The following is a 255,839-nucleotide window of genomic DNA, read 5'->3' on the forward strand; positions in this document are numbered from 1 at the left end:
TGAGGGTTGCTGGAGTGGTGGGGGGTGGGAGGGATGGGGTGGCTGGGTGATAGACATTGGGGAGGGTATATGCTATGGTGAGCGCTGTGAATTGTGCAATAATGTTGAATCACAGATCTGTACTTCTGAAACAAATAATGCTATATATGTTAAGAAAAAAAGAAGAAGATGATAGAAGGAGAGGAAGAATGAAGGGGGGAAATCGGAGGGAGAGACGAACCATAAGAGACGATGGACTCTGAAAAACAAACTGAGGGTTCTAGAGGGGAGGGGGGTGGGAGGATGGGTTAGCCTGGTGATGAGTATTAAAGAGGGCACATTCTGCGTGGAGTACTGGGTGTTATACACAAACAATGAATCATGGAACACTACATCAAAAACTAATGATGTAATGTATGGTGATTAACATAACAATAAAAAATTTAAAGAGGAATAAAAAAAAGAAAACAGTGGTGGCCCTAAGGAAGTGGAAAGATATATTCAAAGTCCTGGGGGTGGAGGGATGACAACCAAAAATTCTAAATACATCAAACTCTATCCCTCAAAAATTAATCTGTAGTATATTCCAAAATAAAGACTGAGAGAATTTGTTGCTGGCATACTTACCTTACATGGAACACTTAAAAAAAAAATCATTTAGATGAAAGAAATAAAAATAGACTCAGTAACTTGAATCCATGGGAAAAAGTGAAAAGCAGCAGCAATAGTAAACATTTTTAAATGTATATACATTCCCTTATATATCCTCTTTTCTTCTCTTAAATTCTTCAGAAGACATTGTATATAGTAATAACAGTATTGTGTGTATGTATATATGTGTGTAGATATATATAAAATAAAACACAAATGTAATATATATGACAATTAATAGCACAAAGGAAGGGGAAGGAAATAAAGGTATGCTGGAACAAAGTTGCTATTATTGTACCAGAAGTTAGTTAATATTAATCTGAAGTAGTCTGCATTAAGTTAAGATGCCTAATGTAATACCTAGAACCACTTAGAAAATGACTTAAAAATAGTAAAAACTTAAGAGTAATTAAAACAGTACCCTGATAAACATGTTTAATACAAAATAATGAATGAAGGAATAACCCAAAGACATATGACATAGAGAAAGCAGGGGCGCCTGGGTAGCTCAGTCAGTTAAGCATCTGCCTTCAGCTCAGGTTATGGTCCCAGGGTGCTGGGACTGAGCCCCCCATTGCTAACTCTCTCTCAAATAAATAAATAAAATCTTAAAAAAAAAAGATATAGAGAAAGAAAATAGCAAAATGGCAGATGCAAATCCAACCATAATTTTATTAAATTTTATGGAATTAAAAACTCCAATCCAAGGGCAAAGTTGTAATGTATAGGAAAACAAACAAACAAACAAAAAAAACAAAAATCAAGATCCAACAACATGCTGACTACCAGAGACCCACTTCAAATTAAAATACACAGATAAGTTAAAAGAAAAAGGACAGATATATGCCACATTAACAGTTATAATGAGAGAGCTGAAATGACTGTATTAATATCAAACTGGACTTTAAGACAAGAAATATCACTAGAGATATAGCGAGACATTTCATAATAATAAAAGGTCAATACATAAGAAAGACATAAAAGTATAAAGGTATATATACCTAAAAACAGAGCCCAAAATATATGAAGTGAAAACTGACAGAATTGAAAGGAAAAATAGACAATTTAACCATTATAGTTAGAAATTACAATGTTCTACCCCTTAATAGCTAACAGAACAAATAGGCAAAAAATCAGCAAGAATATAGCAGACTTAAAAAAAAAAAAAGAATATAGCAGACTTGAGTAACAACTGTCACCAACTTGACCTGACATTTTTTAATGCTCTATCAAATGAGAGAAGAATATGCATTCTTTTCAGATGCATGTGAAACATTCTCCAGCATAGTCCATATGCTAGACATAAAACAATCTCAGGAAATTTGAAAGGACTCGAATCAAAGTATATTCTCCAACAAACAAATTAAAAATAAAGAAATTCAGAAAATACCCAATACTTGGAAATGAAGTGAAATATTCCTAAATAACATATGGTTTCAAAAAAGAAATGAGAAATTAGACAATATTTTGATTAAATGAAAACAAAAATACAACATATCAAAATTTATGAGGTATAGCTTATTCAGTGCTGAGGGAAATACAGAAGTTTAAATACCTATACTAGAAAAGAAAGGTTTCACATCAGTAATCTAAGCATCCACTTTAAGAGTAGACAAAGAAGAGCAAATTAAACCTAAAGCAAGCAGAAGGAAGGAGCTAAAGATCAGAAAAGAAAGAAATCAATGAAATAGGAAACAGAAAAACAATAAAGAAAAACAAAGAAACCAAAAGTTCTTTGGGAAAAATAACCAACAACATTGGTAAGCCTTTAGCTAGGCTAAGAAAAAAGAAGAGATAACATGGAATACCAAAATCAGGGATAAAAGAAGGGATATAAATAACCAGCCAAATAAAAGGGCTGTAAAAGAACCAATCTTACACAAATTCTTTCAGAAAACAGAGGCAAGGGAACTTTCCAACTCATTCTGAGACCAGTATTATTACCCTTTTACCAAAGCAAGATAAAGATATCACAAGAAAAGCAGAGACCAATAACCCTTCCAAGCACTCACATGAAAATCCTTAACACAGTATTAGCAAATAAAACCCAGCAACATATAAAAAAGAAAAAGCACCATGATGCAGTAGGATTTATGTGACCATGACATCTATAAGGCTCCAACCTCCTCTCTGTTCTGACGTCACCCTTCAGACAGATGTAAATCGCCAGTGGTATTTTGGCTGTGCAGTCCCTTCAATATAAACCTTACTTGGTGGTTGTGTGTAGAGTGGACAAAATAAAGTAACCCAATCCTACTGAAATTATGGACATCAAAAAAGATTAAGGACACCATAAAAGAAGCAGAAACCAAGATGATTTCCAATTTCAACCTTGATGTTGAGGGTCGAGATACCTGACAAGGATTTAAAACAAGGATGAAAAAGTAGGTGATCAATGAACTAGATTTTCAATTCTATCCAGAGCTTAAAACAATCAATCACCAAGCAGATCCATGTGAAACATGGATGGTTAAGGGGTTTTTCCTAGACTAAGAAATGAAACCCTAACTATTGGAAAAGGAACAGTATGTCTCCAGGAATACAAGTGAGACTTTGAAGAGATGGGGTGTTCCTTTTTTCAGCTCATGTCAACTCAAACTCTGAAATCCAGGACTAAATTTTAGGCTTAGCTACATCAGGTCATCAGTTAAGGTGACAGTGCTTTCCAAGTCCTGAAAGGCTCACTTCTAGGTTCTTGCTTTTAGAGATGGGTATCAGCAGGAGGCTGATGCACCTTGCCACCCATCCAACCACCACCCCACTTAGCCTGGTAAAAAATACACTCAAGTAACCCACAAACACGGGCCATAACACAGTTGAGGGTAAGAGATATGAAGGAAAGCTATAATAAAGGTTTTCTAAAAGCACTTGCCCTCACCTAAAACTTTCATATCCATCTCCATATCCATCTGAAAAAAAAATTCATCTAGAAACATTATTTAGGTGGATATTCACTTCTACATGGTCTAGAATTATAAGTTTCTACCCATAGCATTATTAAGTTAGCCAATTCTGCACTATTCATGAATGGTTTAAAATTTTTTGCCATATGATGTTTCATTATTTCAATTTTTAAAAAGTAGTATTTTAGAGGAAAAAAGCCTGTGTGAAATCATAAAAGACAAAGTCTCTAGCTATCACATGAGATTTGAAATAATGCAAACGTCAACTAAAAAAATTTCAGATTAATATTTTAAATAATGAAACGAGGACACAACTAAGTATTTTGTGGCAATTCTTGAAATACTTCTTTTCCACTAATTGAGAGCAAGGATAAAAATTTTGAGTAGACATTTCCAGGAAAAGTACATGAAGTAAATCTACATCCTCATTAAACGTGAATACTGAATTTGGCTGATCATACATACAAATCATCAAGATTTATATCTTATTCTGGATGAATTTCAAACATATCAGTATAACATTTCTATATTATGAATTACAAAAGAATTCATAACAATTCAATAGGCAATATGCAAGTTTATTTAAATAATTTAACACTGCACAGAATGCTAATTTAGAAGTATAAAAATAGATGGTTTAGCAACCAAATATAAAGCACCACACAGAAGCAGATTACACATACACCATCAGGCCTTTGGAAGATTAAGGCAACATTAATATCTCAAATAATTTTATGAGAACACTTTACTCATATGATAGATGTTATTAAAACATCTCAAAATAGAGAGTCCACAATTTTTTCAATATGAAGTCTCCTCTTCCAGCTTTCTTGTCCATATATTAATGATTTTTCTTAAATACTGTACAACAGTTAGTTAGATTGACAAATGGGCTATCAAAGCCACTATCTTGTTGGCTAGATAGAGGAGCAATTAATTTTCTCAAAGGCTGCCGACACACAGATGATGGTACTGTACTCAGGTTTTTGAAATCTGACTTTAATATATCAGCCTTATGATGAGGTGGGTGTCTAAGAGTCATACCGATCTCTGGCTGAAAGGCTTTCTTCCAACAGGTCTGAAGTGTGACCACTCTGACATTTCATTGGTTGACAAATCATTTTATTTTTCTCTGTATCTGAAAGACAACTGGCTGCTGAAAACTGTTTGAAATTAACAGCTTCAGCTGGTATATCCAGAGTTTCTTGTGGTCTACCGTATAAAAATGACACTTCGTGACTGTTGCAGGGTAAAGTGACACTGTTGGAATGCCAGCCTATGGAGTCATCCAGGTCCCCTCCATCCTTTACTGGAGTTTCCCGAACACCCAAACTTTGACTTTTCTCAGACGCAGCATTTTCACTTTCCATTAATGGATTACACTTATACACTTTTAAACCAAGTCTTTCATTAGGACCTCGAAAGGTTAAATGTGTGGATCCAGATTCAGAAAGACTAGGGGTATATCTAGGTGAGGGTTTATTTCCAAAGGATCCAAGAAAGGGGTATGTGGCTGAATGCTGAAGTGATTCAGAGCCAATATCACTGAGGTCTTTCTTCTTGCGCAAACCAAAGCCTTTTTCACCTTCACAAGGCACAAACTCAGGTGAAACATTTTTTGGCGACAGGTCTGGGTGTTTATAATTGTTATCCCCAAGCTGGAAGCCTGAGTGTGACCCTTTGGAACCCATGTGCTTTGTGTCCCCATGCTCTGCGTCCTCTAACCGTCTTCGTAAGTTACAAGCAGCCCTTCTCTTAGGAACTTGGTCACACATACTTCTGGGGATAGTTTGTATACTGTTTGATTTGCTTTCAGTGTGACGTGGTGTATTCTGGTTCACATCATTTCTTTTTGATTTTTCAACTCCAGTCAGCATCTCTGAAGTCAGAGGTAGTACTACTATATACAAGAGAACACAAAATTAGGGGAAAACAAAATTAGGAGAAAATTAACATTGAAAAAGGAGGGAAAAAAATTATGTTTTCATGTATTTCCAAAGAATGCATATATTTTAATCATTCTCAAAGAAAATACATCAAGGCTGGACATTTAAAAATATTATTTTACATATATCCATTCAATAAGGTTAAGCAATGTTATTGAAATCTGACATTATTGTTATACATCTGATCTACAATTTTCTGCAACAGATATTGCATTTCAAGAGCCAACTGCAACGTTTCCAATTCCGTCTGATGAAGAAAATTTGTTAAAGAACCCCAGTGCCCAATGCCTACATAAGTGCGCGCGCGTGCACACACACACACACACACACACACACACACACACAAACACACACCCTGTAAAAGCTAAAGCGGAGTTTCTGATTTAATGTACCTAAGACACGGAATCTGATCAGAAGTAAAGCAGCCACACAGCATTAAATCAGAGAAATCATACCTCAGAGTAGTGTACCTTGGTCCCTGTATCATGAAAAGGGTTTGCTTTTATTAGGGACATTTGCACAGTTGCCCCAAGTCTTTTACCCCCAAGGTTCACATCACCATTCCCAAATTTACACAAATAACTTTGAGTTTTTAAAAGAATGTCTACCAATATCAGCTTGTGGATTCCTGAACAATCTCTGCTTCAAGCTTTCTAGACGTTCAAAAGCCCCATTTCCCCACAGATATGTTCAAAATCCCCCCGTGTGACTGGAAATTTATTGATTTTTTCACATATTTCCATCAGCTTTTGCTTTATATATGCTAAAGCTATTTTATTATGAAGAGAAAGAACCCATTTATAGGTTCTTAGGAGTCTTCTTTACCATTAGCAACTTCACTTTAATCTCTTTCAAATATAATTTGCTTAATATTGTATTTAACTTTATAATTTATCTAATATCAATTCTGCATTGCTTAGTATATTATTCTCAATTCCTTCACTTTGAATTTTTGAATGTTCTCATAGAAATAATATATGTCTGGATTTTAAAAAAATGGAAATTATGGTCTTTTAATAAGGGAGTTTAACCTATTCATGTTTAGTGTGATTGCTGATGTTTGACCCTACAATAATTTTCTATTGACCCATGCTTTCTAATTGTATTTTTCCTCTTTCGTGATTCTGTTAGATTGAAAACCTTTTCTTACAAAAATTTTCCCCTACTAGTTTGAGAGTTATATATTCCATTTCTCTATTAGCTAGCCATAAATCTTAATACACATACATAAACTTGTATTTTTCTAGCAATGGCTAGAGTTACCAGTAACTATATCCTTTCCTTGAAAATAGTAAACCTCTTAGGCAAATTTGTTAGTTTCCTCTACAATATATTCTTACATCCTTTTGAGAATACTATACTTTGCTAACATTCTCAGGTCCTTTCATTTGTTCTATTACTTGTATCCATAGGTATAAGTTGTATTTTTTTTTTGCCTTGTCTTATTTTGATTTTGGTGTCTTTTATCGTGGTGCTGGCTTTCTATAGGTATTTGGTGATTCTTGGTTGAATGCTTATCTCATAGATATTCTGAGTATGGTATCAGCTTGTTTAAAAAAGTTAAGAGTGTTGTGAAAGGAACAAGCTGAAGGGTAGAAAAACCCAATAGCTGGTACTTTGGGCATGTGGGCTCTAAGTTCCTCCTTGGCGTGATTAGCCATCTAGAGCCTTGCCCTGTTCTGAGACTCTTTTATCCTGTTGCTCTTACTCCAGCCCAATGGTGGGGGTAGGGGAAGGGAAAGCAGAAGAATTAATAAAGAGGGTGGCCCCACCTGGTTACTGTTGCTCGAGAACATCAACTAATTATAATTACCTCACTGGTATCCCCTAGGCTTACTACTTCTCCTGCAACATACTGCCTTCAGATGTGGAACAATTTTAATACTGCTCCCACTTATAGCTGTCATCTTCTGGCAGTTTTGAACTGTTTCCCTCCGCAATCTTTCAGGGATTTCTCACAGCTTCTGGTCTATCAATTGTAACTTTTTATTTTTTAATTATTTATACATTGTTAAAAATTGAGGTGCACTTTCCATACAATGTTATATTAGTTTCAGGTATACAACATATTGATTCAACAGTTCTAGTTCTATACACTGCTCACCGCAATAGTGTAATTACCATCTATCACCAAATAAGTTATTAAAATACTATTGACTATATTCCTCATGCTGTACTTTTCATCCCTGTGACTTGCCTATTTTATAACTGGAAGTTTGTACCTTTTAATCTTCTTCACCAGTTTCACTCAGCCCCACCCCCGCCCCTCTGGCAACCACCAATTTGTTCTCTGTATTTATGAGACTATTTCTGTTTTGTGTGTTGTTTTTTAGATTCCACATATAAGTGAAATCATATGGTATTTGTCTGACCTTTTTCACTTAGCACAATACTCTCTAGATCCATCCATGTTGTCACAAATGGGAAGATTTCATTCTTTTTTTATGGCTGAGTAATATTTCTGTGTATGTGTGTGTGTGTCTGTGTACGAAATCTTCTTAGTCCATTCATCTAGACAGTCAAGTTGCTTCCATGTCTTGGCTATTGTAAATAATGTTGCAATAAACATAGGGGTGCATATATCTCTTCAAATTAGTGTTTTTGTATTTTGGGGGTAAATACCCAGTAGTGCAATTACTAGATTGTAAGGTAGCTATATTTTTAACTTTTTGAGGAACCTTTATAGTGCCTCCCACAGTGGCTGCACCAGTTTGTACTCCCACCAACAGTGAGGGTCCCTTTTTCTCCACATCTTCACCAACATTTGTTTCTTGTGTTTTTTTTTTTTAAAGATTTTATTTATTTATTAATGAGAGACAGAGAGAGAGAGAGGCAGAGGGAGAAGCAGGCTCCCAAGGAGCAGGGAGCCCGACGTGGGACTCGATCCCAGGACCCTGGGATCATGGCCTGAGCTGAAGGCAGACGCTTAACCATCTGAGCCACCCAGGCGCCCTGTTTCTTGTGTTTTTTATTTTAGCCATTCTGACAGGTGTGAGGTGATATCTCAGTGGACTTTTGATTGGCATTTCCCTGATGATGACTGATGTTGAGCATCTTTTCACATGTCTCTTGGTCATCTATGACTTACTTGTAGAAATGTCTGTTCACGTTTTCTGCCCATTTTTTAATTTTTGGATTATTTGTTCTGTGGGTGCTGAGCTGAAGTTCTTTATGTGTGTGTGTGTGTGTGTGTGTGTGTGTGTGTGTGTGTGTGTATGATATTAACCCCTTATCAAATGTATCATTTGCAAATACGCTCTACCACTCAGGAGGTTGCCTTTTGGTTTGCTGATTGCTTCCTTCGCTGTGCAGAAATTTTTATTTTGCTGTAGTCCCAATAGTTTATTTTTGCTTTTGTTTTCCTTGGCTGAGAAGACATACTTAGAAAAAAGCTGCTCAGGCCAATGTACAAGACATTAGTACCTATGTTTTTTTTCTTTTTTTTAAATGGTTTGAAGTCTTACAAATATTTAGGTCTTTAATACATTTTATTTTTGTGTATGGTTTAAGAAAGTGATTCAGTTTCATTCTTTTGCATGTAGCTGTGCGATTTTCCCATCATTAAAGAGACTGTCTTTTCCCCATTGTATATTCTTGCCTCCTTTGTTGTAGATTAATTGATCATACAACCATGAGTTTATTTCTGGACTCTCTATCCTGTTCCATTGATCTATGTATCTATTTATGTGCCAGTACCACAGTTTGATTACTAGAACTTTGTCGTATAGCTTGAAATCTGGAATTGTGATACCTCCAGTTTTGTTCTTTCTCAAGATTGCTTCTGCTATTCAGGGTCTTAGTGGTTCCATAGAAATATTAGGGTTATTTATTCTATTTTTGTGAAAAGTACTATCAATACTTTGATTGGGATTGCACTGAATCTGTAGACTGCTTTGGGTAATAGGGGCATTTTAACAATATTAATTCTTCCAATCCATGAGCATGCTATATCTTCCCATTTGTTTACATCATTTTCAATTTCTTTCATCAATGTCTTAAAGTTTTCAGAGGATAGGTCTTTCACCTCCATCATTAAATTTATTCCTAGATACTTCATTCTATTTGATGCAATTATAAATGGAATTATTTTATTTCTTTCTGTTATTTTGTTATTAGTGTATATAAACACAACAGATTTCTGTATATTAATTTTATATCCTGCAACATTACTGAATTCATTTATTAATTCTAGTCATTTTTAGGTGTTGTCTGTAGGGTCTTTTATGTATAGTATCATGTCATCTGCAAAAAATGAGTTTTGCTTCTTCCCTACCAATCTGGATTCTTTTTGTCTGCCTGCTGTGTCTAAGACTTCTAGTACTATGTTGAATAAAAGTGGTGAGAGTAGACATCTTTTTCTTGTTCCTGATCTTAGAGGAAAAGCTTTCAGTTTTTCCCCATTGAGTATGATGTCAGCTGTGGGTTTCTCATATATGGACTCTATGTTGAGGTATAATCCCTCTAAACATCATGAACTGATGTTGAATTTTATCAAAAGCTTTTTCTCCATCTATTGTGATGATCATATGGTTTGTTGTCTTAATTTTGTTAATGTGGTGTATCATGTAGATTGATTTGTGGATAATGAACCATCCTTGCATGCCTGGAATAAATCCCACTTGATCATCGTGAATGATCCTCTTCATGTACTGTTGAATTCAGTTTGCTAATATTTTGTCAAGGATTTTTGCATCTATATCTGTCGGAGATTTGGCCTGTAGTTTTCTTTTTTTTTATAGTATCTTCTTCTAGGTTGGTATCAGGGTAGTACTGGCCTCATAGAAATGAATTTAGAAGTTTTCCTTCCTCTTGTATTTTTTGGAATAGCTTGAGGAGGACAGGTGTTAAGTCTCCGTCAAGTGTTTGGTAGCATTCACCTGTGAATACATCTGGCTCTGGACTTGTGTTTGTTGGAAGCTTGGTAATTACTAATTCAATTTCATTTCTAGTAATTGGTCTGTTCAGATTTTCTATTTTTTTCCTGATTCAGTCTCAGAAGATTGTGTATTTTGAGAAATGTATCCCTTTCTTCTAGGTTGTCCAATTTGTTAGCATATAGTTTTTCATAGCAGTCTCTTACAATCCTCTGTATTTTTGTGGTGTCAATTGTTACTTTTCTTTCATTTCTAATTTTATTTGAGTCCTATCTCTTTTTTTCTTGAGGAGTCTGGGTAAAAGCTTATCAGTTTTGTTTATCTTTTTAAAAAGCCAACGCTTGCTTTTGTTGACCTTTTCTACTATTTTTTTTTAATCTCTATTTCATTTATTTCTGCTCTGATCTTTATTATTCCCTCCCTTTTACTAATTTGTTTAAAATCTATCCTGTCATTTCTAGGAATGAAAGCAACTATAGGAAGCTGATGGGTATGCTTAGCCTGCCTATTCAAACTGAAAACTCTACACTCTTTTTTTGTAAGTTTCCAGTTTAAGTAAAACACAGACAACTTTATAAATTAACTTATATTCCTTGTTCTTCTTCATACTAAAAATATTAAATATTTAAGACGGAAGGGAGAAGAAAACCCTTTAAGTGACTCATTTTGACATACCTGACTGTGTAGTTTTGCTCTGGGACTTATTAGAAATCGGCGTTTCCAGCAATTTTGCCATTGTAGCAAGTTTGCTAGCAGCATTCATAATCTTTTTCTCAGCCCTGTGGGGAATTCCAGAATATTAAATTAATAATAGTTTAAAGGAAAAAATGAGTTTCCTTAGCCCCAGGATTTCTGTTTTCCTATTAGTTCTGCCAATATTTAGGGTAGCACAGACCTAAGCCTCTCTTAACCCCTAATGGCCGATCATGTAGAAATAGTTAATTTTGTGGTTAAGGAAAATGTTTAGAAAATGACAACATGCTGTCCTGGTAGTCTCAAGACACACTGTTTGTTTAGATTGAACTTACCCTTCCTGTTTTCCATTATCCTGCAAAATCTGTTGGAGGCAAGTCAAGTAATATTTGCGCATCTTTCGGGCGGTTTCTTGACGTTCTCGCAATACCTCTGCTTTTACCATTTCCGCAGCTCTTTCCTTACTCTCCTGAATATAACGAAGCATATCACCTAGTGGGGAGGTGAGGGAGGGAGTTGCTAGGGAGAAAGGAATTCCCACAAAATGCATGCTTACTACCAGTTTTTCAAAAACAGGGAGGCAGACTTCAGATCAATTTTCCGGGAGATGAAGTGACTAGAGGTATAGTTTAAACATTGTACTTTTCCACAATCATTAAAATGGAATGTTTCAGATCACTATTTTAGGAGACTCAAAGGAGAAATAATCTAAAAGTCCTTTTAGAATGATGATAGCCACATATGTTAAGGAAACAGCATATTCCCTAGGAAAACATTGTCATATTCTAAAACACTGAGGCAAGAAAATAAATATGAGATACAGAAACTTACACATTTTGATTATGTATTGTCTGAGTAAGAGAGGAGAAAAAAATATACCTAAAGGGTGAGGATGAAAGGAAGAAAGAACCAGACACAGAAAGGTAGAAGGAGGCAATATGAACTAGAGAGACTCATATTCCCATTTACTCATGCTCTGAAAATCCATGTTTCATTATTTATTCCATTCTTTCAGCAGCACGTATGTGTACCCAAGTAAATATAATACTATAATCCATGAGAGATATGTACAAAATGCCAGGGAGAAGGATGAGACCTATGTTGCCTTCTGAAATATACATTTAAAACTAGTTCACAGGGACGCCTGGGTGGCTCAGTCAGTTAGGTGGCTGCCTTCAGCTCAGGTCATGATCCCAGGGTCCTGGGATTGAGTCCAGCATCAGGCTCCCGGCTTGGAAGGGAGCCCGCTTCTCCCTCTGCCTGCTGCTCCCCCTGCTTGTGCACTCTCTCTCTCTCTCTCTCTGACAAAAAAATAAATAAAATCTTTAAATCAATGAATCAGTCAATAAAAAATAGTTCACTGCTTTCAAGTTTTCTTTTTATCTTTGATTCAACATGATTGGATTGAGACTACCGTTACTTAAGGTCAACATTTTTTTTTACTAAATCTAGGGCTACATCCTACCTCTAGAATATCACTACTCTGTTATATTAAAGATTCAATTCATACAGGAATCTCCCTTAATATCAGTAAGCTCTTCCTGAAAATTAGATGCTCTATGCAAAAAATACTAACTGAAAGACTATTTCTCATTATTTGAAGTGGGATAAATTAAATTGGAATACGTGTCAACACAAAACCTCCAACCAATGTCTAAAATGTTAAAACACATACATAGAAGTTAGCATATGAGTATGAAAAAATGCTTAAAATTTCACTTCCAACTGATGTGATTGTTAACAAAAAGTTGCTTTGTTTGTTTTGTAGTAATATGGGCCCTGTTGGCACCAGCAACAACTGAAAAGTAAATTGTCTTTATTGATACCGACTGGGCTTTTCAAAACACTACACAGGATTATGATGATCTAACAAATACATCTGGAACTTAAGACCTTTTCCCACTCATTTTGTTAAAAATAAAAGCAATTTTAAGAGGTAAACATATATTTCTTCTGTATCAACACTGGTTATTGTTCTGGGACATACATACAATCTAAGCAATATTGTAATTAAAAAAACAGGAGATAGTTTGAGAAAACATAAACCAGAGAAATGCTCTGCAAAGTTATGCCTCTTACTGCAAAGGACCTGATAAACAAATTTACATGTATGACTTAATCCATTATCGAAATAATGAGAAAGAACAGAATAATGCCTAGCTAGATCTATTTTCTATGGTTTTTAAAAGCTTATGGTAGAGGGATGCCTGGGTGGCTCAGTCGGTTAAGTAGCTGCCTTCTGCTCAGGGCATGATCCCAGGGTCCTGGGATCGAGTGCCACATCGGGCTCCTTTCTCAGTGGGGAGCCTGCTTCTCCCTCTGCCTGCCACTCCCCCTGCTTGTGCTCACTCTCTCTCTAAAATCTTTAAAATCTTTAAAAATAAATTAAATAAAAGCTTATGGTAGAAAGTAATACTTGCTAATTTAAAACTCACATGACATTTTTTTTAGTTATTTAAGTTATTTAGTTAAGTTTTAAGATTATGAAATTTTTAGTTTAACATTAGTGTCCAAAAAAGTAACAGGATAATTAACAATATAAAATAACTCTACCCCCATGTCACTTCCAAAAGATACTGGGCAAAAAAATCCATTGCTGCATAATTTAGAAAAGGGGCCACTATTTTTTCTAAAAATCAGATAAGATCTCAGAACAGGTAGTTTGAAAAAGTCCCCCAAATTACTAGTGCTAGTAATAAAAAAGGCTCAAGCCACCTTAAAATCCTGGGACTCTCCTCAGGGACTTACGCTTAATTTTTTTTACAGCTTTAATGTACTGTCCACGAAGTTCTTCCAAGGCCCTCCCATTGCATAGGAGGCAAGCATTTTCAATGGCCCCTTCTGACAATGACCTAAAAATGAACCAAATATTGGAAACAGAGATTGTTAAGTAAAAATATCTAGCTATCTATATATTCCAATAACATCCAACTGAGATGTGCTAAAAAAAAATCATATATCAGGATCTTTACTATATAGTTTTTTAAAAAAGAAGAAAAATAGAAACAAATGTTATGGTTACTTAAATAAATCATGATAAATCCACACGATGAAACTATATGCAGCTACTGAAAGGCACATTATAGGAGAATAGCTAATGACATATGGAAATGTTTATTTTATAACATTATATTAATAAAAGCTTACAAAATAGCTTACACGATAATCTCAGTTTTTAAAACATGCACATGTGAGTATAAAGGGGCTTAAATGATATAAAATAAGAGGTTAACAGAGGGTATCTACTAGGAATAGGGTTTTGTAAGATTTTCTTTTTTTATACTTCTTGCTATGTAACAAGTTTTATACTCTTGGTATGAATATTATTGCTATAACTGATATTACAAAATAAAAAAAATACTTAAACAATTTCTTTAAAATAGTAAAAATTGGGGCACCTGGGTCGCTCCATTGGTTAAGCAACCAAACTCTTGCTTTTCGGCTCAGGTCATGATCTTGGGGTTGTGACATCAAGCCCTGAGTGGGGCTCTATGCTGGGTGTGGAGCCTGCTTGAGATTCTCTCTTTCCCTCCCCCTCTGCCCCCCCATGCCCTGCCCCACTCACACTTGTTCTCTCTTTCTCTCTCAAAAAAAGAAATAAAGATAAATTTAAAAATAAAAATAAAATAGTAAAAGTCTACCTCGGTGGTGTTTTACAAAGTGTTCTCAGTTCTTCCAATTTACTCTTCATGTCATTGTTTTCTTCTATTAATTCTTCAACAACTTTAGTATTCTCTTCTAAAAAAAAAATTAATGGTATATTGGTCAATTAATATTTTGTTTCCCCCTCAGTCTTCCTCTCCCCGAAATTCCCAGTGCAAATGTTTGTAGAGGAGATTGTGCAAATGGCAATTGCTCCCTGTGTCATTCATTTCCTGATGAGTCTTAATCTGACCACTCCCTGTTCTGGTTTCTCAGCACTTAAAAACTGTATTACACCCACATCTTGCTTTGGGTTACAAACTGCCCTGGAATAGGCTTCCAACTGTTTCACATGCATCTATTTTTTCCCAGCTAGACTGAAGCTCTGTTGAAACATCCTGGGTCTTCTATTTTCATGTCCCTCCTGGATCCTGGTACAGTCTATGCTCATATATACGATCATTGAACAAGCACTGCTATACAAAATAAAAAGAAAATTAAGATTAAGTAGGTACCACTTTCACAATTAATGTAAGATTTTCAATTCTTTGAACTTCTAAAAAGAGGATGAGGAGACCAGTGGCGTCCATATGGAATGGAGGACAAAGCACGAATTTCAGAGAGAGAGACATGGGTTTAAATCCTAGCTCTGCTTCTTTACCAGTTAAATGAGCTTAGGCAAATTACTTATGCTTTCTGAACCTGAGTTTTTTCATATGTTAAATGGAGATAGTATTACTTACCTTTAAGATAATAGAAATAAAATCATAAATGCATAGCACCAGATACAAAGTCTGGCAATACCAGTGTTTAATAATTATGAACAGGACACACCATGTTTCCTACCATACCACCCTCTCAACACACCCTGTAAGTTGAGTAATGAGCCACTCTATTCCTCCTAGATATAACCTGTATATTTTTAAATCACTCACTCTTACTCCACCACTTTTTAACAAATGCTACCAGCACAGTAGAAAACGGAATTTAACAAAAAAGCAACCATAATAGCAAAAACATTATCAACTAAGAGATGTATGTTAAGACAAACACTGAAATCAAACTATCAAATGACTTAATTCTGACCCTGACCCCTTTTATCAGCCCGTTGTTTTGAGCTAAGTACCAACTTCCTGGATTATTTCTAAGTCTATGAATTACAGAAGATAGCCTCAAAAAGCGCTATGCAGAATAACTATGATCACAATGTATGGTGTTAAATATTATTTATAAATAATAATCTTATCTAGCTGCCATTGTCATTTTATTATGTAAAACAAATATTCTTGATTTCCATCAAATTTTTCAAGAGCTACAAATAGCTTAAGCCATCACCATGGGAATTACAGTTGTTCAAATTTTTGTCTCAAAATTCTTAAAATCCTGTCTTGCCTTAGAATAATGATTATCTATCTCTAACAGACTTGGTAAGCAGTATAGGTGGGAGTGAAGCAGGTGGCTCCTCTTAGTCAACATTATTTACCGAGTGTGCTATGTTGCCAGGTACTGTGCACTAAGTGCTCGGTCAGGACTTGATCCTTGTCATCATCAAGGCTACACTCCAATGGACAATGCACACAAAAATTAATTACAAGGATGATATGATAAATGTTAGAAAAATCACTGGAGCTGCAGGTAATGTCTAACAGAGGAAGCTAACCAAGTCTGGGGTGGTTAGGAAAGCCTCCCTACGGAAGCAATGCACCGGGCGAGGGAGGAGTAGGAGTTAGCCAGGCAATGTGATCAGGATGGGAAGACAGACATTTTGGTAAACGGAGATGAAAACAGACAAGAGAAAAGAGACAATGAAATCCATGCTCTGGCCCTATGAGAGAATAAAAGGGCTGGGGCAAGACAAGGCTAAGGGGCTGGCAGATGCTGCATCATGAAAGGCTTCTTAGATGAATGTTAGAGAAAGTGTCTGCATTTCCTACTGAGGGCTAAGCCACAGGACTTTAAACAAGAGAGTGTCATGATCCAATTTGCTTTTTTAAAAGGTCACTGGAGCTGCCTGATGGGGAATGGCTCGGAGGGACAATACTGGAAGCAGAAAGAGCCAGGAGGTGACTGCTGTCCAGGCAAGCAATCCAGTTAAAATGTAGAAAAAAAGTGAACCTATCTGTCTGTTTTTTCTGGATCACACAATTATTTGGGACGCTTGCAGTCAACCCTTCATTCGGTCAAAAAAGGGCATCATGACTACAATGATGAACAAGATACAACATATTCCTCATTCTCAGGGAATGTATAGGTTGGAAAGTGTATCAGGCAAGTAACCAAAAACTTAAATACAGAATGGTAAAAGAGTAGGAACCAAGAGTGCTATGGGGCCACACAGAACTGGCCTGAATAACCCAGATGGGAAAATCAAGGAGGGATCTGCAGATAAGGCATCTTTCTCAATTGAACCCTAAAGGTGAGGAAGAGTTAGGACAAATGAGAATGAAAGGATAAGGTGTAGGGCAGAGTGACAAAACTGTATGCAAGGTCCAGTACAATTCCTGACCACCTCAGCAATCTGAGTATTTCAAATGCACACAGTAGAGAGCACAGGAAATAGGTGACTAGTAAAAGGTAAGGGGGAACAGCCTCAGAAACCCAGTATCCTCCCTGGTGCAGAAGGGCAAGAGAAGATAGCAGAAGCTATCCCTTCCAGATAATCTCCCTGACAGTACAGTGAAGAATGGATTGGAAGGATGCCAGACCAGGCCCATATGTCTTCGTGCACAGCTTTCCCCTCTGCCTAGAATGCTGTCCTCTTTGGCAAATACCTTCATCTTTCAAGGCTTAGTCAAGCCCTCCTTAACTCAAATAGGAGGAAGAGTTCACTCACATCCTTTCTGCCAAGTGAACACGAGCATACTGCCAGGAGCACTCAGTGCTGCAACTATTTATTAATCTGTTTTTAGGTCTCTTCACTTGATGATAAGCTTCTTGGGAGAAAGGAAACAGAGTCTTGTACATCTAGAGCAGAACTGGAATTCTGTCTGATGTCTTCACTGCTGTGTCCCTAGTGCCTAGAATGCTGCCTGACACATATTGGGCACTCACTATCTATTCAATCTAAAAAGGAAGAAAGGAATGTGACCTTTTAATCAGAGCTCCAATTTTCCTCTTTGTAGTTCAGGAATAATAATTTGGTCAGTAAAAATAAGGTCCAAATTAGTTTACATTAATCCTCAAAGAGAATCGGTGCCTACATTAACTAAAATGTCACATTTGAACATTTCAAGGATCAAAGAGATTTATACCGGTAGTAGTGCTACTTTAAATGCTAACCTCCAATTTTTTCCACTACAGCTTTGTGCTTTCTTTCTAAATGCTGAAGATGCCTACAGCATTTCTCCAGTTTTCTTTTCAGATCTTGACATTCCTGCTTTGCCTTTTCAAGTTCTTGGAAGCAGTGTCCACAGCATGAATCTTTAATTTCAAGGATCTTTTTCTTATCTGCAAAAATTAAATGATAGCAAACCTTTATATCAATTTAGACTCAAACTAAAAAAGAAAGGAAGGAATGCAGGAATGAAGGAACGAAGGAAACCACGTGACATGATTGAAGAAAGTCAACAGTGCAACTGAAAAGAACGTGATGCTTAAGAGAGAGAGAGATCGGAGTTTAAATATTCTTTATACTATTTATTGGCAGTGTGGCTCAGAGTATATTATATAACCTGAGACTTAGTTTTTTACTATGTAAAATTAAATAATACCATCTATTTTAAAAATTGCTATGAAACATGATGTTCAGCTCTTAGTATTAAATACCATTCCCCACTAAAAGGAACAAAGGATCTTCAAGAAATGGCTAACTCCAGTACTGGGACAGGGTGTTTACGAGATGAATGCTGGAAAGAAATTCCTGAAAAATACAGGAACATCACAAGGACAAAGGAGCCAGTTTGAAAGGGCTCCAGTAGCTGAATATGAGGCAATTTGAACACTAAGTTTACTAATGAATTATAAAATGTTAAAAAAAAAGAGGAGTTCATGAGCCATACCAATAATCCTACCCATAATGGAATGGATGGATAGATGGGTAAGTAGGTTAAGTTGATAGGTAAATAGGTAGATGGATTGATGGACAGATTGATAAATAAAAAAAAAGATAGACAAACAAATGAGTACACAAACTAACAGGAGGATTCATGATTATAACAACATGCCAAGTGTCAACTGGTAAAAGTAGAGGGAAGCCTAGAGCTAGAAAAATTATAATTTTGCAACCACCATGGTAAAGACTGAATCAGACAAACATCATCAATGATTGCTAAATATAAGGGAAATGTTTAATGAGAAGGACATATTCATGGTCTTAGAAGTGTCTCCCCACAGACTGCTTATTAGTTGTGAGGTGGGAGGAAACCATTGAAGAAAATGGACAACACTGTGACCAGGTGCTCAAATGAACTTCACCAATAAAAGACAAATGGATACTGCGCTTCCACATGTGATAAGACATCACCTATGCAGCGTTCCAGCCAAGGAAACGCAACCTGAATCTAATTATGAAGAAACACCAGACAAACTGAAAATGAGGAAAGTTCTACCGAAAGCTGGAGGTGGGGTGGCGTGGTGGGGAGAGGGGAGAGTAAGTCTTTCAAAAATGTCAATGTCATAAAAGTCAAAAAGAGGCTATGGAAATATTCTACACTAAAGGAGACTAAAGACACATGACATCTAAAGGTAATACCTGAGCCTGGACAGATTCCTGTACCGTGGGGGGAAAAATGATGAAAGACATTATTGGGTCAGTTGACAAAATTAGAATACAAACAGGTTGACAGAGTATTTTCATCAAATGTTTAATTTACTACACTAAGGTTATAAAAGAAAAAATTCCTATGTTTTGAAAATACACACTGAAGTATATAGGGGTAAAAGGGCACAATGTATATAACATCCTCAAATGGTTCAGGAAAGAAAATGAAATGTTCACATACACATACACACAGAAGAGGGTAAAACTGTATACAGCATTATCAACAAATGTATCTAGTTAAAGGACAGATGGGTGTTACTAGCAACTATTTTTACTTTTGTAACTTTTCTGTAAGTTTGAAATTGTCTCCAAATGAAAAAAATATTTAAAACTATCAGGAGGTACAAAGGTATAAAATATATGTGGCACAGTATGGCAGAGAACAGCATACAATAAATAACAGCTATTGCTGTTAGTAATACATGGAATTTGTAAAATTTAAATAATATCAAAAATGATACAAAAAAAGGTGATCACTATTAATTAATAAAATAAAGTGGGGACACAAATTGGCACAGGCTCAAAAGCCAGTACCCAAAAATTTGATGTAAAATCATTGGTTCAGAATTATTCTCAGCTCTTTCCTGACTTCAGTTTCCTCTGAATGGCACCATTTTATGTCCATGAGCATCAAAGAATTAATGAAACACCACACTAGTATCATACATGGTATTTATATTTTTCATTTAAGACACTGTTGTAAAACTAGAAACCAGGCAAATGTCCATTGACAAGAGAATAAATTATAGCATATTCATAGAATGGAATACTACACAGCAATCAGAGTTACATGCATTAACACAGACAAGGATCAGTGGAAAAAAACAAGTTACAAAGACTACAATAAATATTACACTACATTTTTATAATGTTAGGAGACAAAACAACAGCTTTTTCAGGATACCCATATTTGGTCAAAACATAAAGAAAAGCAAGAGAATAATTTTTAAAAATCAGAATATTTGTTACCTTGGATTGTAAGGAAGTTATAGGGATGGGACTGTGGTCAAACACACAGAGGTCTTCAACAGTACTGGTGACGTTCTAGTTCTTAAGTCAAAGAGTGGGCTCCTGGGTGGTAGGCTTCATAACTTACATGTACATCACATATTGTCTTTGCATGTATCAAGTATCTCATAATCATTTAACTTACTTTAAACAATGGTAAGATATTAGGAGACTATAATCAAATAGTTAACAATGGTACTCTCTGGTGGTAATAGTATAAAGGACTACAGCACTTAATATATATTTTGGATTATTTAATCCTTCCTAATGAATTGGTTAATGTGTTTATTTTTAGGGAAAAAAGACTGAAGAAAGAAAAATCCTTTTGTAGCCTGATTTGTCTTAAGTAAAAACAAATTCCTTTCATATTGATAGGACTTCCCAAAGCCAAATAATATCTAAAACTTGTTGCTACCCATTTCATAAATTAAAAAAAAAAAATCTCTGGTTATTCCAAATAAAAACAACTAATATACAATGACAGTGAAAAATAATTAACAAAATACAAATTAAGGTAGTATTCCTATACACCTAATGAACAGTAAGAGCTTCTCAACCACCTAGAATCTAGAAGTGAGGAAAAAAGGGCCTTATGGATGATCAGGAAAATAGTCAACTGACTTCTTAGGAAAGGCAGAGATTCTCTAAAATTCTGGTAATATTATTTACTAAATTAGAAATTGTGGAAACTAAGGTTATTAACCTAGTACATCTGAGTTCTGGCAATTCAAAGTTCTCTTCCAGGTTGCAACAGATACAGCAGAGAAGAAACAGAAAGACTGGGTATGTGTTTGTATGTGGAGGGAAGGAGCAGACTGTGAGAGATCAGTATCTTAAAAAGGTTTGGAGCTAATAAAGGATATGTCAGTTCTTTGTTCAGAATTCTCAATGACTAGGCAGTAGAAGCCCAGTCAATATTCTTCAGTGAGCTCTGAATACGTCAAGGGGCTTCAGTATAATACAATAATTCTTTTTCATAATAACAACTGTAAGTCATTATGGGAACATTAAGCTATTAATTTACCAAATATTCAAAGAACACAAACTATGTGCCATTCACACTCTGCCATGTATTGGAGAGGAAGAGATAAAACACTGCTCCTGTCCTCAAGAAACTCACAAATCTGAAAACACCTCATCAGAAAGATTTCCATTAAAAAATGGCTGAAATAAGCTTCAATAACATGAACAAAAAGGTCCCAGTTATTTGGCAATTCTTTTATGTGAAACCCGTGATTTCTCAATAAAGTCAGGGAATAAAAACATGACTGTTCTATTAAAATTCTCATTATTCTCCTTATAATAAGAACTACTTATGAATGGAGGGAAGACCCTGAAAGGATAGAATTAAGAGGGTCTAAAGTATCCACGTCTCCTAAATGCAAAATGAAATCTAGGGAGAAGACACAGATTAGGTAGGAGTAATATTACCCACTTGTTCACTCATAAAAGCGTCACACATCTTTGACTTCCTTTTATCCTCAAAGCAACCCTCTGCAACTGTGAGTACGGATGTAACAAAGACCAGTAGGAATAAAATCCCATTACCAGCTTCTGCTTCTGTTTTTTGCAAGGCCAAGGCCTGAGCACAGCATCCAAAAGTGGGTGCAGGATGGACTGCCAGGACTCCAGGGTCTCCTCTGCCAGTGACCTCTGTGGCTGGATCCCTAGAGATCTTGGCCATATTTCTCTGAAAGAGAGTATCTGCATAGTTAATGCCATGTAAAAATCTTTACACAATTCTCCATTTAAAATGCTCATATTAAAAACATAAAAAGAAAACACTGCCTGAAAAAAATCTTGCTTAAACCATCACCAGTATTTTTCTTAGGGTGTTACATGAATACTGTCATTACTATGAACTAGTCTACAATGACCGTAATTTTCGAATTAGAACATTATCTGACAGAGGTCTGGTGGGCCAACTATGAGACAGATAAGAGATACAGTTTGCACACATATATATGAATTTAAGATATTTTAATGGCTTATGTGGTCAAATCACAGGACATACTATGTGAAATCACAATTGTTCTTGAAAATCCAGAACATTTTTACTGCAGCAGAGGTCAAACTCAGAAACTATAACTATCAAACTTTTGTCTTCCACAAATTTAAAATTACATTTATACAGTATGTTACATTTCTAAATACTTTCATGTATACTGTCATTTTATAAGGAAGTTCAGTTGAATTCCAAAGTTAGAGAGAGAAACTGAAGCTAACCTAAACATCTTGCACAAGACTATTTCTTCACTGATATTTATTGAACACTTTCGGTGTTCTAGTCCCTGTTCCAGCAATACAGCTACTAAATTCATTAATGGTGAGGCATCCTTTTTAGGTAGTGTTTTCAGATTCTTTTTTTTAAAATTTTTTTAAATTACTCATTTCAGAGAGAGACAGACAGAGATAGTGAGAGAGAGAGCACGAGCAGGGAGGAGAGAGAGAAGCAGGCTCCCCATGGAGCAGGGAGACTGATGCGGGACTTGATCCCAGAACCCTGGGATCTCAACCAGAGCTGAAGGCAGATGCTCAGCTGACTGAGCCACCCAGGCGCCTGTGTTTTCAGATTCTAGACAACTACCAAATCCCAAAGGAACTGAACAGGTGATCTTGAAAAAGTTGCCTTGTTTAATTACTTAAAACCCACATATCAGCTTGATTCTAGAAGCCTTGATTTTGATTATAAGAAACTCTTAACTGGCTATTGGAAAACCTACTTACAATGTGCATCAGAAGCAGAAGTCAGCAGTTACAGAGAAAATGGAAACTCCAGGCAATCAAGGGGATATGAGGCTGAGGCCAAAGGGAGTAATAAAAGTTGAACTCTAAGGTAGCCAATGTTTCCAGTTTCTACTCAAAACTGGAGAAAAGCCAAGATGACAAGAAAAGAAGGAGCAACAACCTTCTTGTCTTCATTTTAACTTGACTTTGGTGGTAAGAAAAGACAGAACATGCATCCTTAAATTTGTTTGAAAATTCTGCTCCCATTGATATTTTTGTTTTCTTTTTTCCATCATGACCTGTTGTATTAATGTATTCCAATAAGGCATTCATTTTTATGGAAACTACATTTTTAATTGATTGCATCCTGTCCATTTTTAAAAATTTTTGATCTAAGTTATTTTAATGAGGACTTGTTTTATGTATACTGATCATTTTTTTCCTGTTTTAATTTTCCTAAACAGCTCTAAAAAGGACAAATTTAATCAATTATAATTCCTAGTTCTTCATATTTAGGGCACCTATATTGCAAACTTATAATCACTGGTTACAATCATTGCTTTACCTCAAGGTCCTGAGCTGGGATTGCTCAAAGAGCAGAAGATCAAGTATTCTTTCGTAGGCATTTCAAAGCCACCCTTTTCTCAGGAATAGAATCTGATCCCACCCAACAAAAGCCACAAAAGTCTAAGTTCTTAGCCAAATTATGTGATTCTGTCTCCACAGACATGTGAGCTACATTAAGTCATCCAGATGATCTCAACACTGCTAGCACAATCAGAAACCCTACACAGAGACCCCAGGATTGAGTATATATTAATAGAAGAAAGGTGTTACATTTTCCTGATTTTTGTAGTAGAGATTGCCTTTTCAGGAAAGTAAACGTGAAAGCATGTAACATGATTTTCCCATCACTGCTCACGCTTAAAACTCACTATAAATAATTCTTAATTATTTTTTCCAAAAATTTTCAATTAAGTATTACAAGCATTATTCATGGGAAGTGATCTTGCCCAGTTATTTTTACATTAAAAACAACTCTTAACTGGTTGCTTTCACATCTTTGTGAAATCGTAATAATAGTATCAACTGGGGTGAACTGGGATGGGGTGGACTGATCTTTCAGGTAACTTTTGGATCTAAAATTCTGTACTATCTCAAACGCAGGAGGCAGAAAGGCCAAGCTGTGTCATTCATATCCTACAAAACCCAAGGAATTAGGTGAGAGATTTGTACTTTCTTTTTCAGATAAGCAATTATAATACATGACTACACAGGTAACAGACTAGTCATCCTCAAGTGTGGGACTGGAACTCAGACTTTTTTACCAGCTCGTAAATTTCCAATAAGTATTAATACCAAATGTTCAACCCTGGCCTTGAAAATCATTAATCATGATATCTTAATGAAACTTAACTCTTACGTCTCTTCTCAAACCTTATAATATTGGCATTTTCTTTTCTACCTCTAATTCCAAATGTTGAAATTGGCTGATCACAATGCCTACATATCATTCTGGATTTTTCACGCATATCTCATTTCTTCAATCTTCCACCAAAACTAAAAGCTGATGTCAGAGACTACGCAGACAACTAAAAGAATACTGTTAACTCATTCTACGTGCACAGATATAGTAGACCAACAAAACTGGGCTTCAGAGTTTTGTTTGAGTGAGCCATACTTCTATTTGCTTGTTCTACAACAATATTTTTTGTACTTGGTTGGTATTTTTTGCCTTTGTGACATAAATTCCTTGAGGGCAAGAAACAGGCTTCCAAACTCTTTAGAAGCTCTTAAGAAACCCTAGTTTAATACGATGCATATTTCTTGAAGTGGTCATGCCCAAAAAACAAAAATAGGAATGAGAGTTATTCAGTTTCTCAAAGCTCAGGCCCTTACAAAGAACAGCGTATATTTTTTAGGAAAAAGAGGTCTAGAGCCTAAAAGCTCTGCCTCATATTTGTGGCACCATGAAGAAGCAAAGTTTTTTTGGCAAAAAGAAATGAAATCCTTTGGATTCACTACAAAAAGTTGTTAAGCCACTGGTAAAAACTCAAGTTTTACGTCTCTTAAACTGTAAAATGAAGAAAGGAAAAAAGACCATATGCGACTTCTACAATCATCTTTGATGTTTATTAATAGTGCGTTTCACTTATCAGGAACATACCTTTTCCCACTCGGAGTTGGCATTTTCTATAGCTAGGGAGAGGGTCTCTTGAAAAGCTTTCTGTATGCAGGCCTTTAGTTTTTCAAAATATTGGGCAGACACCCATTTTGAAGAACAAGATGACACGAGTTCCAAGAGCTGCTTGTTCTCTGAACCATTGACATGTTCCTTTTGGGTGTCCTTCAAGAGAAATTCAAGTACAGTGAGGATATCTTCCTCATACTGATAGATTTCCAGTTGGATCCGCCTGGCTTCCTGCGTAGCCCATTCTCTACGACTCTGGTCTAGACATGTTTGCAATTCTGTCTCCTTCTGAAGAAGTAGTTCAGTTTTTTGTTTCACAAAGTCTTCTTTAGCTGCCGCAAGCACCTCATTAATTTTATTTCGATGATCATCTAAAAATTGCCGGTAATCTTGCTCATTTTGTTCTTGAATTCTGTGGATTTCTTCTTGCTTTTCTTTGTTCCATTCACTCCGGGCCTTCGCCAGCTCAGCCCTGACAACCACAGGGACTTCCTCGTTCTTTAACTCAAGCTCTCTCTGAAGAGAATAAATCTTCTCTTCCAATTCTTTTTCAGGTATTCCATTTTTCTTCATATTTTCAAGCTCGCTTTTCCATTTCTCTTTAGCTTCAGATATAGCAAATGATATCTAAAAGACATAACAATGTATATTTAAAATTCTTTATGATCTCCTCATTAATTAAAAAATTAAACTAAAGTAACTATTTGGGATAAGACACTGGTCCTACAATATATTCATACTATACTCAAAGATCCTTTCCTTAATTTTTTTTAAAGACTTCATTTATTTATTTGAGAGAGAAAAAATGAGCAGGGGGAGGGACAGATGGAGAGGGAGAAGCAGACTCCCTGCTGAGCAGAGAGCCCAACATGGGGCTTTATCCCAGGACCCTGAGATCATGACCCGAGCCCAAGGCAGATGCTTAACGGACTGAGCCACCCAAATGCCCCCCTTTCTTTCATTTTAAATGACCTAATATTTTATGTCTTATGTTACTTAAAAAACACCAGTTTCTTGAAGGAGAATTAGAAATTTAAACTGACCCCAAAAATATGTAACTATACAGTTACCCAAAATTACCTTCGAAAAAAATCCATATTAGTTTTACACAGATGTAGCCTCAAATTTTACCTAAGCCCACGACAAATGGAGTATCTTTTACATGAAGCAAAAGCAGCCTCATAAAGAAATCTTTTTTCTAAGTAATCTTAGAAATATAACACACACCTGCACAACTTGCTGACAAACATAATTGCATTTTAATGGAAGCACAGTGGTTAGCACAATTCATTAAATGATAATACCAAACAGAAAAAGTCACTTTCTCATTAATCTAATTTTCTTTTATGACAGAATAACAAGGCTAGCAGATCACAGACAGTAATAGTACATAACCAAAAGGTCCTAGGGAACCAAAAAACCGAGGCTTAGCTCTAACCCCACCTTTGACTGCTGAGGCAGCCTTGCACAGTGCTTAACAGAGCAGGCTCTGGGGACACACTGCTGCAGTAAACTGACCAGCTCTGGGACCACACGCCCATTCCTCAATTTCTTTGAGCCTCAGGGTCCTCAACTATAAAATGGGGACAATTATAATGCTTACCCGATAGAATTTTGTTAGGAATAAATGACAAAAGAAAAAAAAATCCATTTAAAGCACTTAGTCTGGAGCCTGGCAGATAAGGACTCAATACATGTTATGTGGTTATTACTTTTGGCTGTATGGCCTTAGAAAAGTCACTTAATCTCTTTTGTACTTAGTGTCTTCATCTACATAAGGCGCAGATTAGATAATGACCTTGAGTCTCTTTTATAAATTGAAAAAAGCCACAAGGATATAAGTGTTAAAACAAGCGGGCATCTCCAAAAGCTTGGCCTAGACAGTGTAATCAATACTATCTATATATATGCTCTGGATGTTGAAATAAAAAGGTATCTGTTTCCCAAATTTTCAGGTATTATATAATCTTAGCAAACATTTTCAACTAAAAAATTCTTAAACATGTCATACACCTTTATTCAGTGATATATTCCTGAATAGTTGTACATAAATCAAAATTTTTGAATTCTATTTTAAATCTAAGGGAACCGACCATCTAAGATGAGCTTTACAAAAGAATTCACAGCAAAATTCTTTTGCTACCAGCAGAATAATTCAGTAGTGATGTGAAACATGTTTAAAGAGTGCTGTTAGGGAAAGCAGTCTTGTCACAGTGGATGCCTGAAAATCATTACCAGGTAACTTGGGGGAGGTGGCAGATCCCATGGAATTTGGATGACCTGCTGACCTCACCAAAAGTGTGCATCCTCTCACATGAAGTTGTGCAAAGCGAATTTGACAGCATTAAGCAACTCAGGGGTTTCCTGATAGTTGCCTCACATTAGATTATCTGAGAAGCCTTTAAAAATCCTAATACCCAGGCCACACCCTGTACCATTAAAACATAAAGCCTGGGGGATGGGAGCCAGGCAACAGTATTTTTTAAAAGATCCTCAAGTTTTTCTAATGTGCAGCTAAGTTTAGGAACCACTGAACCAACTTGACAACTTCTGGACTCTGGACAAACTGGCTTTAAATTTTTACAGATTTTTTTTTAAAGATTTTATTTATTTATTTGAGACAGAGAAAATGAGAGAGAGAGAGAGAGAGCACATGAGAGGGGGGAGGGTCAGAGGGAGAAGCAGACTCCCCGTCAAGCAGGGAGCCCGATGCGTGACTCGATCCCGGGACTCCAGGATCATGACCTGAGCCGAAGGCAGTCGCCCAACCAACTGAGCCACCCAAGGCGCCCCTAAATTTTTACAGATCTTGGTGGCTCACTCTAATCTTACAAGAACCCTCCAACCAATACTATGAAAGTAGCCCTTGCTCACCTTCTTTGGTTTGGAGGAAGGATCCACAAGAGGTTAACTTATGTTTGTGGCTGAATAATTATTTAGAATAGTGCTACTCACACCCAAGTGTGCCCTAAAAACCGGCAGTGTCACATCACCTAGGAGTCTGTTAGAAATGCAAATTCTCAGGATTCACTGTAGGCCCACCGAATCAGAATCTCTAGGAAAAGAGCCAGGAATCGTTTAACAAACCCTCCAGGGGAATCTCACGCCTGCTAACGTTTGAGAAGCAACACAGCCTCCTCTCGTTTCTGTATTTCTGCATTCACATACATTCAGGTCTTCTGTGATCTTAGAGAAAGATCTCTTGACTATTTTATTTTCTATATTCTACCCAACTTTATTATTCTTGACTTCTGAGCTCTGAGACACATGCACATCATCACATTATTTCCTTTCTTTCTCCCTCTTAAATTTCTTTTCGAAATATGTCAGCATACTAAAAAGTATAGAGAATAATGCAATGAACACCCATGTACTCTCACACAACTTAAGAAAAATATTAAAATAGTTTATTCTTGAATTATTTCCTTAAGTAATCTGTGGAATAAGATTAGGAATATGACATATGAATGATTTACAATGTCTGTTACACACGTTATTTTCCAAAATGGTTGTAATATTGGGAGAACTGTATATACTTGACACTGTGATCTATTATATCTTTTGTATTACAATTAAGAGAGAATGTAGACATATGGCATAAAATAGCACCCAAAGTTTGTTATTTCGACTTTTTGTGAAGACTGTATGTCCGTATTCTGGCGTACTTATCCACAGATTCTTGTTTTTCTTATAAATCTGTATTGTTTTTCTTATCATATATTAGTATTAACGTTTCTCATGTTTAATTCATCTATTTTCCTTATTCTTATTATCCTGTCACTTTTTTTAATTACAAAAGCAAAAATGTTTTGAATGTTTGTACCTATTTTATCCTCTTTATCTATCTTTGCTACTACGTCTGAGTTGTCCCAAAATTGAATTATGGTACAGATCTGACATAGTCAATTTCTGTTTCTATATGTTCATTGAAAAATGTTTAGCTTCGTTTTCTTTCTTTTTTTTAATGGGCAGCAAAGCAAAATTTATTGAGTGATAGTAAAGCAAAGTTTATTGAGCGATAGTACAAAGCTCCCGAAGAGAGAGGGGACCTCAGAGGATTGCCCTAAAAATGTTTAACTTCTTAATCATCTTAGACTTTATTGTGATGCATGCGTGGGTAACCTTAATTTTCCCAAAGTGCTATCTGGCTATCATAAGACTATTATGGAATAATTCCTTATCCCCTTGTTTTGAAACAATTAAGCTTTTATTCATAGTTGGTTCTATCTCTAAGTCTGTATAATACAGAATGAAAAAGAATTCTCTTTTGTGACTCAACACTGAATTGTCGCTTTCCAACATATTCTATTATGTGTTAGGGCTGGACTACTATTTCTTTTCCAGAACATTTAAAAAATTTCTAGTCCTTTCCAAGTAAATTTTAGTATTATTGTGTCAAATTTCTAAACCATGTTCGGTTTATTGGCATTTTGATTAGAATCGGTTTACTCTAATAAACTGGGAGAATGCAAATGATTTTGTTTCTGGTCAAACAACATGACATATCTGGAAAGGAGAGTTGGCTATTTTCCAAGACTGTAAGACCACTGACAGAGCACAGAAAACAAAGCAAGTAAAAGGATACTGTACAGCTATTAATAAACAGATAAACACCTGTTCTGAATTTCTCCTAAAGACACAGCAAGATCAAATGGGATTTAGCTTCACAGTTAAGGTTACCTTCCTGATTATGAGAGTTGCAAGACCCTAAAATACATTCTTTCTCCCTCAACATCTTGATGATGAGAACAGACATCATCAGCCAGACTCTGAGCTAACGCTTAACATGCATGATTGTATTTAATTCTTCCATAACACTGTGAGTAGATACAAATTCCCGGGATGAAGATGAGAGGTCAGGAGAGAGGCCGCCCTGAAGCTTCTTTCCAGAAGAGCGCTTACCCGTCTGGCCACAGTGATGTCTTGTTGTTCTTCCCACTTCTTCTGTTCTGCTCTTACCCGTGCTTTATACTCTGCAAGGTCAGGCATTTCTTCCAGCCATCGATGACGAGCATTTTGTACAGCTGTTTCTACCTGCAATTGGATATTGCAAGAGAAAGAGGTAAAGTGAGGTATAAAATTTCAAAGATCCCATTTGCAAATAGCAACCAATATTTCATGTGTATTTCACACTGTACTGCACTACATTAGTTACAATGACTTCTAGTACTCCACCTTACCCCAAACAGTAGATTCTAATCCTTCTGTTCTAAACTTCCCATGCTGTCCCATGCAAATGTCACCACAGGAAGCAGTAATCTATAAATGTTTGATGGCCAATACTATTATTGGAAAGCTTCATACAAAGTACCAACTGCCATTTCCAACAAACTTCTTTTTCTCTTAGGAAAAAGGAGAAGACAAGCAGGAATGCTGCTTGGGGTCAGCTGCTGTCCAGTCAGTTCACCCACCATATCCACAGTCCTCATGCCTTACATATAAACACATTAACACATGCGGGCATGCACCAATATAGTTTATAGCCTAGTACCGAGCAAGTTTTCTTGCTGTCTATCCTGAGTTTGCAACTAAAGAATGAGGGGGGATACATCAATTCAGGCAAAAATGTTAAGACCTGATGAATTATGAGGGCTATCTGGTTATAAATCTGTCACAGGTTACCATAAGGTAATTTATTAAATAATCTTTCCTTATTTTGAAATACACAGTCACACACATACCTATATCCATACAAACATACAAAACCAAAGCTGACATAAGGGCCTGAATTGTTTTGTAAAATGCTAAATATATTTGCAGGTAAATTCCAGGGAGTTAAAAATATGGGGAAAAGATAAAGCTCCTATAGAAATTTATATTCCTTAAAAAGTTATTATGAATATTTCCTTTCTACTACATCATGCTATTTATTTTTCTTTACAAGATCTGTGATTGCATATACATCAAAGCAGCACACCCTTCAACATGTCTCTTTGTCCACAGAACATTTTCTGAACTCTGTTCAAACCTTAAACATTTCAGGAAATTATTTAACTGACTGAAGATGCCCTTGACACCATTACATATATTTGCCTATGTTTCCATTCTGTAAGGATTCCCTGTAAAATCATGCAGAACAATTTAATAAATAGGCAGAATGCCAAGTTTTTATCAAAAGCTGAACATATTTTTTTAAAAACTTTACTTCAGGTATTAAGAGTTTATAATAATAGGTCTAAAATAGTAAATACAAAATAAAGAATATTATATTAGGGTCCAGGGACCTCTAAGGGACTAAATACCCTGTCAGGTGCTCTGTAAGGTCAAGACTATTTTCAAAATAATATTCAGACCTTATCTTTTTTCACTCCCCCTCCTTCATGTGTGAATAATACAATGCTCCAGAGGCTACATGCTATGTGATATCTCACTGCTCTGACAGCCAATGGCAAGCATGCTTCAGTATTCTTGTTTTTTAAAAATTTCTCAGATTTATTTTCCAATACAGTAAATAGAATATAACACACACAGAGAAAAGCTCTTTAGGGTCTTAAGTTTTTAAAAGTGGAAAGGCATCCTGAAACCAAAAAATTCAAGAATCACTAGAATAATACAGATTTTAAAAAATACTAAATTTAAAAAACTAATGATGTAATATATGGTGATTAACATAATAAAAAATTAAAAAAATATATTAAATTTATTCCATTTATACAGAGCTATACTTTTCTCAGTATGACATTTCTTGGAAACCAAATAACATGCCCCAGTTAAAAGTGAGCTAGCTTTCTGAGTGCTTCCACGGGGAGGCAATGGCACCGCTTTCTGGCAGGATATGGGATTTACAGACAACGTCCCATTTAAGGGGCATGCCTGCAGATTCAACTCTGCAAGTCTCCATGTAAATACTGTTAAATATCTTACTGGCTTTAAGTTTGCTTTTTTATAAGTACTTCAGTATTTTCTATAAAATTAGATATGAAAGATTCATAGTGAAATTGTGCTTCATTCAGCTGTAAAACTACCACTTTTAACCTCAAGCATCGTAAAGCTTAGACTGAAAAAGGAGCAAACATTCTGAAAACTTAAAGAATACACAGAAAAACCAAGGGGTAACAGCTTTGTGACAGAAATATAATGAAGAAATTTTTAGTAACAACATAAGAGGCTCTCTACCCTAGAATGTACAAAATTTTTAAAATATAAAGTTATGAACAAGTTCAATGGTACCATTTTACAGATTTTCATTAATAGGCAGTTCCAATAATTTTATGACAATAAAACGTTAATATTACCTGTCTGGCAATATTTTCACAGTATTTGAGTTCTAACTCAACCTCAAGTTTCTTCAAGCCCCCACTGATAGCTGTCTCCTTTTCTTGCTCTAAATCTTGCCGGATCTTCCGCTTCTGTTCTTCTATCACAATTGCCATCTCTTTCTTGGAAATAACATCCGTGGTGGCTACTTGGTCAGTTTGGCTGCAACAATCTGAGGTCTTCTTTTTCATGGCCTTTATAGTTTGATCCAGCTTAGACTGCCACTCCTTTTCAAGCTGTTGAATAAGTTCTTGTTTGATCTGTTTTCAGAAGAAAAATCACATGAAAGAATATTCAAATAAGCAAAAACTAGAATAGCTAGCCAAAAGAGCAACCACAGCTGTGTTAGAAAATGATCTAGACAATGTTGTAGTAATTACATGACATTTAGAAACTTAGTCAATGAAAATATATTCTCAAGTAAATCCTGAAAGTTACTGTGTATATACGTGACATAAATCACACGGAGGATTTAAGTATACTGCATAAGGTCAGGCTATCTTCCTCTCAAGGTGCAACTTTCTGGAAGCTTTGACACTGCCACTACAAAGATGGCATGAATCTTTTTTTCTTTCTTGCTTTTTTTTTTTTTTAAAGAAGAAAACTTCTATTAATATGTGTTTTTTCCCCTCAACACCAGGCTTTCCACAAAGCAGGCACTGGGTTAAATCTAATTCATGAACCTAAAACTGAACAATCAAAAAAATAGTTTTACTTACTTGAACACATTAGAATCTTGTTTGTTATGATATTAAATTCTACTGAGTCAACTGTGCATTCAAAAAGGGGACGCATTATTAGAAGAATGTTTTAATGATAACATTCTACTTTCAACAGAGTACTGGGATGGATCCAAACAGTCAGTCTTAGGCAAAACTGTGAAACAGTGGACTTTTCCTGAAAAGCAAGCTTTTCCCTTTTCCTGTTTTCCACCTTCTGGGTACCCAGAGTTCTCAAACTGCTTCCCTGGCTACCACAGTCCCAGGTTGTATTGCTTCATCTGAAATGGCAACCTTGGGTAATGGTTTATGCTTTCCTGACAGTCTCACAAAAACATTAGCTCTCCAACTCATCCTCCTGGTAAAAACTGGTTAGCAAATTCAACTAAAAAACAATTTGCAACAATGTAAAAATAGAGAATTTGCTTTGTGCTATCCAGATTTTATATATACACTTATATATATTCCAGAATATATATTTTTATATTAAAACATGACGAGTAAAAGAATTTCAGGTGCCAGCACTAGACTAATGAATTGCTCTCAGGGGTGGGGGGTGGGGGATGGAAAGCAGGGAAGTCTGAAAAACAGGACAATGGTCTACTAGTCCACCTTTAGGTGGTCCCAACTCCAGTTAATGGCAATCTTGTGGATAAAAGAATCTACTTTCAATAAGAGTGAAAATTTATTTCACTTCCAACTAAGTTTTCAAGATCATAATTTGGTTCTAAATTTTCTAGAAAACTAATAGCAATCTCATTTGCTACTTAGGGAACAGAGGTAATGTTTTGTGCTTCTGAGCCTGCCCAGTCATTACTTCTTTCTTCTAATGCACAGTACAGGTTATTTATTTCTTATTATAGATTGGTCTGGAGTTACCTGAATCATTCCACAATATGAAATTAGATGTGGGTTTCATTTTGAGGATTCAAAAAAATGCTCCTCCAAAAACCATTATATCCTGAATTGGGTTGAAGAGTCAAGGGGCGGCCGGGGGAGGGGAGGGTGCGGCAGGGGTGGAGAGTTTAAAAAAATAAAAAAAAACTAGTGTAAGCTGAGCTGCCAATAGCCCAATTCTGAGATGTGAAATAAATGATTATGTACATACTTGGCAATTAAAAACTATGTCTCTTCAGGAAGAACTGTCTCTCAACAGTTAATACCACATTTTTTTAAACATGGTGACTAGAAATTTTAACCCACACCTCTTTCTGTTCCTCATCCCAGTGTGATTTGGCTAACATCACTTCATTTTCAACCTGCTGCTTAATATCAGTTTCTTGTTCTTTCAGCCACTTGTTCTTTTCCATCATAAGGGTATCTTGGTACTTTTCTTCAAGTTCCACCTGCAGTTTACTTACATATTCTTCTCTTTCCTCCAATAGCTGTCTCTTCAAACAAAATTCAAGTAAATATCTCTGTATACCACTAATATTCTCCAAGTCAAATATATGAAATAATGGTTACATGCATGTAATAGCAGCAACAAAGACAAATGATCTTCCTACATGCTAACTCAATCAGCTTAATAAACTGTCTTGTAAAGACCTTAGATCTCAAATACTGGATAGAAAATTTAGAGATGGCTATATTAAAAGAAAAAGCATCTAACTATTCAATAAATATATTCCCAGAAGACCAACTTTTTAAAAAGTGAAACTGAAATTAGTACCATGTTTTCAAGGTCCTCCCATGTTGTAGCATGACTCAGTACTTCATTCTTTTTTGTGGCTGAATAATATTCCATTCGATGGATATAGCACATTTTGTTTGTCTACTCATCAGTCAATGGACATTTGGGTTGTTCCTATGTTTTGGCTATTATGAATAGTGCTGCTATGAGCATTTGCATATAGGTTTTGTAGTAGACACTTGGGTTGTTTCCATTCATTCATTTTATTTAAGAACAGTGGGAAGCTATCGAAGGATGCTGAGCATGACAATGACCTGATAAAAATTCCTCCCGGCTTTTGAATGAATAACGGATTACAAGGGTGACAGTGAACTCTCAAAACAATGCTGGTAAGACTGTAAGATGGTACTACCATTTTGGACAAAGTTCAGCAGTTTTCTTCAAAAGTTAAACCTATACCAATAAGCAATCCAGACATTTCACTCCTACGTATTTACCCAAAAGAAATGAAAGCATATGCCCGTGCAAACATTTGTACAGGAATGTGCATGGCGGCATTAGTTGTAATAGCCAAAAACTGGAAATAATCCAAATGTCCATCAACAGGTGAATGGATAAACTGGTTGTAACATATTTATACAACAAAATACTATTCAAAAATAAGAAGGAATGAACTATAGATACACACAACAACCTGGATGGGTCTATATAAAATTCTAGGAAAAGCAAACTAATCTATAGTGACAGAAAGCAGATCATGGTTGACTGGGGATGGGAGAGAGAGACAGGGAGGGAGAGGAGGGAGTATTTCAAAGGAGCATGAGAAAACTTTTGAGAGTGATGGGTATGTTCATGGTCTCGAATGTGGTGATGGTTTCCACGTGTATAAATATGTGAAAACTTTTCCAAATTGTACACTTTAAATACATTCAGTTTATTGTATGTCAATTATACTTCAATAAAGCTCTACAAAATTAAAAAAATAAATAAATAAAAAGTGAAACTGACATTTATGTTTACACCCCACCCATCATGGGACCCATTAGATATCATAGCCCAGAAAAAAACCGTATACTTCTGAAAGACTTGTATTCAGATGCAAGCCAAAAATTATTACTCTATCTTAAAAGTTACGCCTGCTGTAATAAATTCAAAAATTGGTATATTTTTTTCATTACCAAAGACAAAAATTTTTATCAAAACTAGCTGAAATATTATCAGATAGTAACTGTCAAGTGTCAGATAAAATTTAATAATTTAAAGTATTAATATAACATTCTCTATTTACTCTAAGAATCCAGTTGATCGAAAAACTCCAATAAAGCTCTACTTGGGGATCAAAATGGCCTGTAACAGTTTCCATTTGAAATTTTTTTAGATGGTTCTCTGGACATTCCACGGAGATGCCACTGAAGCCCACAAAACACCATGCCAGAGAAGTATACACTTCACATACCTTTTGCCAGGCGGCAACAGAGCTTGTGCTCGGTGTCTCTTTTCCATTAGCTCTGATTCATGACTACCTGGTTGTCTGGGTTTTTTCTGGTTCACACCTGACCTGGCTTATTTTGGTCTGAATTGCCATCTGATTCCTCTCCACCAATGGCATGTGCCAAAAAGATGCCACCTAGTTTTTTTCAGTGTTGTGCGATTTCAGAAACTCTCTGGTGACTAAAAGACCCATTTCCTCACAATCAGGTCATGGAAACTAGTTGTACTAACGCTATAGGACAGTCTCAATCACATGGCTGAGAAAGTTGTCCAGGCTCACATCATATATCACTGTTATTTTTTGTTGACTTTAGAAGGAATCCTCAAATTGTCTTGTGTATATCTATCCTTCAGGAGTTGTTTCCATATGTATCCACACTTCCTTTTGACTCACAGCAGAAAACTGCTACCAATTTTCTGTGTATTTGTATGTTTGTGCATAGATCAGCTTTTCTACATACTAAGCCAGCCAAAATTTAACAAAACTAAACTAAAATAGCAAACATCTATTATTTCTCATGATTCTCTGGGTCAGCTGGGTGGTGGTTCTGACCTAAGTCAAAACAGCTGATCTCTGGAGGCGGTTGAGGTTATATGGTCTAAGCCGGCCTCACTCACATGTCTGGGTTAGCTTGATGTCTGGCTAGGCAGATGACTTGGTCACATATTTCATCACCCAGCAGGTTAACCCAGATCATTCACATGGTGGTGGTCACAGCGTTCCTCAGAGCATCAAGCTTGTAAGCCCCAATGTATAAATGCTTTTTAAGGCTCTTTTTGCATATACTAATGTCCCATTGGCCAAAGTTTGTCATGAAACAGACCACCTCTTACTGAGAATAGCTACAAAGTCACACTACAATAATATTGCGTGCATTCCCTGACAGGAAGAACGTGTGGCCATTTTTGCAATCTACCACAGCGAGGAAAACCTTGCTTCCCTCTCTTTACAGCAGTAATAGATTTATTGAGCACAGGGATCTGCCATTTGACCATACTACAGGAATATCTAATTTTTAAAGTTTTATCATTAAGGGGAAGTAAATTTTTGGATGGTTTTAAAACATTTAAACTTGATTTGTATGTCCCAGATAGCAAACGAAGTCTAACTTCTAAGGCCTGACTTAGCATGTATTACAGTTGTATAAATGAGCCTTAAGGTATATAGAAATGACATTATGAATGGGAATACTGCCCACCTTTGCCTTGTCTGCAAATTCATGACCTCCAATGATTACTACACAGTCTGAAGGGTTCTGTGTGTATGATGTTTTTCCCATTCTCTGAACAAGCCAGGCTAACACGTGAGGGAAGTTCTGTTAATAAAAGTTTTAAAACTTGGAATTGAGCTCCTACTTAACCCACAGCCTGACTCAATTAGTGTTTCAGAAAAGAACACATACGGAACAGGAAAATACACCCTAGGGCTCTTGGGGTTACCTATCTTATAAATTCTGTATCCAGACTAAGTTACTGACCTGAAAGCCAACTGCAGGGAAAATGGCTTACGTTCTGCACAGAAGGACTACCCTTTCCTGGATTGCTTGAGTGTAGTAAGATTCTTCCATGGTGTGAGTATGAAACACTTCCTAGGAAGATAGACTGGTATATCTCTGCCTACCTCTGGAGGATATCAAGAGATTAATAAATTCTCTTAAAGTTCTGTTCTGACTGGCTTATGAAGATAACTAAGTTTTATAATGGGTTTATGTAAGTCTAAATAAAAAACCAAAGTGTTCCCAGAGAAGGAAAGAATTATATTTCTAGTGTGGTAAGTACTCGGGCCCTCTCAGTAGGGGTGATTATAAATACAAAGAGCTAGCACAAGGCAGTCTTGCAGGGCCACAAGTCTTCTGTACCCTCATCACTCTATTCATGTGCTAAATCCTGTGTTAAAAATGTATAGAACTCTACACCAAATGAAGAGAGTCAATTTCACTGTATTACAATTTGAAATTTTTAAAGAAAAAAATTTAACCTGTAAGTTTTTTTGGAAGGGCCAAATAGCAGTTTTAACTTTCCTTCCTTGTGCCCCTGCACAAGCATTCATGAGCCAATATCACATCTGCTGTTAACTGCAAGTGACTGATTATATGAGATCCAATTTTATAGCTAAATTGATTCTTTTAAAAGTACCAGAAAATATATTCCTGAAAAGAATGACCTCTTTGAGAGAGTTGTTTTTTTTTTTTTAAGATTTATTTATTTTTTGACAGAGAGAGACACAGCGAGAGAGGGAACACAAGCAGGGGGAGTGGGAGAGGGAGAAGCAGGCTTCCCACGGAGCAGGGAGCCCGACGCGGGGCTTGATCCCAGGACCCTGGGACCATGACCTGAGCCAAAGGCAGACGCTTAACGACTGAGCCACTCAGGCGCCCGAGAATCGTTCTGTTCTTTGTCAATTTATATATTTAAAAAGAAAGAATCACAGTAGAGATCTTCTCCCTATTTTTTTAAACATTACTGAAAGCTAAGTCCTTAATTTCTAAGTAATTTAATAACCCTTTTTTTATATTGCCAGAACTAACTAAAATAGCTCCCTTTAGAAGTTCTTCTTCCATTAGATGATAATGTATACATAGCATGTTTTTTACCATACTAATCTATTCAAAAATAATCAAAATATTAAATGAGCTGAATTCCTAACCTGCTCTTTACTAATTCTTTTAAAGTCTGTAGTAGCAATAGCCTGCTTTAATGTAACTTTGTTCAGAAAACCTCTGTATAGAACATTTATTAAAGCCTTTAAAAATATTTCCTAATCTTGACGCAGGTGGCTTTCAAATTGTGGTCTGTAGGCTGGTCCAAAGTGGAAGGGAGAGTCAGACGTGCGTCTGGATGAGACTCTGGCCAGAACAGGGAAGAAAAGAGGGGCGACTGTTTACATGTGATTTTACTCCTGGACAGTCACCAATGGCAACTTGGAAGATTCAAGCAGGAGTAGGGAGTAGAGCAGCCCCTCCGGCTTCCCTAAAAGTGAGAACTTCCCTGAAAGATCGGGTCACACTAACAGTGTGACTCTGCTCTCCATAGCTCCATATCACCACCTTCCCTGTCATAGTCCCAAGTTCAAATTCTTGCTCTTCTCCCCAGAAGAAGAAAATGATACTTAGGTACTGAGAGAGAAGTGGGACAGAGGAAAATGTGTCTGAGGGAATCTTCTGTGCAGTGCTCACAAGACTAGGTAGGTTTACCTGCAGCCAACAAATGATTGCAAAACGAGGATCCCTAGGTTTCAGACTCTCGGTGACTTGGGTCTACTCTTGTTTATTTTATTTTACTTTTTTATGTTTAGAACCCTGTTTTGCCTCTTAGGATAAATATATAAGGAAGAATCCATTTCTCCTATATGTATGCCATTTTCTACTAAGGTTTTCATAATCATCTCAATATTTACCGTATTTTGTGAGCTGTATTGGTGTGATACAGCCAAAAGTAAAGAGACATCTCTGTATGCCGTCTCTGGGTCACAAGAGAACAAGTGGACTGGTTTCCATGACAGCAGTGAGGCCAGAGGGATGAGATGGAGCAAAGACAACATGAGCTTGTCCCGTACCTTCTCCTGAGCCTGTTGCTCCTTTTCAGTGGTCTTCCTGAGAGCTGACTCCAGACCATCCTTCTCTCTGCACACTTGCAGGTAACATTCTTGCACGGCGGCCATCTCCTTATTCGTCTTATCTAAGTCAGACCTTGGATACACAACACCGGCAACTAAATGACCGCAGAACAATACAAGGGTTGCAGAATAATTTCCCTCTCAACTATGGAACAGGAGAATATTGTCTCTACAGCTTAAAGGGCAGCTACACTCTCGTTCTTACCTAAGTTGCAAGCGAGCCCCCTCATAAACTTCAAAGAGCTGCTGCTTCTCCAAAGCCTGCTTTGCTAACAGGCTTTCCCGTATCTGCGCTTTCATGGCTTCATGGTGCTGTTGGTAAGTCCTCTCACACCTAGAAACAGAGAGTGGACAGTAGAATCTAAGGTAGTACCCAGCATTAGTAGAAACACCAAGATGAAGTAATTGGTTTCTTTTTCTTCCTTTCCTACCCACTTCCAACCTCTGATGCAAATTGTAATTAAGGTCAGGTTGGTTTTCCCCAACCAAAAGTGGTAATAATTCCCAATGGATGAGCTTAAAGAATCTTCAAAATTTTCTTCAAATGTTTCTAGAGAAAAATTAGAAACTGGGATATGAGAATGCCCCAGTCCTTCAGATAATAGTCTTTGGTTGAGGACTGTTTATAAAAAATTAATTGAAATAATAGGGTATAGTTCCAAAATTCCAAAGTATCTATATTAAACATAAATACTAGCAGTACCCAACTCACAAGTAAGTTATGTTCCAAAAATCTGTTTCCAAGTTTATGATTTGGTATTTGGAAGACATACTCCCTCCCACAGATTTCTTCCTTATAAAGAATAGTTTCCCAGTCTATAAAAACCATAAAGCTATACTATTTCAATGAACTACAGTTTTGATGGTGCTATAGAACCCAACCCATTACATAACATCATTCCCATGGAAAATGGGTTCCGAATTCTAATTTGAGAAGCCAGGGACTCCTCTTCTTCAGTCTAAGATCTCAGCAGGGAGGTTTCACTCCATAACTTCTCTTGAATTTTTTTTTTTTTTTTAACATGGGGAGATGGGGGATGGAAGGTGGAGGCAGGCATTTGACCTCTATATAGACTTTACCTATCCACAGCCTCCTGTTTATCACGGTCAAAATCTTGTACCATTTGTCTCATCTGACTACATAAGTCTTGATTTGTATTTCTCAGTTTTTCTTCAGTTTTTTTAAGTTCCTAGATACAGAAGAATAAAGTAGTTAGAGGAAATAAACATTTTCACTGATTAGTCCAAATCTTTTAATATCCTCTGTGCTTTAGCTCTACCCTGTAACACTGATGTATCATTTTCATAATTCTACAAAGTCTCTTTAAGCCTTGGAAGAGTATAGATTCATTTATTTGACAAGTAGCTTTCTGATAGCATTAAGACTTAAAATTTTGGGGGCATCTGGGTGGCTCAGCCGTTAGGCGTCTGCCTTCGGCTCAGGTCATGATCCCAGGGTCCTGGGATGGAGGCCCGCATCGGGCTCCCTGCTCAGTGGGAAGCCTGCTTCTCCCTCTCTCACTCCCCATGCTTGTATTCCCTCTCTCGCTGTCTCTCTCTCTGTCATATAAATAAAATCTTTAAAAAATAAATAAATAAAAAAGACTTCAAATTTTGAATTCATTTTGAAGCATATGGAATGAAAACATTTAACCAGAGAAGTATTAGCTAACTGATGTCTAAAAATAAGTCTTAGAATTCAATAATCATCACAGCTATATAAATAAACAAGGTTTAACTTTTTGGTCAAGAGAAGAACACCTCTAGTAGCCATGTTTCTCTATAGACAGGGAACTGGAATTACACTAATTTACCTTCTGATAAAACTACTATTTCATGACCAATAAAGGGAAATGACTGGAATCCTTATTCACCTACTAATAAAGCTGTCTACTAAATCACATTGCCTCTGGATTTTTGAAAAGTCTGTTATATCCTTTGAATTTAGTGAAGTCATAAAAATTCTCACAAAATATAGGAAACTTTTTTAATCACCTGATTTTGTTGTTGTAAAATGTGAATTTCATTTTTAAGTCGCAGAATGTCATCTTTGACAATGGTATCAGAAGTAGAAGAGCCAGGCCACAATTGATTAGTTGGGTTTTCTGAGGTCTCTATTTTAGTCTAAATGTTAAAAAGAAATCAAAAGTTTTTCAGGTTTTTAAAAAATTCCAAGTTCTGCTTTTGAACTAATTTCATACTTACAAAGAAATTGCAAAAACAGTGCAAATAATTTCCATATAACTTTTATCACCGCCCCCAAATATAACCATAGTACAATGATCAGAACCAAGAAATTAACAAGGATACAGTACTACTAACTAATCCACGGACTCTATACAAAATTCTCCAATCTTCTTCTCATGTCCTTTTTCTAGTTCAGGATCCAATCAACAATTCCACATTGCATTTAGTTGTCATGTCTCATTAGTCTCCTTCAATCTAGCGACAGTTCAGTCTTTGTCTTTCAAACCTATGACTTTTTTTTAAGAGTGTCAACTAGTTATTTTGTAAGATGTCTTTCAATTTGGGTTTCTCTGATATTACTTCATTATTAAATTCCGGTCATCCATTTTTTTTATTTTATTATGTTATGTTAATCACCATACATTACATCATTAGTCTTTGATGTAGTGTTCCATGATTCATTGTTTGCGTATAACACCCAGGGCTCCATTCAGTACGTGCCCTTTAATACCCATCACCAGGCTAACCCATCCCCCCACCCCCTCCCCTCTAGAACCCTCAGTTTGTTTCTCAGAATCCATAGTCTCCCATGGTTCGTCTCCCCCTCCGATTTCCCCCCCTTCATTTTTCCCTTCCTACTTTTTTTTTTTTTTAACATATAACGTATTATTTGTTTCAGAGGTACAGGTCTGTGATTCAACAGTCTTACACAATTCACAGCGCTCACCATAGCACATACCCTCCCCAATGTCTATCACCCAGACATCCATTTTTTGGCATGAATGCCACAGAAGTGATGTGTGTACTCTTCAGGAAACACATGATGTCAATGTGTGTCATCACTGATTATGATCAATAAATGAAGGTGGTGTCTGCAGGCACCTTCACTGTAAAGTCACAATTTTTCTACTTATTAGGAATAAGAAGCTTATGAGGAGAGACTTTGAGACTATGCAAATAGTCTATTTTTTATCTTACACCAAGTTTAGCATCTATTTCTGTACTTATTTGTTTGTATAATCAGTATTAGCTCATAGATCTGTGTTTTATTCAACAGGTACAATTTTTAAGGCTCATGACAGACTTCGGCAAATTGTTTCCCACAAGGTCATGCAATGTACACTGTTAGATAGTCTGAGAGAATCTGTCCGACTCTCTTTGCCTCCATGGCAGTGCTATCTTGAAATAATTACTGTAGTTGATGGGGTAAGGGTAGCCAACAAGTGCTTTCATTTGCATTGCTTGCATTGTCATCACAGTAGAACCTCTTACATACCTTTACTTGTTTCTCATCTTCCCAGATCTGCCTGTTTATATGACTTTTCCTTTTCCTCTCACCTCTGAGTGTCTTCCTTATGTACCTTTATGAGCTCTTTATTCATTGTGGGAGCCACAGAGATTTTTTTTTTTTTTTTTAAATATCTACTCCATTTGACTGGTTGGTTTAGGTATTTACCTGAAGTCTGAGCTCTCTTTCACAATGTCTAAAAAATATCCTGTGTCAAGATTCATTCTCCTCATTGGGCAGGTAATGTGCATCTCACTCACGTGCGGGGTGACAGAACACCAAGGCTCTGGTTCAGTCTTCCAATTCAGAGCCTTCGCTTTTCTCTACAGGGAGACTGCTCCAGTTGTTGACTTTCCCCTTTCACTTGCCCCCACTGCCCAGAAGCCACTGCTTCTACTCTAGTCAGAAAAGAGAAGAGCTACAAATACCTACTGTTACCGTCTCTCCAGATGTAGGGGTACTAATCAGACTTTCAAGGATTTTACTGACTCATTAGAATGGCTTTCATTTTTTTAACTTGTTCTCAACTTTTTAAAGTTTATGATACTCATTTGTGCTTCCTTCCCCACCGGCAAGTTTTTATTACTATGGAATGAAATGACTGAAAATAACATCATACTGATACTTGGGAAAACAATTTTCACAGCTAGCTATTACACTGTTTTGACATATTATCACACTGCAGGCCCACAAGGACTAGGTACTTGTACCAATCAGCACAAAAGCCCTTAGGCAGATCTTTAAAAAGGAAAGGACCACTTGAGCGTTACAATGAAACTTCTTTCCGAAGTTGGAATACTAAAGACATTACCTACAAGAAAACAAGACACGTAATACACCAGTTCTCACATTATCTTCCTAATTCCTATGTCTAAAAATATTCTGGCTAGGAATCTTCTGAGCTGGCTACTGAGCACTGCCTATCAAGTACCTTGGAATCAGAGTATGGTTTTAACCACAGCTCGTGGTTAGGTAATGATCTCTACTGAGTATCAGATACAGAAAGGCCTCTGTGTTCTATTATTATGCTAACAAAAAAATCAGTGTGGATATGGGTCCTGACTGCTAGACTGATCTTCCTAAGAACTTTACTACATTCTACCTTAATGGCCCAGTTGTTCAGTTGGAATGAACGGCACAGGATTTGGTCCACCCACAATCAGTGCACAGTGCTGCATATGGACAGGCTCCTAATCTTCATCACTTATGATCCTGGAATGTCAGAGAGCAGCGCTGTTTGAACAGTCAGATGGTATGAAAGCAAAAACAACAGACTCCGTGATAATCTTTAATTGTTCTGTACAAGATGGATATGAGCAAACACAAAATATACTACAAGGTTATAAAGCAATAAATACTTTTAAATGTTCATAAAAGAAACATGCCAAGGAAGATTACATAGTAAATATTTTTGCTTGCCTTTTCAATACTTAGGCTTTAAGAAAGGATTTTGATGACCTAGTTCTCTTTAAAAAAATATCCAGGGAAGTTTAAATTGACATGTTCTTTCTCTTAACATCTCTATAGCAAGCAGAGAAGCTCAATATTATTTCATTAACCTCAGGATTTAATGCCAGTTATGATATTATTCCAAAAATTGATATAATATCTATATATTTGTGGCTTCAAAGATTCCAGAAAGATTGAGCTTACACAATATAGACTTTTATTCACATGCCCTACTCCTTAGTTACACCAGTTTATTTCTATATCCTTTCATATACTTTGGCTCAAGGCTGAAATGTTTCTTCCTACCTCTCTTCTGCATTTATCCCTCGGGACAGAGATCAAACATTCCCTCCTTAAAGACCTCACGAAGGCTTGCCTTACCATCTCCCCTACAAACATGCCTGGTTAGTTATTCCTTCTCAGAGCACCTTGTGACTAGTATCATCCTTATTACACAAAGTTATACATGTCCATCTCCTTACAGATCTGTACTGTTGAATATGGTCACCATTAACCGCATATGGTTATTGAGCACTTGAAAAATATCCATCGACAGATGAATGGATAAAGAAGATGTGGTACACACACACAATGGAATATTAGCCATCAAAAAGAATGAAATCTTGCCATTTGCAATGATGTGGATGGAACTATTCTAAGGGTATTACGCTAAGTGAAATAAGTCAGAGAAAGACAAATACCATAGGATTTCACCCATATGTGGAATTTAAGAAACAAAAGAGATGGGGAAGGGAAGGAAAGATAAAATAAGATGAAAACAGAGGGAGGCAAGTCATGAGAGACTCTTAACTATAGGAAACAAACAGGGTTGCTGGAGGGGTGGTGGGTGGGGCGATGGGCATTAAGGAGGGCACTTGAAGTAATGAGCACTGGGTTTTGTATGAAACTGATGACTCACTAAATTCTACCTCTGAAACTAATAATACAGTGTATGTTAATTAAATCAAATTTAAATAAAAAATTAAAAAGAAATGTGTCTTGTCCAAATTGAAATGTGCTGTAAGTGGACAATACATGTTAGATTTCAAGGACTTGTCACAAACATAAAAAATGCAAACCATCTCATTAATAATTTTATATTGATTACATACTAAGAAGATAATATTTTGAATATACTGGGTTACATAAAATATATTATTAAAATTAATTTCACCATTACTTTTACTTTAATGGGATTACTACAACATTTTAAATTACATATTACATATTTCAATTGGATAGTGCTGTTCTAGATTCTAAATTCCTTCAAGGAATGGCCATTGTTTCTTTCCACTGAATCCCACAAGACCTTGCACAGAGTAGCTTTACAAAAAAAAAAAAAAAAAAGCTTAAGCAGAACGATTTGCTCTTACTCCATATACCTCCCAACCCTGCTTTCTAATGTTACAGACTAAGTAGAAAGCTCATTAGAAATGTGGGAAATAAGCAAAGGCATAGTTTGAAGGTGTCCATGGGCTACTTAGATGACTGTCAACTTGAGTGTTTATCTAAAAAAAATACCTGTTGGTTAAATTACTACTTCCTCCAGCTTCATATTCCTCATCTGTAAAGTGAGGACACTAACTGAAGGATATAAAAGTGGAGTCAGTGATTATGACTTAAGTGGTTTCTGTGCCTTTCCCACTCATAACACCACCACTACATAATTAATTTCCTTATATAGAATGATGTTTATTACAGGAACATGGGCCAGAGAAACCTCATAGACAAAATGCTGAAAGATCTAGCTGTGGAGAACTTTAGACTAGAACACTGTTGGTACAAGCCAATCTTGAGGAAATACAGATACTTTGTTATGTAGACTGCTTCCTTGGATTTATGGTAAAGGAATTTTACCTAATTAGCATCTCATTTACGAGATGCCAAGAGGAACTAGAAAATATACTTTATGTGGCATTCCCTTCTTTATACTTTACTCCTAAATAATGTCAAATGAAACCCTGGAAGACAAAGGTTTGATTTAAATGGGAAGACTGTAAGCATTTTCTTTATTAAACCTTTTAAAAATGTGTTTTTGACTCTACAGATTCTACAAACCTCAACCGTAATGCTTTTTTCATCTTTCTCCGCTTGTTGGAGAGCTTCCATTTTCTTACGACAGTCTCTGAGATCATTTTGTAACTGAGAGACCAGATGACGCTTCACCGAGTTGCTCCCCAGCAAACGCTGCACTTCTCCCTTCAGCTTCAGAATGACCTCATCTTTGGAAAGCTCGTCCTTTGGCTCTTCTTGCTGTACAATGCTAATGGAGAAATTATCATATTTAATGTTAAAGCAAGTAACAAATCAAGCATGGTTAGTCCTTGAAACTAACCGCAGTTGTGACCATATTTTGTGACCTATACAACTATACACTAGTATTTCAAAGACAACTTTAAGTTCTGTCATACACAAGGGTATCACCCTTGCTATGTCCCCATATACAGAAGTCTATTCATTAGAAGACTATTATTATGCTTAGACCACCTGCCTCACTGAAAGGAGTTCAACCATGTGAACTTCAATATGGCATGCTTTTTTTGCTTTTGGTTAAGTTGCATGCTGCTGTATATGTATGCCCTTTATGACCCTAAGAGAAACAACACGAAAATAAAGGAGGCAGTGAAAAGTAAAATAGTCATCCTAACAATTTCTGTATCTTTTTTTTTTTTTAAAGATTTTTGTTTATTTATTTGACACAGAGAGAGAGCACACAAGCAGGGGGAACAGCAGAGGGGGAGGGAAAAAGCAGGCTTCCCACTGAGCAGGGAGCCCGATGCAGGGCTCGATCCCAGGACCCTGGGATCATGACCTGAGCGGAAGGCAGACGCTCAACCAACTGAGCCACCCAGGCGCCCCTGTATCTCTTTTATTTATACACAAGTCTGGGTGGTTATCTGAGCAACTGGGGCAAAAATAACAAAAATAAAACCATGCTAATTTAATTCCAACTTTAGTTTCAATAAATTTCAAAACGGGAATGAGATGAGAATTCTGCTCCTTGCCATAATAGATTAAAAGTACCAGATTTCTCTTCCTGCCTTAAAAAACAAGAAAACCAAATAAAATATATGAAGTGATCGTTTTCAATCATTAGACAACAGGCAGGACACCATAATGATCCTTCAGAAAAGGAAAACAAACAAGGTGAGTCCTATGATCCTTCCTGCTTTCTCCCTGGGAAATTTCCAGCCTGCAGCACAGGGCGAGAAAAGCCAAAGACTGCCTAGCAATCTCACCAAGTTGCAGAGTTCAGTTTGGGAAGGACAAAACGGATAGAATTTGATGAGAGAAATACTATGGGAAAGGTAAATACACAGAAAAAGAGCTCTAAAGATCTGTATATCCGTGGGAGACTATTACTGCAAGGCCAGGGAAACCACAGGAAAGGAATAGGGCTGGGAATACTGGGGGTTCCAATGAACCATAGTGGAAAGACCTCCTAATTCACAAAATATCAAATACTGCCTTAGCAATGGGGCCAAATTAGCCCCAGGTTAAATAAAGGCTGCTCTAAATCTGACCTAACAAAACCTATAAAGCAGCCTTAAAAGGACCAAATGGATTCCAGGAAACTTAAGTGTGCCACAGCAAAAGAATAACAATATTTTTATAAATACCACAAAATCTAACATCTCAAACATATAATTCAAAATACCCAGCATCCAGTCAAAATTTATGAGGCATGCAAATAAGGAAAGAAAATATAAACCATAACCAGGAGAAAAATCAATCAATAGAAACTGACCCAGCAATGATGCTGGCAGTAGAATTATATTCTATATGTTCAAGGTAAGAAAAAAAACATGAACACAATAAGAAATAAATGATATAAAAATGACTCAAACTGAACTCTGACTAAATGTTATAACATCTGAAATGAAAAATATCCTTGATGAGATTAACAGCTTATTTAATATTGCAGAAAAGATCAGCAGACATAAAGACATAACAATAGAACCCTACAAATTAAACACAGAAAGAAGACTAAAACAGAAATATACTGAGCATGTTAAGTTTTCTAACCCCATTATAACTGAAATCCCAGAAGAGGAGAGAGGAACGGGACAGAGAAAAAAAATTTATTTTTTTAAAGATTTTATTTCAGACAGAGAAAGCAAGCACAAGCGGGAGAGGGGCAGAGGGAAAGGGGGAAGCAGACTCCCTGATGAGCAGTGAGCCCAACAGAGGGCTCAATCCCAGGACCCTGGGATCATGACCTGAGCTGAAGGCAGACGCTTAATGAACTGAGCCACCCAGACACTCCCCCAATTTTTTTTAATGACCAAAATTCTATTTGATGAAAATTAAAATCCTATTAAAACCTATAAGCTCAATGAATCTCAGGAAGAAAATGAAGAAAACCACCATAAGTTATATTAACATCAAATTGCTGAAAACCAAGATAAAAAGAGAGCACAGGAAGACTCCTGGAGAGGAGAGAACCAGAGAAAGGAGTCATGAATTCTGTACATAAATGTGTACAAGCCTTAGTCTAAGCCCTGAACTATGCATGCACAGAACAGACCCACAAACCAGCAGAGCAAATATTTGGAGAATTTAACTGAAATTTGAACCACACACACAAATCTCACAATTACTAACTTTTGAGTTATGCATACAAGGACAGATCCAAACCAATGTGGCAAAGGCTTGGACAAATAAACTGAGATTTGAAACACCTATACAAGTTTCGACACACATAAAAACGTCTAACTAATACAGGCATACCATGGTGATATCGCTGATTTGGTTGCAAACCACCACAGTAGAGCAAATATTGCAGTAAAGTGACTCAAATGAAGTCAACTAAGTGAGCAACAGCATTATGTCTAAAAAACAATATACAAACTTTAATTAAAACATGCTTTATTGCTAAAACATGCTGACCATTGTCTGAGCTTTTAGTGAGTTGTAATCATAGAAAATAGCTCAAGAGAAATTATCCAATATGAAAACAGAAAAAAAAATTGGAAAAAAATGAAGTGTCTCAGGAACTGTGGGACAATATAAAAAAATTTAAATTGTATAATTGGAGACCTAGCATAGGAGAGAAGAAAGAAGCAGGGACAGAAAAGATATTTGAATAATGGTCAACATTTCACAAATCTGGTAAAAGACATAATAAATTCACATTTTCAATAAGCTCAGTGAACCCCAAATGAAATGAACTAAAAAAACCAAAAAACATTTAAGACACATCTTAATCAAAGTGCTGAATAGGGGGAAAATATCTTGAAAACAACAAAAGAAAAACAACACATTACACACAAGATAATGGTCCAAATAACAAAGATTTCTCTTCAGAAACCACCAACGGCATAGACAGTGGAAGAACATATCTTTAAAATGCTGAAATAAGGGGGCGGAGCAAGATGGCGGAGGAGTAGGAGACCTGGATTTCCTCTGGTCTCAGGAATTCAGCTGACTAGGGATCAAACCATTCTGAACACCTACGAACTCAACAGGAGATCGAAGAGGAGAGTAGCAACAACTCTCTGAACAGAAAAGCAACCACTTACTGGAAGGTAGGACGTGCGGAGAAGTGAATCTGAGGCTATATTCGGGAGGATAGATGGCGGGTGAGGGGGCGTCCGTCCGCCGCTTCTGGCAAGTGATAGAGCCGCGGAGCACAAAATCGGACCTTTTAGAAGTTGGCTCCGCTGAGGGACGTCACTCCAGTGGCTAAGCTGGGGGTGGAACCCTCGCGGGACAGTGTGGTCTCAGGACCCTCAGGGTCACAGAAAGACCAGGGGTGCCTGAGTGCAGCGAACTCCCAGGTATTGGAGCGGGGAAGCCGGCTGCAGAGATGGAGCCGAGGCATGGGCTCTCAGCTCGGGGTTGCCATAAACTGTGATCCGCCGCCCAGTCGGGCCACTGCTCCTCCAGCAGGGACCCAACAAACGGCAGAGCCGGGGAGACTCCCCTTCCTCCCCCAGGAGGAGCGGCGCGGGAACGCACCACAGGGATCTGCTGGGTTTGGCGACTCCACACGGGGTCGGGTGCCAGAGATAGGAACGCTCAGTCACAGGCCGGGTGAGCACGGAGTGCGGCCAGAGACCAGGGAGACGGGAGTGACTGCTTTTCTCTGGGGGCGCACTGAGGAGCGGAGCCCCGAGTTCTCAGCTCCTCCGGGTGGAGAATGGGAGGCCACCATTTTCACCCTGGTCCTCCAACGCTGTACCGAGAGCTTGCAGGGAACAAAAGCTCCTGAGAGCAAACCGGAGCAGCTTAACGCAGACCGACAAGGGCGGGGCAATTCAGCCTCCGGCAAAGACACTTGGACACCACGGCAACAGGCCCCTCCCCCAGAAGATCAGCGCGAACAGCCAGCAAGCCAAGACCAAGTTTACCGATCAAGGAGAACGGGTAAACTCCAGCAAAGGAGAATACTGCACATAGAATTCATGGCTTTTTTTTACCATGATTAATTAGCTCATCAAAGTTAATTTTTTTAACTGTTTTTTTTTTTAATTTTCCTTTTTCCCTTTTTCAACCAACATCTTATCAATCCCTTTTTTTAAAAAAATTTTTTTATTTTTCATTTTTAGAGTCATATTTTGTCCCTTCATAGTAGTTACCCTTATTTTTGGCATATATATATATATATATAAGTTGTTGTCTCTTGAAAATTTTGAGATACAGTTTCTTCTAACAGATCAAAATATACCCTAAATCACTAGTGTATGGCTTTGTTCTAGTCTCCTGCCTGATCACATTCTCTCCCTTTTTTCTTTTTTTTTTTAAATCTTCTTTTTTCAAACAACTTATCAATTCCTTTTATAAAATCTTTTATAATTTTCATCTTTACAGTCATCTTCCATCCCTTCATTGTATCAACCCTTATTTTGTACATATATGTCTTTCTTCAAAATTTTAGGAGGCACTTTTTTCTAACAGACAAAAATACGCCCAAAATCTAGTGTGTGGCACTGATCTATGCACTAGCCTAATCATATTTGATCATATTCTGCTTTTTTTGTATTGTTCTGTTTTTGTTCTTATCTTTTTTTTTCTTTGTTTTTTCTATTTCTTTTTTCTTTCTTTCCCTTTCTTTTCCCCTGGTTTCAGGTCTTTTCTGAATTGTATACAGTATATTTGCTGGGGACGTTGTTAACCTGTTAGCATTTTGTTCTCTCATTCATCTATTCTCCTCTGGACAAAATGACAAGACGAAAAAAATCACCTCAGCAAAAAGAACAAGAGGTAGTGCCATCTGCCAGGGACCTACTCAATACGGACATTAGTACGATGTTGGACCTAGAGTTCAGAATCATGACTTTAAAGATACTAGCTGGGCTTGAAAAAAGCATGGAAGTTATTAGAGAAACACTTTCGGGAGAAATAAAAGAACTAAAATCTAACCAAGTCGAAATCAAAAAGGCTTTTGATGAGGTGCAATCAAAAATGGGGGCACTAACTGCTAGGATAAAAGAGGCAGAGAGAGAATCAGTGATATAGAAGACTAAATGATGGAAAATAAAGAGGCTGAGAAAAAGAGAGATAAACAACTACAGGATCACGAGGGCGGAATTCGAGAGATAACCAATAGCATAAGACGAAACAACATTAGAATAATTGGGATCCCAGAAGAAGAAGAAAGAGAGAGAGGGGCAGAAGGAATACTGGAGCAAATAATAGCAGAGAACTTCCCTAATGTGAGGAAGGAAACAGGCATCAAAATCCAGGAGGCACAGAGAACACCTCTCAAAATCAATAAAAATGGGTCAACACCCCGACATCTAACAGTAAAACTTACGAGTCTCAGAGACAAAGAGAAAATCCTGAAAGCAGCTCGGGAGAAGAGATATGTAACCTACAATGGTAAAAACATTAGACTGGTAACAGACCTATCCACAGAGACCTGGCAGGCCAGAAAGGACTGGCATGAGATCTTCAGAGCACTAAACGAGAAAAATATGCAGCCAAGAATACTATATCCAGCTAGGCTGTCATGGAAAATAGAAGGAGAGATACAAAAACTAAAGGAATTTGCAAACACGAAACCAGCCCTCCAAGAAATACTGAAAGGGGTCCTCTAAGCAAACAGAGAGCCTAAAAGCAGCATAGATCAGAAAGGAACACAGACAATATACAGTCACAGTCACCTTACAGGCCATACAATGGCACTAAATTCATACCTTTCAATAGTTACCCTGAATGTAAATGGGTTAAATGCCCCAATCAAAAGACACAGGCTATCAGATTGGATTAAAAAACAAGACCCCATCAATATGCTGTCTGCAAGAGACTCATTGTAGACTCAAAGACACCCCCAGATTGAAAGTGAGAGGGTGGAAAACCATTTACCATGCTAATGGACACGAAAAGAAAGCTGGGGTGGCAATCCTTGTATCAGACAAATTAGATTTTAAAACAAAGACTGTAATAAGAGATGAGGAAGGACACTATATCCTACTTAAAGGGTCTATCCAACAAGAAGATCTAACAATTGTAAATACCTATGTCCCTAACATGGGAGCAGCATTATATAAGGCAATTAATAACAAAAGCGAAGAAACAGATTGACAACAATACAATAATAGTGGGGGACTTTAACACCCGCCTGACTGAAATGGACAGATCATCTAAGCAAAAGATCAACAAGGAAATAAAGACTTTAAATGACACAATGGACCAAATGGACTTCACAGACATATTTAGAACATTCCACCCCAAAGCAACGGAATACACATTCTTCTCTAGTGCCCATGGAACATTCTCCAGAACTGATCACATCCTAGGTCACAAATCAGGTCTCAACTGGTACCAAAAGATTGGGATTATTCCCTGCATATTTTCAGACCACAATGCTTTGAAACTAGAACTCAATCACAAGAGGAAAGTCGAAAAGAACTCAAATACACGGAGGCTAAAGAGCATCCGACTAAAGAATGAATGGGTCAACCAGGAAATTAAAGAATTTAAAAAATTCATGGAAATCAAGGAAAATGAAAACACAACTGTTCAAAATCTTTGGGATACACCAAAGGCAGTCCTGAGAGGAAAGTATATAGCAATACAAGCCTTTCTCAAAAACAAGAAAGGTCTCAAATACACAACCTAACCCTACTCTAAAGGAGCTAGAGAAAAAAACAGCAAATAAAGCCTAAACCCAGCAGGAGAAGAGAAATAATAAAGATCAGAGCAGAAATCAATGAACTAGAAACCAAAAGAACAGTAGAACAGATCAACGAAACTAGGAGCTGGTTCTTTGAAAGGATTAACAAGATTGATAAACCCTTGGCCAGACTTATCAAAAAGAAAAGAGAAATGACCCAAATCAACAAAATCATGAATGAAAGAGGAGAGATCACAACCAACACCAAAGAAATACAATTATAAGAACATATTATGAGCAACTCTATGCCAGCAAATTAGATAACCTGGAAGAAATGGGTGCATTCCTAGAGATGTATCAACTACCAAAATTGAACCAGGAAGAAATAGAAAACCTGAACAGACCTATAGCCACTAAGGAAATTGAAGCAGTCATCAAAAATCTCCCAACAAACAAAAGCCCAGGGCCAGATGGCTTCCCAGGGGAATTCTACCAGACATTTAAAGAAGAATTAATACCTATTCTCCTGAAACTGTTCCAAAAAGTAGAAATGGAAGGAAAACTTCCAAACTCATTTTATGAGGCCAGCATTACCTTGATCCCAAAACCAAAGACCCCATCAAAAAGGATAATTACAGACCAATATCCTTGATGAACATGGATGCAAAACTTCTCACCAAAATACTAGCCAATAGGATCCAACAGTACATTAAAAGGATTATTCACCATGATCAAGTGGATTTATCCCTGGGCTGCAAGGCTGGTTCAACATCCACAAATCAATCAACGTGATACAATACATTAACAAAAGAAAGAACAAGAATCATATGATCCTCTCAATGGATGCAGAAAAAGCATTTGACAAAGTACAGCAACCTTTCTTGATCAAAACTCTTCAGAGTATAGGGATAGAGGGTACATACCTCAATATCATAAAATCCATCTATGAAAAACCTACAGCGAATATCATTCTCAATGGGGAAAAGCTGAGAGCTTTTCCCCTAGGGTCAGGAACGCGGCAGGGATGTCAACTATCACCACTGCTATTCAACATAGTATTAGAAGTCCTAGCCACAGCAATCAGACAACAAAAAGAAATCAAAGGCATCCAAATCGGCAAAGAGGAAGTCAAACTCTCACTCTTTGCAGATGATATGATACTGTATGTGGAAAACCCAAAAGACTCCACCCCAAAACTGCTAGAACTCATACAGGAATTCAGTAAAGTGGCAGGCTATAAAATCAATGCACAGAAATCAGTGGCATTACTATACACCAACAACAAGACAGAAGAGAGACAAATCAAGGAGTCGATCCCATTTACAATTGCACCCAAAACCATAAGATACCTAGGAATAAATTTAACCAAAGAGGCAAAGGATCTGTACTCAGAAAACTATAAAATACTCATTAAAGAAATTGAAGAAGAAACTAAGAAATGGAAAAACGTTCCATGCTCATGGATTGAGAGAACCAACATTGTGAAGATGTCAATGCTACCTAGAGCAATCTACACATTCAATGCAATCCCCATCAAAATGCCATCCACTTTTTTCAAAGAAATGGAATAAATAATCCTAAAATTTGTATGGAACCAGAAGAGACCCCGAATAGCCAGAGGAATCTTGAAAAAGAAAAGCAAAGCTGGCGGCATCCCAATTCCGGACTTCCAGCTCTATTATAAAGCTGTCATCATCAAGACAGTATGGTACTGGCACAAAAACAGACACATAGATCAATGCAACAGAATAGAGAGCCCAGAAATGGACCCTCAACTCTATGGTCAACTCATCTTTGACAAAGCAGGAAAGAATGTCCAATGGAAAAAAGACAGTCTCTTCAACAAACGGTGTTGGGAAAATTGGACAGCTACATGCAGAAGAATGAAACTGGACCATTTCCTTACACCACACACAAAAGTAGACTCCAAATGGTTGAAAGACCTAAACATGAGACAGGAGTCCATCAAAATCCTAAAGGAGAACACAGGCAGCAACCTCTTCGACCTCAGCCGCAGCAACTTCTTCCTAGAAACATCGCCAAAGGCAAGGGAAGCAAGGGCAAAAATGAACTATTGGGATTTCATCAAGATAAAAAGCTTTTGCACAGCAAAAGAAACAGTCCACAAAACCAAAAGACAACCGACAGAATGGGAGAAAATATTTGCAAATGACATATCAGATAAAGGGCTAGTATCCAAAATCTATAAAGAACTTATCAATCTCAACACCCAAAGAACAAATAATCCAATCAAGAAATGGGCAGAAGACATGAACAGACATTTTTCCAAAGAAGACATCCAAATGGCTGACAGACACATGAAAAAGTGCTCAACATCGCTTGGCATCAGGGAAATCCAAATCCAAACCTCAATGAGATACCACCTCACACCAGTCAGAATGGCTAAAATTAACAAGTCAGGAAACAACAGATGTTGGCAGGGACGTTGAGAAAGGGGAACCCTCCTACACTGTTGGTGGGAATGCAAGCTGGTGCAACCCCTCTGGAAAACAGTATGGAGGTTCCTCAAACAGTTGAAAATAGAGCTACCCTACGATCCAGCAAGTGCACTACTGGGTATTTACTACAAAGATACAAATGTAGGGATCCGAAGGGGTACGTGCACCCCAATGTTTATAGCAGCAATGTCCACAACAGCCAAACTGTGGAAAGAGCCAAGATGTCCATCGACAGATGAATGGATAAAGAAGATGTGGTATATATACACAATGGCATATTATGCAGCCATCAAAAGGAATGAGATCTTGCCATTTGCAACGACATGGTTGGAACTGGAGGGTGTTATGCTGAGTGATATAAGTCAATCAGAGAAAGACATGTATCATATGACCTCACTGATATGAGGAATTCTTAATCTCAGGAAACAAACTGAGGGTTGCTGGAGTGGTGGGGGGTGGGAGGGATGGGGTGGCTGGGTGATAGACATTGGGGAGGGTATGTGCTATGGTGAGCGCTGTGAATTGTGCAAGACTGTTGAATCACAGATCTGTACTTCTGAAACAAATAATGCAACATATGTTAAGAAAAAAGAAAAAGAAGAAGATAGCAGGAGGGGAAGAATGAAGGGGAGTAAGTCAGAGGAGGAGAGGAACCATGAGAGATGATGGACTCTGAAAAACAAACTGAGGCTTCTAGAGTGGAGGAGGGTAGGGGGAGGGGTTAGCCTGGTGATGGGTATTAAAGAGGGCACATTGTGCATGGAGCACTGGGTGTTATGCACAAACAATGAATCATGGAACACTACATCAAAAACTAATGATGTAATATATGGTGATTAACATAACAATAAAAAATTTTTAAAAAATGCTGAAATAAAAGAACAATTGATCCAGAATTCTGTAATCAGTAAATAAAAGGACATGGTCATATAAGGAAGCTTAGAAGAAATGCTCAAGAAAATTCTTCAATCTAAAGGAAAATGTTATCTATAAAAACAACTACAAGACATTACTGGAGAGAAACTAAAGAAGACATAAATAGAGAGGTACAACATGTATGTTCTGAAATTGGAAGACTCAATTTTTTTCTTCCTCCAGCTTTATTTAGGTATAAATGACAGATAGCAATTGCTTAAGATGTCAATTCTCCCCAAATTGGTCTATAGATTCAACATAATCCCAATTAAAACTCTAGCAGACTTTGTTGTATAAATTGACTAGGTAATCATTAAATTTATTTTGGAATGCAAAGAACTTAGAATACTCAAAACAATTTTGAAAATAAAGTTGAAGGACTTGCCCAACACATTTCAAGACTTACTGTAAAGCTATAGTATCAAGAGTGTTACTAACAAAAAGAATAGGGGAACAGAATGGAGAGTACAGGGGCGCCTGGGTGTCTCAGTCGTCAAGCATCTGCCTTCAGCTCAGGTCATGATCCCAGCATCCTGGGATCGAGCCCCACATCGGGCTCCCTGCTTGGTAGGAAGCCTGCTTCTCCCTCTGCCCACTCCCCCTGCTTGTGTTCCCTCTGTCACTGTGTCTCTCTCTGTCAAATAAATAAAATCTTAAAAAAAAAAGAATGGAGAGTACAGAAACAGGCCACAAATGGTCAACTAATTATCAACAAAGAGATCAAGGCAATTTAATGAGAAAAGAGAGGTTTTTCTGACAGATGGTGTTAGATCAACCGGATACTGATATGAAAAAAACGGACATCAATCCTTACCTCATACCATACTAAAAAACTAATTCATAATGAATTAAATGTAAGAGGTAACACTATCAAATTTCTAAAGTCCTAAGAAAATTTTTGTGACAGTTATATTAGAACAAAAAGCCATGAACTCTTTTAAAAAGAGATAACTGATAAATTTGAATTCATAAAAACTTAACTTTTGCTCTTCAAAAGATACATTAAGAACAAGATAAGGTAAACCAGAGTAGAAGAAAATATTCACAACATATATATCAGAGAAAGGGCCTATATCCTGGAATAAATAAAAACCAAACGACATATACAAATGGCAATGAAGCACATCAGAAAAAAAGAAGAAAGGGAAAAAAAAGCACATCAAAAGATGCTTAGGGACGCCTATGTGGCTCAGTCAGTTAAGCGTCCAACTCTTGATTTCGACTCAGGTCATGATCTCAGAATTGTGAAATTGAGCCCAGGGTTGGGCTTCGTCCATGCTGGGCCTGAGCCTGCTTAAAATTCTCTCTCTCTCCCTCTGCCCCTCCCCTCCCTCATGCACATATTCTCTCTCTCTCTCTCTCTCAAAAAAAAAAGATGCTTAGATCGTTGGTCATTAGGTAAATAAAAATTAAACCACAATAAGATTATCACTACATACACACTACAAATACTCAAGTTAAAAAAGATTAATACCACCAAGTTTTAACAACAATGTAGAACCAACAAAAACCTCAGACATTGCTTCTGGTAATGCAAAATAGTACAGTCAGTTTGAAAAACAGCATTCACACTATCAATACCCAAATAAAAGAGAGGAATTCTAATGTAACCTTAAAGAGAAAGCAAGTTGGAGCATAAGTGAAACAAAAAAGCTACAATTATCTCCATTAGCAAATGATATAATTATATGAGAAAAACCTAAAATATAATGGAAAAACTACTATAAACAATAAGAGAATTGAGTAACAGGTTACAAAAAAAATATAGAAATCATATGTACAAACATTACTCAAGAAGAAATAGTAGAAATGAATACCCTACTTACTATTACAAAAATAAAATATCTAAGCATCACTTTTACAAGAACTGTGCAAAAACCTAAATATAAAAAAATTCCAAAAACACTCTTGAGAGACAAAAATAGATTTAAGCAAATGAAAAGACATGCTATATTATTGGATAAAAAAATTCAACATCATAATAATATCAATTCTCCCTAGGTCAATGTATATGTTTAATGTGATCCTAATAAAAATATTCTCAGGATTTTTTCCTAGAGTAGAACAAGTTAATTAAAAAGTTCATTTGCATGTGTAAACAAGCAAGAATAATCAGAAAAACCCTAACAGAGACAGCAATTCCACAGAGATAATAAAACTGAAGTATAAAGCAAAGCATTAAAGCTTTTAGAAGGCAGCACAGGATAACAGGAAAGGTTGTGTTTTTGTTTTTTTAAGTTTATTTATTTTAGAGAGAAGGTACATGAGTGCATGAGCAAGGGGAGAGACTGAGGGAGAGAGAGAAAATCCTTGAGTCAACTCCCCGCTGAGTGCAGAGCCCGACGTGGGGCTGGATCCCAGGACCCGGAGACCATGACTTGAGCCGAAACCAAGAGTCTGCCACTTAACCAACTGAGCCACCCAGGTTCCCCAACAGGAAAGATTTCTTAAAGGAAACATAAAAAGCACTAACCATGATTGATAAATTTGACTAAAACTAAAAAACTTCCATTCATCAAAAGACAAATTAAAAGGTTAAAAAGTGAGAAGATATTTACAATACATGTAACCTTCAAAGAACTCATATCTGGAACAGATATTAAAAAAAGAAAAAACTCCTACAAATCAACAGAAGACATGCATACACAAACACAAAGTCATTTAAAAACCAAAGAGGGAGACGAACAAGTCACACACACACCCCCCACACCCAAAAGCCAATAAAGTTTTTCTCAATGGAGCTCAATCTCATTAGTAATCCAGGATAATGCGAATTAAAACCACAATAAAATATCACTACACATTAAATCTCTGAAAGTAAAAAACTTAAAATACCAAGTGTCAGGAAAGAGACAGAGCAACTAAGACTTTCATACAATTCTCGTGGAGATGTAAATTGGCACAACCACTATGAAAAACAGTTTGGCATTACCTGTTAAAGTTGAAATACATGTACTACAAGCAATTTCACCTCTAAGTATATACCCAACAGAAATGTATGCACATTGTACTAGGAAGTAACATTAAGAATCTATAGTTAGTAGAATGGAAAATAAACTGGAATAATCATACAAATAAAGATACTAAATATTTATATATATAAATGAATGAGCTACAGTTACATGCTACACCATGAGTCTCACAACAAAATGTTAAGTGAAAAAAAGTATAAAGAACACCTATATATGTGAAAAACACACAGCTAGCATTCATGCTTAATGGAGAATGACTGAATGCTTCCCTATAAGATGAGGAGCAAAACAAGAATATCAGTTTTTACCACTTCTATTCAACACTGTACTAGAGATTCCAGCTGGAGCAATTAGTCAAGGAAAAAATAAAGGCATCCAGATTGGAAAGAAAGACATAAAATGATCTCTATCAGGTGACATGATCCTATACCTAAAAAATCCTAAGGAATCCACTAAAAAACTATTTGAACTAAATTATTAAGTTCAACAATGTGTCAGGATACAACATCAATATATATAAAATCAATTGTGTCTCTATATACTAGGAATTAACCATCTGAAAATAAAATTAAGAAAACAATTCAGCAAAAAGAATAGCCAAAGGGATAAAATACTTAGGAGTAAATTTAACAAAAACAGTATATGATTAGTACACCGAAAACCACACACACACACACACACACACACACACACACACAAAATACATTAGTACACTGAAAGAGATTAAAGAAGACCTAAATCAATGGAAAGACATCCTGTGTTCAGGAATCAGAACCCAATATTGCTAAGATTGCAATACTACCCTAACTTGATCTACAGACTATATGTAACCCCAGTCAAAATCTCAGCTGGTTTCTGTATAGAAATTGATAAACTGATCCTAAAATTCATATGGAAATGCAAGAGACCCAGAATAGCCCAAGCAATATTGAAAAAGAAGACAAAGTTGAAAGATTCATAGTTCCCAATTTCAAAACTTACTACAGCAAGACAGTATGGCACTGGCATAATGACATATATATCAATGGAACAGAATTGAGAGTCCAGAAAAAGATCCTCATATTTAGAGTCAATTCATTTTTGACAAGGATGTCAAAACAATTTTGGTACTGGGACTAGATATTCACGTGCAAAAGAATGAAGTTCTACATCACATCATATAGTAAAAATTAATTCAAAATGAATCCAAGACCTAATGTAAGAGATAAAACTCTTGGAGAAGAAAACATAGGTATAAATCTTCAAGACCTGGGGTTAGAGAATGGTTTCTCAGAAAATCAAAATCACAAGCAACCGAAGAAAAAATATGTTAAGGTGACTTCATAAAATTAAAGACTTTTGTGCTTCAAAGGATGCTATCAAGAAAGTGAAAAGAGAACCCACAGGAGAAAATACTTACAAATCATATATCTGACAAGGGACTTGTATTCAGATTACATAAAGAACTCTCAAAACCAATAAAAGGACAACCCAATTTTAAAATGGGTAAAAGATTCGAAGACATCTCTCCAAAGAAGATATACAAATGGCCAATAAACACAGTAAAAGATGTTCAACATAATTAGCCATCAAATAAAAACTACATCATTAGCAAGTCAAAGCCAAATAGCAAGTGTTGGCAAGGATATAAAAAAATTGGAACCCTCATACATCACTGGTGGGAATATAAAATGGTGAAGCCACTTTGGAAAACAGTATGACCATTTTTTGAAATGCTAAACATAGAATTACCACATTACCCAGCAATTCCACTCCCAGATAAAGAGTTGTCCTTGAATAATATGGGTTTGAACTGCACAGATCCACTTACACATGGATATTTTTTTGATACAGTACAGTATCGTAAATGTATTTTCTCTTCCTTATGATTGTCTCAACATTTTCTTTTCTCTAGCTTACTTTAACGTAAGAATAAAATATATAATACACATAACATACAAAATATGTGTTAATCAACAGCTTATGTTATTGGTAAGGTTTCCCATCAATAGCAGGCTATTAGCAGTTAAGTTTTTGGAAAGTCAAAAGTCATATGCAGATTCTCAACCACACAGCAGGTTAGGGTCCCTAACCTATGCACTGATCAAGGGTCACTGTATATCTAAGAGAAATGAAAATATATATCCACACAAATTTGTGCACAAGAATTCCTAGCATTATTCATAATAGCCAAAAAGTAGAAACAACTCAAATGTCCATCAGCTGATGCATGAATAAGTCAAAGGTGATATATATTCAAACAATGAAATATTATTTGGCTACAAAACGGAATGAGGCACTGATACAAGCTGCAACATGGATGAACCTTGAAAGCATTATGCTAAGTGAAAAAAGCCAGTTACAAAACACCATATACTATACAATTCCATTCATGTGAAATGTATAGAAATGTATAGATGAGGCAGATCCATAGATTATCCATAGATAATCCAAGGTAGATTAGTGATTGCCTGGAGCTGTGAGGACAAGAAGGGGTAATGAGGAATGTAGATAAAGGGTTTCTTTTTTGGGATGTTGAAAACTTTAAACAGGAAAACTCTCAGCACCGGCTAGGACACACAGAAATAGGTATTGCCATATGATGTGGGTAATAATCAAATTACAGAGCTGCTTAGCAGTACGTATCAAAAACCTCAAATACATGCACACCTCTTAGGATATTCACCCACATCTTAAAGAAATAAAGATGTGGGGGCGCCTGGGTGGCTCAGTTGGTTAAGCAACTGCCTTCAGCTTAGGTCATGATCTCAGGGTCCTGGGAGCTGAGCAGGGAGCCTGTTTCTCCCTCTCCCTCTGCCCCTCCTCCCTGCTTGTGCTCTCTCTCTCTTAAATAAATAAATAAAATCTTAAAAAATAAATAAAAATAAAAATGTGCATAAAGACATGACTACAAAGATGCCTGTGATAATATTGCATTACTTATCATAAAAAAATTAAAGTGTATTACTGTAGTTCCTTCATCCACATATCCATCAGTAAACATACACAAAAATGGTTATTGTCATCTATAGATTTCAGAATATAATTTTAAAAAACACATTATCAAACAATATATTCAATATTATTTTATCTTTTAGAAATATACAAAACAGATAATGTGGAAATTACACACCAAAATGTTAAAAGTGGTTTTCTTCATGGGAGGTGAAATAAGATGATGTTGCTTTTACTTTTCTTCTCTTTTCTTTATTTTCTAATTTTTCCATAATAAAGGAAAAAGTTACTTTTGAAAAGAAATAGTTGATAGTATGTACCCTTAATATGATGTGATAAAAATGGCACCTCATCTCTATGGTCTTCCTCCACAAAACCCATGAGAAAAATATAATCATAAAAGAAACATCAAATTCCAAGAGGGGCTTCCTACAAAATACTTGACCGGTACTTCTCAAACTGTCAAGGTCATCAAAAACAAGGAAAATTAAGAGGAACTTAAGGAATCATGATTCCTAAATGTGATGTGGTATCCTGGATGTAATCCTGGAACAGAAAAAGGGCATCAGGCAAAAACTAGGATATCTAAATAAACTATGGACATTAGTTAATAATAACACGTCAATATTAGTTCATTAATTGTAACAAAGGTTCCAGGCTGGTGTTAAGATGTTAATAGAGGAAAATGGGTGCAGAGTATAGGGAAATTCTTTGCACTAATTTTTCTGGTAATCTAAAATTGTTCTAAAAAACTAAAAGGTATTTCTAAAAAGAGAAATAATAGTATCTTGAGTTTAATTTTTACTGTTCTTCAGTTTCAGAACACAAACACACACACATACAGAGAGACAGAGGGAAAGGGAGAATGAATAAAATATTAGGGTTTTTTTAAACATTATATTATAAAAGGAGTTCCTTACAATACACTATATATTTATCAATACACACATCTGTATAGGTAATAGATATGGTGTAAATATGTCTGTACAGATCTCATCTACTTAAACCACTCCTATTTACACAGAAATAGAAATACAAGATAAAAAATATAATTCACAGAAATAGAATTACATAAGAAGTATATATTACAATGCATCTTCATGTACCATAAGATGTGGTGAACCTTTAGCAGAAGGCTTATTTTGCTCAGTTAACAAATTAGGCATCCCTAATTTCTTTTCTTACTGAATGCTGACCACTAAAATAGCACATCATGTACTCCTAGAGGGAGCCAAGTCAGAGAGCAGAGAAAGTGCTTGCTAAAATAATTTTCTCTTCTTTCCCAAAAGGGAAAAAGTCAGCAGTGGTGACCAGTCCTGCTGAGCCCCATGGAAGTCAGTTCCCCTAAGTCCAAATAAACTGTAGTCCCTTATGAAGCCTGCTGAGAAGACCAAAGGGAAAAGGCATTCCACTTGTTAAATGTTTATTATTTGAGCTTCGCAGCCAACTATAATAAGGGAGAGGGAAGCTGTCTGCAAGCTGCATGCAGATTTAGCTACTCAAATTCCATGAATGTGAAATAGAACACTGAGCTTAAACCCTTAAAATTTACTAGGCAGTAGCTTGAGGGAGGTGGTAGTTGAGAATAAAAGCTTGGAGCTGCTAATATTTGGGTCAGTGATTTGAAAGCAGCTCAAGTCAACAAAGAACTAAAATTCTCGACACTGGGAAAACTGTGGCTTTCTCTTGTTCTAAGAATCACAATCCAGCAGAGAAAAGGTACAAATCTCTTCTCTCCTGTATCTCCTCTCACTTTGATCTACGAATAAATATTTTTACTTTTTCCTCAAAGCTGAATTCTTATCTATTAAACTGCTGGTGGGTGGGACCACTACAAGCTAAACCTTTTTTCACTAATCCTGTGATTTACAGGATGTCTTCTAGCTGAATCTCAATGACCACTCACTCCGTCCTTATTCTCCACCTTCCCAGCTGAATGTGGCGGAAATCCTTTTACCAAGATAGTGACGTGATGTCTCGGGTTGGATATATCCACAGGAATGTGCTTTATATTACAGTAGGATTTTGGCTATGAGTACTAATTAAATATCAAGGGCAAAAGCAGAATACATTTTAGTATATATCATGATGAAGTAAGTCTACTTGAAAAAATAAAACATATATTTTTATATAACATGTATGTATTATTTTCCAAATTCCCAGGCTAATTATAGCTCAAATTAAAATAAAGTAATAACAAACTGGAGAAAAATCTTTTTTGAGATGAACTGAATCTTTAGCCATCTAAAATACAAGACATAGGAAGAATGAAGTTGAAAGTAAAAAGGTTTGACTGTCATGTAAATACGAACCAACAGATTTACAGTAAAGTTTTGGGCTCAAGGACTGGTTCTGCTGTTAATGGTCCGTCTTCTTGGGCAAAAAAGTTCAGCCCTTTGAGCTCCAGTTTTCCCAACCCTAAAATGAAGATACAGATCTGATGTCTCAAGGTTGAGATGAGGACCAAAAACCTTTTACGAAGTATATGTTGAATTAAAGAGAATTAATATGAAAACTGGATCAATGGTATATTTTAACCAATCATCTACTAGATAATAATAGGAATAACTATCAACAATTAAATGTCTAATATGTGTGGGGCGCCTGGGTGGTTCAGTCAGTTAGGCGTCCAACTCTTGATTTTGGCTCATCACGATCTCAGGGTGCTAGGATCCAGCCTTGTTGGGCTCCATGCTCAGCTGGCAGTGTGCTCAAGAGCCCCTCTCTCTCCCTCCCTGCCCCCCCTCCTCCACTTGTGCACTAATAATTTTTTAAAAAATTAAAAATAAATGCCTAATATATGCAAGAACATATTATATGAGGTCCTTTATATTTTAATCCTCATTTTAACCCCCAAGGGACATCTATAATCTACTTAATAGAAAAAAACCTGATGAGAAAACAGGTTCAGAAGAGCCAAGAAACTTGCCCAGGATCACAAAGCTAGTGATAAATGGCAAAACTACAAATCAAAACAAAATCTGGGTCTAAACACCATGCTCTTTCCACTAGCCATTTAGAACTAATCTGGCATGAACAGGAAACAAGGCATTCACAGCAGTAAATTTTCCAGATAATCTGTCTAAAAAATATAATGTAGACATCCTTTTTTGCTTTTATTAACTAACCAAAGATGAAGGCTTTCCTCAAAACTCAGGATCATGACTGTAGGCATTTTGAGGTAGATCCAGCTGTAGTTCCTGTAGTCTTCTCCTAGCTAACGCCGAGCTAGCAGACTGAAACACTGGTATTACCTCTCCCAGCCCTGTGCCCCAGCTACTCCGCAGTCAGGAACTCAAGAGAACTCACGGATACAAACAAATCTAAGTCAATAAGGCCCTGGGATAAGAGCCTGAAGGTGGCTCCTGCTAAACACACCACATATGCTAGTTGTGCTATTTGCATCCTAGCTTCCTTCTGGACTACAGCTGTAATCTGTCAAGATGAGGGTCCCTAAAGATTGACCCTCCAGATAAATGGAGCCTTACTAAACTGAATTAACACCTTGTTTCATAGTAGTACCCCATCACTTTAGATTTCAATTTTCTGAATGTCATCTTACTATTTTGAAAACGAAATCACAGGATTAAAATACTTAACTTCTAAAATCTATTGTAGAGCACACCCTTCAGGAGATTCATACACTTGTATTTAGTTGCATGATACCTGAAACACAACAGGTAATAAACACTCTTCTGGAACAATAACGATGGTAAACTCAGTCTGAAACTAGAGACTGGCCGATGGGGGTCTGGCATTTGAATGCATTCAAGAAAGTCTCTCCTTAGCCTAAATTCAGTCTCTGCCAAACACCCATCTTTCGTCCTTCTCCTACACCAGCGGAAGGAATGACTGGATAAATGCCTCTTTGTTCGTCAAGGATAATGTGTAGCACACAGCATGTAGCTGCTCACAAGTATGTCTCCCTCTCCCTGTCCAGGCAAATGTAAACACCCTGTTGGAAGGGAGAGCTGCATCCTCATCTTCTGTACTCTACTCCCAGAGTCTTGCATGGCTCCTTCCAGACCACAAGTGCCTCAAGAATGTACATCCCATCCTTCATTTACCTTGTAAGTGTTTAATGGTACCAAAATGTGTTCCCTCTTCTACCACACCACTCCCTCCCCCATTAGTCCCTGCAAGGGATGATAAGGCCCTCCCTTTTCATGAGATTGCTAAAATATCTGTGTTAAACAGTGGTATAAAAGACAGAATCCCCATTTTAAAAGTAAGGTCACAGGAAAGATCCTAGGGAAGATTAATGTTTATTTTCTCACATGCCATTGATAAATGACATGTACCTGCCTTCAACACACAGTATGAATAAAGATAATATGTCCTTGCCTTAATAATAAAAGATACATAACCTCAGTCATAGAATTTACTCTGTATATTTTAACTTTACTTTAACTTCATCATTTTTACCTTATTGAAACAAATGTGCTTATTGGTACTGAAGACAGTACAATATCAATAGTTGAGGTTACTGTTCATTTTGATTTCAGACATTTATACTTCATTAGAAATAACTAAAGCCTTCTGTCCCACCTAGTCATGTCATGCCTGGTGCCACTCAATTACATGTATCATCAGTACTATTAATGTCTACAGTAAACGATTTTCTTAATACCTCTTCACTTTGGATTTTTTCCAGTTGACTTTTTTAATACCCAAATCCACATATGATTCAGTGAGTTCTATATTTAATTCTCCTTCTGAGTCACTTGGAAGTATTCCTAATTTTGCAGCAGATTCATAGAGAGAAATTTCATCTTTTAGTTCCGTTAATTCTTCCTAAAACACAAAATTATTGAAAATTATTTTCTTATATGAAAGAATCAGTCATTCATCTATGCTTCAAAATTCATTTTAATGATCAGCAGAAATGCTTCTTCACATACATTAAAAATAACTTTAAAATAAAGCTGCTATGAACATGGGTGTACAATATATATATTAATAACTTTATATATATGTATATATAACTTCAGAAAGGCCAGCACATATCGGTTTTCAAGTAAACTGAACGAACAAATGAATAAATGAACGAGAAAGCAAATGTAAGGAGCTTCTCTCACACCTCCCTCGCTTACATTTTGTCCTCCACAAAAAGTGTCCCTTGGGCTGAGAAACTGACAGCAGCACTTTTTGGCTTTCTAGAGGACAGAGTGGACTGGTTTGCCAAGAACGTGTTGTACTTTAGTCTGCCGGTGGGAAAAGGCAAAATATGTCTTTCCAGCAGAGGTAATACTGGAACTCTTCCTCCAGTGGAAAATGTAAGTAGCGCTGGAGGAGATGTAAGAGAGTTGCAGTGAAACTGCAGGTCTCCCACACCTGTAGATATACTTATCTCCAGGATACACCCAGAAATGAAAGGACACGCCATGTGAAGGGGGCGACAGCCAGACTGATGGGGCCGGGGGGGCGGGGCTGGCTCTGCAGTCAAGACAGACCTGGGCTTGACTACCTAACTGTGTGGGTGAGACTGTGAACAACTCTCAGCGCCTGGTCTGGAGAGGGTCCAACTACCTCTTTTATAAAGAAATCCAAGGTTCAGAAAAGTGATGTAAGCACTGCCTAATTCAGTTACCCAAAGAGTCTCTTCCAAGTGGCAACACTCACTTGCAAAGCCTTGTTCATGTTTTCACTCATAGCATGTGCTTTTTGTGCTTGTTGCAGCTGGAACCGTAGCTGAGCCACCTCCTGTACGGAGCCTACGGGGAAAAAGTCATAGAGTACACCAAAAGTAAAGGGACAAAGTACCCACGATGTACAGAAGAACACTGAGGTTACAGAAGTGGAGTTTTGCTTTATTACCTTTTCATAGGAGTACGAAGGTATAGCCAGTGGGACCCAGAAGGCAGAGGTCCAGACATTTCCAAGACATGTCTACACATTTAGTATGGCTCCTCATATGTCCTTGGGAGGTTGAAGACTTGGGACTACTGTGACCTTGCTATGAATCAAATCAGCCACGTCTACAGACCTTAATACTCCACGAGTCCTTTAATAGGAGCATAACGTTCCAACTCACAGAAAGCCAAAGCAAAAATTCTTTGGAACCCATTTCTACCCTCTAATAAGAAAACTACATCTTGCTGCCTTTAGCTTCTTTCGAAATGCTTTTATTTCCACCACCCCCACCTCCACATGTGAAGAAAGCATATTCAGGCCATGCTTTGGAAACTTCGGTAACCTAATGTTTTAAATGTACTACGGGAGGCTCCCTTAAAAGGGACTTTATTGGGCTTCCTCAAAAGAAAATGAGCATCTGGGAAATGGTTAAGCAAAGTAATGATGGCATATTATGCAACTAAAGAAAATCTTATTTTCAAAGCCTTTAGTGGCAAGGAAAAAGGCTCACTAAATAATACCATGTGAAACAAGGATACAAAAATGAACAGGCGGGGGGAGTCCAAACAGGGTATGAGCCAATTTTGCCCCCACCAAAACCTACGCACACACATATTTTGACAATCTTTGACTTTAGTACTTTCAACTTCTGAGTAAGCTACTCTGATACACCTTGTACCAACAGTCTGAATTGGCTTTACACGCCAAAGTGTGACTTTCATATGTCAGGTCATGAATAACCATTGAGCTATTTTCACAGCAGGAGCTACTCACCAGTACACAGGGCAGTTTTGTTGGTAGGATAGTTTGCATAAACATGTGACTATTTTATTGCCTTTTACTCTAATGTCATTCAATAAAAATGAATAAGAAATAAAAGTATTGCTGAAACTAATGACAAACAGTGTATGTCTCAAACTTAATACCATGGAAACCATATGAGAAATCTTAAGCATGACAGAAATATAACTCCCTAGCTTCAACTGACCACATAACTGTGAGAGGAAAAAAAAAATTAAAGAAAGAAGTTTCACAAAACGACAGAAATACATGATCAGACTGATTCTAAAAAGCAAAATATAATGAGATTTCATAATCATTTTTACTTCCCAAGGATAAAACCTACCTTCTAACATATATTTTATTGTTCAATTTTTGTACATTCAGCTTTGGTTTGTTTTCAAAAATGCACTATGTGCAGAAGCAGGGAATTGCCTATGTGTATGTGTTCAATTTCACTTGAAGGCAATACATTAAAAACATTAACAGTTATCTGTGTAGTAGGATTATTGGTTATTTGTATTTGCTACTTTGTACTTGTCTGCGTTCTCTAAATTATCTAATGAAAATGCATTAAACCTTTATACATATATAATAACAATGTTTAAAAAATTGTCACTGATGATCTTTTCTGCCTTTACTGGATTTTTTATAACTCATGGATCCTACTATGTTCACTCTGCATATTATACTAGCCTCCTGGGGAGGCAAGAGGCCATCCCAGACACCCACCTGAGTGCAAGAAGTTGGCACACTGCTTCTGACTCTCCTCTAGACTTCTTGTCAATCTGTTAATGATCTCAGTCTTTTCTAATTTGGTTGCTTCTTGATTCCTTTCCAGTTCTTTCACTTGATCTTTCAAATGACAACAAATATCTTCCTAAGTAGAAAAAGTATTTAAGAAGTCACTGTCATGATCACTTATTAAATACTGATCTAACAAATATAAAACATAATTGGATTCTAGGTCAAACATAAAATCATCACAGAGCAGCATCACCTCTTTTACAAGGTTAAGTGCACAGGAATGGGAGTTAGAACAAACTTTTATGATCTTGGGTGAGTCATCAACTTCTCCATCTGTTTTTTCTTTTGTAATTATGCTAATAAAGGTTAAATTCAGTGATTTCTAAAGTCCTTTCTGTTCTACAATCACAAGACACTGATATTCTAAAATTAGATTCTATTCAAGCCAAAGAAAATATATTACACTTCTATTTGCATGTTACACTATCAGTATAAGTGTATGTACATATATTTAGGCAGACCACTTTGAACCGTGGAATCTGTATCCCAAGACAGCAAGGATTCAGATAAATACATGGAAACTCGCTCTATTCTGAAGAGCCAAAAGCTCATTCTACTTTGGCAGCCAAAAATAATCTCTCCCTCTTCTGAACTTCTTTTATACTTAATCTGTTTCTCTCTTATATTTTTCCTTCTACCTTTTACATGTCTTATTTTTCTTAATAAGGTCTCCTTGAAGGTACCTATGCAGTGCCTTACACACAGTGAGTGCTACAAAAACAAAGGAACAAACAACCTTTAAAAATAAATGACAAAGAAAACCAGACAGGATAAATGTGTGTGTGTGTGTGTGTGTGCACGCACTTGTGCATGCACACACACGCATGCATTCGTATGTGTAACTGTATGGGGATATATAGAAAAATATGGAGCACGTATACAATATATTCAAATTTCTTCAAAAAGAAAAAGGTGTTTGGGAGTAATAAGCCACGGAAGTCCCAAGACTAGGGAGAAGAAATCATCACTTCTCATTTAAAAAAGATTACACAGGCTGAATTCCACCCAAAAAGCAGAGCATGAGACAGGCAGGAGTAAGTTAATTGGCCAAAGTTACCTGAAAAAGCCTGAAGAAAATAAGTAGTAAAAAGAATATCAAGAAAGGGCTTTGAAGCAAAGAAAAGGCATTTGGGGCCTAATCCATTGGATAACCTAAAGCCCAATAATGCCTTAAGGACAGTAACACAAGGTACACCTCATAAGGATACTGACAGCATCATTAAGTGGAGGAAAGACTCTGAAGTCTCCTATTTTAGTTAAAAAATTCATGTGAATTTTGCATTCTATTTCGTAATGTAGTCATGTCTGCTTTAAATTTTTTCTACCAAATTTCTGAGCAAAATGAAGCTTCTGGAAACTGCTCCATGTTTATTCAACAGTGCAAACCTCTTGGCACACTGCGGCTGATTCCCAGGCCAGCTTGAAAAGCATGGTTCTAAAGCGCCAAAATAACATGGCAAACACAATGAATGGGCTAACATTAATGACAGTGTGAATGTGTGTGTGAGAAGGGGTGGGGAGACAACATTTATGGGCTGGGGAGGCCATAATAACTTTTATAAGAGACTGAGAACTGGCAAAAAGAAAGTTCAAGAAAAGGTAGATTTGAAAAACATAAAGAGAAGGCTGACTGTGGCAATATTGCAACAATTGACTGAACTACGTTGTTTCCTGTTGACAAGTTCAGGGAAACCAATTACACTCATAAACCTGCTCAGTTTCAATACCAAGAAATAAACAAAATGAGTGGTTCCTTCTTTTCTATGGGTAGTTTGAGTGAGAACATTCAGCTCAAGATGGTTAAAGGCAGACAGCTTTAAGACTGAACAAGACAAGTGTGGTGACAGAGATAATAGCCAAATCTATGGGAGCAAATAGAATTGAACAGATTTCAAGTGCACAGAGAAATGAGGATTAGGCCAAACAGAGGTCTGTGGGAATCTCTAAGCCAAGAGAAGGTGTTTCAAGTGGAGCCTTTAAATATAACGTTAAAGGAAAGTTGGAAAGTAGACCAGGCAAAAGTCATGACATAGAAACCAAAGTCCATGACTTCACCAGAAGCTACAGATTTCAAGAAGACCAGAATGAAGAAAGATTTTATACCATCAAGGAGATAATCAGAGATCTTAACCTGACATTCAGAGATCTCAGAAAATGACATTTCCATGAATGGGAGACAGAAGACAGGAGGGAGAGTCCAGGAGATGGTCTGCTATTAGAGAGTTCTGTCACTGAAGGAACACGGAGCTCCCAAGAAGCTTTGGCTGAGTATCATAATAATATGATTAGTTTACAATTGTAGTCCTTTCCCACCAAGAACTAGTTTTTCATAAAGCAGTGATTTTTAACCTTTTGCAAGGGGAGACATGAACCTCTTGGAAAATCTGAATAAGTCTGTGGGTCTTCTCAAAAAAAAAAAAAAAAAAACAAAAAACCGCATTTACTGACACCCAAAAGAAAATCATACCCACAATTTGAGAGGATCCATCAAAGCCCTGGCGTCTAGTCATAAACGGCCTTAGCCGATGCCAGGTTTAAAAGTCTGTTTAACTAGCACGGGTGAACATCGGCTCTGTTAACACTGTAGTGTAAACTCTGTTAACACTATAGCACATAGGGACACAGCTGTATGTAACTATGTGAGAGCTGCTCAGAACCTAGAAATTGGCAAACTTATTCAAGTTCATCTACTAAATTATCCAGTTATTTGTACCTTTTTACTACTTTCCAAGAATTGTTTTACTTGTCTTAGTAATGTGCTAAATGGAACTTAGGAAAGGGTTTATATGAAAGGGAAATATTTAATATACCTCTTCAATAACTTTATAAAGAAAAAGAGGGCAAGGGGCAAAATGCAGAATGTATGTATGGTTACCAGCTACTCTAAGAAATCAAGCCCCTCTGTATAGAACACTCATAGATTTTTCTGATTATAGGCAGGCACCTCTACCTAGCTCCTGGCTGATCTTTACAGCAACTTTCTAATCAGGAATCTCAATTTGGATTGTCTTTTTATTAAAAATACTGCTGAGCCAACTGATCCCAAATTGATAGCACAAAAGAAATACTCTAAGGAAACATTCCCAAAAGGAAAAACTATAAACACTTTGGAATCATCACTTTGCAAAGCAGCTATGCAATTATATCCAGAGACTAACATCAGCGTACAGTCCATTTAAAAAAATGAAATCAAATCAGTTACAGAATATAACAGTGGAAAAGACCTTAGTCAACAACTTCAATTTGTGGTTCAGGGGTCTGAAGCCCAGTCAGCACAGAATCAAGACTTTGTTCTGTATTCTAGTCCAGGGTCTTTCTATTGAAGCAGGTGGGGGTGAGGGGTAGTGGTGAAAACACAGAATGGAGTGGACACAGGGGTTGAACACAGCAAGAATTTCTTTCAGCCCTCCCCTGTGTAACATGTCAAAGTCAGCAGAGAATGGAGAGATCCTCAACACTGCAAGGAAAAGCCACCAGATTCCACCCCTCTAGTCATCCAAGAAGGACCACTGTCCAACTCCAACTAACTTTAATGCTACTACACAAACACAGTCAAAATAAATAAAACTATATCTCAAATGCCATTTGTTTAAATACTAAAGATTTTTTTCAATAATTTGGCATAGCCTTTGTCTTTCCCCAGATAGCCTCCACACCAAACTCACAATATTTTTCTATACAAAAAAAAGTATATTTAGGAAAATAAATCTAATAAAAACTCATATAAACATATAAAAATAACATGGTATACAATTATTACTGGCAATAATGCAGTACTTATGTACATAATCTTATGTACTTCTACATAACACATGGAAAAATTTAGTCAGCCATATAAATAAAAAATAACAACCCAAATCAGGATGAATTTTAAGTGTGGTGGGATTGGCCATACCCTCCCATCTTACTTTTCGGCTCTTTTCCCTTGGGTTAAATTAATTCTGAAATTACATGAAGAAAAGTGCACTCTGAAATTTTATTCGTTCAAGTGATTACCTGGGGTTTGGGACACAAGCAAACCCACCACCTGAGTCACCCTCATCTTACATTTTACTCCCTTTGGGGTAAAAATAATACAGACTGTGAGAGATGCTCAAGTTTCACATCTCAGTGATTTTAGATCAGACTTTCTTCCATATGTTATTACATTATTCTCAAAAATGAACTCTTCTCCCAAGAACCACTTCCAGACAATATTTACTGACAGGTAAATTGCCCAAGAAAGGCTTTCTACTGGTTAAGCTACCAGGACAACCTCTCAAGTTCAGACCAGCTCCCAGAACACTCACTCTTTTCAGTATGGATTTACTCTAGGGCAACAAGAACAGTATGTATAAATACTCTACAAATAAAGGACTAGTATTGTGAGAATTGAGAAAGTACTAACCAATCCTATAAGAGAAAGAATTTCCAAAATTAAGCCTTCAGGACATCTTCACAGATTAAAAATCATTGGCTTTTAAGTTTTACTCATAAACACCTACTGTAAGCATGATGAACCACAAAATATCAGTTACAAAAAATAACCAGCCTTACTCGTTTAGAACAGTTGCTCATGTGAAATCATCCTAACCTGTTCCTTAAGTGCAGTAACTGTAGCATCCAATTTCCTTTGTAAGGACAACACTTGCTCTTCATGCTTCTTCGTGAGGCCCATCACAATGCTCTCATGCTGCTCTCTAGCACGCTGAAGTGATTCTGAATGACGGAGGTCCAGCAGCTGCTGCTTCAGGCTCTCCAGAGCCATTTCAGTTGTCCTGGACTTCTTAATCATCTAGTAGATACACACAGCATAGCCATGTTTACAGTATTTTGACTCTGTGCTCTCTTTATGGACTGTAATGCTAAAAATCAACCATCCTTTAAGAAGAATATAGACAAGGAAAGGGTCTCCCTATGGTGGCTTTAGTTCCTTAAGACTTCCCTAGCTGGGACCCATCAGGCCCACAGTTGCTGGAAACATCCACTGAGAAAAAGACTCTGTAGTTACCTGAGGAGAGTAATGGAGGACTTTGCTCGGCATGACAGCGATGTGGGTACCAGACAAGGAATCTGCTGTTAAAATAGTGGTCCCAGTGCTGCTGGCATTGCTCTGTGAGCCAAGTGTGGGGGCCAATCCAATTGCTGGGTCACAGAAAAATGACAACTGTTTCTTGACAGACTGATAAAAACTGTCAACGATCACTTGTTACAACAAAGTTTTGAAAACTGTACCTATACAGTTGTTGAAAAATAATGGTGTACTAGGCTAAATAATGGTTCCCAAAAGAGGTCCATGTCCTAAACCCTAAACCCTATGAATATGTTATGTTACATGGCAAGGGAAAAAGTAAGGCTGTAGACCAAATTAAAACTGCTAATCAGATGACCTTAAAATAAAAACAATTATCTTGGATTATCTGGGTGGGCCCAGTGTATCCAGAAAGGTCCTTAAATGAGGAAAATTGAGGCAGGAAAGTCAGAACCAGTGACTGCTGGCTCTGAAGATGAAAATGGGCCACAAATCAAGGAATGCCACTGGCCTCCAGGAGCTGGAAAAGGCAAGAAAATGGATTCTCCCCTAGAGCCTCCAAAAAGCAACAAAGCCCTGTTGACACCTTGATTTTTACCCAGTGAGACCCATGTCAGACTTCTATGCATTGTTTCAAGCCATTAAGTTTATGCTAATGATAGAAAATCAGTACACTTGGTGATTCTGTTGTTGCTTTTATTTATGTTTTCATTTATGGCTTATTTTTTATACTTGCAATGTCTAACTTATAAAAAGATCTAAAAGTTGTAACATTTTACTACATAAAAGCAATTCAACTTTTTATAAGAACTATCAATTTTCAAAAAGTTAAAAATGCTAATAGTCTCTTACACACAAAAATTAAAATTTCATAATGAGGCTTATTCTTCATTTCTATTCCAGAGATTGACTATTTATTCGAATGCTGTTTAAAGTGCTTATGACAGGGCGCCTGGGTGGCTCAGCTGGTTAGGCGACTGCCTTCGGCTCAGGTCATGATCCTGGAGTCCCGGGATCGAGTCCCGTATCGGGCTCCCTGCTCAGCAGGGAGTCTGCTTCTCCCTCTGACCCTCTCCCCTCTCATGCTCTCTATCTCATTCTCTCTCTCAAATAAATAAATAAAAATCTTAAAAAAAAAATAAAGTGCTTATGACATTTATTCATTTGCTCAATAAATAATGTGACTACTTTAGGCAGAACTTAGGCAGGGTTCTAAGCACTTAAGGACACGATGACAAGACAGGCAAGGTCCAAACTCTTACTATTTTCTAATGAGAAGAGATAAACAGTAACAAGTAAACAAATGAGATCATTTCAGACAGTTTTAAAATAGAGTAACAGGCTATGGCATGATGAAGGACAGTAGGAATATGGAACTATGGGCTACTCTAGATATAAGGTGGCTTGTTTTAGCTGACACCTGAAGGATAAGGAACCAGATATGAGACAGCATTGTTTAAATTCTTTCATGAAACCATCCTCAGAACTAGGCACATCTCATCCAAAACCAAACTCAGATTTTATAGTCACTTTCAATTTTTTTTATTATGTTGTGTTAATCAACATACATTACACCATTAGTTTTTGATGTAGTGTTCCATGATTCATTGTTTGCGTATAACACCCAGTGCTCCATTCAATACATGCCCTCTTTAATACCCATCACCAGGCTTGTCACTTTCAATTTTAACCACCCTCTTTCCCCACCTCCAAAATGGCATCACTCTCATGAGTCACCCCCCCCCACCAAGCTTGGCTACCAATGACTTGTGACCATTTCCAACAATTAAATGGCTATCTATCTCATTAATCAAAGAATGTGCCACCACTTTTGTCTTCTTTTTAAGATTTTATTTTCAAGTAACCTCTACACCCAACATGGGGCTCGAACCCACAACCCCCAGATCAAGAGTCACACGTTCCACCAACTGAGCCAGCCAGGCTTCCCTGTGCCACCACTTTAAAGGCAAGTCTACTGGGGTCAGGAAATTTAGGTGCTGCTGTTTTGTCAATAACTGGCTTTGTAACCTTGGGCAAGTAATTTTGACCTCTCCAAAACTTAACTCATCGATAAAATGGTAAACACGATGCCTCATGCCTCACTAATCAAAATCCCAACAAGATTTTTTACAAACATAAAAAGTTGATATGCAAAATCTAGAAAGAAAATGTGAGAAAGAGCTACAGATTTTTTTAAGAATACTAACCATAGCCCTTGTTTACCACATTTCAAAACACACCATAAAACTATAGTCGTGATAGTATCAGAGCGGAAAAGAGAAATACATAAGACAAAATATGTACAGGTTACATCAGTTTCACCAACAACATTCACTCAACATATACTGACCACCTATTATGTGCTGGAAGGCAGGGAAGACTTAGGAAAAGGAAACCCACAAGCAGGGGGTGTTAACCAATTAGCAGTGTTCTGTGGGAAGGACCTTCCAGAGAGAAGAGACGGTGTATACAAGTACATAAAAATAACACACACACTATTGAGTTTGAGGAGAATAAGGGAAGAGGTAGGCAAGGATCACATGGCCATTCCCATGCCATACTTGATCCCACAAAGTGAAGTGGGGTCAGGCTTTAAGCAAGGGAAAAACAATCAGTATTTTAGAAAGACTGGCCATAAGAGAGAATTTGGAGAAGGAGTTAAAGACTAGAGACTAGGGGCGCCTGGGTGGCTCAGTGAGTTAAGCGTCCAACTCTCAATTTCAGCTCAGGTCATGATCTCAGGGTCATGAAATGAAGCCCGGCGTTGGGCTCCATGCTGGGCATGGAGCCTGCTTAAGATTATCTCTCCTTCTCCCTCCCCACCCACCCGCCCCCACCCCAGCCAAAAAAAAAAGACTAGAGACTAGTTAAGACACTTGTACAGTAAACAGTAAAATCCTGAATCAGGGACACACAGACAGAAATGCGGAGACTCAACAGAAGGTAGCAGCTGACTGGATGGAAGGGAACAGAGGAGCTGAGGTCTCCTGCAGACTTTTATCTGGTGTACAGATGCCTGGGCAGATGCGAGCACCATCCCTCCAAAGTAAGGGAAACAAAAGCAGGCTTATGGTGGAAGAAGATATAAACTGCAAGTTCTGCTAAATTTAGTCCTACATTACCAAAAGTTAAGTAAACTTTTCACTGTAATAAATACCTTTTACCATAAATAATCATGATAATACTTACCTGTTCTTCGTTCACTTTTAGTGCTTGTATTTGGGTCTCCAGTACTTTTATTTGTGCTTCAAGCTGTATCTCTCTTTCTTTTCCATTCTGAAAGAGTTTCTGTGATTCTCGGAGGCTGAGGGTCAAACCATCCTTTTCATCTACAACATTAAAAATGTTTATATAAATAGTAAGTTACTGTTATAGGGACCCCAATTTTCACAATTTCTTATCAAATATCAGATCTGTATCATATAAATGTTCAGTTCAATTCAGATAGTAAACTTCAGTTGATTTAGGGAAAACCAGGAAAGTTCCAAAAAAAGAATGCCTGAGTGGCACCAAAAAACTGAGAAAACCAGAACCACTTCCCTCAAAAATCTTACTGTATACTTTTGAGAACCACAAGATTTCCTAACAATGATTTTAGCATTTGTTTACTTGAGAAGCTACATAGATGTGACAAGTCCCTGCTAATCAAAGAAGGAATCTGAGGACTATTTGCTTTCACTGCATATATGCAATGAACTTTTAAATTCACCTAATCTTAAATTCTTTCCACATACTTTACCGTAACAGTTTACAAGTTCTTCTCTCAAAATAAATTTTATAAACATTACAGAAAGAGACCTTTTCACTATCAATTAAGTTTGAAACAAGCTAGAGTTCAGTCACAAAATTATTCTACAAATGAAAAGTTCACCACTGACCAAAACTACAGAAAGCATGAAGAGTAAGCAATTATAACTTGAAACTATGTTTCCTCTATGTGCTTCTCCCAGTAATGGCTCTATTTTTCTTCTTGACACACCCGAAGGAGTTCAGGATCACTAACTCACTTGGATTAAAACCCTACATTAATTTGTAGGCTTAGAAATGTACTGCAAGCTAAACACAAGTCTCTCGGGAATTGGAATACTTCAGCCAAGGTAAACTACATAAGGAATCAACAATTTATTAGGACAGAATGCTATCAGCATAGTTAAATAATGTTCACTGATAGAAGAGAAAGAGGGAGAAAATGAGGACCTCGAAATAGAATGTTCTGGTGAGAAGTAATCCAAGGCAAGGTGTCAAAAGTCCTGGGTTTTTGTTTCATTCTGACGGACCCATTATGAGCCCTCTGACCAAGTGCATCCACTCTCTAAGTTTCATATTTAAAATGAGCTGTTAGAAACAAGATAGTATACTTTAGTATACCTCATAAATGACAGCACCCAACAGGTATCATCTTACCTTTGATTATTAGAAGCTGGTGATTCAGATATCTAATTTGATGCTCACTTTCATTTAACTTTTCAACTAAATTGTCTAGTTGTCTCTCTTTTGCTTTGTTAAGAACCTGAAGTTGGATAATCTGCATATTTTCTGCAGAATCTGCATTAAAATTAAAGATAATTTATTAGATAAAAGCATACCCAAATGTAAATTTGTGGATACAACTCATTAGTATCATGAAATCAATTCAATGGATTGTGACTAGCATTTTAAAAAAAAAATAAGACAGAATATATCAGAGTGCATCATGAATAATGATTATTTCGTGAAACATTTGTTTTAGTTATACATACTTATTTACATAGATCCTCATCACAATGTAAAAAAGGTACTTCTTACTGTGGTCACTGCCAGAAAAGTTTAAGAAGTCACTGGTCTAGAGTATAACCCTGAGTCACTACCATTTTGGCTAAAGAAAAAGCATATACCAATTACAGTGGAACAGTTCTATGCTCTAAGTTCTATGCTCTCATAAAATTGGGGGAAAAAAGTACATCAGCTTCTATAAAGCCATTTTTAAAGAAAATTTCTAGAAATTCTTCTCAAAATATTTTAAACAGGAGCGGGAATTACATCATATTCATGTTCATGCTAGCACATAACTGCCGCATTAATAAATCAATGAATAAATTAATAAAGAATTTTGAGGTCTCCTTTCAGAAACGATTGAAGTCATTTTAGGGACCACTTAAAAATGACTGGGGGGGGAAAGAGAAAAAGTGATGTGGAGGAGATGCGCAATAACTAGAAGCTATTTCACATGCCAGAGAGCATGACAATAAAAGTTAAATGTAGGAATCGCTGATTCAGGTCAGTCAGACCATAAATTATGGCTTTTGGTTTCGGGTGTTTCATCTCCTCCAAACTCTCTAGTAACACTTTTCTCATTCTCATGTTTATACCTGTACTATGTAAAGGGAATTTTTTTTGGCAAATGCTACATGACGAAACCTGAGATAACTCTAGTTTAAATACTGAGTATTAAGTACTTTATATCAGTTGCCTAATTATTACACTAAAAGTCTAAAAATTAAAAGAAAAACTTAAGATGATAATGGCTGGTTTACTAAATTACATTTCTATGTAGTAATGAAAAATCTAAGATTGAAGAGAAAACTCGAATTTCATTTTCCAAATTAGACTTCAGTAAGAAAAACATATTATCTAAAGAAAAGTCTTAACCAACTAGAACTGAAATACACAATTAAGAAGAACTTCTATTAATGTTTTATTATGGTAAGTTTCAAATATATAAGGTAGAGAAAAGAGTGCAATGAACCCAATGAACCCATCACCCAGATTCAGTAACTACAAACTCATGGCCAGTCTTGCTTTATTTATATCTCCACCTAACATTACCCCCAACAACACATTATTTAAAATAAATCCAAGACTTCGTATCAGTTTATTCATAAATACTTCAGGATCTCTAATAATAATGGAACTTAAAAAAATCAACCACAATCCCATTATCATACTTTAAGAAGAAAATAATATTTGAGAATGTCCAGTGTTCAAAACTCTGCAATTCTGTTATTAAGAAATAAATATAAACTTGATACATACTTTCATTAGCTCCTAAAAATTGTTGTTGCAGGCTTTCAAATGTGTCACTTCCTGCTATCTCCTGGGCTGGTGAGTCATTATTCTGGGCAGAAGCCTGATAAGGTTTATATGTCACTTTATATGGTTCCAAAGCTTGACAACTGGGACCTTGCGATGTAACATATTGCTATCAAAAGATGATAAATGAAATTGACAATCAGGATTTGGCCTTTTCTTTGAAAATAATCTGAATTAGACACCTCAATTTTGTCAGGAAATTTAATTGTGGTACAATTGCAAACTTTATACATACATCTTTGCTTAAGAATACCACTTACAGTCATTTAACACTGTTAATTAAAAGTCTATAAAATATAATTTTATGTATCTTAATTGTACTTCTGAGCATATAATGGGGCCAACTCCATAAATAACACTCAAGAATTCAAATAAGAACGTATATAAATATTTAAGAATGATTTAGGTGATGCCAACATCTTGGGAACATAAAAAAGTACATATTCAATAACAAGAACATGCCTCGTATATAATAAATATTCAGTAACACTTGTGGATTAATATTCCATAGAGATAGAAGAGAAAATGACCACCTTAAAAGGATCAAAAAGTCATCCCGTCATTGGGTGACACAGAATAGCTGTTGGCAAAAAAAGAAAAGCTATTGGCAAAATCAATGTCACTCCGAAAGTCTAAGAAGCAGCCACCTATATCCTAAGGTCTTAGCTCATTAATAAACCTTCGGGGGCGGGGGGGGGGCAAAAAAATCTGTTTCTTTCCTTAACATTCATCCTGTCTACTGCTGTATCATCTCAAAATAGATAACAGCTTTGAAGTATTCAACCTAAAATTTGTTATAAAGGTGGTGAGCTAGAAAATCAAGGTAACTAAATGGTATCATCTACATAGATTTACCACTTTAAAACTATACCAAGATACCCGAACATAGCTTCTCATTGAAGCATGGTGAAGTGGTAGAAGCCAAAAGCAGCAGTAAGTGAGGATGGTTATCTTTGGCAAACTTAACTTTTACCATTTAACTCTTTCTGGAAAGTCTCTATTTTAAAATTCTAACTTAAGATCATGATTTCATTAGATTGTAAACAGAAAACAGCATGACTAATTCAGCACGAGCCTGAACACTCCTAGGGATTTTTGTACTTAAAATAAAGCTTACCATTGCACTTACATACATTTTTTAAATATACACATACACATACAAACAAATGGGTGCACACATACAAACTCCTGAAAGTCCAGTTCTTTTAATACCTGGAAATGATTCCTTTGAGGATCTGAAAATTTAATTACATTGGTTGGTTGACTATTAAATTCCTGCTTCTGACCATTGATATATGGCCTAAAGTTTTCAGGAAGGTGATATAAATCTGTCTGTTCATAATTACTTGGAGGACTATAACCACTTCCACCTTCATCTTCACCTTCTTTGGGATGGCAGCCAGGACGCTGGTCATCATTTTTACTTTGACTGTCTTCCCAGCCGTTGCCACTTTTCTCTCCAATATATACATCCCGAATCTCATTATAGTCCTAGTAGATAACAAGAGTAAAACAAAGGCACTAAGATCTATTCCCACCCTCGCCAAAGTCATTATCCACTCGATACTTACATTTACACTTTGAGATTTAGGGAGCACTTGATGCTCACGCCAATTCATCTCCAATTGCTCAGAGCGATGTAGTCTTGGGAAAAATCAATACTTTAGATTTAGAGCCCACCACTTATTTGGATACAGATATCACAAAGAACCCCAAGATTTTAACGTCTTCCCTCTCTAACCTTCACCTAAAATTCTAAGAATTAGTCTACAATTTTACAACCGTGTCCATTATTGCCTACAGAGAGTCAAAAGAAAGAGCCTTATAGAATTGCAACATATGAGTGCAAGTGATTTTAGGTCCTTACTCTCCCTCTGTGCCATCCTCGCTGCAGTCGGAATAGCGGAGCTCAGGGGAGGACAGGTCATCATCCAGCATATCGTGCGGCAGGTCGGTGAGTAACTGCTGCAACTGAGACAGGAAAGTCAGCATCAATATCACACTGACGGAAACACGAGATGCCAAACCAAAGTTGCCTTGCAACAAGTGACTTCGACTTGAGAAGTCAAAGACGTTCCTAACTTCTCCATTTAATAAATGTTTGAAATTCCACACAAATTATGTTCAGGGGAATGCATAATATCAGGATTTATACTAGAAGGCTTTTTTTCTACACGGCTTAGATTTAAATACACTTAACATTACAACAGATTTAAATACACTTAACATTACAACAACATACACTTAACATTAAATACAACAACATTACAACATTGAACCTTCTTTAAGGAAACACAGCAAGTCATGATAATGGTACAATCACCGTATTATGTTATCATGGGGCAGACTTGGGTCTCAGAACCCTGTTCCACCAGTAATCAGACCTTGGGGACTTGACAATCACACATCCCCCTGGGAATCTGAGTAGCTGGCTCTACCTCGCCCAGGTGGTGAGAACAGTAGTACCACCAGCAGCAGGTGGCCCAGAAGCTCTTAAAAGCTTTAATAAGGTGACAGAAACCCCTTGGAGAATGACTAATTAGCAGACTGCCATCTAATTCCAATGATGAAAAGATACATGATACTCGGCTCTGGTAACACAGCTGAGTAAAAAGGGAGCTTTAAGACTCAGTTTTCTACAGAGCTACAGTGCACTCTCAAAAGCATAACTCCAAACCTGACATAAAAGCATTTGATTTCACTATCCAATTTTTTTCTAGATAAGTCACATCTTTAAGCATTCTACCTATAAAAACTAGATAAATTCATTTATTGTTTCAAGATAAACAGTGATTAAGAGATGAATGGTCTAATTTGTTGAATTTCAACATCTGTAAATGTCTTTCCTCAATTCCCAATATATTGTCTTAAAATTTATAGCAATCAGAATATTCAAATATTATATTATTAAACAGAAGAGGGCTGCTTATGACTTCTCTTTAAAATTAAGCATCAGTTAAATTAACAAGTTGACTGAGTCCTCTGCAGTGCATAAATGACCCCATAAAATTATGCAATGAGTGAATTTTATTTTTTTTTAATTTTTTTTTTAAAGATTGTATTTACTTATTTGGCAGAGAGAGAGCGCGAGCACAAGCAGGGGGAGCGGCAGGCAGAGGGAGAAGCAGGCTCCCTGCTGAGCAGGAGCCCTAATGTGGGACTTGATCCCAGGACCCTGGGATCATAAGCTGAGCCGAAGGCAGATGCTTAACCAACTGAGCCACCCAGGCATCCCGCAGTAAGTGAAAGATATTACTCTGTAAGACCATGGGGAAAAAATGAGATGCTCCTTGATCTACGGCTTAGTCTATGGCAAGTTGTTTTTACCCATTTTAGAAAAAATGAAATGTAGCTATAAAACATATCTGAGTATTACATTTACAATCAAAAACCTCCTGAAAGAAAATACATATGTGAAAAGTTAAATGAAAATATTATGGGGGCACATGGGTGGCTCAGTCAGTTAAAGGCCCCACTCTTGATTAGAGCTCAGGTCTTGATCTAAGGGTCATGAGTTCAAGCCCTGTGTTGGGCTCCACACTGGGCATGGAGCCCACTTTAAAAAAAAAATTATTATAAGAAAGGTCTCAAAGGAATGCTCCAACTGTTAACTGGGTTTTGAAGAAGTCAAATTTGGGAATGGAAATGGGGTATGTGAAGAGGGGAGGGGGATACTTCCTTGATCCCACATATATTTCTAATATTCACTGTATTTTTTTTAAAGTTTTCTCAATCCATTGTTCTTTGAAAATGAAACAAGAAAAATATATTCTATTCCAATGAGAAGTTAACTTCATCTCAAAATTTATTTGATATTAATATTAATAACCAAGACCTTGATTTATTGGTCACCTGCTCATGCTGAGTAATTGAAAAACCATTCTGAGAATTAGCCGTATCAGAGCTGACCCAAAGATATAAAGAATAAGAAACACAAAAGAATCACTAAAAGTTAAACACATCAACATATTAGTATACTACACGTATGCCTCAAGTGAGAGGTAGCAAAGTGATTTGAGAAAGACCCAAAATTCACTAAGTAAAAAACATATATGAGGTCTTTTAAAAGTAGTCCAACCTGCTTTGTCTATAATTATGCATCACTCCTTTAAGGAAAAAGATTACTCCCACATCCTACACAGAGAAAAACAACAACAAAATAAATCTCTTATACTTACATCAAGTAAGGACTCCTGTACAGAAAGAATATTTTCTTCTAAACCTTCAGTGAGATTCAAGTACATAGCCTTATAATTAAGGGGAACCTTGACAGGGACATCTGAAAAGTACATTTTTTCCTCTCACCTAGAAAAAGCTATATGATAACTAAGCAGTTCTTGCAGCTTTCTCTGTGACACCACAAAATTAACAAAATTGGCATCCACAGAGGAAAATTAATTTGAGCATAAGCAATAAGTTCATCAAAATGCTTCCAGATCCACAGGTGAACTGATCAACTGGCACAGTCATCCCTATAGTATTTAGTTTCTTATAAAATATTTAACATATATGCTAACACTTAGAAAGCATTTCATTTACCTTCAAAAAAAATTCTCCATGAAGTGGTTTGGCATAGCTGGGCCATATTCCTTGTCTCCCATAACTCTCAGGACAGAGGGAAGCTAAATGAAGTGAGTCCTCCTAATAAGGCCATTCAGGAACAAAATCCCACCCCCAAGGCTTCCAGTCCCAGGATCAAAGTGTGCCCTTCTCATATACACTGTCAAATAGTTTTTGCTTTCAGTCATTGAACCTTGTGCCATAAAACACAGAATTATCAGATCAACTTAGCATGTTACCAAGTAGAGAATTTTATAAACTATAAATTTTCCTTGTTAAAGATCCACCTAGCTACCAAACAGATTCAAGGGCAAAGAGAACAATTTTTATAAATGACGACATTTAATTCCACTCATTACTTTCCCAAATTCAACAGACTGCTTTTTGGTCACAAATGCAATCTTTTCAGTGGGATGTTATTGTGTGTCAACTGAGTTTAATAATTAAACAGATACCCTCCTTAGAAAAAAGATCATTTGCCATTGCTAAGGCTTCTACTGAAATGCATTCTAAATAAACCATTTCATAAACTCCTCTACCTTTACTCAAAGAACTTCAGCAGCAAAACACTTTGCAATAACCCCTGCAGAACATCCAAAATGCCTATGTTTAGAGGGAATGTAAAACAGAGAACAGTGTGTAAATCTTTTGTTAGGGTTTTCTTTTTTAATTTTTTTTTATTAACATATAATGTATTATTTGTTTCAGGGGTACAGGTCTGTGATTCATCAGTCTCACACAATTCACAGCTCTCACCATAACACATACGCTCCCCAATGTCCATCACCCAGCCACCCCATCCCTCCCACCCTCCTCCACTCCAGCAACCCTTCGTTTGTTTTCTGAGAGTAAGAGTCTCTTATGGTTTGTCTCCCTCTCTGGTTTCATCTTGTTTCATTTTTCCCTCCCTTCCCCTAAGATCCTCTGCCTTCTTTCTCAAAATCCTCTTATCAGTGAGATCATATGATACTTGTCTTTCTCTGATTGACTTATTTCACTTAGCATAATACCCTCTAGTTCCATCCACGTCGTTGCAAATGGCAAGATTTCATTTTTTGATGGCTGCATAATATTCCATTGTGTGTTTATCCATTCATCTGTTGAAGGACATCTTGGCTCTTTCCATAGTTTGGCTATTGTGGACATTGCTGCTATAAACATTGGGGTGCATGTGCCTCTTCAGATCACTACATTTGTATTGTATCTTTGGGGTAAATACCCAGTAGTGCAATTGCTGGGTCATAGGGTAGCTCTGTTTTCAACTTTCTGAGGAACCTCCATACTGTTTTCCAGAGTGGCTGCACTAGCTTGCCTTCCCACCAACAGTGTAGGAGGGTTCCTTGTTAGGGTTTTCAACTTAAATTAACTAAACAGACTGTCTTCAGAGACTATGATCTTCAATATTCATGAAAGCAAGAGTTCTCAGATTACAAACCATACATCTTCCTGGAGAAAAGCAGCAAATGGAGTAGCCAACATTCATATGGATCTTGAACAGGTTACCTCATAAGTATACTGAAAAGATTCTGATATTTTAAAATACAAATTATTAAATAATGCTTTCATGGGTATACACTAAACAGAATCTTCATTCTAACCTAAGAGCCAAGTTAAAAACCTCCTTGAAAAGGCTCAGTATGGGAACGATAAAGGGCCAAATAACTTGGCAGGCAGAGTTTTAGTTCATGAATTATATTACATGCAGAATTTTTTTTTTTAAATCCATTCCATTAGTTAAACTAAATTTTAGGTTAGTGGGGAAGACTGTGTCTAGATTGCCACATACCTGAAAAAGAAATACGGCAGCATCTGTTAGACAACTATCAGCTGCCCCACAAATGACACAGAACTTTAGGCCTGGAAGGAACACTGGAGCTCCTCCAAGGCAAATCTCTCCTTCTAAAAGGGCCAGAGAAGGTGACTGGCATACCCAGGAAAGAGAGTTACAGCCCCAGAGCCAGCAGCAGAACCTGAATCTCTCCATTCTCACTCCAGTTTTCTTCTACATGACATTTCGTTAGTCACTGGAAGACACTTATTTCTACCTCTTTGTGTACAACCAAGCTACAGTCAGCCAGAGTAATGTTTTTGTTCCCATCGTGACAGTCCCTGAAAAACACCTGTATGTTATGAGAAACATTCAAACGTACAATCCAGATAAAGTATAACAAATTGCTAAAGAAGAACATCAAGCATATGAATACTTAACCATTTGTTTCTTTTTCTCCAGTGATGACAAGGAAGTGCCACTAAATAAGTCAAATAATATAAAATGTAAACAAATACTAGCTTCATAACTCCCTCTAGTGGGGACAAAATGTCAAAATCTTTATATAATTACATCAAACAAGGCAATTAAAAAGTAGAAGAAAGGCTGTGCAATAGAAACCCTACCTCTTTAAAACACAGGATTTCAAGCTCAAATGAACTTTACTATTCTATTAGAGAAGCACCGATATTAAATCCAAACAGATTCAAATCAGCATGGCCAGGTGTGAGCTTCTCTCTGCCATCTGTTACTTAAACCACCTACCTTTCTCCTCAAGATCATTTTCCAGGCTTCATATCGATCATTACTAAGTGAACCCTCATCAGCAAGTGTTATCTTGACAGCACAGATTACTAGTACTTCTGCTCCAAAGTGCATACGTGCATACATAGAAGCAAGCCTTAATCACAGAGCTGTTTCTGGGGACACGGCAGAAAAGTACATGTATACTCCAGCAAAGTGGAAGATCCCAAATGACAGTCTACCTTAAGCTGTGGGTTCACCAATAACTTTGGAGCTTGTAACCACTTCTATCCCAACAGTAACAACTGTATGTCTGTAATATCACACAACGAAATCACAAAGCACGCTGACTTAAGTGAAAAGTATTTTGAAAAATCACATTGTTAGGTTATGAACGAGTTAATAAAAGAACTTTCAAATTCCTCTTCTCTGGGCCAGCTTTCCAAGTAAAACTTTGCCTAGAATACTTTGGATGAGGTCTACTTAGCAGCAAAGACAACTACAGCCATAATTGTCAAATGGCACAGCAAGAAAGTAGTACGCCCCAGTAAGTGGTGAGAAACAGGAGTGAGATGAGTACTAACTGATGTGACAGGATATCTCCATGGTATCATCCCCCTCACTCATCTGCACCCTAATCTGCCGTTTACTGTGTAGAAGAATACTAACTGATGTGACAGCATGTCTCCGTGGTATCATCACCCTCACTCAACTGCACCCTAATGGTATCATCCCCCTCACTCATCTGCACCCTAATCTGCCCTGTTTACTGTGTAGAAGAATACTAACTGATGTGACAGCATGTCTCCGTGGTATCATCACCCTCACTCATCTACACCCTAATCTGCCCTGTTTACTGTGTAGAAGATAGAGTTTTGGGTGAAACACTGAGTGAGGATGTGGGTTATACACTTCTCCGCTATGTGTTGGCCCACAGTGCCCAAACCTTTACCAGTATACCATTTAGAACTGAGGGAATTTAGAAATGATTGTAGTGCCTGACTTTTCTGCAAAACTCTTGGAGATTTTTTCAAAATATGGGTCTAATCATGTGGTTTCAGATTCCACTGGTCTAAATGTCCTCTGAATATTGAATTGCTTTACTAAATGAAGTGACTATTTCCTTTTCTGAAGATTAAATGTGCTTTATTCTCTCAATCTTCAATGCAAACAATGGAGGGAATAGAAATGGAAAAGGCAAGATCATATTTATAGAGCTGCTATTGGGATGGCATGAAGTTGGAACTTGACTGTGGCTTATTCACTGACTTGGGGGCAAATGTGGACAAAATCCCAACTGAACCCAAAGCACCAAAATTAAACTCAGCAACTGGACATTCATACCAGAAGGTCAAAATCAGGATTATTCTACTACTTACAGAGAGAGGATCTCAAAAATCCTTAGCAGTGTAGACTATGAGTCAGATATGGCCTGCTTGGCCCTGTAATACATCCTCAGGAATACAGACATTCCTCCTACATAAGTGAATTGAATACCAAGTGATTCACTAAGTAGAGAAAGCAATATGCGTTAGCCCACTACTAACACTTATAACGCAGCTGTCAATCCCAAAACTACCAACCAGGGAGCAGGAAAAGACCACTCTTTTCTTTAACCACCCAAGGCTGTGAAATGTTCTGCTATGGTAGGGTCAGACAGCCTGAGGAGGTTGAAATGGCCTCTGGATCTGCAAACAAACTTAGGTTTGATTAGCCAATTTATCATTTTAACTTGCAGTGACAAAATATACATAAGCTGAATTTTATGAATAATCCTGAATTTTGTTGGTGAAAATCTGAAACCCTCTAGCCTCTGATCTCACTTCTTCCCTTGAAGCAATTAAAAAAGAAAAAAAAGGCAAAAACATTTTTTATTAACACAAAACATAATCATCATGTCAGAGTCAAGTTGGCTATACATTCTTTTCTCCCACTCTGCTAGAAACACTCATTCTTAGGTATTTCACTTCTTAAGAGCTCCTTTTCCTCTGGAAATTCCTTATCCCAGCTTATAGCCTATCAAGAAGTGATCCCTAGGGCTATTTTCTATATACCTAGAATTAATTGCCTCTTTAACTAATGTCCCCCTTAAAACTTTCACCACACAATATACCTCTAATTAGTTCCCTCTAATACCTTAACCATCTCTAATATCTTTTCCAATGAAAAATCACCTGTCAGATTATTTTTTCTTCTTCTTTAAAGTCTACTATAATAATGACTTAAACTGAACCCCTCAGGAATGCCAGTAGCTAAATTCCAGCAAACTATCCAAAGCCATCAGGGTCACGAAGACCTCATGCTGTGAGTTCACAAAGTAACAAAAAATCCTCACGCCAACAATTGCCGTGAAGGACCCCTGTTCAAAATCCGGAAACCCTGGTCAGGGTCACAGACACCAATGCCCTCAGCGACCTGGCAGAGAACTGACAAGAGCGAAGCGGCAAGTCTACGTGAATAAGTCCACATCGGTGTGAGAGGACTGTGGACAGCTGGGAAGGGACAGCCACTGCTCAGATCCAGCCTGCCTGCTGCCATGTGCACATGTGGCCAGGGCTTAGGACATTTCAAGACAAGCCAGAGTCTGGCTTGTTACATGAAATTTTCCAATCTTTAAATATAGATTGAACTCTTAAAAACACTGCACAACCAAACAAGACAAAATGTCTATGGACAAAAATCCACCGAGCTGCCAGTTTTCTACCTCTACCCGAACTCTACTTCCAGCTACATGGGCAACTGACGCTATTCCTTGCTTCCTGTTGATAATAATAGTCCACAGTAACGATTAAAAAGGATTGTTTTATACATTAGAAAATGGATTGTATCAAGCATAGTCTCAGTACAAAAGAAGCCTATCATCATAGGCAATCAAGAAACTCAAACTAAAAACAACTCTAATAAGTTGACTTTCACCAAGTGCTACTACTACTATTGCCCCCATTTACTGAACATGACTCTGTGCCAGGAATCCCGTTAAACTCATCTATGTATCTACAATATAATCTTCTCCTCTTATTCCTTTTCCCCTTGTCTATTCACCACACAGCAGATGGTAAGATCTTTAAAAACATGATCAGATATCACTTCCCTGCTTAAAATCCTCCGCTGACTTCCCATTGCTCCTGGAATAAAATACAAACATCTTACCATGACACAAAATGATTTGGCCCTAGCCCACCTCTTCATGCTGTCTCCACACTCACCCCTTGGTTACACAATCCCCACACCACAGCCTTCTGGCTGGTCTGCAGATATACAGGGTCTGTTCCCAACTTGTGTGTTTTATACTTGTTGCATGTCTTGGCCTAGAATATTCTTCCTCAGGCTTCTGCATGGCTGTTCCTTCTCATGAGTCAAGTCTCAGTTCAGGCATTTCCTCCTCCAAAAGGCGTTCCCTCAACCAGTGTCCTCCCAGTTGCTTTAATTTCGCTCTATTTTGTTTCCTTAGCACTTACCAGTGCTAAATTATTACCCACTTGAATTCTTTTGTTCATCTGTTTACTTGCTTATTGCCTGCCTCCACAAGGATGTAAGCTACCTGAAGCAAAGAACCTTGCTGGACTGGTTCACGGCAAAGTTCCAGGCAACTAGAAACTAGGTCTCTGCCTCCAAAGCCAACCACTACCTCCTAAATGAAAAGATCTTAAAGAATCGAACCATTTACTGTGTTTTAATCTTGTTTCAAAAAAGGGAGCATTCTACTCAACCACATTTTACAAGTTCAAATACCGATCAGGTTTTAGGAGGCGACAAAAAAATTATAAATTCCTTCAAAATGACTCAAGATGTTATCTTTTTGATCAGGAACTAAAACTTTTAAGATTGGGTTTAGAGTCTTTTCTCTGAGAAACTTACCTCTTTCTCCCTTTCATAGTCTTCTTTGTCATACTCTTCGTCTTCATTTTGTGTCTGCAGTGCCACACTGCCAAAATCTAATGACATGGTGTTCCTGTGGAAAGAGAAAGACACTTGGCTTCTAAATATCGCATAAAATCTCCCCAGACCAAACTACACAAGAGATGCCCTCCCCGCCCCTCCCCCCCACACAAAGACAACAGCAGTCAGGGAAAAGATATATGTAACTCATGCACGACAAATGGTTAGTATTCCAAATATAAAGACTATGCTTACAAATTAATTGTGATTCACAGAAAATAGCTGTATGACAGTAACTCATAGAAAAGGAAAATGCAGGGCACCTGGGTGGCTCAGCCAGTTAAGTGTCTGCCTTGGGTTCTCTGGGCAACCTGCTCAGTAAGGAGCCTGCTTCTTCTCCCTCTCCCCCCACCCCAACCCCACATGCTCTCTTGCTAGCTCTCTCTCTCTCTCTCAAATAAATAAATAATAAATAAATAAAATAAATATGCAAAAAGCTAATAAATCTGTGACTAGACATTTCTCATGGTCTGGAACATAGAACTTAAAACAGCAAGATTTTTTGTTCACACACAAAAAATAAAATGATAAACTAGAAATATGCCAAAACAAAAATTTTAAGAATATGCTCGGAGTTACTAATTTGGTTTATTAGATATGGCAAAGGTAGTATCCTCCACAATTTGCTTCATCCTTTGAGTATCACAAATCCAAATGTCATGTTTTACAAAGACAGCCACTAAATGCCAAGTTAATGATCGCCACCCAAAAAACTTTATGATCTGGTAAACTCTGTATAGCACACAACAAAAATATCAGTGTGAAGTATCCCGCTCCTTAGCTTGATAAAATCAGGCCCTAACAAAAAGTACTCAGGAAAAACAAGTGAAGAGTGCGAAGCTGTACCATGTAGTTCCAATTCCAGAAGCATCAGCAGAAGCTCTCTGCAGAATGGTTCCTGCTGTGGCAGAGGCGGCAGCAGCAGCAGGAGGTGGGTTTTCAGGTACTTACAGTCAAAAGCCTGCTGATGATTTGAATTATATGTAGGAATCGATGCTACACCAGAGACTATCCAGAATTTCAAAGTTCCAAACAATCCTGACAAAAAAGTAGGCAGGCGTCATCAATTACCCAGCCTAATACTGCCTTCATTCACTCCTCTCTTCTGCATGCCAGAGAAATGCACTTTGATGTGAGCCTGAGCCACAACTCATTCACTGCACTTTTCAGGCTCTAAAATGTCATTAAATTGTAAGTGAATTAAGAAGCATAGGCCCAGGCATCCAAATTTTACCGATAAAGAACTTAGCTCCCTCGTGTTAACAGTTGAGAACTAGGATGACAAACTTTTATGTAAGCCAATAGCTCTACAAGCAAAAGATATTCCACTTCATCAGACCTAATGCGCCTTTGGTTGTATGACACCATTCCATCTGTACCACTAAGAAAAGATGTGGCCAATTAAATTATGACACATCATTAATTTTAAACCGCAGCCTGACTTTGTAGATATTAAAATTTGAAATGAGCACTTTCGAATAGATGAAATATGGTGTTACAGACTAGCACAAATATGAATTTTAATGCTGAAAATCCCCAAACATCAAGTTTTTGTTTGTTTTTCAAGGACTGAATTATGCTTCTTGTCCAAACTGTAATCTGCAGCCCACTTCTTTATCCTTCCCTCTCTGGTTCCTACACCCAGCCCATCCCTTTCAACTCATCGACTCAAACCCCTTCCATCAACATAAACTCTTCCAGCTTCTGTTTCTTAGACCAGACTTGCTCCTTTCTATTCTTGTGCCAGAGCTAAAAGGAGGAAGGGAAATGTGCACTTTTTCACTAAGAGGGAAAATACATAAGTTTAGGGAATCTAAACCTCATCTCCATCCAACAGCTACAAGAACCTTCTTGTACACCTGCATAAGTTAGAGACCTGACTGTAAAGAGCCTATAATATAGCTGAAATGGTAAGGGGGAAAAACACTCACACAAGCTCATGTCTCTAGGGTTTTTTCATTACTGCAAGTGAATATCAAGTCTACAGAATTCAACAGATAATGAAAATACTAGCCCATTTAAGTCCTGGCTCCTTAAAAGAAATTAAATTAAGTTGGACCTTAAGGACATCCCTGAATTCTCCGGGCAGAAATCACCTTTCCTGCTTCTGGTATTTACAGTATTCTCCACCTCTTCCTGTATTTTATAGCTAAAGCCAGAATATGATTTGCGTTAATTTCTCCTATATTAGGTAAAAGAAAGAAGAGGGTTTTTTTTTCAATCCTTCATTAACATGCCATCAATTCCTGTTGAATATTGAAAAAGAACATCAAGATTTACAACAGCCTATTGCTAAATACAGCTATTTTAAATAAAGAGCTACTTTTTTCTCAGAGAATAGTGAATTCTGCAAGGTATTTTCATTTTTAAATGAAGAGAAGGTAAAAGACCAAAGCGTAACTCTTCTGAATGGCTTTTTAATCCAAACTATGTCATTAAAGAAATTTGCAAATATCTGAAAAGACCAAAATCTCTCTAGACTGGGGAAGAAAAGATACAAATAAGTTTTCCTTCTCAAAAGTGCAAACTACTGGAGACCTTAAGAAACTATTTTGGCAGAAAGAGAAATCTGATAAACACACTGTGGATAATTAGTATTTTAACTAAAATTTAAAATAAAAGCCAAAGCTTTTCCTCAACTCATTAATCACTACTAATTACCACTGTTATCCGAGACTTTACTATAATACTCAGAATAAAAGAGACTGCTTTAGAAGAAAAAATAGAATAGAAAGACAGTAAGCCCGGTAGCCATAAAGGAAAAACTTGACAGAAACTTAACCACAAAAAATAAAATCTTTATATGGCTAAAGACATCATTAACAAGTCAAATATTACATATAAAAAAATACACTAACAAAGTCAAAAGATAAAATAATAATGTATCATAAGAAAAATATTTGCAAAACACATGACAAAGTCCCAATATACAACTTTCAAAACGAAATGAGAAAAAGACAACCCAATTTTAAATGGGCAACAGACATGACAATTCATTTAAAAAAATAAATATTAAATGTTCAATTAACATAAAAGATGTGTAAGTTCATGAAGAATTCAGTGTCATTTAAACATTGAAATGATTTTCAACTACTAAATTAAAAAAAAAGTTAATAACACCTAGTGGTGGCTATTTTGTAGGAAAGAGATATCCTCATGAAGTGCTGGTGAAACATATGAACTGCAAAAACCATCCTAAAAACTACCATACGAATATATTGAAAAATAACACTTGTCCTAGTAAAAGTACCTTTGAATAAATTTGGTGATACTATACTAACAGGAGAAATAATGACATATTTCTATATTTACTGATGGATCACTAAACAATCAAGATGCAGAATAAGTGTACTGTATGCTTTTTTTAAAAAATAGTTAATACTTTCTTCCCAGCTAACTTTTTCTGAACCTATTAATAAGACTATGTTCTTTTTTGTTGTTGTTTGTTTTTTAACACTCAGATCAGAAGAGTTCAGTCTCAATACTCATTTTGTAGTTACTGGTTATGTTTTCTTTGCCCTCCTTGCAATGAGAGGGAAAAACCAATGAGTGTTTAGTTGGACAAAACATCAAAAACCAAAAGCACTGTTTTTGTCTCATCCAAAAACCTGTAAGTTCTCTGAAGACAGAATTAAAATGCAGGTCCCCCACGTTTTGCACAAGGCAGGCACACAATAAGTTATTTGTTGAATGAATATGATACATTCATGCCGCCCTCTAAGATTCATTATTTCAATAAAATTTTCCTCGGCATCTACTGTGTGCCAGTTCATATCCTAGATGTATCTAAGACATGATACCAGCCATGGGGAGCTTACAGTCCCTTAGAGAAACAATGATATAAATTATTAGTTACCATGATACATTGTAATAAGTTCTGTAATAGAGGAAAGTATAAAGCACAAATTAACTTTGACTAAGAAGAAAGGGCAGCTGAGGGAAGTTTCACAGAAAAGACTTTCGGTTAGAAAGGACACAGTATTGCTGAAGTGGTTAAGAATAAGGGCACTCATTCAGACAACCTGGGCTCAATTCTAGCTCTCCTATCAGCTGTGCAAGCTTGAAGACACTGCTTCCATTTTCTCATTAATAAAATGGGGGTAAAAATAGTACCTACCTCAAAGATTGGTTATGAAGATTCACAAGATAATGAACATAAAGTGCTTAGCACTATGTACCAATCAATACATTTTGTTTTGTTACCTATGAATAGGAGTCTGCAGCTACAAAAGAGGCAAACAAAGAGCATTCAGGACATCTAAGAAAAGTGAATATGCTGCCTGTGGGAAACCTTACTTCAACTAATACAACCTCTTCTGGGATGAAAATGCTACCTCCTTCAAGATGCCCTCCCAATCCTGTTGCCCTAGGAAGGAGGGGAGGATTTTGCATTTTCAGACTGTTTCTTGGACTTTTCTTAAGGCTTCAATTTCAGCCTCTCACTTAGTTGAATACATTTACGTATCTAGGGAGCGTGTATAAATTACCATGCACTGTGAAGGATATGGTGAAATTCAGCTTAAATCAGACTCAAGTTCATGACCCTAAGATAAAAAAGGTTAAGTGCCACAAAGGGGGATAGTTTATAAATGCCCTAGGAAATTCTACTTACTTGTTTACATGCTAGCTTCCCTTCTAGAATGAAAATAGCCAGAACACACTAGCCTGTTTTAGACTTGCAATACCTGGCTTAAGAGGCCTGGTCCTTTATTCAACAATTATTTACCATGCACTCAAGATTACAAAGCTTAACAGGACTTGGTAGAGAAAAAGAGTACAGACATTTAAACAAATGATAACGACAATCTGTGATCAGTGCTAATGACAGCAGCTTGAACAAATCGATTCAAGGTCCCTGAAGAATGCAGCAAGTAGGCACCGACAGGCTGAACTACAGAATAAATCAGTGGCCTTACCAAGGAACTCCGTTTGGCGTCAACTACAACACAACAAACAGGTACCGCGAGAACGAAGCTGTAGAGTGCCTGCACGGGGTGTCTTGGGGCTGCTGGCTTTGGCTGCCAGCCTCACATGCACTCGGTCAACACACGTGTACAGAACACCCACTGTGAGCCAGGCGCGGCGCCAGGGCGACCACAGCGGGGGTCCCCAGGATAGGGTCTCAGGGTTTCCCCCGCAGCCTGCAGGGGGGCGAGGAGGGCTTCCCACGCGTCACTTGTAAGGAGAAACTTGGGGTCTCGCTGACACTTCAAAGTCAAAGCCCGAGTCCCGCAACCCGCGGACAGTCCGCCACCACCGGATTTGAGGAGGGGGCGGGTCAGCCCTTGGGAAGCCACAGCCAGAATCCCGAGGACCCCGCACCTCCTCCAACCCCAGCTCCAAGCCCAGCCGCGGAGCGAAACTCACTGGAGGCCACGGATGCTGTCACCACGGGGAAACCCTAGTCCCCGCCAAAGACAGACTTCTAACAAACCCCCTTACCGAGGACTCTAATCCGCTAGCTCCTTCCTCATCACAACCGAACCCAGCAGCGCTGAGGCCATTGACGAGCAGCCGCCTCCTTCAATCGCCGGCTAGAAGCTGGCTTGGCGGGCGGGGCCATGCCGGCTGGAGGCTGGGCGTGGAGACGGAAGTCTCCGCCTTTCTCAAGCTTAGTTGAGAATTCCGCCTGCAGTTGCGAATGTAGGGCTGTTTGAAAGCGGGCGCCAGAGGTGGCGGGAATGTCCTCCTGTGCGCCCATTGGTGGATTAGTGAGCCAATTACGAAAGGGTTTACTCTAGACGGGGCGGGTTTACGGTTGCTTAGAGATGACAAGCGCCGGGGTTTAGGCCTTTGGCGGGGATGAGCCGGTCTTGCCCCTTCCTGTACCTCCTGTACCCCTGTGCGCCCCTCGCCCCGCGCTTTCCATTCCTAAACCTCAGTTCTCGGTTGCAGGCCCCAGAATCCCTCACTTTCCCCACCGAACCCGTACCTTAAAGGTTTTTGCCCCTGTCCTTCTGATTCTCTAAGGTGCCTGCTTCCCCATCACCTAAACAGGCTTAGATGTAGTTTTGCTTCGTCTTCTTACTGGGCCCTGTCTTGTTTGAATTTGTGTTTCTTTCGTTACCGAGGAGATGGTACATTTTCCCACATGTTTATTCACTATTTGAATTTCCCCAAGTGTGAATGTTCTTGTCACTTTAGGTATCTGTTAACCCGTCCTTTAAGACAGCGCTGCCCAGTGTGCACTAAAGCCCGTTCTGTAATCTACCTGCCAAGCTAAAATGGTTTCAGTGAACATCAAGGAGTCGGTAGCACTAGGTTCACGTATCTTTCTCTTTCCCATGCGTATGAGAAAACCCTTTCCAATACAGTATGGAGTGAAATGGTTAAGGCACTTCATAATCCAGCTAGTTTTCTTTTGCTACCTCACCATCCTACCCCTGTAATGCGTACACTAATCCCCCGTTACCCCATCAACTAGCATAAGGTTATGCCACATAATAAGTACTCACTCAATCCATAGCAGTAAGTGACTGAAATTACTGGCTGAGCTGTCTACTGTTCTCAGGGTGTTTTTGTTTTGCTCAAGCTCTTTCTTTCACCTGTATTGCCCTTTCTATCCATTCAGTCTTCAAGATAGAAGAGCACCTCCTCTGAAACCTTTCATGACACACTCCCCCCGCAAAATGATCCTTCCTACATCTGTACACAATATACATATCTTATTATGTTTCTTATTATCTTCTATAATTAGTTGTGTGTCTGTTTTATTCAGTTCAACGTTAATATCTTGAGGTACTTACATTACTTTTTGGACATCAAACATGCTTCATGGTACCTGGTAGGCACTCAAAACAAATTGGTTAAATGAGTAAATAAATGAATGAATAAATGAAGGCTTCTGTGCCAGAAAATGTGAATAAAAGACATTTAGGTAAATGGCAGTTGTTGAAACCTGAGCCAAGGCATCTGTTAGTGGGAACTAGGCTTGGGTTAAGATGGAATGCTACAGCAAGGATGCTTAGTGATTCCTGTTTCTTACAGAGATGAACACATAAAAGTTATGGGGGGGGGCACACGAGGAGACAATGTTTATAATCCCTTACATAGTGCTTTAGGATTTGGTAAGTTCTTTCAGAAACACTAGCTTATGTGGTCCTTATAACAAACCTGTGAGGGCCTAGGACAGGTATTCATATCCCATTTTACAGCAGAAGAAATGGACAAAAAATTTTTTTGACTTGTCCAAGGCTACACAGCTAATGTGAGACAGAGAAAGAATTTGAGCACATCTCCTTTATCTCCAAATATGTCACAAAAGATGCAAAGTAAAGAATAAATCAGAGCCCCTTGCCTCTAAAAATGGATTTCGGTGAAGCCAAGAAATGGACTTTTCTTGGCTGCTTATGCTGTTTAATTCCTCACCTAGATGCTTGAATATAAAGTGCGAGGCAGGACCCCTGCCCTCAAGGTACCTATACTCTTTGGCAGAGCAAGATGCTTACATAAGAAGACACGCGCGTGCGAGCACACACACACACACCACAAAATAATAGTTTACTACATGCCATGTAAGAATAGGTGATGATTCTGGGGAAAAGTGAACATGAAAGAAAGGATCTATCAGACAAAGTTCTTGGGGGAAGAGGAAAAGAGAGTAAACAGGAAGGTTATTAGCATGAGTGATTGCAATGTGAAACCAGACCAGCAAAAATAAGATTCTTATATTTATGGGGCACCTGGGTGGCTCAGTAGGTTAAGTGTCCGACTGGAATTTGGCCCAGGTCATTATCTCAGGGTCCTGGGATCAGAGCCCCATGTTGAGCTCCCTGCTCAGCGGTGCGTCTGCTTGTCTCCCTCTCCCTCTCTCTCTTTCTCTCTTTCTCAAATAAATAAATCTTTTTTAAGAAAGGATTCTTATATTTAGAGATAAGAGTGGAAAAGTGGGCTGGAACGGAGGCAGCCAATAGAAGAACTTGATGCCTGAAGAAATGTGAAAGGCATGCTACAGAAGTAAGATATGGTGTACACAAGTAATGAACTTAATAACATGTCCAGAGAAACACAAGTAAACGAAGTCATTCTGGAGTAATAAAAATAAATGTGGGGGAAGAGAGAAAAACTGCCAAAGATCTTATGTGCTGGACAAGAGATTATTTCTGGAATGTCGGGTCAATATTTATCTTGCCTTTTTTAAGCAGACACACCTGTGAGCTGGGAGGGACGCTACTTCTACCAGACTTGTTTACATTTCAAGGGGAAATGTCATGCTGTTGATGAGACATGGTCCTTCCCATTCAGAACATCTATAAAGGTGGGGCTAAACCATCATTCCTCCTTTTTCCTACCTTCTCTTTGGTGTCAAAGCTATCAGGTCAAAGCAAAGCCATCATAAAATATGGAGTGCTATCCTTAAAAGAGCACTGAACTTAAAGAAGATCTGAGTTCAAGTTCCAGCTCTCCTACCCACTAGGTTTTATCCACAACAGTTTATTTAACCCCTCTGAGCCTCCAAGTTCTTATTTAAAAAGAGGAATGACAATATCCACTTTGCGGGATTATAAAAAAGGAGGAAGTAAGATTGTGTGAAAGAAATTCTAAAATGTAGAAATGCTATTTAACTGAGTGTTAATTAACTGAGGGAGATCAGACCATTATTTGCAGTATATCATTTCATGTTTTTTGAGCATCCACTTTGCACCAAGCACTATTCTAGGGGCTCATTTAATATTGATTCATGGGTCAAAATGCCTGCCCTAATTAAGCCTCTAATCGCCGGTTCTACTCCTGCCCACAGGCCCTATAACTTCACCACCATCACTTCCCCACCACCCTAAGACCTAGCCATACCTGACTGGGTCAAAGGTGAGCACCAGACCCAAGTGGGGCCACTCATCTTCCCTTCTCAAGTAACTGAAATAAGACTTCATGAAACTGAGTCAGGTGGTAAACATACAGAAGAGAAGCAGACTTTTATTACAGTTGTCTGTATTTTATGGAAAATACACTTACTTCCATATATGGAAGTACATGTATATGGTGGAGCTTAGACTGAAGATCATGAACTTCTGGTACTCAAAGCCATGGATCTGCCTGATTCTTGCACTTTGTGAAGCCTGACAGTTCAGCTTTTCCTTGGGTCCTATGATAACCTGAACCTCAAAACAATCTTTTGACTTGAGCTGACTCAGGTCATTTAGGAGTTGAATAGCGTCCCCCCGAATTCCATGCCCACCCAGAACTCGGAATGTGACCTTATTTGGAAATAGGGTCTTTGCAAATGTAATAGTTAATACAGATGAGGATGGGTCCTAAATCTAAAACCGGTGTCCTTAAAAGAAGAGAAGAACCTGAAACTAATGTAACATCACGTGCCAATTATACACACGTGCACACAAATATATGCATTATTATAGTACAGGGTTCACTTTTAAAATTCAATTTTTAATTTCCTAAAAAAAAAAAGGCAAGAACACAGAAAGACACACAAGGAGAAGACAGCCATATGAAGATAAAGGCAGAAAAAGGAGTTATGTCACCATAAAGCCAAGGAACACCCAGGGCCACCAGAAGCTGGCAAGGGATTCTTCCCCAGAACCTTCAGAAGGAGCATGGCCCTGTCAACACCCTGATTTCAGACTTCTAATTTCCAGTACTGTGAGGGAATAAATTTCTGTTGTTTTAAGCCACCTGGTTTGTGGTACATTGCTGCAGTAGCCCTAGGAAATTAATACAGGCAGGTTTTCATTCCTTGCAACCAGTTATGACTAAGATGCATTTGTGACAATAGATTGATTGTATTTGAATAGTCTAAACTGGTGATTCTCCAAGTATGATCCATGGCCCACTGGTGGACCTCAAGGATATTCCTGATGGTTCATTAAATGATACTCACCACATAAGTTGTTTCTTCAGTGCTCGTGGGAAAATAACTTGCAATTTTATAGGTTTTTATTTTTACATACAACTAAGGTTTACCTATTAGGAATCTACCAAGTAAAATATGAGGGGTTACTAATGTTTAGAATTTGTAAGTTAAATTTTCACATTATTTAAGCTTACCAAGAATGGTGTTTCATCATTTCTATGTGCAACATTATAAAACTCCTGTTCATGCATACTTGAAGATAACTGAAATACCCACTTTTGGAAGAAGGGTGTAAATAGTGTCCTTCCCAGGAAATTGTGGGATTTAAGAGAATTCCCATGTCTTAGTTATGAACTCTCTTTGCTTGGCTTCATCAACATCAGTTAAATTTGTTGCCGTTGGGTTAACTCAGCTGTGTGTAGTGTTAACTACTTTAATACATGAATTTACACTTTTCCTATAACTTGACTTTAAAATAATATTCAAGTTCAGGTTTAATTTTTATCATCAGCCATCAATTTATAATTTATAATTCCACAGTTTACTTATACTTTATTGAAATGTATTAGCTATAAATTTGTTCTATTTAAACAACTGACAACATACTATCAAGGCAAGTGATAAAATTACTCGTTTTTTGAAGAATCTGTAAGGCAGTAGTTTGGAATATAAAATCACGTAAATTGGGCGCCTGGGTGGCTCGGTTGGGCCACTGCCTTCGGCTCAGGTCATGATCCCAGGGTCCTGGGATTGAGTCCCGCATCGGGCTCCCTGCTCAGGGGGGAGCCTGCTTCTCCCTCTGCCTGCCTCTCCCCCCTGCTTGTGCTCTTTCTCTCTGTCAAATAAAGAAATAAAATCTTAAAATAAAATAAAATAAAATCATGTAAATGACATATCTCCCTTAAAAGTAAATAAATAAGCAATCCCTATGGTTCTTCTTCAGTTCTTTGTTGTTACTGAGTTATTTTTTCACTACCAAAAAAAAAAAAAAGAGGATTGGAGGATGAAAGATAGGTGGGGCAATAGGTCTTTTGCCTCTTCTATGGTCTTTGGCCAAAAGTGTGAGAGCCAATTGCCTGGATTTAATGTTCAGGATTTTCAACCACACCAAGGCTTGTAATCAGAAAACGTATAAAAGCTATCAGAAGTGGCAATGACCATTTGATAAAGATCCAAAGCTGCAAAAATCATACCTGAGTGTGAAATACAGACCCTCCCAGATGCCACATTACTTCTGCTTCTTGAAACAAGATCATTAAATTGGTGTATATTTTAAATGCTTACATAACATGTTCAATGCATATTAATAAAATACAACATAATGATGCCATTCACATGACAATTAGAGGATTTATTAAAAATGTTCAGATATTTGAACACTTAGTATAGTCCTGTAATGGGACACATGTTTAAAGTTATTTGATGTTCTTCTGCCTTAGGTCAGCTTCCCAGAAGTGACCCCTGGGATGAAAATTGAGTATATAGGATTTATTAAGGAAGGGCTTCCCAGAGAAAGCTGTTAGGGAGTGAGGAAACAGGACAGGAAAGGAGAAAAGCCAAGCAGGCGTGTGCTTTCTGGAGATGTGCTGGCCAGTCTGACCCCACAGGGAGCTCTGGAGTTTAATCAGGACAGGACAATGCAGTCTTGCACCAGTGATGGTGGCAGGGAAGAGGAGAAGGAAACCCACAAGCACTTGGTGACTCAAAGCAGCTCCCCTTACCTGAGCCTGTCTTCAGAAAGAAGAGCCACTCTGAGGGCACTTAGGAACAAAGCACACAGAAGCCAGCAGAGGGGCATGCAAAAATGATTCCGGGGATCTGAGAGAGTCTGGGCAGAGCTGGCCATATCTCACACATCTTCTGTGTTTGCCATCCTCTGATGTTGTCAGTGTATCTCTGGAGATAATATCAAACTACAGTTGAAGACCTTCTTGAAGGTAGCTTCATGCAGCTCATCCAGATGACTCCTCTAGTCCTAGTATGATGGGACCTAGGATGACCAAGATGATGAGTGAAAGTGCCAAGGGTTAAAGTAGCAATCTTCCTAAAATCTCTTGACATTTCTACATTTTATCCCCAACATTTTTGAAATTAAACTTCTTATTTTGGAAAAATTGTAGATTCACAAGCAGTTAGTTGTAAGAAATGACACAGGAAGATCTCCTATAAGCTTTACCAGTTTCCACCAATAGTATCTTTTTCAAAACTATACTACAACATCACAACCACAATATCCACCTTGATACAGTCAAAATTCAAAACAATTGCATCACACAAGGATTCCTCGTGTTGCCCTTTTATAACTGTACCCACTTCCCCCCCTCCTACTGACTCCCTCCTTAACACCTAATCTATTCTCCATTTCTCATTTCAAGAATGTTATGTAAATGTAGTCCTATAGCATGCAACCTTTGGGGATTAGCTTTTTGCGCTGCATAATTCTCTGCAGATTCAGCCGCGTTGTATGTATCAGCCTGTCATTCCTTTTTGTTGCTGAGTAGTGTTCCACAGTATGTGTGTACCACAGTCTGTTTAACCATTCACTCATTGAAGGAACATCTGGGATATTGCCAACTTTAGGTCATTACAAACAAAGCTACTATAAACATTCCTGTTCAAGTTGTTGTGTAAACATAGGTTTTCATTTCCGTGTGATCCAAGCCCAGCGGTGCAATTATTGGGTTGAATGTTAGCTGCATGTTTAGTTTCTTAAATAAACTATCAAACTGCTTTCCAGAGTGGCTGCACTATTTTACATCCTCACCAGGAATGCATGTGTGATCCACTTTCTCCTCTTCAGGTCAGCATTTCATATTGTATTTTTCATTTTACCCACTCAGGTATGTATGCAGTAATATCTAATTGTGATTTTAATCTGCATTTCCTAACTGGCTAATGATTGTGAACATATTTTTATGTGTTTGTTTGCCAGCTATATATCTTCAGTGAATTGTTTGTTCATGTTTTTTGGCCACTTTCTAATTAGATTTTTTTGCTGTTGAGTTTTGAGTTTTTTATATGTTCTAGATACTAGCCCTCTGTCAAATATGTGGTTTGCAAATATTTTTTCCCAGTCTATAGCTTGCCCTTTATCCTTTCTCTGGAGTCTTTCACAGAGCAAAAAATTATTATTTTGATGAAATGAAATGTACTTGTTTTTCCTTTAATGGATCATATCAGCTCTAAAAATTCTTTCCTTCCCCCTATATCCTAAAGATTTTCTCCTGTGTTTTTATTTCCTAAAAGTTTCATAGTTTTACATTTTATGTTTAAATCCATAACCCATTTGAGTTAATGTTTATGTAAAGTGTGAGGTTTGTTCTCTTGCCTACAGATGTCCAAGGTTCCAATGCCATTTGCTGAAAAGGCTCTCCTTCTTCCAGTTAAGTATAATGTCCGTAGCCTCCTCCTTGTGGAGTCACGGGGGCTGGTGGAGCCCCTCCACTGAGGCCCCTGCTGCTAGAAGTCAGTCTTCCCACAGAGCCCTCTCCGGATTATGTCACCGCGTCTCCTCTTACCTGTTCCCCGGCCCCAGGGCATGGCGTCCTCCCTTGTGGTTTCCCCATACTCTGCCCATACCTTTGTAAAGAGTCCCTTTATTAAACCCTCCTCGAATTCCCCAATTTAAGTGAGCCATCTGTTTCCTGTCAGGACCCTGATACGTCCTGCAAATGATACATTTTCCAAAACCCAAACATGAGACATATACTGTCAATTGTCACAAAGCAATGATCATTTATTTTTTTTTGAAAAGTCGTTTACAGGTATTTAGAGGCAAATGGATTTCCACTTTAAAACAGATGAAGATAAGTGTGTGTCATTAAAACAGCATGCAATCAAACATTTCTACTGTTGTTTCATCTTGTTTTAACTGTGTCTGTGGTACTTGTAAGTGCAGTATTTGCTTACCTAACTACTATAACATTGCAGTCAAATACTGATTATCCACGTACTGGTGCATCATGTACCAGGATCCATGTACTGCTCATATCATTTATACTCTCTGCATCTATTTCTATCAGGAACTTTTTCCTGCACCCCACTTAACACCCTGCTCAACCAGACTGAGACCACAACCCCTGCTCTGTCTCAGATGGGTGACTAGGTCACCCACAAATTTCTATGACCTGTACTCATGCTGACCCCCTTTTGTGAGGAAAGATCACCAAGAACCAAGGCATATATAAAATTGATGAAAGAGCCATTATTTCCCAGTTGTGTAAAAGGAAACAAACCTACCTAAGCAATCAGGGGCAGTAGTAGTAGAATAAAATCATAAACCTTTACAGAAAAAAATATTACAGTTGTGTGTGCTTGATTTCTGATGATTTCTACCCCAAAAAAGTTTCTTGTCTTTTATTTAAAACTTAGCAAATATATCACAGTTACAAAGATTAAGTTGTATCTACATAGCCAAAATGAAGTGGGGTTAAGGCAACTGTCCAGATTACTCAGGATAAAAAAGCATCCTAAACTAATGGCGAAACCACTCTATGCAAAGGCAAGTAAAAAGCTGAAGCCGTTTTCTGCTACTCCAAACAACCGAATCCACTTCCACCGTCACTACAGAGAGTGCTCCAAAGTGTCCTTCTTTGTGTTGGGAAGGCTTGGGGTCTCTGCTACCTGAATGTCGGTTTCAGTCGTGCTATTCATTCTGTGACTATAGATACAGACTAAAGGAAAAAGCTCATTTCACCTTCATTATACAAACTGACTATCAACGCTGACCCCTAAGAAATGGAAAACTTGCTTTTTATAGGCTCATCTTATGTTAGGGCTGAGACAGACCTCTGAATTCACCTAGCCCAAGTCCCTTATTTCATAAACAAGGAAATTGGAGTCCAGATGGGTTCAGCAGCTGGCTCAAGGTCATATCGAGAGACCTGGCCAGCACTTTTCTCTACACGACACTTAATCACACCACCAGTTTACCAGGGTACCTACATGAGGTGAAACTTTCCAGCTATTTCCTTCAATATGTCTCCTCCCTTCTGCATTTTGTCTGATCATATCTAGAAAAGATGCTAAGGACACAGTAGGTGAGAGACTATGATTCAGTCACAGCCAGTCAAGAGGATATTTCCTGATATTTTCAAATGAATTCAATACTTTAAATAAGAATGAAACCAATTTGGATGTTGAATATGAAGAACACCGGTTTGTCTGCCATGTTTTAAATCCAGGCGTTCATGAGCTTCCTTTGCTTGTAGGGTGGGGGCGGAGGGGAAGGAAAGAGGGAGAAATATGGTGAAATAGGAATGACTGATAGATTTGTCCTCTCTTCAGCTTATGCTATGCTGCATACAAACAGTCCGAATAGCAAAGATCAAGAAATACTAGGCCAAAGAATTTAGGCTCCAACCCTTTAACTTGTAAATGGACAGGCCAGTGAAACAGACCAATGCTTTTAGTGGCTTTTGATTTGATTCCACTGGCATAGACAGAGTCCAAATTCAACATCAAATTTATTTTAGCATTGCAGTGAAAGTGCTACTAAACAGAAAATGTAATAAAGTCAGTAACTATCAAGCAAATCACTTCTTATTTTTGTAACAAGGAAAAACTTTTTTTGGCAAATAGTTCTATAGTTAGAGAATATGAGGACACTTAGAACTAATCTCCCCAATATGAAAATGTCCCCAAATTATCAAGTTGAAAGGCACATACCACTGCCCCAGCAGTTCATCCAAGTAGTCTCTAGCATGGGAAATTTCAATTGTGCTTTTAGCTTGCTATCAATGTAATATGGCCTTAAAAAGTGACATCCGTGCATATGTATAATTTCTTTTCAAATGGACCAATCCTCTTCCCCTTTTCTGATTTTCACTTTCTGAAGATCCATCTTTGTTAGTTCTTTGTCTTATAAAGGACATAGTCCGTGATGGTCCTGGAAAAAATGTACTTCACAGTTTGTGTTCTATTTTGTCTATAATCCAAGTTGGATTATCTTTGTGTCCTAACACAAAATGAACTTTCTTGAAATACCAGTGTGATGGTACTTCCAAATTGTCATTTGTTGGAATGCAAAAGTCCTGGATTATTATCTTTTCTCACTGGTTGTTTAAGGCTTACTTCGCTTCCAGAAGAGATGATTGGCAAACTGTTATCCATGTGGTATCTGATAAGGTGGCCGACATTATCAAATACATGGTCCTTGGTCCTTACCTTGAAAAGCAAGTACAAAGTATTAGGTTAAATGATAATAGTTCTCCTGAAAGGTGTAAACAATCAGGAAAAAAACCAGACACATCTCTGAAGGAGATACTTGGCTGAATAACAACAACAAAAAAAAGACTTTTCAACTCTATATCCCTTAGTAAACACTTGTCTCATTCCCCATTACCTTTTTTAGCAATTTTCCCTCTAGGTTAGAAAAATGATAAACACTGTCACCCAATCCAAACATGCAACCAACCTCTTTGCCATGTTACTGTTTGATATATTCTATCATGTTACCATTCCTATAAATATTTAACTGTATATACAAGCATGAATCCCAGGATTACAATTATAACCCAGCAAGCAGACTGTTTCCAAAATATCTTGTGTCTATAGGAAGCAGGCCCTTCTAGAGAAGTCCTGCCTCTCCTTGGAGGCTTAGCACAAATCCTGTCTACTTCAAGAAGATTCCTCAGACTCTCCTAATAGGCATTCATGTCTCCTTCCTGCAGACTTCATGGTAGCTGATTCATAAATATTTGTTATATGGAGCTTATTGTCTGCATGCCAAAGCAACTTGGTTGCCCTGCACCTGCTTTCTCCTGAGGACTTTCCTCCCTGGTATTACTGTGTCCTCACCCTGGGCATGAGCAGAAGATACTACTCTCCATCATGACGCCACTGGCCGTAATATACTCCTGTGTGGAGGGTGGCTGAGAACTGCCCAGGAGCAGGAAATCATGCAGCCAGAGAATACCTTGCTACATGATTCTGCTACCTCTCTAACAAGGGATTATTTAGTTCTGTTTAGATACTGGTTTTCAGCATATTAAAGGAAACACACATTTTTTGGAATAATTGACCTAATTTGAATATAACTATGAATTAGATCATGGTAATGTATCAATGTTTAAATTTCTTGATTTTGATCACTGTACTGTGTCTGTGTAAAAGAATATCCCTATTCTTGGGAAATACGCACTCAAGGATTAAGAAGAAAAGGGCACAAGGTTTCCCACTTACTCTGAAATGGCTCCAAGCCTTGAAAACATTTCGATCTCCTTCATCTCAATGCCAATCCTTGTCAAATCAGTTGATCAGTCCTGCCAGTCTGTGGTGTAAGTTCCAGCTCACTTTGCCCTCCTCTCTCTATTTCTCCTACCTCCATTCTGGTTCAGGCTTTCACCAGTTTTTACCTAGAATCCCCTAATTACTTTCTTCTTTAAGCAATCCTGCAGACAAATGTCGAGTTAATCTTCCAGTGCAGGGATTATAAACTATCCACTCTCCAGCAAAACATACCAGGAGATGTTTTCGTTTGCTGGGGAGGGTGGGGGGACGGTTTAAGGTAGAAGGTGCCCAACAGAGAGTTTTTAAGTATTTTGAATTAAAAATGGGGAGATCTCCTGTAAAAATTTCGTTTTGTGGCTTCTTTGGGAAAATCACATCTGGCTACCCTGGGCCCTTACTCCAAATGGCAGCAATTGACTGGAACTGCATTTGACTGTCCCTCTTCCTAGTTGATCACGGCCCCCTGCACTCCATGAGCTTTCCACCATTTGCCCAGGTTTACACACGGCAAATATGGGCTGCTGCGGCCCCAGTCACAAGGTGTACAGGAACGTGTGTGTGCGTGTGTGTGTGTGTGTGTGTGTGTGTGTGAGAGAGAGAGAGAGAGAGAGAGAGAGAGAGAGATAATAAAACCATAACATGAGATGTAGCCCCTGAACAAGTTGTTAAGTGTTCAACACTGTAGTTAACTTTAAGCACAATGCCGTACAGCAGATCCCTGGAAATTTTTCATCTTACGTGACTGAAATCTATAACCATTAAACAACAACAACCTGTTTCCTCCTCCCCACCGGGCCCTGGTAACTACCATTCTACTTTCTCTTTCTATGAGTTTGACTACTTTGATATCTCATATACTTGGAATCATGCGGTACTTGTCATTCTGTGGCTGGCTTATTTTAATTAGCAGGATATTCTCCAGTATCACTCATGTTGTAGCATGTGACAGACTTTCGTCTTCTTATGGCGGAATAGTATTCCGTTGTATGCATGTGTATGTATACACACCCCACATTTTCTTAATCCATTAATCCATCAAGGGACATTAAACTTGTTCCTACCACTGTGAATAATGCTGCAATGAAGATGGGAGTGCAAATATCTCTTTAAGGTCCTTATTTCCATTCTTTTGGGATAAAAACCCATCCAATAAATATGGACCATATAGGAGTTCTATTTTTAATTTTTTTAGGACACTCCATACCGCTTCCCACAGTAGCTACACCACTTTACATTCCCATGAACAGGGCACAAGGGTTACAATTTCCGTATACCCTCACCAAAACTTGTTCTTTTCTGTTTGTTTGTTTTTTATAATGGCCATCCTAACAGGGGTGAGGTGATATCTTACTGTGAATTTGATTCCATTTCCCTGATGATTATGGTTGTTGAGCATCTTTTAAAATATCTGCTGGCCATATGTAGATCTTCTTTGGAGACATGACTATTCAAGTCATCTGCTCATTTTTAAATCAGTTGTTTTTTTTGCTATTGAGTTGTAGAAATTTCTTATGCACTTTGAAAATTAACCCCTTATCAGATGGTTTGCAAATATTATCTCCCATTCTGATTGTCTTTCACTCTGTTGATTGTTTTCTTTGCTGTGCAGAAATTTTTTAGTTTTATATAGTCTCACTTGTCTGTTTTTGCATTTGTTTGTATTTTTGGTGTTATATGCAAGAAATCATTGTCAAGAGCAATATTATGAAATTGTCCTCTTATGTTTTCTCCTAGTTTTACAGTGTCAGATCTTACATATAAGTCTTTAATCTATTTTGAGTTAATTTTTGTGTGTGGTGTAATATAGGGGTCTAATTTTTTTTAATATTTTTTTAAAGATTTTTATTTATTCATGAGAGACAGAGAGAGAAAGAGAGAGGCAGAGGGAGAAGCATGCTCCCAAGGAGGAGGGAGCCCAATGCGGGACTTGATCCCAGGACCCTGGGATCATGACCTGAGCTGAAGGCAGACGCTTAACCATCTGAGCCACCCAGGCACCCTAGGGGTCTAATTTTATTCTTTTGCATATGGATATCATTTTCCCAAAACCATTTGTTGAAAAGAGTATTCTTGCCCTATTGTGTATTCTTGGCAATATCTGCAAAGATCATTTGGCCATATATGCATAGGTTTATCTCTGGGCTCTCTATTCTGTTCCATTCGTCTCTATGTCTGTCTTCATGCCAGTACCATACCAGCTTGATTACTGTAGCTTTGAAATCAGTGTGATGTCTCCAGCTTTATTTTTCTTTCTCAAGATTGTTTTGGCTATTTAGGGTCCTCTGTGGTTCCAAATGAATACTAAGAGTGTATTTCTATTTCTATAAAAAAATACTATTAGAATTTTTATGGAGATTGCATTGAATTTGTAGATTACTTTGGGTAATATGGAGATCTTAACAATATTAAATCTTCTAATCCATGAACATGGGATGTCTTTCCATTTGTGTCTTTTTTAATTTCTCTCAGTCAGCATTGTTTTATAGTTTTCAACGTGTAAGTCTTTTGCCTCCTTGGTTACGTTTATTCTTAAGTATTTTATTCTTTTTGATGGTATTGTAAAGGAGATTGTTTTCTTGATTTCATTCTCAGATTGTTCATTACTATTATATACAAATGCAACTGATTTTTGTATGCTGCAATGTTGCTGAAATTGTTTATTAGTCATAACAGGTTTTTTGTGGAATCTTTAGGATTGTCTACATATAAGATTATATCATCTATAAACAGATAATTTTACTTCTCCCTTTCCAATTTGGATGCCTTTTATTTCTTTTTCTTGCCTAATTTCTCTGGATAGTACCTCCAGTACTATGTTGAATAAAAATGGTGAGAGGAAAAGCTTTCTGTTTTTCACTGTGGGCATGGTATTAGCTGTAGGCTTTATACATATGGCCTTTGTCATGCTGAGGTAATTTCCTTCTACTCCTAGTTCATTGAGTGTTGTTGTTTTTTTTTTTTATTCATGAAAGGATGTTGAGTTTTGTCAAATGCTTTCTGTTCTATTGGTCATCTATTGAGATGACCATATGATTTTTATCCAAGGCCTCATAAAATGAGTTTTTAACTATTTTTTTCCTCTTCATTTATTAGAAAGATTTTATTTATTTGAGAGAGAGAGGGAGAGAACATGCAAGATAATACAAGTGGGGGGAGGGGCAGAGGGAGAAGCAGACTCCTCACTGAGCAGGGAGCCATATGGTGGGGGAGGGCAGATCTCAGGACCCCAAGATCATGACCTGAGCCAAAGGCAGATGCTTAACCAACTGAGCCACCCAGGCACCCCTCCTCTTCATTTTTTTTAGAAAAGTTTAAGAAGCATTGACATTAATTCTTTAAATGTTTAAAAGAATTTACAGGGCGCCTGGGTGGCTCAGTCGTTAAGTGTCTGCCTTCGGCTCAGGTCATGCTCCCAGGGTCCTGGGATCGAGTCCCACATCAGTCTCCCTGCTCAGCAGGAGACCTGCTTCTCCCTCTCCCACTCCCCCTGCTTGTGTTCCTGCTCTCGCTGTGTCTCTCTCTGTCAAATAAATAAATAAAATCTTTAAAAATAAATAAATAAATAAATAAAATAAAAGAATTTACAAGTGAAACCATCAGGTCCTGGACTTTTTTTTATTGGACAGTTTTTGATTAGTGATTCAATCTCCTCACTAGTAATTTGTTCAGATTTTCTATTTCTTCATGGTTCAGTCTTGGTAGTTTGGATGTTTTTAGGAATTTATCCATTTCTTCTGGGTTATCCAATTTATTGGCATATAATTGTTCTTAATAATCTCTTACAATCATTTAATTTAATATAATAATTTAATCATTTAATTTGGCATCAGTTGTAATGTCTCTTCTTTCCTTTCTGATTTTATTTGAGTCTTCCCTCTTGCTTTCTTAGCCAATCTAGCTAAAGGTTTTGTCAGTTTTGTGTATCTTTTCAAAACACCAACTTGTAGTTTTGTGGATTTTTCCTATTATTTTTCTATTCCCTTTCATTTATTTCTGCTGTAATCTGAAATATTTCCTTTCTTCTGCTAATTTTGGGTTTAGTTTGTTCTTTTTATAGTTCTTGAGGTATAAAGTTAGAGTGTTTATTTGAGATCTTTTTTTTTTTTCCAGTGAAGGCATTTATCACCATCCACTTCCTTCATATTCCTTTTGCTGCATCCCATAGTTCTGGTATGTTGTGTTTTCATTTCATTTGTTTCCAGATATTTTCTAATTTCCCCTTGATCTCTTCTTTGACACTGGTTGTTTAAGAGTGTGTTGTTTAACTCCACCTATTTGTGAACTTTCTCTCTGCCATTAATTTCTAGCTTCATTCCATTGTGATAAGAAAAGATACCTGGTATGATTTCAGTCTTCTTACATCTCCCAAGACTTGTTTTTGTGACCTAATATGTGATCCATCCTAGTTATCTGTGGTCAAACATGTGAATGCTCTGAGTATGCTTGAGAAGAATGTATATTCTGTTGCTATTGGGTGGAATGTTCTGTATATGCCTGTTAGGTCCATTTGGTCTACACTGTTGTTCAAGTCCTTCTGACTGGACGTTCTATCCATTACTGAAAGTGGGGCACTGAAGTCTCCCACTATTATTGTGTTACTATTTCTCCCTTCAGTTCTGTCAATGTTTGTGTCATATATCTCGGTACTCTGATGTTGGGTGCATATACATTTATAATTGTTATATCTTCCTGGTGAATTGATTCTTGTATTACTATATAATGTCCTTCTTTGTCTCTTTTGACAGTTTTTGACTTGAAGTCTACTTTGTCTGATACAAGTATGGCCACCCCTGCTCTTGTTTGGTTATCATTTGCATGGAATATCTTTATCCATCATTTCACTTTCAGACTATTCATGTCCTTAAATCTAAAGTGAGTCTCTTCTAGACAGCATATACTCGGATCTTGCTTTATATCCATTCAGCTATTCTATATTTTTTGACTGAGAAGCCTAATCAATTTACATTTAAACTAATTAATAGGGAAAGACTATTACCATTTTGTTAACTGTGTTTTATCCAGGATGATTTCTGTCTACAGGCGTCCTCTGACTAGCCATACATTTTTTTATTGGCTTAATGCCATTCTTCTGCTCTGTCTGTTCTTGCACTTCCTTCCCTATGCTCCAAATGTACCTCTTTTAAAATGTTGCTGTCTTTCAAGGTTCATCTTACATGTTAGACCCTGCAAGGCCTTTAGTTTGCCTCAAACACAGCACTCCTCTATCCTGAAAAACACCATAATGCTTTGGTTGAACCATTCTTATGTCATTCATACTTGTGCTATAATTTAAGCATCTGTTTTATGAAATTATAAGCTATAAGCACTCTGATAGCAAGGACAATGTCTATGATACTGAACAATGGTCAACTGTGAGTCCTTGTACTTCCATGTAGTCGGTATTCACTTAGTTCTCTGAATTGAAGCGAGAAGGGCAGAAAGAGCTGTCCTCTACTTGATCCTCCAGGGTGGCTCCCTCTCAAACCCCTCCACTAGTCCTTAGTTAACACTTCCTGGTCCAGCTAGAGGGTTCAAGAGAAAGGAAACCCTTAGCTTTATCATGCTTCAATATGAGGGTTTGGACCAATCATTCAGAATAACCTTAATTACAATATCCTGTGAAAACCATAATAAGAAGTCAATGATACCTTGCCTTCAGGATCCACCAGGAGAAGATGCTTTGCCTGGCCTCCCTGTAGTCCACTTAGCACATACTGGCCAGGAGATGTTGCACTCTCTCGAACCAAAAAGTCCCCATCCTTTACCAAGAGGCTCTCTGCTGCCTTCCTGCTCAGCTTGCCATGGTAGCAGTCTTCATTCCGCAGCTGCTGCTTAATATGGGGCAAAGAATGTGAGCTGGCAGGCTGGGCCGTGGCACCTGGCTGAACAGTTTCTGGTGCTTCTAGAGTCGAAACATAAATAGAGACATCAGCAAGTTACCTCCTCTTCCATGCATTCATTCAGCACATACAACTTGAGGCCCTACTGTGTGCCATGCACTGTTTAAATAATGCTGCTTCTGGAACAAATGGGGTTTTTTGTTTCCAGAACTTGCAACAGGCTTTAATTTAATGGTAGGTCCAAACATTGCCTTTGGCTTCTGTTACCAGGAAAGGCTTGCCCTAGTGCAGGAGTTTTCCTTTCAGATGAGAAATGGAACTGACCCACGAGAACTGCTTTCATAACTGCAGAGAGAGGCACTTTATGTCCCAGGGTCTGTATGTTAAAGAAAAAGAAGCTTATGCAGTACCCAGATCACAGATAACTTCTAAAACATTCCCAAACTCTTTGAAAATGCCTACAGTAACTTCAGACTCTGTGCACTTTTTAGTATTTAGCTTTTTATTTTTAAATCAAATTACTAATGTGCTTCAGAGGTGCTTCTGACCCCAAACTTCAAAGCTATGCTGAACCTAACAGCATTCCTATTAAGTGACCACTCTGGTGTTTGTGTCATTCACCTGCATGGACAAAGCAGCATTAATCAGGTAAAAGAAGGCAAAACATCAGGGAGGTCCTGGTCTGAGGCAGTTCCCCATGGTTCTGCAGAATAAATATTACCGAGATTTGAGGGCAGTGGGGATGAGAAGATATATCCAGGTGGCACTTAATTGTATTATTGATACTCACAGTGATAATAATTATTGTGTAGTTCCCATTTATCAAGTATGATAGGTACTGCTCAATGCTGTCTACATATTATCTTGTCTCATTCTCAAAATATGGCAAGGAAATGGATTTTAAAGACTAAATGACTTACCCGAAGTCACACTACTATATATGTTATAAATCTGGACTTTGAAATGAGATCTATTTGACTCTAAAGTCCAAGTTCTTAATCACCACACCCTAAGACCCTTGCCTTGAATGTGAAAATCTTTCAGTTTTCAAAATTGGTCTAACCATTCTACTTCTGTAGTACCTATAATGGTCCCTAATAGTTAGCAAGACTATCAGGATGATATACAGCTATGCAGAAGTAATAACATAAAATTCTTAGGTCTGAATCCACGTAAAAGTTTTATGTTTTATATGGCAAATTTACTAGGAAAATAACCACAGAAATCAGACTTTTTTAAAATGCAAAGGGTCCTCTGCATAGAAACCAGCTTTCATCTTTATAAATGCAAAGTTGTATTTCCATGTCCTTATGCAAGGGTCTCACAAATGAGAAATCCTCTTAACTCTAAGTTTATAACTTATATGTGGCAATCTCATGAAGTCATTGACATAGGCAACCAGGGCCCTGTAGACATAACCCAAGTCTCCCATTAATATGTTATAGTTTTGTCTCTACTTAGGAACTTCTCTCTGCATAGCACAATTATGATGCAGCATTCACAAATATATCTTTTTGAAGATATCGTTAGTCTGTATTTAAATGGCTGAAAATATTCTCCTCTACTAACAATCAGATCTATCTACTGTTGCCAGAAAAAGGCTGAAGAAATGTGTCCAAATTTGATGAATAATAAATGAAGTTGGCCTTAGTGCTGCGCGCTTTCAGGCGTAACAGAGAACTCTGATAAGTAGCTGTGTATGTGTTTGTGTAAGTGAGAGGGAAAGTGTGTGAGTGGAAGACAGATGCTTGCATGCGTGTGTGTGGGCACACACATCGTAATGCATGATGGCTTCCAGTTTATTCTGAGATAAGGGTGGAGAGCTTTTGGACAAGGACAAAACAAAAGAAAAACAGACATTATATCATCTTGAAAAGAGGCAACAGATCATGGGCCAACCTGAGGATATGGACAATATTTTCCTAACACAGTTTCCCAAATTCACACAATAACAACATACACTGTATTGGGACATTTCAATCATCTCAGCATTTACTGAAAGTCTAATTTTCCTAAAAGCAGAATATCTAACAGATTTTTTAAAAATTTTTGTTTTAATTTTAAAAGTTAGGCATGCGACTTTTTTAAGATCTGGGAAACACAGAGAAACAAAGAAAATTAACCACCTATGGTCCCATCGCCAACTACAGCTAGTCTTTAACATTGTGGTGCATTACCTATTATCGACTCCTTTCTTACATAATGTAGACTTTGAGAAAGACAATAATAACTTAAATCTAGTTATTTATATAAAATTGCCCTACAAAATTTAATAAGTTATTGACTTGATATAATTAATAACATCTTTTCTCAGAAGTAGTGGAGGTTAAGAAAGCAACAAGGAAGGCTGCTCTGTATTTAATTGAGACCTAAAAAAGAAAAAAAAAGTGATAGGAATCATGGAATAAAGTAATCATGTCATCTTGGAGTTCCTATGGCAACTGAAGACATATTGTTCACAATCCGAAATTCAGGAAAGCTCAAGATAGATATGAATATCCACACCCATAAGCAGCTGATGGGCAAAACCTCAGAGAGGAGGCATATGGCTTAAGGGAGAAAAAAGTCTGACATGCAAAATCAGATTAAACAATTACAAGTATTCCCAATGATAAAGAATGAGACATTTAAAGAAACCAATGTGAACTGTGAAGGTAGCATATTGATGCACTCAATTTTTAAAAAGCACATGCAGGGGCGCCTGGGTGGCTCAGATGGTTAAGCGTCTGCCTTTAGCTCAGGTCATGATCCCAGGGTCCTGGGATCGAGTCCCGCATCGAGCTCCCTGCTCCTTGGGAGGCTGCTTCTCCCTCTGCCTCTCTCTCTCTCTCTCATGAATAAATAAATAAAATCTTTAAAAAAAATAAAAAAAAATAAAAAGCACATGCAACTAGATATTTTTGGGTAGTAATGATTATATTAGCAAAGGACTGAAAAAAATTAGATGTCCATCAGTAAGGAAATGGTTATATAAACTACGATGTACTCATACAATAGAATACTATAAAACAATTGAAAATAACAAAGCTTTGTTCATCCAACATAGGAGGACATAAATATGTAAAGTGAATATTAACAGACTCGAAGGGAGAAATAGACAGCAACACAGTAGAAGTAGGGGACTTCAATATCCCATTTTCAACAATAGAGAGATCATCCAGACAGTAAATCAGTAAGGAAACTTTGGACATAAACTATACATGAGACCAGATTGACTCAGCAGACATTTACAAAACATTTCCCCCAAAAGCAATAGAATATACATTCTTTTCAAGTGCATATGGGACATTTTCCAGGATAGATCATATGTTAGGCCACAAACAAGACTTAATAAATTTTAAAAGAATGAAATAATATCAAGCATCTTTTCTGACCACAATGATATGAAACTAGAAATCAATTACAAGAAGAAAACTTGGGAATTCACAACTATGTGAAAATTAAACAGCATGCTACTAAACAACAAATAGGTCAAAGGATAAATCAAAAGATAAATCAGAAAATATCTTGAGACAAATGAAAATGAAAATACTACACACCAAAATTTATGGGATGCTATCAAAGGCAGTTTGAGTTCAAAGCAATTAACCCTATATTAAGAAAAAAGAAAGATCTCAAATAAATAACCTAACTATACACTGAAGCCTAATCTAAAATGAACAAACTAAGACCAAATTTAATAGAAGAAAAAAATATCCAAGATCAGAGCAGGAATAAATGAAATAGAAAGTAAAAAGACAACACAAAATAGTCAATGAAACTAAGATAAATAAAATAAAGTTTTAGCTATACTTACCAAGAAAAAAAAGAGAGGACTCAAATAAAATTAAAAATGAAAGGGGAGACATTACAAGTGAACCACACAAATACAAAGGATTGTAAGAGACTACTCTGACAATTACATGCCAACAAATTGGATAACCTAGAAACATGGGTAAATTCCTAAAAACATACAAACTGTCAAGACTGAATCATGAAGGGCGCCTGGGTGGCTCAGTCGTTAAGTGTCTGCCTTCGGCTCAGGTCATGATCCCAGGGTCCTGGGATCGAGTCCCACATCGGGCTCCCTGCTCAGCGGGAAGCCTGCTTCTCCCTCTCCCACTCCCCCTGCTTGTGTTCCTGCTCTCGCTGTCTCTCTCTGTCAAATAAATAAATAAAATCTTTAAAAAAAAAAAAAAAAGACTGAATCATGAAGAAATAAAAAATCTGAACAGATGAATTAGTAGTAAAGAGATTGAATTACTAATCAAAAACCTCCCTGCAAAGAAAAGTCCAGAACCAGATAGCTTCACAGGTGAATTTTACCAAACATTTAAAGAGAAATTAATTCCAATCTTTCTCAAAGTCTTCCAAAAAAATAGAAGGTAACACTTCCAAACTCACTTTACAAGGCCAGCATTACCCTGATACCAAAACCAGACAAGGATACAACACAAAAAAATAATAATAATAAGTTACAGGACAATATCCCTGATGAACATAGATGCAAAGTCCTCAACAAAATAGTAGCAAACCAAATTCAACAACACATCAAAAGGAAAAGATCATACACCATGATCAAATGAGATGCATTCTAGGGATGTAGGATCGTTCAACAACCACAAATCAATCAATGTGACACACCACATTACTGAAGGATAAAACCAGATGATCATCTCAAAAGATGCAGAAAAGCATTTGACAAAATTCAATATCCACTCATGATAAAAGCTCTCAACAAAGTCAGTATGATGGAAATGTACCTCTACATAATAAAGGCCATATATGACAAGACCACAGCTAACATCATGCTCATCAGTGAAAAGCTGAAAGCTTTTCTTCTAAGAGTAGGAACAAAAGGATGCCCACTCTCCCCACTTTTAGTCAACATAGTATTGGAAGTCCTTGCCAGAGTAATTAGGCAAGAAAAAGAAATAAAAGGAATAAAATTTAAAAATCATAATTAAATTTAAAAATAATAAAATAAAAATAAAAAGAATAAAAGAAATAAAAATTGAATGGGAAGAAGTAAATCTGTTTCTATTTGCAGGTGACATAATATTATACATAGAAAACCCTAAAGACTCCACCAAAAAAAAAAAAACCATTAGAACTAATAAATGAATTCAGTAAAGTTGTAGGATACAAAGTCAATCTATGAAAATTAGTTGTATTTCTATACACTAATAAACTATCAGAAAGAGAGATTAAGAAAACAATCCCAGTTACAATAGCATCAAAATTAATAATCTACTGGGGCACCTGGCTGGCTCAGTCCAAAGAGTATGTGGGCGCCTGGGTGGCTCAGTTGGTTAAGCAACTGCCTTTGGCTCAGGTCATGATCCTGGAGTCCTGGGATCGAGTCCCACATCGGGGTCCCTGCTCAGCAGGGAGTCTGCTTCTCCCTCTGACCCTCCCCCCTCTCATGCTCTCTCTCTCTCATTCTCTCTCTCAAATAAATAAATAAATAAATAAAATCTTTAAAAAAAATAAAAAACAAAGAGTATGTGACTCTTGATCTCAGAATTGTGAGTTCAAGCCCCACATTGGGTGTAGAGATTACTTAAATAAATAAAACTTAAAAAATAAAATACTTAAGAATAAATTTAAGCAAGGGAGTTAAAGATCTGTACATTGAACATTCTAAGACATTGATGAAAGAATTAAAGACACAAATAAATGGAAAAATAGTCTGTGCTCATAGATTGGAAGAATTAACATTGTTAAAATATCCATAATACCCAAAACAATGTACAGATTCAATGCAATCCCTATCAAAAATTTCAATGGCATTTTTCACAGAACGAGAACAAACAATACTAAAATTTGTGTGGAACCACAAAAGGCTTCAAATAGCCAGAGCAAATTTCCAGAAAAAAGAACAAAGCTAGAGGCATCATGTTTCCTGATTTTGAACTATATTACAAAGCTATAGTAATCAAAACAGTGTGGTATTGGCACAAAAAACAGACACATAGATCAATGAAACAGAATAGAAAGCCCACAAATAAACCGACACTTATGTGGCCAATTAACTTATGACAAAGGAGCTAAGAACATACAATGCGGAAAGAATAGTGTCTTTAATATATGATGTTGAGAAAACTGGACAGCCATATGCAAATGAATGAAATTGGACCCCTGTCTTACACCATACACAAAAACCAACTCAAAATGGATTAAAGACTTGAATGTAAGACCTGAACCCATATAACTTCTAGAAGAGAACATAAAGTGTAAGCTCCTTGACATCAGTCTTGACAATGATTTTTTGGATTTGACACCAAAAGTAAAAGCGACAAAAGCAAAAATAAACAGGTAAGGGCCACATCAAAACAAAAATATGCACAGCAAAGGAAACCATAAACAAAACAAAAAGGCAACCTATTTTCTATGGAATAGAAAATATTTGCAAATCATTGATCTGATAAGGAGTTAATATCCAAAGAACACATACAACTCAATGGCAAAAAACCCTAAACAATCCAAATAAAAAAATGATCCGAGGAACTGAATAGATATTTTTCTAGAGAAGACATACAAATGGCTAACAGGTACATAAAAAGGTTCTCAACCTCACTAATCATCAGAGAAATGCAAATCAAAACCACAATGAAATAACACCTCACACCTGTTAGAATGGCTATCATCAAAAAGATGGGAAATAAATGTTGGCAAGGATGTGGAGAAAAAAAAAACCCTCATGCACTATTGGTGGGAATGTAAATTGCTGCAGCCACTATGGAAAATGGTATGGAGGTTCTTCAAAAAATTAAAAGTAGAATACTATATGATGCAGAAATTCCACTTCTTGGTATATATCCAAAGGAACAAAATCACTATCTCAAAGAGATACCTGTGCCCCCATGTTCACTGCAGCATGATTTATAAAAGCTGAGACATGGCAACAACCTAAATATCCACTGATGGATGAATGTATAAGGGAAATGTGATTGGTTGATTCTACACACACACACACACACACACACACATACACACACACACAATATTATTCAGCCATAAAAAGGTAGGAAATCCTGCCATTTGCAACATGGATGGAACTTGAGGGTGTTACGCTAAGTGAAATATGTCAGACAGAGAAAGACAAATACTGTATGATCTCATTTATATGTGTAATAAAAAAAAAAAAACCTCACAGAAACAGAAAACAGATTGATGATTGCCAAAGGCAGGGACTGGGGGTAGGAGAAATGGGTGAAGGTGGTAAAAAGTTAGTCTTTCGGTTATAAGATAAATAGGAATGGGGATATAACTGCAACTATAGTTAACAACACTGTGTTGCATATTTGAAAGTTGCTAAGAGAGTAAATCTTCAAAGTTCTCATCACAAGAAAAGAAATTTTATAGCTACGTGAGGTGACGGATGGATACCACACTAAAGTTAGTGTGTTAATCATTTTGCAATATATACATATATCAAATCACTAGTACAATGTTATATGTCAATTATATCTCAGTAAAACTGGAAAAAAGAAAATAATAAGAATATTACATGCTAATTTGGACAAATGTCTAAAATGGAAGAGTGAAGTAAGCAAGTATAGAAAGAAAATAGCTTTATTTTTAAAGGAGATAGATGACAGGTAGGTATCTAGATGGATAGACACGCATAAGTAGGTAGATAGATACTTAACTATGCATTAACATTCTGGTAGTAATCAGAAGAAACTGTTACTATCTAGGGAGTTGAATCCAGTATTGAAACTTGAGGAGGTACATTTTATCTTAATTTTTATACCATATTTATTATTTGGATTTCTTCCATGAGCACTTGTGTTACTTTTGAATTTTAAAAAATCTATTTATAAAATAAAAAAATGTATACAAATGTCAGGATAGTCATATAACTAAAGATAAATTCAGAAGAGGGATTAAATTAGTGAGAAAAGTGTTGGGGTTGGGGGAACAATCTTCAGTTTTCTGTTGTGGGAAGAAAAGCCAACCCTTCCCCCACCACATCATGTTAAAAGACTCCATCTGTGATTTGAGAGGACTGTAAGTAGTTAATTCTCTTCATTGGTGGTAGGTTTTTTGTTTGTTTGTTTGTTTGTTTTTTTACAAAGTTGCTACGAACGCTGAATTAGTCAAAACTGAAACACTGTTCCCAGGGTTAGGTTCCTCCAAGCCTCAGGTCAGAACATGTTCATCATTCGATCAATACATAACCTTGTTTTATGTGTGTTCCTGTTTAAAGACACCTTATTTCATATATACTGTTGATTCAAGAACACTGAACTTACAGCCAATGCCTGCCTGAATGAAGCTTATCCAATATGTGGATTTTCTCTATCAGGTACATCACAATCTTCTGCACTTGGGAACAATAGATAGCACTTCGGCACAACACTCAGAGACTATTCTAAAGAGCAAAATCATCAACAAATAGCACAAAAATGCAAAATACATGGCACTAAATGGGCTGCAAAAGGATACTTCTTTACCCATATGAGAGCTGGAACAAGAAGGTAGAGCATTACCTTGTTTGACCTTAACTGGAAAAGTGTGCGTGGGACAACTCAAATTTTTTGTTGCTCTGTGCATGTCTACATACGACCAAAAAAGTGCCATGAGTATTTGGGGGTTACAAATACATATCAGCAAGTAAACAAATTCTCACATATGGAATCCATGAACTATGGGAATTGACCATATATTGTTTATCAATATGGAATCTTGGGTGTATGAAAATTATAAAATAGGAATTTATTTGAATTATTGAGGGGAAAAATACATTCACCTCTGCAAAGTGTCTAAAAAGTTGGTATAATGTTAATAATAAGTGAAAGTTTGAGATAGTACCCAGAGAAAAATTATTTGTAATATAAAGGAAGAATTATGTCTATTAAGATATATTACAAAGCCATACTAATTAATATACTGGTATAGAACACATAAGTAGGGCAATAAGGCCCAGAAACAGATTCACATACATGGAAAGAATCTAGTCCAATGGAAGGTGACATTAGAAAAAGAGGAGATTATTTAGTCAATGGTGTTTGCAAAATTGGATCACTTACATAGGCAAAATGAAGTTAGACCCCCTATCTCATAGAAAATATAAAGTTCATGTGCAGTAAATATTTTATTATGGAAATAAAACTATAAAGCCAATAGAAGAAAATACAGTACACACTGGATAAATAAGAGAAAATTTAACCAAGAGTAGAAGGAAAGCATAAAAAAAGATAAAAATGGAAATCAATGAAACAGAAAATAGAAAACAATAGAAAAAATGAAACCAAAACCTGGGTCCTTTAGAAAGATCAATTAAATTCATAAATCTCAAAGAACACTGATCAAGAAGAGAGAACACAAAAATTACCAATAACAGGAAAGAGAGAAGGCATCCTTCAGGCAATAGGAGGATAGTAAAGTAACGTAGGAAATTTCATGAGGAACTGACTCTAAGCAAATAAAGTAGAATCCTACTAAGTTTTTAAAGAAATTACATTGCCAATGAATCACAATCCCTCCTTGTCTATGGCTTTTGGCTTCTAAATTTATCAAGCCCACACCTACAGAAAGTAGGCTGCAAACGTGGTGATGACGCCCCTAAGAAAGGCGCTTTCTCAAACATGGACTTCAGATGTGTCCACGGAGCATAATGACGGGAACAACCCAAAGGACACAGCCCAGGCCCACAGATAACAACGGACAAGGAGATTCCGCTCATAAAGCTGAACCAGAGTCCAAGCAAATCATTTTCTCTACTTCCAGCTCAGGGAGGCTTCCACAATTCCTGACTGACGGGATTAGGTTATTGCTATGTACCAGTGACCCCCGTGTGTCTTGCGTGCTTCCCTCTTGTGAACATATGTTTTTTATTATAGTTATCTTATCCCTCTTTTCAGCACTAATTTTGGGTGTGGGAAGGGACAGACAACTTGGCAAATAATAAGGATCCCCATCCAATTTTGATCAAGAGGACTTCACATCATCCAGATGTCCTGGGCTTTAAACTGGATGCACTAATTGTATGAGATATTTGCAAGGTCTCCCTTTGGGAGAGGGCAAATGTGTTCTATGTGAAAAGAACAGCTCATGGATATTTGCAGCAGGCAGTTAGTTGTATACCAATATCTGTTCTTCCTTGCATGACGTTATAGAGTTCCTAAGTTATAGCTGGGCTCACAGCCACCCAGCCAGAACAACTATTCTAGGTCCTTTGAAGCTAGGTATGACCACATATCTAAGCTGTGCCGAGGGCAGGTGAAAAGAAACGATGCCTGCCACTTCTGGGTCCTGTCTTTTCAAGGAATGTATGCACACTCTTCTTGCCTTTCTGTCTTCCTACTGGCTGAATGCTCATGTGATAGCGAGAGCCCAAGCTTGTAGACGAGAGATCAAAGACCTTAGACCAGATTAAAGAACTCAGACCATACTGAAACTCTTAGATCAGAGATGCAACACCTTAGACCAGAGATAGAAGCCAGGGGTTGAGAATCACAAAGCAGTCAGTCTTATCAGTCCTATACCACCAATCTGTGGGCTACTGGGAAAGTAAACTTTGCTCTTTTTTACACTATTATATCGACAGAGTTTCTTTGTTATGACTGCTTATACTGAAACAATAAATTGATACACAAATTAGATCATATCGATGCTAGTAATTTCCTTCTGCCATGTTTGATAAAAATAAAGATTGTGTTGAGCTTTTCTTATATTGGTGGTGTGATAGGATGGTTTGAGGAGCCCAGGAGGTATGCTTGAGAGATACTAGGTTCAAGTCTCTAGATTTGGTTTTGTTTTGTCTTACTGAACTAATCAGTAAGCTTCTGTCTAGAAAAGGGAGGCTAAGTAGGTCTAAAGAAGCTAACGAGGATGTTTGAGGAAGTAAGGAAAGAAATAGCAGGAAACATTAAGGAGAAAAGGTTAAAAAGTGTATTTAAGACATTTTGCAAAAAAGTATGTATAAAGTTATCCCTATTCCATCTTACTTCATTTTTATTAAATCAACATTTATACTTTTGGAGTTGGAATTAATTTTTTTTGGAGAGAGCAATGGTAGCAAGAAGCCCAGGAGGGCTATGGTACATTATAGCCTAGTAGGAAATAAAGAGTGAAAAAGTACCCGAAGCCTAAATTATTAAACATGTTGCCACCAATGCAGGGAGAGGCAAAAGGATGAAAAAAGAAGCCTGAAATCAGTGAAAACACATTTTGACAATACAATTTTGGACAAAACTGGCTTTATTTACTTTTAACTAATGACAGGAATGTTATTATAGGTTGATTTTTACCTTTAGTTGTCTATGGCAAAAGGCAACGTTTCTTTGCTTAAATTATACAGATTTTTCCCCCTATGCTGTGCCTTTATTCCCATGACTTATTCATTCCATAACTGGAGGCCTGTATCTCCCATTCTCCTCCACCCATTTTGCCATCCCCTCAACCCTCTCTCCTCTGGCAACCCTCAGTTTTTTCCCCTGTATTTATAGGTCTGATTCTGCTCTTTCTTTTGTTTATTCATTTGCTTTCTTTTTAGATTCCACATATGAGTGAAATCATACGGCATTTGTCTTTCTCAGTCTGACTTATTTCTGACTAATACTCTCAAGGTCCATCCATGTTGTTGCAAATGGCACAATCTCATCCTTTTTATGGTTGTGTAATATTCCATCACACACACACACACACACACACACACACACACACACACACACACACCCCTTCCTTATCTATTTGTCTATCAATGGACACTTAGGTTGCTTCCATATCCTGGCTGAGTTATAAATATTTTTAACATTAGAGATCTGTTTATAAAGGAATTGCAGTTATGAATCAACGAATATCCCAGATCACCTCATTTGGGCTACCCATTAAATGAGTTTTCTAATAATTCATTGTTGCTTCGAAAAGTCCATGAAATGGAAGCTATCCAGTATATATTCTTAGCAAATTACTTTCAATACCTGAGTTCCAGAAACTTTTTTTCAAAAAACCATCCCTCCAACAAATATTGCCTTATCCACACTGGTCACTGTACACTGAACAGTTAAGTTCTGTGCAAAAATATGGATTGACTGCATATCCCATCATCCGTGACACAAGATACCCTCTGTGGTGAACACGGAGATGCACTGCCCTGATAACTCTTCAGTGAAGGACCAAGTCCCCAGATGTCATCAGACAGCCTGCTGCTGACTGCCCCTTCAGGGTCTGCCTCACCTGCAGAGAGCTGCCTTGCCCAAAGGCTTGCCCTTCCTCACACAGCCTATACCTACAGACTGAGACACGTGGGGTAAAGGGCCAGCCCTGTGGGCCCAGTGTGGGACAAGTAGGGTGGGCCCCACAAACCCTCAGTAGGGTTAGCTGAGGCTCTGTCAGGCCTGCTTCTCCCTCTGCCCAAGCCTACTTCCTCCCCCTCCCTTCCTGATAGTGATCCCAGTAAAGACCCCCCCACACACATGCCAAATCCCCATCTCGGTGTTTGCTTCCAGAGAATCCAACCAGGTTGTTTGGGTGCCAAGACTGATCTTAGAAAGCTTACAAGAAGATGGCTTACTTGTCACGTGGCTGGGCAATGAGGACCTTTGTTTCTTAGTTTAGGAGTTAAGGTGGTCTGATGAAGCCCAGGCTCAGCAAAATCTCCTTCTAAATTTCATCTTGTCATTGCTCACACCAGCTGGAAAGTTGCCCTTGGGTCTGGAGAGACTTCCTCGGCTAGCAAAAGGACTTTCTGAATGACTGGCTCTCTGTCTTTGGAGTGAACCAAATTTGGCTCACCCAAATTTGAACCCAATAGACTTTAATATTTTATAAAAAGCATTTTTTGGCTTACTTATTTTTTAATGGATTGTAGGCTTTTGGTTTGTTTTGCTTTTATTTATTTATGTTCCTGTTTATGTATTTACCCCTGGAAGCAATCTAGCAGGAAAATGATGTTTGTCTTACTGTATTTTACTCAGAGTATATGGCTGAAGAAAGCCATCTTATTTTAGTGCTGTATAGATGACTCACCAAGAAGTTTTGAGACGAATAAAATTAAAACCATCACTAAACAGAGCCAAGTAATAGTCACTGTTCCTCATGCAAGCCAACAAATTCAAAATTATCTCCTGGCTTTGACAGTCCTTCCTTCAGCAAAAGCACACAGCAGAAACCAAAAGTTGGGAGCCATCGAAGTATCTGAAAAGATTACTCAAAATCAAAGTCCCAAAACCTTGAAATCCATAACATCTCCACAATTAGTAAGAAATAATCCTTTTTGTTCCCTGAAAATGAGGCCAATGAAATAGCCTTCCTGAAAATGAGAGATAATGTGGTTAGTTGAACAGTAGCCCCCATACATTCAATCCCTGATCCCTAGTCCCTGTGAATGTGGCTTCATCTGAAAAAAGGGTCTTTGCAGGTGTAATTAAGTTAAGGATCTCAAGATGAGATCTTTCTGGATTTAGGGCCGACCTAGAAGAGAAAGGTATTGTCTTAGAAGACACAGGAGAGAGAGGTTTGAGACGTAGAGGTGAAAGCCATGTGAAGACTGAGACAGAGACTGACGTGTCTATAAGCCAAGGAACACCAAGAATTGCCAACCAGAAGCTATGAGAGAGGCATGGAATGGATCGTCCTCCAGAGCCTCCAGAAGGAACCACTCCAGAACTGTGAAAGAATAAATTTCTGTTGCCTCAAGACATCCAGTTTGTGGTAACTTGTTACAGGAGCCACAGGAAGCTAATACAGATGGTGAGCAGCTACTTACTTTCACGGTGCCATGGGCTCCCCAAGGGGTAAGCTGAGCTTTGATTTGGGGCAGAGGCAAGTGTACTTTGAAGAGCCTGTGTATTTATGTAGCAGGGGTCATTGAAGAAATCCACTCGACAGGTGTGCTTCATTAATGAGGCATCTCGATGGGACTGCACTCCTCTCTCCAGTGTATTACCTATAGTGATTAATGATCAACGTATCATACTTTTACCTTGTAAACAGTAAGTAAAATCATGTTTGAGTCTAGAACTGATAGGAAGGGAAGAGCCACCCCCACCCTATACAGATTTGAATACTGACTTCTAGATTTGACCTGTAAAAACAAGATAAGCACCAGGCTTTGAGAGAAAGCACCCTTTCCTTGGCCTCCGACTCTCCCTGCCGGCCCCTCAGCTGACCCACTGCTTCAACACCAGACAGGAAACAAACCAGGAAGACCCAAGAGGAATGGCCAGAGAAAAAAAGAGAGCCAACTGTCCAGCAAACAACACAAACCTGCACTTAACACTGCTCAGGGCTGCAGTCCAGGAACTGAGAAAACACACGTGCCATACAGAACTTGAATATCTATTATTTAAACTGCCTTTTTAAAAAGATTTTTATCTATTTCTCTATTTATTTGAGAGAGAGAGAGAGCAAGCAGGGGGAGAGGGACAAGTGGACTCTGCTCTGAGCACAGAGCGCAACATGGGGCTCAATCCCTCAACCCTGAGATCATGACCTGAGCTGAAACCAAGAGTCGGACGCTTAACCCACTGAGCCACCCAGGTGCCCTACTTTTTTTTAGAGAGATAGCATACACACACCAGCTGGGGTGGGAGGGGCAGAGGGAGAGAATCTTAAGCAGGCTCCACACCCACTGTGAAGCCCAATATGGGCCTCAATCTCACGACCTGAGATCATGATCGGAGCCAAAATCAGGAGTTGGATGCCGAAACAACTGAGCCACTCAGGCGCCCCTAAACTGTTTTTCAAAAAAGCCTCTTTACTTAAATTATTAAGAACGGAATGTCTGTCTTCTCTCTATGCCCAAAGTTTTGTTTTGCCAAGCTCAGCCTCAAACCAACTGTTGATGTTTATTCTGGTATTTAATGGAAAGAACTCACCCCTCGGGTAATCTCCTTCTTCCCTCTTACTCTTCCCTCCTCTTCCATTCTATTCTATACACTGTGGCCAAAATGATCTTTTTACTGAAATCTGATCATATTTTTCAGTGGTTTAAAAACCCCTTAACTGCCTTCCATTGCTCTTTGGATAAAACTCAAACTCTTCAACAAGCCCCAAGCCCTGGTTCCGCCTACCCAGCTTCCCTTGTACCCCCATGCCCCTCAGTCACATTGACCTTCTTGAAGGATAATCTCCACCGTAAGGCCATCTTCTCTGATTGACATGCTCTTCCCATGCCTTCTCTGTGACTCTCCCTCTTCAGGTGTCAGTTTAAACATCTCTTTTCTCAATAGAGCCTTCTCTGACATTCTCAGACTACACTAAGTCTCTCTGCTTTCCTAGAAGTTTGTTCTTCACCTTTGGAGCCCTTTTCACAAGAGTAATTAATTTTATTATGTCATTTTGTTTAATGCCTGAGCTGCATCTAGACTGCATGTTCCATGAAGGCAGGGAGGGATCCTGTCTCCTAGCACACACCCAGCACATAAGATGACAACAAATAGTTACTGAATGAATGGATGCTAGCACCATATTTCAGTACCTAATGGCGTGAGGTATTTTGTACCATCCAGATGGTTCTGTCCTCAGAATGCCAGGACAGAATGTTTTTGTTTTTCTGTTTAAACAAGTACATTTATATTTTTGTCCGTATGTGCTGCAAGATTCCTACGAGGCTGATCTGAAGTGGTGACACTGACATTTCATTGTCTTACCATAAAACATCAGTCCTTTTATTGTCTCCGTCATTAAACCCCTTTAATGTGGCCCCAAAAGGACCAACTTTATATTGGATTTCACATCATGACGAATAGCGCTATAATTCTTATAAAATACAGAAACTCAAGGGTACACCAAATAGGGGAAGCCCAGTCAGAAGACTACAGCCTTACTACCTACTCCTTCTTTTCTCTTGGTCTGCCAGCTGTTGGGCATCATGCTGTCCCCCATCACACTCCGTATGTGGGATATCCTGAGGGAGGCGTGGGATTTCTAAAGAAGGACAGGGGGTCAGGGCACCTCACTTCTTTGTTGCATTTTACAACACATGACAGCCTCCTCCATTTGCTTGGTTACATAGATTTATGAATTATATTATCTAGTTTAAACTAAACTTACTTTCGTAAATGGATAAGTGGCTAAAAGATCACTGCAAATAAATCAAAGATTTAAGATCATTCTTTTATTACAAACTCTTCCTCAGCTGCATTATGAGCTTATAAACAAGAACGATCTAATTAGATCAGAACTTTGGCCTCCCAAAAGTTAAAATGATTAAGATTCGAAATGTGGATTTACGTTTATTTTCTTTGTCAGTAAATGCTCTAAATGTATATTGGGACACATTATCCCAGTGTACAGCCCAGTATACACTTAGATATTATCTTGAGATATTGAGATATTATCTAATGATAGTATTCAGCCACTATAATTAGCAAGACATTTTTTAAAGACAATTTAAATTTATTATCATTAACTCTAACTTTGAAATGGTCTGTTTTGTGTGTGTGTTATAATACATGCATAATATATTAGCATAATTTTATTAACATATTAACATATTTTAACGTAACATATTAACATTGTCTATGAATGTCAGCAAGACATTTTTTAAATTTTATTTTATTATGTTATGTTAGTCACCATACATTACATCATTAGTTTTTGATGTAGTGTTCCATGATTCATTGTTTGCGTATAACACCCAGTGCTCCATTCAATACATGCCCTCCTTAATACCCATCACCAGGCTAACCCATCCCCCCACCTGCTCCTCTCTAAAACGCTCAGTTTGTTTCTCAGGGTCCATAGTCTCTCATGGTTCGAGCAAGACATTTTTTAAATGTTTTATTATCATTAACTCTAACTTTGAAATGTTCAATTTTTGTGTGTGTGTTATAAGACACGCATAACATATTAGCATATATATATATATAACTTATATGTGATTGAATTATCACTTATTTAGGAGTGTCTGCTGATAAAAATTTACTGAAAGTAGACTATGATCAAAAGTGTCTGTAAGACGTCTGCTTCTAAATTAACATGGACCTGAGTTCAAATCCCTGTGATACTTCTTACTGTTGTGTGTGGCCTGGGGTAAGTTACTTAATGTCTCTAAGTGTCAGTTTTCATATGTGTAAAATGGGGGTGCCTAGCTTAAAATATGGTTGTGAGGATAAATGAAAGAATGTGGGTGAGACACTCACTGAGAATAGTGCCTGCTTAATAGATAATAGCTGCTCAGTTACCTATTTATTCATTGATGCTGGGGCTCTGCACATGGTTCTTATCTCCTGCCATCCCTTTCTGTACCTAATCCCTATTTACCCTTTAAGATTCTGTTCTGAACCCACCTCCTTCAAGAAGCCTTTCTCTTCATCCCTCCCTCCCCGAGGCTGGGTCAGGTACCACTCCATAACATAATGTAGGTATCTGTTTCCTTGTCTGTCTGTCTTCCCCTTGACACTGCAAATTCCTCGAGTCCTTAAAAAGAGACTAGAACCCATTTATCTGTGATTTTTCTGCATCTTCAATGCCTGGTATGAAGCAGGTGCTCAAAAGAAAAATGTTTTGTCAGCAGAATGAACAGATGCTGAATGTCTACCTGGTTTTCCTTTCTCAGCACTATGTTCTGAATCAACCTTTAGCACGGGGCATTGACTCATCTGCCCCTTAGAGAGCATGGCATGAGCTGACCACATCAGGTTTACCATTCCACAGGATTACACAAAAGCATTCATATCCTTCCCAGTCTCTCTTGAAAACGATCATTCCTTTTCTTCAACTGCACTATTATATTTAACTCAGCAATGTTGCCTTAAAAAATATATATGTACCCAAAATAAATTTGGGTACTCTATACCCAAATTTAAAATCTTTCTTGGGTCAAGTGTGTGGATGACAAGAGCTTAACTACATATGCCAGCCATTATGCATTCCAAAATTTCTTTTTGCCAACTATTACTCCAAGAGCCTATCCAACCTGCCAAAGAAAAGATTGGTGGCAGAAAACAAATACACAGTGTACACAGTGTGTATACTTTCAGTACCAAAGTTTTTAAGTGCAAACCTTTAGGGTTTGCAGGAATTTGATGTCTTTTTGATTAAAAGTATCTTATTTCCATTTTAACTTGAGGGTCAGGGAAACATTATTCTGTTTTGCTAATTAATTTTTTCCATAAGGGAATTTAATAGTAGGGATAGACTTCTTTTAGAAGTCTGGTGATAAATATAATTAACTTCTTCAACCAGCAGAAGACTATTACAGTATTTATAATATACTGGAATTCAAGTTTTAAATCAGTATTTGAACAAATAAACGTCCTGGGAGGAAAAAAGCCAAATCTTATTGAGACTATTTGTACAGGAGTCTCTCAAATGCTTATGTATAAATCTCTAAGAAAAGCCATAAAATACATGTATTTGCTATTCTGGAAACTGCTATTAATTTGCTCACTGGTCAAGAATTTCAGAATAGTTTTTAAACATAAGCGCAAGTAGTCACAGGCAGGACCCAAGCTAGGAACACCTGATTTCTGGGTGTCTGTGAATGAATGGACACCACAGTAGCAAAGTCCTTCCTACCACAATAGGAGTGGCCTTAATTATTGTGGCCCCTGGAGCAGGGGGTGAGCTCTTCTATCCCTCTACGGTCTTAGTGGCTGAGGTCTAGGGAGATGGCTTCCTAGCATTCTGGCTCCTCACTGGAACTTAGAACCTGCTTTTCTAAGGAAAAAATGTTGTAGCTCTGTGATTTTCAGGGGAAGAAAGTATCCAGCTGGAGGACTTTTTCCAAACTGCAAACACCATCTCTCGCCTCCCCAAGATTCTGAAAAGTTCCCATTTATGAACTGTTAGCTCAAGGCCACCACAAGGAAGGTAGCTCTGTACTGGTTCCAGGCTATCCTACAGTTGGAGTGCAACTGAAGAACAGGCACTTCCAATAGAATCTTCTATCGTTGTATTTGTCATTCCAAAATATACATTTAAGCTCTAGTACAAGCAAACCAGAATTCAAGAACATGGTGCACTTGTCTAGGAGATAGCCATCATGGCTAAAATTAATCCTGTAATCAACTAATTCTGGAAAAGTATATTCCAGGCTCCAAATAAAGTCTGTTCATAAGTTTGGATCTGCTTATATTGGCTTAAGGCATATATATACCATGAAAGAATAAGGGGTGACATTGTTTGTTGGGTTTGAAGGAGAATTAAAACCAAGATAAATAGAAACAATAGATTGGATTCTATGACAAGGTTACACTTACAAAAAGAAATATCTTGAATAAGATTGAGACGGTACCTCTATATTCATTAATTCCTTCATAAATGTATGTTTTGTGGTTCTTGATGGGAAAAAAGGAGACCATGCTCCTTTTCTCCAATGGTCGTGTTGTGATTTAGCATATGTTACGTCATTCTAGGAAGGGCGAGGGTTTTCCTTCAGTGAGTTGCCTTCAGAAGCCAGGTGACTGAGAACAGGAGGATGTGCCACGATGACTATTTAATGGAAAGGGGGAGGATAAGCTGGGAGAGAGGGATCTGTATAGGACCCAAAATTCTGGAGTTCCTTAGGACTCTGTCTAGGTCCAAGACTCTCTCTCTCCCCTGTCTTCTCTCTGCAGTGATCCAGGAAGTGGTCCCGGCACACCAGGAATTCTGGTTCCCATTTATACTTTTCTCTCTCTCTCTCTCTCTCTCTCCCTCTCTCGCCCCTCCTTCCCCATTTCCTTCTCTGTGCCTGGATAATTCCTACTCATCCCTCAGGTCCTGGTTTGGTTGTTTGCTTGTAGAGAGTTTAGGGAGACCCTCTATAGCCCCTCAGATCAAGTTAGGTTTCCCTGTTATTTGTTCCCATGACATGTTGGGCTTTGAAACAGTCATCCTATTTGTAAGCATTTGCTTAAGGTGTGTCTTCCTGCTTAAACTGCAAACAACATGAGTATTGGTTGTGATTCCATTCCTACGTCCTTGCATAGTGCCAGACCCACAGGAGGTCCTCGTAAATAGCCACTGAGTGAAGTGTTGTATAAATGAAGAATATAGGATGAGAGGAAACAGGATGTAGAGATATTTCCAAGTGAGCTTCAACACAGGTAGGAAATGACTGTAAGACTGGGCATATGTGATATGTTCCTGACTATTAAATCCTTAGGTTAGGGATTTCCAAGTAAGGGAAAGGAGGGAGGGAGGAATTTAGCTCCTAGGGAGCATAGTTGTAAAAAGACATTTACACTTCCCATTAATTTAATTTGTTTTAGTCATATTATTAAAAGTTAGGTTAAAGTTGTAAATGACTTTAAAGAATGGCAGGGAATTTTAATATCTATCAAAAAGAACCATATTTTTAAAGAATTAACAATACTGTCTTAGCTCATTACTCCTATTATTTTGCACAGTGGAGAAAGATAGTAATCAGAGCTGTACCTAAAATGATAAATTTTCATGTATCGCCCTTGTATAAGAAATAATAAAATTAGGGGCGCCTGGGTGGTTCAGTCAGTTAAGCGTCTGACTCTTGATTTCAGCTCAGGTCATGATCTCAGGGTCATGGGATAGAGCCCTGCATTAGGCTCCACGCTGGGCAGAGCCTGCTTCGGATTCTCTCTCTCTCTCTCTCTCCCTCTGCCTCCACCCCTCCACTCTCTCTTTCTCTCAAATAATAATAATAATAAAATTAATAAATTACATTGGCATAATTCCGTAAGAAGTATAAAAGTAACTTTAGAAGTGATTACCTTCTAGGTGGCAAGTTCCTGCTAATTTAATTTGAGTCCCTAAGTGTGGTTATCCAACTTTATCCTCCACCCTATTACTTCTACCATCCAATTCTCTCACCCTCTAATGCTGCAAAACTTTGCTTCCCAAAGAAATAAGTACTTTCAACAATTTATAAGAATTAAATGACTAACTAGCAGTGATCTAGGAACTCATGAAAACATATTTCCGATCTGATGGTTGACATTCTACATTTGTGTTGTGGAAAAGTTGTGCCCAACATCAATTATCATGGGCAGTAATAAGACACTTAATGCCCTAGGAAGTATGGGGTACGTGGGCCCCTAATTGGGACTCTCACATTTCAGATTTCTTTTTGTTTTCTGCTTAAAGATTTTATCTTAATCCTAATGGATTTGACACGCATCAATTTTCATATTAGCTTAATGTCTGATCTTCTTTGAAGTGGAACTCCCTTGAGTTGTGAGCAGAGAAAGCAGTTTTCCAGGAAGACTTTTCATGATGTGAAAGCAGTGCAAGACCTCCTAAGGTAGAATGATGGTGTGGCAGAGCACACAAGCACGAGGCAAAACCGTGAACCTTCCAAGTTACACACATGTGGTAATTCTGGGCCTCTCAGAACGTGGGAAGCCTGCAGCCAAAGCATTATGTGTTTGGTTATATACACCTGCCTTCCCCATGAAGTATGTAAGAGCCAGGGCCGCACACAACCATAATACTTGCAAGGGACAAGGAGAGTGGCAGATGGGGAAGGACAATTGTACCTACCTGTTGCCCGGCTTTGTTCTAAACAGTTCTCGTACACACTGCTACACTTGGAGTTCCCAGGCTGCACAAACAACAAATTGTGAAACACTTACAAATGTGGTATACAGTCATACTTTCAAAAAACAAACAGAACAAACAGAACACTAGTAATGCTCCCAGCAGAATATGGCAGACAACTTCACTTTCTGACACAGGAAGTGTCTGACAGGAAACTGGGATTTTGGATTAGGAGCAGAGACTCCTGTGGTAGTGCATTGGTTGGGGGCTGCAGAGGTGGGTTTGAAGGGGGGGAGTCATAAAGACTGCCAATATAAGGCCTATAGCCTTAGGGTTACTGCTTTTGCTTGGGAGGTCCCATTCCAGGACTCAATCCAAGTTTCAGCCAGAAAGTGTGATTTCCAGGGCACGTGTATAAACACTCAGTATTTAGCAAACCCCTATCTAACAGTGACAGATTGGAGCCCTACTCTACTGAGGTTTATGCTAGACTCACTTTTCGTCCTTGAAAGTCTCATCCATCAAAGCATTGCAATGATCCCAAAGATAGATAGATAGATAGATGTCTTCAATAATGGAATGAGATCACTGATGCCTTTGAAAAGAGCAATATCTATCCTTCAGAAGGATTAATTTGGCAGTACCATGCAGAAGGGTTTGGGGGAATGAAACTGGAGACAAGAAAGGGGTTTTCAGAATCATGTGAGCAAGTGAAGACCAGAACTTAGAAAGGTGCAAGAGGAATGTGAGAGGTTGGGTAGATTCAAAAGATTTCATGGTAGACTCCTAGGTCTTGAAGACTGAGTTGATATGGAGCCCAGAGCGTGAAAAAAACAAAAGACTGCAGATTAATGAAAGAATAGCAGTGCCATTAATAAACATGAGTAAATCAGTAGAGGAATGTGCTTTGGAGTCAAGGAGAAAATGCTGAGTTCAACCTTAACACAAGCAATGTAATGCTTATGGCATTATAGCTGGAGAAATAGGTAATGGCTGAAAACAGAGAAGTTGGAGGAGTTTGTATACAGATGTTCTGCCAGAAGAGAAACCAAGGGCAAGGCCAAAGACAGAGAAAGGGTGGTAAGGGCAAGGGCTTGGGTTTGCAGAGGAGGGAGTAGAAGAAAATAAGATATAAAGAAAAGATATTATAGCAGCATTATCAACAACAGCCAAACTATGGAGAGAGCCTAAATGTCCATCAACTGATAGAATGGATAAAGAAGATGTGAGATACACACACACACACACACACACACACACACACACACACACTGGAATATTATTCAGCCATCAAAAAGAATGAAATCTTGCCATTTGCAATGACATGGATGGAGCCAGAGTGTATTATGCTAAGTGAAATTAGTCAGTCAGAGAAAAACAAATCCCATATGATCTCACTTACATGTGGAATTTAAGAAAGAAATCAGATGAACATATGGGAAGGGGGGAAGAAAGGAAAGAGGGAAATGAGCCATAAGTGACTCTTAATGACAGAGGACATACTGTTGGTTGATGGAGGGTGGTGGGTGGGGGATGGGCTAGACAGGTGATGGCTATTAAGGAGGACACTTGCTGTGATGAGCACTGGGTATTGTATGTAAGTGATGGATCACTGAATTCTAGTCCAGAAACGAATATGGCACTATATATATTAACTAACAAAATTTAAACTTAAAAAAAGAAAAATGTCACTTACTTTGAAACATACCAAAAATAAGATGTGTTGATGGATGAGAGAGAGCTACACAGGATGACAGGGCAAATTTAGTGAAATATTAATTGTAGTTAATTGTAGACTCTAGATGGTGAGTGTATGAGCGTTCACTGCGTAATTCTTTCAACTTTTCTATAAGAATAGAACTGCTTTAGGGGCACCTGGGTGGCTCAGTCGTTGAGCGCCTGCCTTCGGCTCAGGTCATGATCCCAGGGTCCTGGGATCGAGCCCCACATCGGGCTCCCTGCTCAGCGGGAAGCCTGCTTCTCCCTCTCCCACTCCCCCCTGCTTGTGTTCCCTCTCTCGCTGTGTCTCTCTCTGTCAAATAAATAAATAAGATCTTTAAAAAAAAGAACAGAACTGCTTTAGAAGATAACAGAAGATGTCTAAAAAAAAAAAAAGGAAGAGGCAGATTGTAGACAGATTCAGAGTATTGAAGAAGAAAACTGATTTAGCAATTAAACCATCGGTGACCAAAAAACCATTGGTGACCACAGTACAAGTCATTTCTATCACATCAAGCAGAATTCAGATCTTAGAAATGTAGTGCTGATGTGAAAACTGGGATAGAGACAATGTTTTCTAGAAGTTTGTGGGGTAAAAGGAAGATGAGAAGGAAGTAAGACATTACGAGTTGGTTGAAGGAGTCCAAATTTATTTGCAGACGGAAGAGAGATAACTGGTAGACAAAGAGAAAATAAAGACTGAGACGGGGTTGAAGGACAGAACCAGGGCAGAGGGTTGGCAGAAGGGGATGGGGTCAGGAGCTCAGGGGCAGGATTGGCTGTGGAGGCAGTAGCTAAGGATGAGCAGCAAGGAGAACAGAGCAAGACTGGAGACAGGAAGGGTGATGTTGAGCGTCCCATGTTGGCCAGCCCTGGTCTTCCCAGCGAAGGGAGACATGAAGTTATCCACATAGGCCGAGGTTCAGGGATTCAGAGTGAAAATGATCTAGTGCAGGCTCCGACAATGATTCATTCTCTGGCGCTGTACTGAGGGAGACGATACTTTCTCTAAACTAGCATTTGGAAACTCTTAAATCAAACTCTCCAGGGGCAAGGACAGAATCACATCACTAAGTTCCGGTAACAATAAAACATCACTCACCAAATAGCACAACTTCTCACACCGTATGGGGCAGTAAGCCGTTTGTTCTGTGGCTTGGACTTTGATCCGCACATCAGAAACACCTCCTGCAGGTGGCTGCTTCCCGGGGATTTCATTGTAGTACTCATGGTCTTCTCTCTCCTCCACGGAACCATCAATGGGCACCTCCTCACTGTAAGGGAAAAAAGAATCCCCAAAAGGCTGGGTGGGAATTCAAATGCTACAGGGGAGGTAGAGGGATCACAACCATGCAAATCATCCTGAAAAACTTTGCACTCATGTTTTAAGTTTATAGCTGTTCTTAAGTGATGTCAAACATCTGGATGGAAGCAACCAGATGGTTGTTTAGCTTTCCATAGACAATTAAAGTAAGCTAAGCCAACAAAAAGTGCCAAGGGTGATGCTTTTGTGTCTCCTCCCAGTGATTAAGAAACACACACACACACACACACACACACACATATATTTGAACTCTCTGAATGTAAGTCATTTTTGTCAGTAGGGTATAAAAATAAAGTTTTCCTGAGTATCTTCAGCATGCTTTGATTGTACCATTTTGGAAATGCTTTGTTAAAAAAAATTTAGATATTGGGCAGAGGGCCTGGCCCAGTTTATTAAACCAAGATGAAAAAAGTAAGAGCTCTGGCCAGCTCTCTTGTCTGCACAGATCTGGAGGAGTATACGGGATTCATAAAGAAATATTAGAACCATATGTGGCAAGTGGGTAGATTTATGTAAACATGCATTGTTTTAAAATTGAAACAGGACAAAAAAACAAACAACTTTACTTCCAAACTGGAATTAGTAAAAGTTTCTTATGAAAAAGAATAAATCAAGCCCTTTTGGATTGAACTGATTCCACTAACAACCCACATAGTTTTGTTGGGCTCATTACATGTCACAAAATGATAGCACTAAGATGTAAGTGTTACCCTGGGAAAAATTCAACATCAAGGCCTCCTAGTAACCCCCTCTCCTTTGCTACCCCACACCGCCTTATAAAAGGAGATTTCCAAGCCCAGTGTTTGCTGATACACAAAATAACTAATTGGGGGAGGAGTGCATTTAAAAGTGGCCAAGAGGGAGTTTTGTCTCTCCGGTGTGAATTCTGCAAGCCAGAGGCCTCACTGCACTCCACACACACTGGAGTCTGTCAGGCCTGAAGGGCTCAGCTTTCCTTACAGACTCTCTGTGCCTCAGATAGAACAACCTGATCCTTGGGTCACATCACCTTCCAGCCCTCCCACACGTTAGATGGAGCACCTCTATTTACGTTGCAAACCAGCAAACTAACAGTGATTCCTGCTATAGACATTTGATTCTTACTATTTTGCTCTTCAGTGTTGATTTTTTTTTTTTTTTAGTGGTATGAAAGGGATCTGGGACTGAAACAATTCTGAGAAATGTGTTGCTGTCGGTTATTTTATGATACTACTTAATTCATAGCTCTGTATAATAGCAGAGAAATAGGGCATACCCCTTCTAACTTTGAATGTCTCCTTTAATTTGGATACAAAGCAAGAAGAAATACCTGGACAAATATAAATGGAAGAAAAATAGAAAATGCCATTACGTGTTTGTACTGAAACTGCCTATTTGTAAGAAAAGAAGTGATTCATTTCATTAGTTTGAAAATTCATTTTAAAATAAAACAAAATAAATACAGTAAGTCAAATAATTATAGAATGCTTGGCTGACCTTTCACAAGAAGTATTCAAAGAAGGATTTTTCAAATACTGTTTAAACCGGAGTTCAAAAGCCTGCCCTATGGTGCTTATGACATCTTGGGCCATTCCACTGCGGCATTCCAATATGTGACAGGCTGCAAGAGGATGTACAAAAACAAATTAAAAAAACTGTAATAAATTTTCAACAAGAAGAGGTTACATAAAGTTAAAATATTTCCAGAACATGAACTTTTAATTGAGGAAAAGGGAGCAGGTTTATAAGCTCTTTTCAGCTCTCAAGTGGCAGAAAAGAATACCTTCTATTTCATATGCATCAAAGAGAAGAAACATTCATATTTTACACTGAAATATCTCAGAACACTGACAAATTGTGGTCTCAAGACAGGTTTTTCGGGCCCACATTGTTATAAAACTAGACTGATCTTAACCAAAAATGTGACTCATGTTCGAAGTTAGCTCTAGAATTCAGTGCAGGAGATGCTTAGGGCAGCCATCTGACAGGAAGATGAGGCTCTTTGCATGGTATTTTGTCTTTGCAAAAATGTAACTTTCCAAACCTCCCCCCAAGCCCCACCCCCTCTCCCCTCAAAGTGGGGGACGAGCTGCTGGTGAAGAGGGGAGCTTTATAATACCCCTTTGCCCTGTCATTGCTACTACAAAGCAGTGATGGTGTGGTAATCCCTGTCTTCAAAATCCTACTAAAGAACTATCTCCATCAAGCATCAAAAAGAAGATTTAAAAAACAAACAAACAAACAAACAAGATTTTGTGATGATGATCAGAAGATATTAAAATTGTTATTAGATACTTTCTCTGAGAAGCAGCTACTGGGAAGGGGGAGACTTGCAGAAGTAATTTAAAGAAATAAATTATGAAGGGTGAAGCTGATAGAACATAAAGAGTGCTTTATGACAGACATAAAAACAGGAGCTTATGTTCAGGGACTATAAATTCACCTCCCACCATATGGAATATCATTCTTGCTTTGGTGAGAGTATGGGGTCTTGCTTAGGGCCTTGCAGAATGGAGATTTAATTGAAATGGAAGCATCATAAGGATGGCTTAGAAAGAGCCCTAAGAATAACTTTAATATGGAGGCAATAAGTCTCATGAGAAATAAAATTTTTAAAAAATATATTGGCTTGTATAGCCTGAAGAATGGAGGGATGAGAAAAAGCTCTGATAACAGTTAAATATATATAAGAATGTTATAAAAATTGCTAGCTATTCTCTAAGAATAGAAAGGCATAGGTGAGTGCATGAGGAATTAGAGTAGATGCCCGGGAAGCTTCATGGATCTCGGGAACAGTGAAACCAACACTGGGACACATCACTAAAAGGGACGCCTCAGGAGAGGAGAGAGAGTTGTCTTTATAGAATGATTTAACTGTGCTGACTTGGAAGCATGATTTTATGCTTGCATTGTCCTGGAAAGGATTTTGTGTCTATTTAGAGAAAAAGGCAATTCATTTACATCTGATAGAATTTGCAGAGCCTATACCAGTATGTGATAGTAGAACCTACAAGTGTTTCTTTTCTTAGCCTTATGTTAATACTCATCTCAAGGAATCTCCAGATAATTCTCATTCAGGAACTAACTTGACTTTCATTGAAAGGACTTAAATGAAGGGGCGCCTCGGTGGCACAGTCGGTTGAGCATCTGACTTTTGGTTTCAGTTCAGCTCATGATCTGAATGCCATGAGATGGCACCCCATGTCAAGCCCCCAAGTCGGGCTCCACGCTGAGCTCAAGTTTGCTTGGGATTCTCTCTCCCTCTCCCCCTCCTGCTTGTGCTCTCTAAAATAAATAAATCTTTTTTTAAAAAAATGATAAAATAAAGGATTTAAATGAAATTTTTAGAAGGCATGTGTTTGTGGGGGGGGGTTTATTAAATCAAACAATGCCAAGGTGTCAAATCTCTAGAAGAATTATCATTACCATTTCTTATAAGGTTGTCCCTTTAAAGAAGCAACTTGGATCCTAATATAGACTTAGGAGCTAATTCTAGTTTCAAAACCCAATTAAGAATGTCTATAAATGGGGGCCTCTGGGTGGCTCAGTCATTGGGCGTCTGCCTTCGGCTCAGGTCATGATCCTGGTGTCCTGGGATCGAGTCCCACATCAGGCTCCCTGCTCCGCGGGGAGCCTGCTTCTCCCTCTCGCACTCCCCCTGCTTGTGTTCACTCTCTCGCTGTGTCTCTCTTTGTCAAATAAATAAATAAAATCTTTAAAAATAAAAAAAAGAATGTCTATAAATGTATATCTTTTCTACCAAAGGAAAATGTTTGATCTATCTTTAAATTGTAATCTTAAATTGCTCTTTTTTTCCCTCTGCAGTAGCTTCACACATAACCAACACATAGAAGGTGTTTTAAAAATTGTGTTGATTGAATACATATTGATTTTCCTGAATTACATCAATAATTCTCATGTGAGAAGTTGTCTTCAATTGCATTGAAATGACACCTGCAGTGAGCCCCATAGGGAGGCAGGTTCTTCCAGCCACTGTTGCTTTGCTCTTGGAGATATCCTTACACCTACAAAGTGGCCTTGGAAAGTGCCCTCCAGTTGAGCAAAGAGAAGTTGTGTTACCTTATGATAAGAAATTCACTCACTTGAAATCTTTTGTTTTTCATCTCATAAATTTCTGGTCCAATTTGAAATAAAGTCAACGTCAGAAATATATCAAAATACAGAAAATGATTTTTTAAATTTTATTTTTTCTTAGGTTCAAGAAGAGGTCTAGAGAGGAAGGAAGATAATGAGAGAGGCAGGAAATTCAAACAAACGTACATACATCTATACACCTGAAGAAAAATGAGTGTATCTCGCTTTAAGGCGATGAGAAAACAAGAACACTTAAAAGAACTCCGTGGAAAGATTCAGATTCAAGTTCAAATTCCAATTATGCCACAATGTGTGTGACCCCAAACGAGTCGGTTTGCAGCGATATCCTCACCTGCCGAGAGAGAGCACAGGTGATCTTTGAAGTCCCTTGTTGCTTTCTAGAGAGCCTAACTTCCCTCTGTCACAGCAGCTTAAGCCTTCCGGGGGAAACAGGCATGTGGGTTCTTGTGGCATGCGGATACTCAGGAAGGAAGGAAACAACCAAACCCATCACCACTTCTCACATGCTTCCAAAATGTTTTTACTTCTCTCAACTCTTCTGATTCTGATACTTTGAGGATTTGGTCCTGTTCTTGGGCTGATGCTACCAACACGTTCTGCTTTGCTTTGGAGAACCTCATTACTGCCATATTACTCTTTTGAGAAGACTGAATAGAAAACAAACAGCAGTGCCCATCACCAGGAAAGGAATGACACTGGACAAAAAGGCTGACCCTGTGCAGATATCCTGTGCAGCCTCCCTGCCTTCAGCGAACACACACAATGCTGTTGTTGCTACTCAGGGACATGCGGCTCTATAAAAACTGTCTTGGTTCTTTTTGAGCTTGGTCATGGGCCAGAATATGGATGGGCTTTGAATCACATACAAATGTGCTCATTTCCCAGGGTTAGACCCATCTCCAAATGCTTGGATAAGCAGCCAGGTTGGTCAAGAATTGACCAATCTTTAGCTAATGGGAAGAAAGAAAGACAAGTGTATGAAAAGTCCCAAAGGCCAAAAAAAGAATGTGGCTTTCCAATGATATGATAACTTTGCATGGAGGCCTGAGATGGAATCCGATGCAAATATGGGTTCTTTTCATTCCACCTGCAGCCAGACAGACCCATAACTCTACCTTCGGGTATCAAGTACTGTATTAAGGAGGATTTTTTAAAATCTTAGCTTCATATTCTTCAATTTTTTCATTTGGTCTCCTAATTGGATATTCATGGACAAGAGACTGAGAACTATTCTTACAGGATAACAGGCCCTTCTTTACTAGTCTATATTTATTTTTAATAGACCGGGGGGGGGGCGGGGAGGGATTGGTTTTGTTTATTTTTTGTTTTTTTAATAAACTCGAAATTCAAAAGTGCAGCACCTCAGGTTAACCACCAGATGGCGCTGTAACACTGAAGCAAGGAGTCCTCCACTCCTAGGAAGAAACAGAGCCAAAGAGGCGAGCTAGCAGTCAGTCCATAGTTAACTTATGTCACCAGGGCAGTCGTGCATAGATTTTATAACCATAACCATATATATAAGTAAGTAGGTTAATTTAAATTGTTTTTACAGTCTTTTAAAACAATTTTTAAACTTTCTTGAGAGACTGAGAACCAGGACCTTCCTGTACCCAGGTAAACTGGGGCCTCTTCACATACTAGATGCAGAGAAAATATTTAAACCTTCCTGGACTACTACACATTTGGAGTGAGAGGTGAAGAGAATACAGATTTCCTATTCATACCAATTACAGGGGCAAGCCATATTAGTCACTAAGTAAATTCAAAACATTCTTAGGGTAACTTGCCTTTCCTACAGAAAAGGCCTTTTATAAAATGCAGAGTTCACTTTTATAAAAGGTCCTAGCCAAGATGGAAAAAAGTGACTAGTGCCCTGATTTGAATACATTAACGCTAAAAGTGAACGGAACAAATAAGAGGTGGTGGGAACATTCAGGATTCCTCTGACTGTGGGCCATGTTCTTCCTCATCCCCGAGGTCTGCCTTCTCCTACCTTTATCCCATCTACTGACATTGTGCTTCCCAGGCGGGCCAATGGCCTGTTAACTGCCCGACTGAAAGGCATTTTCCACCTTCACCCACCCCCCCCAGCTCCTTTTCAGTATGTGGCATTCTGAGGTGTCTCATTCTGGGATGTCTTCTCCCAGAGAAATGTGCTCTTCCTCCTTCTTAGATGATACTCATCTCCTTATTTTCTCTCCTCCCGCTGACTGCTCCTCTGGTTCTTTACTGCCTCTGACTTCTACTCCCTGAGACCCCCAGCCCTCTCCTTTCCAGGTTCCTCCTGGAGCTTGCTTACTCTTAGGGCTATGAAGTTGCAGTTTTTCCAAACCTGCACCTGAAGGCCTGGTCTCTCTCTCTCTGTCTCCCCTACCCCCCACACTCCCATCCCCCTCTCCCACCCTGAGCGTCTCCTGCCTGCTGAACATTTCCCCCAAATGAACCAAACTCACTAGGTAATTCTATAACATCTTCTTTCTGGTTTCACTACTTTCTTTATTTATTCAAGGATTTAGAACATTTCTTTTTACAAATACAATAAATACTCACTGTAGGAGTTTTAGAAAATAAAAAGGCCCACCAAGAAAAAAAATTATGTTAAGTCTCACTACCTAAAGATAACTGCTATTAATATTTTGGCATCTTTTTCTTTCCAATCTTTTTTCTAAGGATATCTACCTCCAAAAAATTACCTGGGGTCATATTATGCCCATTGTTTCACAATCTGCTTTTTGACTTAATAACACTGTCGACATTTACCCCAGGTCATTATTTATTCTTCTATTACACTAGCTTTAAATTGCTGCATAGTAGTACATTCTATGGATTCATTTACATAATTTGCTATTTATGAATATTGAATTAATTCTATTTTTCTATTATATAAATAATACATGACAATGATCTTTATTGCTTAATCTTTGTCCATGCCCTAATTATTTCCTTAGAAGTTAAATTGCTGGTTCAAAAGTATTTACCTTTTCAAGTCTTTGGATGCAAACTGTCAACTTGCTCTCCAATACACTTGGATCCACAATCCTACAGGCATTGTTAAAAATAACTACTACTTTATTTTATTTTATTTATTTATTTATTTTAAAGATTTTATTTATTTATTTGAGAGAGAGAGAGAATGAGAGATAGAGAGCACGAGAGGGAGAAGGGTCAGAGGGAGAAGCAGACTCCCTGCTGAGCAGGGAGCCCGATGTGGGACTCGATCCCGGGACTCCAGGATCATGACCTGAGCCGAAGGCAGTCGCTTAACCAACTGAGCCACCCAGGCGCCCAAAAATAACTACTACTTTAAACCCCATTTTACCTTTTGTCAATATTTGAAATTTGAAGATGAAATATGGTATCTAACTATAATTTGATTGCTAACAAGGTAGCTAGTAAACTTGTAAAATTTTCTAAATGTTTCTTGGTGCCTTGTAATGTTCTTTTGTAAAGGTGTGCTCAGAACCTGGGAGTTGATTCACTTGCTTATTAGCTGGCTGAGCTTAAGAAAACAATCTCACTTTTCTCAATGCCAGTGTTTGCTTTTACAATAAAGGAATAAATTAATACCGATCTCAGAGAGTTGATGTAAGGATGAAATGCCTGCCATGTGGTGAGCATGCAATAAATGGTAGGTTTCCCCCACTGTTTCTCTAGAGGATTGTCTTTTTTCCCATTTGTAATAATCCCTGTTTTCTTAATGGCAACACTAATCCATATCACACAGGGTAATAATAATAATAGCTACCATTTATTATATACTTACTACGAGCCACTTATTGAGATATTTGCATTGTATATAATATCTCATTAAGTCCTCAGGAATATCTGATTTCTATTTCTTCAACAACCTTCATATCTAAAGTGTTGCCAAGTTCCATTAGTTCACAGATGTGTCCAAGCGGTTCCTTTCTCCCCCAGTGTAATGTAAACAGTACCACTCCTGCCTGGGGCTAATGGGATGTCCTCCAAATTGGACTCTACGATTCCAGACTATTTTCTGCCCTCCCGCTTCACTTTCACAGATACAAATACCGGAAAAGTTATCATTTTGCAATTTCAGTAAAATGGCAGAAGCCAGAATAATTGCTATAAAGCTCAAAATCTTCAATGGCTCCCCGTGACCTTTTGGCCAGCATTCAAAGCCCTCTACACTCTGTTTCTGGCCTCGCTTTTCAGCCATGACTCCCCTACTTCTATTCCTTCCTTTCTCTGTGACCCCACCTTTACACACACACTCACACACCCACACCCATAGCCCTGAGCTCTCATCAGAGGGCTCTTTCATCTGGCCCTGGATTCATTTCTCCCACAAGTCCTGACTGAGCCCCTGCTGTGTCCCACACTCTATTGTCCAGGCCCCCCTCCTTCTCCATGCACCTCCAACACACCATGTTTCTCTCTCCGACGAAATGAGGGGTCCAAGCTGGCCAGGAATTGTTTTTCCGTCACAATGATTAGCTCAGCCCCTTTTATATTAGTATGTAATTCATAATTATGTGTGGACTTGAAAGCCGTGTTGGCACCTCTGGGCACAAATTAAAGTCCAGGGGCTCTGGTGAGGAGAAGGGATTTGACTCTGGAGGGGTGTGCAAGCAGGGGCTATGCTGACAAGGGAGCGGCTTCTCACAGAAGTTTCTATGACCAAGATAAATAAGAAAGGGAAGGAGGAGACTGGAAAAGGAGCAATAAGGAGGAGGAGATGCCAACTTTTTAATCCAAAAAACAATTACCCTGTTTCTTTTTTTTAAGATGTATTTATTTTAGAGAGAGTGCACAGGAGGAGGGACAGAAGCAGAGAGAGAGGGAGAAACCTCAAGCTGACTCCCCACTGAGCGCAGAGTTGACCAAGGGGCTTGATCTCATGCCCCTGAGATCATGACCTGAGCCTAAACCAAGAGTCGCACCCAGAAAATTACCCTATGCTTCTAAATCATCTATCTTCTAGGTAGACCCATTCCCCTAGAGAAGCAAGTAAGCAACCAGTCAGTCCTTGAACGCCTCACCACCATTCATGGAAGAGCAATGACAGGCCTGAGCTATTCAGTGACTGATGGCAAAGTTACTCAACATCTAGACTTCCCGATCTATTTGTTCTTCCTTTCACCCTGTCCTTTGAGGTTAAGAGAAAAGGCTTTTTGTTCAGAGCCCTTCCCTAAAAGAGCATGCAGTGATTCTTTCGGGAAACTCAGGCTTAATTAAAAGAGGCTGCTCTTTTCTGGTATCTTCTGTTGTGTTCCATTCCTACACCCCCATTCCCCTTCACTAGTTTCTGTCTCTCCTACTCATCTTTGATGGTTATCCATTCTTCATTATATGGTTTACAGTGAGTCAGTTTCAATGGAGTATTGCTTAATTCTTGTCACCTGTTTCTGCTTTTCCATCTCATCGAGCCATGTTCTTTTGGCAAGCATTTGCTAAGCATCTACTACGTGCCAGGTCCTGTATTAGCAGCTGGTCCTCATCATTTCCTTTTTGACTATCATAATAGCTTCCAAACAGATCTCCCTGCCTTAAGTGTCTCTCTGAATCCATCCTATTCCCAAATAAATCTTCCTGAAGCTCTGCTTTGTAAACAGCATTTTCCACCCAGTTACTTGAAGATTCAGTCCCTACTTATTGGCACTATCCTATCTGCCCTCTAGATGTCTTTTAGACATTTTTTCCTCCATACCCAATCTGCATTCTAGCAAATATGTTCTATTTATTTACCCCCAGCATGCCATGTACACTTTCCCCTCTTTGTTTTATAACTCTTTGAATTTCCAAATTCTACTTCACGTGTACTTAATAAATGTGTTGGAGCAAACCCTATCCTTGGGGTGGCACAAGATGCTGACCTAATAGGTTCAAGTTGAGGAGAAGAAGCAACCTAAGGCTCATCCTTAAGAGGAGTTGAATGTCCCAGAATCAGGGATGAGAAGCAACATTAACCATGTCTGTCTAAAGAGGTCCAATGACTTAAGAAATTTCAGGCCCTTATCCCAAAGTTTCACCAGGAGATGAGTTTACTTAGGCAAACTTGCTAAATCCTGGGATGAGAAATCGAATCAACTTAGCTCTTCCATTCACTTAACAAATATAGTTATTTTTGTTGCAACACCTATGTGTCTGGCTTTTTGATGAGTGCTTTGGAAACAGCAGCGAATACAGTAGATAGGTTCCTGCCCTCATGGAGCTTTCAGTAGGAAGGACAGACATGAAACACATCAACAAATGAGTAAATAAAATAACAAAAATGTGGGCTAAGTGTTAATAAGAAGAGAAATAAAGTATTATGATGCAGCAGGGTGGGTTATGCTACTGTAGATAGGAAGTGCCATCAGTCAAAGAAGATCTCTCTGAAGAAGAGACATAAGCTGAGATCCAAAAATGAGAAGAAGCCGAACACTCAAAGTGACATGCCAGACTCTTTGAATAACAAATGCACAGGCTCCACACACATACACTCATGAGCATGTGTGTGCACGCGCGCACACACACACACACACACACACACACACTTGCTGAGACCAATAATCTCACTGGCTTGGGTCTTCTGTGTAATTCATTCATTCATTCACTGGGGGTGTGGCAGCCAGTCCCTTCTGTTATAACCAAAACAGCTTCTCTTTTGATTATACAAATAGATAATAAGCCTTTGGGTATAAGGATCCCTCAAATGACTGGGACTTAAATCCCAACTACATATTTTTTTCTACTTTGTTCTGCTAGCAGGGCTATTTATTTCCAACTCAAATTCACATAATATTTCTAGAACCCAATATAGCACTCTAGTGATCCTCATCACTCTGTATATTGAAAAGAACTGCTTGTTACTTTTTAAAGGTGCTATATACCAGCGCTTAAGAAAATCTAGAAGTTGCTTTCCATACCTCGTTGATTAACTGGATCTTTAGCTACATAGGCGACATAGTCTGTAGTGTCCTATAAAAAAGGGAAAATGATTGCATTTAAAATGAATGGATTATACTGTTGAAAGATAAGAGTACATTTAGGACATGATACTGAGGTAAGGCCTTACATACAAATGTTTCTACTTAAAGAGAAAAGAAAAGCATCCTAGGAGGGAATATATATACACACTGTGTAGTTCAGCCACTGTGGAGTCCACATCCTCTGCCCCTTGGAGAGAGAAGTTGAAAATTAAAAATTTAGAGGCAGATTTCGTGATACTTATTTACTGAGCATAAAAAAGAATCTACATAGGGAATATGTTAGGACACACATTCTTAAAAAATGGTTAGGGACTGTGACTGTCTCCTGTGTTGAAAGGTGAAATACCAGGGGTTATGCCACCACAAAGGAGTCATAAACTAGGAGGTGGTGCCATGATTTCCCAGTTGTCCAAAGAGACACCATCTATGTCAGAAAATAAGTCAATTACAGAGACACATTGGGCTTTGTGGTTGTTAGCTTGCTTGTGTGCAGAGCGAGTTAACTTAAGAAATAACAAAGCAAAAATACAAAGCATTTATTTGATCAATATCTAGAAAGGAAAAATCATTTTTGAAAAAGAGAACCCATGAAAAATCTAAGGAGTTCAAAAAGATGTGTGGCTGACTTTGTAAAAACAAACAAAAAGCCACTTGGTAATTCTGACTTTTACTGAAACAGTAAACTGATGAGTGATAAGATTTTAATAATTAAAGATGCTTTTTGTTATCTCAGTTCTCAGGGAAAAAAAACATATACACAATGCCATTTGCAGATTAGAAGTATGACTCTCCAGAGGGAAGATGCAATCAACTGGCAGGAAATAAAAGCCTGTGTATAATACCCACAAGGACAATCACTTAATAACCCACAGTGAAACACGCAGGAAGCAGATCTCAGGGTCAGCATAACTTGTCTTCAGTTATTTTAAAAAATAACAAACATCTAAATAAACTTATCTCATGCTAACAGATAAAAGGTTTGAAATATCTTGTAAATAAATAAGGTCATATCTATGAGCTTTATTTTATATGAACTTAGAAGCAAAGCCACAAGTGCTGGGGCTTGGCTGCTATTTATAAAGTCGAAGAGATGGGAGAACGCCAGCAACACTGTCTGGTGCATTAGATGGTGGGAAAGAGGTTGTGGGACCTCATCCTCCAAACAGTCTCCAGTGGTCTTAGAGTTCTAAAATTCTATAACTGCAAATTTCTGGGAGAATGTAAAGAATGTTAAAGGCAAGACACAAATGATGGAAAAAACATAAGAACATATATTTGTGACATACTTGGAATGCATTTTTGAAAAGGAGAAAGTATACAGAGATACAGAAGCATTACCAAGAACTGTCTTCAGGGCTGACAGGAGGAAGACAAGTAAATGTCTTTGAGAAGAGAGTAAAGGTAAGGGTGAGCAAAGGTCAAGAGGTAAGGAAGAACAGCCAGTATTTCTCAAACTTGGGAGGAAATCTGGTTGAAAGGTACTACATTGGGCCATGGAGACTTTTAGCATCTTGCACCCAGGTAGCTGTGAAGCTCTAAATGATCTCAGGGAGTGTCCTAAACAAAGCTATGGCCATTGCCATGTGCTAGTAACAGGGATGATAGCTATCTCCCATCACGCGGTGCGAGGCAAAGCACTAGCAGCTTAGGTACAAATTTCCCCACAGCACTACAAATTCTTTACCATTTGTTTTTGGTAAGGTCAGTGCTTTGGTGGGTTGAAAGCGTTAAAAAACTAAAGGCATGTGAAGATGATCTAAAAAGAACCAGGATTCCGGAGAACTGTGATAGACATCATGCGGGCTTGCCTAGGGTAAACAATGATTTGCATACCAATGCTAAAATGACAGCAACCCTTGAAAGTTGAAAGGGAAATTTAGGGCAAACACCTATAATTATTTTTAACACTTAGCTTATAGAACTCATTACATAACTTACGGAAAATATTTGAGTTCCTTTATGGATGACTGAGCTATAAGGTTAGGAAGAGAAGAGACAACGCTGGCCTTTTCAGGCTGGATTCAGTCAACCCTCTCTGCTTTGTTATCATGGTCGAGGCCAAATTATGAAGCTGGCTGGATGGGAGTTCAGGTTCAGTACTGGGCCCACGCTGCCACTGCTCCCGTTTCTAATGAATCCACAATTGGCCATCTGTGGAATCTCTTGGGGAAGAGCTAGAGCTCTTAAAATTTGGTTTACATATTAATTGAATGGTAGGACCATGGAACTAATCTATTCATTTGAAAATAACTATACCCAAAATTGAAAGATGAGAAAATAGAGAAGCCTAAAGGGAAAATTAAATGTCCATTAATAAAAGAAAAAAAAACCCAATGATTTGAAGTCCTATAAATAGGACTTTTCTTCCATATGCTTCAAATAAGTTCTGAAGACAGGATATTTAAGTTTGACATGCTTGAACATTTTGAGTCACCGGAAGCCAATGTGGAGACAAGTAATTACTGAAATTTTTAAAGAATAGGGTAATTTAAATAGCATTTAACTATATATTTCACACATGAAAAAGTTACATCAACAACCAAGTGAAGAAAGTCGCTTACTTTAGATGCCGGTAAGGGAAGCAATGATTACAACAGAGTAACTTCAGAACTTCATTTCCTTTTAGGATAGACAATAATTTTTCCTTTTAAATATTTAGCATAGAGGTCAAAACTTTGCAGTGACATCACCTGCCAGATTTAGTTTTTACTACTGTTCCATACCTCTCTTAGATTTCTGAATTATATGTCTTATCATTTATGACCCTCCATTTGATTCCTCAATTGGAAGTAAGAAACTAAATGTGGTGGATAGAAAAAAAAAACCAACAACTATTATACTGGATTTTATTCCCTCATTTCTGAAGGATACAATCTTTAATATTAAATGCTCAGCAGAAAAGAAGGTAATACATTGTCAGGAAGAACAAGGTCTCCATTTGCTCCCCATATGTTTTCTTGACCTTACTGATGTTCGATCCTTACGAAAATCAAACTCAGTCCTCTTCTAGCTTGTATATGTTTGCAGGGAGAAGAAAAATGTCCCAATATCATGGAAGAGCAAAATCCTCCTTCTACCCCCTCAGTTTAAACAGATCTGTTTCTTGGTCAGTCCCAGGTTTCCTAACTTCAATGTCTCCCTCCTTCCTTTGGCTCTGGTTCAGAAATATGGAGTAGGGAGTCAGGGAATGACCCTCCACTCTGTAAAGTATGCTTGGAGAGCGAGCACTTGCTCAGTCTCCCACAGTTCATGGGGAACGAAGTGCAGTTCTCTCCTGCTAGCTAAGCTTTCCCCCTCCACGAGCTTCTGCAAACCTGGTTGCTCATTTTAGATGAGACTTGGTGGCCTTGGTTGACAGCCGGAATGGCAACTAGGCTTCCCCTCATATGTCAAATCCATTGCTTAAAAGGATCTGCCTGGAACTCTGTGTTGTTAAGAATGCTGAGGGGCGACTGGCAACACATGTATGACATATTTGTTTTTCATGACTTAGATGTTACTTACAAGAAGAATCTCAGATGATAACTCCATGACTCACAACATAATGGAATATTATTAGCTCATCCACTAATCCAAATATTTTAAAAAATCAGTAACAGAAAATATTTTGTCAAAGCCAAATCTTTGTACATAGCTACTCACAAATTGTAATAAAACACTGGAAAAGTTATGTAGGGTTTTTACATGGTTTACACTTCCAAATATTTTAAAAATCAGTAACAGAAAATATTTTGTCAAAGCCAAATCTTTGATTATACATAGCTACTCACAAATTGTAATAAAACACTGGAAAAGTTATGTAGGGTTTCACATGGTTTACACTTCCATGCTTTACATGGAAGTTCTTTTAACTCTTATAAAAAGAGCTTTCATGAGTCCATACTTACAGGATCCCCTCCAGAGGCAAATGAAATAGACTGCATATGATGATTTGCAATAATCTGTAAAACATAAACAGATTAAACATGGATGATGCTACAAGTTAATTATGTCTAGTTACATACAATCTAACAGTAACAGATACACGTATGTTTGTTTGTTTGTTTGTTTGTTTGTCTGCTCAGCATCCCTTTGGAAACTACTCCATCCCCATTCTGTAATAATCTCATGAGGTTCAAGTAGGTTTGACATGCCCGTATCACTGCCCCTCTCCTTATGGCTGGACATGGGATCCAGGCCTAGCCCATCAGAATGGGCTTTACCCTCTGGATAAAGCAAAGCCAATCAATACCATAGAGAGGAACTGAAATGGATAATAGGAAAGAATGCACCTCTCTCTGCCATTAAGGGCCTTAGTTTAAGTCCAAAGCTTCTGGGAGCCATCTTTTGCTGCCATGTGGGAAAAGCCTGATGGAAGAATGAAGCTTTCCCTCTGGACAATATCAAAGCTGAGAGTTAAAAAAAAAAAAAAAAAAAAAAAATCTGGTGGTAATATTTAGTCCATCACTTCAACCAATACAATTCCCCCTTTATCTTTTTATGTATTTTTCTATTTTATTTATTTATTTTTATATAAGTTAGTTTGAATTGGGTTTCAGTCATTTACCACCAAAAGCATACTAAGGCCCTAACATTAAGATTTTCAATATGAAGTAGACTATCCAAGTGAACTGCATTAGTTAGCCAAGAAGACAATCTCTTTCACTTGAGAGTTTAGGCTTGCTTGTTTGGAAACCACAGTGTAATGACCAATTTATAGAGAGGTATTTGTCATACTGCTTTGAAGGTTCATTGAAATACCAACTGTGCATCAATTGGCTAATCTCATCTTCAGAATTGTTTAACCTAATCTACACACGATTCTGCTTACATAAGATGGTCAAGCAATTCTACTCTTAGCTGTATTCCAATGGATCGTGTAAATACTGCACCAAAGATCTTCTCAAGAAAGAAAATTACTGCCCTGTTTGTAATAGCCCCAAACTGGAAACAATCCCAATGATGATCACTGTGATATTCAAACAATGGACTACTATGTAGCAAAGAACATATTTCTTGGGCAAAAGAAGCTAGACACAAAGTATATACACTGCATGGTTTAATTTCTATAAAGTTCAGAAACAGGCAAAAATATTTTATTCTGTTTCAAATCAGGATGATGGTGATAGTGGGGCAAAGCAAGAGAAAGCAAATGGTTTTCTGGGATCCTGCAAATGGTGTTTCTCCATCTGGGTAGTGGTTACACAAATACGTCCATTTTGTAATAACCAAGCTGCACACTTACAACTTGTGCACTTTTCTATATTTGTGTTTTCTATAGTTGTATTTCAGTTAAAAGTGATTACTAAAAACAAATCAATATACAAAGATCAACTGTCATTCCTACATACCAGCAATAGCTAATCAGATATTGTATTGCGGTGAGGGGTATATTTTACAAGAGTACCTAAGTATAAAACTAGTATGAATCATGTAAGGCTTTTTAGAAAACTTTATCGAAGAGTAAAAATAAGACACAAATAAGTAGAAAGATATATATCACTTCTATGGATGAGAAGACAATATTGTAAAGATGTCGATTCTCCCCCAAATTAATCTGTAAATTCCACGCAACTCCAAACATTCCACCTATGTCATTCGGGTAACATTTCAAGCTACTTCTAAAATTCACATGGAAGAACAAATGTGCAAAGAGCTAAGGCAATTTTTTAAAGAACAAAGAGAGAAGATTTTCCTTATCAGCAAGGCATACTATAAAACTGCAGAAATTCATTTGAATACAAAGTCTAAAAACAAACTTACACATTCATTGTCTTTTAATCTATGACAAATGTGGCACCAAACAGCCAACAAAAGGACAGTGATTAAATTAGTGGAGTTGGCTGAATTAGCTGGATACCTGTAAAAAATATATAAACAAATCCTGTCCTCATAGTATTTATATAAATGTTTTATCCATAAAAGATCTATTCAAATATTAGGAGACAAATAAAAAATTATGCTTGTGATCTGTGAAATAGGAAAATCCATCTTAATAGAAAGAAAAAGACATAGAAAAAAACCCCTTCAATTTGATTACATGAAAACTCATTTTAAAACTTTTGTATAAAAAAAAGACCCCTGAAATGGGACAAATAACAACAGGCAGGAAGCATATATTGGCAACATGTAAAACAAAGTACTCATATAGTTTATAAGAAATTCCTACAAATCAATAACAAAAAGAAATAAACCAAAAATAAGACCAGTTAATTTTCTTAAGTAACACAAATTTCAATAAACATATTTTTTTTTAAAGATTTCATTTATTTATTTGAGAGAGAGAGAATGAGAGATAGCACGAGAGGGAAAAGGGTCAGAGGGAGAAGCAGACTCCCTGCTGAGCAGGGAGCCCGATGCGGGACTCGATTCCGGGACTCCAGGATCATGACCTGAGCCGAAGGCAGTCGCTTAACCAACTGAGCCACCCAGGCGCCCTCAATAAACATATTGAAAAATACTCAATCTCTAAGAAATCAAGGCTATGGAAAATAAAACAAGTTATCATTAAATTGATAAAATTGCTCAACAAAACCATGTGTGGCAAGGATATTCTCAAACACCGGGGAGGAGAGCAATCTTGGAGAGCAGTTTGATACTATGTGTTAAAACTAAAGTATGCAGGGGCTCCTGGATGGCTCAGTCATTAAGCGTCTGCCTTGGGCTCAGGTCATGATCCCAGGGTCCTGGGACAGAGCAGCGCATCTGGCTCTCAGCTCCGCGGGAGGACTTCTCCCTCTCCCACGCCCCCTGCTTGTGTTCCCTCTCTCGCTGTGTCTCTGTCAAAAAAAAATCTTAAAACAAAACAAAACAAAACAAAAACCTAAAAATGCATACCCTACAATTATGCCTTTCCACTTGTAGGTTATTTGTTCTAGAGAAACATTGGCGCATATGGATGTGATTTAACCATAGTTTATAATATCGAAAAATCGGAAATTATTTGTGCATAATTGGGTCAACTATACAAATGAATGCCAGGGAAAAAAAGACTCATCTATGTATACTAACAAAGCTAAATCTCCAAGACATTGCTGAAGGGCTTTTTGTTTTGTAATTGAAGAGTTATTTAAGGCATGCAAAAACAAACAAAAACAAAAAACCCACACACAAAATAAGATTTTTCCACGAGGACATAAAGATCCATATAAATGCAAAGGAAAAAGATTTAAAGAATACACACCAAATTGAGGACAGTGGGAAGTTACCTCCTGCGAAAATAAATGGAACCAAGTACTTCTTCAGCATGTATGTTTTTAAGGAGATAGATAATATGTTTGTGAATTTAACTTTTTTAAAAAATGGAGAAAACAGAAGAGCTTAACGGATCAGTTCTCAGTATGTTGATCTGTGGCTGGGAACATTGTGTGATTTGGCGGTGTGGATTTAGAAATCCTAAGCGTACAGATGAAAGGGAGCGATTTTGCCTGGGTTTGGAGGAAGAAGAGCAGGAGAGAGCAGAAGGGGTAAGGAGCAGGGGGAGGAGGAGTAAACGTTGTTACAGAGGCCACCTAAAGCATTTTCAAGTTTACAGCATCATAAGCAGCGGAACGGTTAAGAAAGGGGAGATTAAGTAACTCTCTTATAGGCAGAGTGTCTACCTAGGGAGTTTGAACGGATCGAAAGCGGTACCACCGTTCCCCGCGGAACAGTGAGCAGCTCCCCCCCGAGGGGCACGCCAAATGGGAGGCGGTGTCTGGGGGTCGCGCAAACGCACAGGGTCACGCAAGCGCACGGCGTTTGCGCACGCGCAGAACGGCTCGTCCGCGTAGCTCCGATTTTGCAAAAACGCCTTGCGAGAGGTTGAGCTGCTTGTACAATGTCGGAAATGAACGAGCTGTCCGAGCTTTATGAAGAGAGCAATGACCTGCAGATGGATGTGATGCCTGGCGAGGGTGACCTTCCGCAGATGGAGGTAGGCAGCGGGAGCCGGGAGCCATCCCTGAACCCCTCCCGCAACGGGGCCCCGCCACAGCTCGAGGAGGAAGGCCCAATGGAGGAGGAGGCGGCCCAGCCAATGGCGGAGCCGCAGGGGGAACGAGGCCTTGCTAACCGGCCCAGCCCTGGGGAGCAGCCAGGTCTGCTTGCGGGCCCTGACTTCGAGAGCGAGGACGAGGGCGAGGAATTTGATGACTGGGAGGACGACTATGATTATCCGGAAGAGGAGCAGCTGAGTGGTGCAGGCTACAGAGTATCAGCGGCCCTTGAAGAAGCCAACAAGATGTTTCTGAGAACATCCAGAGCAAGGGAAGCAGCCCTGGATGCCGGGTTTCAAATGCATTATGAGAAGACCCCGTTTGATCAGTTGGCTTTTATCGAAGAGCTTTTTTCACTTATGGTTGTCAATCGCCTGACCGAAGAACTCGGCTGTGATGAGATTATTGATAGAGAGTAATTACGTGCTGTTAAAAGAGGAGGAAACTACTTGAGGAGAGACCCAGCATTCCCACTGTCTTTTGGGTTCATTCCAGATCCAGATCGTACCGTGCCAATGAAAAACTTGATCCTCAAAAAAAAATTTTGTGTGTTGTTGTTGTTTTGCAGAATAGAATAGGGCAGTGACTGCACAGTTATGAAAAAGAATTGTTAAGGAAGAAGAAAACACATCTTAGGACTGTGGAAATCTGTTTTCAAGAACGTTCCTGAAACACCTGTGGCTTTGACTCTGTTAGTGATCAGATTATTTTCCTTGCATTGGAGAAAATACCTTTCACATTTCACTGTAAGGGATGGTTTTGCAAGAATAAGCTATGACCAAGACAAACTACCAGTACAAGACCCCAGTGATACTAATTACATGAGAAAATGTAACTAATACATCTAATTTAGGACACAATATGTCTGAATCATTTGGACTGAAAGCCTACTGAGAGAACTCTTGAAGATTCCATTTTGTGGTCTGTCCAAGCCAGTGATCAAAGGCTAAATTTTTTGTGTAAAATAAATTGGGTATAAAGCAAACCCAAAAAGAAATATGTATCATGTGTGCTATATCTCAAAATGTGTTTTCAAGAGCATCTGAAACTTTGTACATGTATCTTGATCATTCATAAAGCTACTGTGATCTGTAATTCAAGGAAATTTGTTGTCTTACCATTTTTAAAACTCAAAAACTAAGACATCCATAATAAAATTTCAAATTTAGACATTAAAATGTATGTGAAAGAACAAAACAAACTATTTCTAATACTCTTACATAATAGAGAAATTGTTTTATTCGCTGTTTTTCATTTAACTTTACAGGTGAAAGACTTTGGTTGAACTTCATAGCCTAAGAACTGTTGAAGTGAACATGTCAAGTAAAAGGAAAGCCCTACATCTAAAAAAAAAAAAAAGACTGAACAATTATGCCCTCAACCTTTAAAAGTTTTAAACCTGCCCAGAAATCCACATCAGTATCTGAAGTTTCCCTCTGTCTCCTCCTCTAATTAAGCTTGTTATTGGTTATGCACCAGCATTCAAGATAATAAAATTTCTTGTTCTGTGTATTTTGTTTGGCCAATAGTATTGTTCACGTACTTTAAACACTACTTTTTATTGTATTGTGCTATTTTATTTTATGATTGAAACCACTTTATGATTTAAATTTAACCACTATTTATAAGGGAAAGTGCTCCAGCTTCAAATAACTGATTTATAAATTAACTTGAGGATATTAAACTTGGCAAATTCCTATAAAAGAATTTGCCAGCCTGAGAAAAACTGTCCTATTAGTGAGCATGTTGCTGTGGTTGTTAAGGTTCTGAAATTGTATAAGAAGAACAATGTCAGAAAGTTGTGCCCAGAAAAACAGTGTATCAGTAGGTCTGATGATCAATAAAAAGGTACCCTCTGCTTATTATGGCAGTAAAGGACACATCCGATACAACTCAGCCTTATTTATGTTACGATCATCTTTTAGTTTAAGGAGGGGGGTTCTTTTCTGTAGAGGACTGACAAGGGTGATAATTATTTAAATACTAGCTTGGTAAGTTAGAGGATAGATAGATAGATAGATAGATAGGGAAATCATAGGTGAGATGTTAGCACTTAACCTCTCCCATGCCTCACTTTGATTGCATTTTCAAACAGCTCTTAGTTGCAGCTAGATGAGTGTATAGATAATTGTATGATGTGAATTAACAATTTGGGGGTGGGGTGTAGGACGCTAGGGCACAGGTAACTAACCAGTTGCATGTACCTCCAGATAAACATGTCAGGAAATAGAAAAAAAATTGGTCTTCAAACAAGGAAGTGTGATTAGGTTCCTCTCTGGGACTGAGTGGGGAGCAAGAGGAGAGGAAAAGAAGATGACTCCCTGTTGGGTTGGAAGGCTCATGTTGGGGAGAAAGACCTGGACTCCACAATGGACTCCTCTTGATGGTTGGTTCATTGGTCTTGGGAAAATAGGTAGTAAACTGAGAGATCACTGAAATTAATACTTGTTTGTATTTACTGAAGATAGAAAATGGTAGCATTTTAACACCCCTTTTAAAAGCATAAAATCACTTGTTTTAAAGGTTAAAGTTAACACATACTGGAACCAGCCTACCTGGTTCAAATCTGGGTTAACGGGAACTAAAGAAAGGAGTTCTAGAGAGATTCTGGTCCTTATTTTGTGAACAGGGGAGAGGGTGGGGATATGGAATGGGGAGAGGGAACTTCAAAAAGCTTGTGAGTATGTAGGATGATGGGGGTGTGGTTTTCTGGATCTATGCATATAATAAATTTTTGCTTAGATTGTCCTACATTGGCTGCCCTAAGGACACAGATTTATTTTGTCTCATGCTTAAAATTTTAATTCTTAATTAAAGACCAACATCTCATAACCCAGAGAGTGCAGCAAAACTCCCAGATTTCCATCTTTTTTTTTTCCCCCAAAAGTTGAAGATCTGGCAGCCCTTGACATATAGTCATGTGGGAAAAAGCATCCGATCTCCCTTTACGTAGGGAAGGTATTGTACTGCCATGTTTCCCAGTGTTGTCTCCCCAACATGGAGGCCAGGTGGCACTCACCGTGTATCATTATGCTTGCACCATTGTTTTCCTTGTCCCTGGACAGTAAGCACTACCTGCCTGGCCTCTCTTCATGGAGACTAAAGGATGTCTCCATTTTCTGCCTATTTTACCTTCTTTATCTCTATTACCCTTCTCTGTATCATTTCACTAGCTGTTAGAGTTGGTGGTAGGATTGTAGATATGAGTAAAGAATAGTGGGAGTGGGAGCTCTTGAGCCTGACACTTTTGCTTAAGTCCCTAATATATTAAAGTATGTCAAGCAAGTCTGTTGCTTGAATTTTTAAAACAAGGAATATACAAAAATCCCTAAAACTTGCTTTTCCAAAATGTACTTCCCATCCCAAAATACAGTAAGTTTTAAAAATTGCAAGCATTACATGTTTAATATAATTTTATTTTCTGCCTCTGAGACATTTTCTGGGAGTGAATGCTTATAATCCTGAAGTTGTTCTCAGTGGCTGAAGATGAATGTGAACCGTCTGACCCATAAATACTCTGTCATCTATGAATGTATCTATAAACTTGAACCTGTTTATGTTTTCAGTCCAAAGTATATCTTAGAAGTTGGCAGGGGGGAGGAAGGGAGGCATTAATATTTCTTGGTATTTATCTTAGAACTTCAAAGGGTAGCTTTCTTTAAGGAGAACTTAATTAGTAAATCATTCTCTCATGTACAACTATAAGGTCGCTTCTCTGCTGCCTTCCTCCCTCGAACATTTTACTTGCCCTTTTGATGGGATTTATAAAGCTTCTTGAGTAAAGCAGATGCAGTTGCACATCTTTTTTATGCCACCTGCACCCCCCACCGCACCGCCACCACTACCAAACCATTTCCCGTAGGCCTGCAGAATGGTTCAAAATTATTTTTAAAAATCAGCACCTGGGTGTGAGGTCAATGAGATCCTAACTTTGGTCCTCACTCCACCACTGGGCTGAACACATAACCATGCCACCAATGCAGAAAAAATGTCTTACTTCCAGAGGCACTCATTGCTATAACTACTGGTAGTGGAAGCCACCCATGCCCACTGTCCCTACTTCTGTTCTGCCAGAAAGATGAAGGGCATGTGACAATACCCCCTCTAATTGCAGTAGCCCAGAAAAACTGTAGTAGAAGAGAAAGAAATGAGAATAAACTATGCCCCCTACCGATACATACCACAACCCTATTCTTCCTAAATTCTCCATTCCTTCAGTCACCCCATAGAAAGAATCATTTTTTTTTAATGCTCGTTATATTCTGCACATAAGGCTGTCACCATGATGGCTGTAGATTTGCTTACTCTTCCTCCCCTACAAAATTCTGAGATAATTCAAGTGCTTCTATACTCAGTGAGACCTCAAAGCTCAAGGCAATAAGCACCCTTGGTACCATACACATGGATGAAAATTAAAAATAAATTTTACATTTACAAATGTCTTATGGGCAAAGCATCTGAAAGACTGTTTTCCCTTCCACATAGATTTGTTGCATCTCCCAAGCACAGCCTCAAATGTTCTGCTGTCGTTATACCAACGGTATCCCCTCTCTTGGATAACCAATCAGGACCCAGCTAGACAGGAATTTGTTTTGAACTATTTCATATTAAGCATTATCCTCAATGGAGTTTTATACTACTGTGAAGCAATATATTTTACTCTGCTTTTGAACTTAGAAAACAAAGCAGCCCTCAAAACTGCAAGTGAATTTTTTGGCAAAAACACTGGAGTCAAAAATGTATATAACTGTATTTATATGTTACTGAAAATTTCACAATTTTATGTTTTAAAATATGCTTTCCCTGTTAAGTACTGAGTTTATGAAAATGTCTCAAGGAAATAGGAAAAATGTTTGAGTAAATAATAATAATAGGTACTGCACTGTGCTAAGTGATTTACATTGATGATCTTACTTAATCCTCTAAATAACCCAATGCTACATACTATTGCTAAATCCATTCTTTCAGAAACTCTGTGAATAGGTACTATAATGTCATTTCACTAATGGGAAAATTGAGTGATGGAGTAACTTGTTTGTTAGTGGCAGAGCCAGGATTTCAACTTATATGTGACCTTCAAGCCCCTGGTGTTTTAGCACAGCCAACTACACGTTCAACCTTCCATGAGTCCCTAATCAACAGTACTCCATAGAGTAAAACCTTAAATGTTAAGAACCTCGAATCACAACGTATTAGACCAAGAAGAATTAAACTCTAACACACATAAATAACCTGATATACGGAATTCAGCTTAAAAAATAGAAAGCAAGTCAAACAGTGCCCTAGTTGAAGGTACACATTTAGTCCAGTGCCTGTATATCTTCTATATTTGCTTCAGCAATGCTGTTCTTTGAGAAATAAGGTTCACAATGAGAACTCAGGCATACCATGGTATCATAAATCATCAAAGAAGAAAAAAAACTGTGTTTATGTAATAACATTTTACAAAACATTTCAACCTTAAAAGTTGGAAGAAAATGTTTTATGCTTAAATTTCAGTCTGCTAGAATATTAACCCTCACATCACCCTTCCCCTCTGTCCTTCATTTGTACCACCCATCCAACACACAGTCTGTTAGTTCTGAAAATGGAATTGCTTTCCCTTTGGGGAGCACTGGTGGAAAGTAATAAACAACCGACTCAAGAATTTGATTTGCCAAGTGGTCTTTACAATGTTATTTGCACCTTAGTCCCTCTACAATTAGGTAGAGGCAAGTATGCAAGCAGTTAAATGCCAGTGATGGGTTAATGATACTGTTGTTCTAATTATTGTTATGCATAAATCCTTGGCAGATTTTTTTCCCTGTGCCTTATTAAATTTAAGGCACACTCTGAAACTTTATTTTCTTTATTATGCCCATACTTTTCTAGAAAAATACATATGTTAAACTATAAATGACATTCATGATCTTACCTGTTGGTTGTCAATATTCATCAATGTGAGGCTGCATGTTGAAATGGTCAGTTTAATATTCATTCCCGAAAACTGAAGATTACTTTTGCCAAGAACTGTAGATAGGAACTTAACTGGAGGCTTTAAAAATAGCAAAACAACACTCTAAGTTAAGGATTTTGTTACAGAATAATATTAATCTTTTTAAGTGTTAAAAATGGGTCGAAACACATGTTCTTCCTCTCTATTTTACTTTACACAAAACAAATGAGATGGAATCCCTCCTCTTTTTTAATGAAAAGTTTTAAAAAATGGAATGCAGCAAACTTTTTTAGTAAGTAGTGAAATCTGAGCCCTCAGAACTTTTCTGATACATTCCCTTCTCCCCAAGTGTTGGAAGAAGGGGTCTGCTTTATATAAATGTAATTCCTATGAGAGTTTGGGCTAGCTGAACTCTCCAGGCCCTTTGAAGACCAGATGTCTAAAAAAAGAAAGAATTGCTGTCTGGGTTTTTTTGTGACCATTAAAAAAAGTATGAAAAACACACATACCAAACATATGGGACACAGTGAAAGTGGTGCTAAGGGAGGACTTTATAACTATAAACACATATATTAAAAAAAGAAGAAAGCTCTCAAATCAAGAACCTAGCTTTATAGCTTAAGGAATTCAAAAAAAGAACAAATTAAACCCAAAGCTAGTAGAAGGAAGGAAATAATAAAGGTTAGAGCAGAAATCAGTGACACAGAGACTAGAAAAACAAGAGACAAAATCAATGAAACCAAAAGTAAGTTCTTCAAAAATATCAACAAAATTGGCCAAGCTTTAGCTAGATGGACTAAGAAAAAAAGAAAGAAGATTCAAATCACTAAAATCAGGAACAAAAGTGGGGTGGGGATGTAACTACCAATTCATCAGAAACAAAAAGCATTATAAGAGAGTGCTATGAACATTTGCACATTAACAAACTGGATTACCTAGATAAAATAGACAAATGCTTAGAAACATTAAACCTACCAAGACTTAATCATGAAGAAATAGAAAATCTAGATAGAACTGTAACTAGTGAAAAACAAAAGCAGAAATAGCAACAACACTAGAAAATAACCAGTGTTGGAAAGGACATGGAGAGATAGAAATCCTGTGCACTATTGGTAGGAATGTACAATAGTACAACCACTATGGAAAACAGAATAGCAGTTCCCAGTTCCTCAAAAAAATCAAAAACAGTATTGCCATAGGGGGATCCAGCAATTCTACCGCTTGTTATATACCCCAAAGAACTGAAAGCAGGGACTTGAATAGATAGTTGTATATCCATATTTATAGCAGCATTATTCACAATAGCTAAAACATGGAAACAACCCAAGTATCCATCAGCTGATGAATGGATAAGCAAAATGTGTTACATATATCCAATGGAATATTATTCAGCCTTAGGAAAAGGGAGGAAAGTCTTTTTTTTTTAATTTAAATTCAATTTAATTAACATACACTGTATTATGAGTTTCAGAGGGAGAATTTAGTGACTTATCAGTTCTGTACCACACCCAGTGCTCATTACTTCAAGTGCCCTCTTTAACGCCCACCACCCAGTTACAAAAGTATGGAGCACTTCACGAATTTGCATGTTATCCTTGCCCAGGGGCCACGCTAATCTTCTCTGTATCATCCCAATTTAGTACATGTGCTGCTGAAATGAGCACGGAAGGAAATTCTGACACATGCTAAGCATGGATGCATCTTGAGGACATTATATGAAGTGAAATAATCCAGTCACAAAAAGACAAATACTGTATGATTCCACTCAGATGAGGTACTTAAGAGTAGTCAAATTCATAGAGACAGAAAGTAGAATGGTGGTTGTCAGGGCTGGAGAAATGGGGGACTGGGGAGTCATTGTTTAATGTGTATAGAGTTTCAGTTTTACAAGATGAAGAGTCATGGGGATGGATGGGGCAATGGTTGCACCATGATGTGAATGTACATAGTATCACTTAGCGGTACACTTAAAAATGGTTAAAATGGTTAAAATTTTATGTTATGCATATTTTACCACAATTTTTTTAATTGGGAGGAAAAAGAGTATAAAGATAATATAGTGCATAAAGGGTCCCTGGCACGTATTAAGTATGCAATCAATGCTAGCTATCAAAGGAAATTAACTCAATATATTTTTCTTTCCATGTGTACTTTCTGGAAAGATGATAACCTCATTTGTTTTGTTTTATTTTGTTTTTGGGGTGTGGACTCCCTATTTTTGTCAGGAGTCTTAAATGAGTGAGCCTGTTTGCTGGGACCATCCAGTAAAAGCATCCTATTTGCAGAGGTTATGAGAGGCAGGAGGAGGCCAGAGGCTACTTTGGGGCCATGGGTTTTGTCAAAGAAACTACTAAATAGGGAGTTCTAATAGAATTGAAAGGCCACTTATCAGTGTTTTTCCATGCCTTGTGGCTCATCTGAGTCACTCTGGGTGACACTGGGTTCAGCCCTATGCAAAATAATGAAGACTAATAAAGAATGAGGCAGGGTGGTATGGAAATAAAGCACAAAGCTGGAAATCTGAAGACCTGGTTTCTATAGCTGGCTCTCACCATCATCGGAGTGACTCAAGGCAAATCTTCTCTGAACCAGTATAGTAGCTGGCAAAATGGGAGGGTTGGACTGGAAGATCTCTAAAAATTCCTTCTCTCTTAAACAATCTACAATTCCATGATTTACATAGTTATCTTAAAACCCTTTGCACCTCCCCTTTGCACATTCCAAAACAACTAAATGTTCTAGGGTTGACAACTAAATAGCAATAATACTAACTACCATTGCCATTGAAAGCCTAATATATGCCAGACACTGTGTAGACACCATTTCATTTAATTCTACACAGCTCTATAAAGTACGTGCTCTTTTCTCCCAATTTACAGTCAGGGAAACCAATGATCCAAAAGGTGAAAGGACTTGTCCAAGATCACACAGTAGGTGGCAGAGTCAGGATTTAAATCCAAGTCTATGTAACATCACATCTTATGCTTTCTTTCAGCATGAAAATTTCCTTCTACTCATGTGTTATTATCTCAACCCTACCAGCACCCACCTTTCCATTTGAAAATGGGCCAAGGAATCTAAAAATTCTAAATGTTAAAATGCAGAATAGATACATTATAAAATACTGAAATTGGAAGGTACCACCCTGGTCATCTGGTTTAACTTTACAGGAACAAGCATGGGGTCTCAGAGAGAGGAGAGACCAGGCCCAAAGGTAAGTAAACACCCAGGACGGAACCCAGATTTTTTTACTTGAACCCCAGGTGCTCTCTCCATTCCACCGCTCAAGACATCACCATTTCAGAGAGTGTCAGGCAAGTCAGAAAAATGTGGGAGACAAGACCAACTTTCAGTGCATCTCTGATATCACGCCAACTGGTAAAGGCCATTCTGCACTTTAGCTCCTATGGTAGAATGAACTATTTTGATATTCTCTTTCCCCTAGTTAGAGAAACAGAGAACAAGAAAACCACACCAATATTTACCTTTCGCTTTTTAATGGCTCCATTTGCCCCAGAGACAGCTTCACACAGGCGACTTATTGCTTCCCTACAGAACAGAAACCATATAAAGACTTAGCATACTAACATGCAGTAAATGTTCAATAAACATTAACAAGTATTTATGAACAAAATGTGCACACACGTAATGGTAAGTCTGACATAAATGACCTTCCCCTATCCCCACGGGATAAAGCATTGCACTTAGTCCCTCTGCCGTTCAAACTCCCCCAAAACCCAGCAACACCCTAATGCTGAAAAAAAAATCACTTTACAATAAAGAGTCCTACTATTCACCTTCTTGATCTCTTTTTTTCCTTGGATTTTCAGGTTTGGTTTTTGGCAATGTTGATTTGTAACCAAAAAGGAGGGGTAGAACTTTGGTGTCTGGGGACACTTCGGTTTTACTTTTAGCAAAATCCTCTCTGTTGTGTTATGAATAAAAAGCTTCCCGATATCTCAGCACCAAAGATGATGAAATACAAAAGAATCTGACCCCAGAGTAAGTTTAAAAGGACTGGGAGAGAATTGAACTTCAAGGTGGTCTCAAATGGAGCCTTATTGACCGAGATACTGCTACAAGCCATTGAGCTTTCATGTAATTTCAGAGTAGAAATGAAAATCAATAACAAATTTCCTCCTTTGCTTATATATATATATATATATATATATATATATATATATATATACACACACACACATATACCTTACCCTGTATCGTACTTCCTGAGAAAAAGGCACCACTAAAATACGTTGTTCCTTAATGGAAGTGGTGAGCAGAGCGGTGCCCTCATTTCCAGAAACGCAGTTATAACTAAGAGCTTTTTTCTCTGGAACTCAGCATTCACAACGGGCGGAGGTTTCACTCGGTGTAATCTGAGCCATAACCTTGTGGCTTTCAACCGATATATTAAACTTTGCACAAAGCACATCTCTAAGCTTTTTCCTGGATTCACTGGAGATCATTGCTTAAATTTGCAAACCGAATTAGTTCACACACATAGGAGCATGTGCAACATTGTATTACAATTTTTATACATACTTCATGAAAATATTTTCTTTGAGATATTTTTTATTTTTTTAAAGATTTTATTTATTTATTTGAGAGAGAGAGAGAGAATGAGAGATAGAGAGCACGAGAGGGAAGAGGGTCAGAGGGAGAAGCAGACTCCCCACTGAGCAGGGAGCCCGATGCGGGACTCAATCCCGGGACTCCAGGATCATGACCTGAGCCGAAGGCAGTTGCCCAACCAACTGAGCCACCCAGGCGCAGGCTAGATATTTTTGATTCCTAAAGGAGGGGAGGAACACTCAGAGGCATGCAGACCCACTAAACAAATCTATCTCCCTCTCTATCTACAGAGAGAGATATATAACACGGACACAGAGATATATAGATATAGATATATTAGTGCAGATCTATGTTCTCAGTGTTCTAGCAGACACTTTGGAAAGATAAGTAGAATTCCCAAAGATTCTAGGCACCATTTTAGATTTATAATGTGTGTTTTAGTTCAGATTCTTTTTTTGCGGGGGGAGAATATATGAAACTCTTCTCCAAGGTATTCTCTTGTCTGACTTGCATAATTACCTGTAACCAAAACACAGAATGGCTTTTTGGTTTAGCATATTTTCTCAGGATTTTATATTTATGGTTTCTGTAGGATTCCAACCTTTGTTCTCTGGATGAAACAGAAGGACTGCTCGAGAGTTAGGCTCTTTCGTTGGTTGATTGATGTCTGAGTCATCCTAATGATTATTCAATAATTGATGAGACACATAATAATTAATCTGAATTAGCCTCTGGTGTTGCCGAAATAACTAGTCCAGGCACCTATGTTGTTGATATTTAATAAAGAGGGATTATAGAAAAGGTATTAGCAGATCCTTTACTCCATGAGAGCCAACCGGGGTGCTTTGGTCTAAAAAGCTCCTTGTAAATGGTTTGAAATAAAAGTAGAAACAAAGATGTGCATTGATGCTGCAAGTATAACAACAGTTATTATTAGAAGTTGTTACTTTACTTTCATAAAGCACCTTGTAGTTTTACAAAATGCTTTCCCAGGCATTGTTTAATTGATTCTCACACAGTCGATATCGTCCAACAAAAAGTAGCATTGTAAATGGGAATTAAAAGGAGTGCTTTATGGCGTGAGTACCTCTTGAGGACGATTTGGAAGGATGAACCTTCCTGGCAGAGTGGAGTATGGAAATTCCAGGCAGAGGGAAGAGCATGTGTAAAGACATGAAAATATAAATTATCAGGATAGGAGGGGACCTACAAATACTTTGATATTGCTGGAGCATAAAGTGAAGAACAAGAGTGAATAAAGAGCTGAGAGATGGGATGAGAGTCTGAAAATGTTTTCTGTAAAAGGCCAAACAATAAGTATTTTAGCCTTTGCTCTGTTACAACTACTCAACTCTGCCATTATAACTCAAAAGCAGCAGTTGACAATATGCAAACAAATGAGCCTGGCTGTGTTCCAATAAAACTCTATTTCTAAAAGCAGGCAGCTGGCTATATTTAGCCCAAGGGCCATAGTTTGCCAACCTCCGGATTAGATAATTCACACAAAAGAGATAGAAATAGTTCAGTTTTAAAAAACAGGAAAATGTTCACATTCATCATAATTTTAAAACTGAAAATCAAAACAACTACGAGATTCTCACTTCACTCTCATTAAGTTAGCAAAAAAAGAGAATTACAAATGCACTGTTGGGGAATATGGGGAAAAGTCCACTTCAAGGGGGCCCTGATTAGTATTAATACAGTCTTTCTAGAGAGTGACTTGGTAAAAGATGATAAATCTCTTAATCGTTATCAGAGCTTTTGACAAGGGGAGGAGAATTTGTATTGAAATGGCATTGAGTATGTATATAGAATAAACATCTATTTTAGAGTAAAAAACCAACTCTATAGCTTGTGATATAGACATAAAACTTATCAATATAAATATTTCCACTGGGAATGTTACGTGTGAAGACTATAGAAATAAGGGTCTACATAAATTAGTGGGAAAAGAGTAGAACATGGAATGGTATACACACCTTGGTAGCAGCTACATAAAATTAATTCTGTCTAAATAGTAATATAGAAAACAATGTTATGTTTTCCCTTCACCATGCAGTTGATTGAATAAATAATCTTTTAAAATATTAAAAGAATGCAAAGTAAGTTCCTCAGCAAGAGTTTTGTTCATCTGCTGTGAAAATGTGAGGGCATGTCCAAAGTATCCCAGTGAAGAGTGATAGCCTTTCTCTCTTTTGCCAACACCCACAGAGAGATGGGTCAATGTTCGTGTTACAGATAAGAAAAGATCTTTATTTGTATCTCTGTCCCATCCCAGCTTAGCCTTTAACTCCTCCATCTTTATGGCTGCTAAATCCAGATTTATTTTTTCAGTTTATTTGGTAGACTTGCTTATTTCCTTTCCCCAAAGTTTCATAAAGAAAAATCTTGACCAGGTTTAGCAACGCTTTCACAATAGAAATCCCTACCTTTAGAATGATACAGAATGCCATTGCAGGGAGCCTGGATTTTAATGAAGGAACGGCTCCTGTTTATATGGCTTCGCCTAGTACTACACACCTCAGGTACATCACCCCATTTATTCTTAACAATATCATTTCAATCTTCAGTTCATTATGATTCCACTCAACAAGAGACCTGCAGAAGTGATTATTTGGCTATTTGGAGAGGATACATTTGACAGTCTTTTGGAAAACTTTTTTCACCCCATACTCAAATGTGCTTTATTGTCAAGTGCATATTTAGACTTCGTTCTTGAATTGTAATGGTGATCTGCTGCTTTTTCTTTTAATAAAATTTGACTGAAAATGTTTGACATTTTTTTAATGAGTTAACCAAAGAAGTGCAGCTACTATTCCTTATTAGTTCTGCATTTCTTCCCTAAATTCCACTTAGCTTAAATCAATTTTCTTTTTCTCTGAATTTTAATTCCACAAAATAACTTCAGAATCGATTAAAAGTTGAGTATAACAATTAGTGTTTTAATTTCATAGAAGATCTCATTGTGACATTTTTCCTGATATGTAAAGCAGTCCATTGGCAAAACTGTGTGTATTTTCCTTATTTCTAAGATTATATTTAGTGACATTCTTTTCTTTGATTATCAAAGATTCTCACTGCAGGCAGTGCTATTTCTTGTGCCTAAGAGTGTTTCTGAAAGTTGTACCACTAATGCTACCTGCCAAATTGAGTGTACAGAAAGTTTCTCATCTCCTATTCAAGTTAATCAATATCAAGCACATGCAGATGCTTTAGGGTGAGACTGTAGTACAGAATGCAGAAATTCTGTCCCCAGGAAATTTGCAGTGAAGCAGGTGCTGGATAAGTTTCTTTTCCCCCCTACTCCCTGAGCTCTGTTAATTCTATCTTCAGTAGGTTTAATGTTTGAACAAACCAGATGTCTAATAAATTTTTTTAAATGTCATTTCAAGATAGTGATTTTATACCCACTTTACAAATGAGGAAACTAAAGTTCAAAGAATTTAAATAACTTCTTCCAAATAATGCAGCCATTGGTGGGAGAGGCAGAATACAAATCCAGGTCTGAATTCAAAACCTACACTTCTTCAGGGAGTGAATGTACTGCCAGGTGCACGAAAAGGAGGGAGTCTCACACTTTCAGGACCAGGAAAAGAATATCAGATCTTCCCTTGCTCACTCCCTCAACAAGTGAGGGGTTCCTTTTTGGCCAATCCCCTGAAGACTCCACCAAAAAATTATTAGGACTAATATATTAATTCAGTAAAGTTGCAGGATACAAAGTTAATATATAGAAATCTGTTGCATTTCTATAAACTAATAATGAACTATCAAAAAAGAGAAATCAAGAAAACAAACCTCTAAAATCAACAACAAGAAACAACAGGTGTTGGAGAGGATGTGGCGAAAAAGGAACCCTTGTGCACTGTTGGTGGGAATGCAAACTGGTATAGCCACTGTGGAAAACAGTAGGAGATTCCTCAAAAAGTTAAAAATAAAACTACCCTATGATGCCGCAATCACACTACTAGGTATTTATACAAAGGATACAAAAACCCTAATTCAAAGGGATACATGTACCCTTGTATTTACTGCAGCATTATTTAAAATAGCCAAGATAGGGCGCCTGGGTGGCTCAGTTGGTTAAGCGATTGCCTTTGGCTCAGGTCATGATCCTGGAGTCCCAGGATCGAGTCCCGCATCGGGCTCCCTGCTCAGCAGAGAGTCTGCTCCTCCCTCTGACCCTCTTCCCTCTCGTGCTCTCTGCCTCTCATTCTCTCTCTCTCTCAAATAAATGAATAAAATCTTTAAGAAAAGAAATAAAAAATAAAATAAAATAAAATAGCCAAGATATGGAAGCAGCCCAAGTGTCCATTGACTAAAGAATGGATAAAGAGGATTTGGAATATATATATATATATATATATATATATATATATATATATATTATTCAGCCATAAAAAAGAATGAAATCTTGCCATTTGCAAGGACGTGGATGGAGCTACAGAGTATAATGCTAAGTGAAATAAGTTAGTCATAGAAAGGCAAATACCATATGATTTCATTCATATGTAGAATTTAAGAAACAAAACAAGCAAAGGGAAAAAAAGACAAACCAAGAAACAGAGTCTCAACTATAGATAGAGAACACACTGATGGTTACCAGAGGGGAGATTGGTAGGGGGTATGGATGAAATAGGTGATGGGGATGAAGGAGGGCACTTGCTGTGATGAGCACTGGGTACAGTATGAAGTGTTGAATCACTATATTGTACATCTGAAACTAATATAACACTGTATGTTAACTAACTGGAATTAAAATAAAAACTTTAAAAAAATAAAAGGAAACAATCGCATTTGCAATGACACCAAAAAGAATACCTAGGAATAAATTTAACCAAGAAGGTGAAGACCTGTACACTAAAAACTGTAAGACATTGATGAAAGAAATGGAAGAAAACACACATAAATGGAAAGATATTCCTCCATGCTCATGTACTGGAAGAATTAATATTGTTAAAATGTCCATAGTACCCAAAGCAATCTATATACTCAATGCAATCCCTATCAAAATACCAGTGGCATATATATATATATATATCTTTTCAAATCAGTGTTTTTGTTTTCTTCTTATAGAAACGCAGTAGTGGATTTGCTGGATCATATGGTATTTCTATTCTAAATTTTTGGAGGAAACCCCATACTGTTTTCCATAGTATCTACATCCACAAAACTAGAACAAATAATTCTTTTCTTATATTATTTGTTAATTTATTTATTTATTTTATAGCAAGAGCACACGTGCACATGCGCAAGCATGGGGAGGGGCAGAGGGAGAGGCAGAGAATCCCAAACAGACTCCCTGTTGAGCACAGAGTGCAATGCGGGCTCCATCTCATGACCTATGAGATCATGACCTGAGCTGAAACCAAGAGTCCGATGCTTAACCAGCTGAGCCACCCAGGCACCCCTAAAGCAAATAATTCTTCAATTTATGTAGTACCACAAAGACCCTGAATTGCCAAAACAATCTTAAGAAAGAAAAACAAAGCGGGAGGTATCATGCTTCCTGATTTCAGACTATACTATAAAGTTATAGTAATCACAACAGTGAGATACTGGTGTAAAAAACAGACATATAGATCAACGGAACAGAATAGAGAGCCTGGAAATAAACATATGCATATATGGTCAATTAATTTATGACAAAGGGGCAAAAATATACAATGGAGAAAGGATGGTCTCTTCAATAAATGGTGTTGGGAAAACTGTACAGCCACATGCGAAGGAATGAAACAAGATCACTATCTTACACCATACGCAAAAATTAATTCAAAATGGATTAAAAACTTGAATGTAAGACCTGAAAACATAAAACTCCTACAAGAAACTATAAGCTCCTTGATATCAGTCTTAACAATCCTTTTTTGGATCTGACTCCAAAGGCAAGGGAAACAAAGATGAAAATAAGCACATGGGACTACATCAAATTAAAAGCTTCTGCACAGTGAAAGAAACCATCAACAGAATGAGAAGGCAACCTACTAAATGGGAGAAGATATTTACAAATCATAAACCAATAATGGGTTAATATCCAAAATATATAAAGAACTCATAGGACTCAATAATAAAAAACAAATAATCTAATTTAAAAATGGGCAGAGGATCTGAATAAACAATTTTCAAGGAAGACATACAGATAGCCAACAGACACATGAAAAGATGCTCAACATCACTCATCACCAAGGAAATGCAAATCAAAACCACAATAAGATATCACCTCACACCCTTTGGAATGGCTATTTTCAAAAAGACAAGAAATAAGAATATTAGCAAGGATATGAAGAAAAGGGAATCCCTGTACACTGTTAATGGGAATGTAAATTGATGTAGACACTATGTAAAACAGTATGGGATTTCTTACAAAAATTTAAAATGGAAATACCATATCATCCAGCAAATCCACTACTGGGTTTCTATGAGAAGAAAACAAAAACACCGATTTGAAAAGATATATGCACCCCTAGGTTCATTGCAGCATTATTTACAATAGCCAAGATATGGAAACAGTCTAAGTTTCCATTGAAGGACAAATGGATAAAGGGGTGTGTGTGTGTGTGTGTGTGTGTGTGTACAAAAAATGAAATGCTACTCAGCCGTAAAAAGAGTGAAATCTTGCATTTGTGACAACATGGAAAGACCTTGAGGGTATTATGCTAAGTGAAATAGGTTTAGACAGAAAAGGCTAATACGGCATGATTTCACTTCCATAGGGAATCTAAGAACAAAACAAACAAAACAAAACACAACCCAGACTCATAGATACCGAGCACAGATTGGTGCTCGCCGGAGGAGAGGGGCTTGGGACAGAGGCGAAATGGGTGAAGGGGATCAAATGTACGAACCTCAATTATAAAACAGTCATGAGATGTAATGTGCAGCATGGGCAGCATGGGGACTATAGTCAATAATATTGTATTAACTTTGTATAGTGGCAGATGGTGGCTAGACTTATTGTGGTGATCAGTTCACCATGTACGCAAGTGTCAAATCACTATGCTGTACACCTGAAACTAATATAATATTGTGTGTCAATTATACCTTAATAAAAAAAGGAGTTTTAAAGTAAGTTAAGGCTTGGAAGCATCACAGATTCTGAAAATCTCTTGATATAGAGCTCTACTCAAAAGAAAAACAGGAGATGGGGCACCTGGGTGGCCCAGTCATTAAGCATCTGCCTTCGGCTCAGGTCATGAGCCCAGGGTCCTGGGATCAAGCTCTGCATCAGGCTCCCTGCTCAGCGGGTAGCCTGCTTCTCCCTCTCCTACTCCCCCTGCTTGTGTTCCCTCTCTCACTCTGTCTCTCTCTGTCAAATAAATAAATAAAATCTTAAAAAAAAAGAAAAGAAAAACAGTAGAAACCTGTGCTTATGAACTGGCTTTTAAAAAGTGGTGATATTGGGCGCCTGGGTGGCTCAGTTGGTTGGGCGACTGCCTTCGGCTCAGGTCATGATCCTGGAGTCCCGGGATCGAGTCCCGCGTCGGGCTCCCTGCTCAGCGGGGAGTCTGCTTCTCCCTCTAACCCTCACCCCTCTCATGTGTTCTCTCTCTCTCATTCTCGCTCTCTTAAATAAATAAATAAATCTTAAAAAAATTAAAAAAATAAAAAGTGGTGATATTGTATATCTGCATTCATAGCAGTATTATTCACAACAGCTAAAACATGGGAGCAACCCAAGTGTCCATCAATGGATGAATGCATAAGCAAAACGTGATATATACATGCAATGGACTATTATTCAACCTGGAAAAGGAAGGAAATCCTGTAATATGCTACAACATATGCTAAATGAAATACACCAGTCACAAGCGGACAACTACTACATGATTCTACTTACATTAGGTACTTAGAGTCGTCAAATTCGTAAAGACAGAAAGTAGAATGGTGATTGCCAGGGCCTGGGGGGAGGGGGACTGGGGTGTTTCAGTTTTGCAAGATGAAAAGAATTATGGGAGTGACTTGTAGTGATGGCTGCGCAACAATGTGATTGTATTTAATAGCACCGAACTGTACGCCCAAAGATGGTTAAGGTGGTACATTTTATGTTATGTATATTTTGCCACAATAAAACAAGAAAAAAAAAAACGAAAGAAAGTGATTATTAATTTTTTTTTTCGGATTTGAGACTCCAGAGAGTCACAGGCTCTGTCTCCAATAAAAGGTCTGTCTATACAAACTTTTCTATTCAATTCCAGAGGATCCGCTCCTCCCCCTCACCACCACCCCCAGAAAACCATCTGTGGGGCTCTTGGGAATCCAGAGATCCCAGGCTAAGAACCGCTGCTTTAAAATAACCTCTCAAATTCCGCTTTCTCCGCTGATATCAGAGTTAACAAATCTGCAACCCCAGCCAGGGAAGAGATAGATGCTTGCATTTTGTTGCCTTTCTTCACAAAGATCTTTTCTTTCCCTCAGACTAGGACCGAGAGATTAACTGTAACATTTTCAAGAACAAATAGTACTTTCAATGCTTTTCTGGAGTTTCAGCCACACCCTCAGACACTTTACAAATGCAGAAGAAAAAACAGAGCGCCCCAGAGGGAGCGAGGGATTTCTCCCAGGACTGGGGGTGTCCCCACCATCCCAGAGCCTATGCAGCCAGCATTTCTGCATAACCCTTTTGGGACTGACTCGTCATGAGACACTCTCCAGCTAGCAACTGTTCAGCAAATGTCCTCTCCTGGAGAAGCAGAACTTTCAGAGTTTAAATGGCTCACGATTTCCATTCTGGGAGCCTGCACTAGCAAGAAAGAGGGCGAAACGCCCTATGGCACCAACAGTGGCCACTTTGTTTATTGTTTTGCCACATGAGAGGGAAGGGGAGAAGTGGGCTGATGTAAGAGAACGAGAATGCAGTGGAAGATTTGCTTTTAAGCATATAAAACCCTGCCTACACCATTAAGACCAAAAAAAGATATTTTGTCTGTCTTCACAGAGTCCACACTAATCATCCAAACAAAGCCACCTTTCTTCATCAACCCTTGGCCATGACAGTACTTAAGTTATAATTTTTCTGTGTCTTTAACCCTTAAACAGTTAAGCTCTTCTGGAAGCAAAGTTGCCTAACTCCCCCTCCCTGTTTTAGGTTTGGACGGCAATATCACAACCCAAGACAAAGTGGAGCGATTAATGGGGGGGGAGGGCTGTTGGACGGATTATTTCTAGTGAATGTCAAAATGCAGTTCTTCAGTAAATAGGAAAGCCAGAAAATGTGTAACATGAAACTAGGCAAAAGGCCCAGTGGAATGGTTCAAGGCAACTCTTCCCACCTCCTGCTACACACCCACACCCACACCCCCCCACACACACACAGTGAAGGAGTGGTTTCAATTTTGTCCAGGCAAATAGAAATGAGAATAAATTTTAATCACAGCAAAAACCTCTCGCAAATAAAACTCAAAAATAATCAGGCAAAACAAAGTCCCCAGTATCTCCTTGTATCTCCCAAGGGACTTTCCCTTACTTTTCCTCTCCCGCATGAATCCTCCAGGAAATCCGTTCACAGTGTCAAAGCGACAGGTTGTCAATGTCTCAGAGTGCCTTCAAATCGATGAATGAAGGGACTCCTGAGCACCTCAAGCCCCACAACGTTGTACCGTTGTTTTAGGGAAACTAGTACCTTCTTTTTTGAAATCTTTGCCTGCAGAAGATCAATTCAATTTTGTTCAGCTTGGTGAAATAAAAGACATTAAAAAATTTGTGTAAGCCCTCAGACAAGACACTTTAGAACATGAGCCTGCCTCCATGGAGATAAACACACAATGAATACAGTCAGTGCCCACAGACTGGTAGAAAATGGATAGCTTCAAACTCCCTTTGTGCTGTTATCAAGGGGCATCACCCCTGCACTCTAGGAGGGTAGACACAGCCCATAAAATATATCCTTTCCTTTAGAAATAGGCACTTCAAGTCCCAAGACGGCCAAATAAAACCTTTCAGGACTGCCCACAACTTCTAGTCTCATACTGACTTATCGTACCTCTCTGTCCAACCTGAATTATATTTAAAATCTGATTCTAAAGTACGTTTACAATTCTACCCAGCTCAACCACCACAGAACACAGCTGTCCTGTGTGCTCCACGATGTTGCCCTTTGGCTCCGAGGCAAATGTTGCCCCATCAAGTGCACTTGACTGGAGCGAGAGACCCCCGCACCCCTGCCAAGTGTCCCATGGTGAACAGAAATGAAGTGCTGATTTCCTCCTATCCCCACAATGATTTCCTGTGTAATGGAATCACGTATTTCAAAATGCAAACACCTACACCCACAAAAACACCTTCTCAGTCTCTAAGCCTTATGAAAATGACAAGAGAGAAATGGGGTTGATTTCATACAAAACACCCTGAAATTTGTAAATCCAAAGAACTGTTTTCCATTACTTTGGGATAAAATGGGCTTTTCTAAAACAACTCTGTTTTGGACAAAATATTCAAAATATGATGAAGGCATGTCTTTGGGAGTGAAAGAGTGAACTGATACACAGTCTGGTCACTTATAAGTCAAAGCTCATTTTTTTAAAAGCCATAACAGATCTAACTTAATTGTCCACTTTATCCACCCTATTTCACTCCAGATGATGTTTATCTACTTCCAAAAAGTAGGCCTATCTTCAAAGAAAGAAGATTGGCTCCATTTAAGATTTTTCAAACAATTTGCCATTGAGCTATCTATACTACCGAGCAAGACGGTAATTGGTAGAATGAGTATATGACTTCCACGATGCTTTTTAAACAAATAACTCTGATTATTTGAAAGGCCATTTGGCATATATATTACAGATTTTACCTGGTAAGTCCCTCTTTTTTTTTTTGATGTATGTGTGCACACTTCAGAGGAATCAATAACTGGTCTAGCCAGTTGAGTCCACCATGGCAAATAATGGTAGGACAGCTAAGGCCTGCATATCTGCTAAAAATTCCACAGCATAACCGTTTAAGTAGGTAGTGGAATCAACTAGGATGCTGGTTAAAATGTAGACTCCTGGGACTATTCCTGGAGATTTCAATTCTATAGGGCTGGAGTGGGGCCCAGGAGCCTCCAGTGTGATTCTGAGGCAGATCGGTCCAGGCACCACGCAGTTGATTAAAACTTCCATCGGTCTCACTGCACAGGATACCTGGTTCTATGTTCTGCAGTTTCAAGCAGATGCTTGTGTTAGTAAATGCTAAGGAATTAGGTCACCTACTCCTAGCAGCTAGGGTAGGGATGGCCTCACTGCCTATATGCTTGATGACGCTCCATTTGGGGGAAAATTTGTCTTCAACTCAGTCATTCCATATGCTGGGCTAGATATCTGGTATAATCTTCTCCTCTCCCCCACCCCCTTCATCCCTGCCAATCTCCTTATGGGAAGGGCTTTCACCAGAGGGCATCTGGAGGTCCTGAACATCTTTGCTCACATTGCCCCCAGAACACACAGGTGGTGCAGAGTGACCTGCATTCTCTCTCCCATCTGGCAGCCTGGATGCCAACAGGCCCATCCACCTGTCCTTCCAAATGCCTTCATGCTCTAGGTAGTGGTTCTCAACCTTGGCCACATTGGGGAAACACCAGGGAGCTTTAACAAATCCTGAAGACAGGGTCTCATCTCCAGACTGTTTTAATTGGGGCAGGGTGGGGCTTGGAGACTGGGAGTTTGAAAAACTCCCTCAAGTGTTTCTAACAGAGCTAAAGTTGAGAGTCTCTTAACGGCGGCAGTTGGCCTGCCTTTCCTATAAAAGGCCAGATAGTAAAACCGCTAGGCTCTGCTGGCCGTATCTGTCACAACTGCTCAGCTCGGCAGCTGTAGCTAGGAAGACAGCCACAGACAATATACAAATGAATGGGCATGATCGTGTGATGGTAACACTTAGGGACCCTGAAATCTGAATTTCATATAATTTTTTTCATGTGTCGTGAAATAGTCTTCTTTTAATTGTTTCCTGAACCATTTAAAAAGGTCAAAACCGTTCTTGGGTCACAAGGTGGCAGAATCAAAATCAGGCAGTAGGCTGAATTAGGCCCTCAGGCTGTGGTTTGCTGACCCTTCTGGAGCAAACCAAAAATGAATGTTAGAGCCTTTGGGGTCATGGTCAGCTATGGGACACCGATTAGGGCACAACCTTTTAATCTTTACAAAGATTATTTATATAGCTTTTGGACTTGGTCTTATTCCATTTCTTGGTACAGGAAGCTGGGTTTTATAAGAGGTGGGTCTTCTGTGTAAATATAAGAATTATGGAACTCCTTTTACAAACTGTGAATTATCATCTTCCATTCTTTGTCCCTCCTACCGGCGCTCAGTGGAGAAATTCTTTTTTGTTTTGTTTTAATATCCATTTAATATCCACTAACCTTCATTAAGTGATGCCATGTGCATTATCCAGTGCAAAGTACATGAAGGAATACAAAAGTAAATGCAAGTGCAAAATTATAGTAAATGTTAAGGGCTTTAATTTGTCTCTAACTCCTCTTCCAGATGATAACAATCTGGATAAAGGCTGGTTCAGTGGGCCTGCAAGCAGACAGCAAAAAGTTCCAAAAGTAGATCCCTCACAAATTCTGTGACCCTGAGCAAGGTAGTGCTTTATCCTTATAATGTCTGTCTGCTTTAAGAAATGGGTCTAACCTGCTTTCTACAATGCCTAGTACCCAGCAGAGTACTCTCTGCGTTATAACTGGGGTGCTATAGATAATATGTTGGAGAAGAGGTCCAATCATGTCTGTTATGCAACTTAGTAAAGGACAGTACATGTTTCTGTCAAGGCAGAATGCGTAAATGTGGCACCGAATCCCAGTGCGATCCCTTTTCCCAACTCCCCCTTCTGCAGAGAGATATTCATCGCCCCTATTGCTAGAGTGTTCACTGCTAATGGCTCAAGGCTAAGTTCCTTCCCCAGAAAATGTCTCCTCCTTAAGGCAATTGCTTTGCCCACAGATACGTCCCCTCTCCAGAGATAGCAGGCGTCCAATGACAGGTCAGTATGAAGTTCCAAGACCTGGTCTCTTTGCCCATGGGATCTGCTCAGGCCTTTGGTGAGATGGTATCGCTGGTCAAGCTCCCCCTCTGCCCGGTCCTGCATCCCTCACTCCCTCACGTGTTGCTCCTGAGAGCCCACCCAGCAAGCCTCTGCATTTAACTCTCTACGCCAGAGTCTGTTTCTACATCCAGCCTCCGCCCTGCTCATGAGCTGCTGCCAGAATGATGCCACCTGACATTGGCATACACATTTAAATAAAGGATGTCTTTTTTTTTTTAATAATCTTGTTGTCACAGATGAGATTGGAAAGAAATTATTTTCAGAGAAATTCTCATTAGTGGCTCAGATAATCTGGATCAAAAAGATCCACCCCCGTATCGTTCAATCATATGTGAAAGTACCCATGCTCTCACGAGCTACACCTCATGTTTAATTAAAGGGGTCAGAGCTGCACGCTTACTCTGTGAGGCAATTCGCAGTTTTCCTATGGAGAATACCAATAGGGCACGGAACAAGTCTGCCTGGCAGGTGGAGAGATGCACCAACTGTCCTGCATTTCCTTTGGCCACAAAGCTCTCTTTTTATCAAAGATAGGACTCCTTCATGCAGAGATTAGTTTTTAATGAATTTTGAGTGCCTTCCATCTGGCTCACTCTTCCTAAAAGGAACTGCATCATTGACTTTTCCAGCTATATATACACAGACATAGAGCAAAATTAGAACTCGCTGCTCTGGCAATCCCCAGGCTTTGCCCTTTTCTTAAAAATGAAAACAGAACAACAGTAAAAATCTCCAGATGCTTTGGGGGAATTTTCTGGAGAACCGCCTTTAAAAATGAAGGGGTTTCCATATGATCCATGGCCCAACTGTAAACCTCATTTCGAAACCACAGGACATGCTTCCCTTATACCCGTGGTTCTCAAAGGGTGGTTCCCGGACCAGCAGCATTAGCAAAACCTGGGAAGTTGATAGGCATGCAAATTCTTAAATCAAAAACTCTAGGAGTGGAGTACAACATTCTGTGTTTCAACAAGGCCTCCAAGTAACTGATTCCCTTGCATGCTAAAGTTTGAGAACCACCGTCTGACACAATCTTTATTTTTCCTTAGTAGAGATTGGAAAACATCACTAAAAGCATCCTCACCTACAAATCTATGAGTATCATTATGAAGGCCCTTCCAGAGAGAACTCACAAATAAGGCACCTGGCATATTGAACCCATGCCAAATTCCAAACTGAGGACTCAACATTTCTTTACTCTGTCACTTCTGGCTTTCAGCATTTCCCTGAGCTTTGTTCTTTAAAGCTCTCTCATTTTGATGAAGGGAAGTACGCAAGATTCAGGCAGATCTGGTTTCTGGTTCCACCACTTATTAACTTGCTAAGTGACCATGGTGGGTTCCATAATTTCCCTAAGTCTCGGTATCCTCATGGGCAAAAAAAGATTAATAGTGATATCTCTCTTACAAATGTTAGCTTTTGTGATGATGACAATGCTGATGATGGTAGCTATTACTTAATCATAAACTACTCTGTAGACTGCTTGCTAATAGTTGAAACTAGAAAGAGGCTGAAGCCAGTTCCATAGGGATTGAGAAATCTTTCTCTTCATCTGAATCAACTCCTTGAGCCCCAAGGGTCTTTGAACCAAACTGAGTATCTTCAGTGAATTTATTTTTATTCCTTTGTTTAGCAATATTTATGAATGATGTCCATGTGTCAGGCACTCTGCCTTAGAGCTAGGGGCCTGACCCAATTGTCTGAGTTCCTCATTCTGGAATCTGACCTCGTTTAGGATGCCAGATTCCATGTTGGTAGATTCTCTAGGTCTTTTCTGCTTTTCTCTGACTACCAGCAGTGACCATGGAGGCTTCAAGACCTCCAGAGTCACCTCAAGATCTGTGATCAAGGCCTGAGAAGACCTGAAACCTCTCTCTTAACCAATAAATATTTATTGATCCAACTATATCTTGGGCACTGTGGCTTTGAAACCTGGTCCAGGGCTATGGACCAGGCTTCCACAAGAACCTTCAAACCCAAAGATGACGGATGATGGAGCTCTTATGATTAGTCTATTGAAGCAGAACCATAGGAGACCCAACCCCTTCCAGGCCAGCCACAGTCAGGGATGAAGTCTGAGCTTTTTCAAGAGGATTCCATGAAGCTATAGCCTTGGTGTTTCTAGGAACACTGGTTCAAAAGCCTATTCTACTTGCACTGTTAAATGATTCAGACCAGTGTGTCTGTCAAAATCAAAATTAGAAATCTATTCTCTTGCTCCTGAAGAACATTTGCACTGACTATAATTGAGAATGCTTGGGTTGCTACAAATTCAGTTCTGACTTCTATAGGAAACCAAAAAGGGCTACAAAAGGGAGATACTCAAATGCCTTCTCATCTGGCTCTGCACAGTAAAGGAGGCCTGGGGGAAAAAATCACTGGAGAAAGCTATTTAACTCAACAATTGGAGTTTAAAACACTGGGGTCTCCCCAAAATGCCTAGGCTTTAACATTCATGCATTTTAAGCTCTGAATTAATTTGTTCTTCCTCAAAACACATGAGGCCATCCTCTACCATCCCTACTTAGACATGGGCAGCTAAACATTCTCGCTTGGCTCAGTAAATGTGTACATACGACATTTTTGGAGAGTGTGTGCTTGTGTGTGGATGTGTTTGTGTGATAATATCTACCTACCTGTAAGTTGCTATATTTATCATATGGATAAATCAGCAGGCCCTGATTTTAGCTGCAACATATTTTTAGAAACCACTTCATAAAGTGAATCACATTTCCCATGGAAAAGATGCTATAGTTGGGAGTTTCATTCCTGACCAAAGACTCCTCCGCAAATAAAATATAGATACTGTAAACAACTTGTCACAGAACAAAAATAATGACCATTTTACAAACCTCTATAAATATCTGAAGCATTAAAACACTGCCCTTGATGAGCACTGGGTGTTATATGCAACTAATGAATCGTTGAACACTACATCAAAAACTAATGATGTACTATATGCTGGCTAACAGAACATAATAAAAAAAAAATTCCAAAAAAGCCCCTACTGCCCTAAGTCATATAAAAGGGAAATAAACATATACAATACCTATACATGTAGTCTCCAAGTTTCTGTCACCCCACAAAAATGCAGCTCAATTGAATTATGTTCTAAAATTAATGTGCTAGCCATTAATAACACGAAACATTTGATTAACAATTTAGCAAACTTTGGACTTGAGTGCAGCATTTTGGGGATGATTTAAATAGTGCCAATCTTTGTTGTTGTGTCCAAGGAAATTGATCTAATGTCTTCTCTTCCCTATGAGGTCGAAATCTATGATTCATTGCATCTACTACCTCCATTTCATAAGCCTCTTTCTCCTCCTGCTTTTTCTGCTCTTCTCCCTCCTCAGCCACTCCACTTCCCCATATATGATTATTACAGAAGCATTATATTTTCACAATGCAACTCTGTCCTGGCCAAAGATGATTAGTGCAGGATTAGGTCCCAATCACTGTCTCCCCTGGGAGTCTGATATCTGGAACTGAGAGAACCAGAGATGGGGAATCTCTGGAGTCCTCTTGCTGGGGCCTCGGGACCCCAGACCCTGTCCTTCTACTGGTTTGTTCATTGTTTTCCAGGTTCCATGAGCTGCCCCAATATCCTTTCAGGAAACCCCCCTTTTGGATTAAGCTAGGCAAAGTCATTTTCTGTTATTTAAAGCAAAAGGACTCTTCATTAATATACCTATGACAAGTAGATGCACTTAAAATGATTTCTTCTACCTGAAAGCTCAGGTCAATGCAAGTACTACTCATACTTCACAACCTAGAAAATGTGCACAGCAAATGACAAAAACACCTAAGAAATCAATAAGCATATATACTTTGACTTTAGGTATTAAACATATGACAGGAAAACCCTTATACCAAACTGTTCCTCTTGATTATCTCCATTGAGTTGTCTCGTTTTTTTCTTTTATTTTGCCCTACTTTCCGGTTCCCGCTATAAGTCAGATTTACTTTTTGTAATCAGAAAAAAAAATGTTTTTCACTGTAAATAGTGAAAAAAATGTTAAGAATGAGATGTCCCACAGGATTGACATCGGTGATGATAATCATAGCCGTGCTGTTGTTCTCTCACTTCGTAGTGATTTTTAAAGATGACTCAGGTCTGCTGTTATTCCCTCAATGGTCCCCCACCACCTTAGTCTATTCATGGCTAAAAGAGCAGGTCCTTAGCGTCAAAGCAATGTCCACTAGGAAACATTAAGTACTGTAGGAGATGGAGTGAGAGTACTTGGGTTTGAGCCCCAGCAAAAGAACTGTGTGGGCTTGGGATGGTCACTTACCTTCTCTGAGCCTCAGCCTCCCCTGCTTTAAAACAGGGAATTACAGCACCCCCGTCTTGGGGGTTTGTGCAGTTCAAAAGGGACCACGGATGCAACAGCTCTGTGCCGTGGGAAACAAACATTAGCTCTTGGTATCTACTCTCACCTCCTGTCCTCCAGCAGCCCTCTCAGCCAGTGTGGCTTTTGGTTGGGCTTCTTTGTCAAGAAATTAGAAGAAGCCACTCTGCCCTCCTTACCAAATTCTCTTGGCTGAGGACCTGCTGGAAACTCAGACCCTGAAGCTTCAATTATCCTTCTCCTACCGGCTTTCAACAAAATAATATTCACTTATACAATACTGGAGCCTCCCAAAATATAACTCATCTATCTAGTAACTATACTTTAAAAAAAATTATAGTAAAATACACATATTATAAAATTTGCCACTGTGACTGTTTTTAAGAGTATAGTTCAGTGGCATTAAGTGCATTCACCTTGTGCAACGATCACCCTATCCATCTCCAGGACTCTTCAACTTCCCAACCTGAAACTGTCCCCATTAAGCACCAACTCCCTCGCAACCACCCCAGCCCCTGGCAACCACCACTCTACTTTCTGTCTCTGGATCTGACAACTCCAGGTACTTTGTAGAAGTGAAATCATACAGTATCTGTCCTTTGGTGACTGGCTTATTTCACTTTGTGTAGTATCTTCAAGGTTTGCTATGATCTGAATGCTTTTGTCTCCCCCAAATTTGTATGTTGCAGTCCTAATCCCCAAAGGTGCTGGTAGTAGTAGGTGGAGTCTTTGGGAGGTAATTATGTCATGAGGATTGAGCCCTCATGAATGAGATTAATGCTCTTACAAAAGAGATATCACAGAGCTCCCCAGCCCCTTTCGTAATACAGTAAGTCTGTGATTGGGAAAAGGGCCCTCACCCAACCATGCTGCCACCTTGATCTCGGACATCCAGATTCCAGAACTGTAAAAAATAAATATCTGTTGTTTATAAACTACCCAATCTGTGCTATCTTGTTACAGCAGCCCAAACAGATTAAGGCAAGGCTCATCCGTGTTGAAGCATGAGCCAATTTCCTTACTTTTTCCCTCAGCTTTATTGAGGTATCATTGGCAAATAAAACTGTCATATTTTTAAAGGGTACGGTGTGATGATTTGATACACATGGACGTTGTGAAAGGACTCCCACAATCACGCTAATTAACGCATCCATCACCTCCCATATCTAACTTTTGTGTGTGTCTCTGTGTGTGAAAACACTTAAGATCTAGTCTCAGCAAATTTCAATTATACAATACAGTATTCTCGGCCATGGTCACCACGCTCTGCATTAGATCCTCAGACCTTGATCATCTCAAAATTAAAAGCTGGCACCCTTTTACCAACATCTCCACATTTCTCCCAGCCCCCAGCCCCTGGCAACTATCCTGCTTCTATGAGTTAGACTTTCTGTCATTGTTCCACTTTTTTTTTTAAGATTCCACATATAAGGGATACCATGCAGTATTTGTCTTTCTCTGGCTTATTTCACTTAGCATAATGCCTTCCAGGTTCTTGCATGCTGTCAAATCTGGCAGGATGTTCTTCTTTTTTAAAGCTAATATTCCTCTGTGTGTGTCTGTGTGTCTGTATGTGTCTCACATTTAGCTTATCTATTTGTCCATCAGTGGACACTTGGGTTGCTTCCACCTTTTGTGTATTGGGAATCATGCTGCTCTGGACATGAATGTACAAATATCTGAGTCGCTGTTTTCAAGTCATTTAGAACTACACCCAGAAGTGGAATTGCTGGATCATATGGTAATTCTATTTTTAATATTTTTAGAAACTCCCATGCTGTTTTCCCTAGTGGCTGCACCATTTAACATTGCCACCAAGAACACACACACAAGAGTTCCTAATTTCTCCACACCCTGCTAAGATTTGTTATTTTCTGTTTTTTGGATTTGTGTACTTGTGTTTTAAACAATAGTCATTCTAATGGGTGTGAAGAGCAATCTCATTGTGTGTGTTTTTTTTTTTAATATTTTATTTATTTATTTGACAGAGAGAGGCACAGCGAGAGAGGGAACACAAGCAGGGGGAGTGGGAGAGGGAGAAGCAGGTCTCCCACCGAGCAGGGATCCCGATGCGGGGCTCAATCCCAGGACCCTGGGATCATGACCTGAGCCGAAGGCAGACACTTAACCACTGAGCCACCGAGGAGCTCTTCATTGTGGTTTTGATTTGCATTTCCCTAAAGATTAGTGACATTGAGCATCTTTTCATGTGCTTACGGCCCATTTGTGTGTCTTCTTTGGAGAAACGTCTATTCAAGTCCTTTGCCCAGTTTTTCATAAAGTTGTTTGTTTTTTGTTGTTGTTGAGTTGTATAGGTTCTTTATATATTCTGGATATTAACCCTTTATCAAATATATGATGTGAAAATATTTTTCTTATTCTGTGGGTTGCCTTACTCCTGTTCATTCAAATAGTAACTGTGTACCTATATGTGAAAGACACTGCACTAATGACTGAGCAAAACAGTGCCATCGACTTTCCTACCCTCTCTCCCTTCATTTGACTCTGTCATGCTATCAGAACCCTTCCCAATGCTTGGAAACATTTTTTTTATTACTAGATCTTTGGAGTCTTCTAAAAGGAATTTAATTGACTATTTCATCTCAGATATCTGAGAACTGAGATCTCAGTCCCAAATAGGTTGTGAGGAACTGGGGAGCTGTGAAACTTGACACCAGAAGAGACAGTCACTGTCCATACACACACACACACACACACACACACACACACACACACACACACACACGGCCCAAAACCTCCAGCAAGAGCTTCCTGCCATCACATGTGTGTGACAGGAAGTACTTCCGCTTAAATCAGTGCTTGCTGAAGAGTATTTGACTGTTAGGTTTTATTGTAACTGTTCTCACCAGCTGATAAAGGTTACAAACATTGACCCTGGAACACTGGACCCTTACTGGGGTCTTAACATTCTTTCTTGACCCATGAACAACGGCACTTGTTTTATCGAACCACGTACATTGCCTCTCAGCCAGAGTGCTTGGTTTCAAGCCTTAGCGTGATCACCATAAACTAGAACTTAAAAACTCCTGATTTGTTTTTTCTCCTTACCACTCTCCTCAGTAAATTCCTTCATCAAGGAATGTTTCCTTGCACGGCACGTTAAGAGACTCAGTCTTTTATACCCACATCTGGCAGTCTTTATTTTGTATGCCATGTGGGCTACAATCCTACTAACTCCAATGGTCTACCCAGAAGTCAACAAAGAACCCACACACCAGATTCAGTACAGTTACTCTAAGTTTTTTCTTTTTTAAGATTTATTTATTTATTTGAGAGAGAGACAGAGTGGGGGTGGGGACAGAGGGAGGAGAGAGAAATTTTAGCAGACTCTGCGCTGAGCTTGGAGCCCGAGTCGGGGCTCAATCCCACAACCCTGAGATCACAACCTGAGCAGAAACCAAGAAACGGACGCTTAACGGACTGTACCACCGGGGTGATACAGTTACTCCAAGTTTTATGCGAAGACACACCCTGATCCCTGGTTAGCTGCAACCGATCTCATTCCTCTAATCCTCAGGACATTTAGATAAATGCCAGCCTGTTTTCAAACAAATATCTTAATTTAGCCACCAAACATACAGATATTGGACCTCTACAGAATACTTTCCCTCCTTACGTTCACATGCCTTAGAAACCACAAACACAGGACTTTATGTAAATGTTCAGCTGCATGGTGGATCCGCTTTGCATCAAATGGTTGCTAACACACATGCACACACACACACACACACACAGTATGCATTTGTCTCTGAAGAACTGCCTTTAATGTCCTGTTGAAGCCAAAGAATCAAAATTTCAAGACAGTGAATTAAATCTGCAGAATCACTGTTCATTAGCAGTAATGTTTCAAACAGGAAATTAGTCCAATTACAATATCCTCTGAGTTATGATCTCTGCTTCCTCATTGCTCTACCTAGTACCAAATCACACAAATAGCCTGCTTAGTGTCTACAGCAGCAGTTCAAAAAACAACACTACTCAAGGTTTTTCTGCACCCATGGAATGGGGCAGATAAATTAATCCATGATGTGTAGCCCCTTACGATCAGCTAGAGAAAAATGAATCTGAAGCCAGGACCCTAAAAAGGGAGCATTTACCACCCACTGTCTAACAGCTCCCCATTTTCCTTCATAGGCCCCCAGGGATGGCAATCACAGGAATGAGCCAACCCACAACCAGCTGCTGCTTCCCAGCTGTCCTGGAGCCTGATAAGGGCAGATCCTGTGCTGGGTGTCTTGTGCTTAGCCTGGCTGATTTTATTACCAAATATGAGTTACAAACATAAGGCAATAAATACAGGAGGACAGAGTAGTAAGACAGCGATCTTGAGGTCCCTCCCACCGGCAGTGTGCCCTGCCCCTTGAAGGAAATGATGCTCTGTGATAAATGTGATGAACTAGATGTCCCCTCAACAGTTTCCTAAGAAGTTCTGTTCTTTTAGGGTTGAGAGTCAAGCCCTGTCCCACCAGCTCGTTATTGCATTTACCCTGAACCGTTGTTTCTCTCTCCTTCGGTATCTGAGGCAAGTTCCCACCCAGACACAAAGAGGGAGGCATCCTTAGAGAGAGAAGGAAGATTTTTTTCTTCTTTGCATGATCTGGATGCTTACTCAAAGGAGGGAAAACAGGCTAGGTTTTCGTGAGCTGAGTTATTTTTCTGTGAGTGTGTGTGCATGTGTGTGTGCGTCCTGATTTAGATGGAATGAGGTGTTTTGTTTTCTTTAGTTTTGTTTTAAAAACCAGGATAGAAACCCTTTTTAGAAAAGAGCAAATGACTATATCATCCTTAGCATGACTTTCACTTTCACTTTCTCTCATTTCCTCTTGATATTGTTTTCTAGACATTTTGAAGACAACTGTGGCTGTGAGCCTTTGTTGTCCTAATGATCCTGTTTCTCTTTTCTATCAGGAAAACTTCCTCCTTTGCCCGTTTGCATGAAACCTGGCTAATAAAAACTGAGATCTGGTCCTAAATCAGTCAAAACGATAAATGCCTGGGTGAGAATTAGTGGCAAAACAACAGTAGAAACCACCCACAGGGCTCCTTTGGGGACTAAATCTGGAGTCAAGGTGGGGGGTTGTATGATGGAAACTTTGAAAGAGGTGTGATCCAGGGAACTGCTGAGAAAGTGAATAGCCTCTTGCCCTTTTCTTTTTTCTCTGCTCTATTTGAGTACTCTCTGTGTTCTAGAAATCCTGTGCATTCAGCCCTCAAACAATTGAAGACACGAATTCTACTCCAACTTTCTTCTCTGTTTCAAATGCTGACCCACCTGTTAGATCTTAATCATGGCTCCTCCTTCATCATCAGGAATGTCCCGTTGCTGTCTCCCCATTGTCTGGAATAATGTATTAACTAATTTAGGGATGGTGAGACCATTTACCATGGGTGGGACATCAGCCTGAAATACAGTTTGTACCTACAGTGGCAATTAGATACACTAGTTTATCAGCATTCAGCCCTGATTGATTTTATGTTTATGTTTGATGGTAAAGGTAGGGAGATAGCTGTGGTCACACAAAATAAAGTTCTTTCTTTTGGAATTGTAACCAGTCCAGTGAAATCTTTCTTCTCAGATTAAGTAGGATTATGAGTTAAATGAAACTTGGTGAATATGTGAACTTTAAATTTAAAATAACTCGAAACCTGATTAAACCTGTTTTAATGATAACATCCAAGACAGTTGGTAACAACACAACTTGAAAAGTGGCCAAATGTCAAAATACATGGAAGTTGAGAGGAGAGAGGAGAATGAGATAAAGACGGAAAAATTAAAAGAGAAGGAAGCAAAGTAGATATTTGGGAAACAGGGTAGGAATTAGAGATTTCAGAGAAATCCTTGAGCTTGCACAACTCTGCCCAGAGCACAATGTGCCATACCTGAATCATACATGGACAAATCTATAAGGAATAACATCCAGATACCATGCCAGGCACCTCCCCTTGGGTGTGTACATTAGTTATAAACTGAATCTTCATGGCATAGAAAAAATAATCTTTTACCATTTACTAAACAATAGGACACTACAGACTTCCAAGTTCACAAAGATTTAAAAAAATCGATACTAAAAATAAAAGATACTACATGGCTGAGAGAGAATATCTAGTCAGTTCTTCTGCAGAATGATTTAGCAATACACATCAAATGCCTTCAAAACAGTTATATTGTTTGGTCTTGTTCAAAATCTTGAGGACATTGTATTAAATGAAATAAATCAGTCACAAAAGGACAAATACTACATGATTCCATTTACAAGGGGTATCCAGAGTAGTCAAATTTATAGACACATAAAGTAGAATGTGGTTGCCATGGGCTGAAGGAGGAGGGTATGAGGAGTTATTATTTATTTATTTATTTATTTATTTATTTATATTTATTATTTTTAAAATATTTTATTTATTTATTTGACAGAGAGAGAGACAACAGTGAGAGAGGGAACAGAGCAGGGGGAGTGGGAGAGGGAGAAGCACAGGGAGCCCGATGCGGGGCTCGATCCCAGGACCCTGGGATCATGACCTGAGCTGAAGGCAGATGCTTAACGACTGAGCCACCCAGCCACCCCAGGAGTTATTATTTATTGAGCACAGATTTTCAATCTGGAAAGATGAGAAAGTTCTGGAGATGGGTGTAAGTAATGGCTGCACATGTACTTAATGCTACTGAACAGTATACTTAAAAATGGTAAATTTTATGTTATGCATATTGTATTACCTAAATAATAGTTTTGAATATTTAGCAACAGGGAAATGCTCAAGATGATGGAAGTAGTATCAACTATTTTCCAGATTTTCTATAAAAATCATCGTACGTTCATGTATGAAAAAAGACCGGAAAGGTATTCCAAAACACAAAATGTTGGTAGACATTATCTTCGGTGAGATTATGAGTGATTTTCTTTTTTCATACTTTTTTCTACTTTCCAAATGTTCTAAGTAACCATACAATATTTTTCTAGCTAGAAAATAACATTTAAAAGCCCAGCCCCTAGACAGATGGTAACTACACTTGTGGTGAGCACAGCATAAAGTATAGAGAAGTTGAGTCACTATGTTGTACACCTGAAACTACTGTAATATTGTGTATCAACTATACACACATTTTTTAAAAATTTAAAAGTTTAAAAATAAAAGCGCCCCCCCCACAGCTCTATCCCCTTCCCCTGCTTTATTATTACAGTAATGGCACTTATTACTACATGAAACTATATTGTATATTTATTTGTTTCCTTGCTATAGTCTTGCTTCCCCAGCTAGAACATAAACTTCATGAGGCCAGAGGTTTCTGCATCCTCAGTTCTTGAACAGCTCCAGGCACTTAATGGGCATTCCATAAATAGCTGAGTGAAAGAAAATGAATAGATGAATGAACAGAAAATCAGTCATCCTTAGGTAAGGACAGTGGGCATTCCTTTGTCCGGTGTCCCCATTCCAGGTACCTGGCATAGCTACCTTCTTCCTCCCATCTGTAATCTGCTCAGGATTGGAGAAAGGGTTTTCTCCAGGTTAAGGATCATTGGGATGAAAATAAAACATGGACACATCCAAAGTAGGACTAATAGGGGAGAAATTCATCTAGACACCAGGTCACCTGCAGAAAAGTTGAAGGGACGGAGAATGGGAAAGAGAAAACTCAGAAGAGAAGGAATGGTGAGGAATTTGGGAAGACAGATTAGAATGCACCCTAGTGAGTCCAAAAGAGCATTTCCTAAAGTGCATTTCATGGAACCCTAGGAATACATGGGATGTTCATTTATGTTACATGAAAAAAAGAAGGATTCTGGGGCCAAACAGGTTTAGACAATCTTGAAATAGAATTTTTGAGACTGCTACACAGGACTTCTCAAGGTTTTAATATTCTCTTGTATACTGCCACTCTCCTAAAGAGCAATGTGATTCCTTTTCCCAAAACTTTGAACCACAGGAAACTTTGTCTAGGCCTACAATTTCATGGGATGAGCATGAGGAAGAGTTATCCTGTCTTCGTAATGAGAACATTCACCTTTGGAAAGGCTGGCCTGCAACCACAGATGCAGATTGGCACTGTGGCTTGTCCCTGAGACACACAGTGACACCATGTAGAAAAGATGCCCAAGGCTTCATCTTGAATCACTCACATCAACCCAGTCGTCTCACCTCATCCCCTCACCTCACAATTCTCCCAGTTACCAGTCTGGGCACATGCTTGTTCTTCTTTCCGTTCTTGCCTTGAACTTGACCTTAATGACCCATGCCTTGTATTTCTGCTTCTAATTTGTGCTTCCCCTGTGCTGGGTAAGGCTCCCTTGGTTCAATTCCATGCAACTCACTGTACACAGAGGAGGAAGACTCAGACAAGGAGCAAGCAGGTTTTATGTCTCATAAATGGGGAGAACTTGGGCTTTCTGATACAGAAAGCTCTTCCCTGGTCTTCTTTTCAGCTAATTCTTCAACAGGCCTGAGGTTCTGTAATATTCAATATCCAGGCATCCTTTTACATGCTTTTGGTACCCGGAAAACTGGCTATTTCTATGACTGCATCATCTCATCAGTTCTTATATGGAATGCAGATGTTCCACCACATAACTGGGAAGTCTTTCACATGATGAGCCCCTCATCCACGGTCACTGGGCTATGTTCTAGCTTCCAACCATAAATAAAAGCCCATGGTGACTTTGAAGGTTTGCATGAAATTCCTACAGGGAGGGAGACAGTATTCTGACTTTAAACTATAGCCCGCAAATCCTCTTCCATTTTTGTTCTCTTACCTTGTAACTTGGGTTCTCATTCCAAAATCCAGTGACCTCATTGACTGCAGTACTTCAATACAGCCCATGTACTGGAATAAGAAAAAAAAAAAGAATAAGTAGGAAAAAAAAAATAGCACAATGATGTTCTCATCTTCATAGTGATTTCCTGGGAAACACCTTAAGTCAGCTCCTGATATCAACTTACATTGGCACACTTAGCCTACCATTGATATTTCTCACCATTAATGGACATATGCCTTAAACCTCAGTTCAGTTATAAAACATCAGCCAGTACTCCTGGGTGGCTCAGTTGTTAAGCATCTGCCTTCGGCTCAGGTCATGATCCCAGGGTCCTGGGATTGAGCCCCGCATTGGGCTCCCTGTTCAGCGGGAAGCTTGCCTCTCCCTCTTCCATTCCCCCTGCTTGTGTTCCCTCTCTCGCTGTGTCTCTCTCTGTCAAATAAATGAATAAAATCTTTAAAAAAATAAATAAAAAAAATAAAACACAGCCAAATCCCAACTATGATATCAGGAAGGCAAGTAGCAAAGATGATGTGAGTTCATTGGTTCAGATCATGGGCTCTGGGGCCAGACTGTGTGCATCCGAATCCTGGATCTGCCACTTATTAGTAATGGAAGCTCAGCACGTTACTCAACTTCTCTGCACTTCAGTTTTGTCACTGGCAAAATGGGGGAAACAATTAGAATTGTTACGAGAGTCAAATTTTTTCACATGCGTGGAGCTCTTAGAACAGCGCTGGGTCCGTGCATGTGCTCCAATGGTATGTGAGGCAAATAATACAGAGACCGGTGAAGCTTCTAAGAAGATAAAACAAGCATATAACTGCTAAATACAGAATTTAGTCATATAAGAAGATCTTACTTTTTCACAAGATCATTTACTAACAGGGTTCAAGAAAGGAAAAAAGAGTCATGTCCTATGCCAGGAATTAGTAAATTTCCCTTGAACATGGAGTATTAGAAGAGGAATTGTGCTTTATAAGCGAAAAGACAGTTTATATTTAATGTGGGAACCATGGCGGGCTGCCGATACCAGAGCGATGTGGTTGGTCTGTGTGTGAGAAGCCTTATGTCAGCAGCAGTATGGAGGTGGGTTATTGGTGAGGGGAAAAGTGAGGATGTTCCTGTCGAGGGGGAAGTAATGAGAGCCCACACCGAGGAGAGATGGCGGCAGTAGGAAGGAGGGGACTAATTCAAGTGACATCATGGAAATAGATACTACATGATTCGGCAGTTGATTTGATCTAGAGAATAAGAGACAAGGATGAGTCAAGGATGACTCAGATGTTTCCAGCCAGGGTAGCAGAGGGAACAGTGATTCCATTAACAGAAACAGGAAAACCAGGAGAGGGGAAGATGATGAGTTGGTTTGGGACCTGCTGACTGAACGACATTGGTGGGGTATCCAGGAAATGACAAGCCTGCGTTGAAAATTGGATTCTGGAATGGTGGAGAAGAATTAAGCCTAGGGATGCAGACTTAGTAGTCTTCTGTGTAGCTTTGCCAAGCGAGGCTGTGGGAGTAAATCCTCTTAGCAGAGCCTTAGCTGACGAGGGAGAGTGTTTCTCTGAGAATGAGCTCGGAAATGTTATGAGAGCCAAGCGGTCTGATTGAAAGTTATCTGTCAGCTCCTTGGAAATTATATGCTTCCTGTTTAGCTTTCCTCTGGAAGCCTTCCAGCCTCCCTCTGCTTGGAAATGGCAAAAGCACCGCGGAAAGATGGCAGGATCCAGAGGGTGCCTCCCCAGACACTTCTTATAGTACTTCTGAGCACATTCTGTAGATTTAGCATCCTAACGGCAAGTCAGCCTACCAAATGTTGCCTAGAGCCTAGTACTGGGAGAGCACGCTGGCCAGGACAATCACCTGACAATTCTCAGCCAGATTCATTTGTCACACTCCTCTTGGGTCTCTAGTATTGACACACAAAAAATTTTTTGAACACTTTATACCATCCCAATCATGCTTAACTTCCCAAGGTTAAGACATAACTGGGAAAGTGAGTGATGTCTAGACAGTTCTGTTCAATAATCCATAAGACTTATTAGGAAAGAAAATCTAGATTTAGGGGATGTGGTAGAAAGCTCATCTCAGAACTATCAGGAAAGGAGATTCCAAGGGTCCAAGTTTCATGCTGAGGTGCATTAAAAAGATTGTTTTCATATCCTCACTGGCTACTCCAGCTTCTCCTGCCTTCAGTATCTTCTCTCATTTCAGGACTTAGCTCCTGCTCCTCTATTTCCTGCACCCCTCATCCTGGAAAGAATGAACTCCCCACACAGTTGGGGTACAGGCTACTCCTCTAATTCCTGCAGGAGGCTTTGTCAGCACCAAGGGGAGTGTTATCTTTCCCTTCAGCGGTAAATCATCAAGTTAAGATGACAATGATCCTAACCAGCCCATCAAGGCACACTTTTTGAAAATGTAAACAAACACCTACATTTTTCCACCTACATTTTCTGCCAGATTGATTTTTCAAAAATGTCCCTCCATTCTGGAACCCCCTGGTATTTATTATCAAAACAAACATGTTATTATAAACATGTTATTATAAACCCCCAGACCCTGTGTTTTCTGGCCCCTGCTTACCCCCCAACTTCATCTGTGTCATTCTCCCCCTATACACGTCGCTGACACATTGATCTTCTCTCTCTTCCTCAAGTACACCCAACTCTTTCCAAACACAGGGCCTTTGCACTTGCCCTTTCCCCTCTCCCCTTCTGTCTTGCTCTTCTGCCATCTCTTTCCAGGACTGATTTCTTCTTGTCCTGTAGGTTTTAATTTAAATATCACTGCCTCCTGTCAACCTTCATCACAGCCCTCACTGGTCACCTTCGTGCCACTGATGATCAGGTCTACTTGTTGGCTTGCTTGTTTATTGCTTGTCTTCATTCCCTTGACTGTAAACATTATAATCAATGCTGTATTCCCAGCACCTGGGGTGGTGCTTGGGACATGCTGGTACTCAATAAATACTAGTTGGAAGAATGAATAAAGCTTCTATTGTTCAACTCCAACAGTGTCTTTAAAATGAGCAGAGGGAGAGAAGAGATGGAGGGATGTGAAGGTTTGACTGGTCCCTCATCCTGAGGGATAAATGAGGCATACAGGAGAAATGAGGACTCAGAAGTAGACTCAGAAACTATAAACCAGGATGATACCTTTGGAAGACTTTTGGATTTCTCTGTCATTTCCTCTGTTTGTTATTTTTGTTAGTTCCCATCTTAGAGATTGGCAACAAACAACCTAAATGGAAGAGGTTTTGTAGTGAAGTGGGAGGCTGGGGAGAATGTGTCCTCCTCAGGCAGTCTAGCGGCAGTAGGTGGGGAGAGCCCTGGATGATAAAGTTGATGGTGCAGACTTTAACAGGAAGGGAGAGCAGGCTGCATATCTGACAGGAATGGGGAAAGAGGCAAACAGAGTCAGTTGGACAGAGACGCTCCAAGGCCAATGAGGCTCAACACCCACGTGAGGAAGAGTGTCAAAGTGGGGGCAATTTTCAGTCCAGTGTGGTGAATCACCAATGGTGGAATTTGGGTTATCAGTAAGGAAAGAGGTTTTTAGTGGAGAGACAGAGAACAGGAAGAGAGAGACTCTTCCAAGGCTTTGCTCTTAATCACACTTCATGGCAATAACCACCTCATCTGCTTCTTCTAAGACAGATCCAGGCATTGCTTCCGATCCCCTTTTCCTTCATTGGAACCTCTATTTTGCTCCAGACACTCGACTGCCATCAATGGCACAGGTGACACCTTCTGCCAGCCTCATTGTGATAAACCGAAGTTTCTGAAGAAATGTGAGTCATGCCTGAGGTGTTATGACAATGAGTACATTTCCCTTTCCACTGTGGGCATGTGTTGAGAAAGCCACTCTGAGCAAAAGGAAGGGAGGGAATCGGTGCCTGATTTTTCACAATTATCCTGAAGCCTGGAATGGACTTTGGACTTGGTCTTCCCATTAACTCACAGAGTCCATTTCACTCAGAAACCATTGCTATGAGGAAACAGGGAGAGGGCAGTGCATAAAAATAATCCGTCCACTTCTTTGTTTAGGTACCTGATGACCACATAAGCAGACAGGGGTTGAACGTCAATGCCTGAGGAAGGAGAAATTTGGTTTGTTGATTTAGGTATAAACTGGGAATGACAATACCTCTTACTCATTTATTAAATGTGGATCTGAATAAGATATGGTCTCTGTTCTTAAGAAACCCAGCCTCAGGGGCACCTGGGTGGCTCTGTCGGTTAAGCATCCGACCCTTGATCTCAGCTTAGGTCTCGTTCTTCTGGTCATGAGTTCAAGCCTCATGTTGGGCTCTACACTGGGCGTGGAGCCTCCATTAAAAAAAGAAGAAGCAGCAAAGAAAAGAAAGAAACCCAGGCTCATAGGATAAGAGAATCATGAAAGAGATTATTTCTTTTCTTTCTAGGAGTATAGTCATTACTGTTAATTCCATTTAATAGATGAAGATATTAAAGTCTATTAAAGGGAAATGCCTGGCTCAGTTTCATTTGTTCAGTGAGACTGAATCAGGGTTTATTCCAGAGTCTGTAGCCCATCCTGGGACTCTGTGTGTAAGCCTTGTATAACAGGAAAAGTAAAAACAGAAAGGGTCACTGAGCTGGCTCCCACTGACTCTTCCTTTGGTCTACTGAAGTGGGTAACAATGAAATGAGCCTGGGGGCCAGAGTGGTGAGAGCAGAATGAATCCAGCTTCTTCTGGGGAACACAGGAGGTGGCACACGAGACAGAAGACACTCCCTAATTCCTGACTCTGAGAGGACACCGAAGACCTTTATTAGAGGCATACACGGGTGGTGAGAAAATAGTGGAGCTCAGCAGTGCTCAGACAACCTTCCTATTCAGCACCTGACAGACAGCTTACCTAACTCCTAGCTCATGCTCTCTCTTCATGCCCCAAGGCAGCAATAATATTTTTGTACTGTCTGAGCTTCAACCACTTGCTCCCAGAGAGAGGTGAACAGCCTATTCATAGCTGTGTGTATCTTGGGCTTTGAAGAAATTACTGGGGTTTTCAGAGAGGAGGAATGATAGCTAGCTTATGAGAATTTCTCATACTGGCTCCTTTACAGAATGATTTTGACCATATTACCTAAAGAAAAAGGATATATATTCTTATATCCTCAGAAAGAATGTCCGAAGGACACATTAAGAAACTGGTAAGAAAGGTAACAGTGGTTACTTCTGGGAATGGGAGAGAGGCAAGCTTTTACTTTTTACTTTATACTTTTATATTGTTTATTTTTTAAAAATAAGTAGGTAGTATTATTATAGGGTTTAAAATTTAAATAAAGCCTACCTTAACCTCTAGGAAGCACAGTTCATTAATTATTAAGTAGGATTACCTCCTTTTTTTTCTGTGGCATACAGTATTCCTTTCTTAGAATGTGCCCGCCCCTGTGCTAGAAGTATAAGGGGATATTGTTCAAGAGTAGGCTTCAGGCAGAGGCCCTGCATTTGATAAGACAGGGAAGAATGACACTTCGAAATGATCAAAACACCGAAGAACAGTATATAATTAAGTGTGATATGACAAGGGTTTGACCTTCATGAAATAAATGTTTGACAATAGTAAAGGCCACCAACATGGCCCAAAGACACTGCAGGATTTTTCTGCCGCTTTAAATAACTTCTAGTCTTTCTCACTAAGAAAGGGAGATTGGAGGGAAGACATTGTCTTCATAATCTTGTGATGTTGTCTCCACTTCCTTTCTTTCTACTCATGCCTCAACTCACTCTAGTAGTTCTGGCCTCAAAACTCTATTGAAACTGCCTGAGCAAACCAACTACTTTATCAGGGTCTACTCGAGTGAACTGTTTTTGTTCCCGTTCACCTGCCTAGGGCATTGCCCTTGCTGACCTCTACTCACCTCCTTTTCTTTCCTCTGACCCCTCTCCCCGCTTGGCTTTCATGAAAGCATTTTTCTCTGATTCCTCATCTTCATCCTCTGACTGTTCCTTCTTAGTCTCCTTTGCTAGTTCCTTATTTTTACCCCTGTTTTCTCTTTAAACAATGGTCTCTTCTCCTCTCACCCTATACTATGCAGTCAACCCTGACTGCATCTTAGAATCACCAGGGAAGCTTAGAAAATTCTGATGTCCAAGTTCTACTCCCATTCAATAAAGTCTATCTCTAGCATGTATGCCTTCAATTATTACCTTGGTACTGATGGCACAGAGATTTTTCAACCCAAGTTCTTTTGCCTGCTACAGACCAGTGTAATCACATGAATATGCATTCCACTTGCATCGCAAATTCAGTATATCCAAATTAATTCCTCTACTTACATTTCTGATCTCAAGCAACAGTATCACCAGCCACCTAGTTACATGAGCCAGGAAACTCAACTCTTCCCCTTCTTTCAAATCCCTCACCCAATCAGGGGCCAAGCCCTGCCAATTCAAGCTCCAAGCCCTGCCAGTTCAAGCTCCAAGCCCTGCCAGTTCAAGACAGGATCTGTCCTGTCTTCCTCCCTCAACTCCACACCTGCCCCAAATTTTACCATCCTCATTTGGGCACTCTGCCTCTCAACTGCATCATATGCACGTTCAATGTACCTGAAATGAACCATTTTCATTTGGCTGGCAGTAAGCAAGAGATCAATCTCTTTGTTCAATCCTGTAGCCCCAAACCCTACTCTCCAAATTAGACTTTGACCTCAATGGCCCCAGGGAAAGGGGGCCTCCCTGTAAATACAAACAAAAACATAAGGCACTGATTCTGATCTTTGACAGTCCAAGTGCACAGATGTGGAAGATTTTAGGGACTGTCCAGTGTATTCTTTATTCTACCTGAGTTCCACCCTAGTGCTGAATTTTGAAATAACCCCCACAACAACAGAGTCTCTGGTGTCCCACCCTCTGAGTCTGCCTTTCCCAATGCAGCTAACACCTTACTGAAACTCAGGTCTGGCATGATGCGACTCCAGCCTATCCTACTCCATTCCCACCTAAAAATCTTTACAGGGCCCCCAGCCGCCTCAAACTGAGCTTCTCAAACTTTATAGAACTTCAAAATCACCAGAGAAACTTAAAAAGCAGATTTTTCAAAAGCAGATTCCTGGGCTCTGAGATATTCTGTTTCAGTAGGTCTGAGTAACTGCATTTTAACAAGCACTCAGGTGGGGGTGCCTGGGTGGCTCAGTCAGTTAAGTGTCTGCCTTCGGCTCAGGTCATGATCTCAGGGTCCTGGGATCGAGTCCCTGCTGAGCAAGGAGCCTGTTTCTCCCTCTGCCTGCCTCATCCCCTGCTTGGGCTCTCTCTCTCTCTCTCTGATAAATAAATAAAATCTTTAAAAACAAAAAACAAGCACTCAGGTGATTCTGCTACAGGTGGTCCAAGAATCACACTTTAGAGAAAACACCAGTCCCCAGGAAAAGATCCAACTCTCTTAGCTTAGTGGACAAGGTCCCAACTATCATCATGCAAAGGTCACTTCTTTCATGAGTCCTCTCCTCTACTCTCCCTTCCTTACCCACAGTCTTGACCACATTCCCTTTCCTAAGCCCTCCTCTGCACACTTTATGGACTACTAGCAGACCTTTTATAAAACTCTAGTTGCCCATATGGCATTTTTTATCAATGTGTATATACCTCTTTTAAAACAAAAATGGTGTCTATTTCTTCTTTGTATCCTTAGCATAGAGTCTAACTCACCAATGTTCCTGAGATGAATGAGTAAGATATGGCTTAAATAACTTTTGAGACAGCATAGGATGTGTACATAAAAATAATCGTATTAAAGATTTAGATAATATTAATCCCTTATTCAAACTAAATCTCATCAAACTTAGATTTCCCAAAAGAACAATCATAAAAGTCAAAAACTCAGTGCTTAACAATTACGATATTAATGAGTGAATTAATCCAGATATAAGAAAGTAGCCAGATGAGGACAAACTCAGAAAAAAATGGCCTAAAAGAAGAACAGAACCCACACTACTCACTCAAGTCCTTTGCTGCTATTTGGGAAACCAGATATGACTTCAGACAAAGCCAGAAATCAGACTTTATCTGTAAGTTTTCCTAATTTCAAAACCCAACCAGTCACAATGAACAATCCAAAAATGAATAAAACATTTACAAATAAATTTAACAAAATAAATGTAAAACTTATACTTTTAAAACTATAAAATATTGTTGAAGGAAATTCAAGAAGATCATAATGAATGGAAAGACATCCACCCTCATGGATCAGATGAGTTTATGTTGTTAAGGTAGCAAAATTAAAATCTCTCAAAACTAATCTACAGAATTAACGAAATTCCTATCAAATTCCCAGATGGCTTCTTTGCAGATATTGACAAGCTGCTCCTAAAACTCACAGGGAAAGTCAAGAGGCCCAGAGTTGCCAGCACGATCTTGAGAAAGAACAAAGTTAGAGGACTCACCTGTTCCAATTTCAAAACTCACTACCCAGCAACACAATCAAAACAGGTGTGGTATAGCATCAAGATAGACACTTGGATCAAAGGAATAGAATTAGAAGCCAGAAATAAACCCTCATGTTTACTATCAACTGATTTTTGACAAGGATGCCAAAATAATTCAAAAAGAGAAAGGACAGGCTTTTCAACAAATGGTGCTGGAGCAACTGAGTATCTACATAAAAAAAGGAATGAAACTAGACCCCATGCCTCATACTGTATGCAGAAATAAACTCAAAATGGATCCAAGACATATGTATGAGAGTTACAATGATAAAAGAAAACAGGCAAAAATCAGGACCTTGGATATAACAGCAAAAGCACAAGCTAATAAAAAAATAGATAAATTGGATTTCATAAAAATTAAATACTTTTGTGCTTCATGGGACACTACCAAGAAAATGAAAACACCACCCACAAAATGGGAGAAAATATTTACAAATGATATATCTGATAATGGACTTGGATCCAGAATATATAAAAAACACTAAAACTCAATAAGAAGAAGACAAATAACCCACTTTGAAAGTGGGCAAAAGATCTGAATAAACATTTATCCAAAGAAGATTTATAAATGGCCAAGAAGCACACAAAATGATGCTCAATATCATTCCTCATTAGGGAAATGCAGAGCAAAATGACAGTGAGATACCACTTCATACCCTCTGAGATGGCCATCATTTAAAACACAAATGGACCCAAAATAGCAAGTGTTGGCAAAGACGTGGAGAAACTGGAACCCTGATACAGTGTGGGAATGTAAAATGGTGCAATCACTAGGAAAAACAGCTTGGCAATTCCTCAAAAAGTTACATTTAGGGGCACCTGGGTGGCTCAGTCGGTTAAACATCTGCCTTTGGCTCAGGTCATGATCTCAGGGTCCTCGGATTGAGCCCCACATTAGGCTCCCTGCTCGGGGAGGCTGCTTCTCTCTCTCCCTCTGCCTCTCCCCCTAGCTTGTGTGCTCTTTCTCTCTCGCTCTTGCTTTCTCTCTCCCTCTCAAATAAAATCTTTAAAAAAAAAGTTAAATTTAGAACTACCACATGACCTAGCAATTCCACTCCTCAATAAATACCCAAGAAAACTGAAAACATGTCCACACCAAAATCTTGCACCCAAATGTTCACAGCAGCATTATTCATAATGGCCGAAGGGTAGAAACCACCAAGTATCCATTAACTGATGAATAGATTGATAAAAGGGACACATCACGCATTGAAAAAGCATTTGGCAATGAAAAGGAACAAAGTACTGATACATGCTACAACATAAATGAATCTTGAAAATATAATTCTAAGTGAAGGAAAGCAGTCACAAAAGACCACATGTCGCATGATTTCATTTATCTGAAGTGTCCAGAGTAGACAAACCTATAGAGTTAGAAAGGAGGGCTGGAAAGTTTGGGGGTTGGGATGTGACTGCTGAAGGGTCCGGGGTTTCCTTTGGGGTTGATAAAGATGTTCTAAAATGGGAGGTATTGGCATAACCCTGTGAATATACTAAAAACCACTGAATTGCACACCTTAAATGGGTGAATTGATGGCATGTGGATTACATCTCAATAAAGCTGTTACCAACCAACAATAACAGGTCAAACAAACAATATCTGCAAGGCAGTGTGTGACCCCGATGTAAGCCACGGCAGGAAATATGGTCGAATAGATGGATAATGAATAACTAAATGAAGCATCAGAAATCATTAAAGTTGTTTGACGTCCTCTTCAGCACTCTGGAGGCAGAGTTCATTGCCCTTCCCTTGGGCTCCCAGAGCATCTTGGTCATACCCCAAGGTTGCACTCACCCAGTGGTGCTGCAATTTTTCTTTTTAAATGTCTAAGCCCGCAGCTGGACTGTGGGCTTCTCAAGGGCAGGGAGTGAGTCTTAGTCATCATTATCCCCAGCACCTCTTACAGTGCAATAAATGATTTATTTGAATGAAGTAGCCAAGAAATGCCATTCAGGAAGTCTCAAAATAACCTGCATCCTAACTGAACCATCTGTAATGTGTTCCTTCTTAAAGGGGTATGTTGCCAGTTAAAATAATCCTGAAGGGAAGCTGGTCAAAGGCCTCCTTGTGCCAGCTTTGACTCAATATGTGTGTTGTACGAGAAGGGAATGGAAGGTCCTTCCCCGTTTAGTGCAGCAACAATTGAAAACCGGGGCAGGTAGACGATGGGGTTGCAGGGCCCCTCCTCCAGAACAGGGGGCAATATTGGGGAGCAAGTTTCGAGGGAGTTCAGTGAGACAAACAAGAAGACCGGCCTCGGTGGAAGAGGCACAAGGGGTCTTCACAAAGACTGACTTTTCTTAGAGTGATCCGGTAGCGCTTATGAAACTTGCATCCAAGAGCACAGAGCAGGGGACACCCTCCCTCTCTCTACCATTCTCTGTTCTCTTGTATTTGCTTTTCTTTCTTTTTTTTTTTTTTAAGATTTTATTTATTTATTTGACAGAGAGAGACACAGTGAGAGAGGGAGCACAAGCAGGGGGAGTGGGAGAGGGAGAAGCAGGCTTCCCACAGAGCAGGGAGCCTGACGTGGGGCTCAATCCCAGGACCCTGGGATCATGACCTGAGCCGAAGGCAGACGCTTAACTAACTGAGCCATCCAGGCGCCCCTTGTATTTGCTTTTCTTTGGATCACTTATTGCTGACAGCATCACGTATTTGTTTGTTTGTTGTCTGTCCCCCCTGACTAGAACGTTGGTAGCGAAGAGCCGAGACTGCTCTGTCCTCCACACCTGGAAGACCACCTTGCATGCAGTAGCCCTCAAAATCATGCGCTTTGGTTAATTATACTTCAAACACACACACACTTTGGGTGGATTGAGTTGAGTATATTTTTAAAAATTCAAACATCTCCCCTTCCAAAAGCTCCTTCTCTTGCTCCAGGTTCAACAGCCTGAATATCTGGAATTGTTCATTCATTCACACTCAGGTCTCAGCAACCAAGTCATTTCAACCCGGAGTCCTCACTGGTTACAAAGATGAAATCTTCTAAAAGTAAGTGTTGTGTTCTGCTTGTTCTTCCGAAAGGAAGAACTTCCTCTGCAGGCTTCCCACCCAAGGCAGAGCGGGGCTGTGAAGGGGGCAAAGCTGGGCCCCCTTGGCCACCCTCACCTCCTATGCTCTTTCCCAATGAAGTAGACTTCTTTGCCCACAGCAGATGGAGAAAACATCTGTTGTTTTAAAGTCCCTCTAAGGCGAGCGGAGCTGATAATGTCTTAACTATCATCTCCTGGGGAATTTTAGAATTAAATAAGGGAAGTTTTGAATCGATTCAGAAGAAAAGTGGGCAATCCAGGATCCTGCAGATAGAATGTTTTGAGTGCCGGAAGCCCAGATAAACAATAAAGATCTTGGTCGGGTTGGCACTTTGATGACACTCTAATACATCAGGATATGAGCTATCTACAATGGGCCAAAGAAACCTTCCAATTTGTCTGAAAAAAAAAAAGTACTGGCCGGCCGTGGGCAAGGAAAGTATGACAGCCATCTGCATCAAGTGGGGCGGCTATGCAGGGTCACATACCAACAGTCCTACTCCCATCAAGAACCCCTTACCCACGGGGATTTTTTTGAACTGAGAGAGGTTTCATCTCTGCCTACAGACCTGAGCACAGACAAAATCACTCAGCCGGAGGTCATCCCGGTGGCAAAAAGCAGACCGAGAACTTCGGAAGGGCCACGAGCTCTCCCAGGAATAATTTCACACGCACATGTGGGGAGACGCGTATTAACTCTTTCTGTGGCTGGGCAAGGCCAGAAGAGCCATCCTATGCGACCACGTGCTTTGACACAGAGATTTCCACTGTCTCTTTTCACAAGTGTTATCTCATTTGATCCTTGCGATAAAATTGTGACAGACCCTGACACTCCTTTTACAGATGGGAGAAAACTGATTATCAGAGGTTTGGTGCTCTGCTCGAGGGCCACAGAGCTGGCTAATGAGAAGAACCCCGGTCTCTTTATGCTTAACACCGTGATAGTCCATGTTATCTCCCTGATCTGGAGAAGTTTACCGTCCAGGGAAGACTCCAAGTCCAGCATCTTTCAAAAGTACCAGATAGTACAAGTGATGTACCTCCTATCGATGAGGCATCTGCTGATAGCAATTCCCCCATGGTACCTGGGTCAGGTAGGAGTTTTCTCCATGATGCTGACCCCCCTGAAGTGCCCCATGTTCCATCATGGGTATAGCCCGGGGAGATAACAGTACACTGAGTCTCTCCTCCACCCATTCACCCAAGCCCTCATTATAAGTAGCAAAGAGCTGATTATTGCTCTATCCCCAATACCTAGAATACTGTCTGGCAGACAGTAGCCCCTCAAAATATACTTTAGTTGATTGAACTGAATATGTTTTTAAAAATCCAAACATCTACCCTGCTGAAAGCTCCTTCTTCTGCTCCAGGTTCAAGAGCCTGAAATCTACATTTGTTCATTCATTTTTTTTTTTTAGTATCAAGAGAAAAATGAGTGGTAAGACCAGCCATCCTCTGTAGGTGGTAGATGTTTATATAATCTATAATCTCATAGCTGCTTGAAGCATGATTGTTGCACCCACCACCTAAAACAGTAAGTATTGTGTTTCGTTCCACACCACGCCGATCACCCTCTGTGTTCTTGAAAAACAGGAATCGTCAAAAACTAATGATGTAATGTATGGTGATTAACATAACAATAAAAATTATTTAAAAAATTTAAAAAAAGAAAAAAAAAGAAAAACAGGAATCGCATTGTACAAAGGTGGATTTTCCTTGACCAAAATATTCTCAATGTGCTCTTTGCAGAAACTCCTTAAGGGCCCTGTAGCTAATATCCAGTTTTAGTGTTTGTTGAGATTCAAAAGCTGCACCCAATAGCTTTAAGTTAAGCCCCTTGTGGGGAAAAGCAACTGTTAGCCCTGTGGCCTGGCCTCCTAAGAAACTTTCAAGAGTTTGTTGTTGTTGTCACTGTAGAGGCCTAATCCTAGGAGAATGGGAATCCTGTTTTCTATTGTTCTTGGAGAAAGCCTCTAAAGTGGCGGAACTAGTTCCTCATAATGAAAATGAGAATTGGAATACTGGCCGTACTCCGATTAGCTGCTTTTGTAATACTAATTGACTGCGCTCTCTTGATGGACCTAGTGAAATCCCAGGCTGTGTCAAAGCATTAAAACATTCAGAAGAGAAGTCTTAACGGTGCTGCTTACAGGAAGGACAACTGAATAATTGATCCCAATAGCCATTTAACTAGAGACCTATGGTTTAAAAAGCAAGCTTTTTCTTAATCCCTGGAAGACCTTCATTCCTCTGGACACTTTATCCTTCCCTTTTGTCTTCATTCATCTACTTCCACCACTCCTTTCTTTGTATAGGTGGGAGTTATTGGGGCTGTCCACAATTATTTCCAATTTTTGGCCTTCCCAGCACATAGTGGGATTACACTTCTCCTGACTTGGCCAATAACATTCAAGTAGACTAGCACTTTGCGAGTGCTTTGTCACATGTCCCTTCTCTTGCAATTGGAGACCTCAGGCCGGGTCCCTGAGGGAGAAGAACTCAGGGTAGAGCCCCCTAGCCAACGTGCTGTGGGCACATGGTATAAAGAAGAAATACACTTCCGTTGTCTAAGCCGCTGGAAAGCCAGGATTGCTTGTTAGCAGAACGACCTAGTCTGTCGCGACTGATACCGTAACCACAAAAGTGGAGAAGGAACATGCCAGAGTCTAGGAGCACGGGTTTTAAGAGTCAGGCAGGCCTGCGTTTGAATCTCAGCTTTTCATGTACTAGCTGTGAAACCTGAGGCAAATAACTTTACATCTCATCTATAAAATAGGGACAATAACTTACCTGTTTCACAGGGTTGTTACGAGGTCCCAATGTGGTAATGCACGTGTGGCGCTGAGCACAGTGACTGGCACATGGGAAGGGCTCGGCAAATGGCAGCAATTGCACGGGAATGACAGTGTTGTTCTTCCCAAACCTCTTCATTTCCACCTGCCTTCTAGTTTGGGGAGCTGATGAATGTCTCAACTGCCATGAAGGGACCTCAGTCAAGACTGCTCTTCATAGGAGTGTGATAAACACTGGGATGCAAGGTGCTATGGGAATGTGTAAGAGGGGGCTCCAACCCAGCCTCAGGGAATCAGAGAAGATTTTTTTGGAAGAAGGGATGCTGGTGTGCGTGATGAAGGGCAACTAAGGAGAGATTGGAGGAGACATTTCCAGGCAATGAATATGGCATGCCCAACAGGTAAGCAAGAATAAGGGGTGCTGCTACTAAAGGATACAAATATAGTGATCTGAAGGGGCACCTGCACCCCAATGTTTATAGCAGCAAAGTTCACAATAGTCAAACTATGGAAAGAGCTCAGATGTCCACTGACAGATGACTAGATAAAGAAGATGTGGTATTTATACAATGGAATATTACTCAGCCATCAAAAAGAATGAAATCTTGCCATTTGCAATGATGTGGGTAGAGGGCATTACGCTAAGTGAAATAACTCAATCAGAGAAAGATCATTATCATACAATTTCACTCATATGCAGAATTTAAGAAACAGCACAGAGGATCATAGGGGAAAGGAGGGAAATATAAAATAGGATGAAATCAGAGAAGGAGACAAATCATAAGAGACTCTTAACTCTAGGAAACAAACAGCGTTGCTGGAGGGGAGGTGGATGAGGCAATGGGGTAACTGGGCGGTGAGCATTAAGGAGGGCACATGATGTAATGAGCACTGGGTGTTGAATGCAATGACGAATCACTGAACTCTACCTCTGAAAGTAATAATACACCATCTGTTAATTAATTGAATTTAAATAAAATTAAATTTAAAAAAAACAGGAGAAGGGGTACAAAAACACCAAAGACTTCAATATGACTAAAATCCAGAGACACAGCTGGGAGTACAGGCAGCGACTCTAGTACATCTGTTATCAAGTTAGCTGTCTGCCGACACAATTCAGTGGGCTCTGGGTGGGCAGAAGCTGGGTCTCATTTACTTGCATTTTTAGAGTCTGGCACAGTACAGGGCACATAATAGGATCTCAGTAAATGTTTACAGAATGTCTGATGATTATAAACAAATTGCAGGCTACTCAAGCTTCAGTGTGATGCCAATTTCTCCTCATTCTTCCATAAGTTTCCAAACAACACTTCCACCCAGCCCACTTCTCAGACCCGAAGAAATACAAGCTAAAAATATAGCCCAGGTCATGAATCATAAATGAGATGGAAAAGCAGTGACTCACAGAAGTTAATCTGCTTCCCAGGAGAGTGTTGCTGGATGTCCTTTGCTGTGAGAGGTGAGGCAAAATGCCAGCACCATCACTGCACAGCTAAAGCTAATGTAGTTCCCAGGCCTGCCATCGGGCACCCATCTGGTATTCCAAGGTTCCCATTCAGAGTTGCCAAGGGGCAGCAACCCCATGCATCCCATACAAGGAAGCAGAGACTGACAATGTTGCTCTGCGTGTGTGCTCAAGAAAATGGTATAGGGCCCTGTCTACTGTCTCAGTGGTCCAACATGTGCACCATCTTGTTGGCCATGGCCTTAATTTGGTTATAGCTGTAGCCAAGGCAATACCTTTGCAGAATGACTTAGCAGATGACCAACCAGTTATGTTTTGTATCTTTGCTTAATTCAGTTGGGAACTTTAATATAAGAGTGACAGTGTGTGCATGGTCTCTTCTGCCAACCCACAATCACTTGATATGCTACATCTTTGCGGATTTAAGACCTTATTTGTCAGCTCTGAATCACCTCAAAAATATTAAATAAATTATGCCCTACACCCTCACATCACACAAATCTGTCTCAGCCTTCAGTGTTCAGGACCTAGAGTTTTTAATTGAATCAAACATTACTGGAGGAATACTACACACTCACAAATGAGAGCATCTGCAAGTACCACCACAAGGGAGACAGATTTCACAGCTCCATCAAATGCTCTCTTCTATCCCCTCTCCCCCAGGCAGCAGTGTCTGCACCCATCCCCCTTTAGAGATTCAAAGACCCTTAAACTTTTGCTCCCACCCCTGCCTATCAAATTAAATCTCACTCTCAGCAAATAATCTGAAATATTAGCTAGCGGTATATATAACGAAATTACTATTGAAAACTATAGGTACCATTTAATTATTACTGGAAAAGGCCAACATTTTTATCATCAGTTGTCATACTTAGTCAAACATGATGTCCCCAGTAGGAGCATTTATATATGGTGGTTTGAATCTTTCCAGCTCTCTAGGACTGTAACCATGCCCGGTGTGTGGTCATGTCTGGAGGCTATGGTGGCCAAAGAGCCTCATTCATACCATTCTCCCTCCAAGTCACAGCACTCAAGTCCTCCATGAATGGTCGGTTGTTCTGTTATGCTGAAACCACAACTCCCAATAGTCAGTCTCCCACATGATGATAAACTGCCGAATGACGTCATACTAGTTTTCAGCCTTTATGTTTTCTCTGAATAAGAAGCAGCCGCAACAACATGCCTTTGCAGAGCTGCAGCCCAAATGTTAATCATCTCTCATTACACTTCTTTCTACTTGAAACACAAGAGTTTTCTGTAGCTCAAGCCAGTTTTCCTGACTCCTGATAATATGACTGAAAGGATATTAGAGTTTGAGGGAATTTAGAGATTATCCATTCAAACCCCTCTTACTTTTCATGGATAAAAAGTTAAGTGCCCTATTTGATGTCACTCAGCATTTAAAGGGCAGGCAGGGTAGAGTCCACGAAAGACACAAAACAAAAGTTGGAAACATACAAGGAGAACCAGAGGAGTATGATATGGTGGAAGTCAAGAGCACACAGAGTTTCTTGGAGAAAGAGACTGTTTACTGAATTAAGGGAAGTGAAGATGACCAAGAGGCTAAGGGGCTGGAAAATGTCCACTGGAATTTGGCCACTGCTGGCTTTCATTGTTGGCTTCAGTGGAGCAATATCAGTAGAGGAGAGAAGTAGAAGGCAGAGAGCAGGGGATTTAGAGTGTGATGTAGAGGTGAGGATGTAAACCAGAAAGCATACTGCTTTTGTTTTCATTTTTGCTTTGAGAACTTTACATTTTAACAAAAGAGGAAAGATTAATGGGAGGAAGCTATTTTAAAAATGGAACAGATTTGCACACATGCTCATAGGATAGAAAGGTTGACAATAACAGGACAGGGGAGGAGGGTGCAGGATCACGGTGCCCAGGGAAACAGAAGCGGAGACTCTCTGTGAAATGTGTTAAGTCCTGATTCAAATAAGTTCTTATAATAATGAGTCAGATTGTCCCAAGTGCCCGAATCAAACAGCTTTCAAAGTTGGAAGAAACATTTGCCCTTTTCATATGTCTAGATACTATTTGGGGATTCTTAAATATTCTTATAAACCATCAGGACCGAGCCAGAGTGTGTGTAAGTGGAAATGCTGTTAGGATGGACAGCAGCACAAGCCTATGACTTCAGCAACTGTAGGCTTGCTTCAGAATTAAATCTCAGGGGCATTGTGATCAGAGCCGGAAAGGGGTGACCTGCTAAGTCAATATTTTTACAAAAACAAAACCCTAGGCTCACAAAACCTTTGCATTTGAAAAAAACTCTTTGCCTCAATCCTCTAATTTTCAAAGCGTTTAAAAGACTTGAACAAGGTCATGCAACATCACAAAACTCTAAACAAGTATAGAAATTTGTGAACCTGTTCGCTCTATCACAAATATCAAGTTCCCAACAAATTCTAACATAGATTTTTTAATCAAACTCAAATAATGCCTTCAGAAAGCAACTCAAATAGAATTTCAGATTCAATTTGCTGATTTTTAGCTTGTAACCATTTTTTTTTTAATCTCAGTGTTTTCGCTGAAGAGAAAGAAAAGAGTGCAAGGAAGATATCTGTTTTCCTTTAAAGTCCATTAGCATGGGGTAGATTACTTGTACTATTGGTTATTACATTAAATAATGACTTTCTACAATGTGCCCAGCTGGCAGGGTCGGTAGAGCATGCGAGTCTTGATCTCAGGGTTTCGAGTTCAAGTTCCACATTAGGTATGGAGATTACTTAAAAATAAAATCTTAAAAAAACCCAATGAGTTTCTAGGATATATTGTTCAATTAGTAATCAAAATTCTAGGAGCAGGGAGAATCAAGTGGTTATAGCTAATAATGAGGAGTCTAGCCCAGGTTTGAGATTCTCATGGAAATCAGGAAGTTTCTTTCCTTCCCTAGCCACTGACTACATTTCAAACTTCCAACCATTGCCTTAAATACCCCTGACCAATGGCATTCATGCATATACAAATGGGAACCAAGAAGAATAGGAGACATCACGCAGATGGGTCTAGGCCAGCCATTCCCATAGTACCTCAAGAGGGTCTCTGTTGATAGTATCATTTCCTTTGAAGTCCTTCTAAAATCCCATATCCTCCAGAAAGTCCTCTGATGCTCGCACTGCAGAGCTGAGATGGACAATTCCACCATTACCAACAATCCTCCTTTTCAACTATCTGAGCCTACAAATTTTGAAGTGGTCCAGGGATGGGCTGCTGTAAACCTCTGCACAGCTCTGTGTATAACAGTGTGGTGACCTGCCTCTGTCTCATCCATCTTAAAACAAGATCTCCTAGGAAGCCAGGGTAGAGACTCTGGGTTGCCTACCTACATCCTTTCCTCCTTTTTCCTTTCCTCCTTTCTTCCTTGCCAACAGAACCCCCATTGTGCCCAACTTCAAAACCACCATTTCCAAGCTTTCCTTGAAGCCAGGAGACCAAGGAGTTTTAAGAGGATGTCATCAGGTAGGAATTCAAGGAAAGCTCTTTTAAAGGGGCTCACTCAGCTAGGAGGTGCCCCATTTTTGTCTTTGTCCTTCCTTCTTCCTGCTGCCTGGAAAATGCACATTATGGGGGGTGGCGCTCCCATGGTCGTGTCACAATCTTGAGCGAGGCTGAGGATGGAAGCTATGTGTTAAGGATGGCCAAACAGAAAGATGGAAGAATCCTGGGTGATTGATGACTGTGGGATCACTGTGTGGCCCTGAACTACCTACCTATGAACTTTTTTACATGAGTGAAAAAGAAAACCTCTGCTGTTTAAACCCTCATCATTTGAGCCTTTGTGACAACCTAATCCTAAGAGCTACAGAGGCCTTATTTAACCTGTGCTGTGCAGATGGCATTTGAGGAATCAGCGTTCCTCTGTGGCTCCCTTCCGACGAAGGGAGAGCTCTGTGAACAGGTTTTAGACTAGAATCAGTTCAGTAGCTCGTAAGCACATTTTCCTATATATCAGAAAAAGTAACATTTTAATCCCTATTATCGGAACATAGCTTTATAGACTAATACCTTAAATGGAAGTGTCCTACTTGAAAACTTCAAGTGTCCTAAACATGGCTGAGACTACAGAAGCAAGTGACCAAAGAGATTTTTTTTTTAAAAGAGAGATAGAGCGTGTGAGCAAGCGAGGGTGGGGGAAGGGGCAGAGGGAGAGGGAGAGAGAGAATCTTCAGCAGACTCCCCGCCCAGCGAGGAGCCCAATGTGGGGCTGATTTAGTAATCAAAATTTAGTAATCAAAATTCTAGGAACAGGGACCCTGAGATCATGACTGAGTCAAAATCAAGAGTTGGATGCTTAACCGACTGAGCCACCCAGGCATCCCAGCTGAAAACATATTTTTAAATTAAGTCAAACCCTAAAGCTTCTGCTTGTGTCTTTTCTCCTAGGAGAGCACCTCAGTCCTTCATTCAGAGCTCATTACTCTTGATTTATATACAATATTAACGGGTTGTCCTCTCAGGAGGCCAGAACCTCAAACTGAAATGTTGGATTCTCACTACCAAGAGCAAATAGTCACAGCTCATTGAACATAAGGAATCTGACAAATTGTAGAAATATAGACATATAAATTCAAAAAGCTCAGAGATTTGGGGGCTCAGAGTGCAGGGACAACTAGCCCATCATAATTATTAGCTCTTGCCAGTATATCTTGGGTCCCAGAACAGCACCATGACTGTTACACTTGATGTTAGCCGAAAAGTCGAGAAGTGATAGCACCGTGACTGTTCGAACGAAGACTCCATTTCCACCAGAAGAAAAAAGAGGTTCCAGGGTGCCTGGGTGGCTCAGTCGTTAAGCAGCTGCCTTCGGCTCAGGTCATGATTCCGGGGTCCCAGGATCGAGCCCCACATCGGGCTCCCCGCTCTGTGGGAAGCCTGCTTCTCCCTCTCCCACTACCCCTGTTTGTGTTCCTGCTCTTGCTGTCTCTGTCTCTGTCAAATAAATAAATAAAATCTTTAAAACAAGAAAAAAAAAAAAAAAGGACGTTCCATTTCAACCTCTATTCACTCACAGGTATAGACCCAAGAAAATTGAGAACACATGTCCACACAAAAACTTATGCATGAATGCTCATTGCAGTATTATTCATAATAACCAAAAAGTGGGAATAACTCAAATGTCTATCAACTGACGAATGGATCAACAAAATGTGGTACATTCATACAATGGACTATTATTCAGCCATGGAAAGGAATGCAGTACTGATACGTGCCGCAACATGGATGAATTTTGAAAATACTTTGCTAAGTGAAAGAAGCCAGACACAAAGGACCACCTATTATATGATTCCATTTATATGAAGTACCCAAAATAGGCAAATCTAGAGAGACAGAAAGTAGGTTCATGCCTGCCAGGGGCTAGGGGCAGAGGTAGGGAGCTTACAGGTACCTGGCCTCTTTTTGGAGTGATAAACCTATTCTAAAACCTGACAGTGGTGGGCACCCGGGTGGCTCAGTCAGTTAAGCGGCTAACTCTTAATTTTGGCTCAGCTCATGATCTCATGGTCCTGAGATCAAGCCCCACATTGGGCTCCTCGCTGGGCATGGAGCCTGCTTAAGATTCTCTCTCTTCCTCTGGCCCTCCCCACCTCCCAGCACACATTCTCTCTCTCAAAAAAATAAATAATAATACAATAAAACCTGAGAGTGGTTATGGTTGCACAATTCTGTGAACATACTAACCGCCCCTTCAAAAAACCCCAAATTGTACACTTAAAGTGTGAATTTTATGGTATACAAATTATATCTCAATAAAACTGTTATAAAAAATAAACCATAGATCTGGAGAAAACATCTGGCATTTCCCTCCCCCCCCATTTTTTTTTCATTCAGTTATCAGCCATCTCTGAAGAGAAAGGAGCATATAATCTTCATTATGCAGAGGTTTCTGTGTAAAGTATTTTAAGTTTTAGAAGACTGACTTCTAAAGGAAGAAGCTTCAGTTATCTGAAAAATTCAATGATTTCCTGGCGATATCGACTAAATGAGTCGACTGTATCAGGATTCCTACCGGTGGGTGTTGACAGTGTCTGTGGGCACCTCATTCAGAAGAAACAGCCCCCCTCTTAACTCACTTGAACAGTTGGGCGATGACTCACAGACTTTCTGTCCTTTCACTCCTACAGAGTTGCTCAGTGTGTGTAGGAAGCATTAACTCACTAGCAGGTGAGCCACCTCAAAACCTTTCTGGAAGTCAGTGGGGTATAAATCCCAATAAAACTACGGCCTGTGAGTGCACAGGATGCTTCCTGGAGGCCTCTGGGATCAATACTCGCGCCCGCCCCAAGGGCCTCCCACAGCAATGCCCCCGTCCAACCTCATCTTTCTTCTTCCTTCTCCCTCCATTCCCTCCCCTCCCCAGTACCCCCTTTCCTCCTTCTCTTCACAGGTAATAGCCTCCTCAGGAAGTGGGATTCTTACATGTTACAAAGGGCGATTTGGGAGTTTGCCACACATCCTGGGCCAGAATCCCTTTCCTTTGTTCCACATTGGGGTTGGCTGCATGGCTCCCTCCTCCCCTCCCCAGTCCTCTGTCTTGCTCTCTACGTACATTCTGCACATTCCCTCCACAAGACCTTCCTACCACTGGACGAGGCACAAGGATACGGTTCTTGCAGTCTCAGCCTTTATCTCAGCAGAATTTTGCAACTTGTCATAAAAGATAAAGAATGGGAGATCTGGTGTTGAATAAAGGTTTCTTTGTTTTTCAGGGAACAGCTTATAGCTACTCCAGATGGGTTAACATATTTTTTTTTAAAAACTCATCTCTGTATTTAAAGGGATTAAGAAGAGATACTTGAAATAACTTAGGCGGGTCCTGAGAGTCCAGCATTATGTAGACAGCCATGTGTTGGCTCCCATGGGCTGTCTATTCATGATGTAAATGTTGGGGAGTTGGGGGTTGGGGGGTGCAGTTAGAGGTCCTCTTTGAAGTTTCAGACATTTATTCCAAACTTTCAGGACTTCCAAGATATTTTCTTTTCAAATCAAAAAGTCTTTCCAAGTGTGTCTTCGTTTAGCCAGAATAAGTATCTTTAACATCATTTCAGAAACCAAAAGAAAACCAGCACAAAAATAGATGAGCTTCTGGTCAGGGTTCTCTTCCCTCGCCGGCAGGCTCCTGGCTGGTCTCATGCTCTCTGGCAAAGCCCCTCGGGTCTGTGGGCAGGAGAAAGCGGACCCTGTCTGCCCGGGGATATTCCTCCACAGTCGGCACCTTCTCTCATCTCTTCAAGGGACATCACATACAACTAGTTTGACTTCTAGAAGCTGAGTGGAAGTCGAATGATGAGCAAGACATCCGGACCCTACAAGGATACCATCCCTTCTGGCCCTAAATAAGCTAGTCTGTATACTAGAATGCCAGTAAAAGAATTTATTTAATTCTAGTATTATTCTCTCAGAGAAATACATCAGACAGAACTATAGGCTTTGCTTTCTAATACAACATGCACGCTTACATGTACAGATATGCACCCACATACGGGGGGGGTGTTTCAGGGTGGCTAATCTGACTTAAAACTCTCTTATTTTGGGGAGGGAAATGGTCTATCTTGATGGATCCCAGCATCTCTAGCTACATAGTAAGTAGAAGAGCATGCTCTTAGACTGGGGACCAAGATCCCCTTGTACTCAGAGCCCCCACCTCTAGCTTCATGCAGGTGAGGAAAGCAGCTGAGGAACAGAAGAGAGCAAGCTGAAACAGTACAGGGAAGCTGAAGGTCTGACCTCCTGGAGTCAGAAGTCAGAGAACTGTCTCTTAGTAGAGGAGTGGCCAGAAGCGTGGCCCTTTCTCTGGGACACTGTGCTCCTCCTGGAGGATCAGCACATAGTGACACATGAGGGTGCCCCAACCTACCTGTCAGAGAGAGGGAAAGCACGTTGCAGAACAGTATGCGTGCTATAATCTTCATCTGTGTCAACAAGTATGTGTATGTGTATATATAAGTGTGCAATGCTTAGGAAGAATTCGGAAAGACTACAAAACAAACGGTCAGGAGTGGTAATTACCCTAGAAAATGGGACCTTCACCTTCTACCTTCTGCACTGTTTTTAATTTTTACCAAAATGAGTATGTGTTACCTTTGACATTTCAGAAAATACAATCAAGAAAAATTAGATTAAACAAAAAGAGTTCAGAAAAGTTAGCCCTCGTGACTCTTTCTCCCTTATTATATATTTTTAAAAACTACAAGTGAGAGAACAGTCTCATTCACCAGGATCGTGTAGCCTTCGCATCCCTAGGAGTGCTGGGTAAATAAGAGTTAAGCCATAGCCATTCTGGTGAGCAGAGCACCATTTTTTTGCTGGAGCATATTTCCCGTAGTTAATGTTATCCTACCTGAGAAAGATATGTATTTTTTCCAAAGGACAAACAAAAGCTACTGAGAACAAATTACATCTGCCCTTGTAACAAACTTGATCCTCTTTATGTTTACAAAATACTATGGAGATGCAAAGAGCACCCTATTGTTATTAAGAGAAATAAAAAACAGAGGGTCTTCACTGAGTTGTAAGCTGGCAATAATGTTGACACCAGTGTGGGGAATTCAAACCTCACATGTTTTGGTTGTCTTTATAAAAAGAGAAAGGCTTAGGCCACAGATGAGTTTCTAAATTTAAACCTCCATCCCCAGAGATAGTCTTCTAGTTGCTGATTCAATTTCATCTCCTGAAAAGAGGGTCTTGGGTAAGATTCTGCTGGGGCAGTCAGGATACCTGCTGTATTCCTAGCGGTGTTGTTTTTTTTTTATTTTCTAGTTTGCCTTGGGACACTCTCTATCTATCATCTTCCCCGAACAGAAACCGTTTGGAGAGTAAGTACAACAGTATTCATTAAATACTGCCTTGTCTTCAAGGGCAAGATGTTGTCAAGTTCAGTAGGAAAAGGAAAAGTGGAATCTAAAACATGCTCGTTGTGATGACAAAAATTGGAAATGTATCCTGAGACAGATCAACCAACCAAGTTGCTGAGCTGTCAGCACACAATACAACAGTAAAACTCTGCTAACTGGTTACCACTCAACCAGCTTGCCACAGCCCGCAGAGATGCCCACACCTTCTGCTGCTGCTGTTTGGAGTGTAGACTTACTGAGAACCAGGTGTGTTGGTGTCACACCTGTATATGGCGGTTGTAATTGTTGCTGAAGTCACATCATTTAAGTAGATATTAAGCAAACTGAAAATATATGAGTTAGGGTTTTTTTTAAATGTGGTTATTTCTACGAAGATTAAGTCAAAAGTTTTAGAAAGACTTTAGGAAGGCAAGTTCTTTTTAAAAAAATAGAGCTAAACTACATGTGGATAAAAACAACTCTAAATGATTTTAAAAAATGAAATGTTCTGCACTCAGCTTGCTTTGAAGATCTCCCTAACAGCTCATATCACTTTGAAGACACTGAAAGGAATATAAGTGAGGAATGATGGGTAGAATTTGTACAAGAACAATGAAAGGGGTATTTTTTTTTAAAGATTTTATTTTTATTTATTCGAGAGAGAGAGAATGAAAGATAGAGAGCACGAGAGGGAAGAGGGTCAGAGGGAGAAGCAGACACCCTGCTGAGCAGGGAGCCTGATGTGGGACTCGATCCCGGGACTCCAGGATCATGACCTGAGCCGAAGGCAGTTGCCCAACCAACTGAGCCACCCAGGCGCCCAATGAAAGGGGTATTAATCATCATATCTATAAAACTCCGAGAAAAGGCCTTGACTCTACAACACAAATGGACATTTATGTACATTTAACCGAAATGTCAAAAGGATATGTGAAACATTTCCATCAGAGGCCTTCTACTGTATAATATTAAGAAACACTCCATTCTTCCCATCCTTGAAAATCACCTAAAATCTCTCTGCCTTAATGGGATGCTTGTCAGATAAGGATACCTAATCGCTTGTCTTGACCCACAAAGTACACACCAGACCTGAAGCCCTCCCCAGCTCTGCAGGCCCGCTGGACACCTCCCTCTAGTCTAGATGACTTTCTGTGACTTCAAACTCAATGTGTCGGATATTGAACCTCTGACCTTCCCTCTCAACACTGCTCCTCCTGGGGTCCTCTGTGTCTTTCACTGGCCCACCCCAGACCTTCTACCTCAAAACCTCAGGCAAGTTGGATTGCGTTCTGCCCTCATCGTCAAATTTTTCTTCCATGATATCGCCACCAGTGTTTCTTTACTTCACCCCCCCAATAAGACCCTCATATAGACACTTCTCCCCTTGACTATTGCTGTAATAGCCTTTGAAAGGGCTTCCCTACTTCCAGTCACTCCTTCTCTAGCACAAAGAGATCCCCAAGCCTCTGCTCAAACTCCTCAGCCTGATATTTAAGGACTGCTATAAGCTGGCTCAAGTCTTTTCCACCAGTCTTTTCCAAGCAGCCTCCACTCTAACCAAACTAAAATCAGTGCTCTCCCTTGTATTTACCTCTATTTCCTTCTCTATGCCCCCACCATCTGGAATACCCCTTATTTTTATATATTCCCTATGGTTCAACGTCTATCCAATCTGTAGGGACCATCTCAAATGCCATCTCCCCTGGAAGCTTTCCCTGACCACCCAGCTAGAAGCTGTCTCCACCTCCCAGAGTTCATGACGCTGATGCATCAAACTATTTTCCATAGGTATGTATCATTTTCCACGTTGTATTAGGATCATTTTTCTCCTAGTTTCAACCAAAAGCTACAATTACAGTGTTTTGCAAAGTGCATTTAGTAGACCAGTAGAGAAAATAGTAGACCAGTAAGAAGCTGGTCAATGAGTTTGAAAATGCTGCCTACTCTCATCCTCACCTTAGAAATTGCAGTGGGCATGGGAGGACATGGATGTGTATGAGAAATGTCATAAGGGTGGGATTGTCAGGGCTTGATAACTGAAGGCTGTGTGGAATGTGACGGCAAGTGTCGTAGACATGCCTCAGATTTCTGGCTCAGAATCTGGGAGATGCCACTCAAGGAGAGGGCAAGAGGAGAGAGTGCACATGTGGGATATCCAGTGACATGTGTGCTCTGCAATAGTTGAACTGAATATCTTAGTGGAGAGGGAAGTAAGAAAATAAAAGGCCAAATCTGTGGCTCTTGCAGGTCTCATATTCCTTGAATACTTCCCAGATCCTGCTGCTGTTTCATCCAACATCTTTCTCCTCAAAACTCTCCCCTCCTTTCCCTGGATGGCCCTGTCTTCTCTCCATCCTGCTCCTCACTCTGCTAGTTCTGTCACTAATGCCTTTTCTCCACAGAATACCTAAATGGTTGCATCTCAAAGCTCTCTCCTCTGCATCTGCACTCTGCGCTCTCCCTTTGGTAGCCTTGTCCATTCCCTGGGCTTTGAAGACAACAGCAACAAAAATAATTTCTCCTCAATCCTAACTATTCTCTTTTCTGCTGGAGATTTCCACCTGGATGCTTTGAAGTCTCCTTGAATGCATCACATGCAGAATGGAACTCACCCTTCACCCCCAAACCCTTCCTGCCTCTCCCCTTCTCCTCTAAGGGGCCTCACATCTGCCCTCATTCCTCCTGCCACTGCCTTTGCTCCCACATTGCTTCTCACCAGGACTCCCTTTGCCCAGTCTCCTTCCTCTTGGATCCTCTCTGAGCACTGTAGCCCATACGATCTCTCTAAAACACAGCTTTGAGTTTGTCAAAGTTCTGAGTTTGTCCTTATGCTACTAAAAAAATATATTCAATGGTTTTCTGTTGGAAAACCTAACTTTTCAGATACTATGCAACTTTGTTATAGCCTCAGTTCATCTTATTTTCCCACTGATCTCCTACATACACCTTATGCACTGTCCAACCAAGTCAAATCACTCACCATTCCCCAAATACATGTTCTACTTTCCCACGTCCAAGGCTTCTCTATTGTCATTCTCTTTGCCTGGAATGCTCTTCCTGCATCTCTGCCCACGGAAACTCTACCCATTTCTCAAGACTCAAAAAAATGCTTCTTCCCTCATGAAACCTTCTCTAATCATCTCAAATGGAAGAAGTTGCCTTTCCTCCATGATATCCCACATGCTTTACTTGGATCACTTTGGTGTCATTTATTATGCATTGCCTTATGTTACAGTAATTTGTGTGGACATCTTTGCTCCCTTTTCATATTGTCACCTCCTCATGCAAGAATTATGTCTTATTCACCATGGTAGTGAACAGAGCACCCACCTGGGAGTTGAGAGACGTGAATTTTAGTCCTAGCTCTATGCTGATTAGTCTCGTGAGCTTGGGTAGCTTAACTCACTATGAAACAGAACGTTGTAGTCAATGTATCAGTCTGAGTCCTGAGTCCAGAGGAGAGAGGAGCTGAGAGGAGAGGAGAGGGCAGGGCAGTGACTTTCAAGGACCTGGAGTTGGCACGAGGTTAAAAAAACTATGTTTGGATTATATATTTCACCATTTCCTAATGAATGATTCATATAAATTATCATCTCATGACATTGAGGGAAAAATTCAATTTCTGGGGTTGTCCTTATAGCACATGGTCTTTATCCTCAAGTTGCTTGCTTTCTGGCACTTCTTTGCCTCTAACTAAAGGAAATTTCCAACCCCAAGACAGGCTCTGCTCTTAAAATTTACTGGGAAGTTACTTGCTAAAATTGTTAACACACTTCCCTATGGAAATGAAGGTACCAATAATGGTAGGATACCATGGTTAGTAAATGCCATTTAGTCCAGAATGCACCTGAGTCAGGGTTGAACCTGCTGTAACTTTGGACATACCTGATCCACAGCTGATCTGCCCCTCTCATTCCCACCCCTTGAGATCCTGATGTGGAAGCCACAGGAATATTGTGTGGCTAGGGGGTAAGGAAGTTAACTATAATTTTTAGAGAATTTGTGGAATTCAAAGAGGAGAAAGAAGAAAACTCGAGACAAACAGAAATAGCTTAGGTTAGATTTTTCAAAAGCCAGATGACTAATCAACTGTTTATTCTTCCATTCACTACCACCTCCTAATGCACATCCCAGGGTGACACGTTTCATCCCACTGCCTCAGAGCTACTTAACCTCTGTCCCATCAGCCAGTTGGGCCTGAGCATTCTTTGTTTTGGGGACTGTCCCTTGCCCTGTAGGATGTGTAGCTGCATCCCTGGCCTCTAGTCACTCAACCTAGTAGCACCCACCTCTTCACCAGTTTTGAGCTCTAAAAATGTCTCCAGGCGTTGCCAAATGTCCCGAGGGGCAAAATCATCCACTGTTGAAAACCACCGCACCAAATGGACTCAGCAGAGGTTTTTGAACTTTGTATGCTTCAGAATCACATAGTGAGCGTGTTAAAAATGCAGGTTTCTGGGCCCCAGCCTCAGAAATTCTGATCCAGTAACTTCAGGAGGGTGCTGGGAGTCTGCATTTTTACCAAACGGTTTTAACTGCTATCAGTGGCCCTCTGGAAATTTTGGGAAATGCTACAATAAAGATTCAATGAAGTAAAGAGATATCTTTCCAAAATGCAAGTTTTTCCTCTGCTGCACTGAGGGAAGAGGGAAGCCCACTAGTTGGGGAGAGCAGGCAGCTGGAGAGTGGTGGGGGGTGGGCAGGCCTGCCCTGGGGGCACCACCGGAAGGCTTAGGGAAGGAAGGTTGGCCAGGGCTGCGCTGCCGGTCAGGAGACAGGATGCTAAGGGGACACGGCGAAACACCCAAGTCAAATTTAGCCCATTTCAATGGATTTTTGCCCAAAAGCACTCTTGGCCCTTTAAAAGTTTGTTTTCTTCCCTCTACCTGGGGACGGGCCCTGTACTAATCTTTTCATATATTTTTTTTCCATTTAATCCTCTCTCATACCATAGGAGAAAGCTTATCAACTTTTAACATGATTTCTTTGGAAAAATTCATTGTCCCAAAGAACTGACTACAAACTAACTTTTGACTAACGTCTTCACAAAATAGGGATGGCCTGTGCCCATCCTGGAGCTCCACTGTCTTTAAAAACTCTGCAGCTTGGCTAGAATGGGCAAAGACTCTCTGAGTTGGGAAGACAACGCGTCTCTCGTGGGCTCACTCAGCCCCCGGACTCTGTCCCATTACATAAAGAAGTCCTGGTATGTTGCCCAAGAAGAAGACATTCTCAGTTTCTCTCCCAGATAGTCCAAATTAGAAAACGAAAGACAAAGGGCTTACAGTACCTTCCCATTCTGATGCCACAGGTGGGGGGAGGGGCAGACAGGTGCCGTAAGTGTGTGAAACTGGGTGGGACTGTGACTCACTCACTAGCCAGCTCTGGCCATCTGCTGACACGTGGAATGACCTGTCCAAGGCTGTCGGCTCTTCTGAGAAGCCAGAAATCCAGAGTTTTATATGGAATTTTTAAAACATTGGCAACTAAACCAAAAAATAAATAAATAAAATAAATCTCCTATTTTGACCCAAACAAAACATGCCATTAAACTGTTGGTTTATGACCTCTGTGTTCCAGATTCTTTTCTGGGTAGGACACTGCTGGTACTATGCATTCTATCTCCACTCTCTTTCTCTCCCTGCACCCCCCTCCCACTCCCGTCGTCTCTCAATCCCCTCAACCTCCCATAGGAGTATAATTTCCAACTCCTGCGAAGAACCTTCAGCCTCATTTTCCATCAGAACCCTTGGCTGCCAGTGTCTAACAAATGGGGGCGACTCTTTAAACTTCATTCCATCTTTGCCCAGCCTCTGTAGGTGGGCTGTGCTTTCCTTCGTGCCCTTCTGCTGTGCCCTCCCTCAACCAGCACCCTCTCTGGTTGCTGGTTGCTTCTGGATTTCCCATTAACTTGCTTAAGTCATCTGTCCTCCCTGTCCTTCAGGGGCAGTGAGGGGAAGAGGATGGGCAGTTGATACTGGTGGGTCTCTGAGCATTCCAGACCTTCAAACCGCATTCCGGCCAAGCCCTGGGGAAGTAGCAAGTCTTCCCCAGGGGAATGGCTGGAGGGGCAGCGAGGGAAACTGGATTCTCAGCAAGGGGCTCTCAGAATGGGTCAGGATTCTAGTGTGCAAATGGAGGTCTAGACACAGGAGTGCCTCCTGTCTTTAGAGGATTATCAATATCCTATACAATGAACTAAAGGTCAGAGGCCTTTCCTCATTTAGGGGTGCGAAATAAGCCTCCCGATTCACTATGTGATCATGATTGGAGGTTGGGGGATGAATAATGACCAAAATTGACCAAGCCAGCAAGGGCTTGGTGTCAGATTTCATGTGATTTTTAAAATATATTTGTAACGACACTTCTTGTACACCTGAGTTTATGGTTACAAATGTATCCTTTCTTGTCATCATTGCTATGATATGGACAAGTTTCATGTGATTTCAGTCAATGTTCTCAATCAAAAATCCAATTCTCAGAAGCCTCCTGACTTTTCCAAATACCCACTTGCTCAACTCTTCTGTTTCAGATGCAATCGTTTCATATAATGGTTATTTGTGGGCAGCACTAAGGCCTACATCTTTTGGTAACTATGATCTTGATGCTTCCACACAAATCTGATCAGACCTCTCTCACTCTGCCTCCACTGCCCTCCCCCACCCCTCACCGAAATCTGAAGCTTGTATCTTTTAGGAGAGAGGAAGAAACCCCAGAGACCTCATATCCCTGCTGCCGGGGATTAAATTTGTGGAATGGCCTTGCTTCCTGAGCTGTGTGCAGCATTGAGATCACTCTTCTGGTGATGGGATGGTCATACTGGGCAACAGGGTTGGGTCAATCAATCCGTGTGATAACATGGTAATGGCTTTACAGTGATATGAACATGGAAGTGAGGGGAGAAGCCATAACAGGGAAGCAATCCCCAAAAGCTGTGCAAGAGGAATTCATGGATGCCAGTCCATGCACGTCGTACAAGTCCTGGTCCCACACCAACATGTCGCCACGTGCAGGGACCACCTTCAACAAAAATGGATAAAGCCAAGGCATTTGGGGCTCCTTGCCACTCTGCCTCACTTTTTCCCTTCTCATTGCTTTTGAAAGACAATTTTTCTGCTAGAAGAGAAAGGTTTTGTTCTGGTCTTCTTACACAAAAGCACACACACAAAGCATTTTCATCAATAGAGACATTTGGCATAGCACGTTTAGTTCAGGGAGTGAGGAGAGGTGAAGCAAGATGGAGCTACAAAAGAGTGCTATACACAGAACTGGGAGTTCTTTTCTGGGCTCCACCACCAGAAGCTGCGTGGCTTGGGGCAAGTTACTTCCTATCTCTGAGTCTCTGTGTTTCCTCAACTGTAAAATGAAGGTTTTGAACTTGGGGAACTCTTAAGACTCTCTCTTCCAGTTATGCTCTAGTGATCAGGGGTGGGAAGAACTGGACAGATCAGAGGATGTATGAGAGTTGAAATAACAGGGGAGCGCCTGGGTGGCTCAGTTGGTTTGATTTCAGCTCAGATCGCGATCTTAGGGTCATGGGTTGGAGCCCAGTGTCAGGCTCTGTGCTGGGCATGGAGCTTGCTTAGGATTTCTCTTCCCTCTCCCTCTGCCCCTCCCTCTGCAAGTGCACTTTCTCTCTCTCTCTCAAAATAAATAAATAGTCTTTAAAAAATAAAAATAAATTAAAAAAAATAAACAAGGGGCTCCTCCTCGGTGGCTCAGTTGTTAAGTGGCTGCCTTCAGCTCAGGTCATGATCCCAGGGTCTTGGGATTGAGTCCCGCATCCGGCTCTCTGCTCAGCGGGAAGCCTGCTTCTCTCTCCCACTCCCCCTGCTTGTGTTCCCTCTCTCGCTGTGTCCCTCTCCATCTAAAAAATAAAAAATAAAAAATAAAATAAACAATAAGGGGACTAACAGGAACAACAGGTCAAATCTGTCAGGATTTTTCTAAATTCTAGCAGGATCTACTTTTACATTCACTCCAAGAAAGAAACAGGAAGGAAAATATAACACCCTCAATGACAAACTGTCAGTTTTAGATGGAAGTATTTCCTCCCATCCATATGACCACACTTTTAAGCAACGATAATTTAGAAAAGAGGTAAATGCGCAGAGGCAGAGGCAGAAAGCCATCTGTTACCTGTGAGGGCCTGACCTACACCACTCAGGTCTGCCTTTCTTTTGCATAAATCATGGGACTGTCTCTTCAGAGGTTTCCCACAGTTATCAATCTCCCTCTTTCAAGGTTAGAGTTACTAGACTGTCTCTTTGTGTGGTAGGGCCTTCTTCTCTTAGCACTTTTGTCCAGAGAGAATCGATAAGGGTTAACTCTTGCTGTTCCTACAGTCCTCAGGTTGGCTGGCTAGACCATGTAAGCCATGATCCCGGCCACCATCACTCACCCTGGCCTGCCCCCTGGACCGGCCTGGCTTCCGACACTCCCCAGAATCCTACACTTGATGTTTGGATGTTTTCCCACGACCTGCCTCCTCTCACACCGATTCTCTAGAACTGAGCACCTGTGCCCAGGCCAGTATAACACACCCCTTTCTGCTTTACTGGTGAAGCCAGCTCAGTGCGGGTAAGAGGATGCTAAAGACATTGCTTCTCCTCTCTATTAACACAAAGATGTTAAAAATGATTTCCTTTAGGAAACTGTCCTGAATCCATTTTCTAAGCCAAAGAGATCCCAACAGACCAATGGGAAAGGAGACCTGGAGTTTCAGGATCTTAGGCAGCATTTTGTTCAACTCTCTTACTTTAAATATGAGAAAATGAGGCCCAGAGAGGTGAAATGACTCACCTAAGGTCACACAGCTGGTTAGCACCAGAGCCATTACTTTAATGCAGATCTCATAACTCCTAGACCTGTGCTGCCCTGTGTGAGAGATACCTGGGGCAGACAGAACATCGTGGTACCATGGACTACTTCTAGTCTACACAACAGACAATAGACACTACTAGTCTATTGGCTCAGTAATAAGCCATACCATTGGACAAGGAAGGATGGACGGTCAGAGTAGTCTGTGAGATTTACAAAGGATGTAAATAAAATTCCTCAACATAAATTCATATTTGCACACAAAACTGATGAGCCCAATACCCAAGAACACTTATGTGGGCAAACACTTTGCAATAAGTGCTTTTGGGGACTGTTATGGTTTGAACTATAACCCCCTCAAAATTAAGTTGAAGTCTTAACACCCAGGATCTATGAATGTGACCTTATCTGGAAGCAGATATAATCAAGTTACGATGAGGTCATACTGGATCAGCATGGGCTCAAGTGTAATGACTCCTATCTTTATAAGAAGAGGGAAATTCGGACACAGTCACATCAGTGAGAAAGCCACGTTGAAGACCGAGGCAGAGATTGGAGTGATGTTTCTCCAAGCCAAGAAATGCCAAGGATTGTTGTCAATCACCCAAAGCAGGAAGAGGCAAGGAAGAATCCTCTCCTTGAGCCTTCAAAGAGAGCATGACCCTGCCAATGCCTTGATTTCAGACGTCTAGCCTCCAGAACTTCGAAAGAATAGATTTCTGCAGTGTAAGCCACCTAGTTTGTGGTATTTGTCAGGGCAGCCTGAGCAAACTAACACAATCTGGGAAAATTGCTGGGGTGGGTTGGGCTGAAGTGAAGAGACTGAAATCATGCAAATAAATGCAACGAGGCAAGGTCTGCAGGTCGGTCCTGTACTAAAGCTGAGGACAGCCCGGTGTGGTCCTCCATCTGCGGCATTCCGGTTCACAAACTTCCAGGACTGCCTGTCTTGCTCCGAGGTGGAGTAAGAGGGTGGGAAGAAGATGGGCAGCAGGGTGAGACAAACCTTGATCTTCAACCCTGTGTGCTATTCACTTAGGTTGGAAAGGGTGGGGTAGGGCTGGCTGTCATCATTCGCAGAAGGCGGCCTCCCTTGGAGGGCTACCGTCAGAACTGCTGTACAGGTCTGTGGCAGCTCCAGCGCAGTTGGTTTCTTTGCCTCTGCTTTATTTAGCTTTCAACTAAATTGTAAGCAGTTTGGGGGTTGGGAACGGGAACTAAGGTTTTAAACACCTCCCATGGGAAGAGAGGAGCTGGAGTCATTAAATGGGGGGCTTCAAGGCCCTACAGACCAATCATCTCACTCTAGGGCACGTGGTGTGGTCTCCGTACTCAGCACAGACTGTTGGGCAACTGAGACCTCCGAGTGAATGTTGGGTGATGGACAAAGTGATTTGGGAATACCTCGTAAAGAAACAAGACTTAATCTTATGGTGGAAACAAAAGTCACTATTTGGCACCATGTCACGGACTTCACTCACCTCACTGCTTTGCTCAGACCGGGTCTGGTTGTCCCACTTCTGGCTTGGTATCTCTCAAAGAATGGCTTGCTGGCCTACCTTCCCTGAAAGATCTTCAGAGGGTTCAAGGCCTGAGCTTAAATGAAAGTGACTCAAAAATAGGTGCTCAGAACTTATAAAACATTTTCAGCTGTATAACTGATTCTATATTATAAGACCAAAGGAACAGTAAATTAAAAAAAAAAGAGAGATTTAGGGGCACCTGGGTGGCTCAGTCCGTTAAGCGTCTGACTCTTGGTCTCGGCTCTGGTCATGATCTCATGGGTCATGAGATGGAGCCCTGCACTGGGCTCTGCACTCAGCGGGGAGTCTGCTTGAAGATTCTCTCCCTCTGCCCCTTCCCCCATTCATACTTGCAGGCGCCCTCTCTGTTTCTCTCTCTCTCAAGTAAATAAATAAATCTTCTAATTAAAAAAAGATATTTAACCCAAAGTCAAATCTAAGTTAGAGTAGAAGGCAAATATTGTTCCTATTGTAAAGATAAAAGATGCAAGAAAACAAAATAAAGAGTAACTATAGCTCTGTCATTTTGCCCCAAAAGGAATGCAATCCCTTCCATTTCTGCCCAAGCAACCGCCTTTCTTACTTCCCCTGTCTTATTGCTCTATCACTTAGTACATGTGACATATTATATTTACTTGTTTATTCAATCAGGGCTCATCTCCACTCACCAGAATGTGAGTTCCATGGGGGCTCAGACCTGCTCTTTTTTATTCATTGATGTATCCTCAGGTCCTGGAACAGTTCTGGTCACATAATTGGTTCACAATACATATTTGTTGAATAAATGAGTGAATGAATAAACAAATAAGTTTGGGCAGGGAAAGGAGAAGTCACATGATGTGGATAAGGAAGTAGAATATATGGCTACTTTTTGCCTACAAAAATATATGGCTACTTTTTGCCTACTTCTATGTCCCACTAGCCATCAAGAATATCTCTCTCACTTTTCTGCTCTGATTCCATCATCACTAAGCAAATTTTTATTTATTTTTTTAAAGATTTTATTTATTTATTTGAGAGAGAGGGAGCGAGCAGGGGGAGGGGCAGAAGGAGAAGAAGAGATCACAAGTAGACTCTGCACTGAGCACTGAGCCAGACTCAGGGCTCAAACTCATGACCTGAGGCAAAACCAAGAGTCGGATGCTCAACCAACTGAGCCACCCAGGCACCCCTAAGCAACTTTTTTTTTAAAAGATTTTATTTATGTATTTGAGAGAGAGGGAGAGAATGAGCAGGGGGGTGGGGAGAAGGAGAAGGAAAAGCAGACTCCCCAGTGAGCAGGGAGCCCGAGAGGCTGGGTTCCATCCCCGGACCCTGGGATCAAGACCTGAGCCAAAGGTAGATGCTTAACTGACTGAGCCACCCAGGCGTCCCCTAAGAAACTTTTGATTTAAATTTTCCTATGTGCATCTTCCTACAGATGGGAATACAGGGATCACAATTTGGGTGCACTTGGTATGATAATTATTAACTGTAAATTAATAGGTTGGCATTTCATTTTTTTAAATTGGTTCATATCTAAAAGAATTCTGAGGAACAGAATCTCAACCAGGATGGAAACCTGTGGTGAAAAGAGCAAAGAATAGCACACAGGGAACTTGAGTTCTAACTCTCCTTTTGCCTCACCTGGTGGCCTTAAAAATTCACTTCTCTGGGCTTCAGTTTCCCCACAGAGGCATTGAACTTGATAACTTCTGTGTCCCTTCCATCTTTCAAAGTTGGACTTCTATAAAAATTAACAAAGTATGCACTTCCATATATTTTTACCTTCTATGAGAAGTGTTAACTTGTGTCTCATGTCATTGTCCATTAGGCAATATAGTGTGGCTCACCTGGGTCACGGGGGTCAGCGCCTTCCCTGGGGTCAGTTATCATCACCATGAAAAGACAGACATCCTCATTAAAAATCTAAAATGGAAACACTCCCTAGGGAAAGTGGAGGGCACACAGCAACTCTTTTCACATTCAAAATTGTACAGGTGTGTGGGTGTGGGGAGGTGGGAGGAGGTACAAAAGGAAAGGCAAGGCAGGGCTGAGAGTACAGGATGTCTACGTGATGGGAAGGCAGGTGCAGAGAACACAGGTTTGGAGTCGCTCTTTTCCCACTAGAGCCAGACACTTCGGCTGACAAAGGAGAATGTGCCCCTGAACTTTTAGTAGATAGATGAAGCTATTTCCATTATGAGCCATGCCACTCCGGGGGAGGGCAAGAACTGAGTGTCCCATAAGTTTATCTTCCTTAGCGGTTTGACTTATCCATTTGCCAAGGCTGTCCCCTGCCTCCTCTCCCTGGAACTCTCTCAGCATTCATTATCTGCCCTTCCTTGAGATCTTATTTGTCCATTTGTGCTAATTATTGGCTATCTCTCAAATTTACACCTTCATATCAGACTTCTCACCTGAGTGCTGGTCTTACATGACTACTTACCTACAAATTAATAGCACTGAGATGTCATTACTTTACACATTATGTGGCCTCAGCAAACTTAGCACGACCCCCTTCCCAACTCACTCTGCTTCTATCTCACTCCTCAGAACCTTTTTATCAATAATCACCCACAACCAAACAACAATAACAAATTCACCAGTCTACCCACTGTTCAATAAATGTTCACTATTCTGCTATTTGTATCACCAGCTGAAATGGTCTGACGGATCACCCAAGACTATGGAGGCTTCTCGCAGAGGTTCTTGTCTTCACCTCCTTTCTCACACCTCCACTTTCATCCAGGTTCTCATCCATTCATGCCTAAACTCTCGGAGTACCTTTCCGACTGGCCTCCCAATCTCTAATCTCTCCCTGCCTCCATCCATCTCAAATCAATTCAGGTTGATCCTTTTGAAACCACTTTCATCAAGTCACAGTTTGCCTACAAACCAAGCGAGGGTTCTTGTTTACCAGTCACAGTGTTTACCAACTCCCCCTTGACATTTAAGAACCTCAGTCAACGGCTCCTTCGTCCCCAAGCTACCCAGGATCTATATTTGTCTCTATTCAACTCACATGTGTTTGAGCACCAACGATGCACCAGCCACTCTATCACCAACTACCCTCCAGCATTCCCCTCTTCAATTAAGCCCGGATTATAAGATCCTCCCCTGTGGCCACCACAGTGATACCTGCCTTTCAGACTGCTCATAGTTTTGCCCTGCCAGGAATCTCCTCCTTTCTGTCAAACCGGACCTGATATCCCTTCCAAGACACACCTTCTGAAGGTTTCCCATGTAAATGAATCCCCGACCACAACAAACCATTTCCTTTTTCTGAATTCCTTCAGCATTCTCACACTAGATTTCTATTGCTAAGTATTGTTCTCTTATTATTTCACATGTATTGGTTGGTTTTCCTTGACTGAAATGTGAGCTCCAGAAGAGCAGGGGTCAAATCTTTTTCTCTTCTCTTACCCAGATCTGGAATGAGCAAGGGCATGTGCGACGCCAGTAAGGACCCTGATTTTGCACACAGCTCATGGACAAGGCCCACTTGCCGCAGTGTAGGCAATAAAGCCGGGGGCGGGGGGGGGGGGCACCAAAGACCTAAGACTAGCTCTTAGCACAGGCACAGAGACACAGCCATGCTTTCAGAAGTACTTGTTAAATGCTGAATTACATTTTTAAAAATAATTCAAGTCCCTTACACATCATGCATTCCTCTAGCACAGAAATTCCTACCGAAATACAGTGGCTGATAGAGCCCAGCAGGTCTCAGTCACTACACAGATTTGAAATTCTTCACCCTTCTTGGTCAGAATGCTAGGTCCAGGGGGGCACAAGAAGGCACCATCTCGCCGTCTCCATCAGAAGTTGTCCCTACCCCCTGGAAACTACCTACAAGTTAGCACCAGTTCATGGCCTTGAACCAAAAGTTATCTGACTTCAGTACAAGCCAGATATTCCTAGGGAAACCCGTAAGCCCAGCTCCCCTCCTCTCAGTCCAGTTACACAATGTCTTGTCCAAACCTAGAACCCAGCCAGGTGGTGTGCAGCCCCTTGCAGAACACAGGGAAGATGCCCCTTTCCCCAGGAGTTCTTAGAAGGAGCACAGAGAGGGAGATAGACTTACCCTCACATAGTAGTTCATGCCCATCCCCAACAGGTGCTGCAGAAAGTGCCTGTCCTGCCTGCTCCCTGGGCTTGGCTCCCCAGGGCCAGGAAGGGGACAGGCATCGGGAGTTAAGACAGTTGCCCTGTGCCCCACCAGGTCTGGCTGCGGCGGAGGTGCGGACCCAGCCCTATTTAGACGGGTCTCAGGGGAAGCTGGGCCACTGGGAGCCGGGTCCTGGCTTTCCTGGAGCTTCAGCCGGGGCACCTCTTTGGTACCCAAGCAAAAGTTTTTCAGACTCAGCAAGGTGGCTGGGTTGGCCAGCTTCACGCTGGCCATGCGAGGGATCAAGGTGCACAGTGGGGTGGGGCTCTCCTGGGACGCCAAGGTGGCATCGTCAGCCGGCAGGTGAGGTGCCAGGGTGGGGTAGGGAGGCTGAGGCGAGCCCTTGTTCCCCACCGAGGCTCCGGGGCTGCTTTCGTCCAAGGACGTGATGGACTCATTCCGAAAACGGCTGTACTTGGCCCTGTGCAGCATCCCGGGGTGCCCGAAGAGTCCTACATACAGCACAAGTCCTGCCAGGCTGTCCTGACCGCGTTTTCGCATAGCCTTGGCAGTGCTGAAACAGGATACTGTTGCATAAATCGCCTCGTCGTCTGCTAGATAAACGGAACGGAAAGCAAATGCCTCAACGCCCCACGCGACTTGCGGCAGCCACCTCTCCAACTCTGCACTCTCCCTCGCCCACCTCGGCTCCCAGGCCCTTCTGGGTGACAGCCTGGGGAGAAAACGCCTCCCCAGTTGATTTCAGTCCCTCCCTGGCCCCAGCGGCAGCACTCGGTGTTCTCGCCTTGGATTCCTTGCCGGGAACGCCTGGACCGGGGCTCGCGGTGGCAGGGATCACTCACGGCCAACTCTCAGGCACGGAACCGGGCCGAACACCGGCCAGCCCGTCCCGCCGCATCGCCAGCGGGCGGTGCAGGAGCCTTGCAGGAATATTTAGCGCCCCCCACCCCCAGCCTCCCCTTCTGCACACAGGAACTTTCAAACCTGCTCCCTCCGGCTCTCACAGGGCGGGGCAATGACTGGCCTATTAACCCTTTATTTGTTCCAGTGATTGTTCATTTAAAAAAGGAAAAAGAGCAAATGTATGTATGAGCCAAAGGCCCTTCAGCCTGAGTTCGTCGATTCTGATAGCTGCCCTCTCTTGGAAGATCTTGTCTCGCATCCCGTCCGGGCCACAAGCCAGAAGTACTAGTGACGGGCGGTGCTCCGCATTATTTCATGGACTTGCGATCCCTCCGTGTTCCTCAGATCCCCTCCCAGCCTGCCCACCCCAGCTCTGAGCTCCCCTCCCTCCTGGACTCAGCTCAGAGCTTCTTTCAGGAGCCAGTCGGCAGCAGAAGGCTGAGATATGCAGGATGATGCAGAGTGTTGAAATTTTTATGAATGAACTTTGCTGAATGAATTTCTCTCTGTGTGTGCAAGCTAATAAATCTGTGAATGAAGCTGAGAATAGCTGTAATTGACTGATGGTCTCAGGGGTGCTTGGTTTTTATCCAATCAGGCGGCAGCTTGATGACTCATGCACCATAAATATACTAAACTACTAGCCAGGAGAAATAAAGCTGGAAGGAGAGATTTTATTTTGTGGTATCTGATGAAAGGGTTAAAAGGAAAGGCAATCTGTACTAGGAATCCTCGGGAAGCTGGGTAGCAGCAGGTGAAAAGTCTCTTTTCTTTTTGTTGAGAATGGCCGGGAAAGCCAAGCAGAAGAGCTAAAATTTAGTTCCATTGTTCCACGGATATTAGGACATATGGTACACAACTCCGGTGGGAAGCCGTGATGCATTTTTCTTAGAAACATAGTTCTTTTTTTATTGATTGCTGGTTCCATCTCCCATCTCCCGTCTGGTGCAACTTCCTGTACCTATCAAATGCATTCTGAAGAGATGATGACAACTGCAAAGGCTTAGCACACAGGAAGCCAGGAAGGGAGTCAGGAAAGGGAAATGCAGGTTCTTTTAGGAATAGAGAAGAGGAAACTGCTGAAACCCAGGGAAGATGTGGAAATCACATATCAGAAGAGACAAAATCTCTGCTGAAGGTTAACATTTCTCTGTAGACCAACGCTCTTACATCTGAAATTGTTCGTTAGTTTACAAATTAAAAGAACGTGGCAACCGCGGGAATCGGAGATGTCACCTTCATCGTCTTATTGTCCACAAGGCTGCATGAGGCTCATGTGTATTCATGACTTTGGTGGCCTGAGCTCCCTTGGGATCTAAACACAGGTTCTGAATTAAATGGTTGCTTGTGACCCACTGAGAGGCATCCTGGCTGGCTTCCTGCTTCCCCAGAGGAAGAATGCACCTTTTCACATGCTGTCTGCCAAAACCGTTAGGATGTGTTTTTCCGTGGAAGGCCTTTTTGTCTCTTCATAAACCTTCCCTTCAATCCTAGCTGACCTCTTCTCCCCACCCCCACACCTTCTGGCAAAACTGAGAGAGTGGCTAAGTCAGTTAGACCCCCGCACCCCCTGGGGAGCTGGGGAGCCAAGCTCTTGGCAAGGTGTGAGGTAGCCTTCCTCTTTTCTCTTTTTCTTTCTTCCCCTCCCCCCCTTCTCCCCTCCCAGGGCTCCCTTCCTTGCTGTCACAGACCCCCATGCTATGCTGCTTTGAGAAAGTTATTTTACCTCTCTGTGCCTGAATGCCCTCATCTGTTAAAAGCAGCTGTCTAATGGACGTGTTATGAGGGTCCATGAGCTAATACTAATCCCTGTAAAGCACTTGGCATCACGTGCCATACAGCGCCTGCCTCGCTGAGTACCTGCCAATCACTGCAAACAAAGGCCATGTGAACCAGGGCCGCTTGACCCTGAAGCTGGTACACTGATCCCCTGTGGTACAGAGTCTACACCACTGCAGGCAACTGAAAACGGAGCAAAGAGCAGGAGAAGCTGAGAAAGCCAACACCATTCAAAGAATCAGTTTCCTAACAATTGTGTGGGCCTGGAGAAAGAAGGAACAACGGGAGCCCAGCTGGTTAATGTGAGTCCTTGCTGAGGTCTTCATGACTGGAGGACGGGGTGCCCAGGGCAACTGGCTCACCCGGGTAGGCACTGTGCCGACCAGACTCTGGGGGCTCAGAGCAGTCCACATTCCTCAGGAGGACTGAGTCCTAGGAGGGCTGAGGGGCAGAGTGGATCAGGCAGGACTAGGTGAGGTCCCTGGAGACCTTGGCTGTCCTAGGCAGCTCTGCCAGGGCCTATTATAAGGGTGAGAGGAACCAGATCTGCAACTTGGGAGCGGGCAACAGCCTCAGAGGCCAGCCACACAACCAGGCAGCTTTCAGCCCAAAGATTGTGGCTCAAAAGCTGCCCCAACAGCCCAAGAGAAGCTCATTCACTGAGTGCATCTCCATTCCAGGTAAGTGGCCGGGCAAGGTGGATGGTTTCCTTTTCCCCAGAACATTAGAATATCCTCTTCAATTAGTAGTGATAAAGATAATTAAAATAAGCCCCACTCTTTGTGGAACAAAAGACAATTTACCTGCCTCCTCATTCAATCATTATAACAACTCCTGGAGGCTGGGCCTGTTTCCATCACCACCTTACGGATGCGGAAACGAGACTCAGATTGAATTTAGTGACTTGGTCAAGGTTCCCTGGCTGTTGAACAATGATGCCAGGATCGTTCCAGCAGTTCTGCCTGCCTGCGAAGCCTGTTCTGGTGGCCACTGTAGGGGGCGGCCTCCCAGGGCACCAGAGAGCTCCCCTCTAGGTAGATCCAAGGCCCCTCATCTTCACTTTGTTGAAGAGGCAGGCAGTCAAGGCTCTGAGCTTACAGTCAGCCACTCCGGGTTACCGGCTTGTCTAAGCCTCACAGCCAGTGAGTCTATACAGCAGGTGTAGTGTGCAACCAAGCGCTGACTCACTTCAAACACATGCCCTTACCTGCTGTGATACCAGCTAGTGTGGACCAAAAACTCACTCATGCTTGGTTCTCACTAAATTTTAGTTTTTGCTCCCTTCTCCTCCTTGGAGATCATATCTATAACATTCACCCTAAATACCTCACAGGATTGCCAGGAGCAAAAATATGAATAATAGATAAGAAAAACCATTACTGTCATTAAATCATCAGAGTACCATCAACCCCTCTCATCACTGCCCTTGGAAAACAGGGCTCTGCTTAGACCATGACGTATGCCTCCTTTGCTCAGAGTCAACCCCCACCCCCCCCCACCCCCCGGCAAAGAATGCCTGCTGTGAATCCACACGCCTGCTTCATAAGGGACATCCTGCCCTGGCTGGACTTCTTGGAATGGAACAGGCAAGTTTAAGGAAGAGCTGGGTCACGCTGGGCCTTGATAGAATTAGCCAGGTCTTGCTAGGACTTTGTAGAGGAGCGGGAGAGAAGGGGTCCTGGGCAAAAATGCTGGACAGCTTTGGAAGATAGCCCTATGTGAGATTTGGGGTGGAGGGAGGGTGTGCCAGAGAGTGCAGGGAGGTGGAGACAGAACAAGACAGAAACAACTCTGGGGGACAACAGGCCAGTTGCCACTCTGGAACCAAGTAGAGCCGGTGGCATCAGAGTACCATCTAGCACAAGGACTCTTAGTCCAGCCACCAATACCATTTCTGTCACAAAGCAGACCTACTCCTCAAGAGCTTGCACTGAGGCTGAGTTCAGCAAGTCATCAGTGAGTAATGAAACCATTGCTGAAGCTCTGTTTCAGGGAGAAAACCATCCACAAGACCATATTTATATAAAGTTCTTGCCACAGACCAAAATACCGGTTTAAAAATGGGTAGTGAAATGGTGAGAGGAGGGTTTGGGTCCCAGTCAGGGCCTTGCTGCACAAAGATGGAGGCAGGTCCGTTCCTCCTAAAGTGGTCATTAACTCCAAAAGCAACATCTTCCTTTTGCCCCTCAACAAGATGCTTTCAGTTTCCCTATGGTCTTCAGCCTCAGCAGGTAAACAGCTCTCTGATGGCTGCGATTGGCCCTCATTGGCTCTCTTCGAACCCAGGACCTGCTAGAAACAGCACAGGAAAATGGGTATTTACCTGTCTGTTGAGATGAGATAATGTACCTGGAAGTGCTATGTAAAGCGTTAGACACCATGCCGATGAGAGGTAGGTGAGTTATTCAGGGTCAGGTTTAGATGCAAACACACACAAATCCAAAAGAACAGTGACTTAAACAAAAAATGTATCTCCCTGGAGACTGGGAGTCCAGGGAGAGTGTCAGCTCTTGGCCACCCTTAAAGTACAGTTAACCCTTGAACAAAACAGGGGGTAGGGCTGCCAACCTCCCCGTGCAGTCAAAAATCTGTGTGTAGGGGCGCCTGGGTGGCTCAGTCGTTAAGCGTCTGCCTTCGGCTCAGGTCATGGTCCCAGGGTCCTGGGATCGAGCCCCGCATCAGGCTCCCTGCTCTGCGGGAAGCCTGCTTCTCCCTCTGCCACTCCCCCTGCTTGTGTTCCCTCTCTTGCTGTGTCTCTCTCTATCAAATAAATAAATAAAATCTTAAAAAAAAAAAATCTGTGTGTAACTTTTGACTCCCCCAAAACTTAACTACTTGTAGCCCACTGTTGACTGGAAGCCTTACTGATAACATAAACACTCGATTAATATATATTTTGTATGTTATATGTATTATATACTGTAGTCTTACAATAAAATAAGCTAGAGACTACGTTGGCTAATTGAATTTAAATTAAAAAATTTTAAAAAGTAAGCTAGAAAAATAGAAAACATTATTAAGAAAATCATAAGGAAGAGAAAATTGATTTATAGTAATGTACTATATTTATTGAAAAAAATCTGCCTATTATAAGTGGACGCATGCAGTTCAAACCCATGTTGTTCAAAGGTCAACTGTATATCTATCTCTCTTCCTCATGGTCCAAAACAGCTGACAGTGCTCTAGCCATTTCATCTGCACTTCAGATAGCAAAATGGATGAGAGGACAGAGAAGGACATGCCCACTCACTGTAGAGAAACATCCTGAAAGCCCAAAACAATGTTTCCACTTATCACATTAGCTAGAACTTAGTCACGTGGCTGCACCTCGCTATAAGAGAAACTGAAATCTTCATCTGAGAATGAAGTCTTTTGTCTGGTACATGGCTGCTACACATAAAGTCATAGTCTGTTACTAAGGAAGGAGGGGAAAATGGATAGAAAATAGTATCTCTGCCAGAGTTCCATGCTCAGAAGACCTTCTACCCTGGTAGAATTTAAAGCTAGCAAAGGATAATGTCCTTGGTCAATGTGGCCTGTTTTCCCCTTTTTTTCTGCACCTGGACATGCACTCACACACACACACACACTCACACACAGCCTAAAAATGACCCACATAAAAAACAGGTGCTGTCAGAATGGAAGTTTGCCTCTGCATAGCCAGTGGGATGGGTGGAGTCTCGAGGCCTCTGAAAGGTGGTCAGGTGCTTCCAGGGCCCGCGGTGGCGGGGTGGGGGGTGGGGGGGGGGGGAAGCGACAAGCAGTGCATCCAGGCCACTGCACATGGCAGTCTAAGTGGTTCATTGGGGTCAGAGATATCTTACAAGAAGTGAGTGGGGTTGGACAGCTGGTCAGAGCACAGTCATCAGGAGGTGTCTGACTTAGGAACATGATCCTAACTCTAATTGTGGACTGTCAAGAGAAAAAGGCAAAGACAGGGTCCTGGACAGATTGAAATTCTGGCACTATGAGGTGGCTAATCCAAACTTCATTTCCAATCCTCTTTTCTTTTGCTTGCCTCTACCAGGAAAAGCTAAATACCCACTTTCTCAGGCTTCCTTGCACCTGCAGGGGGTGGGGGCATATGACACAGCTCTGGTCTATGAGATATAATGAAAGTCTCGTGGGTCTTCTGGGAACACATCTGCCTTCCTGATAAAAGGGGCAGACAACAACAACAACAAACAAGCAAACAAACAAAAAGGGACAGACAAAACTGGAGTTTACCCTTCCTTTTCCTATGTTTCCTTTTTTTTTTTTTTTTGAGAGAGAGAGAGAGAGAGAGAGCAAGGGGCTGGAGAGGGAGGGGGGCAGAGGGAGAGGATCATCTTAAGCAGACTCCGTGCTGAGCAGGGAGCCCGATGTGAGGCTTGATCCCAGGATCCTGAGATCATGACCTGAGCTGAAATCAAGAGGCAGACGCTCAACAGACTGAGCCACCCAGGCGCCCCACCATGTCTTCCTGTCTTGAATGTAGATGTGATATCTGAAGCTGTGGCAGACATACTGCAACTATAAGGGAAGGGCCAACCAAATTATCAAGCCAATGGCCTTGACATCATTGAGTCACTGAAACAAGACCAGCGACCATCTCTAGATATGTTGTTAGGTGAGAAAAATAAACATTTACTGGTTTAAGCAGCTCAAGCAGCTCTTAGTTAAATGTTACCTGTTACTTAACAGCCCAAAGCATTACCATCTGATACAACAAAAGTGGCAAGAACAGAGTTCTTGATGAGCAGGGCTTCTGGACAGTTATGAGAGGATACCATGGAGTCTGCTAGGAAAAGTCCAAATGTAGTAAGCCCAACCTGGGTTCAAATCTGCTTGCTGACACGATGGTAGGCAGAACTGAAGGCTCTCAAAGATATCCATGACCTAATACTAGGAACATGGCAAAAGAAACCCTGCAAATGTAAGAGCTGGTTTTGATCACCAACTTCCAACGTTGGTGTGGGGAGTCGGGACTTTCCCCCACACCACCAAGCAATTCTTGGCAACACCAGCTGGGTGTCTTACAATTCAACTCAATTCTGACACTGTCCGGAGATAGCATCAGATCCCACAGGTTATGATTTCCCTCCACTCCTGATGCCAATAACAAGCCCGGGTTCTCATCTGTGCTTCTGACTAACTGACTACATATCAGAGGTTCCACTGACTCCTTCTGTGGATTATAGGTTAAGAGCTCAGGGAGGAAGGAAGGAAGAAAGGCAGGGAGGGGGGATGGGAGAGAGAGAGAGAGAGAGAGAGATGCTTCCCTAAAGCCTCTGGAGAAGAATGCAATCCTGCCAACCTTTTATTTTAGCTTGGTGAGAGCCATGTGAGACTTCTACTCTAACATACAGAGCAGTAGGGTAATAAATTTCTACTATCCATCGTGTAAGCTAAGTTGGTGGTAATCTGTTATGGCAGCAATAGAAAACTAATATGGACTTTGACACCAAGGGTAGGGCCCTACTAGTACAGAATGTAGAGGGGCTTAGAGACTGGGCAACAGGGAGAGCCTGGACAAATTCTGATCAAAAAAGCCTAAATTTCTCCGAGGGCACCCTTAGTAGAAATATGGACATTAAAGGTCCTACGGAGGAGGTCACAGAACAAACTGAAAAACATGTTATTGGAAACTGGAAATGGGAGGGAAGAGAATCCTTGTTAAACAGTGAAAGAAAACTCAGTGGAATTGTGTCCTGTAGTTGTGTGAAAAGCAGAATTTGTAAAAAATAAATAAATAAATAAATAAATAAATAAATAATAATAAAATTGAACACTTAGCGGAGATTTCCAAGCCAAGTGTTATAAGTGAGGTCTAGTTTCTTATTGCTTTTAGTAAAGTGAGAGAGGAAAGTAATAAATTGAAGGAAGAAATGTTAAACAACACCCCCCCACCCCGCTGCCGCCACCAGGATTTGGTAGATTTGAAAACCCTCAGACTATCTGGATGGCAAAAGGTGCTAATATTCACAAAATTCAGTCAGAAATGTGTGCTCTACAGAAAAAGCCAAAGGTATGACACCTCAGAAGATTCTGGTTGGAGTATAAAGTCACACAAAAGGCTCTTAGATTAAGAGTGTGCCTCATAAATATCCCCAAACTAGAGAGCTTCAGGTGTGTTCTCTCAGCCATATCAACAAAAGCCAAAAATAGAGATGAGATTATCCTGGAAAAGTCTATGAATAAGCCTCTTGTCTAATGGAGTAAATCCCCATGACACACCGGGAAGACCCACAGGTTTCTTGAGAATGTCACACCAGCAGAACCCTGCCAGCTTGAACAGAAATGGCCAAAATCCAAAATGAAAGAAGGTTGTCAAACTGGCAAAATTCGATACACAGGAAACAGGCTTATAAAAACTGCTCTGATGCGAATCCATGCTACCCCTCATGAAAAAGGAAGGATGATTCAGAAAACAGCCATGAGCCCAGGGGACAGAGCCATGGCCACATAGGGTTATTCCCACACCTTGACACCTAATGGAATTTTCTCAGCTGGGTTTAGAAATGACTTAAGACCAATAACTCTTTTTTGCTTTCAGTTTTCTCCCTTTTTGAACAGGAATGCCTGTGACTGCTAACCTAAGTCTGTCCGACCATTATATTTTGAGAGAAGATAATTGGTGTTTTCAGGGTCATGCGTCCACAAATGCAAAGAAATCACACCCCAGAATGGATCATTCCCAGAGCTTCCCCCATACCTGATTTAGATGATAAAACTTGGGACTTGCAAGCCGATGAGATTTGGGACTTTGAGTTGATGCTATCCTAGGTTGAGACTTTGGGAAACCTGGATGGAGGTGAATGTATTTTGCATGTGGGGCAGATGTAAGCTTTGGCAGCCAGAGGATAGAATTATCTAAGGGAAATTAGAAGAACAAATTTGCATTGTTCAGGCAGCTAAATTCGTGGTAAATTCCTTTATGGCAGCAACACAACCAATAGTACTAATACAGACACCTTTACAATGAGTTGGGGGAAAGATGCATTTTGCACCATGAGATTAAAAAAAACAACAGCCACCTCAATAAATAAGTAAATAAATGAGAAAAAAGTTTTGCCCCATCTAATTCTAGTCCCCCAGATAAATGATATCTTCATTTGTGCTCGTCAGAAGTGCAGGATTAACTCTAGGAGGGCTTTCCAGTCTAATCTTCCATTCCTGAAACATACACTTAAGAAATCTGCTTTGTGGTTCTGAGCCTTCATTTCTACAAAGTAAAATGGGAACAGGCAGTACGTATTCTGTGCCATGCCTTCTGCAGAACCACACCACCATTCCCTAGCCAGTGAAGTTGTAAAGACGTTCTCCAATGATATTTTCTTCAACAATCATACATAGGTCCATGGCTTCTATTCATAACCAATACTGAACCTCAAATTTTCTTTCTAGTTCAAGCTTATAAGTTCCAGATTCAAATTTTTGTTGATTTTCAAACTCAACAGGTCAATAACAGACTGCTCCCTTGGTCACCATCACCATCTTTCTGTCCATCCAGCTGTCATCTCAGATGCCTCCCTCCCTTCACAACCTGTATCTGACCACTCATCAAATCTGTCCATCCTACCTTTGAATTGCCTTTTGACTTTACACTCAACTTTCCATTCACATGTGTTCACAAAGAGGTCACACCCTGGTCACCTCTCACTGAGACTCTCCCTTCCCACACTCCGGGATAATACTTGTCAGGATTATCTTTCTAATTCCAACATATGATCGTATCAGTTCCTGGATTAAAATCTTTAATGACTCCTATGATTTACAGGATAAAATTTGAATCCTTTACCATGGCTAGCCCCAACTAGCTTTTCAACCCCTCCCCCCACCATTATTCCCTGAAAATCCTATTTCTAGCAAGCCATGCTACTGGTCACTGCTTGAAGACAAAGGAAGTATGTGAAAAAATGGAAGTATCCTGATACAGCTGTCCTGAGAAGTTTGGCTAATTTCCCCTCCCCCGATACACCCTCTCCCTTTTCCTCAGATTCTAAGCACTGCATCTTTCAACTTCTCAAAATCTGTTCTCAGTTCTTCATTCACACTGAGGCAAATGATTGATAACATTTTAAAGTGCTGTTGGTGCTGACTGCCTTTAAATAGATTTTATCAGCTCATGAAAGGGGGACCAAACCAGCAGTGGGGTAAGTTTGGTTCAAATGTGGATTAGAAGAACAAGGATTTTTGTACAGCCCACCAGAAAAGGTGTTATGATGTAAGTTTGCCAAATTGGAGACAAAATTGGTTAATGTTCTACAGGGCAATAAAACCATAACCTTTGGGGTTATCTTTTCTACTGGACAAAAATTATGTGCCTCTATTCTAGACAAGGTCTACAAGTTAACATGTAACTTCAGAGTCTGAGCCCTTGATTAATAGTAAAAAGCCAAGTCAGACACAGCTACATTCCTCCAGATAACTAAATAATTCTCCGTTAAGCCTGTTACTGAATGGTTGGGTATAATACTGAAAGGATAAACTGTCTACCTTTTTACCTTATTCCCAAGTTGATTTTTTTCAAACCCATCAGTGGAGGCAATCAAACTGGAGGAACTTCTGGCATCAGTCAGTAGATGTATACGGGCAGATCTGAATTCTAAAATGTGATCCTCCCTTTGATGCAGCTTTGCTGGTAGAGCAAATCATGAAAGGAGGGTGGTACTGCTCTGCATGGCTAATGCCATCTGATGAGCTCAGTGATTTCTGGATGAAAGATAATATTTGATCCACTGGGGTTTACTCTGGTGACCCAAGTCTAGCCGAGACTTTAAAAAGCAAACCGGGTCTATTTTCTGTCTACCATTTCCCGGAAAACCCACCAGGGCAAACTGGTGATGCAGATGCAACCCGGAACAAGGGTTCTGGAACAGGCAGACTCGAATCTGAATCCTAATTCAATCTACTTAGCTAATGGTCTCTGCAACTTAGTTTCCTCACCTACCAGATTATAAGTATCACAACCAATGGAGAAATGGTTCCCAAACCAGGGCTTGTCTGTGAAAAGGCATTTCCCAGATTATATAGAAATAATAATAATTATAAGTATGTAATGGGAGACGTGGACCACACAGTAAGATTTGAGAGTTAAATGTAAATACTGTTGTTTTTTAAATTTCGATATTGTCCTTATTTTGTGTGTGTGGTAAAATGTCTTTTTTGTTATGAAGTAGTTTTTTAAGTGGTTTTACATGGCAAAAAAGAAGTTGGCAGCCCTATGTCCCGCTCCGAATGATTTTTTTGATAGTGCTCTGGGAACCACTGTAAAAGAACGTGTGGACTTACTTTGGGAACTAAAAGTATGTATACAGGGAGCTCTTATTACTGTAGTATACAGTGTCACTGCTTGTAGGGTGATGAAAATATGATCCAGCTGGTCCTCAAGGTTCCTGAAGAACCCACACTAAGACAGTGGCTCCCCTGAGAGTCTAACTGGGGCCGGGCATCTCACAGAGAAAGAACCTGGGGCCCATGTGCAGCATGGAGCCTCTGGGTTAAGCCCTGTCCTTCTCTTTGAGAAGAGGAATTTCATCCCCGGGGGACTTTTACTTCTGGGAGGCAGGTTGGGGAGGGGTAGTGAATAGCATGATAGGACCCTAACTGTTCAGAGGCTAGGGAACCTCCCAGGCCTAAAAGTCAGTGAGAGGGAAGAATCCAGTTTGCTGCAGGAGAGCAGGGACAGAGAAGGAAAGGAGGGTGTGGCTGGCTAGGGGAGACTGGTGGAGTTCTAACTGGCCAGGATGGGTTATGCAGCAATGTTTGCAGAGGACCTAGGACAGCCCCATGACTTCTGTCAGGATAAAGGGTGCTGGAATAATCCCAGGGAGTTCTATTGGCCTCTTTGAGCTGACCATGCATATTTTAAATTCCTTTTTTCATTTTATGTAGATGTACTTCATTGAAAGAAATAAAAAGAAGCCAGAGATGAAAATCAAATTCACTCGTACCCGAATTTAGACACAGTCCTGTTAACATTTTAATATATAACCTCCGTGTCTTTTTTCCCTAGGCAGACTTTTTTCCAAACGAAAAATAACACGTTATTGTGCATACAGTTTTCTACCTTTTTTTCATTAAACAAAAGATCCAACATTTTTCCATGCCCCTAAATGTACCATGTCATTTTAATTGCTATGTAGTACCATTGTGCAAATGTGCCATAATTTAACAAGCAGTGGGTGGGGGCATTTAGGTTCTGTCTACACACACACACACACACACACACTATAGGGCGGTGATAGTTCTTGTACCTAAATCCTCCCATACAAAATGCTAATTGCAGGCTCCAGATAATGAGCATATGAGTATCCACTGTACCATTCCTTCAACTTTTCCGCATGTTTGAAATTTTTTATAATAAGATTAGAGTGGAAAATTTTGGGTATCCGCGAATACATAATGAGTTCCTGTAGGTAGCATGGCTGGGTCAAAGAAGATGCCAGTTTTCAAGGTCTGCAATGAGAGCTGGGTGATCAGTTCTCTGGATGAACGGTGGCACGGGCGGGATCCTCCCCGGCCGGCGCAGCGCCCCCCTCGGAGCTGAGCAGCCGGAGCAGCCGCCCGGGGCTGCGCGCCTCGCCCTCTCCTGGGCAGCCCGGAGGCCGCCGGACCGCCCCGTCTGCGCTTTCGCACGGCCTCCCTGGAAAAGACAGCAGAGGGCCAGTCTGCCAGGCGCGCAGCATCAAAGCTGCAGGCCCTGGGAGAAGAAAAGGGCCAGTGTGCATTCGCGAAACTCCAAAGCTCTTCTCCAGGCACAGTGACTCCCGGGGGAGGGGGAGAGGGAGCCGAGACCGCGCTTTAACAGAGTGGGCAGTCAGGCTGTGGGTGCCCCGCCGGGACAAAAGGGCCTCAGTGCTGGAGAGGAGGCAGCCCCAGGGCTTGGGGGCAGCATGAAGGGAAGCTGTGTCCCCGCAGCACTCAAGTTCACCTTTGTCTTCTCAGTCCAAGTCAAAGGAAGGTTACAGAAGGAGCCTGCAGGCTCTCCTCCCTCCTCAGGGGTCTGGTCGATAGGAATGGCCAAGTTCATTCCCCAAGATGCTGGAAATTCTGATGAAAATAGAAATGTGCTTGCCTGCTAGCTGGGACAGCGGTGGGTGTTTATGTCAATAGCTGTGTCCTCTGGCTAGGGCCAATGGGGCAGGGGGGGGTGGAGCCAGTACAGATTACTGGAACCGGTGGCCCTGAAGGGGACCCAGGCAAACATGTCACATGCAATAAAGAATTTGCCTTTGTTTGGGAGTTGGGGAGAGAACGGGACAAGGGATCGGAGGTGAGCAGATTTCTTTCTGCCAGACCCTGGCCGGCTCCACAGTACAGATGCTGCTGCGTCTTCCCCAAAAGAGAAATGTCACGTGGTGTTCTGGCCTGGCAGCGGCAGCCCACTGATCCCCAGGCAAGGTCAATGGCGGAAGGTCAAAGGGTACCTTTCTCGGACCGGAGCTTTGCTGCGTCTTCTCTTAGAGTTGGCACGCAATCAGCCATCTTGGGCCAGGTCTCTGTTGGCACTTACACAGAAAAAAACCTGCTCTTGGCTGAGTTACCTAAATAATTACAGTGGCTTGAAGTAGTAAGAAGTAGCTGTAATGACAGGCAATTCACAAGTGCCGCCCCCCCATACCCTAGTTGCACATAAATTTTGCAATCCTACCTTTTGCCATAGAGAGGTGAGATAGTTAAGAAAGACGAGCAAAGGAAAGAGCTAACTCGCAAACTTTGAATCCTAGACCTGAGTTTCATTTCTAACTTTGCCACTACTATCTATGACTTTGGACAATTAGCCCCATTCAATTGCCTTATCTGTAAAATGGGTGTAGGGTAATCTGCCTTACGGTGTTGTTCTCTCTCTCTAAAAAAAAAAAAAAACTAAAAAAATCTTTGAAATTTTGCAAAACGAAACACCATACTTTTGTGAACCCCAACAATGCTCTTTCAGAGCACGGTGAGTTTGATAGTAGGTTGCTTTTCATAATGCTCTTCAACGACGGCCTGATGTCAAGGTGCGACTCAGTGAGGGCACTGCTCCGAGCAGCCTGCTTAAACAACACCTTCACCACCACCACCACCTACAGCAGCAATGCTCATTGACTCTCCAACAATCCTGTGGCTTAAGCAAGGCTCCTGCTAGAAGATGATGGAGCCAAGAGTCCAAACCAGTGGCTTCTACACCTGTGCACTTAGCTCCACCAACATTGAATAACTCATGGGCAACTGTAAGAGAATCAGAGAAGTAAAGACACCTCTTCTCTCTCTTTTTTAAAAAGATTTATTTACTTGAGAGAGCATGAGGAGAAGCAGGCTCCCCACCGAACAGGGAGCCTGCCGCGGGGCTCGATCCCAGGACTCCAGGATCATGACCTGAGCCGAAGGCAGATGCTTTATCGACTGAGCCACCCAGGTGCCCCAAGACACCTCTTCTCTTATAAAGATAACTATCCTTTTATCTCATGGGCCAGAGAAAAGCAATGAGGAACAGAATAACGGAGGGCAGCTAAGTGAGTCAAGCTAACTTGAAAGGGGAGGATTTGAGCAGAGAAGCTGAGAAAGAAGAGAGAAAGAGTTCTGTGGTGGTGGGGAGAGTGCTGGAGAGAACTGCATTTATGCCTAGACTCAAAGCCTGAAGGTGGAGATGGGTCACGAGAGCTGTCGTCCTCTACTCTGGCAGCCATAACAGAATTCCACAAACTGGGTGGCCTAAACAACAGACTTTTATCTTCTCACAGTTCTGGATGCTAGAAGTCCAAGATCAAGGTGCTGACAGTTGTTGGTTTCTGGGGAGACCTATCTTCCTGCCTTGCAGATGGCTGCCTTCTCAGCGTCCTCACACAGCCTTTCTTTTGTGCTTGTGTGGAGAGAGAAGATGTGCTGGTGTCTCCTCCTCTTCTTAAAAGGATGTCAATCCTATTAGGATAGGGCCCCACCCTTCTGGCCTCATTAAAGCTTCACTACCTCCTTAAAAGCCCCATCTCCAAATACAGTCACATTGAGAGTTAGGGCTTCAACATAGGAACACAATTCAGTTCAGAACAGGAATCAAAGGTGGGGTGGGTGGAGGGCCCCCAGAACATAGTTAAGGAGAAAACCTAGACTTACCAATGAGAACGATCTCCTCAGGCCTAGTGGGCTCCGGGACAGAGGCTAGTTCTACCTGGTAAAGGACATAGAGCTAAGAGGCTTTTGGGTGCAGGACAGAACCTGTGCCGGTTCTCACAAGGGATCAATGTGTGGCCTCACAGCCACATTAGTTAGTTGGAGAACCCTAGAAACCAAACTCCTGGCTCGGCCGCATATGAGCTCTGTGACCTTCGGCTAGTTGCTTGAATGCTCACAGCCTCTGTTTCCTTATCTGTAAAAACAAGGCTAATCGTAACTACCCTGTTTCCCGCAGAAGGTAGAAAATGGAGGTCGGGTGAAGAGGAGCAGTAGGGAAGAACAATTCTCAACCTCCCTACCCCCACGCGCTCCCAACTGCACATACACATTGTAATCTACTGTGAACTAAAAGGAAATGGCGGGTGTAAGTAAAGGCGCTGGGTAAGCTAGAAGGTGCCATAGCAATGACATAAAGGATGATAACAGCAGTGATGGGGACAGCCGCAGAAGCTGTACTCGGCATTTTGTCAATCCAACACCCACGTGGCCGCCTGGGTGTGAGAGGTACAGCCTCGGCCAGCGCTCATTACAGTGGTGGTGGTGAAAGGCCCCACGAGGGGACCGTCCCGTGGGATGGCCAAAGGAACTGTCCCCCCGACCCATCCTTCAATAATGTGCCCAATTACTCCCTCCTCTGCTTCTGGTCTCTCCCTCCCTTCCCTCCACCCCCCACCCTGGCCAAAACTTAGATACTGGGGAGGCAAGGGCAAGCAGAGATGAAGTCCCAAATCCTTCCAAACCAGGCTGGGCCTGGGGTGGGCATGCTCCCCTTCTTTCCACTATCACGACTGTGAGTGAATCCGGGGGTACACATTAGGCTGGGCCATCTGTCTCCTCACAGCAATGGAGGCTCTGGGGGGCTGGGGCTGCCATCTTGCTGCTTTTGCCCAGGCCTAGCCCAGTGGCTCAGACACAGCGGGGCTCAGTGCAGGCTGAAGAGCAGGGAGTGAATGAGGCCCTGAAAGCCCACTCTCTGGGGAGCCAGACGGTAAGAGGAGAATGAGAAGGAAGTTACCATTCCTGCCTCTGCCTTGGGAGAAGTCCTCTAAGGCTTGGTTTCTTTCTGGGCAAAGGGAGTGATACCCCCCCTCACAGGGAGGCCGTGAGCACTCCGTGACAGGGCACAGGTGAAATGCCAACGACTGAGCCAGGCGCGCAGTCATCCCAAAGAGGGGTGCAGTCGGGGCGCTCGTGTCATTGGAATGCTCACCCTCCACCCCCTCCCCCAGCTGCCTGGGCGCCAGCTCCACATTCCTACTGTGGCATTTGTTCATATACAGAATTCAATATTATACTTAGCAAAATCAGTCTTGACTGAACGTCTATCACGTGCCAGGCACTGTTTTAAATACATTCAATCCTCACAAGTCTACATTATTATTCCCGTTTTATGCATGAGGCAGCTCAGCGCAAGTTAAGTAACTCTTTCAAGACGGGATTTGAAGCCAGAACATCGGAATCCAGAGTCTATGCTCTTAGCCTCTGTATAAATTGCTTCCCGCCCATTCCAAGGTACTGCCATTTGTTTGCTAAGGAATCCTTCTCCTGGTTTAAGTCATAAGCACCTTCTTTCACTCACCTCCTTCCTCTTTTACCCAGTACAGCATCTGGCACACAAGTAGGGCACATAGGAAAGAGCCACCATTTATCGAACACACGTGTTATATACTAAACATGTCACGGACACTACCTCGTGTATGTGTTAGGAGCCAGTACGTTCATTTGTCAGATGAGAAAACGGGAGCTCAGAGAGGTTATGTGACATGTATGTGATCAGAGCCAGTTCTGCCCTAGATCTGCCTGATTTGGGGGAGCACGTGCTTAATTGTAAGATAGACCGCCCTCCTCCTAACCCCATGAGCATTACTGGATCCTTGGAAGGCAACTCCACATGCAGACACAGAAGATACATCTACTTAAGCAAATAAAAGCTATCTCTTACTTATTGTACACACACGCATACTCTTTATATACATGCATAAAGTGTCAGTATGTGCATAGATTAGCTCTGAAAGGCTGTGTCTACAGAACACTGCTTCAGGAAGCAGGGGAGCGTATAAGCAGGGAGGAGACTTAGAGTTCACTGTATGCCTTTTTGTAGCTTTTGAATTTTGAACAATGTGTAGGTATTGTCTATTTAAAAACAATCAGACGTTTTTTAAAAAGACTGCTATGTTTTTGGTGGAAAACATACTGGATCCAGGAGACCTGGACTCTAATCTCATCTTTGCCACTGGCTAAGTCTGAAGAATAATCAGATTTATTTTCAGTTTCTTCATCCATAAAGTGGGTAGAGGAACAGCGGCCCCATGTCCCCCGCAGGGTCAAATGAGATCATCAACGCGGACGCGTTTCACGAGGTGTGTACAACCCTGCACCTGCAATACATCAGGATTCAGGATGTCATAGTTGTATGTCCAGAGCACATCCACCCACTCTGGAAGCCCGGGGACCTCGTAAGAAGCAGCATGGCCTTGTCAGAGATAACTGCTTAGGAAAGAGGTTTAGGTGCTCCACCGACGGTGGCCAGAGCAGCATGAAGCTCCAAGATGAAATCTTTAAGCAAAGCATTTGTATTCCCCCTTCAATCACCGTAACGCCCCCACAGGGAATGGTCTCTTTGCTCTTGGGTTTAAGAACATCCCCAGAGACGAGAAGACGGCCAGGAACAAGGCAGCCCTTCCCCAGCTGGTGGATAGAAGCATGGCGATGATGGTAGTTGTTGGTGGTCGGTGGTACTGCCCTGTTGCTGTTTTCTGCTCGGTTAGAGGAAGATTCCAGGCACAGAGAAACTGTAGCATCTGTGGTGTCAGGGGGCCGGCAGAGTTGGGCAATCTCTGCCTCAGGAGGTCCATGACCCCAACTCAGCAAACCCAGCTTTTTTTTTTTTTGTCCAGATAACAAAGCTTTCCTTATCAAATCTTCTTTTCAAAAGTAGAATTGGGGTGGGGGAGAACTCCAGGGGATTTTCTAGTTTCTGAGGCACAGGGTGGAGGGCAAGAGCCTGAGGATTGGAAAATTTCCAATTCCAAAGTCTAAGTGACCTTGGCCAGGTCCCTTCACTTCCCTGGGTCTGTTTCCTCATCTGTAAAAGAGGGGATTGAACTGAATCATCTCTTTGGTTCTCCCCATACCAAAGACCGTGTGTCCTAGAAACTGTACCTTGGGTTCAGCTTATGTTGTCCTTACCCCCATGTCGCCACCAGCCCTGTGTCTCTGACAGACTGAGGCATCTGCTGTGTTTCCTCATCCCTGTCGTCAGCATCTGGAGGCCACAGATAGGAAGGTGTCTATCTCTCCTGAGACGTGAACACCCCAGCAAGGGAAAGGGCCACCGGATGGACACCAAGGAAATCTTGAATCACACTTCTCCTCTGGAGTAGGACCGTGGGTAAGAAATGGACCATGCACATGTGTGTGTGTGTGTGTGTGTGTGTGTGTTCTCATGAATGCATCTGTATATGTTCATTTGCATGTGTTAGTAGGAGGGACCAGGAAAAGTGTGACCGCATAGCTATCATGCTGAGTTGTAGACACTTTCTCCTAGAAACAACGGGAGATCACAACAGCAGTGTCCAACCTGTGTGGCTGAAACACTACATTTGCAACAGCACTGTTTGCTATAAGTGTGGGGCAGTTTCTAGCATTTCAACTCCCACATGAGTTATCTTTGAGGGCTCCTGGGGTTTAGTTTGGAAGTATTATCAGCATTTAACATGGTTTCTTTGGGAAAATGTTCTGAGTCCCAAGCAGTTTATACATTCTCAGCACACAACATGTGTGAATGGGGACTGCACGTACTTCTCACAACTCTGCCACGGTACCTAACTCAACCATGGGCACATAATCAGCAACAATCAATTAATTCAAATAAAATGTAACAAGGGTCCTCATTTCATGACTTACTTATGTGTTTGAACAGTAGGGTGACCAACTCTCCCCGGATTACCTGGGACTGTCTGGGTTTTTAAAATGAAGTCCCACATCTGGGGAGCCCCTCACTCCTCAGGCAAACCAGGATGTGATGATGTCTTTAGGAAGAGAGTGAATCCATTGTAGGTAGGGGCTTTGTGCTCCATTCGCCTTCCCAGGAACACAGAGGCTACTCGGGCAAATATTTCTAAGCCCCTGTCCAGTGATCCTGGTTGTGGGCGACTGTTCCCTGAGAGGTGACTGGAGGAACGTGCAGAGGCTTTAGTGCGTCAGCCTCACGGATACTGCTCATGAGGGCAGGCAGCTGGAGTCCACTTCCCAGTGTCGTAGAACACACGGTCTTCACCCATCTTGCTTGAGCCAGCTGTGTGGTCAGGGCCAGCCCAGCTCATTCTCCAGGCCTTCTTCTAGCACGTGACTCGTGCTTTTCTTGGAGCGTTCACTCAGCAGCCCTCGCAGAGGTGCCTCCCTGCCCTTTTGCTCCTCGCACGCCTCCTCATGTGATGGGAGAAAGTAAGTGGGCTACATGGGAGGAAGCACTGGCATGTGATCAGAAGCTGTGGGTGAATTCTCCTTAGCCTCTTCCCCAGGAAGTGAGGGGGGTGGGAAAGGCCTGTTTTATCCCGAAGATCTGGATGAGTCTGGCTAAGTCTACTCTGGAACATTAGAGAATAGCTAAACAGGTGCCAGAAACACAGGTCAAGAGCATTTGAATGCACTGTGTGAGTACATGCCCACTGACTTGGGGCCCTGAACCCATATGGGCCTAATCCAGCATCCTGACATTGAGTGAGTACAGTTTCTCCACCTCTGCATTATTGACCTTTTTGGCCAGATAATTCCTTTGTTGTGGGGTGGGAGGGGGTGCCATCCTGGGCATTGTAGGATGCTTAGCAGCATCTCTGGTCTTGAGCTACTAGAGTAGCACTCTCTCCTGTTATGACCCCAAAAAAAAAAAAAAAAAAAAATGTTTCCAGGCATTGCCAAATATCCCCTGGAGAGAAAATCACCCCTGGCTGAAAACGTCGAAGTTAGAGCAGACCAGACATCCCTTGTGTGTCACAACCTCATGGAAGCTTCAGTCTAAGCAACAGATTTTAATGCATGTTACATGAAAAACTAGTTCCCCAGGATGTTCAGTTTTTGCACAGAAATAGTACTCTGGGGCCAGGTAAATTTGGAGAACTCTATGTTCCATGGTACAAAATATTGGGGAAATGCTGCCTGATATAGAAAAAAT

The 255,839-nt window shown here is 39.8% G+C and overlaps 3 protein-coding genes and 1 non-coding gene across 4 annotated transcripts; 1 reads left to right on the top strand and 3 right to left on the bottom strand.

The window, feature by feature from the left end:
* Positions 1–4,090: 4,090 nt before the first annotated feature.
* Positions 4,091–98,386, bottom strand: CEP152 (centrosomal protein 152). Its single transcript, XM_088024781.1, is given in 28 exon segments — positions 4,091–4,591; positions 4,593–5,433; positions 11,029–11,132; positions 11,382–11,538; positions 13,795–13,898; positions 14,688–14,784; positions 17,968–18,135; positions 22,004–22,145; positions 25,350–26,000; positions 30,276–30,407; positions 32,609–32,890; positions 40,030–40,162; positions 40,295–40,423; positions 41,170–41,279; positions 42,085–42,213; positions 47,072–47,276; positions 67,985–68,148; positions 68,977–69,068; positions 70,720–70,867; positions 75,368–75,568; positions 78,995–79,134; positions 80,210–80,350; positions 81,818–81,983; positions 83,087–83,365; positions 83,446–83,518; positions 83,742–83,845; positions 92,805–92,898; positions 98,328–98,386. Coding segments are annotated over 27 exon segments (5,196 nt in total). The 5' UTR covers positions 92,892–92,898; positions 98,328–98,386; the 3' UTR covers positions 4,091–4,374.
* A 10,319-nt stretch (positions 98,387–108,705) lies between these two features.
* On the bottom strand, positions 108,706–235,387 carry SHC4 (SHC adaptor protein 4). Its single transcript, XM_028100364.1, has 12 exons — positions 234,803–235,387; positions 195,814–195,884; positions 168,590–168,653; positions 165,084–165,203; positions 155,102–155,155; positions 151,152–151,203; positions 141,661–141,784; positions 139,963–140,134; positions 137,145–137,205; positions 129,466–129,645; positions 115,575–115,828; positions 108,706–108,861 (listed from the first exon to the last, which is right to left on the bottom strand). Exons 1-12 carry the CDS (start codon positions 235,385–235,387, stop codon positions 108,706–108,708), a joined length of 1,893 nt encoding a protein of 630 aa, XP_027956165.1.
* Positions 158,935–160,681, top strand: EID1 (EP300 interacting inhibitor of differentiation 1). The gene has a single exon (XM_028100365.2). The coding sequence runs from the start codon at positions 159,013–159,015 to the stop codon at positions 159,586–159,588; it is 576 nt and encodes a 191-aa protein (XP_027956166.2). The 5' UTR covers positions 158,935–159,012; the 3' UTR covers positions 159,589–160,681.
* LOC114206599 (U6 spliceosomal RNA) lies at positions 166,663–166,768 on the bottom strand. The gene has a single exon (XR_003608684.1). It is a non-coding gene; the product is annotated as a U6 spliceosomal RNA (small nuclear RNA).
* Positions 235,388–255,839: the final 20,452 nt, after the last annotated feature.

Source organism: Eumetopias jubatus, unplaced genomic scaffold (genome assembly GCF_037043125.1).
Source record: "Eumetopias jubatus isolate StellerSeaLion01/CBP00866 unplaced genomic scaffold, mEumJub1_p1.0 scaffold_7, whole genome shotgun sequence".
NCBI lineage: Eukaryota > Metazoa > Chordata > Mammalia > Carnivora > Otariidae > Eumetopias > Eumetopias jubatus.

What these genes read in the sequence shown, in the direction of transcription:
- SHC4 (XM_028100364.1), bottom strand. Translation starts at nt 235,387, where the DNA reads ATGCGAAAACGCGGTCAGGACAGCCTGGCAGGACTTGTGCTGTATGTA. An exon ending in GTGAGAAGTTGTGCTATTTG is followed by an intron (nt 137,206 to 139,962) that starts GTGAGTGATGTT and finishes TTGTTTGTGCAG; the next exon opens with CCTGGGAACTCCAAGTGTAG. An exon ending in GAGCCCATGGCACCGTGAAA is followed by an intron (nt 115,829 to 129,465) that starts GTAAGTAGCTGC and finishes TTTCGACTCTAG; the next exon opens with AAGCACCAGAAACTGTTCAG.
- EID1 (XM_028100365.2), top strand. Translation starts at nt 159,013, where the DNA reads ATGTCGGAAATGAACGAGCTGTCCGAGCTTTATGAAGAGAGCAATGAC.